This window comes from Saccoglossus kowalevskii, chromosome 21 (assembly GCF_978046115.1).
Source record: "Saccoglossus kowalevskii chromosome 21, keSacKowa6.1, whole genome shotgun sequence".
In the NCBI taxonomy this organism is placed as follows: Eukaryota; Metazoa; Hemichordata; class Enteropneusta; family Harrimaniidae; genus Saccoglossus; species Saccoglossus kowalevskii.
Window position 1 is genome coordinate 23,493,291 of NC_140661.1, and position 249,144 is coordinate 23,742,434.

The 249,144-nt window shown below is 35.7% G+C and overlaps 5 protein-coding genes across 14 annotated transcripts; 3 read left to right on the forward strand and 2 right to left on the reverse strand.

The window, feature by feature from the left end:
* The first annotated feature begins 905 nt into the window (after nt 1-905).
* Nucleotides 906-102,968, forward strand: NEO1 (neogenin homolog 1). Of its 9 annotated transcripts, none has more exons than XM_085494766.1 (27): nt 906-1,186; nt 44,372-44,686; nt 64,298-64,400; nt 64,664-64,848; nt 65,884-66,034; nt 72,492-72,643; nt 75,594-75,869; nt 79,184-79,421; nt 80,908-81,053; nt 81,363-81,653; nt 81,939-82,133; nt 83,059-83,169; nt 83,652-83,945; nt 85,630-85,668; nt 88,553-88,721; nt 89,905-90,050; nt 90,695-90,802; nt 91,740-91,934; nt 93,638-93,688; nt 95,092-95,257; nt 95,417-95,643; nt 96,128-96,223; nt 98,628-98,762; nt 99,041-99,121; nt 99,635-99,799; nt 100,208-100,368; nt 100,925-102,968. In XM_085494766.1, exons 1-27 carry the CDS (start codon nt 1,111-1,113, stop codon nt 101,024-101,026), a joined length of 4,374 nt encoding a protein of 1,457 aa, XP_085350892.1. In that variant the 5' UTR covers nt 906-1,110; the 3' UTR covers nt 101,027-102,968.
* A 3,226-nt stretch (nt 102,969-106,194) lies between these two features.
* LOC100377859 (alpha-N-acetylneuraminate alpha-2,8-sialyltransferase ST8SIA3-like) lies at nt 106,195-109,021 on the reverse strand. Its single transcript, XM_006812284.3, has 2 exons — nt 108,584-109,021; nt 106,195-106,542 (listed from the first exon to the last, which is right to left on the reverse strand). The coding sequence occupies exons 1-2, from the start codon at nt 109,015-109,017 to the stop codon at nt 106,257-106,259; spliced, it is 720 nt and encodes a 239-aa protein (XP_006812347.2). The 5' UTR covers nt 109,018-109,021; the 3' UTR covers nt 106,195-106,256.
* Nucleotides 109,022-116,875: 7,854 nt separating this feature from the next.
* On the forward strand, nt 116,876-124,696 carry LOC100367545 (alpha-N-acetylneuraminate alpha-2,8-sialyltransferase ST8SIA3-like). Its single transcript, XM_085495367.1, has 4 exons — nt 116,876-117,096; nt 120,562-120,714; nt 122,171-122,731; nt 123,959-124,696. The coding sequence occupies exons 1-4, from the start codon at nt 116,876-116,878 to the stop codon at nt 124,236-124,238; spliced, it is 1,215 nt and encodes a 404-aa protein (XP_085351493.1). The 3' UTR covers nt 124,239-124,696.
* A 2,368-nt stretch (nt 124,697-127,064) lies between these two features.
* On the reverse strand, nt 127,065-181,661 carry LOC100367391 (WD repeat-containing protein 7-like). Of its 2 annotated transcripts, XM_085495242.1 has the most exons (25): nt 181,561-181,661; nt 180,986-181,150; nt 180,557-180,663; nt 180,034-180,112; nt 178,861-179,035; nt 178,463-178,533; nt 177,415-177,534; nt 176,278-176,423; nt 175,688-175,790; nt 171,883-172,051; nt 171,033-171,115; nt 163,010-163,181; nt 160,325-160,545; nt 159,178-159,373; nt 155,602-156,700; nt 154,965-155,083; nt 154,054-154,172; nt 152,956-153,199; nt 143,019-143,063; nt 140,083-140,274; nt 137,861-138,047; nt 136,189-136,459; nt 135,346-135,528; nt 130,489-130,593; nt 127,065-129,365 (listed from the first exon to the last, which is right to left on the reverse strand). In XM_085495242.1, exons 2-25 carry the CDS (start codon nt 181,142-181,144, stop codon nt 129,177-129,179), a joined length of 4,554 nt encoding a protein of 1,517 aa, XP_085351368.1. In that variant the 5' UTR covers nt 181,145-181,150; nt 181,561-181,661; the 3' UTR covers nt 127,065-129,176. The 2 variants fall into 2 exon arrangements, with proteins under 2 accessions (XP_085351368.1, XP_085351369.1); XM_085495243.1 differs by lacking the exon at nt 143,019-143,063.
* An 8,053-nt stretch (nt 181,662-189,714) lies between these two features.
* On the forward strand, nt 189,715-238,074 carry LOC100367238 (disintegrin and metalloproteinase domain-containing protein 10-like). Its single transcript, XM_085494820.1, has 15 exons — nt 189,715-190,028; nt 190,223-190,358; nt 199,322-199,443; nt 201,629-201,885; nt 204,447-204,532; nt 205,883-206,006; nt 206,496-206,679; nt 207,689-207,855; nt 208,487-208,649; nt 224,805-224,970; nt 226,012-226,113; nt 227,194-227,284; nt 227,985-228,078; nt 231,851-232,083; nt 235,518-238,074. The coding sequence occupies exons 1-15, from the start codon at nt 189,974-189,976 to the stop codon at nt 235,752-235,754; spliced, it is 2,217 nt and encodes a 738-aa protein (XP_085350946.1). The 5' UTR covers nt 189,715-189,973; the 3' UTR covers nt 235,755-238,074.
* The last annotated feature ends 11,070 nt before the right edge of the window (nt 238,075-249,144 follow it).

Here is a 249,144-nt window from a genome sequence, read left to right on the forward strand (position 1 = left end):
GTTACAATATATTTCCCTTCACATTCCCCTGTATTACATAACAATCTTTGAGCTGAGGCAGTTATGGTTCTACAACCATCACCAGTTCTCTTGTTTTTGTTTATTCTTATTGAAAACCAAATTGCAGCGCTGATTTTTTCAACTGATTAAAATTATAATTTGGCACTTTTATTAAAGGCCAACAGAATATTGTGAGAGAATGTCTGTCCCAGGATCTCACAATTGTAGGAATTAACCACTGCCCCTTGAAGAAATAAATGTTGCACATATGGTCTTTTATCATAGATACATCTAATATTGAAAATATATTGAAATACCAAAAAAGTGTCCCAGTTGCATTATTTTCATGTTAGTGATAACCTGCAGCTCCCCTGGCTATTTTACCAGATAAATACGTCTACAGTAAATTATATCATAGACCTACCATGATTAAACACAGTTGATGCGAGAGAAAATAAATTCTACCGGTACTTTTACTAGATTTCAAAGATAATACTATACAAGTTCTCTATAAAATTCCACGAATTAAGTAAAATATTTTTTAAAAACTTGAAGTTTTACTGTCTTTTCGTGCCGTTTTCAGGAAAGGTCTCTTGGTGTCCGCAGTCATCAGCCCCTGTCTTTAGCTCTGTGACCTGTCGGAAGATAGATCTTCATTTGTGAGGAACAAATAAATCACACTCAAACAAACACTGACCAGATGTCGTTTTCATTATCATTTGGTCACTGTTTGTGGTATTTGTAAATTGAATTCCCCACCTGTATGTTTACCTGCGAAATCCTTCGTCTTTCATCTATCCGATGAATCATTCTGTTTTGCGCCGCCATTGGCCACTTTACTACTAAGCCCTCCCATATTTGGATCATTTATGCTAATTTATGTTAATGAACCGCGCTCACCTAATAAGGTATGAGGTTATCTGACTGCCCAACTGAGCGTTTATTTTGCCTACATGTTTTCATGGAGTTATCGGCGTTGGGAAACGGTGGTGAAACTCGCCGAATTTGACGGGGATTTACGCGGTGTGTTACTTGAAACTCTTTAAGGATTAATGCAGGGAGCAGAGGAGATTATTGAACCTGGCGTAGGCTAGTTTTTCCTCTTCAAGAATGGCCAGAAGTCGTGTGTTTTCCGGTTGGCATTTTGTCGTCTTTGGGTCACTCTTTCAAGCCATGCTAGTTTTCGGTAAGTCCAAGTTGACTTCTTTTGACGACCCAGTGTTCACGTGCCTTTCACAGGGGTTACAGCCTGCTGTTTGTCAGTGTGAGTGTCGAATCTCCCCGACTGTGAACACTGTGTGCCGTGAAATGCGTGTGTGTACTGGTGTACTCGCTGTATGAGGTCGGAGTTGGCCGTGTTTTGACAAAGAGCGTATAATCTAAATCTCGGTTGAGTGTGTACACAACTGCCGCATTCGCCCTTCAAAACTTCGTACCAACTTCTTTGGAACTTAGGTAAACACGACCCACGCCAACCACCTTTCCACATCTGGTCACCATACCATCCCATATTATCCATGCTTGTCCCGGCATGGTTATTTTTCAGGTAAAATCAGATCTAATAGTTCCATCGAGTTTGTGTATTTTTGTTCTTGCTGTGTGTGATCGTGTGAGTGATCGGCGTGTAGCCTCGCTAGTAAAAACTTGTGTGTGTGTGTGGCAGTGTTTTTACATTGACGTGCTACGACGTCGGCTGAAATTGCGTTTAATATTTGTTTTCCACTGTTAATGCTATGATCAGTGCCGTGTCGCCGCATACAGATTGTGCGAGATGTCTCTACTTGACTCAAGGAGATGTTACAATCGAAGTTGTATGCTTGGAACCTTCGGGATGACCATTTGTTAGCAAGTGACTGTGGCAAACCCCAGTATCCAGCGCTGAATTGATATAAACAACGGCGTGGTGAACTTCTTTGAAGCGCCACAATTTCTACTTTGTTCAAGAATCTTAAGGATCGCTGTTAACAAAATCTGTAAGGCGACGTGTGATTTATCGGTCTCTCTGGAGTCGATTCTCGACAGTCGTGGGGTTTACTGTGCGGAGTGCGGGAATGTGAGCTGTCAACGCCTTGCAAATGCAGAGGGCGAACTGAAGATCAAAGAACCGCTCTGCCACTGAACTACGTGAAGAGGAAGGAAAACGTTTACAACGAGGCGGCGCTTTTTGTACAGGAAAATCCTTGTTGCGCCATTCCGACACAAAATTCACTATTACAAAAATAAAACCTGATACACTGATTGATATGGGAGTTGATATCACGTAGAATACATGTAAAAAAAATCTGTTTAAACCTGCAGTTTTATCAAGTCCTGGAACTAAAATAAGACAATAATCATAAATGTTCTGCAGTTTGCTAAATCTGGGAAATTGAACATTCTTACATAGCATTGGAGTAACTGTGGAACAGTATTGAAGGTACTGTCTAAGTCTGAAACATCAGAACACGGATTTACTCAACGATAATTATAAGTGTTATAAAACTGCTCACAGGTGTGCTGAGTAGCAGATGCAGGGAACTATATCATACATGAGCAGAGGTGCGTGATATAATGGATACCTACGTATCACAATATAGTATCGCGTGTGAAAAGTTAATTCTACTGGAGCCCGATTAACAAGAGCTGTAGGATTTAACAGTCGGTCCTATCACAATGAACATTATACATACTAATAAAAGCTTGTACAATGGGTATATTAGTATGACACATATGTTGGCGCGCTAACAGTGCTAAGGTCATAGTTCATCATATCCTATTTATTGGAATTTGCAACTCTAAATGACACAATTTTTTTCTTATCTGATGATAATGAACTATTGTGTAATTTGTTATATTAAATTATTTGCTCCTGGGAAGGTGATGTATTAGTGAAAGGAAGTTATCCCAATGAATGAAAATACCACACACTGGTCCATGGTTTTGTTTGCTTGATAGGCACATGTCAAACAAGCTTGCCATACCAGCCATAAAACGGGTAGTAAATTAACCATGCAAGGTATTAGAAAAGCTCAAAGGAGACGTTGACAGTTATTTAGGAAATGTTTATTTTTGTTGGTAGTTGCATTGATTAAGTCAATGGAAATAACACAAACGTTTCTAACTTCAGTCCGAAGCTTATGGGGTTTCATTAGTTTATCTAAAACCATTTATGCTCCATGTTGGAGAAGCGTTACTGGGCAATTAAATTATTTGTAAATTTTTTGAAGTTTAGGTATTAGTTTCCCTTTTGATAAAAGATAAATTTTCATCTTGTATTATTGAATCTGTCTTTTTTTTTTTTTTTTTAAAGCTGGTATTTTGGAAAGAAACCCTAACCTACTTCACCCGCTCCTCTAGCCACTCCCCTGGCTTTGCACTATATGAATCCAATTTGAAACCCAATTCACCAAAAGATTTTTTTTTAAATTGCTTTCATTTTATAACTCTTGATCTTTTTCTCATATTCAAGTATTTTTCAAGTGTCTGAGCTTTGGCGTTCTTCAACTTTCCAGTACCTCAGAAATAAGCTAGTGTGTTCTATTGCGATCCCTATTCTTATGAGGAGGCGTGTTGAAAGCCAGAATGCATTAGACGATGGACGACCAGACATTTAATATGTCGTGGTCTGACCATAATACACCATTGCGCAGTGTTTAGTGCAGGCGCTTTTAGAAACCTAACTCCGAAAATAAGAATCTTGGTGCATACAAGTCAATACTGAGGGTTGGTAAACAATGGTATTTTTGATGCTAGCCCATGCATTTATAGAGTATGGCAGGTCAATTAGAAAGGTGCTAGAGGGACTCGCATGGTATGGAATCCACCTGCTGAAACCGACACCTATAGATTGTGAACTTTGTAAGTCTGAAGTGCTTTGTTGGTTCCAAATGGATGGAATTAGTAAAAACTTTATTGCGCCGAGTTTTGAGTTACTTATTGAAGAGGTAGTGGGACTATACCATTCATACTGCCTGAAGGTGAGGGGTATCTGGAAAAGCTTCACCGGTTTTGGTCCTTTGTTGTTAGAGATCAGAAAAACTGGGAAGATTCTATTGCGTACTGACAGCTCATTAATCACTTCTAGTTGGGAAAGCAGAGATTCACTTTCTTTCATTTTAATCATGCTGATCAAATTAGAATTATTGTTCACGGCAAAGTGATTTATCAAAACCTCAGCATCTGGGATTCACTGAACTGTTGCAGCGGCTGCAACTTTTATATCTACTGCAGACCCCTTAACTCACTTGTTATTTTTCTCAGGTTGGTGACATGTACTTGCACACTGTTGGCTGTATTGCATTATTACAATCTTTTACCTCAATAATTATCACAAAAAGTTAATCTCAAATGTCAGAGGCTTGTGTTAATTATGTCAAGAAGCCATACTGATGAGCTGATCACACCCCCATATTGTTAAATTCTGACAATTGGTAATCTTGATTTCACCAACCTTGGGTCTGTTTTAAGGTAGTGAATATGAATGCTGTTTCTGTATACCGGTACTTGTGTTATGTTCTCGGATACCGTCCATTCAATGTCTGCTTTAAATATAACTAGTTTACTATGTTATCAGTGTGTACAGAATGGTAAAATAACAACAATCAGGACTTGCAAAAACAAAAACACTTACAATATAAATGTGTTAGGTGATTTGCTGGGAAAAAAAGTCATCCATGCTTCAATGGTTGCCCTTAATCTACATAAAACAAGAAAAAGTTGAATTATGCAATAAATTTAGGTGAAATACTCCTTGATACCTTAGTTCCTTGAAGAATGTTTGTGCACATGACAATTAAAATGCATAGTGGAAGTATTCTCAAAGATGAGCAGGAAGTCCCTAGAAAAAGAAATTGTTTCGTTAGGGGGACTATTGTCTGTTCTTATTTGTGACTAGTCCTAGCAGCGTTTGGGGGATCGTGAAGGAGCTCAGCTCCACCTTTGAAAATCACCATGCTCATACGGCTTATTTATAATGTAATCGAGAATGGTGTATGATTTAAAAAAAAATTATATCATGTTTCTCTGTGAAATCAGATTCGCACATAATTGAATCGCACACAATTCTAATGTACTTCTATTTCAAGGTTCGGTAGAGGATTATCTATTTCTGGTTTGGTAGTGTTTGTTCAATACATGTTGGCGTTCATCATAAATGATAACATTGCCATGCAACAACATGCATCAAAGCAAGGCAGCAAATATGTTCAGAACAAAAATAGTTAACCCTGGTGGCGTTGCAGGGGTTAGAAGCCAAAGGTGTGTACGAAGACAAAACAATTGGCGAATATGGGGCAGAAAAACGCTCAACTAGAATACTGAATAAAAATAACAACAAATGTAAACAAATGTTGACATAAATTCTTAGTACTACTGGGCAGATTAAGTTGCCAATGATATGCGGCTTTGTGTTTGAGAGGAATGTTACACTGCATGATGGGAAAAGTGTAGAGGTCAGCAGGTTCCATCAATAGTGGCGCAAAGTGGTCACACAATAGCCAGCGACACGGACAATCGCTGATGAAAGGTGTAAGCGTTAATTGTGAAAAATAAATGAAATTCTAGCTAGGGAAGGATGGTGGTATCATTGAGGTTTGAGTGGTTCTACTTTGGACTGCCCCCTCATCAAGCAAGGTAGTTGGAAAGCAATGAACAGAACGTGAAGTACAGTAATGAGAGAAAATAATGTGATTAATTATTTAGTTGGGATAGGCGAGCGTTGCCTCTAGATAGAGCTGTGGTCAAGTCGTAGACTGTATCACGTCAGATTTGAACAAAATTCCTTTTGGTGATGTGGGCCTGTCAAATGAGATTGGCAGTTTGTGTACTCAGTTGTGGGTACAGATAAATTTGTTTCACAAGTATTTTTATCATTTATACATGTCTTGTTGATATTGGGCTTCTCATATTTATTGTCCAGAAATGACCCACATTTGGTCAAGATTTGGATATTCAAAAATAAATACTTTGCTTGAAGTGAGTGTTTCAGTGTAGTAGCCATGACAGTAATACAAACGAATGTACAATACAAGAAACTTCATCTGATAGACTTGGACGATTATGGGCTATGCAAGTATTCGTGTTCTTTGAAGTACGTAAATATTAACTTGTTGAATTTGCACCAATATGTATACACAGGTACTGTAATGTTATACTAATTCAGAATTTGTTTCACATGTAATGTTATTGGCATTATGAAAATTATTTGTGGACAAAAAGCATAGAAATGCCAAGAGTGCTTTAAAAACAGAAACACTTGCAAATAATTGGTCAGTTAAGGGGTCAACAATTAGGAGCTTAGGGAAAAGGATTGGAGAATTAAAAAAAATATTGTACAGAGAGAATCCTGGAAAAAACAGAAACAAATTTTGCACACAATCATAGAGAAAACATATTCCACATGATAAAAAAAATTCTCCAAATTCGTCATGGAATAAACAAATAATTTAACACAGCACTAAGGGAAGGAAAACAAAAATTTTGCACATTTTTTTCTATCATTTCCCCTCACATGGCTTCTAATGGTCTACCCCAAGTAATAAAAAGTTTCATTTCAAGTAAGAAAAAGACAGTCTCAGACAAGACAGTGTTCGCCAACTGAGTAAGTTTTAATGGTGTTCTGCTCACAGCGTGAGAGTTTGCTGTATAGTGAGTCCCATCTGGGAGTAGAAATTAGTCAGCCTGTTAAAGTTAGGAAGTATAATATTACTATATCCATATAGCTAATGGTACAGCATGTCGAGAAACTGGAAGCCTCAACAAAAGACCATCAGCAAAAAAATAATTCCACCCCTTGGGCCTTAGTGATGACAGGCACATCCTGATAAATGTGTTGTTACTAAGGTGAATTATATCTATAACGTTTCCTGTAATTTAAATTGTGTTACTCATGACAATGAAAATGAGAAATTATCCTGTTGATGAATTATGAAGGAGGGAGTAAAAAAAGATGAAATATTTTTGGCAATTGTTCTTTTATTGCATTTCAAGGTTAGTAAATTGTAGTTTACTGAAATGACTGATTGTCCTTCCTCACTGTCTGCTTAATTTTTCATTGGAAGTTGATGGCATTATATTTAATGTAAATAATATTTCAATAACCACACATACTCAGTTCCTTCCCAAACTCTATGCTGTGTGGCCTAATTTGCATATAATTAGCATAACAGATGCTCCTTTGTTTTATATTTGCATTTCTGAAGACTGGTTTTAAATGTTGCCACTGAGCCAAAATAATATTAAGCAGCTTTCATTTTTTCTCCTAGGAAATGTTATGTTCATAATAAAATTCCATAGATTTTATCCTGAGCAGGTTATGCCAATCAGGTCAACCCACCTGAGCATCCCCAAACCAGAAAAACAGTGAAATCTATATTTTTTAGCCAAAAATTGAAAGAAAATTGCATGAATGTAAATGTAACTTGTTTAAAATATAGCAACTTTTTATCCTGTTGAAGGAACAGTCATCTAGAGCTTTGTGCGTGTGAAGTCCAATGATGTTTTACATCAGTTTTATATATTGAACCTACATAAAACACTTTGCTATGCAAAAGCTGTAAACTTAAATGCCTTCCATTTTTTGTTAAATACAAGTATACATTGTACATAATCCCTCCTCCCCAAGTAACAGTCTTGTTTTTTTTATACACTCCATGCTTGACCTTACCAAAACTTGTTAGCAAGAAGAAAGTGAGTAAACTTCTTGTATTTGATATAATCAGGTAAAGAATCAAGTCAAGGGATTCATGGTTTATTCCCCGAGTGCTCACATGTTAAGAATTAATCTGAAATCTACGCATTTCTCTCTGCTGCCTCTAGGTGGCAATATTCCTCTGTTTTGAGCACAGATCTGGTGTTTTATGAAGAACTAAAAATGAATTTTGGGGGAATTTGACTTTAAAATTCTCATATTTAAAGAATTTGTATTTCGAAATTGGTATAAATTCTCTCATGACACAGTTTGGAAACCCCCCCCCCCCCCTCAATAATAATGATCAAGTAAACAGAAAATGTGCACAAAAATCTTTTCTGGGTAAAAAAAAATATAATAAACATCTTTTACAAAAGGCCCCATTTTATACGACTGCTGATGGCACCGAGAAACCATGGCTAAACTCCCAAAATGCACACCCTTTACCCCTGCACAATGAAGAAAATCACCCAAATTTTATATTTAGGCCTTAATTCCCCAGTCCTGAATGCAAAAATTTTTAGTTGCAGTTCCCATTAAAGTATAATATTGGGTTTTCGATTTATTTCGGGGATAGCAGAAAAAAATCGCAAAGTGCCAGGATGTGTGACCTTTCACGGTCGTGCTTGAAATGATGACTGTGATGACTGAAAGTTTACACCTTTGGCGACACTGTTTAATTAGTATTGACTAGGCTGCAAGTAAATGGATCATTATAGTGTTGAGTAAATCCAAATAATATATTATTGATTCCAACGTAAGAGGAAAGATCAATGTATATGTGATGGGTTAGGATTGGTGCACATTAGTGTGCTATTATCCTTTAGGAGATTTCAAAAATTACCGCAGATGCCTTTAACATGATTGTACCACATTCTCTCTACAGGTGATTGTACATGCTTTTGTTGACTTTTGAATACCGGTAGTATTGTTTCTGTTGCAATTTAGTTTGGGGTAATTGTTTAGACTTGGCCACGACAACAATACTTTATAAAAAAACAAAACGATTTCCCTCAATTTGCAAAGAAGCTACGTCAAGGACCAAGTACAAAGGGTTTGAGGATAGGAAGCATTAATCAAGACGGCCTTTATCCAGAGAAATTACTTCTAAGAAAGCAGCTTGAGTAAGTTATTCTAAGGCCTGTGTCATTGCCGGCAATTTAACTGTGTCACAATGAGAAAAGTAGGGGAAAATTGGTATCAGGAATTTTGGTGGAAGATTATTCTGTTTTGGAGCTGTGTTGTTTGAGTAATGGTGGGAAAATGGGTTGGGTAACTTGCTTATTATTTGGGATGGGTATCCAACTGTAAAGTACATTTTACTCTCCTAGAAATGTATGGACTGAAATAAAATTGATATCCTACTGATTTCAGTTAAGAGCACGTTGTTGGGTATGGCAAAGAAACAAAATATGTGCGATATATAAATATATATATATATATATATATATATATATATATATATATATATATATATATATATATACACGGTGAAGTAACCAAGTATGTCTTTCATATGTGTGTGTCAGTAGGTATGGCATCTACCTTGCTTCCTTGTCAACGTTCTCTCTATTCTGTCTACCATAATGTGTTCGTATTATATTAGATAACTGAATATTACCCATCTCTCTGGAATTTGCTATACAATATCCATTATATTTTTTTTTTTTACATTTGAAGAATTGTCAGTCATTTATTCTTGGTATGGAATTCTTCTTACAGAGCCTCATTACATTCAATAAAGCTCCCGCTGTAATGGAATTTGATGTGATTTCATATTTTTTGCCTGAGTGGTTTCATCTTTGTGCTGTAGTCGTATGTACATTTTGTACAGTAATAACTTGAGGTCACTGAGTGAAGGAATGTCATATTCCAAATATAATCAGTAACCTTGTTACTATGGATTTTTTCTCAATTTATCTTTAATCAGATTTTTCAATTAACCATGCAGCTTTGTACATTTTTTTTTTTTCATTCCTGATTGTATCTTGGTTGCTTTAAATGTGATTTTGTTTTGTTTTGTTCGTTTTTTCTGTCAATCTACTTGAGATGTGCACTTGCATTTTAAACACTTCTTTCTTTTCATTTTGTAAGCTTGGCACTTATTGGTTGAGAACCTTGTGCAACTTGTACCAGCATCTTTATTGGCCAATTACAGTGATTGGGGTTCTTTGTATTTTATCACCTGATTTAGAATCAGAATGAGTCATTTATAAATAATCACAATGAAGAAAGAAACGGACTTGATTTGATGTTATTAAAATGCATATATTCCTACAAATGCCATGAAAAAATGTCTCTGGTTAACTATCCTTCTTTTTCAGCATAAACATCAGCTGTGCTAAATGATGAATGACTGTATCAATCAGGCCCCCTAAGACAATGCATACAAGTCCTGTCATGGCTTTTCTTTTAATTGCTCACCTAATGCATTTTATCTTTGGGCTAACCTGCAATGAATATCTTTTGAATAGACAACCATTCAATTATTGATGACACCTTCAAAAAAAAATGCCTGCCACACCACCTCCCTGTTGCACTAATGTATAACCATGGTTACACATGCTGTTCTTACAAATCTAGATGTTTTTTTTCCCAGTTTTTAAAATGTGTCCTATGTTCACTGTTATTAAGATCTAATAAAAAATTCATTACAAATCTGTTTCATAAGAATTTGTCATTGCATATGTTTCCATCCATCCATCCATCCATTCGTATTGATGTATAGGAAAAATTGTTTGTAGCTCCATTACATAGAAGCAGCTGTGTTGCCATGGTGATAGCTGTAACCCTTTATGTAGAAGCAGTAACAGATTGGATTTTGTTTGTTAAATAACATTGATACCAGATGAAAGCAGTCTTGAACTTGTGAATTATAACATTTCTATTTTCTGTCTCTTTAAATTTCTTGATAAGCTCAAAAGTGAATGATAATACTTTAGGTCAATGATCTGTGTTAGCTCTACTCTGATTGTGATGTAATATACTATAAAGCTGCTGCCTTGTCTGAAAATGAAGGGTCTTTTCAGTAAGTAAAGTAGGAATTAATGCTACTATGAGTAAATTGAACCATTTCATTTCCTGAAATCCTTATAACTATCTATAACATTGGGATACCGCGACATACTTAAATAATGATGTCATTGTGCTTGCGACTTGGTCACAACACGGGCGTGCCCAATAATTATACCTTCAGAGATCATACACATATCTGTCACATTCGTACCTTCTACATTGGCCCCGGCGTAAATCACTGTCACTGCTGTGTAATTTATAACAATATACTCTCTGTGAAAGCAAGGCCTACTGCATTTATTTATATGGGTTATAAATGTATATTAATGTTCTATAGTTGGACAGTAAAGTCTGCGTAAATCGCAGCAGTATATTTAGGTCAGGGCGAATAAGCATCATCATAGTCGGTAATTTGTCATTGATGTGTAATTGCCGCTGAGTGAACATTGTTGTTACATTCATGGTAAGCGGAAACTACTAACACTACTGTAAAATCTGTATTAGAAACTGTGGCTTCTATTAAAATAATACAATGCAACAGAGGGAATGCGGCTTCTATTAGAGCATCTACACATATGAGAAATGGTGAATTTTTGGTTCACAATTATTCAAAAACAATGGGTGCGACTTCTATTAGGGATGCAGCTTCTAATACAGATTTTACGGTAATGGACAAAACATGCATAATTTCTAGTGCTTGGGGGAGGGAGAATGATATAATTGTGTAGAATTGAGACTTCCTAAGTTTTGATGCATAGCTTTTAACACAAGACAGATTGAGAATTTTCATGGAGGCCTGTCTCGTAGTGATTTATTGAACTTTATAATTACTTACCAGGAAATTAAGGTTTGTGCATTTTGGTAATCCAGTAATGATTACTAACCTTGAAATTCATGTATTTTCTCTGTTAGAAGTAGAACAATTTTTTTGGGAAATAACTTGCACTGTAATTTCTTCATGCCAACCTTTCAAACAGGGCTTTTACATAATTTTACTGATAGCGTATGAATTTATTCATTTTTATGATCCTTCTTTGTAACCCTAACAGTCCGCTATAAGTGTCTTCTTCTTTAAAATAATATTATTAAATCTAAATTGGCGAGTCTAAATCTCCAACTCTCAGCAAATTCATCTATTTCCATCTCAAAATTTAGAATTAGAAATGTCTAACATAGTATTTTGTACATTACCACAAAAACTGTCAAATTGGGTCATTCAGTTCATTTAATTTTCATCCAGACATAGCACATACATCTGTACATACACCCAGTATCTAAATTAGTGGATTTGATTTATCGTTTAAAATAAATCATAATTATACCAGAGAGAATCTTTCTTTATAGGTTTTGACATTTGAATCCAGGCTGTGATTTTGAAATAGATTTATGAGGGAAGCTGATGAAAATTGATCACTATTATGCATAGACCGATTATCAGAAATATGGGTAATTTCTTATTCATAGATTACCCAGGGTTACTTAATTATCCCCCCATATCAGAAGTGCACCAATAAAGAGATTTTCTGCAAGCGATGATGAGTTCTCTCATTGTTCATTCTCTTTAACGGTACTCTGGTTTGACAGTCATTTTTCATCGTCGTTATGCATATTTGGCCAAATGTAATACATTTTGTTTTCAACTAAAATCCTATCTTGTTGAATCACCACTGTTAAATTCATCCTCCTTCTTGAAGATATTAATATTTTGAGCACTTTTCACATGTCACAAAGGAATACTTGGATCAGTTTTCTTCAAAATGAAGGAAAATAATTCTAAAAAAAAATACACCTAAACATGCAAAATGTTGCACCAAATTTGGCGTCAAAAGACTTTTACTTTCTGGATTAAAATTACAATGGATAACAAAAGATAGATTAACTTTGTAAACAGCATAAACAATAGTGTCCCATGATTCTTTGGTGCAATCCCTGGGTTTGGAATGTTTCCCTTTAATGATACAATGACCTGATCACTGATCCAACCACATTATGTATTGCCATAGGCTAGAAAAAGATTATTTTTAATAACCTTTTGATATTTAATATTCCCTCTGGTAGATTGTGATCAAAATACTTAGTTTTGAGCTTAGCGGTAGTGTCGTATCCATTGCCTGTTATCTATCTGATGACTTGTATTGTTGGATTATAAAAGGTCTCGTTTTGGTATACCAGTGTCTTGTGTGATGTAATTGGTAATTTTTTGGAACTGAATCCATTATGGTCAGATTGTTACATAGTAGCCCCCCCCCCCAATAGGTTCAGATAAACTATAGTGCTTAATTATTATAAGAATGACTTGCACATGGAATTGTTATGCAGTAATCTGCTTCGCTGATTCTCCCCCAACAAAATTTGTAGAAAATGTCATTTTCCTCCAATTGATTATTTTTTAACATCCTTCAGACAGAAGATAATATTTTTTAGAGATAAAGGTTTGAGGGGGGGGGGGGGGGGTTAGACAAAAGTTGAGAATTGTCGTGTAATCAATCTCAGAGCATGTCTAGTCTTCTTGAAGAGAGACAGCTGAACACCTCAAATGCTTTCAGTCCATGCTGTACTCATTATGACCACCATGGAGGAAGTCATAGGAACATCTGTGGTATTTAGTAATCTAGTAAATCTTGTATTCTACATTGCAAAGTGTACAGTGTTGGAACAAACAGTTATTCAAGATAGTATTGATTGTCTGGCTTGAATTTGAAGTTTTTGTACTAGATTATTTTGAAGAGTACACTTCATTTATGTGTAACTGCTGAGATGCATGTGATTACTGTGTAACAGCCTGAATATGGCTTGTGTCCATGCACACTTTGTCTTAAACTGGGATCAGTGTAAATCATTTTGGATTAAACTATGAGTAAATACCACTCACTCTTGGCCCTAGACTGAGATCGGTGGAAATCACTAATCCCCCCCTAGCTTAGGATTAAACTATTGATAAAACCAGTCACTCCCTGTCTTAGACTGGGATCAGTGAGTCACTGAGCCTCTAGTTTAGGATTTAACTATCAGCAACACCAATCACTGCCCTAGACTGGGATAAACCTGTAGCAACACCAATGACAGGGATAAATCCGCATCACTGCCCTACCTAGACTAGCAATCACTGTTCTCCTTGCTTATTGTCTAAACTAGCAGTAAATACCCTAGACGTTGATGACTTCCAGATGAAGGAAATAGACACCAGAAAAGCAAGGCCAAAAATAGTTGTAGTTTTGAAAAAACATCATCTAACCCAAGTGGCATATGATCTAGTCAAGTAAATAGTGAACCTCATGGCTAGATTGAATTGAAAACAAAGATCTCATTTGTCTGCTGTGTGCCATAGACTGATTATTTAGGGGTTTAGTCACACTGGGAGTATTTCAGAGCATATAGACAAACAGTGGTGTTAAGTTATGCACATATGGATGGCTCCTACTGATGTCATATGGTATATCACTTATGTGAATGTATTGTGATTGGTCTAAGTGTACAAGAAGCCTGGCATGTTTGGTCATAATTATATCATGTTTATTCTTACTGTTTGAAAATTCTAGCCATGAATAAATAAAAAAAAAGTATTTCTTGGCTGTATTCACCAAGTCATTATCAGGTTATTCAGTATTCATGAATCTCATCAATATTCACCAATCTCATCAGTATTCATGAACCTCATCAACATTCACCAATTTTTTCAGTATTCATGAACCTCATCAACATTCACCAATCTGTTCAGTATTCATGAACCTCATCGACATTCACTAATCTGTTCAGTATTCATGAACCTCATCAATATTCACCAATCTGTTCAGTATTCATGAACCTCATCAACATTCACCAATCTGTTCAGTATTCATGAACCTCATCAACATTCACCAATCTGTTCAGTATTCATGAACCTCATCAACATTCACCAATCTGTTCAGTATTCATGAACCTCATCAACATTCACTAATCTGTTCAGTATTCATGAACCTCATCAATATTCACCAATCTGTTCAGTATTCATGAACCTCATCAATATTCACCAATCTGTTCAGTATTCATGAACCTCATCAACATTCACTAATCTGTTCAGTATTCATGAACCTCATCAACATTCACCAATCTGTTCAGTATTCATGAACCTCATCAATATTCATCAATCTGTTCAGTATTCATAAACCTTACAACATCAAACTTGCCATGAAAACTGACGACAGGTAAAACATTAAATAATTGATTCTTGTACAATTGACTGTTATAGTTGTTAGAAAGATATAATCCGTGTGAGTTGTTCACATTTACATCATTATGCATGAAATTGAATATAAAGGACAAACAAAGGTTATAGTGGTTGTTAAAACATTGTGTGGGATTTGACAAACACGAAAGAATTTTGTAAGGTATTTTCATGCTCAGTAATGTGCTATACATACATATTTGATAATGGTCAGTTTTGATTGAGTAAGGCTATCTCAACACAATATTCCCTTCTCAAAGATTGGTATTTCGGCATTGAGCTATTAATACAGAAATTCAGAATCAAACGTCCAGGCCACACCTTTTACACAATACAAGATCTTGCAATGAACAGATCATCAACTATTGAATGAGATTTGTGAGTGTGCCTGAAATACTGTCATAATATTACAATAATGTATCTTCATTATTAAACCTAGAATTGGTAATCCATCTTGATGGCAGATTCTCTCTACATTCCAATTTCACCTAACGTAATGCGATGACCTTCGACGAACTTTTGTTGCACTAGTCTTTTATTAAGGGTTCATATTCAGATAAATTACTCATCTCTGAATTAGTCAATTATATGAGTTATGATAGCCATTAACACTGTCTCCCAATAATACCAAGTGCCATATTAACTGTGGATAAGCACTTGGTACTAAGACCTGTGTTGGAAATTAATGCTAACACTTCAGTTCAATAGCATCTGATTTTGTGTTCGACCAATAGTTTTGAAAACCAACTGTTGGCAACATGTCCTTTCGACCAATACAAAAATGAATACCACTGACCTACAGTTGTATAGAGACATCTAGTTCCTGTAATATAAAAATACCTCAAGTTCGAAACCACAAGTCAGAATGTTTTCAAATTTGATATGCAAGTACCTTGGATGGTTCTTTCTCAGATTTGTTCATTTCATGTCAAAATCTCAAATTCTCTATTTTGGTGAATATTATTATTGTAATTTTTGGTAACAAGTGATATTTTTGACTTCTTGTGAAAAACCTCAAGTCCGATTACTTTGATATTACATATATAGGTACTACATGTGTACCTCTCTCAGATTTGTTCATTTTGTAATGATATTTTTAATTCTCTAATTTTGGTGAATATTTTTGTCATTTTTGGTAAAAAGTGATATTTTCCAATATTGTTGAAAACCACAAGTCTGATTGCTTTGATACTATACATATTGTTAATTTTCTAATAATATCTTCTGTTCTTTAATTGTAATGTGCATTGCTAACAGCTGAGCTGTCTCAGCCGAGAGGCTGCTTGTTTTATGTTAATTTCCAACACTGAATAAGATACTAATGTGGATAAAACTGTTTGCCTGTTACATTTTAGATAAAATCAGTTGATTTGAAATATAATACTATCCTTGGTATCTTTCATTTATACTTCTTGTGATGAACTCACTAGTTTAATAAAAAGACAGGAAATACAAACAGTGTGAATAAATGTGTAATTTCCTCTGAATTTCAATTCTCGCATAGTGTATTATAACCAAAAGGGAAATGAGACTTTGGGGACCAATGTTAGTGAAATAGCTGTTGGTGTAATCATATTTACCACACATCAAAGAAGCCCAATTGAACATCACAGTTGAGGATCAATTCCGTTCGAATTATTCTAAGATTAATATTTGATATATCATTTTTGTTCTAATGGTAGTGCTTGTACCGGTACTCTTGTAAATGACAGGTGTGTGTGAGGGAAACATGCTTTTAATAAATGCAGTATCTTAAAGGTAAATATGCATAATATTGAAGAATTGTTGTATGCCCTATCTATCGATAGCTTTAGCACACTTTACTGTTGTTTCTGTACCTTCACAGTCATTGCCCTATCTGTGCATCGTGTCTTCAATTAGCTTGTATAGAGGTTTCATTCCAAAGTCAGAATTTAGTATTATAGAGGGGCAGGGATTTTGGGGGGGGGACATGCAGCTTGCATGTATGCATATACAAATGTATGTATGTGTGTGTGTGCTACTTTAAGTCGTGCATGTGTAGTACATGATTACTATACTGTAAATAACACATAGTAATTTGCTTCGCTGTTAATAGTGTTTCTTTTGACATCTTCACTATATCAAGATGTTCAATATACTATTTTATCAATTTTGGCCCTGGTGTTGAGTATTTGTATGTCTGTACATGATATATTTGCAGGTGAGAAAATCAACACTAGATAGTGGTCAATGAATTAAAATTAAACTGCCACTATTTTGCTTGGCCATTGTCAGTAATACTGTCCTGTGTGAGTGATGTGTTGTCAGACATTGCTCTCTGTTTTCAAACACACTTGTGATTTATTTATAAAAGTTGAATTCTTGGTCTTGATCATCTCAGAATAAATTAACATGATGTCATATAATTCAAGCTCTTTTAAGCTCTTCGTGTATTATTGGGGTACATTGTTAATGGATACACTGTAGCCTCGTTATAACGAACTCTTTGGGGGACATACAATTAGTTATAGTGAAATGTTCACTATAATGAAGCACATAATACATTGGGTTTGTTGTGAGTGAGAGACACGCTATGTGTTCATTATATCAGGAAATTCATTATAACGGTGTTCATTATATTGAGGTTAAAGTGTATTTGGTAAATGCCAGCTTTGCTGTCACACCATGAGTGGATTGCATTATATGGGTATATTTTGCTAAAAAGGTAAGTTAGGGATAACACGAGCAGGCCTTGAACTTGGTTATTCTGATGCCACTCGTTGGAATTGAAGGAAATAGACTTTTGAAGAGCATCAGGGCAAGGTGTGGCATCAAAGCAATCTCCTTCATGGTGCCAGTGAATTTAAAGTCTTTTTTTTTTTAAGATCATGTTCATGACCATCAGATGGTTTATTTTCACTGATTTGTCTTAATACAAAACCATACAAAAAGGGAGTATTTTATTTGGCTGATTTTACCCCTCCAGCAAAAACAAATAGCAAATGAAAATGTATTCTGCAGTGTTATTAGTGGCTTTGCTATCCATAGTAGGGCACAGTTGGTGACTGAGTAATGGACACTGACAATTGAGTCATGCCTTTCCAGCTGAGACACATTGTTCTTCTATACCATCTTTTCACAACTATTACCACAAATTGCTTTATATTAAAAAGCGTGGAACATTTGGCTTTGTTGCATGTCTTAAGGCCAAAAGAAATCCGTGGAGTCAGAGAGCAATGTTGAATGTTTACTCATCAGGTCTGGCCAAGAAGCAATGGCAGAGTGGTTCACCCCCTGTGGTGCAATGCTACTCATAAAGTAGTCTGAGCACATCCAGAGCAATATGGCAAAAAGAAATAGGGTTGTTCAGATTATGAATGAGTCTTAGTGTTTTGTCCCTCTATTGATTATGTTCTATTATGTCCCCTGCACTACATTAGTGTTTTCATGCTCAATTCCTTCTCTTGTGTACCAGTGATGTCTTCAGCATACAGACCAGTTTGACCTGCATGTACTGTGCCTTTAGCACAGTGAACTGGTTTACTCCATTTCTGTTTGGAGTATCTGAAGGGACTAAACCTTATAAGTGTTGGTTCGATTGCACAAGTGTAAAACTGTCTGTATTCACATCACTGATCAATTGTATTCACATTTATCAAGAGGGTATCCTTCAGATCACATCCAGTTGTGGACTGGATTAATTTATTCAAAACTTAGTCAACACTTATTTTTATTTTGGCCTTGGTTGCTATACTTCCAATTGATAGTATTCAATATCGCCATTCTATTTATGAAAAATTCCCTGAACTTATGATGAAAAGTGTCCACCATGTCTGTGAAAGTTGGTCTCTGCTGAATAACTTCAGTTCACCTTGTTGCATTATTCAATAGCTTGGTGGTTATTGCACAACACTTTCGTGATATCTCGTTATAATTGTCTTTGATCCTGATAATTCAACAAAACGCAAATCACTATTCTCTAAAGATCCAGGCAGCAGAATTTTATTCAAACAATGGGTTTTGAAAAGTGTGAATATTGGAATTTTATCATTGAATGAACATTCCCGGTCATCGCAACATTCCCATTCTTTGACTTTCATGGAATTTTCATTTGTCACAATGATTCATTACATTCTCGGGAACCATCCCAAACCAGATTTGGGAAAATAAACTAAGCCTTCAAGTTGGTGGGAATCGGGTCATACTCATTCATTTAACTGCTCATGGATTAATCAACACCTTGAGCTGAGTAGGCCATTTACCAATCAACTGAGGTGTTGCATTTCTCTTCTTTCATAAGCTCTGATTGCTCCTTGTTTTCTCATGAATGATGGGTGAAAAGGTCATTGGAATTTGTTTTATGTCATTTTAACAATCCTCAGTAAATATTGAATATAAAAAAAAAAACTTAACAGTATTAAGTGAACAATTGTTAATAAATTGTAGTATTTTTGTTTTAGTGTTTTTTCTTTCACAAATATACTCTGCTTTTTGTTGTTCTAATTTTGTCATTCACTTTTTGCCCTTTTCTAAACTTCTCAACTTGTAAAGTTTTTAGTATGGTGGAGTCGGCCGTAAATTATTTTTATTAAAAAGTTTTGATTAAGGGAGAAGGGAGAGATTTCCAATTGCAATTTAATTTTTAAGACTGCAAGAATTTTATTTTTTGTTTGAAACTTTAAAAAAAAAAATACTAAATTTTGTATTTCTTTATTGTGGTTGTTTTACATCAAAGAACCAAAAATATTTCCATGGTGTTTTTTTGTATGACTTGCGACTTAAACTGTTGGCCCCAACCAGGTAACTCTAGATATCAGCCTGCAGCAATAAATGCCAATACAGTTTACTTTAAAGGAGGTCATGTCAACCGACTTGTTGCAGTAATTATTTGAGACTGACAAACAAAAACAACTGATTTTACCACCCCATGTGGGAAGTACTGAACACTCCATTTACCCCATTCATAAGTTTTTTCTACTTCATGGGAGCTTTTAATTTGCTTCAGGTGCTAGGGTGGGGAATTAATTTGTTTTGGCAGTGCTGAGTTTTTATTGTATTGTGTTGAAGACCATTTATCATTCCCAAGACAGCCATGTTGACTTAACAAAAATAAAAAGTGTTTTATGGACTTGTTTTTTCGGATCCGCATAGGATGGCTGTATGCCTTTCTTCAAATAATGTTTCTTCTTGATATTTTTTAGGCCAAGGACTTGTAAATATTTGGTGATGTTAATTAATATTTATCGATTTCAATGTCTGTCTGCCTGTGACAGAATACAAGCTTATACATTTGTACCATGTGCATAAGATGTCCTTTTTGCCACAGTCACTGCATTATAGAAGTCTGCTTGCTTTCATCCTTCTTTACTGCAGGTTACTAGTGTATCTGAGTGATAGTCAGACATACACGTAAACACTATTAGTTTGCATCCCCAAGTGGCGGACGTAGTCTGCTGCTGGTTCATTCTCTGTTAGAGGATTGATTCCTGCTGAGATTATAGTTCGGGATCGTGGGATCACTGCGCTCAGTGCATGTCCCTTCATTTATTTCTAGCGTAATACTGCAGTAGGATTCCAGTGATGTGCCTATCTTGATCTCTCTGCAGGACATCAGTATGATATCCTGAACAATGGCTTAATATCGTATTTGGTTTATTATGTGCTATTATCCAATAGAAGCACATGTAATCCTGTTATCAGCTGCTTTTAGCAGAGGTGTGTCTATGGTCAAATAAGTCGTGATTTGACAATCCAGTGCACAATAAATGCATTTTTTGACTCTTATAGATTTTTATCAGAGATTGGCAGATACGATAGTCAGTTTGGATTGTTAGTCTTGGGTAGAAGTAGCGATACAGCCTCAGAAACTTGTTATAAAACAAACAATTTTTATGCTACATTTATATATCTGCTTATAATAGAACAAATATAGCAGGTTGAGAGAGACTGGAAATAATTTTCACCAAAACTTTAACAGTATGGCTTCTGTGTGAGAACCATGCAACATGGAAGCCACAGGATAAAGGTTAAGTATTAGTGGGTAAATCAACAAAATAACATTTTTAGTACGTATCATTGTCCTTCCTGTTAGCATCAGTGTTCTTGCTATTTTGCTGGGAGAATGCTGAACATTCTGTTTGTAAAATGCACGTTTCCAGTGCGTATCAATTTTCATATTTTTCTTTTAAGGAAGTCAATGAACAAAAACAGCATTGCTTTGTTTTGACTTGTAACCCACTGCTGATACCCTATATTGAAGCACTCTGATTTAACTGCCAGGTGTTGTCGTGGTTCCCGAACCTGTAAAATAAACATTCATTTGACTGGTACAAGCTCCTGATATTAAATGGCTTCTTCTACTGTAAACTGTAGACAAATTAAATTGATGAAAAGTATTCACTGCAAATTTCCCCACGGTATAGACTATTTTTAGACTGTCTTAATCATCACTGTTTGCAATGATATGCTGTTGTTTGAATAAACTTTACTCTAGAAAGGGGATTCACTTAGACTTGAATTTGTACAGTATTGCAATACTACATTCACTCTGTTAGATATATGCCATATTAGGTCTATTAGTTGTGCATGTGTTTGCATAAATCACAGAAGTGGGCAAATGAAGTACAGACAGATTTTGTATATATATTTAATAATCCACAACCATGGCAGAGCCCCTTGCCCCTGCAGTTACAGCCATCGACCCCCCCCCCCCAAAAAAAAATATCAGTTCTAAACAGTGTCTGATACGATATCCATAATAAAAATTAACGTACTGTATTTGCTCTATTAGAGCATCTTCAATAAGCTTGACCCAAACAATGTTCAGATGATATTTTAAGTATAGCAAACTCGCATCTACTTGCATATTATTTTTATTTCAACATTTTATATTCATAACAGTCCTTTTAATAGTGTGGTATACTTTCATGTGAATTATTTTGCCAGGATCTTCACATAAATGCATGGGATTCTTACAGAATGTACGAATATTGAGTCTTCATTGTATATGCAATAGAACTTTACTCTCTAACTTCAGACTTACTTACTGGAGTTTTGAACTGTTTCTCAGATTTGACATATGAATGCCTGAGGCTAGTAAATAATTGCCAAGCCTTGTGGAATTAGTTTACTGACTAGCTAGTCTAGGGGCGCTAGCGCAGCTTAAGTATTTGATATGCTCGAACCCTTCGTTGAACTCTCAGATGATACTGGTTACTGGGCTGTCAGGATAGGATGTGGCACCCCAACCCCCTCCCGTTCTTGTCCTAGAGTACTGATTGATTACTCAGGATATATTTTTGTAGCAGTCACAATTCCAAATTTTTTGTATTTATGCGGTTCACAGTTAATACAAGCTGTTTGATTTCTTGTATCACTTAAGTGCTGCAGTGAACCAGAGCAAAGGATACATAAAATCAATATGTACATTAGTAATGATAAAACCTGAGACTGCATTATAATTTACTGAGTGACCTGCATGTCTTCATCAGAATTATTCAGGTCCATTCGGGCTTGCAAAATGTGAATTTCTAGCTTGGTTGAGAATTTGTCTTGCCTGTGAATAACTCACTTTATTTACAAAATTGTATTCCCTTTGCTGGATCTTATTTAGGGTTAGGGATCTTGAAACACTATACTGAATTTAATGCTGTTTCGAGTGCAAGACTTAACATATTGAGGCAGCAATTATTTTTCAGATGTAATTTATTTTAATGAGATTTTGGATAATGGATTTCTGTGTGTTAATCTTGAGATGTCTGCCTTGCCCACTTTTGCCATCTGTGCATGAAATGTCATTTGGCAAATGAAGAAACTAGGTCTATTTACTCAAGATTTGCCACCATTACTACATTAAACATAATAGGTCAGGCATATAGTTTTCAATAAGGCACGTGTTGAATTTATTAACAAGTTTTATATTTCTACAGGCATTTTTGTTTTTAACTCTCCTTTTGCAGAAAGGACTACATTAGTAAAATGAGTCTTGCCTCTCCTGTTATTTTTGTTTATATTTTTACCTGAATTGCTTATTTCAAAATAGCTACATGTAATTTTAGTGAATTTTTTTCAAAGCATAAATCAACCGAATTAATGTAAGAAGAGACTTTTGCTGAGTTTGCCGCATCTTAAATTAATAATGTATACCTGAAATAAATTGCCTAGTCATTGCGTAACATAGGTTTGGATTATGTGTAAATAACCAATGTATTTTTCATGTATATGTAGCATGGAACCATATTGAACATGAAGCACTGTAATTTTTGTAATGCTTCAACTATTTCAAATGACATGGTAGCTAAAACTCCAATACAGTCCATTTATAACCTTTCTGCAAATGATTTCCAATGTCTCTCAGCAGGGCCCAAGGTAATTACAAAACTTGAGTGTACTTTCACAAATGCTCTTTTATTCCCAGGTTTGATGAAAAGTTCTGTTTACTTTTCAGTTTTACTGCATGACACCCTGCCCTCCTGTTTTACCCTTGTTAAATTTTTTAAAGTTATCTTTAGAGATGTATCGCAATGTCAGAAAAACTTTCCCTTGTTGAGTGTTTAACTCTGTATCCCCATCAAAATCAAGTTATTTTGCACAAGGGAACACTACAGGATATATATAGAATTCATGTATTATACACCACGAGTAAAAAAAAAAACCAGGTTATGCTCACTGTGCAGTACCCCCACCATGACAATGCCTGACCACTTTGCACGTGTGATACCATCATAAATTAGCAAACTTTGCCTTTCTCCATGCGTTGCTGCCTCAAAGTAGCTTATTTTCAACACAAGTCAGCTTTAGTGAACTTAAAGAAAGTCAAGGAGAGGGGTCACTGCCACTAATTTCTGAGTGGTTACAGGTATACCAAGTGTACTCCATAAAAGCATCATACTTGTCTGACAACTGGGCTTGTTTACTTGTTTCTTGTGCGTGTCGCTTTTATGCCAACGTGACATGAGGAAAACAATGTGAGCATGTTACGCCAACACGAGATGTCAGTATCAGCTCATGAGAACATGTTTTGCGAGCATAAAGCATTCAAAAATGGCCAAAGCAACACTGACGATCATTTGCAAAGTACACTTGCACTTGCATTTGTAAGTACATTGCCGTTTTTAATTACCTGGTGCAAAATTTTTCTAGTGAGAACATGATAACTGAGAAAAAAACAACTGACATCACATCATTAAACCAACAAGCTAAAACTGACAAGGTGACATAAACCACCAACAAAAAACTTGCTGGAGTTTGTTTATTTGATCCAAATTACATGAAAGCTGTTTTTCTTCTCTCTTCCCCTTTCAAGACAGCATATCCTATTTTCTAGTGTAAATATTTTGTTAGCCATTTCACTTTATGGCTGCCAATGTTTATTTATCTCCCCTAAAGACTAATTTCAGCCAAGATGGTTTTTACCTTGTCTGCACTTTGGGCAATCTTCCTCACTTCCTGTTTATTATTACATTCAAGATTTGGAACCAAGAATGGATCATTAGGTGTTTGTCTTAGGATGTAATACAGTGGAATACTTTATTTTCGCTGGAATTAATTTTCGCTGAAAAGGCTTTTTAGGAGTTTTGCTTGGAATTTATTTTCACTGATTTTTCATGAGTTTAATGTGAAATATAGGAAAAAAGTATATTCGCTGGATTTTTTTTTCACGGAATCATCCCTTCAGCGAAAATAGCGAAAATAAATTCCAAGCGAAAATAAAGTATTATACAGTATGTCCATGGGTAAACTGATCTGCAACTTAGCACTAACTAGTTTCAAAAGGAAAGCATTTACCCCGGTACATAATGGTTTTGACCACAACTTGTGAGTCATACATTCGCACATTCGGTAAACCAATCATATTAGAATTTTGTGTACCACCCAAAGTTGCATGTACATGTTGTATGTGTTTGATGTATCGGTTTAAAATGAACATTATATGAAGCTGAATGTTGATTGCAGTCAATGTTCTAGCTCGGATAATCTTTTGTTGTGGCAAAGTTTTAAGGTGTTCCTTTCCATGCATCAGTTGCAGTTTAATAAAAAAAATTTCGTTTCCGACTAATACACATCACCATTTTTTTATCTGAATATGAGAAATCATCAGTTACTTTCCACTTGCCCAATGGCATCATATGCATGAAATATTCATCAGCTGTATCAATATCTTTATTGACTGTAACTACAGTGTAGGAAGTGATGAAATGACCATCCATATAGTAAAATATAGTTTTTACTGCCTTGTAAAATAAAACCAAATTTTCAAAGGTCTCAGCTTTACATGTTGCCTTGAGTGGTTTTACCATCATCACTGCACATGTCTGTTGACTTACAGAAGGCTGTTCAGTTTGATATCCCCTATAAATGTGTCAGAGCTTATGATTTAGGACTAATCTTCTCCCTTCATGCCACACACTGAGCTCGTTCCAGGCGCTCCACACTCTAATTTTTCCCACAGATTTCTTATGAGTCTTGCGGCCATAGCCTAGAATCCAAGACCGCTGTAATAAGTGCCTAGCTTCAACTCAATTAATCTGCTTTACTTCACTGGGTTCTTGTGAAGCTGGCCAACAGTACATACCCCAGGAGTTTTTGATGTTTGAATATGTGTGCAAGGGTAATAAAAGAAAACTAACTGAACCCCTGATGTTAAAGCGAGAGGGTCGCCACCTGCGCACGAGCATGCGCGTGCGAGAATTGAGTCCCAAACGACGATAACAACACATGCTGAAAATGCAAAGGCTCATAGGTAGACGCTTCTTTGTAAACGATGACGCGCTATGGCCATCTGACGCATGCGCAGGTGATGACTTCCCCGCTTTAATACAACCATTCTGAAAGTTTTCTCCTAACTTCTTCTCCTGGTCTGTCTTAAAGTGGTTTGCACTGCATCACATTCTTGAGTAATTTGTGTAAACAATGCATATTACACTTGTGTTCGTTGCATGGGACCCATATTGAATAAGACGCATGGGGATGACCACAGCCCTTTAAAGCAAACTTGTTAGTGTTTTCCCCTGCTGTTGTGCAATGCTTTGATAAACACAGATATCGGTTAAGTGGATGATTTATTTACCAGTTGATGGTGATGATGACAGTAATTCATATTATATGTAAAGTAAACGCCTCTATAGGTACACAGCTGCACTCTTTTGTTGATACAACTTATCTTGTTCTTTTTCCAATCCTTTGATGTATTTCTCAGATAAGGTGTCTGGGCCAAGCCAAGCTTGTTGTCACTGTGCATGTCATAGTTTTGGTAGTGACAAATTCTATCTGGATTGTTCATAAAGATCTGCTGAGTATGGAATTATCGTTGCTCACCAGCATATCGATTATTGCAAGTTATTTGTGGCAGATGACAGTTCCGGACGCTGAACGTCATTATTGCCTCTCCTGATGACCTTTTGAGTAAGAGTACAAATATTAACTGTGCAGTACTGGTTTAGCAACTTTGTTTGATGTTCTGGACTATTTGGCAAATATCCCAGTGTTAACCGGGCACCACTTGTGGACCAGTTGATAACTGCATTCATCACTAATGTAGGCAGAAACAACTATTTTTCATCAGTTTCGAAAAGTGAGTTTGTCTACTATTAACACCAGTTCTTGTATAGCCATGACCAATTCTCCTAACCTGGTGTGTAGTGGTTAGTGTATCTACCCAGGGAAAAATTAATGTCAATAAGCATGCTGTGAACAAATGAAGTTTAGGAGGAGCGATGCCCTTCCCCCTCCTAATTTACAAATTATTAGGCGGCTTCTGTTTTAAAAGCTTCACTGAGATTCCATTTCAGTGCACTTTGACAAGCCTTTATTTGTTCCATTGACTTTTGTCCCATTTATCTTTATATCATTGCGTGTTACCGTAGTAACATTGGATTTGATAGTTTTATTTCACACCTCTTTGGTTTATATGCTGATAAACTCTAGCCCTTGTAGTAAAGGAAAGGTTATCTCACATGACAATGTTGGTGAATATATCAACACTTAAGTTTTTAAAGTTTCTTGTCTAATCTGACACCCTATACCTGAGAACCGGTACCGGTATAGTTGTCCAAATGGGCATACGTTTTGGTGAGACATATATCTAATTATGTCTAGCTGGGGCAAAATTAACAAATTAAAAAAAAAAAAAATATATGATGCCTGAATTATGAAAAAAAATATGGCTCTCAAGGATATAATTAAATGATTTTAAACAGACTGAAAGCTGCGCTTCTAATAGAGCAAATATGGTTTGAAATGCAGATAAATGTATTCTTTATTCCACTCTCAAAGATTTAATTAAATGATTTTAAATAAATTAAAGGCTGCGCTTTTAATAGAGCAAGTATTGTTTCAAATGCAGATAAATGTATTCTTTATTTCACTCTCAAAGATTTAATTAAATGATTTTAAATAAATTGAAGGCTGCGCTTCTAATAGAGCAAATATGGTTTCAAATGCAGATAAATGTATTCTTTATTCCACTCCTGTGGATAGAAGATAATAATTCGAAGTGACATCCGGACTTTATTACACTACTTGGCACTTTGATCTGAAATCAATAGCATTATGTTAAAACTAGAATCTGTGTATTGATATGTGGAAACAACATTCCCCTCCAGTGAATAGGATTGCTGTGTAATAGATGGAAGAATAGCTATAGAGTAGACTGACTAGTTGTATTGACAAAATCCTATGTGTGTTTTTGTTTTCTCAGTGTTGGAAGTTGTTTTCTTTTAACTCAATTATAGGCTAGTATGGGATATGTAACAGATGGTGTAAAGGCCCTCTGTTAATGCTATCTTTGATGTGCCTTACACTACTGTTTTATAGAATGGAAAGGTTGCTTAGCAACAGCCTTGATGAGTTTGTGGTTATCGTATGCTGTGTTTCTTGTCTGTTTTGATGTTTTATGCTTACCATATTTGCTGGCTATGTTCATATCTGATGTCGTATGTTTTGTGAACTGAAATGTATAGTGTGCATTGAAATGCTATTATGGAAGCAAGATGGTCCCGAACGACAAATATGTTTTCTGTGTTGAAATATACTACAGTTGGCACTGTCAGCAGAGAAAGTTATGGCAAATAAAATGTCCAGAACTGTCACCCAGCTTTAAAATGTAATATTAATCAAATAACCATTTTAACATTACTGTAGCATATTACGTAATGTTATTCTTTAGTTTGAGTTTTTGTGAAGACAGCTACCAGAAATATAATTGTGTCTTTTTAGCCATTTACTTTTACAGTCTATTTGAGCCAATTCTTCTGGTAAAGATTGTACATGTACATTACCCATGTTTTACGTCTTCCTTTCCCTTCAGGAATTGACCTTGGAAGTCTTCTACCATATTGTTATAGTTGAGTGAAATTGTATAGAATCGCATAACTGTGTCAGACATTTCAACGGTGTGTCATTTGAATAGTGCGACTTTGAAGTCAACTACAAAGATGTTTACGCTGGAGAAATGCTTTTTGACGTGGTATTCGAAAAAAGTTTCACATGTGCTGCTGAAAAGTTTTCAGTGTACGGGTTTCTTTTCCACTATAGAACAGGAATTTTTTGGTCAGTTGTGAAATGATTATTATTAACATACAATATTGTCTTTTTTCAGACACGTAACTAGTGAATTTGCAGACATTGATTGGCGAAGGTCATTGCGCAGCAAGCGATAAAGCTAGACTACCAAACAAAGAGTAGCTAGAAATCGTAGATAAACATTGGTGATGTCTGTATTTGTATTTCAGTGATTATATATAAGAAAGTTCTTTCATTCCAGTCCAAATTGAATTTTATTTACTACCGGTAATTGTCTTACTATAATTTTTATGAAATTTTCTTCCAATTGCAAAATTCTGCAGCTTTGTTTCTCTGAGTTCTATAAGACTATGAAGCAAAAATACTTTCCTATGAACACCCTCAAATCATAAATGTTAAGATATTTCTTATTTCATATTTTGTTATCAACCGGTCCTAAATTTTTACTTGTGATTTTCTTTCATGGTTTATCGGTAAAATAACAATAACAATAATCATTTGACCTCTATTTCAGTAAATATGCAAAACTAACTTAATGTAACTTTGTATTACACTGTGTACTGGATTGGAAAATTACTTTTAAAATTACACCTAGCAAACTAACTCCCTTGAGCTAGCCATGAAGTGGCAGGCCTCTATATCAATCATTTCAATCATTAATATAGTGTCCAATTATGATTGGTGTCATACTCTTGAGTTATTGCGTTACGGGGTTTAACCTGTGGGACATAGTGATTTATAAAAGTTATTATACGTTACAATAATAATTCCCATTGTGGTATGAAAAAAAAAAAAATGAGCACGTTTCAGATTGCTAGTGTTGCGAATGAACCAGTATTGTGGGCGGCAGTGGTTTCAAATTTAGTGATATTACTGGAAATTCATTGTGAGAATTGTTGTACGCATGTAATAATTAATAACTAACTAAATAACTAATAAATAACTCGCTGTTCCTGCTTTTTTTAGTTTTTTCTTATTAATACAATCTTTTCACTGAGGTAAGATGTAGAACTAAATGACAGCTGGAGTCATCAGTTTTGTTAAGGAAAAGTTAAATTCTAGCTACTTGCATTCTGTCATCAGTATAGATTAAGTGATGTATTACATTTTATTTACTCATTTGGTGTAACATTTTGTCAGAGTTGTACTTCAAATTACTATCCTCTTGGTTATTAACAGTCACAAAAGGCGTTAATGTATGGACACGTGGCTGTTAAAATAAAACGTATCACATTGTCCATTTCTCCAGCAACACAGGCTTTAAACAGGTACTTGTGTTCATGATTTCATTGTGGTTGAACTTCCACCTCTCCCTTATGTGTAATTTACTGTCTTATAATTGAATCCAAAGTGAATTTCCTGCAGATTGCCTTCTGCTTGGCTGAGTTATGAGAAATTATTGTATTGATCCGTTATTTATGTGGACTTGATCCTTATCACATTCAAGATCTTATTTTTCCCTGCTTCTCCTGTGTATGACTCATGCTGATTTTCCAGTTATGGCTTAAGCAGTGCTGCTGCAAGCTTTGACCTTCTGCTTGCCCCTTGTGGCTTCAGGCTTCAAGCCTTGCAGCTGTTTTTCAAAGACTCGATTCCCAAAGCAGACATAAATTGGCCAAATTTCAATCTGCTCAATTTTTAACCCCAAATGGGGTACCCAGAGATTACCATAATTGTATTATTTAGTGGTCTTATGATTTTAGTTTTCAGTGGTGTCCATCTGCTACCCACAAGAACTTTTTACTCATTAATATCTTTTAGAAAAAAATGTGCATTTCCTTTTGACATCACTGTATCTAAATCTGAAATAATTAGGAACTTGATTGATAAAATCAAAATGATATACATTGTGTAAATGACACTGGATTGAGCGAGTTTAAGCACCCTCTGGTCGTATCTGCTGTATGGGCTGTGCAGCTGCCTCGATGGGCCATGTAGCTGGCTGTATGGACTGTGTAGCAGCCTTGATGGGCCATGTAGCTGGCTGTATGGACTGTGTAGCAGCCTTGATGGGCCATGTAGCTGGCTGTGTGGGCTGTGTAGCAGCCTTGATGGGCCATGTAGCTGGCTGTATGGGCTGTGTAGCAGCCTTGATGGGCCATGTAGCTGGCTGTATGGGCTGTGTAGCAGCCTTGATGGGCCATGTAGCTGGCTGTATGGGCTGTGTAGCAGCCTTGATGGGCCATGTAGCTGGCTGTATAGACTGTGTAGCAGCCTTGATGGGCCATGTAGCTGGCTGTATGGGCTGTGTAGCAGCCTTGATGGGCCATGTAGCTGGCTGTATGGACTGTGTAGCAGCCTTGATGGGCCATGTAGCTGGCTGTATGGACTGTGTAGCAGCCTTGATGGGCCATGTAGCTGGCTGTGTGGGCTGTGTAGCAGCCTTGATGGGCCATGTAGCTGGCTGTATGGACTGTGTAGCAGCCTTGATGGGCCATGTAGCTGGCTGTATGGACTGTGTAGCAGCCTTGATGGGCCATGTAGCTGGCTGTATGGACTGTGTAGCAGCCTTGATGGGCCATGTAGCTGGCTGTATGGGCTGTGTAGCAGCCTTGATGGGCCATGTAGCTGGCTGTATGGACTGTGTAGCAGCCTTGATGGGCCATGTAGCTGGCTGTATGGACTGTGTAGCAGCCTTGATGGGCCATGTAGCTGGCTGTATAGACTGTGTAGCAGCCTTGATGGGCCATGTAGCTGGCTGTATGGGCTGTGTAGCAGCCTTGATGGGCCATGTAGCTGGCTGTATGGGCTGTGTAGCAGCCTTGATGGGCCATGTAGCTGGCTGTATGGGCTGTGTAGCAGCCTTGATGGGCCATGTAGCAGCCTTGATGGGCCATGTAGCAGCCTTGATGGGCCATGTACAGTACAGTTCTCGCGGAAGCTTTGGCTTCACTTCAGCTTCACCTTCGCTTCAGCATCGCATCATTATGGCATTGTTATGGCTTCAGCATCGCTTCAATGTCGCGACATTAAAAAGTTAGGCGGTTATCGCTTCGCTTCATTGTGGCCTCATTATGGCGACAATGTGGCATCAGCATCGCTTCATCAAACAAAGAAGTACTCTACTCATTTCCCCCAAACCTCTTGACCGCTTCCGTTTTTGACCGGTCAATTTCCGTTTTATTTTCGACCGTGCAACAATTCGGACTACTAAAAATTTTCTGGTTTTCATAGATCACGGTTACTAGTTTAGTAACCGTGCATAGATGTTGAACAACCGTCAAAAGTTCAAATACTTTTTGTTTTAACTATCTATAATTATATGCACGCAATCTGACCCTTTGACCTAGATTTGGCTGGGATTGAATACTGTAGAATACTTTATTTTCGCTTGGAATTTATTTTCGCTATTTTCGCTGAAGGGAAGATTCCGTGAAAATAAAATCCAGCAAATATACTTTTTGTTCTATATTTCACATTCAACTCATCAAAAATCAGTGAAAATAAATTCCACACAAAAGGCCCAAAAAGCCTTTTCAGCGAAAATTAATTCCAGCGAAAATAAAGTATTCCACAGTATTTTATTTTAGACAATATTCCGACGTGACCCACTGCTACAAAATGTATTCAACAGAAGTACAACATGGTTGTCTGGGTTTCTTTTCCTGATTGTGTTGAGTTTACGATTTGTATAATTATTGTTGTTTCCCCCCAAGCAGAAGACAAGCCGAAGGACCATGAAGCTAAATAGAATTCCCACGCATGGACGTGGACTGAGTGAAAGAAAATATTTCTAAGGCTAAAATAAAAATGACCTACTATTACACCTCTTTGTGTATTTGTCAATTTTGTATATATTTGGTATGACCGTATGATCGTAAATACCTAGAAAAATCTCGTCTTTCGTTAATAATTTCATTTGTTTGAAATGTCTACCGACCGTAATTTGTTTCTCCAAACGGTCCCGACGTCCGTCATTCAACACAATCAGCATTTATTTATCGCAATTCATGGGGATCATGTCCCGTAATTTGCGGGCTGTAAACCAAATAATTAAACAAGTACTATTTATTGTATTTTTGTTTTACCTCGCGAAACTACAACAGAGCATAGAGTTGTCGCGGTTAAATAGTCGCCTTGAAATCGATGGAACTTCAACTACTAGTATCCATTTCTCACCTTGAAATAAAAAAATCGAAAAGCATCGGGGGATATATTATTAACCAGTCTTACGAATCGCTAGCTTTATTTTATTCGAATTTATAAAATTCACGAGTTTTCGACATTTGTTGGCAACTTCCGCTCTAAAATGGTTGAAAATGTGGGTGTGATAATACGGACTAACATGGTTCTGTGACCCAGGTCGTGCTCCGATCAGGTGACTCTCAGCCAATCAATGATGTTGTAACAAAACATATTTAACGCAAATTGAAGGGTCGTCGTACCATCCAATCTCCATCGTCGATTCACAAAGTTTTTTTTTGTGCTGTGACAGGCTTCGCAATTATTCACTGGAAAACATCGGTATATTTTGACAAATGGATGGGATTTTACCTCAGTTCAAAAGAAAGAAAAAGAAAAAAAAACAGGGCTAAGATACAAATCAGTTTTGCAAGTTGGGAAATAAGGTAAACCACACTGGGGTCGATGATTTTCAGTATCGAAGGACTTCCGTGTGAATCATGATTTTCAAATTGTTCATCGGCTGGTGACCAAATATTTACGCCACACGAAATGGACACGTTTTTTTTTTCTGAAGCCCAATAAATTATTTCTGCATGTCAAGTGCTATTCGATTTTTTACAGGGCATGTGGCTCGTTTTCATTCGAAAATATGTTTGTGAGAATACTTTTAAAGTACGTATAGATCGAGCTCAGATCACTGATCGTGACTCAATTTTGAGAATTGGTTGTCAAATTTTACCAGACTGACGCCACCACAACCATCCAATCATATGTTGGAATTGTACGCACTTGTTTTGGAACTTTGTATCAAGATGACTGGCGACGACGCCCACGCACCAGGCGGCGTACGTGTGTGTTGCATGTTTTAGTAGTCCGGGCATGGGGTAGGACTCGGCTAAAACTAAACGAAACACAGAAAAATACCACCGAAATGAGGAATCTGAATCTGCTCTTCTAGCAGCAAATAAAATGAGCGAAAAAAGGTAAATTTTATAACAAGAACAGTTTCACTTCGTATTCAGCAAATTGTGTTGTATCAGAACGACGATTGCATTGTGTGATTTGAATTTATCACGATTTTCCTTCCAGTCAATATGAAACTCGTCACCTTGCCGATTGTAATGTACTTCGCAAAGTTTTTGGTGCCCAATACTCGCAACACTAAAATAATTAAACAAGATATCTTTTTAAAATGTCATAAATACTCTTGATCATATTATTTTATTCGCCTTGAATTTCAAATCAATTACATATCGAACTTCTGTACATGTTTTTGTCTACTGCCCTTCTGCATGCAAATAATGAGGTCATACTTATGTCACAATAAGTTGAAGCTGATGCCATGTTGATGCCATGAGACTGCGAAGCTGAGGCCACGATGATGCCACAAAATAGCGAGGCGAACACAGCTTCAATTTTCAATGACGCGAAGCTGATGCCACAATGATGCGATGCTGAGGCGACAATGAAGCCATGCGTAGGCGACAATGATGCCACAAAAGCCAAAGCTTCTGCGAGAACTGTACTGTAGCTGGCTGTATGGACTGTGTAGCAGCCTTGATGGGCCATGTAGCTGGCTGTATGGACTGTGTAGCAGCCTTGATGGGCCATGTAGCTGGCTGTATGGACTGTGTAGCAGCCTTGATGGGCCATGTAGCTGGCTGTATGGGCTGTGTAGCAGCCTTGATGGGCCATGTAGCTGGCTGTATGGGCTGTGTAGCGGCCTTGATGGGCCATGTAGCTGGCTGTATAGACTGTGTAGCAGCCTTGATGGGCCATGTAGCTGGCTGTATGGGCTGTGTAGCAGCCTTGATGGGCCATGTAGCTGGCTGTATAGACTGTGTAGCAGCCTTGATGGGCCATGTAGCTGGCTGTATGGACTGTGTAGCAGCCTTGATGGGCCATGTAGCTGGCTGTATAGACTGTGTAGCAGTCTTGATGGGCCATGTAGCTGGCTGTATAGACTGTGTAGCAGCCTTGATGGGCCATGTAGCTGGCTGTATGGGCTGTGTAGCAGCCTTGATGGGCCATGTAGCTGGCTGTATAGACTGTGTAGCAGCCTTGATGGGCCATGTAGCTGGCTGTATGGACTGTGTAGCAGCCTTGATGGGCCATGTAGCTGGCTGTATGGACTGTGTAGCAGCCTTGATGGGCCATGTAGCTGGCTGTATGGACTGTGTAGCAGCCTTGATGGGCCATGTAGCTGGCTGTATGGACTGTGTAGCAGCCTTGATGGGCCATGTAGCTGGCTGTATGGACTGTGTAGCAGCCTTGATGGGCCATGTAGCTGGCTGTATGGACTGTGTAGCAGCCTTGATGGGCCATGTAGCTGGCTGTATGGGCTGTGTAGCAGCCTTGATGGGCCATGTAGCTGGCTGTATGGGCTGTGTAGCAGCCTTGATGGGCCATGTAGCTGGCTGTATGGGCTGTGTAGCAGCCTTGATGGGCCATGTAGCTGGCTGTATGGGCTGTGTAGCAGCCTTGATGGGCCTTGTAGCTGGCTGTATGGGCTGTGTAGCAGCCTTGATGGGCCATGTAGCAGCCTTGATGGGCCATGTAGCTGGCTGTATGGGCTGTGTAGCAGCCTTGATGGGCCATGTAGCTGGCTGTATGGGCTGTGTAGCAGCCTTGATGGGCCATGTAGCTGGCTGTATGGGCTGTGTAGCAGCCTTGATGGGCCATGTAGCTGGCTGTATGGGCTGTGTAGCAGCCTTGATGGGCCATGTAGCTGGCTGTATGGGCTGTGTAGCAGCCTTGATGGGCCATGTAGCTGGCTGTATGGGCTGTGTAGCAGCCTTGATGGGCCATGTAGCTGGCTGTATGGGCTGTGTAGCAGCCTTGATGGGCCATGTAGCTGGCTGTATGGGCTGTGTAGCAGCCTTGATGGGCCTTGTAGCTGGCTGTATGGGCTGTGTAGCAGCCTTGATGGGCCATGTAGCTGGCTGTATGGACTGTGTAGCAGCCTTGATGGGCCATGTAGCTGGCTGTATGGGCTGTGTAGCAGCCTTGATGGGCCATGTAGCTGGCTGTATGGGCTGTGTAGCAGCCTTGATGGGCCATGTAGCTGGCTGTATGGACTGTGTAGCAGCCTTGATGGGCCATGTAGCTGGCTGTATGGACTGTGTAGCAGCCTTGATGGGCCATGTAGCTGGCTGTATGGGCTGTGTAGCAGCCTTGATGGGCCATGTATTCTTGTTTAATGTGTTAGTATAATTATCTCCTACATCAAACTCATGTCTTCAATTTATACTGTGGTACAGATTGCTTGCAAAATGCGCATCACAGTAGAGCTATATCAGCAGACGAGCTGCTCATACATCTTGAAAGCTAATATCAATTAAGCCTCCTGTCTTGCAGTATCATAAATTAAGCATTCTCACAGTCTTCAGGAAATATTTCAACAATGTTTGAGAGCAGAAAGGCACAATTAAAGTGTCTGACCTATGTCTGTCAATAATATTTCCTGTGCACTCTGGGTCATTTTACTGCGATATTGTCCAAAGAATTTAAAAATAAATATTAATACACTGAAATAACTATTAAATATGCAAATATGCTGTATATGTACCCTATTTGCTCTTTTAGCAATATATATCTAATAGAACTGCACAGAAATTGGTTTAATGTATGTTTGATCTCTAGCACAAGACTCATTTTAACTATTTAAGTGTATGTGCTAGTTATAGAGAAGATATGGTAGTGCATTTTGCCAGAGAAACAATTCAGTGAAATGTTTACAATTACAAAATCTTGCTGTTTCCCCCCCTGACTTCTACTGACATATTGTGGCCACTCCAGCAGTTCACGATGTTGGAGATAACATTGTGTTGTCTTAGATTTGTTTTAAAGATATTTTGTCATGCACAAACTTGACAAGAGGCAAAATATCATGCAGTCAAAGTTGCTTGTCTATCTGAATGTAATTACTATTGCCATGGTAACACAACTGGGGTCGTATTTGCAGATCTTTGCAAACTGGTGATGCCTAAATAATCAAAATAAATACTAGTTTTATTACATAGTCAGCTAGCTCCAGAAAACCGAATAAAATTGGATTTGCATGAAAAATAACAGACACAGATAATAATGTTGATGTAATGTTGATTAGAATGGAAATCATTGATGCTGAAATGGAAATAAGACATATCGACAAAGTCATCATTGTTAATGGGTCAGCTGGCAGATTGCTAATGCAGACTGTTTGAGATTGTCAGTGTATAACCCTGATATGAAAGATTGTGTTCTGTTCTGGGGGGCTGTATTGTGTTCAAACCTCTGATAAATGCACCATAGCTGCAGAGGTCAGTGGCTGTTCATGCTGATAGTGTTTCAGTTGACTTGGTGATGACAAGTTTGCGTTAGAATTCAATACTTTTTTCAAATCAGTTGTAGAAAAATTTAATGTATATATAAATAGTGACCTGGTTTTTTAACAAACAGACTGTTTTCAGTTTTCTAAGTTGCCACTATTTTGGTAGCCATGGCTACTAGACCACCATTTTAGTTGTTCACTAACAATAACGAACTGACTTGCTAGCTGGCTTTCAATTTCTGAAATATTTCACCATCGATATTGCCTTTGAATGGAGGCAATAATTCATGTTAGTCTGGCTTGCAACAGGAGTGTTTAAATGGAAATAAAACAGGTGCTCTAGTGTTTTTGTTTATTGTAGTAATACATTATATGACTTGTAAATTGTTGAATTTGGCCAGTTGCCGCAAAATGTTTTCTTGGTAGCCAAAAATCAGTAAAACAAATTTTAGCATAAGGGGCTGGTTTTCTGTCGTGAGTTAAATCCTGTCTTTGGGAGATTGTCTACTAGTGTTACATCAACTACATTTGTTTTAATAGGTGCACTTACATTTACCTTTTGTGTCCGTTAACAAAGAATAGCATTCATTCTTGGAGTTCAGTGTGAGTTTTTGTAGCAAAACAAATATTTCTTTCCATTTACTTCTATTTGAGAGGTACTCCAAATGAATTGAATAGCACATTAGATGTGAATGCATTGTTTAAACAGTTAAAAAATTACAGTATGGGGGTTGGTTCTTGTCAAATACAATAATAAGCAACTAATATTTTATTCTCTACTTTGGAGATAATTTCATCATTTCGCAATATAAACTTGTATATACAAAATATTTTAATTTATTTTCAACAATTTTTACCAAGACCTGTGGGCAATGAAAAATTATTTCTTTTCGGTTCAAAATTACTAAAAGCTGAATAAATAAAAAAAACTTTAAGCCAACAATTTTGCTGGAATAATAATGGTAAGCAAAGTACTAATATGGTGTCTATATGTAAATTGAACATTTTACTGCTTTGCAGGGAAGCCCTTTACACTAGGGGCCTTTAAATTTACCTTTAAAGGGATTACTAGTTGAGATTCTCAATTTGCACAAGGTAATTAATCCCATGACATTGCACTCTGTTGATTGCACAGCCAAACACATGATGAAAGTCACTGCTGCAATGTGTCGTATTTGTTCTATTGGTATCGCATACTATAACATTCTTGTGTATTTAGACAAATTGAGTCAGAATTGATCGAGCATACAGAGAATGCTGTTTTTATGTTAGTGATGCGCTTCTAATGGAGCAAATACCGCACTTTAAAACACTCTAAATTTTCATCATTTTGAAAGGGATATAGATTCATTTCCGCAAGATGCTTTCAAGACAATCGTACACTGTTTTTATAGGCTTCATTTCATTAGGATAAAATGCATGTTAAGCCATGTGTTATCAGTTCGATGTAATTTCTAGATTGGCGCTGATATACCAGTCAGAAGTTTTTGCTATGGTCAAAACAAGTTGTATTTTAATGAATCCAGTTCACAATAGTATGTATGAATAGAGCAAGTGAGGTATGCATTCTGAGTTGTTCACATGTAAGATTTGATTCAATCAAATTTTGTATATTGTAAACCACTTTGGCTTCCTTAAGCTCACTTGCGAATGAGTTTAGGAAGCCACAAAATTACGTAGCAGTCAGTATTCTTTGATAACGAACCATTTCAACTATCACAAAATTTCGTCCCACAAATTGATATGCCTTTCTTGAATAATCAAATCTTGAAAATTTAAATGATTTACTAGAATTACAGGATCTGATTCTTTTCCACAGTAGGCTATGTGGGAATAAATGAAATTGAACTGGATAGCACCAATTTAGGTATCTGAAGGGGTAAGGAACTCGTGAAATAAGCAGACAGAAGGAAATACAAGTCATGTAATTGGTGTACCACTGGGAGTGGGTTTCATTATCTGGGCCATTGTCAGCGTTAAGAGTATAGATTGCTAGTGGCATCAAAACTCCATTTAAGTATGAATAGTGTTTAACCAACGTAATTGGTCACAAATTATGGCTTTTGTGTCTCCAGGAAGCTAACGCTTGTTGTCTGCTCAAACTATACATTGTTGGTTTTCAAGTTGGAGCCTTGTTTAAATTAAGTAAGAATTGACAATGATGCTAGACAGGAATGTAGCCATGTAATCTAAAGTTCTATGCTGTACATATTGTCTATAGGTCAATATCGTTTATTCGGAAGGATAACTTTGTTTCTGTGTATGGTATATCGTTATACTGTGGATGACTTTATTTTAGCTTCAATATATTTTTGTTGAAAGCCTCAATTTGAGCTTCAGTTCTCTACAAAAAGTTGTAAGCATAAATAAATTATTCTACAGTAGTTGCTGGCTGATTTTGACTCGTAGTTGCTGGCTGATTCTGACTCTAAATAAATTATTCTACAGTAGTTGCTGGCTGATTTTGACTCGTGTAAATAAATTATTCTACAGTAGTTGCTGGCTGATTTTGACTCCTAGTTGCTGGCTGATTTTGCCTCTGTAAATAAATTATTCTACAGTAGTTGCTGGCTGATTTTGACTCGTGTAAATAAATTGTTCCACAGTAGTTGCTGTAAATAATCTACTGTAAATTGATTCAATTTCAGGGAAAATCATAAATTTGCTTCAGTGAACACTTCACTGGGGTCATTAAAATTTTAAAATTTGTCTCTGTGCAATGATCTTAAGTCGTCAAACCACAAAGATTAATAACATCAAAACAATAATGGTCTACAATAATTGGCAAAATTTCATAAGTTGAATGATTTAGAGCATTGAATAAATCGTTGGTTTTCTTGTGAATTATTCCTCGTGTATCTTCAGATATTCTCGTTCTCGAAGCTAATGAATCGAACACTAATATAACATAGAATTTTTTTTATTTCAATTGACCTGTTTAGATTAAAACTGAGGCAAATATTACGGCTCTAGTCAACACAATTGCAATACTTTAAAATACTTTATTTTAGCTGGAATTAATTTTCGCTGAAGAGACTTTTTTGGTGTTTTGTATGAAATTTATTTTCATTGATTTCTGACTAGTTGAATGTAAAATATAGAAGTAAAGTATATTCGCTGGATTTTATTTTCACTGAATTCCTTCAGCAAAAATTAATTCCCAAGCGAAAATAAAGTATTTTTCAGTAAATCATGAGTGGCTGGAAAATTAAGTTGGTTCTTCATGGTTAATATTACAATGTGTATTATTACACTTCAATTATCTTTACTTACTCTTCATAACACTAGTTCTGCCAACTTTCTCTATGATTTAATTTAAAAGATACCGATGTACATAAAAACACCAGGCCCTAATCTCAGCAAGATTAAAAAAGAAATATATCCATTAAGACATTGTCAGCCAGACACATACATATATAAAAACATTCAGTGTCATGGATGGCAATGTGTAACGACTAAATTACGAATTTTCAATAGTTATAAGATGCATTATTCATGTTCAGGTTTTAACACAAAGTAACAAAAGGGACCACACAGCAGCGTCATGTGACATGTACTCAATAAAACAAGACTAGGTGTCTGGGTCTTGCACTCAGTGAGTGTAATTTGGTGTACTTTGTCCAATTTATTATGTGTGAAGCTTTCTGTGAGGAAATATTACGTAGTAGCTATTTATCATGCTCGTAATTCATCCACACCTGCCACGTAGTGCTCTTTGTACCAGGTCAAAGTTTTTGTGTGTTCTCCACAATCTTTCTGAAAATGTACTTAAGAGTTCTATTTATCCGAGGGGGGGGGGGGATGGGGTAACAAACTGGAGGTACACAAACGTATTCAAAATGTTATCATTTACATGTATACAGTTGTAGTTGTATCACTAAATTCATTTGCCATTGACCAATTACATTCACATAAAACAAACGTCGCTTTCACAACAATGGCTACGACTAATTTTAAACCTTAATCTCATCACCTTCACAGAAAGATAAATTAAAACATTATGAAAGTATATTGCTTAGCATTGTTACGAACTGATTTCAATTCCCTATATGAATCAAACAATTTTATAATAATAATTTTCATAATTTTCTCCATGTTATTGGGAAGAAAAACAATTAGCATTAGCCACTATGTCCATAACTATTTTATTCTTAGTAGTATTTCAGGTTCTTCAGATCTATGCGATGCGTTCAATGATGCATTCAGTAATTGTGCGGCTTGCTTTTACGTCACTTCATGCGACTGCTAACCTGTATTTCTGGCTGATCTATGTCGAACTACGCCCACACACCCATCCTCCCACTCAAGGCAGACATAAATATACCTGTATCCTGTCTTAGGACTGGTTCTCTTGTCCCAATACAGGATTGTGATATCATGATTAATCTCTGTGGGTCATATACCCTTTTTCCTGGATGGTTCATAATTGGAAATACAAGATGACTCATTGGTTTCGTCAAAGTGTGTTGTGTCTCTCGAGTTTCTAACTCTTCTTTGGAGACTATCCCATCCTGCGACTTCTGTGTTTAATACATTGATTATTATTGTACAATTTCAGCCTTTAATGTCTACTTCAATCCGTTGAAATCAATTTGACGTCTGGGGTTGCTCAGATTGTGTATGGTGTGTGTGTTTGTGAAGTCTTTCCTCCAGCTAAAAAGGTTTTTATCTCCCATGTGAATACAACATACACAAATCAAGTGTTTTATGGCTCCTGTTATTGAACTTGGGTGTTTATTTTTATAATGCACCAACCCAGGTTTGTTTATAAACCTACTTTTATGTGTTTGTCAACATTTTGCTTTTTATTTGGTGACATTTGTGTTCAAAGTACTGTAATGGAGCCGTAGTGATTTTCACAAAATTGCGATTCCATGAACGTCTTCAAGTCACGAAAATGAAACATTTTACAGTAGTATGGTAGTTTGTCCATCTCTTGCAAATGTCATGTGTCACTTCTGGGGAGTCAGTGAATACTGTGGAATACTTTATTTTCGTTGGAATAAATTTTCGCTGAAAAGGCTTTTTGTCCGTTTTGTACATGTAATTTATTTTCGCTGATTTTTGATGAGTTTAATTTGAAATATAGGAAAAAAAGTATATTCGCTGGATTTTATTTTCACGGAATCATCCTTTCAGCGAAAATAAATTGTAAGCGAAAATAAAGTATTCTACAGTATATCCTAACCAGGGATTGTGTTAAACCCTGTGGTATGCTTCCTCTTCCCCATTATTATAGAAGAACACTCCCCTTTCTGTTATAATCCTACCTCTACTCATTACCATCTCTACTAATGCCCTTAATTATGTATATAAACTTTCCACATTTCCTGATTTAAAAAAAAAAAGTTCCATGCTATGACTGGTTAATTACTACCAGTCGCCATCTGTGTTCATTCCACCATTTCCTGCATGTGATCTGAATTTTAATTGAGACGAGGAGAACCCCCTTGAAAGTGCATCATTTGGTCTTAATGGATGTAGGGAAAGGAGGAAAGTATGCCATCTGATAACTGTACCAGATACTGAGTTTAGACAAACAAACAACCAGCCATTGACTTGTCCCCAAATATTTGCTGCAGATGACTGACATGGACCAATGGGATGTCCAATTGTTTGTTGAGATTTCTTACTTTGCTATGTCTGTAGATCATCCTGGATTAAAAATGATCTGAATAGGTTATGTGGGTTGGTATGGATATGAAATAACATCTGATGTAAAAGAGTCTCAAAGTTGACTTTAAGGGTTGACCATTAGAAATTCTTGGGGGGGATTATGCTGAGAAAAGCTTGGAAAACAGTCCTACATTAAAAAGTATGAGAAAAAAAATTATTCATGAAAATCTTCCTATTTGATAAAAGAAAACAGAAAAAAAAGTATCCTTGGGGGAAAAATCTAGCTCTGAACAAAGTGAACGAAATGAAACAAGTTTTTGTACCATCTGTACTCCTATTATATTGTATGGTTTAGAGTGGTGAGCTTGTTAACATTTGCACATATGGCTTTATCAGGCAGTGCTTAGTAATTATTGTGATATCAGATTCAGGGGCAGCTGGTATGATTTATCTTGTGTACCATAATGCTTAGAAGGAGAACGTTGGGTGGTATACACCACCCTGAGGCATAATTGAATCTTGTGAAGCTTGCAACTGTTTGTTACACAAAACCAACACAGATGCATTATAACTATTCATTTCTTAGTTTCTCTGACTCAATAACCTTGGTAGCTTGCAATGGTTTACTGTGTGTTTGTAACCACACACCTATAATTGACCTGTGCATTGCTAAAGGCATGTTGCTAAAATTGTATATATACTGAGAAGTTGCTTGCTTTGATTATTGTATACAGGTCCAGCCATGTATTCCGTCTCCGAGGCATCAACATATTTCTCATATCTGTTGTTTGAAGAGTGTATAAACATAAATTATATACAAGTTATACTTTAAAACACACTTCTAATAGAGGAAGTCAAGTAAAAGACCAATTTTAAAACCAGACTATGGTAAAGTTTTGTCATTACAATTAAGAAACTTTCAGGTGAGGCTAAAATGACCAAAATTCAAGTTATTAATTACTGTTCAATTAAAACATGTTGCAAAGAGTTTGAGGCTACCTTGCGTGTTTTGTGCATATATCGTATTTGATTAATTAGTAGTTCATGTGATTACATGAATTATTGGTGTAGAGTCTAAATGTGTACATGGACTTACAAAAGTTACAAGGTACAAGTTTATATAGACAAGACCAGAAATAAATCATTTGCTATTGTACTTTATTCTTAATTGTATATAATATTGATGACATATCCATGCTTAAAGTCAACCTAAAGTACCCATGCACGCTATATTTTCTTGGTTTTGCGTCTATCATGATGGACTATGTATAGTTGTTATGCTAATCAAGTTACAGACGAAAAGTCATCTATGTAGTCTATAGCATGGTTACCTTTGTACTATTTTGTTGGTCTTTCGGCCATCGTCATACGAACGAACATACGTTGCCTCGATTAAGCATATTATCCACGAAAATTTATTCCAATGCAACAAAGAAAGGGGCAGTCACAATTTCATCTTTTTGGCATCTCAGTTGATACACTGTGTGTGGAGAACAGGATATCAGAATATTCAGATTAGCAACACACTGTATCAACCAATCAACGTCGCTGTCACCCACTGATCATAACGGCAAAATCTGGCATCATTTCCAGACTAGTATGGAGCGGGCTAAAAAGATCTGCCAAATAACGGAAGGTCACCAGGCTATGCAGTCAACTGCCCAGCATAGTTTCGAGTCTACCTGTCATGTCAGTTTTATCCACATGCTTGTCTGATTTGTGTTTTCAAGAATAATTGTGAACCATCTGAAATAAATCTGTTAAAACAATTTGCCACCTGAGATTTTGTTTCTTATTCAGTACGAGTCTGTCTTTATGTGTGATCTCGGTTTCATTTCTCCGCTGGGAGGGACACTTTTTACAACTATTTGTTCTTTTTGAAATCTCAGCTGTGGGACAGGTTCTACATCTTGATCCTTGTTTAAACAGTTCTTATTTTCTTTTTTTACAGGAAATGATAGGAACTTTAATCCATTTTATTTTACTTTGGAGCCTGTGGATATGGTTATACAAAAAGGACAGCCAGCAATTTTGAACTGTTCGGCATTTGGCAATCCAAGGCCAACAGTGGAGTGGAAAAAAGACGGTTTGTTTTTAAACTTACTCGGTGACACAAGGAGGACGATTTTGCCCAGTGGGGCACTAAGAATAAACAATGTGACTCATTCTCGAAATGACCGACCCGATGAGGGAAATTACGAGTGTGTTGCAACAGTAGATAATTTAGGAACAATAGTCAGTAGGTCAGCCAAATTACAAGTAGCAGGTAAGTTTCGTGACTTTTCAGTTTTTTTTTTTCCTTCTTGTACTTGTGCTAGAAGTATTAGAGATGTTCTTCTAATAGAGGAAATACAGTACATGTACCTCTATTGGAGGTGTGCTTCTAATAGAGGAAATACAGTACATGTACCTCTATTGGAGGTGTGCTTCTAATAGAGGAAATACAGTACATGTACCTCTATTGGAGGTGTGCTTCTAATAGAGGAAATACAGTACTCTCAGCCCTGTTCCTGTTAGTGGAGTCTAGTTTCACAAAATGACTAATCAAGACAACAGAAGTATTCATATCTATATGACTTTCTAATTTATTTGCCAGGCCAATCGATTGTCAACTGCTTGTCTGATTGGACGACCTACAGAATGGTAAACATTCTTAGAAAATATTCGGCATATTTTTTAACTTATTGTTTTTCTCTCACCGGACACTCATTCCAAGCTCCTGGCACCGAGAAAAATTAAAATGACCAATGAGGAAGGGCATATGAAAGGAAAATTGATCACGCTTTTGGCATAAATAAGATTAGGGGGGGGGGGGGTCTCTTCTGGTCATATTTCAAATTTTACGACTTCGTGTTGATTTTTTACTTGAACATTTCCCATGAGAAATTGTTTTTATTTTTCTAATGAAGTGATGTTGTTGTATCCTGTTGAGTACAGATCGTGTATTATGTCTAAGACGAAGCATAGTTGTTGAATTATTAAACATCATAGTTCGATAAGTCTTGACATTTTATACTGTTGATGATGAAGCTTGATGATGAAGCTTGATATGAATCTAAAGAATAAAATTGCATGTTTGTTGAATTGCTGAACTGAAAATGTCGACCTCCAATGGTGCTTGAAAGGTTAATGTACATGTATCGCTGAGATTGGAGAAAAATCATGGCTGAATTATAGTTCAAATCTTAGTATCTGAACAAAGACACTGGTTTACATGGTTTAGGAATGTTGTTGTTTGAAATGAACATGAATTCCACAAGAAGACTAGTTAGTTGTTTGTTGCAGTGCATGTCCCAAGGGAGAGTGAGATCTTCTGTTTAGGAAGATGTTTAACACGCCTCCTGCTGCGATCCTTTGCTGGGTCCTTCACTATTAGCCGAAATTATTCACACTTTTAAAAGCGTATCTTCAAAAGACAAGCCCATCACTAAGTGCACACAATACTAATAAAGCAAATATGGTAACTATCTTTTCAAAATCTGTTTGCATGTCTCGTAATATTAGTAGGAAAACAACTATAACCTCTTACCTTTTCTAAGCCCTAGTCATAACTTTTCAAACAAAATGTTCTGATATACCGGTTCACGTTCCAATCAGAAATTGTGTTATTGCCAAATTCTGCTTCCAGAGTTCTCACCAGAAATTACTATATGAAAAAGCAATCCCTGTTTCTGATCTCTGATACAATGTTTCAAATTTCTGATACAATGTTTCAAATCTCAGATATGTTTCTGATCTTTGATACACTGTTTACAATCATCAATAGTAAATGTCATCTAGTGATTGTAACTTCACATGTGTGCAGCTATCATATGCTCTAGTGGTGAGTGATGTCATGAGTTGTATTACACCAAAAACCAAAGGTGATACACTCAAGGTCCTGGTATCATTCTGATTGCATATGATCCTTGTACTGACTGGTTTAAAGTGCTGTCTCAAATTCATGGTAGAAAGATGGCTTGTTTTGATAGTTTGTTTGTCATTATGGAGATGTAAATAGTCTTTGATGGTACTTGAACTCTGTCTTATTGGTAACATATTTGCTGGTTCTACTCAGAACTGTGAATGGCTGCAGCACATGTCATCCCCTGTTGTCATAAGCCGTGCAAAGTCGTCGTCTCAGCTACAGTTAAACCAAACCTTCACTGATATAAAAAATTTATATTTATATCATATTTGCATTCATGAACATAAATGATCTGTTAAAATAGTTTAGCGTAACTCAATTTTTCTTGTTAATTTTAAGCGTCATTTATGTTACTTCAGTGTCTGCTCTTTATCAACACTGTGCCAAGCACCCTCTTTAAAAATTATGCAAATTCCAATTTTTCCAAATTTTCAAGGGCTGTTCTTGCATATCGGTTGATTAAATGATTACTGTAAAGGGGGTAATTATTCACTGGGTTTTAATTTAGCTTATTTCGCTGACTGGAAAAATGCGCTAAATTAAAACAGTGAATATGTAAAATTTAGCATAGAACACATTATCTAAATGACGAAATCGTGAATTTAAAGCCCACTGAATATGCCTGAAATGGTAAATCAGTGAAATTTAAACCCAGTGAAAATTAGTCATTTTACAGTAGTTCATTATGATTACTTAAAATTTCAAAATTGTAAGGACAATGCCTTGCATGGCTGATGATCTGATGTAGGTACTGATTTTTAATTAATTTGAAATCAATTTAACTTATTCAGTTTGGGAATTACAATTGATGTTCACCATATTGTTTTAAACAACACTGCATTTATTGGTTTTATATCAGTACTATAAACAGATTCGGCTTTATAATATAATATTCAGTATTTGAGCTTAGTTTTAATTATTCAGGAGTGAGCCTCCAGCTGCCTTGTTGGATATGCCCTGCGTATTTTCACCAATGATGAGTTATCTCACCACTTTTGTTTTTAATCCCTTCACTGTCTATTAGGATTATAATGGGCCTATTAAAAGGTCATGTGGTGACCTTTATTTTCAGTACATGATTTTTATTGTCGCATTTAAATTATTAATGTATTGAGCTTTGAGTTTTCCCTTTTCATAGATAAAAGAAAAATATACAGTTGAGGGTCAAAGCAGACCTTCTGTTTGAGCAGTTGTGGTTTAATTGTCGTGTCCTAGCTGGCCCCCTCAGGTACAGGTGCATCTCGTTTGTGGTAGATGTTTACCAGACTTATTCAAAGATTTTCATACTTTGATGATCCTAGCAACCATGCTGACCGACCGTTCGATGGCATGTCCCTGCTGCACACCTGTGTACACACCAATGAAAATAAGGAATCTGGTGTGTACTATAATGAACACATTTACTTGAATTTGGCGTTTCACCTTTGTGGTTCGTGACTAACCTTATTAATCGATAAGGGTCTAAGTGTTTTCTTGGTGCACTTAAATGCAGGTGATTGCTGTGTTGTCAGGTATGTAGTGCCAGGTGTTCACAAGGTGATTCAATTTGAGTGTTGCAGCATTGTGGTGAGATTGCCAGGTATGATTGCAGATGATTTCAAAATAATGTGCATCTAAAGTGTTTGGTCAGTGGGGTAAAACCAGTTTCACAACGATCTAAACCCTGCTCACACTCCCTGTTGGTGTGTGAACAATCCAATGATAGGCAGATTCTGCTTCGCAATGATAGGAAGAGCATTGTTGATAGTATAAGTTGGTTAATTTGGAACATAGAATAAAGTTGTCCCATGACCTAAAAATAATTTCTCTCTTGATCTGTGACATGTGTCTACATGTATATACTGTAAATCGCTTAAATTTTGCAAGTCTGTGACAATTTCTCTGGGGTACTATAACACTGACTGTGAGGTCAAATAATACGACAGTATGTCCCTAGTAGTGTCATCATTTCATCAAATTTTTATATTATCAGACTAATGTCAAGCCATACTAGCATAGCTAGTGAACAGAACATATGTGACAAGAAAAGTATATCTTATGGATTCTGTCATGGTGATGACTTGATTGATTTCTTCAGTTCTAATGTTTATGGTTATTGTTATATAACTTTTATTGTAAAATTGTTTTGACAATAGAAAGCTAAAAATTTTTGGGAATAGCACATACCAACAATAGGATTAACACTCTCCTTCATGTAGGGGAGGGGAGGGGAGGGGAGGGGAGGGTAGGGGAGGGGCATTTTCATTTAGGCACTGTGTACATATTGTGTTTGCTATTTATGTTTATTGCGTTGTATTTGCATAATTATAGAAGCGCACACACAACTATACACCAAAAATTCCATATTGCGTACAAAATCATGAAAACTACTTATTTCGACTTTATTCTCATTTACATATACCGGGTACTACTAATATAGGAAATACAGTATTATAAGTTTATACATTTAGTTGGCTATGTTTCACTGGACTCACTCTTGTCGTGCATCTTTCTAAAGCTAAATTTCAGCGTAGTGTCTGGCTTTGATTTTGTTATGAGAGTCTCTGTGGTTACCCTGGATGACTCCTGCCTTTGATCAGTTCAAAGGTTAAGCAAACTGACCAAGTTCAAAATAAATGGGTAATCAGGTAGTATTGTACTTAATTATTTTCTAATATTTAAAGGAAGTGAGTTCATTAGTCTCTCTCAGTGTGTTCTCTTTTTGCAATTGGGGATTTCTTACAATAATGGTGTCTTAGGATTTCTTGGTGTCATTCTTCTTGCAAATTCTTCTTTGAGCAACTCCCCTTGTCCTATCATGCAGATTGGTAGTTGATCATTGTTGGCTGTTGATACTGTATCAGATTTACCAAGGTTTGAGCACTGGAGACAAAAATGTGGGCATACAATTGGCTAGATGTACATTCCATGTATTTGAGTACTGATCCAAGTTCAGGATGAAGTGTTATTGGTAAAACCAACACAGATATAAGTTATTTGATACTGAGCTGTCAAAACAATTTTTGAATCGATGTCAAGTTGTAATTGCCGCTGTTGGATTGGAATGTGCTCATCATGCTGGTTCATCATTTAAATTTAGAAAAGTTCTAGGTCAGCAGTTCAGTTATAATTTTCACTCCTAGGAATGATCACAATTTGATGATCAAAATTTGGGCAAATCAAAATTTATGTGCTAAGCCAAAGTGTTTGGTGATGTATATTTTTATCATTTTTAAAAGGCGATAGTCGCCGCGCTGTGTCTTGTTCGATGTGGGGCTCATAGTGACGTATACAACATGTGTAAAATACATTATTTGTTTATATGAAAATCGAACACGCGCTGCGCGACGACTACTGCCCTTTAATATCTGTTGGTTCGCAAGTTACCGTACTTGTGTTATTCATTATTTAGCTGTTCAGTTTAAAATTGTTGCTAAGAGAAATTTGTACTTGTATTGGGAACACTAGTTGAATAACATTTAAATAAGTAACTGAATAGAAAGCCAAAACAACTGAAACGTATTTCCTGTTATTCTTACAAATTCAGCCCATCAAATATTTCACATAATAATGAAAAGTTTTGGGAATGATCTTGAATAAAATAATGCTCATAGACCTTTTGCGTTTGTGTAACTCAGCAAGGGTTAGGAATTGGGGGGGGAGCGAGGCGAAAGTCTGAATTCCCAAGTCTTTCTACTATCTACTCAATTACGAGCATTCTGCTTCCAGTGTCATCCGTTGCTATGGTTTCTGCTATTAAATCTATCTCTTGCCTGTATTCCCCTAATGCCTTATTCTGCTCTCATGTCTTCAGACCGTGTTTAGATCAGATTGCAGTTTTTTCCCAGTAAACATAAATTGTTTCCCAAAGGAGAATAAACAATCACTTGCTGGAATTCTGGATATCAGTTATTCAATGATTTACTGTTTGAGAAAACCACTTGCAATGTTTTCAGTGTAATTCATTTTAAAAAGCTGCTGTTTGTTCTCATACCAACATGCTGTAAATTATTTTAAAGTAATAGTCCTTGATGTCACCTCTACTCTGGTTAGTTCATGGCATGTTGAATATTCACATACAGAAAGACTGGTCTTTCTTATATCCAATAATTCCAAAACTCCTGGACAGCAAGCTGATCCCCAGATCAGACCTTGATGTCAGGTTTTCATGCCACCAGGCAATCAGTGAGTCTTACTGAAGCATAGCAGCTTTCCTTGGTGTGTTTATGTAATCAGGGATTGGCAAGGATGGGGAATTACAACACTGGTTTCCCATGGGGTTACCAAGGCAATAACAAATATCAGGGGGAAAAAAAAATATGGTGTTGGGCAACCTGATGTGAAACACACCTCTGTTCAAACGTGTACGACATTATTATCCGACTCGAATTTGTATTCTGCAGATGTGTGGTTCTTGTGCCAATATTTAGTGTCATTGATGCCCGGTAGAAACATGAAGCTGCACCTGTGGCATTGGGTGGTGGGGTGATTTCAGTAGGACGGGTTCAAGGTGTATTAGCACATTTCATAATAGTAATATAGCATAAAAGTCTTGGTGAACCTATCACAAAAACACCCCAGTAATTTCCCTCAATTTGCTAATATCTGGTAAATTTGTGTCCCGTTAAAGTCTCTGTGACCCTAAAAGTACCCTAACGATTTTTTTGTGTCTTAAGATTAGGGGACTAAAGTGGTTTATAGTTTTTGCGTGTCGTAATTTGATGGTTTCCATATGTTTGGGGGAAGGGGCACTTTCATAAGCAGGTTTCACTTAACTCAAATGAACTAATCACTAATTTGTGCTTAAATTATTTGTGAGATTTAAAAATGATAAATCTGTTTCACTGTGTAGAACTTGTACTGTATTTTTTTTATTGCCCACCTTACACCTTTGGGGTCATGGACTGTGACCTATCGATCCTGAATGTCAGGGATTTACCTTTTTATTAGCTCCGCTGTCGACTTTGTCGAGCGAAGCTTGTCATATGAGTGATTGTCCGTCGTCGTCCGTGTCAATCTTTACTTTTTCGACTTCTTCTTGAAAACTACAAGCCTGAATGCTTTGATACTTGGTGTATATGTACCTTGGGTAGACCTCTCTCAGATTTGTTCATTTTGTAATGATATCTTCAATTTTCTAATTTTGGTGAATATTTTTTGTCATTTTTGGTAAAAAGTGATATTTTCGACTTCTTGTTAAAAACCGCAAGTGCAATTGCTTTGATATTACATATATAGGTACTACATGTGGACCTCTCTCAGATTTGTTCATTTTGTAATGATATCTTTAATTCTCTAATTTTGGTGAATATTTTTGTCATTTTTGGTAGAAAGTGATATTTTCGACTGTAGTCCGATTGCTTTGATACTATACATATTGTTCATTTTCTAATGATATCTTCTGTTCTTTAATTGAAATGTGCATTGCTAACAGCGGAGCTATCTCAGCCGATAGGCTGCTTGTTTGAATACTTAGAGAATACTTGTCTTGCACTAATCTTTGTAATGGGAATTGCCAACCAGAGGAGCACATACTATAGAGGGCGCACTAGCGCATGGTTACCAGTTAGTTGGGTGGCGTGCTTGTAGTACATAGGATCAGGAATGTTTTTTTTTAGTTGTGATAAAAACTTCTGTGTATCTCCTGTTACAATTACTAATATAAATATTCAACAAGCCTGGTCTACATTAAATTTGGCCTCGCAAGACTTTGACACAAAGGGTGGTTCTATAGCCTGAGACGAGTAAAATTACTATTTGAACAAGTGAATAGTAACTCGCAGATTATAGAAAATATTGAAAAAATGGTAAGTTATTTGTATGTGCACGTCCCTAAACTGTGCTTGTTCTCATTAATTAAATGCTAAATTAACATTGAACCATAGGCCCAAGAAAATCAAAATTTTGGGAGCTAATAATTTTTGAAAATCTGCCGGTAGAGTATATTGGGTACATGCATTTTGGACTACCGGTAGTGTTTAAAAGTGAATGTCAAGCACTACTGAGCTTGGCACGTCTTCTATATTTCTTAAGGAAGCCTGAAAAGGAAATGTTAATGTATAAAAACAAATATTTTTTAGATAAAAATTAAGCACAAGTTAAATTTCTTTGAACTAAATGGGTTGATGAAATTATTTTAAGCAGCACTTCACCACTTTCTTCAGTATTCATAGTTACCATAATGATCTCAGAACCTAATTCTGTCCCTAGTGATAAAATTGAGCATTTATTTACCATTCCTGACTTGTACAGTTGTTGGATTCAGTCCTTCATCAATTTCTGAGATTGATATGCCAGCTGTCAACAACATCATATAAAGGAATACTTATAGTAATACCATGAAATCTCTCAAGTGGAAAAAATTGTATTAGTGAGAGATTTTGGTTTGATAGTTTGAACTGAAGGGTCATCTTTGCGGGTAACCCTACACTCACTGATACATGTATGTGAAGTCCTGCCTTCTTCATAGTGCCAGTCTTTCTGCTAACCAATGCTATGTTACTTTTCCAATTCTTTTATTACCTTTATAATGCTTTGTGCAGTGAGTTTGCCCCTCTAATGCTTTGTGCAGTGAGTTTGCCCCTCTAATGCTTTGTGCAGTGAGTTTGCCCCTCTAATGCTTTGTGCAGCAACTTTGCCCCTCTAATGCTTTGTGCAGTAACTTTGCCCCTCTAATGCTTTGTGCAGTAACTTTGCCCCTCTAATGCTTTGTGCAGTAACTTTGCCCCTCTAATGCTTTGTGCAGTAACTTTGCCCCTCTATTGCTTTGTGCAGTAACTTTGCCCCTCTAATGCTTTGTGCAGTAACTTTGCCCCTCTAATGCTTTGTGCAGTAACTTTGCCCCTCTAATGCTTTGTGCAGTAACTTTGCCCCTCTAATGCTTTGCGTAGTAACTTTGCCCCTCTAATGCTTTGCGTAGTACCTTTGCCCCTCTAATGCTTTGCGCAGTAACTTTGCCCCTCAAATGCAAAATATGTATCCCCACCTATATTATGCCTCATTGCTGGGGACTATTAAACCCCATTAGCAATCAATGCAAACAGTGGAATTCTCACTGTTCTTTGTGCCAAATGTTGACACTTGTCATATTGATGGATGGCTACTTATTAACCTTGACTGTATTGTACTTAAAGTGGTCCTTACATGCTCCATTCACTCAGACCCTAACATAGTACTTGTAACAATCTTCCTGTCAATGGGTTACATTGCTGTCATTTAGGATTAGGAAAGTGCACTTTTCAAAAAGTAGCCTGTGTTGGGGGGACAATTTGATACTGAATAAGTATCTGGGACTCGTCGTTAAACTTGGTCCCCACGCTAGGTTCGAAATATTTAACTTGGGGTTTCACCTGGAATACTGCCGCAATGGACAGTTCGCTGGTTGACAGAATCACGATCACAGCGATAACACTGAACTCGAACCACTTTATTATCGCAGAATTCTTGAAGGAACCAAACACTAACACAATGTAACACAATGTCCAGTAGCAAGTACAAAACTATGTAGGTTTACAATGTAAAGTTCCACGACAAAACTTACAGCAGATGGCTCACTGGTAAACAATAACACAACTCTCGAATTCTACCTTTTTGAATAGGGGGGTCCCCTATTGAGAGTAAAAGCCCGCGAAGAGTCCTGATTGGTCAAACGGCGATCACTCTCACACCATAAATAAATGGAACAGTAAAACGATATAATCGATGTACTATGTAAAAATACAATAAATGATAACTATATAAATGATATATTATTGATTGCAAATATTCTCAATGTATTATCGATAGTCTCAACGACAGCCTGTATTATATTTCAAATCAGCTTTAAATGTGTTCATGATGATGATGTTGGTTGGCGGTCAAGTGCGTGTGGTCTTTGGCAGCATTTTAAGCTGACACTTTAAGCTAATGACTTGACTGGTGGACTAGAAGTACTGTATTTTCTCCATTAGTAGTGCATGTAGTCACTCAAATGACAGGAGTATGTCTAAGATCAGAATAAAGTTATATACCAGAAATACAATTCGGTGTGTGTGTGCACTTCTGTTCTAATGACAATGGTTTAATGCCACTAACATCTATGCTCTTGTCTCAAAAAACTAAATTCACCCCAAATTCTTAAATAAATGAACAAACGGAAAGGATAAAAGAGGAGCAATTACAAATCAGCTACCGTAATTGCTCTTTTAGAAGTGCATTTCCAATATTAATAAGTGCAGATAAACCAAAAATTGAATTTATTGTACATATATTTTGGCAATGGACTTGCATGTTAATTATGCAAGCGTGCTGCCAATAAAACAAATGTGGTATAAAGGTTCACTACTGTAAATCGTTTTACCAACACTACAAATTCCTGATTTGATGTTTTAAGGGTGCTTTTAAGAACACAATTTCACATATGTTTTACATGAGTTGAGGACCCTGGTGCTAACGCGGTCCAGTACAGTATATGTCACATGGTACCCAGCAAGTGGTATAAAGACCACCATCCTTTAAGGACAACGTTAACAAAAATTTTTAAGAAATTAAATTTGTTTACCTTATTATCAGTATTATACATTTGTAGATGAATAAACTAAAATGTGACAAATGCCTAGTTTTTCTGCTAAATAGTAATCCCTAATAGGATCAGTCTTTGCTTCAGGCATGTAGAGTTGTTATGATTTGAAATGTCAGGCATTATACTATTTAGTGTTAATATTATAAACTACATCATGTCTACTCCAGTGAGTGCTCATAGAGTTCAAAAGATACTGGCGGATAATGCTCTGAGTAATGGTCATTTTTTTCTCGCAAACTGTGTAGACTGCCACCTCTTGTAGGCAGGTACTTCATGTGTTTCACTGATATGAAGTCAATGAAGCCGACCTGTATTTTAAGACTGGATCACAATGATTTTCACAAAATGTTGTCCTCAGAGACCCAAATTAAGTCATGGATTAGCAACAATTGTATCTGTGGTGACCATGACATTGTGATTTTTCTATAGTCTAATAGTGAAATGACTTGTGGCCTGTGAATCTGAAAACTGTGCATATGTACCCACTCATCCACTGAAACCATTGACATGATTACAATCAATACCAGCTGGCTAGATCTCTACTAGAAACCCTCCACTGCTGAGAAATTTGACTTGGGCGCCTTCACCTCCTTAAATCACCACAATGCAGTTACTCTTGTCAGGCTCAAAAGCTGTTCTGTTCTGTAGGAGAGTTCAGATTTCAAGTAGAATTGGGGGGCATTGTATCCTTGTTTTAAGTGTATACTTGTATACAAACTAAAGGAGTCATTGTTTTGAAGTACTTGTAGTTCATTCATGACCTCAAACATGTGTTGTCTTTTGAGGTGGTGAGGGCAACTGATAAAAGTAAACACTTGTGTTGGAATCAGGATTATGACGTTCGAAACAAGAATAGTGCAGCTTTTAGTCGTGCTTAAAGGCATTCTTTTTGATGGCTGTTTGCTCCACTTGTATCTGGAAAAAAGTGTATAATCAAATAAGGGCATCTTTTGTGATTTCAAATCTCATGTAGAGGCATTGTTCAGGTCACTGCATTGTCCATTGCTTCAATATCAAGTGCACAACCACAGCATGAAGTAATTATGCGTTGAATAGCGGTGCTGATTACCCAGAGAAAATAGAAGAAAGTAAAGACATTCTTCCTATTAACCAACACAGCCGTTTAACGTTCATGTTTTTCCCCCCACCTGTGTGGTTGTTATCACGCTACACAATATTGTGAGATGATGAAAGCCATGAATTTTGAATTGGCCTTGGTCGCTGGATTGATATTCCAAGCTGTCCTGGTGCGTTTGTCCTATGGGATCGCGGCAGGATGTCACTTAACGACTACGTTGAGGTTGTTGGTACTAGCTCGGAATACTTAATGGCTTCCTTGATGCTTTAAACTTTTAGATATATGTATACAACGAATGAAGAGTATTGTGTGTGCGTGTCCTGCTTTTAAATCGGTATTAATGTTGCTTCCATATGCACTTGCTTTTCCTCCTTTGAGCAAACTTCTTAAAGACAGGTTTGTCTGCTTTGTTGGCTTGTGACTACAGTAACCGTACAATATTATGCTGAATCGGTTTGCAGGTGTGCAATTTGCATTTATTTTTAAAAAGTCACCCTAAGTTTCTGAAAATAAACATGCTGCTGTACAATTTATTTCTAGTCGCTGTTGACCATTGCCTGGAAAGGGAATCTATTTCTCCATGGTTAGGTCCTCTGTGTTTTTTCATTTGAGAGTTATGAAAAGTATTATTTTTGTATCGCAGTGCAATTTTGGATCAGTTGAAAAGTGTTTCTGATAAAGAATAACAAAAATGAAGGCTCATTAAAATGCATCTAAATAGATAGATAGTCCATTAGTTTGGGTAGTTTCCAAGGTGATATAAAATGTTTACCAAGGTAAAGAGTGCGATTGCCACTCTATCAGTAAGCTATAAATTGCGTATAGCTTGAAGGACTGCGTGCTAGTAATTGATAGAGCAGCGTCTTTTCATACCCGCTTGGTTGTAATTTAACATTGTTGCCCAAAGGGGAATCCCATTTCAGCTGTTGTTTATTGCGATTGAGGAGTCTCTGAGAGAATAAAACAGAGAGGAGTTTGCAATTTACTGCTTTAAGATTAATGGTGCGAACACAATATTAAAGTCGGCTTTCAGAGTAACTAGAATGTGTTTTTTGGGTATTGTGTTTTTTTTAAAACTCGTTCATCTTTATTAAAGATGCTTGTCTCAACTAAGTTAGTATCTTCCTTGATTTAGCCCCAGTCGTATTCTCAACTGCGTAATGATGTCACGCTTTTCATGGATGTATATAGGGTGTCCAAATGCTATTATTTTAACATAAAAGATGAGGTGCAACTTATGGGGAAATGAAAGAGAACTAGTCACTTGACTCTGCACTAACTTTGTTCATTTAAATATGTATATGTACACAGACATTAGAAATATAAAAATGGGTACCTACCAGTACTATGTAGTCAGTAATTAAACAATAAAGTGAGGATCACTGTCTGGAAAGATTTTATCACAAATCGTTGAGAGCCCCTTTCAAATTTCTTTAGCGAAAGTTGCTTTGACCCGTTAAACACCAACATCCATCTTTTGTCCCCTCTCTGGAAACAAACTAATCTGATTTAAATAAGATCCTAGTTTGGGTTTTTCTTTTTCATTTTTTCTTGGTTAATATAAAAAAAAATTATTATATTAACAAATAAATATTATTAACAAAAAATAATTAACGAAAAAAAAAGAAGCCCAAACTAGGAACTTTTTTTAATCAGATTGGAAACAAACCTACTTAACTTGTTGATCTATAGCTAATGAGAAAGTCGATTTAGTTTCAACAGAAATTATAGACTAGTATTTATAATGATGAGCATCATTTCGAATTTACGATTTCTTAAAAATACCAGACACTGGATGCTTAATAAAGTTAATTCTTTAATGATAGTGACTATTAACTATCATTAATTTAATTATTACGGTAGGAACTGCTTCAATTTCATGAGACAAATATTCAGATTGTGTCATAATTTGTATACACAAAATATATGCCGTGCAATCTTCAGTTTGGATCAAAATAGTTTTTGACTCCCATGTGCGAAGCACAAAATGGGAGTCTTTGCAGTTAGTGTGTCTGTATGTGTGTGTGTATGTGTGTATGTGTGTATGTGTGTATGTGTGTGTGTGTGTATGTGTGTCCGACTGTTCCACTGCTATCTCAAGAACCATACATCGGTTTTTGATGAAACTTGGTACATAGATGCTCTGAACATATGTGCAAATTTGATTAGTTTTTGGTAAAAATCCGTGCATATTAATTACCTAATTTGCATGATAATTAGCTGAATTTTAGTTGTTTCATGATTGTTCCACTGATATCTAAAGAACCACTCATTGGATTTTGATGAAACTTGGTACATAGATGCTCTGAACATATGCGCAGATTTGATTAATTTTTGGTAAAAATCCGTGCATATTAATTACCTAATTTGCATGATAATTAGCTATTTTTTAGTGGTTCCATGACTGTTCCACTGATATCTAAACAACCACTCATTGGATTTTGATGAAACTTGGTACATAGATGCTCTGAACTAATGCTAGGTTTTGATTAGTTTTTGGTAATAATCCGTGGATACTAATTACCTAATTTGCATAATGATTAGTCAATTTTCGGTTTTTCCACTGATATCTCAAGTACTAATCATCACATTTCAATGAAACTTGGTACATAGATGTCATATGACACTGCACAGACCTGATAGTTTTTAAGGTAATATCAGTACATATTAATTACCTAATTTGCATAATTAATTAATTTTCAGCATTTGATATAAGTAGTTAGCATTACATTTCAATGAAACTTGGTACTTAAATACTCAAGGACTATGCAGAGATTGATTGTTTTCGATAAATATTTGTGCATATTAATCACCTAATTTGCATAATTAGTTAATTTTCAGCTTTTCCACAGGTATCTCAAGTACTAATCATCGCATTTCAATGAAACTTGGTACATAGATCCTTTAGGACTATGCAGAGACCTGATTAGTTTTAGGGTAAATAATTGTGCATATTAATTACCTAATTTGCATAATTAATTTTCAGCTTTTCTACTGATATCTAAAGTACTAATCATCACATTTCAATGAATCTAGAATTATGCAGACCCAATTAGTTTCCGGTAAATATTTGTGCATATTAATCACCTAATTTGCATAATTAACCAACTTTCACACTATCTCAGGTACTATACATCACATATCAATGAATGTACATGGATGCTGTAGGACAATAGACAGACCTGAATAATTGTGGGTTAAAATCTGTACATATTAATTACCTAATTTGCATAATTAACCAATTTTAAGCTTTCACACTGATATCTAAAGTACCGTAAAAACTCCAAAATTTTGACCGGTTTTAAATAATTGGTGTTCGATATGTGACGTGTTTTTATAGTCAAAATTAAGGTGCATTTTCGGACGGTCGAATTTTTCAGAATAGAAATCAGCAAATGAAAAAATGGGGATGATAGACAGTGTGCTTCATTAGTTTTTAAAAAATGCAATGTCCGTCAATTGACGTAAACTTCCTCATGTTTCACGGTAAAAGCAAAGGTCGTGGCCGAGTTGTAACTCAAAATCTAAACAAAGTCATCAATCAGTGAGTATTATGACAAGCAAAACAAAACATCAAGACGCGGAGAAGAGGTCAGCACAAAACTGATAGGTCAAAAGACAAAGCTGTCTCGCACTACCTAGAAAAACTTGCGAATGTTCGAAGTACAGGTACCCATTGGACAAAAGATGCATGGAAGTTTAGCAAACTATCTCCCCGACCCAGTGCAATGTATCCGGTTAGAATCAAAGCTCACGTGTCCCTTATTTGAGGGACCAAATTCTGCCGTAAATTCGCCCTTGGATTAAAAAATAAAATGGGATTTAAGAAAATAAAATGGGACTTTTAAGGTGTATTTTGGCGTCATTTTTCGGACATTTCAATCAATCCTGCCGGCTAAAATAGAGTCTAAGTTTTACCGTAGTCATTGACGTTTGTCTATTCAAGAGTACACGTGTATGATTTTTATCGTGACTAGCGTGAGCGGGTAAGCTTCCTTTCGAGAATGAGCTGTTATCACTGTGAACAATGTTAAATTATTCTTCAGATGACCAGTTTATTTTTTAAAAACAACAAATTTTTTTATTTAAAAAAATCATGCCGTTTTCGCATCAAAATCCAAGCCAAAATATCGTACTACAACACCAATTTCTTCCGCATTGCGTTCAATAACATTAACATATTTAAATAAGCTATGGTAATTTGAACACGTTGGCATCATCCAGCTTTTTGATTGGTTAATTAGCGATTTGACCTATTTGACCTAAGAGAACATGGCGGATATCCTACAGCATCAAACGTTTATACGAGACCGGAATCATTCGCTTACGATGAAACTAAGTTGACTTTTATTTCTATTTCATAACCATTCAACAAATTTATTTTGTGTACATTATTATAATCACTACTGAGTACAGTAATAATCAACAATTCAGAAACGCAGCATGCCGAGATTTTTGTGTTCGTTTTTATTTGAAACTTCGTTTATTTAGAATATATTTTCGTTACCAATAAAATAAAAATCTCTCAGTCAATCAGAAACCCGGATTCATGCCTTCGAGGAAGGTCCCGTTTGAACGCTCACATCGTTTTTTTTTTCGTTTGGGGGAAAACTAAAACTGGTCGCAATTTTCGAATAAGAATGAGTCGGCAATTTTTAGTGGAGTCGAAAATTTGTAGGTAAATAAAACACAGAAACCGGCAAATAAATAGGCGGCCGAATTTTTAGAGGGGTCGAAATTTTGGAGTTTTCACGGTACTAATTATTCCATTTCAATGAAACTTAGTATAAAGATGCTCTAGGACAATGTACAAACCTAATTAGTTTTGGGTAAAAATCTGTTCATATTAATTCCCTAATAAGCATAATAATTCATAATTTTTTGGTTCTAATCACATTTCAATTAAACTTGGAGACATAGATTTTCTGTTACATTGCGCAGAACTCATTAGTTTTACACTCAAATCTGGTCATATTAATTTTCTGATTTGCATAATTAGTTTTCAGCTAAGTAATTTCGAATTATATTTAATGTGTCTCCAATACTCTCAGCACATGGGAGTTCTTTCTAAGCTTTCTTTGATTTTTTTTTTTTTAAATTGCTGATATAGCTTTCCGTTTTGTGCAGGTGATATTGAAAACTAGTTGTATCGTATAGGAAATAGCATTGTGGACGAGAGTATTCTTGTAAATATGAAAATTGCCGAGTTATAAAAAGTTCACTTAAGCGGAACAGAATTGTTGTTTAGTGATAAAAGAAAACTGGATTTATGCCGGAAATGTTGTGATTGAGTTCTTTATATGAGAAATTTTCTCAGGAAATTAAGTTGATATATTTTTGTTCAAGGTGGTGGTTTCACATTTTTTTTAGTCCTTCAAAAATGCCGCAAGTTTTCATGATGTGAATATCACTTCCTGTGGATTCAGTTTTAAATTGACTTGCTGTTTTAAAGCACAAGTAGCTGTATTTGAAAGTACGATTTAATGTTTTCAGTCTTTTTTCGAGCAAATGGAAAGATATTTATGATTAGAAAATTTCTCCTGGGGCTCTGCAACACAGTGATTTTTGCAAAATTTTGACTTGATAAATCATGAAATTAAGTATACTGTTTTGTGTATGCTTTGTTAAGAGAACGACAATATAGGGAATGTATATAATGACGAATAAAAAGTAAAGAAGCCAAAAAAGCAGAACAACGTACTGTAAGAGATGGTGGTCTGCTTCCTAATCATTGGTAATTATAAAATTGGTTTGAAACACAGGATTAGCATTTGTGTGTAATACGGAAGGTAGAGAAAATTACAGCAGATGGTGTTCGGCAGTAATGATGTAAATGGCTTGGCTAATGGTTGTGTCCTCGCAACTGCTTTGTGACAGTCTTAGAATGACTCAATCCAGATCATCTCTAATCAGATGAATACTTCTGTTTTATTACTTTATGGCTTTATCATGTACCACTCCTCATCGGAATAAAGACTCTTTCTCTGAGTTAATCCCCCTTGAGGGGGGCTTTATATACATCACTATATTGGGTCAAGTGGCGACTCACAAAATGTCAGTTTCTGATACAAAAAGCGAGACAAAAACCATATTAACCCCTTTTAACTTGCATTGTCACGCTCAACCGCCTGTACATGCGGTGCTTCCAGAATCTTGATACCAATCGGTTTGTTAGCCTAAGTTAAATAACAATTTAAGCCCTAATTTGTAAAATTTGTAGTTGCCAGTGACAAATATAATTTGCTGAGAGTGAGTGTGAGTAGTTACAAACTGATACATGTACCGATATCTTCACTAATACTTGTGTCAATTTGCCAGGTCAAGTTTGGGAGTTCTATATTTCTATATAACGGTAATTTGGGATAAGCCTGGTAAAGTTGCTCACACCCACAAATATCCAGGGAAATCAAGGTTAACAAGGTTTAACATGTATACTACTACTCTTTATTCAAGAGTTTTCAAGGCACTTATTAACCTTACAAATTTGCCCCTCTCCAGAATCTTGTATGTGTGTATGACGATTACTGTTCACGTTGATAAAGATACAACCATAAGAGACTTCGATTCTGATCATTACCCTCTGGTTAGAAAGTATCAAGATAAGACATAATCATCTGTCGTATAAATTCTGCTAGCCTTATGTGTGCACAGTTTATCGTTATTCCTGAAGTTACTTTGACCTGATTGCCCTTGCTGTGCTTCATACCCTCGACTTAACCTCGAAGGATTTGTGTCCAACTTGTTCAAAACCTGTACAAATTAAGAGAAGGTCCCCAATGCTTTCTAATTGCAGAGAAAAGTTGAAATTCAAGTTGATTTACATTCGGGTCCTGTCGCAGACACTGTATTTGGAGTCCCCCATGTGTAACACAGTGTAGCTAATGTCATGCATGCTTGATGTCTGTCTGGCACCGCTGGGATTTCGGAGATGGTCCGACTGGTTTGTGTATTCTAGTAGTTGTCGCTGTGTTCAACTCAAGTGAGTTGTTCTCGCTTAATAGAATGTAAACGTGTATAAAGGCTAGTTAGTTTTCATGTATTCCAAAATCCATTTGCTGAGTCAATAGTTGTCCTAGGTTTTCACCAAATAAGTCTACTGATTTGTCTGTAGCAGACCCTGGTTGGTTAATAAAGTGAATAAATTATTCGTTATTTTTAACCTCTAAATGTATGTGCTGTGTGCTAGTAACATACTAGGTCATTATTGAATTTACTATAATTTTTGTTTTCGCATGTTTGTGCTTCTTTGTATAAGGCATGCATGTTTACACAGAACTAGCTTGTGCGGTATTACAACTTATACTTACATAATTATAACAAGTTGTCTGATAGGTTATATCAAAAATCATGGCTATAAATTTGATTAATTTCGTTAATAAGTTATTAACCTTATTAATCAAATAGGGTCTGTGTAATATTCCTTTCCAAGTCCACTACTCACAGAATTACTAAGACCAATTGATGGGTTGTTTTTCTGTTCAGATGTTTCTAATTGATTACATACCAATTTGTTGTTCTCTCCAGAGTTTATTACATACAATATGTTAGAGTGGGCTTTCAAGTTTTCTTTACACCTTACCTTTAGTTTGTCTGTTTGGTTGGATTAAAAGGTGAATATAAGAGGCATCTGTCTGGTGTTCGTTGGTATCATTGTTATTTCATTCTCCTCAGTTTGTCTTATCTGTTATTGGGTTGAAAAGTGAATATAGGGGAGGGATCTGTCTGGTGTTCGTTGGTATCATTGTTATTTCATTCTCCTCAGTTTGTCTTATCTGTTATTGGGTTGAAAAGTGAATATAGGGGAGAGATATATCTGGTGTTAGTTGGTATCATTATTTTCATTCATTATGTATTATCGACAGTGATTCATTGTAGGTTGTACTACATACATGTTTTTTTTTTTATTTTTTCATTTTAAACTAAAGCAAATCTGTAATATAAATAAAAAATTACTCTGTAGAAACACTAACCTGGCCACCCAACTTCTATGATCGTCTATGTCTGTGAAATCATTTCTTTTAGAGAAATGATCGGCTACAAAAAATACAATAACTTTGTATTAGACAGGCTATTTGAATTGCAGTGTGCTGCTGTAAAAAGCTTGATCAAGATGTGTGAGGTGGGCACAATAAGTGGGCAATGCACATAGTGCAATGCAATAAATGTGATTGATATGGTATGGTATTGTATTATTTGACTCGCCAGTGCTTCCCAGAAACTTTGATCTAGAGTAATCTTGCTGGTGGGTCAACAGTGTGCTGCTGACGCATGCAGATTTATTTGTAAATTAGCTATCATGAAAGGTGAGATTACTTGGCTGCATATCTAATTATTTATTTCTGTTATTTTTCAGATTTAGGTAGAATTGACGAGGGACCAGAGTCTACCTCAGTATATACTGGGGATACAGCAATATTTAAATGTGTAGTTACAGCAGTTCCTGGAGCTGTTATAAGGTAATGTTCTGTCAGTTTTACGTCCCCCCCACAAAAGAATGTGTCAAGTATTCTCCTGTATTATGTGAGCGTCTTCTAGTGATACACGAGCATCCAGATGTTGCAGATTTTTTGCATGGAATGTTCCATGAACAATTCTCAATCGATGTTGAACACCAACATTAAACTTGTAATTTTGTGTTCTTTTACTTTGCCATGTAGTTATTTTTAGGATGGTGTTAAACGGTAATACATAAAAATTAACAATCTTGCATCTTTTCCAGGTGGCAGAAAAATAGAGTAAATTTAGATCTTGCGACTAATGTGGACGAGAGGTATACAGAACTAGAAAGCGGTACTCTCGAAATAAAAAATGTCAAGATGTCAGACGAAGCCGACTATCGATGTCGAGCAACAAACATTGAAGGAATGCGGCGAAGTGAAGAAGCGTCATTATCAATCATTTTCAGTGAGTTTAATCCTTCAGAAATTTATTTGCACGCTAATTTTTTTTTTCGGACATCAAATGTTCGTGACATCTCTTACGAAGTTTTTGTTTCCAGAAAAGCTAACATCGTTTTGTATCGTATGTATGTTATATGGATATTTGGATCCCAATGTTCAACTGTGTTACTGATAGTAACCATGATTATAGACTCTGCTATCGTTCACAGACCTTAGACAGATGGAGTTCTTTCTTGTACTTGCGTATGATGTTGCAATAAACATTCGTGCATATGAGACACTTATGCTTGCACCCAGAAGACTTAAATGCAGAGATTATAATTCAGCATTTTCGTCAAAAGATAAATTGGAGTGTCTGCGATATGCTGAAAACTGTTCCTTCTTGTTTCACTTTGAAAAGTCCAATGCGTTTGCCTGTTATTAAAAGGATGTCTCCACTCTGTGTTATTAAAAGGGCGTCTCCTAAGGCTGTCTGAGACTGCCTTTGTGTTTATTGCTCTCACAAAATCTACACTGAATGTCAGAATTTCTTTGCTTTGTAGTTTAACATGAGAATTCAGCATAGTGTGTTTTTCCACATGAGGGATCTTAAAAATTGTCATCTTCAAGGAGGCAAAACTGGCGTTGTTCTGCCCTAGTAAAACAACTCTGATATTATGCTCTAAAATAAAACGAATTATTTTGCACTGGCTGACCGACTGGCGTTCGACTGTCATCTTTTCAAATTTTTCTTGAAAACTACTATTGAAAATTTCTTATTTGGTGTGTAGTGCTTAGTGGTGATTCTATTATGCATCTGCAGAAACAGAATATGGCTTACCAATCTCACAAACGAAATCTTCAGTCGTCACACAACTTTTTTGCTTTGATTGAACGCTAACTAAAAGGTGTAATATGAATGAGAACAACTTGCTCTTATCGTATGGCAGTCATTGGTTGCTTTGATACTTCTGATTGTCAATTTTGTTCCTAATATGCAAATGAAACTATTATTAATAACGATAAAAACTAAAATAAACTTGAATGTATTCTTCACCAGGTGGTTCAATGGTTAGGCGACCAGAATTTGCTTCAAGACCACAAAATGCAGAAGTTTTGGAAGGCGGAGACGTTGTATTGGAATGTGCGGTGAATGCCAATCCTAGACCTACAGTCACATGGTGGAAAGATGGTCAACCAATAACACCAAGGTAAATAGTAAACTACTGTGAACCATTCTACCTCGGTCAATTTTTGTGATAATTTTCGGGCATTCGCGAAATGAAATTTTAGAATCCAGACATTGAGAATGCTCTGAAGAATGGCCTGGTAAATCACTACATAAATACGTAGTCAGCACTGCATTCTCTGTCATTACTGAATGGCTATCTGCATGACTTCAGTACATTACCATGGCAACTCGCATGCACAGACTGTCCCATATGTAAGACCTGTCTACAAAACTCTGGACCGATTCATTAGTTTATTATTCAGAGTATTTCCAAAATCTTACAATCATAAACAGCATCTCGCTGTCTCAACTGAAATGTTTCAAAAGTTTACACCGAATATTTGCATGTAAGGATGCAAAAAAAAATACTATAAATAAGTGGTTCAGATCATGACAGATCACATGTGGACATCATTTGCTGACGATTGCAATTTCAACGGCAAGTGTGTTCAATAAGTTGCGAATCCCGAGCAGATTTATTGCCTGAAAAAATCTCTATTTGCCTGTTAATTTACTGACTAGTAATGCCATTTGTTACTGACTACCATTACTCCTTCACTTGTAAGCACTTCAAACAAGATTTTTCACACTTTTGCCATCTAGATTTTGAATTATTTAATTGAATAAATCACCTAGAATAATTAAATAATCATTCAAACTTAAGTTTCCTATAAATCTCTTCATATTTCTGAAGTTTGTAAATTCAGATTTCAGACATGTACTCATCTGACACAAGTGTGTGATCAATATGCAATGCATCCTGGGTGATCATAGGATCGGTATGCTAATTGGCTAAATGCATAGTTTGTAAGTCGGGAATACTAGTAATGTGTTTCAATGCATTCTGGGTAATCATAGAAATTTCTTACAAAAACATAAATGTTTATAATTGATTGGTGTACTTATTTAACAGCATACTCGTGCATTTTCTGAGTTCTCAGATCTCAGATTCCAACTTTTTGGAGGCATCAGTCTACAAAGTTGAATTCCAGATATAGCAGTTGAATATTATTTCAGGTGAAACTTTCATTTGTCAAGCACCACCCAGTCTGTACTGCCTGTGAGCATTTTTCTCCATTACCAGGGTTATCGCTTCGTAACCGAAGTTGGGTCAACATGACTACCCTTTGAATTAGCCTCAGAATGTTTTCGTTTTTATGATGGTTCCTTATCTTCTGAATCTGTGAATTCCTGTAACCTAAGCAGTGGATGATCCTAATGCAGCTGGGTATGATGATCTCAGGCATGCTGTGTACCGGTACATCTGAGAGAAATTATAACCTACTATACCCTTCAAATATGTTGCCAGTACTGCATAGGTCCTTACCATATTTGCTCCATTTAAAGCACGTCTCTAATAGAAATGCATGTAAACCAAGAATTGAATTATTTTAACCATGGATGCACCTGTGTCATTTATGTAAGTGCATACATTACTACAATACCATAAGAAAAACTTTTCCCAAAACTAAATACCATATTTATTCTATTAGAAGCCATTTATATAAAGTAGTGTATTTTTATTGACTAATAAGTTTCTGGTGAATAAAATAATGTTGAGCATTAAACCAAGAGTCTTTCATGGTTTTTCTGGCTTGATTAAAACCATAGTCTTGAGCTTGCATTGTCTATTTTTTGGCACTTAGTCGTTATAATTGATAACAATTATAAAATACTTAACTTAACTTTAGGAAATTGCAGATTGTTTTCGAAACTTCAATTATATAATTGTTTATTTTGAAAACAAATTGCACTCTCCATAATTTGAATGTTCAATTTTTTTTGCCGGTGGATCAATATTTCGATGTTGCAGTTTAATATATAGATACCGTAAAATACTTTGTTTTCGCTTGGAATTAATTTTCTCTATTTTCACTGAAGAAATGATTCAGTGAAAATAAAATCCAGCGAATATACCATTTTTTTTCTATATTTTACATTCAAACTTGTCAAAAATCTGTGAAAATAAATTCCATACAAAACGCCCAAAAAGTCTTTTCAGCGAAAATTAATTCCGAAACTGAGAAAATACACAAAAACCTGTAGAATAAATATATATAAGGGATATCTGTATACATTTTATTAGTCCCCGTTCGGACGAAGTCCGAAAACGGGGACTTATAATTCGGTCTCCATTCGTGCGTCCGTCCGGAGTCGTATCTCAGAATCCCTTGTACCGATTCCAATCATTCTTTGCATGTGCCTAGTACTTTATCTGGGACATGTGCACATGCAGTGGTTTAGCGATTCGATTCAAAATGACCGACTGGCAGCCATCTTGTTTTTTGAAAATGTTGTATTTTGTACATGCTTTGTCAGTTTTCATTCAAATTTGGTACATAGATTATACATGTTAGGATACATGTCCATGACGATTTATTTCACAATTGGATCAAAGATGGCAGACTGGCAGCCATCTTGTTTTTTGAAAATGTTGTATTTTGGACATGCTTTGTCAGTTTTCATTCAAATTTAGTATATCGATCATACATGTTAGGATACATGTCCCCGACCATCCATGAGTTCCTGAGTCTGTCCGTCCGTCTGTTCGTGCATCAGTCTGTCAATAGTAATATTTCAGAATCCTGTGGACTGATTCAGTTCATTCTTTGCATGTGCCTAGTACCTTATGTGGGACATATGCACATGCAGTGGTTTAGTGATTCGATTCAAAATGGCCGACTGGCAGCCATCTTGTTTTTTGAAAATGTTGTATTTTGGACATGCTTTGTCAGTTGTCATTCAAACTTGGTACATAGATTATACATGTTAGGATACATGTCCAGTACAATTTATTTCGCAATTGGATCAAAGATGGTCGACTGGCAGGCATCTTGTGGGTTTTTTTTTATGCGGTATCTTGCACGTGCTCTGTCAGTTTTCATTCAAATTTGGCACATACATGTACTTTATATATGTTAGGATGCATGTCCATGACAATTTGTTTCAAAATCTGGTCAAGGATGGTCGATTGACAGCAATCTGACTTTTTGGCCTTACTACTATATTTCCACAACTTATGTACCATTTTCATTCGTATTTGGCACATACATCATACATATCAGTGTGTTTCATAATCAGATCAAAGATGGCCAAATAACGGCTGTTTTTATTTTTGGCCATATTACTACTACACGGAACACGTGTTTTGATGTAAATAAACAATCTGTTGTGTACGCCACTTGTTTTTTGTAACTTGATTCAATATGACTGCCCAATGTCCAATTCTTGTGTAAAAGCACTAAATCATAATTTTTTACAAATCCATCTCCTATTAATGGTTTCAATCTAATCTCAATGACTTCATCAGCATCAAATTGATATTTCAGATCACAAAATTTGGGACGGGGACTGTGTCATTAACAATGACTAGTTATATGTAGTTCTTGATTAAACTTGCTCCCCAAGGGATGTGTTGTTTTACTCGTCTCCCAAGATTGCTCAGACAAGAGATAGATGAAAGTTAACCGCTGATATGCAATTAGTCTTCTTCCTGCAAAGGATTCTTACAACTGTTTGCTGTGTGATGCGACTCTTAATTTAAATTCTACCTACTGCACATTGTTGTGATTTGACTAGAGGAATTTGTGACGATGATATTCATAAAACTTTGACTTCCTGTCTTATAGAAAGGACCTCAGTGAACATTGTCACTGTTGCAATATTTTGTAATTTTCTGAGAATCATGTAAATTAGTCTTTTATGAAATTTTACAATATTTTAACCTCTTGCAGAATAAACCTGCAACTAATTGATGGACAAGTTAAAGTGTTTCATGTTTTTCACAGGTTGCCATAGTAACATTGTATGCATAACCACACGAATAATGATTAAATAATAAATTCACAAACCACACAGCGACAAGTTACATACCCAAACATTTTAATTGATCGCATTCATATTCCTGGCTGATCAATATCTGCTTCTTTTTGAATCCAATTTCTAGCGTTGTTTGTTCTGACATCAATTATATCAATGATTTAATCTTATTTTGCAATCCAGTATTTCAATGTAATATATATTGAGTATTCCAACAATATTTCTTGGATTTCAATCAGATATTATTTAGGATTTGTTGTGCAATTTTCCATCCCCTTCCTCTTCCACTCATGAGCTTTCAAAGCTCACGATTACTCCTAAAAATTGTCAAAAGATTTATCTGTGAAAATTACACTTGAGTCCCTGACTCGTGTTAACTTCTATGTACCGGTAATATTAGCGTCATAAATCATCTACCGTATTACCCCGGGCACGCGCCCAGGGGCCTGAACATACAAAATCAGGAAAAATTGCGAGTGGGCGCTTACCCGAGTACCACCCCAAAACAGATTTTAAAAAGTTGTTTTTGTGATCGTATGATAAGGTCAAATAAAGGAATGCTTTCGTACACTTTGTACACGTACTTATTTCTTGATTTATGCGAGGTTTCAATAAACGTGAGCACTCGGTCAAGATCTGTGGGAACACTAAGACACGGGGTCGAATTTCAAGAATAAAACTTGTTTTATGTCAGCGAATGAAGTTGTATTACTCACTGAAATTGACTACAAACTATGGTAAATATTGTAATCAATGCACGGTTACATTAGTAACCGTGATCAGTGCAAGTCGAAACGGCCGGGAAAAACTACCGCTTGTAATCCAAGTAGGCGATGACCTCATTAGCATAATTTTGTTCATGCACGTATTGATACATCGCATCGTAATTACTGAAGAATAGCAGACAGGGTTATGAAACAAAAAAAAACTTTTATTACTGATACATAAAAAACAGACTGAAAATGAACTCTGGTCGACCTCATTAACATGATTTATTCACGCACCCACATACAAGACAAAATTATGATGCAACAAGTTCCCATCGTCGGCATGCCTCATTATGGTTATCGTAATGGACTTGAGGTCGGCAAAATGTTTTTTTCTTCAACGACAGAAAAATAATCCACATGACCGTAATGCCATAGCTGTGATGAGGGATGGAAAGAAAGTAGCAATGTCTCAAAAGTGCTAGCTCTCGTTCACAGTCAGCTGGCATCGTTGTCGCTGGGTGTACATGATAGAGGGAAGTTGTGCAACCAAATTTGCCGAGTTCGCAGTTTTTCGCCGATAAAAAAATAACTAAGGCAAAAACTCACGGTTTTTCAGTATTTTTGTAATAAAGACATTATCCTCTATCAATAATCCGCCCCAAATAGAAACATTTCCACTAATTCTTGTGTTTTTTTGACGTTTTTCGAAAAACCTGCGATTAGGCTGCGAAAGTAGAACATTCCGGAGGGGGTGAAACGGAAGAGCAAAACTGAACGCGTATTTTGACCTCTACGTGGCCAACCAATGGCTGGACACGGATACGTTTTTGGTCGTTGCCAAAGAGTCCCGCGTCCATTGCCTGGCGATGCTCTTCCAATGAGTTTTTACGTAAAACACAAACAAAACCACACACTCCAAAAAGAGAACTACCGTAACAAACGCACTATTTAAATAAATCAAACGCGTTCGTTTTTAACAAATAAAACTTTATTGTTGACCTAATTCTTGGCTAAAAATCACTCTGGGCGTTTAACCGAAGATGTCCCCAACATGTAACTTTTGTGAAAACAGGGGGTGGGCGCTTGCCCAGGGAGGGGCGCGTGCCCGGGGTAATACGGTAAATTGTAAAAATCGCTAGCTGAAAATATTCAAAGTTTATACTACTGGGTATATTCAGTTGTATATAATAAATGTGCAATAAACTGTCAAGATATTATGTGCCTTTAAAAAACTGCACTACGGTATATAATTAGCTAACACCCCTCCACCCCTCTGTTACATGTGTTCTGTTCACCGGAGAAAACAGAATTTATTACACATTGAATAATTAACTCTTCTACTTATCAGTTGAGTCTGCTGTCACTCTGGAATATTCAAATTCTTGGTTTTCTTATATAATTGTCATTGATAATCTTTCAAATTTGGTAACAATTTTGCCCCTTCTTCTACATCAACAAAGCAATTGTGACCCGTGGCACAGATTATTGTGTTCGCAGTGCGCATGCTTTGGGCCCTTGTTCCGTACTCCACAACGTAAGCGTCATCACAGTGAGGTCGGTTACAGTTTGTTTCATGCAAGGTAAGTTCAGTACCATCAATGAGGTTTGTCAATCAAACTTCATTGATGGTGCTGAGCGTTGTTTGTATTCAAAGCCCACACATAGGCATCGCTACCAGATATATACACCAGCTACACCAAGCCATACTAACCCAGCGACTGCTCAGATTGCAAAGTATATGTACACACTCCCATCCCACCATGTCATGCGCTGTAATATGCAATTACAATTCTGCTTCCCTCATAACTCTGGATGTTTTCTTGACATGGCCATATGAAATGATGGTACACCATATCTACATGATGAACTGTGCTATTAAAGTTACACCAATTTTTCTTTATATTTCAGTCGGAATCCTGACTATCATTATTCTTATGTTGGTGCTTATAATCTTCGCATAAAGAGTGCAACGGAGCAAGATACAGGAACTTACATTTGTTCAGCAAGTAATGTCATAACCAATACCAATATTGATGCAAGGGTAGAACTACTTGTGCAAGGTATGGTTGGATAGGTGCCCCCCAACACTACACCTCCCTCCCTCCCTCCCTCCCTCCCTCCCTCCCTCCCTCCCTCCCTCCCTCCCTCCCTCCCTCCCTCCCTCCCTCCCTCCCTCCCTCCCTCCCTCCCTCCCTGATTCAACCCTGTAGTATGATTTGTCAAGTTATGAAAGTGTGAATCAAAAAATTATTCTCATTGAATGTCCAATACCTGCCACTAGAGGGAGACATGTATGTTTGCAGTTTAGTTTGTGTTAAAGGGGCAACCTTGTGTAAGTCTTAAGGGAAAATAATTTATAGGATTTAATTTACTGTTAAAAAAAATAGATTTTATTGTGTAAGCAAAAGTTTGCGTAATTCTTTTGACTTGCAGCTTCTTTTAAGATTTAAGTAAAATACTTGGGTAAATATAGACGGCCCATTTTTAGTACTTCTTGCAATGTGTGTTGGCAGGAACTTGTTCAGCTGCCCCGAGGCGAGATTTTCTGACAGTTTAGTATATTGCAAAAATAAATGTTAACAAATTTGATGACGCATGTATGTAAATTGAGAAAATGATAAATTGGATGCATTTAACTTAAAATGATTGTTCTTCTCCTTGACCTGGACTTTGTTGAGTAGTTGTCACACTTTAGCAAAGGAGGCACACATATAAATGTTTCGTAATTTGTCTTTATTCAACGATTAATTTATTTGAAGTGCCCTAGGTTACTATAAAGTAAGAAATAACTGACAGTTTCACAACGATATTAGATATCTGGATAATTTATTTTGATGTTGCAAAAGCATTATGCTTTCACATGCTTTTTGATATTTTAACGAGTTCATGAATTTAATGCATTATGACACTTTTATCAATGTAATTTTAGAAAATTTAGTTGAATGGGGAAAAATAAGCTGAAGCTTGATTTTCTGAAAATAACATTTCATTTTCGGTTACGGTAATGCCTTGTCCATCAAAACCATACAGCGTATGGTGCTTGCATTTCAGTGGTTAAACACTGTCCATTGTGGTGATGATCATTCTCTGATGACGTCTTTGTGAACACCATTTACAACACCACCAATTTTAGATCATCTAAAATATCTATTTAGCTGCAGTCTTGATTAAAAATAGTTTTTAACTGATACTGGAAAATGTTCATATTTATAGAAATTAGACTTGAATTGATTTCAAATATATTTTTTTGAGAACTGTTTTAAGGTGTGCGAGAGCATGTGGTAGCAGCGGATTGGGTCGTAAAATAGTTGGATTGCACTACTTGAACTTTAGCCAGGAAAGTGACAGATGTGAATGGTCTCTAATTAGACATGTTCCATTAGTATTATTAGACACTGGCAATTAATTTACTCTCTGAAGGAAAGGGTAAAATATCTCAACCATCGAGCAAATTTACCATCACTTTAAACTCTGCAGATTATTGAGTGTACATTGTTAATGCAGACATTCTGGCTCCATCGCAAATCACGAATTGAGTCATCTCTCAGAGGCACGTATCATGTCCTCAAGCTTCCGCCCTCGTAACACCATCACCATTTCTCGTAAATTTCATTTGTTTAAGAGGCTGGATTAGATTTTTTTTTTTTTTCTTGGAAACTGCTGATTTTGACAAGTGTTCAGATGTTGCTATTTGCAGTCAATGTTTCATAATTGTTCGGAGACGCAAGATGAGGATACAGCGGCATATGTTTGATCTCTATGATGAATTGAAGCGCTCGTTTAAAGATGGAAATATTTCAAAAGACGAATCGCTCATGACCACTGATTAATTTGCTAGATGACAAACTTACAAACGATGTACATGATCGTATTTAGGTTGAAATAACAGGGAATTGATTATTTTGCAAAGCATAGTGATAACTTTTTGCTGCTATGATTTTTTGCAATTCAATACCCGCCATACTTTGAGACCATTTCAAAAAAGTACTCTACTGTCTTTAGGATTCAGTGAATATTAACCAATTTTTACTGACATAGAAAATTAAAACTGTTATAACTCAAATTGTGTTGTTTGACTATTCACATGTTTGCATGAAGAAAAAAATTTTTTGTCTCATGCAAGTATGATTTTTGTTTTTTGTCTCCAAAAAAAAGAAGAAAACGCCAGATGAAAATTCTTACTTAACAAAATACAGTCCAGTCCAGTTCAGATAGCTGGTGCTCTTAACTTAAAAATGTCAATTTCTGCTCAATCATTTGTAAAAAAAAAAAAAAAAAAAAAAAATATTGTTTAATGGACAAATTCACCATTATAAATTTGACTGTACTTGGAAAATATACAAACAGAATCAGTTACTTCAGAATATTTTTGAGACTAAAACAGTTACCTATTCTGAATTCACTTTTGGAGGGGGGGGGGTGTGGTAATTTGATAAAGAGGCTCGTCAAGGTGCTCGACCTAAAAACAACTGAGTATGAATAACTGGAGACGAGTAGGAGAGTATTTGAAATCAGATTGTGGCTACTACATTCCAGGATTAAATTTGTCAGTGTTCCCATCTGGCATTTCTTATCATTAATCATGAAAATTACCATTCTAGATATTACCACTGTTATTTTTCCTGTATATTAATAGTTAAAAATGATATGTTCTCAATTCTGTGTAGACGAGTGTTTTTTCGAAAGATTTTGTCATTTTCCTTCCTGTACAAGATGAAACACAGGAAGGTGTCCAGCAGTTAGTTATTTTTTATTATTTTGTAAATTATTATCTTGTGGGGGTTTTTATTATGTTTACAATGTGCAAGATGACATTCTTCAGAGTTCTAGTGGAATATTGTTTAAACTGCTTTTTTTTATTATATATTGCTGTATGTAAAAAAATGTTGATATGTTTTATGGTAATCCACAAGCATAGAGATATAAACATACATTTGTAGTTATGTGTTGAGTTGCAAAAATCTGCCAAAATATTATGTTATGTCTGTATTTTACTCCTGTTTATTTCAGTTACACCGCGATATGAAAAGGAACCCACCAGTTTATTTGCAGAAGTGAACAGCGACATCAATTTTGAATGCAAAGTGTACGGAGTCCCGTTCCCAACCATTGAGTGGATAAAAAATGGTGACACCATCACACCGAGTGATTATTTCAAAATTGTTGAGGGGACCAATCTTAAAATACTAGGCCTAGTGAAGTCGGACGAAGGCCTGTATCAATGTAAAGCAAGCAATGATATAGGCAATATACAGACTAGTGCTCAGCTAATTATCGTAGATAGAGGTAAGACAGCGCCCTCTTGTGTCAGATTTGTATTTCAGAAACCATCCAAGCTGTAGTATTCATGTGTTTGTGTATGTGTGCGAGTAATGATTTTGACATTCATATCAACATGCAACGCATTATAATATTTCCTTTGCATAAATTAATCTATCATATAAAAATAATTCTAGTAATTCATAGTAGAAAAAAGATTATGGCTCCATTGCTTCATAGTTGCTTTTTTGAAATCAAATTTTTTGTGAGATTCATCAAAGTGAGCATCTTCTACTATCTTGAAATTGTTTGTATATAATTAGTGTACTATAAACATACAGTAGGTAGTATATCTCGGTATTTTGGATTGTTGTTCAACATAATATCCGTATATAGCCATGTTAATTACAACATACTCATTGATCTAGTGATTTTTTTTTTTCATGAAATTATATTTTAGCAAGATTCTGTGACAGTTTTTTTTCCTTTTAGTAGTAATTGACCAAGATTGTCAAGTTTATCTCAAAAATGTGCACAATTGATAAAATGAATGCTTACTGTTAAGTGGTGCGAAAACGACACATAATTATATACGTCAGATGCACGTGAATAGCATACAACGTAAAGATAGAAGCCTACTCATCAAGAAAGTTGGTCTAAAAAATTGCATGACGATGTTCATTGCTTTATATACAAATATTTAGCTCCATTTCCATGGAAACATGAAACAGCATTGTTTTCGCTGTATCATTTTTTTTTTTTGAAACTGTAGGATCAGTTCCCGAACATAGATTTGAATGAAATACTTAAATTGAAGACTCCATTAAATCAGCTATATTTGTTTTTCCAATTGTCGCTAATGTTTCGCCTGTGAGAAAGTTGGTTACGAAATCACCGCAAGATGCCGTGCACACTACTTTAAGCGTAGATCATGCAGTTAGTTACAGCTAGATGCGATTGATTACGTATAATTATAAATACATTTAGAGGACTTCACCTCAGGTGTAGGTGTGAATAAATTGATTATACTTGATTTAAAAGGCAGCACCGTACAGTTAGAATATCTGACATGTATACCATCAATCAGCCTATGGGCATTAGACTGGCGCCATGGATGCTGTCTGCGTTTGGTTGCCATGGAAACAGAAGTGTTAAGCGTGGTAATTTTTGATTTGATGTATTAAAGTGAACATGTGTTTCTTATAATCCCTCATAAATCTGAAGTTTATATATTAACAAAATTAAAATCTTATTTTTTTTTTTTTTTCGTGTTCTTTTTTTTGGTGGGATTAACATGTAGAGCAAAGTACCAAGTCCTGCTGTATGCATAGATAAACTGAAAATTAAGCTTTTGTAAAGTTTGATACCTGATTTCTGTTATATATTTCTCTAATACTGTATTACTGAATGGTGTTACAATCTGTAAGGCTAGCAGGCAATGTTGTAGAAGCCGTGTTATATGTGAAAATGGCTTATTGAGCTGAAGGCAACTATCCGAATATGTTTGTGTTGCATATGAATACGAGTTCATTTGGTTTAAATTTTGCTCCTCTTTGAATTAAAGTTTTGTAAATTCTAATTTTGTGAGATTAAAATGACACAATGTATTTTTGCAGCAGGAGACCATTGGTGGTCTTTTAGGTTAGCCTATCAGTGATTTTCTTATAATTTAATTGCAAATGTCCTTAAAAATATCACGTTAAATAAATCCTTACAGGGGAAAATTAAATACACTATAGTTTTTACAATAAGTGGTTGGGATTATATCTAGTGTCACTCAGTAGCTGGTAAGTCAGGCATTGGCTTACTTTCAGAGTACATTTCTACTTGCCACCATTTTGTTTTTTTGGTTATCAATTGTTCAAAATGAATGAGTGCCACTTCTATTGGGAATGCAGCTTCTAATGCAGATTTATGGGCAATCTGGATAGTATTGGCTTCATTTGCTAGCTAAATATATCTGGAATTGCATAATATATACAACTATCTCGGTGTTCCACAAAAAAGATAGGATCTTTTATCAACTGGCCAATCATCAAATGAAGTGAGCCGAAAAACACCTTGCGGGTGATGCAAGTCGTGAGTCGTAAAATGTCTGAAACAGTCATGTGTGAGAATATACTATAAATGGACATAAATTGGAATCATCCATCAGGGAGATCGTCATAAAATAGTAGACTGTGAATTAAGATTTTGTTGCCTGTACAAAGTTTATGATGCGAACCGATCAAGATTTATTGGCCCGGTTAATAGCATGAAGCGAAACTCATTACCAGGCTTTAGTTCGTTTAATTCAGTTACAAATAGGTGTGCAGGTCAGGTGAAATAGTGAGAGAAAAAGAGTTGTTTTTTGAACACGCACACTAATGGCAAGCTGCCATGACCTCTGCTTTTCGTACTCATTTCTCAGATTCCTTTGGGACATTTTAAAGTGTCCAAATACAGTGTTTATTTTTGTAGTCATTCATAAAAGCTGCAGAATTTGTCATTACCTAATGCTGCGTATTTCAAGTTTGATATTGTAAAATTTTTATTTCTCAAGTTTTTTAAAAAAAAATTGTTTATTTGAACACTATGTGATTTAGCGCCCTCACAGGTGTAAATGTAATATTTTTTCTTTTGATTCCGTTTTGTATGTGAATGATTTCAACAAAAGCACATAACGACAAGCTACAACACCTAAATGTTTGGAAATGTACATCTTTTATTAGTGCTGATGTATATAAACACACTTAAAATAATTCTTTGATAAAAAGAATACTAGAGAGTACATTTAAAGATGCACTTTTATTTTAACACAAACTTAGTTAAATTATTCTTTGAGGTACCTAAATCTAATTGAATGATGAAATGGCTGCCAAAAATAAATTAAAAATAAATTAAAAGGAAAGAATTACTAATGTGGAGTATGTAGATATGATTTGTCGTTGATGCGTGTTTGTACATTTGGTTATTAAATAAGTTAATGTATTGACATTCCCTAATTCTTCAACTTGGTATGTTTTACAATCAGTTCAGTAAAGATGCTTGTGGACAATTAACACATTGATACCTATAGTGCTGTACGCTGCTGCCTATTGTTTGGCCTCCAACGTATAAATAATATTTTTGCAATTGCATTGAGGCATGATATTTCTAATCGTTTCAACCGTCTGAGTTGTAGAATGCCTCAGCTTGTAGCAATCCTGCATGATTCCTGCACTTAGGTCAGAGGTCACCGTAATAAACTTGCTTCTCATGGCTTTTAACCCCCCACTTAGTTTGCTGTATTTATTTTTGCATGTTTGTCTTTTTTTTTTTTTGTGTCTCCCTGTTTTACCCATGACCACCACCACCATCAGATGAATCCTTACCCACAATGCCTGTACTGATCAGTACCACCACTACTTCACCATCCCCTACTGCCATGGTAGGTACAGATACGTCGCCAGGTTCCAGACTGGTACCTACTGCTCCAAGGGATGTACTGCCTCAGTTAGTATCGACCAGGTTTGTTGATTTGACATGGAGAGAGCCAGGGCTTACGAATGGTAATATAATGGCCTACTCAGTCTACTTCAGAAGGCAGGGGTCTCCGAGGTAAGTTTAATATGGCTTATCCTGAAAATCATACATTCAAGCACATTTCATGGCAAGCATTAAATTCCTCTGTTTTCCTCGAAAATTGCGGTTGTAATAGACCACTTTCTGTTCACTGTGCGATGCTGCGTTATGCATGAAACCGCACATAAAAACAGGACAAACAATGGTCATAGCGTTGTAGTGGCGATCAAACATCGTGTGGGGTTCGAACGCAAAAGTAACTGGAGGATATTTCCATGCTTAATGGTGTGCTGTATACATTTGATGATGGTCAATTTCGGTGAAGTAAGGTATCTAAACGTATGTATAGATGCTTTAATATTCCCCTTTCAAAAATCGGTCTTTCGACTTTGAGTTACGAAACAAAAAATTCAAAATCAAATCAATTGATTTTCGCGGCAGACTTTCGGCCTGCGTGAACAGAAAATCACCTATTGAAGTTTAAAAATATTGCCCGTTGAAACAGACATGCCAAAATCAATGGGGGGGGGGGGCAATTTGAAGTACAATAAGTTTTAGGTCAGCTAATGACAGTGATGGTTTACTTATAGTTGTATTGTTAGCAACATTTTGTTTGTACCCTTTGACATTTTGAGCAATATGTGTACTGCAATAAATGTAACAGCTTTGTGATTCACAATATCCATCTTGCCAATAGCCATTAAAATATCATAGAGCAGCTCTGTAGATTCAGTTTCGTTGAGTTTTCAGATTCTTATGTGTAATGAAGTCACTGAATTGCACATAGGATTTTCTGTTAGACGATCAAAGATGGTCTATATGAAAAAATTAATATTTTATGTAAAGCATTTTTCATTAAGATTAGTCTGAAATGCACACCACACTCTCTATAAACATTGTTTCCTGAATAGCCATTAGGTCTCTTTCAAATTTATATTACAACAATATTACTTGTGTTAAAACTACATGTGAGCTATTATGGATTATCAAACTTTACAAACTTCCTTGGCTACCGGTAGTTGTGTTTAGCGTACACCTGAAGCAAGAATTGAAACGGTACTGTATGATTTATTGTCGTAAAGACAATAAATTAACTTAGACCATTAATGGTCCAAAATGTAAACTTTAAGTTTGTATAACTAAAAACGCTGTAACTTTCAGATTTCATTTTTGGCCAAGTCGCTCAAAATTGAAGGACTTTTCACAACTCAAGTCCAGGTGTTGGATATTTTATGTTGATGAAAGAGCCCAGGCCACAAGTCGGATAAAAGAGCCCAGACTAGACGCGGCCATGAGTCGGCGCCAGCGAGATTCGAAAGCCAACTGTTTAGTCAAAACCCAAGCAGTTAGCCAATTTGCTAGTGAGTTTGCAAATTGGCAGCCCCAATACTTCTGAAATTTGCTGTAAGGAAAGGTGTATCATGCTTTTAATAAATAACAAAATACATGTATTGGGCGTTTCTATGTTTCATTATAAAGCATAGTATTTTTTTGACTTTCTAAAATGACTGTTATTTGACAGGGAAAGAGTTGTGAATACTACAACTGTTGAAGAAAGAATCGAGGAATTGATTCCATCAACAAGATACGAGTTCCGAATAAAAGCTTATAATCAACATGGCGCTGGAGAAATGTCGCCTGTTCTCTATGTTGAGACTCAACCAGAAGGTATGATCTGATACATACATTTACTTGGACATTGTAATTACCAGAGCCCTTGAAATTCTCAGTAGTGATGTGCATGATGACTATCTGTGTTCACTAATAAATCCAAATAGAAATATTCAAGTTTTATAACCTTATCTTTGCCCATAGATTTTCTTGTACAGTCAAACCTTACCGGCAGTCAACAAATCTGTGTACTATTGGACACCATTTTCCTGTTTCTGATTCATACTCCTCTCATAAGTGATTGTCTCTCTTTGTTTGGTGTTCGTATAATCGCATATTGTTAACAATATTCTTTTACTATTTTAGTCCAAGCAGCTGGACCTGTCATGAATCTGAGAGCAATTGCTTTGTCAACGACTGTCATCAAGGTCCTCTGGGATCCCCCAACACGGCGAAATGGTCAAATTGATCATTATAAGCTTTACTATGCTGAGTTGGCAAGAATCAATAGTGAACAGGATATAGAGGTCATAGGACTATACTACACTGTAACTAGACTTAACAAATTCACGGATTATTCATTCCGAGTTGTGGCGTACAACGAGAACGGACCTGGTGTATCCAGTGAAGAGGTGGTTACCAGGACCTACTCTGATCGTATGTATACACATATTTTTTGTAGCAGGAACTTGAATTTTGACTTTATTCACCGATTTTTAATTTAGTGATTTTTGCTGGGGATGAAAACCACTAAATTTAATCCATGTGAACATGTAAAAATAATAATTGAACTAGTTGTTTCTTCTGCCAAATTCCTGAATTTAAAATCAGTGAAATTCATCAAAATAGTGAAAATAAATAGTTTTACAGTATAGTATTTGTAATCAATAGTGAAACCTAAAGATGACTTCAGTATGCTGAGTTGTAGTTTTAATCTTGCAGAACCCAGTTCTCCACCTGTAAACATCACTATGGTGCCCCAGTCCACATCCAGTATCATGATTTACTGGGATCCGCCACCCTTATCTGCACGCAATGGTGCTATCATAGGGTACAAGTTAAGATCTAAGCAGGAGGGAAGTCGCAGAAGTAGTGTCATAACTGTTGATGGTGCTGTGAATTCATACTCACTGGATGGTAATTATCTTCTCTTATAAATTATGTTTGAGAAGTTACCTAGATTCTCGTACTTTTACCTGCAATGTCACTTTCCATTATGTGTGCAACAAACTCCAGATTGTCTGCTTGGCACTTTTTCCAGTAGCGTGTGTGCTGTATTTGTAAGAAGCGTGTGTACTGTATTTGTAAGAAGCGTGTGTACTGTATTTGTAAGAAGCGTGTGTACTGTATTTGTAAGAAGCGTGTGTACTGTATTTGTAAGAAGCGTGTGTACTGTATTTGTAAGAAGAGTGTGTACTGATTTGTAAGAAGCGTGTGTACTGTATTTGTAAGAAGCGTGTGTACTGTATTTGTAAGGAGCGTGTGTACTGTATTTGTAAGGAGCGTGTGTACTGTATTTGTAAGGAGCGTGTGTACTGTATTTGTAAGAAGCGTGTGTACTGTATTTGTAAGAAGCGTGTGTACTGTATTTGTAAGAAGAGTGTGTACTGTATTTGTAAGAAGCGTGTGTACTGTATTTGTAAGAAGCGTGTGTACTGTATTTGTAAGAAGCGTGTGTACTGTATTTGTAAGGAGCGTGTGTACTGTATTTGTAAGGAGCGTGTGTACTGTATTTGTAAGGAGCGTGTGTACTGTATTTGTAAGGAGCGTGTGTACTGTATTTGTAAGAAGCGTGTGTACTGTATTTGTAAGAAGCGTGTGTACTGTATTTGTAAGAAGAGTGTGTACTGTATTTGTAAGAAGCGTGTGTACTGTATTTGTAAGAAGCGTGTGTACTGTATTTGTAAGAAGAGTGTGTACTGTATTTGTAAGAAGAGTGTGTACTGTATTTGTAAGAAGCGTGTGTACTGTATTTGTAAGAAGCGTGTGTACTGTATTTGTAAGAAGCGTGAAATTGAACAGTATATGGCCAGTACTTAGTAGTTTTGCGTTATTTTTCTAGGTCTGTCAAAAGATACAAGATACGAAATTAGAATGTCTGCAATGACTGTCAATGGTACAGGCCCTTCAACTGAATGGATGGGAGAAAGCACACTGCCTAATGATCTTGATGGTAAGCAGACATCCAAACGTCTATTTGACCAGAACTCTTCTCAGATGTACGCTTCGGGTTGAAAGTTCAAATTTACCTATTATTTTGTTGTCGAAGCAGATTTATAAAGTTAGTTTCATTTGAAACTAGGACTAATGATTTTTCCCACCAAGTACTGAAAATTCTTTATTTTTACATAGATTTTATTTTCGCTATTTTCCAGCAAATATGTTTTTTTCCGATATTCAACTTATCAAAAATTGGTGAAAATAAATTCCATACAACACACCCAAAAAGTCTTTACAGCGAAAATTAATTCCGGCTAAAATAAAGTATTCCACAGTATTCATTCCACGATTGGTACAGACTTAATACGTGATAGCAAACTTGCAGGTAATGATCAGATTAGCACACAGATAATACTGCATACTTGTGCGTATGCACATCATATTGTTTTGTGATTGTTTGAGAAGTCACCTTGATTCTCGTACTTTGTTTTACAGAATCTCAGGTTCCACCAGCTCCAACTTCTTTGAAAGTCTATCCCATGACGGATAACATTCATGTTGAGTGGACCCAACCACGAACTGACTTGAACATCATGGTTCGTGGATATACAATTGGTTATGGACTTGGTATACCAGACGTGAAAATGAGGAATTTCGATGCCAACCAAAGGCATTTCACAATACCTAACCTTCTTCCAGCTTCGCAATATGTTATATCTTTACGTGCATATAACAGACAGGGTTCTGGTAATGTTATCTATGAAACAGTTACTACTCGTGAAGAAAGTAGTAAGTACCAGCTATTTTTGTTTGTATGTTGTACGTCTCCTCCACTTAGTACTATAAAATAAAACGTGACCTCTCAACTACCAATAATTTAAGAGGTGCAGTAAGAAATTAATAAATTGATAATGATTCATAATAAACCGAAAATATTTCTTTTTGCTGTACACTTTATCAAATTTTTGTTTGTGGAAAATGAAAAGTACTCGTACACGTGTACGGGATTGTTAGTATTCATATCAAAACCAACTGTTGGCAAATGTATTGGAGGGAACTTCATTATAGTTCAAAAATGGTAGATGATATTTGGTTCATGTAGTACTAAAGTGATGCGTCTAAGGCTATTGTTTCCATAGTAACAAACAATCTCAATGGTATCTATTTGAAGAAATGATTTTGCTATCTTTGTTTTTGAAAAAATAAGAATATACTTTTTAAGCTCTTTTCAAAAGTCCATTAATGCATTCATTTAAATTAAAATAAAATATATGAAAGTACCTTACACATACGAACAAAATGCCTTGGTTCCTTCCATCTGGTCCTGCATGACAATTTTTTTTCTTGATCCTTCCAACTAACAAAGGCAACCATTTTTCCTTGCTTTTTTTTATAAAATTTTTCTTTTTCAACATAATGTGTACAGATTTATATTTCGAAATAGGAAATCTAACTCAATGAACTTTTATCGTGAAAACTAAACTAAATTAGTTATGTATGCATTCTGTATGCAAAGTTTCATTGAATTTCTTCATTTTGATTGTCATTTATGTTAATCATTGCAATTTCATTTTGTCATGTTCATCTCATTTGCATAATCACTGACAACCACAGTCTTTGTCTCACGTGATGCAAATAAGTGGTGATAGAGAATTATCAAAGACCGATTGAGTTCATTCAAATTAATATGCAAATTTGGTATTCAGCCAATTGCGTCTATCTATTATATTGAATTTGCGTATTATTTAAATGAGTCCACTGATCTGTCAATAATTCTAGAACCACCTCCCATTTCTATAGCTTGCATATAGTGTTTTGTTCTGGTGGTTATGTATTAAATGTTCCAGAGTTTGCCTAAAACTATCACAAATTCCTATAATTTGTACAAAGTGTCTTGTTATAGTGGTCATGTAATGTTCCAGAGTCTGCCTAGAACCATCGCCCATTTCTGTAATTTGTGCACATTGCTTTATTATGGTTGTCATGTAAAAATCCAGAGGCGTACATCAACAGCAGCATGCTATCACATTGTGTCAAACCCATCATTTTATTGTCATATCACCTACCTGTACACTGTAGAATGTTTTGTTTCCAAATTTCCTAGGTTCTGTTCATTTATGCCACATTATCATACTACCCTGGTTGCATCCTGCATTTATTTCTGTTTTCTGTACCTTCTATAAACTTGGTTTGAAATTATTAGCTTGATGGGTTTATGTTTATTTGACTTCTTTCTTTCGACTTAATGCTGAAATGAAATGCTCTTTGTTTGGATGCCAAATATTAGCATTATGACACATTCAGGCTTTCAGAAAATATATAAACTGCCATTTGCATCGAAAATATTTTAGCAGACCCCTCAAGCTTTCAAACCAAACCATACCGCTATTGCTATCTTTTCTTTGTCTTTCCGTAACAAACCTTCATAAACTCACTAACCTGTGGGTGTGTTCCCATGTTTTTCACTCACAAGCTGCCATAGCTCTACCTCCAGTCCGGACCACTACCACAAGTAAGGTGCTATCTATAATCATGCTGAAATCATACCATGTTTCTATGTTCATTCCATTCGTTTGGTGGGTGGTGTGAACATACCTGTAAACTGAGGACAATTTCCCAGCATTCCTTGCTCTTTTTTTCTTTCTTTAGCTTGTGCTCCAGACTATCCTTAATAGTTTGTCAATATCTGGAAAGGTGCAACATAGTGTTAGTTCAGTCTATGGATGTATGTACAGGCTGAAAAAATGTATGCCATGCAAGTAACATTTCAATACTTGTATTTGTGATTCAAACCTTTGACCAATCTGCAAAAGCTGGGTTGTAAACCAGCCATTTTAATTGGCAAGCTCTCTTCACATGCTACATTTCGGTATTTATTTGCCATATTGCCACGAACAGCTTTTCACAATTCGTAATGCATATTTTGCAAATTTTCACATACATTGTATGGCCAGTACATGCATCCATGCTGTGAACAGTCTTTACTCAAGGTTGGAAAATTGGTTTCTAATTCCTGAATTACTGACAGACGTGATGTAATTCTATTTGCGCATGAGTAACCTACCAAGCAAACAGGCCAGGGTAGGACAGAAATATTAAAAGTCAAAACAGAACAATAGACATGCAACCCCACAAGAAGTCAGTAGTATATTCAAAACAGTTTTTAAAAGATAGCAAAGAGAACATGGGTGTGTACAAAAGGGGCAGATAGAAGAACTATATAACATAGCTAAGAAAAGACGATTATCAGTTGAAAAAGGTGATTTTTTTTTTAGGGGAAATAAGGAGAAAACAAGATTGTGCGCGTGTGTTTCAAAGAGTGAAATATGACCGTGACATAATTTTTCAACATTATATTCCCAAAGATAATTCGCATATTCGTTTTTCTTGCTTAGGCAGAACAATGGGTAAATTTTCAGATGCTGATACAAGTTAGTTAAAAGATGATTGCCCTTTTATTTGAGGTGATTTTTTATGCTGTGCGAGTTGGAAACACAGACAAGCAGTGTACTGATACTCAAGGCGTTTAGAATATTCAAAATCTGTCCTACCTTCCGGTTTGTTGACGTCATGTCATGCAATATACACAAGCGATAAACATGCAAACCCTATCAATTCGGGAATCTGGAATTAAAAGCAATATATTTTAAGCTTATGATATACTGTAAGCAGTTTACAATTTAGCGAGAGACAAATCTTTGAGAATTTTGATAATTGTGAAATTTTGTGGCAGTGAACAATTTTCTGCAGTTCCTATGAATACCATAAAATTTTTGAAATGTGAAAATTAATAACAGTTTACAGTATATATCAAGTTTTGGTTGACTGCTAGAAAGTTTTGAATCCAATAGGTGGTCGACTGCTAGAAAGTTTTGAATCCAATTAGTGGTCGACTGCTAGAAAGTTTTGAATCCAATTAGTGGTTGACTGCTAGAAAGTTTTGAATCCAATTGGTGGTTGACTGCTAGAAAGTTTTGAATCCAATTGGTGGTTGACTGCTAGAAAATTTTGAATCCAATTGGTGGTTGACTGCTAGAAAGTTTTGAATACAATTGGTGGTTGACTGCTAGAAAGTTTTGAATCCAATTGGTGGTTGACTGCTAGAAAGTTTTGAATCCAATTGGTGGTTGACTGCTAGAAAGTTTTGAATCCAATTGGTGGTTGACTGCTACAAAGTTTTGAATCCAATTGGTGGTTGACTGCTAGAAAGTTTTGAATACAATTGGTGGTTGACTGCTAAAAAGTTTTGAATCCAATTGGTGGTTGACTGCTAGAAAATTTTGAATCCAATTGGTGGTTGACTGCTAGAAAGTTTTGAATACAATTGGTGGTTGACTGCTAGAAAGTTTTGAATCCAATTGGTGGTTGACTGCTAGAAAGTTTTGAATCCAATTGGTGGTTGTCTGCCAGAAAGTTTTGAATCCAATTGGTGGTTGACTGCTACAAAGTTTTGAATCCAATTGGTGGTTGACTGCTAGAAAGTTTTGAATACAATTGGTGGTTGACTGCTAGAAAGTTTTGAATCCAATTGGTGGTTGACTGCTAGAAAGTTTTGAATCCAATTGGTGGTTGTCTGCCAGAAAGTTTTGAATCCAATTGGTGGTTGACTGCTAGAAAGTTTTGAATCCAATTGGTGGTTGACTGCTAGAAAGTTTTGGTACCGAGATGGAAGAAAAACTTAGTACTGGGTAATAGATTTTTGTGTGGCTTCTCTCGATAATTTTTTTTTAACAGAGCTCAATCATCCAATAAAGGAAAAGTTAAAAGGGGAAAATATCTGTCATCGTAGTCATTGTTGTCTCTGTCTTTTTTCTTGTGGTTACATTAATGCAACAGTTTTTACCTAATCACTCTCAGACTTACTATTAAACAGTTTAGGCTATTAACCAAGTTCAATTTTGGCATGTGTTGTATGTACAGTTTAAGGTTATCCGTGAAATTTCACTTAAAATATCGTCCATTTCTTGTTAGTTGCTAATCATGAGATCTAGATGTTAGCAATATGCTATCTTATAATGTCGTGCAATAACCTGATATGTTATTTTTATTGTGCGGTATAAATTGTCTTGCCAAAACTTTCTGTTTTGGGGAACTTTTGTATATTCTGTTAAAAGAACCCTTTATTTATTTGATTTAGATTCTCAACAGGAAAGGTGCTATTTTTTTTCTTTTTTTGCAGCAGCAATTGTTAACTATAGGTGCCTGCAGATGAGTGAATCGAATAGTTGTGTATATTAGGGTTTTTTTGGTTTTGAGGGGATTATATGATCATCTCCAAGAATTTAAATAATATTCAATTTATGTCCATCTGTCCACCGCATATAACCTTAAGTGAGTCATGCTCTTCACGCTTGTTCCTAATCCTTAGTGATTCATGTACTTTTACCACTCATCAGCTCCTGAACCCCAGACACCCATGTATCCTCCGGTTGGTGTCAAGGCAATTGTGTTGTCAGCGACGGCAGTGAAAGTGGTATGGGCTGATTCAACACTGAATAAGCAACGGATAACAGACAATAGATATTATACTATAATGTATAAAACTAATTATCCAGCTGGTTCAAAGTAGGTATATTATGAGGTTATTTACAAGGATACCTTAAAGTATGCATGAAGATAGTACAGCAGATGTATCGACCGACACGCAGGTCGATGTGATGGTGTACTGTCAGAGTGCATACTTCAAGGTATTCTCGTAATAACCTTATTATTGTACATCTTTTCCTTCCAAGGTTACATCATGGGAAAGTCGAAATCCAAAAAGTTTTGAACAAAATCAGCGAACTTCTTTGCGTGGAGACTGGTGGTGGTGGTGGCAGCTATGTTTGTTTTTATTATTAGAGAGCGCTTACGCACGTAATCATTCCATATTTGGAATTTGCATTTCTCGATATGGTAGGATGAAAATACCCCGTAAAATACCGCAAAATTACGGCACGCTGTAATCACGGTGACAGATGTATAATAATTAGGTATAATACTAAAATGCTGGTTGTTGTAAAGGATTGCCACATGATAACTCAAACCTCTTGGTCTAGATGTTTTCCACCTAATACTTTTAGTCAGCAGACTAATAATATAAATGAAATTTTAATTGTAATTTGGGTAGTTCATGTTTAAGTCTGAAATCAGAGACTATCAGAATTTGGGTTCTGTTTATTTCTTAGACAAGCTTTGTCCTGTCACATTCAAACTTAACACAAAGATTATGATGACTTGCATATGCATATCAATTTTATTATATGAGTGATTGTCCGGCGGCGTCTGTGTCAACTTTTTACTTTTTCCTTTTTCGACTTCTTCTTGAAAACTACAAGCCTGAATGCTGTGACACTTGTTCATTTTTATGATGATATCTTTATTTCTCTAATTTTGGTGACTGTTTTCTTATATTTGGTAAATAGTGATATTTTCGACCTCTTGTTAAAAACCACAAGTCAAATTGCTTTGATATTATACATATATTAATTGAAATGTGCATTGCTAACAGCAGAGCTATCTCAGCCGACAGGCTTCTAGTTTACTATTTGATCCAATATGACTGATTAGTGGCCATTTTGGTTTTCAAATCTGCTAAATTATGATAAATAAAACTCTTTCTGTTTGAAAACTTTTTCTTGGAGATGAAGGAAGTAAACACCATGCATATTCCTATGTGATTTTTATTGGACATTGAATATCCAAAAAACCACTAAAGATTGTGCATTCCCAATAATAATAAAAAATACAAAAAAAATTATTATTGCAGACCCAAGATGGTAAATTCTACATCATTTGAATACACTATCGACGATTTAAAGTCCAGTACTGTGTACGAATTTGCAGTGAAAGTCACAAAAGGTCGAAGGTCAAGTCATTGGTCATTGGCGGTCTCCAATAAAACATCTGAAGCTCGTAAGTATTACTTGTGTCTTTCACCCCTGTAAATTAGTGTATCCTTCTATGTTTAACAAGAAAGAACGAATACAACACCTAATTATTTTCGTGAATTGATTTCTTCCCAAACAAAAATAATTAGCAGACAGAAACTACAGGTTTTTGAAACTCGTTGTTTTGAAAATAGTGTTAAGACAACTTTAGTCAGTCAAGTGTATCATCACCTCAGAGGTGTATAAAAATTTCATCTTTTGATCATACTAGTGGGGGGGGGGGGCATGTATATGGAAACTATATATGAATAGAACTGGTATTCAGTGATGAGACCTATGTTACATGCATGGTCCACTCTAGAATAAAAATATCCCCGTTCTTCCATGGTTTGCAAAATGTGATTTATATAGTCCGTTTTGTCCCAATGCTATTTTCAACATAACATGATACAATAAAATAATCCACACCGATTACTTGGATAGTAAATTAAACATAATAAAAACTAACCCTGTGAAGTCACCTGTATAAGTTTCTAAAAAATGTTAGTCCATTTTTCCAAATCTTAAAAATAAACAAAGAACTTGTATTAAAGTCATAAAATAATGTTGCATCAGAATGTTTTTTTGTGAAAAATTGCGATACAGGGCATAATATTGTTCTTTTTGTAGCACCCGGTGCTCCACCGAAGACATTGACAGCTGTGCCTGTGGAAGGTGATCCGACGGCCTTGAATTTGAATTGGCAACCACCAAAATCACCCAATGGACTTATCACTGGTAAGCTGTGAATGTATAAAATGTCTTCTTTAAAAGGAGAAGTTTTGCATCGATTGAGAATATGTACAATGCATCATGGGAGAGAATTCAAGTTTGTGTAGTGCATCATTGTGAATATCTATCTTGTCTGACATCCCTCTACAATATTTTTAGCTCCGCTGTCGACTTTGTCGAGCAGAGCCTATCATATGAATGATTGTCCGTCGTCGTCCGTGTCAATGTTTTACTTTTTCAACTTCTTCTTAAAAACTACAAGCCTGAATGCTTTGATACTTGGTGTATATGTACCTTGGGTAAACCTCTCTCAGATTTGTTCATTTCATGTTGATATCTTCAATTCTCTAATTTTGGTAAATAATTTCGGTAAAAAAGTGATATTTTCGGCTTCTTGTTAAAAACCGCAAGTACAATTGCTTTGATATTACATATATAGGTACTACATGTGTATCTCTCTCAGATTTGTTCATTTTGTAATGATATCTTTAATTCTCTAATTTTGGTGAATAATTTCGGTAAAAAAGTGATATTTTCGACTTTGTGTTAAAAACCGCAAGTGCAATTGCTTTGATATTACATATATAGGTACTACATGTGGATCTCTCTCAGATTTGTTCATTTTGTAATGAGATCTTTAATTCTCTAATTTTGGTGAATATTTTTGTCATTTTTGGTAAAAAGTGATATTTTTGAATTCTTGTTGAAAACAGCAAGTCCCATTGCTTGATACTATACATATTCATTTTCTAATGATATCTTCTGTTCTTTAATTGAAATGTGCTTTGCTAACAGCGGAGCTATCTCAGCCGATAGACTGCTTGTTTATTTTCTGCATTCTGAATTTATGGAATATATTAGATATGAGTATGAAATGAATGACATTTAATTTTAGTGTTTTAAGTAAATCAGTATGATTTACAAAATTGTTCTTTTGCTGTAGGTTATATCATCTATTATACAACGGACAACCAGAAAGTTGATCATGACTGGGTCATTGAACCACTGATTGGTGATAGACTCACAACAATAATAAGAGACCTCACCGTAGACACATCATATTATTTTAAGATTCAAGCACGTAATAGTCAAGGTGTGGGTCCTTCTTCTGAGGTTTTGCATTACAGAACACCCAAAGGTAAGACCAAGTCATAGGACATCTGACATTAGTAACACACTAGGAGCATTTTGATTATTTCAATTAGAAAGCTTGTTGCTACAAAGTGTGATATTCATGAGCCTGTGCTATGCAACTTTTATAATACCATACTCGACCGCCCACCCTCCACGTATTTTTAATCTCAAAAATGTTGGTGGTACCTAATTAATATTGTAATAAATTCTGTGTATATTTGACCATTAAAATTGTCATTTGCACTCTTTTCCAAGGGGGGTGCTCGTGTAAGCGCCCACCCCTAAAAAATCCTGATTTTCTGAGTTGAGGACCCTGGGCGCTAATGCGGTAGAGTACGGCAATATGCTGTTGTATGGATTCATGAAATTACACTCAAGTGGTCGTAATTGCATTTAAGAAGCAGTGGTTGTCATTGTGCAGTGCGTGTTCAGATTTTACACACATTGTAAACATCGTATGGAACCCATATTGAACACGATGTGCCCCCCCCCCCATAATTTAAAGCTATCTGTGTATATCATCTCTGTGTGTCTCACAAATTTTGTAGCATCAGCAACCACTTTACAGTAAAGAAATTTGCTTAATAATTTGGGCTAGATGTAGTGAAAGATGATTACACAGACACAGAAAATAAAAACAACCAAGAGACTTTATAGATTGTTACACATTTCTGTAGTTTTGGCCTTCATTCACAAATCACTGAAATTCCTATATATACTCTTCCCACAATGCCTTGCAATTCGCTCATGTGTGTTTGTGTCCTTGTATTAAAATGTGTTATTTGTCGCTTAGTTGGTGCACTGGCTGCTGCTGACTTATTCTGTTATTTACAATTCACATAGTGAGAGTGACGTGTTCAAATAAATTTAGAGCGCAGTTAAACTACTCTCATGTGACATTTTCTTAAAAAAACTCTAATCTAATTCTGTACAATGCCTTTGTTTGTGTTGACCTAATCTCCCAACATTGATCAAAAACTTTCTAAATCTTTTAATAATTACTGGCCTGCAGTCTTTCTCTCACTCTTTTTTGTTTGTCCACAATTTGTACTGTCAGTCCATTTCAAAATCTGAATAACTTTTTGTGTTTGAAATGTTTATCTTCAACTATTGAGGGCACTGTTCTCAACTACAGAGGGCGCTGGCCATGCAGTGTCTACTGCCCTCTACAGTTTAAAATAACACTAGTCATGTGGGTGAGGTAACACAAACATACTCATCTATTTTGGCTGTCATTTTTTTTTTTATAAATGTGTAGTAGATTAGATTACTATAAACTTAACTTGAAGTACATTCTATTTATCTGTAATAAACCAGTAGTTTAGTCACCCCTCTCCTATTGCTTTTGTTGCTAGTAGTCTATTGCAAAATGAATGTCTAGCATGTGTGCTAACTTATTGCATTGCAAACCACCCTGCATCTAAAAAAAACACACTAGATAGATTTGAACCTCACTACACTAGATTTTTTTTTAGACGTAATTTCACGTGGTGGCTATCAAATCTGCCGTATTTGGCATTTAATTTGTATTGTGGATAGGTGAAAGGTCATCTGTTTTCAACACAAATACATCATGGCCGACAATAAGATTATGAAATTAAACCAGATTCAGTGTGGTGAGGTAATAATGTTATAGCAACTATATTAACTATAAATATTGATAAATATGCATATTTCTGAACTGTATTCTGTATTTGGTGTATTTAGATGATGGATCTGTTGTAAGCCATCAAGACAGTGATAAACTAAATGGACGGGGTGAGTGTCAGCTATACCATCACTGTCCTTTTATTAATTTATTATATACAGATTGTCATTTTCTTCGCTAATTCTGAATTTAGTCACTATTCGCGATTGTCAGCCCATCTTGAATTTATTCCCTATTTGACAGTGTAGTCAACTTATTACAGGGCTTTTATCTGGGGGAAAAAATAGTTTGACTTTATAACTTGCAATGTTATCATGTATCTTGAAAAGAAACAAGTAGCCCTGGGAGAATTTCTTATCCAGTCTGAATTAAAATTGCTTAAGGAATTACATTCCTCCTGTTTACATACGCAATTACACACAAGAAGATTTCTCAAAATGTTAGTATGAGGGCGCTATAAAGCCTCATTCACGATGCTATGGTGGGATGCCAAGAAGTGAAATTTCAGTCATTGAAGACCTATGTTATAATTATAAAAATTATCCAGTTAAGAAGTTGGCCTTGGTTCATAAGCACTACGTATATTGGCTAGTCTTAGTTTTGAGAACAGTTGTCTCTTTGGGTTGTGTTTCTAAATGTCAATCATATCTCAGAGCATCTGCTTTCTTTGCTGCAACTGTATTGTTACTTTTCTCTGTCATTGTGACATGACTTGTATGGTGTGTCAGTTATTTAGCCGTTTACAGACCGACAGTGTGGTATCATTTTACTTTATTGCTAAGCATGTTCATAGACCTTATCGCAATTCTAAATTTCAGTGCATTGTGGGGTAGTTACTGGTAGTTCACATTGCATGACTGGGCGAACTGTGTTTGGTTTGATCACGGTTCGATTAAGTCAAAACTAGCCCACATTGCAGTAAAATTTAGTAAGGTCTATGTCTGACAACTATCATGCACGGATTAGACCTGGATCATGATCTACTGTGAAAATAATGAGTTGCTAGGTTACCCAGAACACAGACATTCAATTTTATAACTGTAGCAACAGACACCGCTATTATTTTCTTCTTTACGATACACATACAAACCCTAAATAAGTGTTCTATAGACACCACCACATGTCTAGGCAACAATGTTTGAAATACTGAAATTAAAAAGGTTTCCTGCACGTCTTTAATATCTTATGACTACATGGCACATTTCTGCCCACCTGTATGCCATTGGGAGGGTGCAGACTGGCCGACAGTTCACATGAACAAATACCGTAAATCGGTTAATGAAAACATTTTGTCAAAAATGTCACTGAATTCAACGATATGGTGACACGGTATTATTTGCAAAATTTGTCTTTCCTGACATAAAATAGTGAAAAATTCTGGGAAAAAAATGTGTAGGTTACCGTGTTTGCTGAATGTTGCGCTATGTAATGTGATCTTCCTAGGGATACATAAATAATAATTGCTGTCAATTATATCAAGCTGGATATTGTAATCTTTAATAATTCCTTTTAGAAGGCCCCACCAGCTCAGCCTCCAGCAATGACGAAGAAGGCTTACCCAGGAGTATTCTCTATATCATCATTGCATGCGTGGTTGGTGTGACCTTTGTTGCCATAGTCACCGTAACTATAATTGTGTGCAGACGTCGAGCTGATGAAAATATGGCAAAAAAGAGGAAGTGAGTACACATCAAATCCCTAATGTTTTCACGTCGGCTGGTTTATTTCATTGCGGGTAGTAATATTAGGTAGTTCTATGATGGTGTTGCATAATGGTACTTATTTTTTTTGATCTGTGGTATCCAGTAATAATATCCTTGTGTTTTCCATCTTTCCAGGCAAGGTGCATATAAAGCACCTCCAAAGGGTGGCGCTAAGAAAGCTGGTGCCAAGGATGTAAAACCACCGGATCTCTGGATCCACCATGACCAGATGGAGTTAAAACAAATGGAAAAGACTCCAATGATGGAACCAATGACTCAGATTCCTCGTCACCAGGACGATATGAAACCACTAGATGACCCGCCTATGTCAGATACAATAACAAAAAGAAATTCTTTCACTGGTAAGTTTGGTATTGCGAGAAACAATTTCAGATGAATGAACTTCCAAAGGAGATTTCAGTACGCAGACATTAAGTATGCACAAAAGCAGTACACAATCATAACGGCCGTATATTAGTGGTTGGTGTTATCCCCAACTGCGGTTTTTCATGATAACTATACAAGTATCGTCATTGTGAGATTTAACAACATTCGTGTCTGCATGATCAGTGACGATATTTTATATCTGTGTTTGAAAAAGTTCAAATGTGATTAAGATTTACATGTGTCCATAAATCCTTCAAATGCATCCATAACGCATTCTAATGCATTCGTAAAATTGTTGTTCTGACATTGTCGAAACACATTCAAACGCCTCCATACAAGATTTTTGTTGTCTTTGCTCCAGATATAATAATGAAGAGTTGAATGACAGTGTAAAAGAACTTGGTATTGACAATTTATTTTCTGAGATCACTAACAATTTTATCTCGTTTGTTGCCACAGGTGATGATGAACTTGATCTGACTGCACAAGACAAAACATTAGAAAAGAAAAGAAAGCCCATTATGATACCAGTAGATTCACAACAACCAAGGGAAAGTAAGTGAAATAGCTCAAACCATTTTGTAAGTTAAGCACCTCTAACTTGCTGTCAATAATTTGCACTGCCCTCATTCTGATCAAGAGACCCTTAAAGTAGAAATATTGATAAATGATTCTATCTTGTTTTGACGTTTATAAACTGACCAGGGTGTTTTAACAATTAAAATTTGACTGGTGCAACTATTAGACAGCTGTGACATTGAAATAAACAATGTGACTTGTGTGTGTCTGATTTCTCTGAGAAGTAGGCCTTTCATACTTTCTAAGTTCCTTGTAATATTACTGCTGCAGTAAATGTTTGGGTAGCTTATTAGATATTTTTATTCCTCGTTCAGGCGTAGGGGATTGACCTCTGTGCATCCACTTGTCTGTACGTCTGTCTGTATCCACCTGTATCTTGCAGATACCCGCACTGATCAAGTTTAAACATAAACACAATAATGCATTAGACATTATACCAGACATGTGCACATGCATTTGTTTCATGATCCAATTCAAGATGACCAAATGACAGCCATTTTAAGGTGAAAAATTCATGAAAATCGATCATTATCACCATTCTGGAACTGCATCTCAATTGTGTGGATGGATTTTGTTTAAAGTTGACAAATATATTGAACACAATGGCACCTTGATGCACATGATTTTATTTTTCGGATTGGGTTCAAAATGGCTGACAGAATGCAGTTCTGGACCCATATTTTTCACATGCCTGGACCGATCAAGTTCAAACATTACACATACATCATAATTTGTATCATGATCCGATTCAAGATGGCCGATTGGCAGCCATTTTAAGGCCAAAAATACAAGGTTTCGATATATCATATTTACCATGGTTGGTGAATATGATAAACCTGCCATCATTAAATTTTGTCACCTCCCATAAAATAAAATAAAATAGTTCTTTCGTCAGTGACCAGCAGCATATCATGTTTGGTGGATGACGTCCTATCAGATGAGGCGAAAAAACTGTCAATCCTGTGGCTGTTATGTGCACAATAAAAAAAAAAAGCACTCTGGTGGCCAAGATTTCTGTAGGATGAATTTGAGTTATTGGGAACATCCAAATCAGTAATCAGCGAGCTCTGGGTAATAAAGATATAAAATCTGCATGTTAAAATATGTGAATTTTTTTTTTCTTTCGCTGAAAATACTTTTTCTATTGGGAGCACATTTCCAAAAAAATTAAAATTTATTATATGGGTTATTATTTTGAATTCAGACACACTTTTCATTTACTTTTTTTTTAGCAAATAATGTGTTAGAAAATATAATTGTGCCCCCCCCCCCTCCCCAAATGGTGCCCCACACATTAGCTGACATATTTGGTTGATAGTTGCCTTTTGTTGTAGTTATTGGCTTTGCTGGCTGAATGTTTCCTCTGTTGTTGTCTTGAAAGCTTTATTTCTCTCTGTTTGCTTTCTAAGTATATCAACGGATTGTAGAATTCACACTTAGATATGCACACAACCAGAGATATGATCTGTTTCACCTTAAGAGAGCACTACAATTTGATTTGTACCGGTACATGTAGAGTGCCACCAATTTCATCAGGACATATCTTTTTACTGAATTAGCTAAGCCATGGAGGACTGACAATGCATGGTATCATGTTTATTATGAGTAGCAGCACATATGCTTACATAATTACAAGGATTATCAAAATAATTAATGATCTAGTATAGAAAAAATGCAATTTTTGATTGATATGCATTGCTATTGAACGTACAGCAAATACAGTACAATATAGTTAAATTAAAAGTAATATGCTTGTTGAAACATTCCCCTGATAAAATTGAGCATCATTGAAGCACCAACACTGTCTTGGTCTAGCCACGATGTTAGAAATGAGATTATGACAATATTATTTAAATAGCCATATATTAAGAATATTAAAACTTGATTGTGGAGTCTTCGTTGTCTTTTTGGGATGGACTATGTCGTAAATATAAATGACTTTGTTTCATATACATCGCTATTATTCCTACATGCAGTGTGGTATCTGTCTACTTTATGCTGAAATGCACCATATTTAGCTACAGTCTGTTAGAGGTGCACTGTGCGTATAATGTATATACTGTCACTATGTCTGTCTGTCTGTCCATCTGTCTGTCCATCTCCTGTCTGTCTCCTCTAACCGTTGTTTTTGTCTGTCTGATATGCACTGTCCTGCATACAGTTAAGGTACCATGCTACTCTGAAATTCATTAATGTGCAAAGACAACTGTTAAGTAAGAGTAAGCTTTATGGATGAAATTTACATTAGTTATTTTTTTTGGCCCAGTTTGTGTATAACCTACGAGTCTTTTACTATATGGTAGCATGCTGCCTTAACTGTCTTTATTAAAAAGCAAATGGGTATTGAAGGTTCTGCTTGTGTTATCTGTTGTCTCACCAGCCATAGCTACAGCCAAAGCTCTGCCAAATGGCAGCGTTAGTCCACCACTGAGACCTACTTACCCCAGGACCCAGTTCAACACTCCAGTTACTACCAGTGTCAACCGAAATCCAACACTAGAACACCCTAGTACAGGTAAAACGAAAAAACAAAACAACCAAACATGAAACTAGCAAACACAACATGTCCACTCGCGCTCTAGATTAATGCATGCCTGCATGATGCTGCTTAGCTGTGCGGTAATGATTAGTTTGCAAACAACCTTATGCTTAATTTATTCCCTTAGTTTTAAAAACTCCTCCTTAGCGTTAGTGTAGTACACCTGTTGTAATTTTAAGTTAAGTTTGCATGATGCATGGCATGAGATTTTTATTTTTATTTTGTTTTTTTGTTTTTGTTTTGTTCCCACCTAGAATTCCGTGTGAAGACCCAGTTTAATTACCCTATGACTCGGTCTCAGTCCCTCGAGAGGGCAGGGTTTATGGCAAGTTCAGGTAATTTGTTTTGTTTGCATTCAATAAAAGCTTGACCATTTTTTTTTGATTGTCTTTTTCTTTGCTGCCATTTTAAAATTGTAAATTTATCCTGGGTTTATTGTAGGGCAGCCATTCTGAAAATCTTAAATTTTTATTTAAGTAAAGACAAACTTGAAATGGTCATGCTTTAATATTTTTAGTTCGAAATATTATTTTGTATATAATTTTTGTATGATCCTAACCTATGTAATGGGAATGGTTTTCTACCCCTTTGACTGTTTTATTTGCATTTTAAGTTGATTGGAGTGGTTGGTTGTGTCTAGTTGCCACTGGTTGGTAGTGGTTGTCACTGGTTTGGGCCGTTAATCACCTGCACTTGGATGTTGAGCATCAATGGTTAAGCTAATCATATAGCATTAAGTAGCAATTGTTAATACAGGTTTGAGGACAGGTCTTGGCCAGATTGCCGTATTTCAAGCATTCTTAAGTAAATGCATAATATATTCATTAGACTTATTTCTGCCTCTTTAGCTGGTTACCATAGCGACAATACTACAATTTCATCGGATGATGGAACAAAGACATTGCCACCATCATTGTCAACAACGCGACCCAGTGGGCATCCACTCAAGAGTTTCAGTGTTCCTGGTCCTCCACCCCCACAGTACCCAGGTGCACCACCACCAAAACACAACAGTAAGTGGTTTCCTTTGCGGCATACTCTGCTTCCTTCCATTTACCGACTTTCTGGATCTTTTGTCTCTAGCAAATGGTAGCCATCTTGGATGGATTGGAAAAATAGTTCCTATGGCGTGGGATGTGAATTAATTCAGGTTATACATGCATTACCAGGTATATAGAGAGTTTGTTGGTTACCAAGTCTTATATATAGCAAATGGCAGCCATCTTGGATGGATGGGAAAGATAGTTCCTATAGTGTGGGATGTGAATTAATTCAGGTTATACATTCATTGTCTATAGAATATGTTGGTTTCAGAATCTTATAGCAAATGGCAGCCATCTTGGATGGATTGCAAAAGGTGGTTCTATGGTGTGGGATGTGAATTAATTATGTTTACTAAATATATGTCAATATCATTCCAGATAAACAAAGTCCAGTTTCGATGTCTAATACTCCATATAAAAAGCCACCACTTATTTCACCTGGTATTCTTAAAAGTAGAATGCAGCCAGTAGCAGTTAATATGCCTAGAGCTCCTGATGTTGCAATCCGGGGAACTGACCCTTCAGATTTGAGTGCGGATGTAAGTATTTGAGTGGTACATGACTTCATATAGATTATGCACTCAGTTGATTGCTTTGATATTATACATATAGGTACTCTAGGTGGACTTCTCTCAGATTTATTCTTTTCGTGATGATATCTTCAATTCTCTAATTTTAAGAAATATTTTTTGGCATTTTTGGTAAAAAGTGATATTTTTGACTTCTGGTTAAAAACCTCAAGTCTGTTTTATTTGATGTTATGCATAAAAGTACTACAGATGGACCTCTCTCGGATTTGTTCATTTTGTGATGATATCTTCAATTGAAATGTGCAATGCTAACAGCGGAGTTATCACAGCTGAGAGGCTGCTTGTTTTTGTAAATGAGGAATGTGTTGCTTTCACCCATGTACATAATTTTGACATCACAGAAGTGCCTCATTGTTATTTAACGACAAATATGTGCTGCTGGTACGTTTAATCACTGTAAAAGCAAGACTCAAAACTCAAATATTCAGCAATGCCCCAGCATGATAAAGATAAATTATTTTCATCATGCTACCGAATCTCACTAAGTATTGATTTCTATTTGCAGGGTAAATCTTTCAGTACAGAAGATTTGAATGCCGAGATGGCAAACCTTGAAGGACTAATGAAAGATCTTAATGCTATAACGTCAACTGAGTTAGAATGCTGAAACTACTCGACAAATTTATCAAAAAAAGAACATTTCTTGTATAGACATATACTTAGTATTATTATGTAGACAAAATGTAGACGGGGATGAAGAAATGCTTTTTTTCTTCGTCTCACCAAATGTGTAAATTCTATGTGCGTGGCAGCAAGTTCACCTTTGACCTCCTTCAAAATTTGAATATTTATAGATTTTAAGAACAATTTTTTTGATAATATGTGAGCGCTCAGATCATTTTAAATCTGAGAGCTTGTTTTTCAAAATCTGAGACAAAATGGTTCCAGATTATTTTTTTATTTGTGACATCTATGTCAAATAATAAGCCCCCCTGTACAGGGAAAATTGGTTTTCTACCCTTCATTTTTAAAGATGGGTTTTTATGTATTTCATGTCTGGAAATGGAAGATGCCATTTTTATTTCAGCCATGATAAATTATGCTAATTTGTACCTGTTGACCTGACTAATAATTTACAGGCATACACTTATCCAAGGAGTCTTGAGGATCAATAGATATATCGCTAATAAGATTTATGATTATTGTCAGTACTTCTCAATGAATGCTCTTGATCCACATGTTTCTTTTTGTAAATATTAATAATATACACACAAGACCTCATCACTGGCAGTAGCATCCAATTTATATTGCCCCTTTACTTATTTTTTACACTTAGAACCTTTCATATGAATGTGACTATGGAATGCTCAACTCTGATTGGTGGTTAAATTTGAATTATGCAACTCCAGGTGTCAAATTTGCATATTGATTAATTTTAGGTGAGGATTTAAAACAAAGCATGCCATTGGCTGAAAATTTAGTATATGATCAGAACAGAATCATGTACAAATTATCAAAAGTCTTTTAGTCATGTCATAGAGTACCCCCTCCCCTCAATCTTGATGAAACACTAAGTTATTAAATGCAAGTGCTTTATAAAAGTATGATTTTATTTTAATAATTGAAAAAGTACTTAAAAAAAGCCCACAAAAAAGATATGGTTACTAAACAGTTTATTGGTAAGCTTTTTTTAAGTGCACTTATACGTACAAATGCTAAAAGAAATTCTGCAGTCAGTTTTATAGTGTACGTCTCTAATTTTTATAATATAGTTTTTATTTGCATACCTATTTTTTAAGGAAATGTACGCCTGTCCCCTATTATCCACAAGCAAAATGGTGTTTGCTTTCTTCAATTTATGGAAGAAAAAGAGTTTTTGATACTTTCAAAAAAAGCCAATATATATATATACATGCTACTTCCAAGATGGTTTTGGAAGAAAATTTTAATTAAGCTTTGTACAGCGTTGTACAAAAAAAAAAAATATGTTTACATTTCTTGTGATGTACAGTAGTTGTGTACGAACTCATCTCAACACATTAGTGTCGGTGTCGGCAAACTTATTGCAAGGTTTGAAACCTCTGAAGGGTGTATAAGCATTTAACTATTACTCCGATTTGAGGTTGCCTCCTTATCATGGTGCTTCACTCAAGGTCAACAACTATAATGTATTCATCTTATATCGTCCTTTCAAAGGTTGTAATGGTTACCCATTAAAAGATTGTATCGGAAAAGAAAAAACAACAGTAAATAAAAACTAAATGAAGAAAAATAATTTGCACCAGCTAATTCAAGCTAAAATAAAGTATTTCTCCTTGTGCTTCAATGTGACTGCCATCTTAGTGTGTAGAGGATTCTGGGATATAAACTGATCAATTTAGATTTTATATACATTGTAGTCTCTGCTGCACTGTGCAAATATTCACTCTTGAAGCGCCTCTGATGGCCAAAGGAATAATCTGTACTTGTATGAATGTACTTAAAATTGAGATGAGTACATAAAAACCAGGCTTATTGAGATGTGTTGAGAATTGTGTCTGAAAGTGATGATTACTTTTAGAAGTGTATTTCGTTTCTGTCATCAATAAAGAACCTTGTTTTATACAGTCTGTGTTGTGTGTTGTCTTTCCAGCCTGACTCATTTATTCAAAATGGCCTCCCTCTGCTGTGCCCTTGTATGTCATTATTTTGCCAGGATTCTCCCTGGAAAATTCAGCAAAGATGTTTGTGTCATATCTCTAAATAACGGCACTGTATTCAGAATGCAGACATAATTGAATCATATGCAATGTTAAATGAATGACCTTCACTACTTTCAATTTAGAAGAGAGCCGAGCATACTCTAAAGAAAGAATTTATTCACATCAAAACTTAATTTATTTTTTACTAAAACTTAATGTTAGAATTAAATTTTACATTACAACATTTAATTCTTTCATTCCCATTGTCAACTTGTTCTCATTGAGAAAATAACCACCTGTGGTAATAAGGTCATTAATCTAATTAGGTAAACATTCTGATCAGAAACCCCAAGGAATATACTGTAAAACGTGTCTTTTTAGCTAGCATGTTATTTCAGCTAATTTCGCTAATCTGTAATTTCACTAATTCAAGATGTAGCTGATTCAAAATAAAGTATATTCTCACAATGAGATTGTTGACACTTTAGCTAAATTAAGATTCAGTTAATTCATGCATTGAGTCAAATTCGCTAAAATGGCATGTAGTTATATAAAAATGTTTTACAGTATATCTGTACGTCCCAAAAGAGCAGATTTTTTTTTCTTGAAAATTTGCAGACAATGTAAATATTTGAGGTATTAAGATGATACTTGATCTTGAAATTTGCTAACATCATTTTGTGGTAAACTTTCATAGACTGAACACAGATGGTGATAAATTTATTTATTCAAATAGAACACAAGTTGTGTAGTAATATGAACAACAAGTATTACTTAAGGCCTCGCAAAAAAAAGTTCCCGGTCAATTCTTTAAAAATAGGGTAAGCCTTTTTGACTCCCATGTGCGAAGCACATAATGGGAGTCTGCAGTTAGCAGTGGAACACACATACACACTATCTCAAGAACCATACATCGGTTTTTGATGAAACTTGGTGCATAGATGCTCTGGGCTAATGCGCAGATTTGATTAGGTTTTGGTAAAAATCCATGCTCGTTAATTACCTAATTTGCATGATTTTTAGCTGTTCCATGATTGTTCCACTGATGTCTAAACAACCACTCATTGGATTTTGATGAAACTTGGTACATAGATGCTCTGAACATATGTGCAAATTTGATTAGTTTTTGGTAAAAATCCGTGCATATTAATTACCTAATTTGCATGATAATTAGCTGAATTTTAGTTGTTTCATGATTGTTCCACTGATATCTAAACAACCACTCATTGGATTTTGATGAAACTTGGTACATAGATGCTCTGAACATATGCGCAAATTTGATTAGTTTTTGGTAAAAATCCGTGCATATTAATTACCTAATTTGCATGATAATTAGCTGAATTTTAGTTGTTCCATGATTGTTCCACTGATATCTAAACAACCACTCATTGGATTTTGATGAAACTTGGTACATAGATGCTCTGAACATATGCGCAAATTTGATTAGTTTTTGGTAAAAATCTGTGCATATTAATTACCTAATTTGCATGATAATTAGCTGATTTTTAGCTGTTCCATGATTGTTCCACTGATATCTAAACAACCACTCATTGGATTTTGATGAAACTTTGTACATACTTGCTCTGAACTAATGCTAGGTTTTGATTAGTTTTTGATAATAATCCGTGGATACTAATTACCCAATTTGCATAATGATTAGTCAATTTTCGGATTTTCCACTGATATCTCAAGTACTAATCATCACATTTCAATGAAACTTGGTACATAGATATCATATGACACTGCACAGACCTGATAGTTTTTATGGTAATATCAGTACATATTAATTACCTAATTTGCATAATTAATTAATTTTCAGCTTTTGATATCTAAAGTACTAATCATCACATTTCAATGAATCTAGAATTATGCAGACCCAATTAGTTTCCGGTAAATATTTGTGCATATTAATCACCTAATTTGCATAATTAACCAACTTTCACACTGATATCTCAGGTACTAAACATCACATATCAATGAATGTACATGGATGCTGTAGGACAATAGACAGACCTGGATAATTGTGGGTTAAAATCTGTACATATTAATTACCTAATTTGCATAATTAACCAATTTTAAGCTAAAGTACTAATTATTGCATTTCAATGAAACTTAGTACAAAGATGCTCTAGGACAATGTACAAACCTAATTAGTTTGGGGTAAAAATCTGTTCATATTAATTCCCTAATAAGCATAATAATTCATAATTTTTTGGTTCTAATCACAATTTCAATTAAACTTGGAAACATAGATTTTCTGTTCCATTGCGCAGACCTCATTAGTTTTACACTCAAATCTGTTCATATTAATTTTCTGATTTGCATAATTAGTTTTCAGCTATTAAAGTAATTTCGAATTATATTTAATGTGTCTCCAATACTCTCAGCACATGGGAGTTCTTTCTAAGCTTTCTTTGATTTTTTTTTATCCTTGCTGAAATGCACATTTTACAGAATTCGTCAACTGAGGGCACTGTATACTAGAAAAATAACTGAAATTTTGAGAATTGGTTTCCATTCGGTCAAAAGTGATCAAATCCCGAAATTACTTGATAAGCATAAATGTATGTAAACTAGGATATTCTTCGACATCACAAAGTTAAATTCCCATGTAAATGCAGAATATATGCAATCAGTGTTTTTTTATAAAAAAAAAAATCTAAGAAATGACAATTGTTGACAGTTGGTGAAGGAGCAATGGTATTGAAGGTTAAGATCATCCGCTAACCAATGTTCAGCACCAATAATGGCAAATTTGATTTTAATTCGCTATGAAGTTTTTGGGATTTTGCCTACACAGACTGAAATGAGATAATATTCAAATTAGCTACTTAATATGCACAGGCATAGCCCCAAAACTATCTATGTACCAAGATTTTGAGATTTTCCTTGCACGGACGGACACGCACCAAAACCATCTTTTTTGAATCAAAGTGCAAAAAAAATGGTGACCATCAATAATGGTAAATGACACTGTAACAAGTCGACCATTTTGAATTGGAACACGAAACAAATTACAGAATATTGCATCTGATGCAAAATTTTTCAAAAGAATTTTTCAAAACTGTTGGTTCTGTTCCGCTCTCTAAATGATCAGCCATACAGAGCGTTTGTAGAACCTAACAGTGCCCTCTGTGTTCAAATGTGAAAATCATTTGTTTTTACAAACTTCAATTGAGGTGCTTGACAGCTACGTGTGTTACAAAGTTTGCGAATTCAATTGTCGTTATTGCACTCCCCGATCGTTAACTTTAAGCCACCAAGTGCATGCATTTGTTGGAAATATGCAAATTCTGTCGGCATTTTGTGATATTTCTTGTTCTCCACATAGTCTTTTTCTCGGAAATTTTCATCATAGTGGTATGAAAGTTGTGTTCCGTGGTACGTTTTGAAAGGATAAAAACCGTACAAGTGTACTTCTCGGCAGATTCCCGTCGCAATAGAATACATAACCAATCCAGTAGACAAGCGCCTTTCTGTTATCCCCTTGGTTTCCCAATACCTAGAGAGATAAAATAATACAGAGGATTAATAACAGTCTGGATGACAATTTTTTTTCATTTTGGTTCATATAAACTTATTCTTTGAATACCAAATCAATTTTCACAAAATACACCCACATATTTTTTCTACATTCTACAAGACATTAGTCTTATTATAGGGATGAAATAATGTAAATTTGTTGAAAACTGACAATAAAATTATAGAAAATATTTTAAAAAGGTTTCATCAAAATTTTGGCTGAAGAACCAATGCCAGGTGACGATACGAACATTATTTCTTCTGATATGTATATGTATGACTGAGGTTATTACGAGGATACCTCAAAGTATGCACAAAGACAGTACAGATGGAGTATCGACCGACGTGCAGCGGAGGTCGATGCACGGCGTACTGTCTTATTATTAAACATCTTTTTTCTTCCAAGGATGGGAATGCTGAAATCCAAAAATTCCGGCCATGTTTTTTTTTTATAGAGAACGCTTACACATGTAATGATTCCATATTTGGAATTCGCATTTCCCAATATTTTGGAAAACTAATTATGTAAATCAGGTAATTATAATATGGCCAGATTTGATTATAAAACTAGTAAGGTCTGTCTACTGTAACAGTTCGTCTATGTACCAAGTTTCATTGAAATGTGATTAGAACCAAAAAAATTATGAATTATTATGCTAATTAGGGAATTAATAAGAACAAATTTCAACCCCAAACTAATCAGGTCTGTTTATTGTCCTAGAGCATCTATGTATCAAATCTCATTGAAATGTGATGATTAGTACTTGAGATATCAGTGTGAAAGTTGAAAATTGGATAATTATACAAATTAGGCGATTAATATGCATAAATATTTACAGAAAACTAATTGGGTCTTTGCATAGTCCTCGATTCATTGAAATGTGATAATTAGTACTTGGGATATCAGTGGAAAAGCTGAAAATTCATTAATTTTGCAAATTAGGTGATTAATATGCACAAATACATGTATTCACTCCAAAACAATCGATCTATGCATAGTTCTTGAGTATCGATGTACCAAGTTTCATTGAAATGTAATGATTACTACTTGAAATAGCAAAAGATGAAAATTAATTAATTATGCAAATTAGGCAATTAATATGTAATGATACTACCCTAAAAACTATCAGGTCTGTGCAGTGTCTTATGGCAGCTATGTACCAAGTTTTATTGAAATGTGAAGATTAGTACTTGAGATATCAGAAAAGCTGAAAATTGACTAATCATTATGCAAATTAGGTAATTATTATGCATGGATTTTTACCCAAAACTAATCAAATCTGCACATTAGTTCAGAGCATCTTTGTACCAAGTTTCATCAAAATCCAAAGGGTGGTTCTTCAGATATCAGTGGAACAGTCATGGAACATTTAAAAATTAGCTAAATATCATGCAAATTAGGTAATTAATATGCATGATTTCTACCAAAACCTAATTGGCCCAGAGCATCTATGCACCAAGTTTCATCAAAAATCGATGTATGGTTCTTGAGATATCAGTGGAACAGACGGACACACACACACACACTCACTAACTACAAAGACTCCCATTGTGTGCTTCGCACAAAGAGTAAAAAATGACACAGTCCCTGTTGGATATTTTTTCAAAGAGATCTTTTGATGAGCTAAGCCTACCAGGCCTGCCATGAAAAGAACAATTTCATGCAATTGCAAAAGTAAGCAATGACCTATTTAAATGTATCAATAGAAGTCGGTGTGGTTAATGTGATAGTAGATATTAGATCTGTAGAGTGGTGATAAATCTCTTACACATCGAAAATGGCTGGCAATCGGCCATCCCTGATCAGATAAAAAAATCAATGCATGTGGACATGTTCTAGATATTAGGTACTACCTAGGTGTAAAATTTGAAGAGAATTGGTCCAGGGCAGTCTGAGATACAGGTCCATAAGTCCCCAATTTCAGACCTTGTTCGAACGTGATGTGGGTTTATTTTATGAATTGTGACAAAGAACTTTGTGCTCAAAGGGCATTTTATTCACTGTACAAGAGTAATCTCACCTGAACATGCCATCTAGGAATTCACCGGGAATAGCAACTTGTAAATTTTTATTAAGTTCCCGCACCTCATCTAAGTAGTCCAACAATATTCTGAATGTTGGAATTGAATGATGATGAGCAAATGCTGGCACCCATAAAATGACGCGTCCAAATCGCTGTAAATCTGACTGAAACTTCATTCTCGTTGTGACCGTAAATAAACGTTCATACTTCTTGTCCAGAATGCTTGGGTTAAAGGTCAGTAAGTCAGTTCGCTGGCCGACATCTTTCTCAAAACCACTAACTTCTGGAAAGTTACATCTTATAATAAAGTCGTGCTTGTCAATCTCATCACCACAGTTGCTATGCAACATAATCCCACCGTTGCCGACAACAGCGCAGGTGTCAAACTGTTGACTCTGGAAGTGTTTCTGTTCAGGCAGGATGTTATACATGGTCCGGGGCACAGCAAATATATAGCGGGCATGGGAATAGTGGAAATGAATGGTAGACCCGATATTGACGTCTTTTTTGGTGAGGCTTATCACACCATGTGGATCAAAATACCTCTGCATTTGTCTCCTGTGAAAATTGATAACATTATTCTTCAAAAGTGATGAAATTGGTAGCCAATAATATCATCCCAAATTGAATGAAATTTATCCTACAGCTATGGATATGTTCTAGGTATTCAAACCAAGTTTGGAATAAAGAATTGGCTAAGCATGTGAACAGAAAAACAAACATAGAATGGGTGGGAATTATCAAAACATTGAACGAGTAGAAACCATGAAAACTTGGGATGGGTGGGAACTATGAATATCTATTCAGTCCGAGGATGGTACATTTTTTACCTGTCACATAACAAACCAAAAACTTTAATAGCCAATAGAAAATTATGTTCAATTCGTCCAAAGTTAAAAAAGAAATTGTAGAAAAATAGATTTAAAATTTGCAAATTGTTGCAATGAAATTATGGTGAAAAAATAATAGCGATGAAAGAGTTAACAAAGAAACAAGATAAAGATTCAGTCATGCCTTGCTGAGAGTTGAATGGAAGGATACATTAGGTCAATAAGAAGTAATGGGTTCCAGATAATATAACATGTCTAGACGGTGTATATTACTACATGTCATTAGCAGCAATGTGAAAAAAGGATGAGAGAAAGCAAGAGAAAAATAAAAGATAGATATTAACAATCAGACAAATGTAATCTTTTTACTTTTAAAATTTTATTTCATTTCTTCTCTCCGATCAATGATCTCACTTACAATTCTTTGAGAATCACAAAAATCTAATGGGAAAAAAGAATTAATTATATTTTTCCCCGCCCTCTGAATAAAAAAAAGTCTGGCCTAAATGTAATTTCTGGTTATGTGCTTGTAAGGGCGTGTGTCTGTTGGGCAATGTACTCTAGTAAATAAGGTATTAAAATTCAAGGTGTTTCAGAGCTGTATAACTTTATAATTCTAATCACGAGACGGTCTCAATGTCATATCAGTAACTTACACCTGCTAATAGAGATTTAAGTCTCTCTCTCTCCCTACAGTAATCTGAATCCAACAACAGTACTATATATATACACTTCATAGTTAAGTTAGCTTATACATACAATTGTGGAAATGACAGGCAAGTATTCAGACAACAGCTGCTTTAATACTTTTTCATCAGTACTGTTTACGATATATATATATATATATTCAGACCCTGCCTGGTTAATTAAGTAAATTTTATTTGTCACTATGAATCTTTTAGAAGAGAGAAATAGTCAACAATTATTAAACAATTCTTTTTATGGTTTATAACTTGTCATTTTTACCAATATGACGAGATAATATTATCTAGATTGTCTGTGAGGTTTTGACATTTTTGGGCACTTTTAATAATCAGTTTAGTAACCATGGTGATGGACTACTAGCCTGACGAGGTTACGTGAGTTGTGCCTTTTGCTGTGCTCAAAACCCCAAACGCCTGACAGAAAGTAGTTTTGCACTTCCCTCGATGATTTGTTGTCGGTACCAATCAAATTGCAGGAACGCAGATAATGACAGCCATCAAAGAGTAACCATTCACGGCAGAGTTTATTTGTTGACATAATTTGTGATAAGGTGCTGGCAAATTTTTTGATAATTCTGAGTTGAAATGGAGCATTCTATGGCTTCCTTGAAGCCAAAATCACTATCAGACAGGTCACAGTTGAAGACTGTGGTCACATGTGAACCCTGGTCAGTCAATCAGAATTTTTGGTTGCCAGAGGATCTGCTCCCCATTGTAAGGGGGCGCATGGCCTTGGCATGTGGGTACTGCGCCCCTGTTCCCTTGTTTAAAAAAATCACTGCATATCACCTGTCAATGCCATGGCAACAAACAAAAATAATCCATAAATAAATGTACAGGTGGACTACATTGATGATAATCATATAATGCAATGTCATAGTACTGTGGAATACTTTATTTTCGCTGGAATTAATTTTCGCTGAAAAGGCTTTTTGGGCGTTTTGCTTGAAATTTATTTTCACTGATTTTTGATGAGATTAATGTAAAATATAGGAAAAAATGTATATTTGCTAGATTTTATTTTCACGGAATCATCCCTTCAGCGAAAATAGCGAAAATAAATTCCAAGCGAAAATAAAGTATTCTACAGTACATACCATCTTTAATAGACCTCCATCCTAAATTAATGAGAACCGTCCATAATGTGAGATAAGATAATAACATAACATACCTTTCATTTGTAAGTAAAGTGCTGTTAAATTTCCACGGTCTTTGCATTGATATCCTGATTTTCTCTTCTATCTCTGTCATATTAATTTCAGCATCATCCTCCATTTCTTCAATATTTTCATCATCTCTGAAAGAAAGTAAAGACGAAATCCTGATCTCATCTGTGTATTGATGTCACAAAAATGTTAAATATTTGCTAAAAATTATTTAAACGTGATTAATATTCCACTCTGAAGTGCTACAGTGAATTTTAGGATGGTATAAATGTTTTTTTATGAAAATTGTTAAATTATTAATAATTTTTTTTACCCTATGTGACACCCCCCCCCCCCCCCCCCAATGCTAGATTCAAATTCAAAGTCTAAAAAAAAGTCGACAAGATATTATGGTTCATCTGGTTTGAAGTCATCAAAAAGTTATAGAAAATTATAGGAAATAAAACAAAATTAAATAAATACAGAATTTAAAAAAATAGAAACTAATTATTAATTTAATAACTTAAATGTTGTTCAACACCAATCTGACACATATCACATATGGAGTGCCGGGAGTTTGTTCGAAACTTGGAACATTTCAAAGTCAGTCAACATAATCATTTCATTTATTTCTTTACTAAATAATGATAGATTAAACTTAGAATCGCTGTAGAAATAAACTGGTTCTGGTGCAGTGTATTCAGCAAGTTCATGCTGCTAGTTTCTTCAGAATGTGTTCTACACATGGGGTTTTTTTTGCTTTCAAAGATGTTCAAGCTAGCTGAAGCTTGAAATTATGCAGGAAATGTTCGACTTTAAACACAATTTTATTAGCATTATTATGTGCAAGTTTTTGCAGTTACAAAGATTTAATTAAATATAACATTAATATTTCGCTCACTAAACAAAATTTCACTGAAATATGTGGTTAAAATATAACTTAAATTATTTAAAAAAATTACAAGTTCTGCATATAAACACTAGTGTAAAACGGCGATTTTAGCCAAAATATTACACAAGTCTGTACTGAGAAAGTGCGTCCTGTAACAACGCAATGCCTAAGATGTATAATATTTACGGGTCATGCAAAGTGCCAAGATGGATACATTTAGACCTTTTACATGATATTATGCTTCTCTCATATTTCCTAATTGTCTTTGGAATGAATTTGACAAATTGAATCTCGTGCTGAGAGCCTATGTGGATTGCCAAAATGAATCGGAAATCAAAGAAAGTTTAGATAAAACTTCAATGTGATCGTAAATTTTTTTTCAAAATGATGCACTTTCTGATTGAATGATGTTGCAGTAACTTTCAAGAAAGCTTAGAAAAAACTCCTGTGTACTGAGAGTATTTGGAGACATATTAAAAATTAATTAGCCTTCAACAAGAATCTTGGCAACTAATATTTGTCTGCTATTTGAGATGTACAACGTGAACAACATTATTTTACATTATGATTTTATGTTCTATGGTTTTCAGTCTAATTTATTCCAGAGCACCTCTACCACAAGTTCAATTTAAATCTGATTTTTTGAGATATCAGAAATGGGCTAATAATAATTAGGTAATCAATATGCATGGTTTTCAACATTAAACTAATTACATCTGTGGATTAACCACAGAGCATCTATGTACCAAGTTTCATTGAAATGTGATAATTAGTACTTGAGATATCAGCGGAAAAGACTAAACTTGAATAATTATGCAAATTTGGTGATTAATATGTAGATTCCAACCTAAAACTAATCAGGTCTGTGTATTGTCCTAGAGCATCTATGTCCCAAATTTCATTAAATGTGATGATTAGTACTTGAGATATTAGTGGAAAAGACTAAACTTGACTAATTATGCAAATTAGGTAATTTATATGCAAATTCCAACCTAAAACTAATCAGGTCTGTGTATTGTCCTAGAGCATCTATGTCCCAAGTTTCATTAAATGTGATGATTAGCACTTGAGATATCAGTGGAAAAGACTAAACTTGAATAATTATGCAAATTTGGTGATTACTATGCACAGATTCCAACCTAAAACTAATCAGGTATGTGTATTGTCCTAGAGCATCTATGTCCTAAGTTTCATTGAAATGTGATGATTAGTACTTGAGATATCAGCGGAAAAGACTAAACTTGAATAATTATGCAAATTAGGTGATTAATATGCAGATTCCAACCTAAAACTAATCAGGTCTGTGTATTGTCCTAGAGCGTCTATGTCCTAAGTTTCATTGAAATGTGATGATTAGTACTTGAGATATTAGCGGGAAAGACTAAACTTGACTAATTATGAAAATTAGGTGATTAATATTCATTAAGTTTCATTGAAATGTGATAATTAGTACTTGAGATATCAGTGGAAAAGACTAAACTTGAATAATTATGCAAATTTGGTAATTACTATGCACAGATTCCAACCTAAAACTAATCAGGTCTGTGTATTGTCCTAGAGCATCTATGTCCTAAGTTTCATTGAAATGTGATGAATAGTACTTGAGATATTAGCGGGAAAGACTAAACTTGACTAATTATGCAAATTAGGTAATTAATATGCAGATTCCAACCTAAAACTAATCATGTCTGTGTATTTTCCTAGAACATCTATGTCCCAAGTTTCATTAAATGTGATGATTAGTACTTGAGATATTAGTGTAAAAGACTAAACTTGACTGATTATGCAAATTAGGTAATTAATATGCAGATTCCAACCTAAAACTAATCAGGTCTGTGTATTGTCCTAGAGCATCTATGTACTGAGTTTCATTGAAATGTGATGATTTAGAAATTTTGAAGAAAAAAAAAATACATAGAAATACGCAAAATGTTGCACATAATTTTTTGGCTGGAACAAGTTTGTGATGCACTATGACTAATTGTTTTTACCTCCATCAAACCATTTGTTAGAGAAACTGTCCTGCAGTTCAAGGAAGCAGTTACATGATTAGCCACTACATGGATTCCAACAATATTTTTTTTTAAGATAAGATTTCGTATCATATTGGATCAGTGTCTTGCATTTAGTTTCAAAATAGTTTGTTGAATACTTTGATCTTAACAGGTCATCAACATCAATAACCTTTGACACAATTTAACCAAAGTGTACATGTCAAGGGTTTGGAAATGATGGCAATATAAAAAAAATGTTTCGTTTCTAGCCTGGCTAAGCTAGCAATGTGAAATTTGTTTTTTAAGGTAAATCAATCTTTTTTTAATATTCCAGTAGCTGGTAGTTCAGTTGAAAATGGTGACCCTGCATGGTAAAAGAATTATAAGTCTGTGTATGTTTTTAGCAACAATTTCTCAGTTCTTATTATAAATTGACAAATTCTAACAGCTGTCGCAGTCACACGGCTTGCATTCTAATTTGGCAAAAAACATGTCACATGGGACCCATAGCAATGACAGTGTTGCTTTTAGATTAGATATTAATGGTATCATTATTTACAAAATTTCTAAGACATATTAAGTTAAATTTTAGATGTTCATTCCACAATGACGATAACTGACATTAATAGATAAGTTGTACATCAATGCATTGCGACTGTTATTTTCGCGCAATATAAACAATGTGTGAAGATTAGTTTGTTTACATAGAATTTGAATATTGGCTGCACAACAACAGTGGCGTTTAAATACATGGCAAATAGCAGTAAAAGTGTAATTAACAGAAGTATTAATTAAGGCTGTTAATTATGTACATTTTCAACCAATTCTGGAGTACGTATTTTTTTGTTTTGTTTTGTGCTTGCAATCACATTATTAAATGTTGTCACATAACTCATAACATAACTGGTGAAAACAAGTGCTTTTAAATGGAATGTAATGTAACTTTAGTGTTACTGTGAACATACAGTGAAGGGCAGAAAGCTGTGCCTTAATTTGAACTTGATTGGTCCACTTCGAAATGTGCGAGATAATACTGGAAATATGGATGCACACACAGAAGTAAATGGGGACTAAATAATAAATGCATTATAAAATTAGCATGCTAAAACCCCAATTTGATTTGTGTTTTTTTTTGGCACATTTCAAAGAAAAGTATTCACTTTGGAAGTGTTGTTGAGACAATAAGGCAGAACAGTTTAAACTAATCCTTTCTTGTTTTATTTCCGACTTCTATTATTTAAACTGTCTTGGTAAAATTCTTTTTAAAAATGTACAGTCATACAGTCATAGACCAACAACGGACATCAAACTATACCACCCCAGACCACTCACTACACCTCTGTGCTCATTACCATATATGTATTCCAGCTAAACAAAGCACCAATCAGCATGCCTCTCTCTGTTTTAGAGGGAACCAATTAAACGAACTGTACCTTAAATGATTTGGATGATTACACAGATGACATTATTTTTGGCACCAATTTTAGCAGCAAGATACTGCACACCATTGACTAAGAGTTGTACTTCACATATGGTTATTATACTACAACTGTGACACTGTGAAACTTTCAGACATTTGTTTTCTTGTGGTTTAAAGAATAATATACAAATTAAAGTGGATTTTGTACGAAGGCTAAACTATTATTAATTTGTTATATAGGTTACCTTGCCCCCAACGACACCCAACGTCTCTTTAAATGGCTCACGAATTATAACTATTTTCGAACGTGTGTTGCACATTCGCTTACAAAATGCCCAAACGCGTCGGTATTTCGTAAGGGTGAATGAACTTTTGTAGACTTCATCTTGCATTCGTGCATTCGTCTAGCATCAACCACGATCTAGATTACAACTCGTTGTCAGTACGTGGTATCAAATCGTTAATCGAATATACTTACATTACACCTTTAAGTTGATTCCTTCTCGCGGGAGATGGTAACGCGAAAGTAATGTTAGAAGCGGAGACAATCGCCGACGAATTGTGGATGATTGCGTTTGCTAGAAGTCGTCTGTGATCGTCTGTATTCAGTATTCCGCTATCTCGCCGCCGAGAAAATGACCCCGCTGTCCTGAAAGGCACGATCGCTGAGAGAAAAAACGTTACTAAAGGAAAGATGCATAAAATAACTAAAATCCGTGTACGGGATAGACGTGGACACGCTCTAAGTCCTATCTTAGACATGATTGGGTGATTACAGATGACTACGTGAAATTAACATCATCGCCTAGTTTCATCTTTGTCTTCTTCGTCATCACATTTCACGTCAAAATATATTTTCACATTCTAACTTGATCTGTCATATTTACTGATTGTAGTCCCGATTTTATCTGAAATATCTAAAAATGTAATGAGCTGATCAGTCAGCTCACTGATTCTCCACGATTCACTGACCATCATGATCTTCGCACGTGTCCCAACTAAGAAAGTCTCAGGTCATGTGACCAGATCATGTTCTGATTTATAAATCCTTGCTATAATTGTTGTTTATACATTGTTAAAGCCAGAAACAAGTTAAAATGCAATTGGTTCATTATTTTAAACATTATTAATCCAATGATACTGTTGTTTATATTGTTTGAGCAAAGAAAGTACAACAGCCATACTGAAACAATATGCCCAGTTAGAGGGTCAGCTGTCATGCAGTGAGCGGTCGATTTTAAAAACAAGTGCTATGATCTTCTCCTGGAATTTTGGAAACGTTGAATGAAAGTTGGTCGTCCAATATGTCTAAAACAGGCAAGGTTATAAAATCGTACTTTATAATTCTCACGTTTTCGTGTTTAGCCATGTTTATTGTGATCTTTTCGAGAATCCAAAGTGTTCGACAGACTCCGGCAGCTGACGTTGAGATCGTGATCAGAGAACAGCAATATAAACAACATTCTGTCGACAAGCAGCAACAACGTAATATGGAAACACTGCAAAAAATTGACGATATATTCAGGTATGTAATGTATTCATATAGCAGGACATGCCCGGCGAGTGAGTTCAGTCAAGCAGTTTATTAATTTATCAAAAATAGAACTGACGTAACCTTTATTACGATTTATCCACCAAAGGGATATTGTAACGACTGAATACAAAAAAAACAAAAAACAAAAAAAAACGTAAAGACAGAATGATAATTATTATCAGTTGCTTTGAAAAGACTTTCCATTGGTCCCCACTGCTTACCCTAACTCTAACCCCACAATCACAGTCACTTGGGGGCTGAAAATCAATAAATACTAATTTAAAAAAAAAAAATCATCCGCTATACGTATATAAATAAACAACTTGTGAAACATGGCACCTAGTATAATCGACACCTTGTCGGTTCAAATTTCAATTTCTTATCTTAAAATGCGAAACAAAAAGTTTAGAGGGGATTGGGTGTTACATTAAAGGAAACATCAACCCAAACAACATAGTGACCCCTGAAAAAGAAGCTCTACAAATGTAGGAGAATGCAATTTACAGTTTTTTTATATCACTTTTCATTCTCTAGATATTCAACTTTTCATCAGTATTATGTAGTCAGCCATCTTGATTTTCACGCAAAGGAGTATGGGTAAAGTATGACATCATAGACTCTGTTGTCAGAAATTGAGAAAATGATTTCATCTATAACTTCAAAAGTTTAACTTAAAATTGGCTGAAAGTTTAGAGTTTGGTAGCATACATGTACTGGTGCCATCCATGTTTATAAAATAGTTGTCATGAAAACAGAACTGAGAATATTGATTTTTATGTTTTTCTACCAAATTCTCAAATTTCCTTATATTGTATACAATTTACCAATGTGAGTAGGTTATATAGGTGATATATCACATGTTGACCACAAAAAGGGGACACAAAAGTGTCATTTTATATTTCACGACTAAAATATAAATTTTTATTTTTTTAACATTTTTAGCAATATCTTCAGTTCATGTGCATTTGTAATATTCTAATTTCCACTACTATAATTATATACATGAGTAATATGCACAACAAAAATTTGAACTAATTCGCATCAGTATTTCTCATGTTATAGATGAAATAATTTTCTCAATTTTTGACAACAGATTCTATGATGTCATACTTTACCCATAATCCTTTGCTTGAGAATCAAGATGGCTGACTACATAATAATGATATAAAGTTGAATATCTAGAGAATGAAAAGTGATATAAAAAAATTGTAAATTGCATTCTCCTACATTTGTGGACCTTTTTCTTCAGGGGTCATTATGTTGCTTAGATTGATGTTTCCTTTAATAACCATTGTTCATAATCGCTAACTTTGTATTATTCAAAACTGCACAAATCCTGCGTTTTCTGATGATATCCGACGACCTGAACGAAAATGGCCAGCAGCCAGAATCAAGGGGGGATTCGCACAGAATTCTGGGTAAATCAAGTGCGCATACTTATTTTCAGCCAATCAGGCGTGCCGTAACAGCGAGTATTTCCTTGAGTTGAGGGAGCAATAGAGGGTAGGGGTTTGGGTTTAAAGTTAGGATTACAGGTGGGAGTACATTGAAAAGTCTTTTACATGGTAATCATGCAATTATGTGTAATCATGAAATAGACGAAAAAGTCACAGAAAGTTTACTCCAAAAACAGCAAAATGTGAAATTCTTGGTTTCTCCTTGCTCATGGCGTTAAGCGAAAATTTCTCATTTTAATAGTGACAGAAAAATTTCAAATTTGTATTATGTGTTATACATTGTAGAAGTTTATGTTGAATGGTCAATGAAAGGCGATTTTAAAGTGGCTTTATAGTCACTTGTCATTTTGGAGTTTGTGCACAGTTAAATAGAGAGTACCCATGATGCTCTGCTTCATTTTATATTTTACTATTTTCTCTATTATGAACGCTATGATACAAATATTTTTAATGTAGAATATCTGTGAACATATTCCCCCACTACTGCGTGTGTACAGAATGGTGTTGGTTGGTTCAGTAAGTTATTTTGGAGAATTGTGTGCAGCATGGAGCTCCATGTGTGTAGCTTTGTTCATGGTGTTATAATGCTGGACATTGTCTTTAAATCATTATAGTTGGAAAAAACAAATCAACAGTCTAAGATTTACTCTTTCCTGACAATAGAGGGCGCAATGTAATAGAAAAAAAAATTTCATCTACTGCTATCTAATTTCAGTTTAGACAAATTCTTTTTGATATCAATAGTTAATTTATACCATTGTTTACTTGTACTGCCAGGTGTAATGCTTACATAATACCATGAAATTAGAGTGTATTTAAAATATTTAATATGCATTTATGCCATGGTATTTTTGATCTTGAGCTATTTCTGTATGTATCCATATTGTGGAGTGGTTGGCATTTTAATACTACCGTACTAGTCCGACTTAGCACCCATGCTTTGCTAAGCGCCCATCCTCTCAAAAATTTCCCAAATTTAACTGGTTTTTGAGCATTATTTGACTTTTTCAAATACCGGTAATTGAATTTATATAATACAGCGTGGATATCGATTGCCGTGAATATGTTTTGAATGCATAGACCACAGTAACCGCTTCAACAAAAAGTTAACAAAAGTGAAAGGCGATAAATCCTTCATTCTATATTCAGTTTACCCGGTACCTTTCAAAAATTCTAACTGCCATTTTTTTTTTAAAAGTAGTGTTTTTTTTTTCGCCAAAATAAATTCCAACAGATCATACTTTTACACTGCATTATCAGAATACCTTCCGTATAACACAGCATTCTGATTGGGTAATACTGTGGAATACTTTATTTTCGCTGGAATTAATTTTCGCTGAAAAGGCTTTTTGGACGTTTTGTATGGAATTTATTTTCACTGATTTTTGATGAGTTTAATGTGAAATATAGGAAAAAAAGTATATTCGCTGGATTTTATTTTCACGGAATCATCCCTTCAGCGAAAATAGCGAAAATCAATTCCAAGCGAAAATAAAGTATCCTACAGTAACACGTAACAGACTTGACCTATCAAGTGGTTGTTGCAGATCAAATAGTGCAAGAAAACATCATGGCAAAAAATGCTTTGCAACATGAGCTTTGTGTATGACCGAACACATTCAACAATGAAGATAATGATGAATATTTTGACTTTGACTGTTTGTTAATAATTTTAACCTTAAAACTGAATTTAACCTTAAATTCAGATGATACATTATTAATATTGTATAAAAATGTGCATTTTTTTGTGACCATTTTTAATTCTTTATTAACTAATTTCTCAATTTTATTTTCCCCAAAAAGATGTGATATCCCCCTCATTGCCACATGTTGAACTAAAATTGTCATTTTCACACTTTTTCAAAGTTGGAGCTGAGTACCTTGAGTGCTAACTTGGATAAAGTACAGTAGTAAGGTACTCCAGCTTCTCCAAATAAGTCATTGAGTTCCTGTTGTGAGTCAAATACAACAAATGTTTGAATTTATCTATTTTTGACAGGCTTCCTCCTTTTCCTATTTCCAAGACTTACATGGGTCATGATGGTGTGGAAACGATGCAAAAAAATATGCCAGTGGGTCAAGCATTCACTCTATATACCTCGTCTACAGAAGTGCCGTGGTCTCACAATATGTCAAAAATGGTCGAGTTAAGGTAAATAAAAACATATTATACCTCATACTTCTATCAGCCTATCAGATTAGTGCATTTAGTGGTCAATATTTTCTCATAATAACTCCCATTTGTGGACAAAGTCCTATCAGCTTTTGCATTGATAGATTTTAGGAATGGCTATTCCATTGAGGGGTGTTGGTGTCGATCACTTTTAATTTGTGAGCGGGTCAAACAACTGTAACATGTCTGCTCAACAAGGTATTGTGCATTACTGGGCTGGATTATGTTCTAAATAAATACAGAAGATTATCATCAAACAGAACTATGTTGGTTGGCTGGTCGGTTGGTCGGTCGGTCTGTTCGTCTATCCGTCCTCACTATGTACGTGGCTAGCACTAAAACTTCTCATTTCAAGATTTTATGATGTTGTCTAAAATGACGTTTAGTGATTTCTAATTATTTCATCAAGGTAATTTCATGATCTTTGTGTATTGCGTATACATTGCTTTTTATTTGGATCTGAGTGGCTCCAGTGCTGTTATAGTTTGTGTGTTTGCGTGCGTGCATGCGTGTGTGTGTGTGTGTGTGTTTGCATGTTGCATGCAGACAAACATTATAAACATGATAGTAATTTTGAAAGGGATTATGGAATATAAATGCATACAAACTGTGATAAACTACTTCTGATTGGAGAAAAGTATGGATGGTGTTAAGAGAGGTCTTGCCGGACAATATTTTACAAAATCTTGTTTTATTTGGTTTAATGGTACAACTGTAGATTCCAGCAATGGTCAATATACAGATTTGTTGACCCCTCAGAAAGCATTTATACCATTGTCCAGTGAAATACATCACTTTTACTTTACAGTAAAAAGCTACTACAACGCTGTACCTGAAGTAGTATTTTCATGTCATTGTTAGCCCTAAAAACAATAGTGCAACAAATAGTAACACAAGAGGGCGCTGTTCCCTTAATGTGGTTTTGGTATATCATTATGCAAATAAGGCATGGAGAGACACATTACAGTATATCACATTCATTAAAAATAAGTTCATTTATAGAAATTCACTATAAATCCAATGATTAGGTGTAAAATTTTTATGCCAAAATCCACAAAGGTCTAAATTAATCCTATTTTCTAGATAAAAGAAAAGTGAAGTATCAAAAAGAATGAATTCGAAAACTTCAAAATAAACTCCAAAGTATCATCTCAGTGTGAGAAGGCAGTTGAACTCTCCACTTTGAACATGTTACAATCTACAAAGTCTGTCTTTGATCGTCAAACTGAGAATCCTGAATGCGATTTGTGGCTTGATGAAACCCTAAAGATGCTGAAAATGTAATCCCAACCAAATCTACAAGAATGCTCTGTGATGTTCGGCTAATGCCAAGAAACATTTGACATAAATACCCTAACTATTACATTATACATGACAACTTTAATGGCTCATGATTACTGAAAAATACTAATAACATTCTAAATGTTAATTTCAGGAGGCTTTTACGAAAGTATTTCTACGTTATCAAAAGAGTAAGCATGACGAAGAAAGACGTCAAACCGTGGCAATTAGTGAAATTTGACTTCTCAGATAAGAAATACGTGTTTCCAATCAGTCCTACACTATACGACTTACTACCAAAAGACTCCCCTTTGATTAATCGCAAGTACAAAACCTGCAGCATAGTTGGAAGTAGTGGCATTCTTCTAAACAGTAAGTGTGGTGCCGAGATTGACACCTCTGATTATGTCATTCGTTGCAACATGGCTCCAAGGTATGGTTTCACTACTGATGTCGGTGAGAAAACTAACTTCATGACCATGAACCCAGCCATATTAAATGATCGATATCACCTTTTAATATCTACTGATGATCGATATCGATTTCTTAAAGACCTTGTTGAGCTTGGTGAAGCTATTCTATGGTCCCCTGCTCTGACTCATACCGGTTCTGTCACACCTCTGCGAGTGTTGGTGGATTTCCTCACAGAGCATCAAGACAAGTTAAAATTGCAGTTTGCCGTCCTTGGGGAAGGTGCCATGCGATACATTAAAGGGTGAGTCAACATATTTGTAAATATTTCATTTTTAAGGACTACAAACAATTTCTAATAAATTTCTTACCCCAAATCGATCCAGGCATTCATTTTCAGCACACAAGAGATAATGTCAGACCAATGTCTGCCCATCTATATGTGTGTCTTTGTCAAGTTTTGTAAACGTTCCACTGATATCTCAAGAACCATTGGCTGAATTGAAATGAAACTTGGCACGCAGCTACTATACTGCAAACACGAGATCTAATTAAATGTTGGTACAAATATTTAATCAATTTTAGCATGTTCACGGTGTATCTTATCTCTTAGATGCATTGAAACTTAGTACATATGTAAATCAATGTTTAATAACAGTTTCTAATTAATATGTGCATATTAACTAGATAATTTGTATAATGATTTCAGTTTGTTTATTCAATTGCTTTTTATACTTGCTATGTAGATTTGTTCATTTTGTATAAAAAACGCTATTTTTGACTTATTCATGAAAACTACCAGCTCAATTGCTTTGATACTGGGTATGTAGGTACTACCGGTATTAGTTGAACTCTGTCAGATTTGTTCATTTCATGATATCTTCAATTCTCTATTTGTAATGAATATATTTGACACTTTTCTGAAAAATGAGATTTTTTGGAAACTACCAGCTTGACTGCTTTGAAACTTGTCATGCAGGCCCCTTTGGTTGATCACTATAAGATTTGTAACAACATTTCAACAGTTGTAATCACCATGACAACAACCATATAAACCACCTTGATTGTGATATAGTAACAATAACCATAACAAATAGCTAATTTTTATTGTGAGGTTACATATTTGTTTGTTTGTAACACATTTCTTCATATGGGTGCATAGTTTGTTTCAATATCTAATAGTATTTTGAAATTAATCTGTGCATAATAATTAGTTTACTAATTATGTTTTCAGCTTGTTTATTCTGTATCATAGCTTCAGTTTAATTTTCAAATGGCTTGAAACTTTGTACATGCATAGTGTATGTTTAGTTGAATGTTTAACCCTATTAGGAATATTAATTAGCCAATTTGCATACTAATTTCAAAATGCATTTTTTTAATTTCTTTATCAAAGGAATTTCTTCTTTGTTCAGAAAGAATTTTCTTTGAATTTTTCCTGAAAATTGGATTCAACAAAACAGCATGAATTATATTGATTACATTTCTCAGAATATTGCTAAAAAATTATTTTAAATTGTTTTTCATTTAGATTTTGGAAGATTTCTCATAACTTCACAGAACCTCGCATTACAACTGGTCTTTTCATGTACACCATAGCTGTTCCAATCTGTGATGAAATCAGACTGTATGGCTTCTATCCATTCTTGAATGACACTCACAATAATATCGTCCCTTGGCATTACTACAATCCAGCCGCTGATCCTTCCTGGTTGAAGACTGTACACAAGATGCCAGAAGAATACAGCATACTGCAGAAACTCCACAAACAAGGAGCTCTGAAACTTATCAATAGAAAGTGTAAGGGATAGCTGAGCCTCAGTTTAAGGTCAACTTCAACCTTATGAATGCCATTATTTATACCACAGTGACTGAATTGCGCATTTTTTACAAACATTCTACCGACAGATCACATATTTAGATCATGGTAAAATAGATAAATCTGATTGGATAAATAAAACAAAATGGCGGAATGTTGAATTGACAATGAGGGCGCACTTCATTAAACACATTAGCTGAACAGAATCTGCAAAGGTATTCGATGGATTGCACAGTGGTAGACACTTTAATTGCAGAAAGAATACATATAAACATCTGCTATATAAATTTTCAAAGAAATAAAATCGACTTGTCTAACTTGAATATTGTTTGAGAAAAGAGAACTCAAGTACAAGAGGTTGGCCAAGTTATCTTGTTTGTTTTTTTGTGTAGCAAATACCCAAAATATAGCCGTGTTCACAAAATGGAGGAGTGATCGCAAAAAAACAAATGACTTGTGTTCTGTGGGAAGTTCAAGTTGCTACAAATATTCTTCAGAGGTTAGAAACTTGACAGGCAATGAACCCATCACTAGTTCTGTGGGTGGTCTTATCTTTTTGATGCGACAATATAGTCATCAAAAGTCATCCAGCAATTGTTAAGCCATTTGCATATTGTACAAATAGTGTTTTCTGTTTAGCTGGTTCTGGTCATTCCAGAAATAGATGTCACGTGTAGAAAATCGTACTGGTTAGAGCGCATAGAAATCATAAAATTTCTTTATTTTTCTCCTTGCGATCATTCCAATATTTTGCATTTTTGCTATTTTGGTGAATTTATTAAAATCTCTTTAAGGGCGGTGGTTGTCACACCGCATCCTGTTCCATATGGGACTCGTAGCACCGTATACAATGCGTGCAAAATACATTGTTTATTTACATGAAATTCAAACACGCGCTGCACAACGACCACCGCCCTTTAACTTTTGAAGAAAAAAAAACAAGGCTTGTTTACAAATGTCACTACAGTGACGTATGGAACAATGTATTACTTGTATATTTGTTCAAGGAATGAATTATGTTTTTGTGAATCGATATTCTGTTATTACAAAATTGTACATAATGTTAATGATTTTATTTTTTTATAGTAAATATATTTACTAAAAAATGTGACTTGATCAATAATTTCCATGCAAACATTGCTGTCAGTGTTTTTAAATTTGTAAAAATTATTGTTTCTATTGTTACATTCAATTTGTATATTGATAATAACCATGGCAATCGATATGATTCACCCTTGATCTAAAATAACTGGAAGAAATTTTTTTCAAAATGTAATTTTGCAAGCTCTCACTGCACGTTTCCGCTGTCAGCTTACACTAGACTTCATTCTGTGTCATTACTATAGCCACTTGATTGGTTAAAGTGGGGGAGTTGTCACCTGCGCATGCGTCAGATGGCCATAGCGTGTCATTGTTTATAAAACACACGTCTACCCATGAGCTTTTGCGTTTTCAGCGTGTGTTATTATCGTCGCTTGGGACTCAATTCCTGTGCGGTTTAAATTATTAATGAACTGAGTGTCAACTTTCTTTGAATACAACAAAATCACACAGGCCTTTAGATTACAGATAGATTTTTCTTTGAGCTTGGATAAACTCATGCAGACAGCATGATTAAAAAAGAAATGAGCAAGTGAGCCTGTAATATTTCAAATAATCACCATTTTATATGCAGTTGTTTTGTAACCAGCATATCCGCTCAGATTGGCTGCTGTTATCAGTACAAATTTGTTGAGGGCAGAAAGCCAGGAGTCTAGTGTAGCAAACAGAAGAGAAGTGCTGTGTTAATGGGTAGCCAAAATATATCACACAATTATCATTTTGTTAACTTATTACTATTCATGGGCCAGTATTTCCAACTTATAGTATGTGCAATAATCATTTTTATAATATCTACAATTCTAAGGTAGTTTCTGTTGAAAATGGTTAATACCGTATTCTCCTGACATGTAATTTTGTTTTGTCAATTGAGTTTTAGTTTGTTTGGAAATACATACTATGTTATAAACAGTTCTTGACTGGTGGATATGTGAACATTCAGGTCACGGTAAGTAAATGTTTAAAATTACTTCCCATCTGTACACCCACAACGAATAAACAGTGGTCTTGTAACATTTTTTTCATATTCTGCTTTAATACAAATTTTGAAAATGCCACTTTATTTAATTGCATTCTCATCAGATGGCTGATACAAAGATGGCCATAATTTAAAATGAATTTTTGTGGTGTTGCTTACTTGGAATGGAAACTGATTCAATTTAAAATGATCTTTAATGCTGATAAAATGTTATCTGCCCTAGTGTCTGGTATGTAATTTTGAGATGTGAATATTAAAGCGACAATAGCCCCGATTATCAATTTTTTTTCTCAGATTTGTATTTTTAATAAATCATTTCCTGTGTCAAGTGATAAAAGATTGTTGAAGGGTTTCACCTGTCACCAGAGGGCGCCATTTATTAGAATAGTTTTGTCAAGCGAACGTCACGATACAAGATGACAACTTACCTGGAGCCCTGGGCATAATGTCACAATAGTGTGGAGTCAAATTCAGTTTTAGTCACTCTACTCATTCAATTGTGACTAACACAATATTTAGCCATCTTTACAGTTACATTTGAACAAAAAATGTAAAAAAAATCATGGCTATTATCGCTTTAAACAAATATATTTGTGTAAATACATGTATTGTAAAATAGCCTGTGAAAACAAGCCAATGATAAACATTGATGTGGTGTCAATAAACAACATGGCTAATAAGATTAATTTTCACAAACAAGTAGCTTGATAAAATTCACCATTAAAAAAGTAACAAACAGTCTTGTTTATTTTCAACATTTTTATTCATTTCTTGAAATATTGCACATCATTTTTGTACAAAAAGTTGACAATAACACAATTTACACAACCTATTGTGACATAGATGTTATTTTTAACTTGCATCACTAACTTACTGGATATATTTTTACTGTTCAAAAAAATAGTTCATGAATAAACTTTCAATACATGCATGAAACCCTGTTATGTTCTCACATTATTCCTATACCTTGAAGCGTGTGTTTGAATTTTGTGTAAAAAAACAATGTATCGAATACAACGCGGTGCAATGAACGTCAGTAATTATTTGATGTCATCCTGAACACTTACAAGACAAATTGCAATCCTAGTTTGTGTTCACACATTTGGTAAATGGTTTAAGATTGGAGGAAACTACACTACCGGTAGTTTGAATACAAATTACCCGATATGCACAAGTAGAATGCAAAGATTTAGATATTGACTGATGGGGCCCCGAGTAGAGATCAAATACCCAAATGATGCACGACACAAGTGCATTATCCAACTTACAATACATGTATGTCAATAGGTGATTTTCCGCTCAACTGTAAGATCTCGCGAGTTGTGTGAAAGACGCGAGCCGAACATCTGGTGCAAAAATCAAACAATTTTATTTTGAACTCTAATTACGTAGCTCACATCGAAAGGCCGACCTTTGATAGGGGAATATTGCGTTTAGATACCCTTACTTCATCAAGATTGACCATCATGAAATATGTATAGCACATTATTGAGCATGGAAATATCCTCGTTTGTCGAATCCCCACGTGATGTTTGTCGCCACTACGACCTTCATTTTTTTCCTGTTTTTACATTTTATTTCACGCATAACAGAGTCTCGCAGTGAACTGAAAATGGTCTATTACATAATTATCAAAGTTATTGCAGGTGGACGTTAACTACATAAGGGACGACGTCAAAAGATCGATGTCGGATAAAAAACTTAATTCCTTTAGTTTTTTTCAACCCACCCCCACTGAAACTTATAATTGATAAATATTGGTCATGGCGTCAGACTATATTCACCATTAAATACAAATGGATAATCGGACAGTAGTATGGCATAGCAGTTGGTTGTCGGGTGAGTGTAAAAAGACTTTACAAATGCACCTCATTTGACACTCGGACCAAACCATTTTCTCGTCTTGGATGTGTGTTTTTTTCATTTCATGTTATTTCTGCCCATGATTGGATAGAAAAAAATGAACTACAAATACTCCAAGATTTTTTTGATTTCATTAAAAAATAAAATCGTTTTTGTAGGATGGAAACTTTTTGAGGTCAAAACCCCCCACCCCCAAACTAAAGCAAATAAGTTTTTTATCCGACATCGATCTTTTGACGTCGTCCCTAATCCACTTATGACCGTACTTTGACCGTATTCAAATTTACAAGCAATTATCGGAAATAATTATATAGTTTATCACTACATTTTACTTGCTGAGTCACTAGTAGGTGCACAATTTTTATTTTATATAAAATGGAGAGAACAAACCATTTACTGGTTGATAAATAAATAAATAATGATACTGTTTTGACAAGATGACCACATTCACAAGCAAATTGTTTTGATTTTTTTGATAAAATTCATGAAGCAAAAACTTTTTTTTTCCATAAAAAAAAAAATAATTTGTATGTTACATTCAACAAATACCAAAGTTGTTCTCAAGAGGTATATTGGTAAAATGAACTGGGAAAGCAAACTCAAATCATGTATTGGAATACTGCCATCAATGGTTGACGTGAAAAAAATGTCACCACGTTCATCAAAATCTAACCTGTACAACACAATTTAAGTCATTCCAGAATATTATTGTCTTCTCATTCAAAGTACACAAAACCATTTTCATTATTCCATTTTGTGAGTCAAGAAACATCACACAATTTTGTAGTTGGCGAACATTTCACTGGGGTTCTTAAGACAGATCATTACAGCCACATTTACAATAGTCTTTAATAATCGTAAGAATAAATTGATTTATTCTCATTTTCATAAATATAATATAACCTGTCGAAAAGATCTAAAACCTCACCAATGGACGTAACACACATGTACCCACAATGCAAAGAGGAAGTGACATCAATGATCTGAACCTCAGGCAGAGTACCTATATTCGCTACCATTGGCTAGCAGCAGTATAACTGTTTTACCACTGATCCACACAAGACGTACAAGTTTGAGTACATGAGGCTGATTTCCAGCTTCAAACTGTGCAGTGTTGTAAACTTTCACACATTTTGTGCCTGAGCCAATACCTATCGCACCGAATAGAGTATTGCCAGTCTGCAAGGAAGAAAATATTTATTTATGTATATTTAACTAATTAAGCAGAATTACGTCACACTTCTAAGTCTATATTGTGAATTCTTATACTGTAGAATACTTTATTTTTGCTGGAATTAATTTTTGCTGAAAAGACTTTTGGGGTGTTTTGTATGAAATTTATTTTCACTGATTTTTGACAAGTTGAATGTAAAATAGGTATATTCACTGGATTTTATTTTCACTGAATCATTCCTTCAGCGAAAATTAATTCAAAGAGAAAAATAAAGTATTTTACAGTATTGACAGCTTGACATACACAACTCAATAGCAGCATTGAAAACTGTGGCATTTTTACTAAACTTCAGAGTATACCTTATAGTAGAAGTCTACTCATGATTTTTGAGAAAGTTGATCATAAATAGTACGACAATGATCTTTGGTTTATTATGTAAAATCCTAATATTTCTCAAAAGTTGCTATTTAACTCAGTGTTAACCTTTTCACTGTCGTTTTCCTTTTTTCATCACAAATTCACAGAATAGTCCTGCATTGTATTTATAATCTGCACTTTCCTTCACAAGATTGAGACAAAAATACTACAAAGTATGCACTCAAATTATAGGCTGAACAAATTATATATTGTGAATGAATTGAACTGAATTATTTAAAAAATCTGGGTTTTAAAAAGTATCATACAACACTTTTTCTTTAACCCTTTCACCACCAGACTTTCTGGCCCCAATTTTTCTTATATATTTGTAGTATTTTCGTAATAACCTTATTATTATACATCTTTTCCTCCCAAGGATACACCATTGAGAATGCCAAAATCCAAAATGTTTAGAACAGATTTATCGAACTTTTTGTGTGGGGTCAGGCCAAACCCTGGTGGCAGCCATGTTTGTTTTTATTATTAGAAGACGCTTACGTGCTTAATTGTTCCATTTTTGGAATTATATGGTAGGATGAAAATACCACAAAATTATGGCTTTGCAGTGACAGATGTGTATATATAAGGATCTAACTGAATATTGAAATCAAGAATAAGTTGCCATACTGGTATATTTGGAGAAATATGGAAAAGAATGCCAGGTAATTAGAGCCAGTACTCGGCACATCTACAGGGCGATCACAAACTCACCTGCCAGAAGAAAAGACGGTTATCTCCGTAAGAGTATGTCGCTAAATACTTTCCATCTGGTGAGAAAGACAGTGCGGTGACAGCATTCTGATGTCCAGATATCATCTGTTGGCACAAAACAGTACAATGATTAAATGTATTCTAGCGGTGTGGTGTAGTTGCATGCATGTCATACATACATACCCTCTGATTGCATAAAGGTATGACTGTAAAATAAAGCATTTACCTCATGGTGCGCTGGTAATTAGTCTGTGTGCTGGTAACATGGAAATCTACACCGGTCTATCTCTTTCTACTACATGCAATCACTAAATGATACAGGATTGGTTTACTGAATTTTATACACCATGTTATGAACTCGCCTTACTTTTAGTATTACATGTACTGATATTATGGACTTACAACTGGAGATTTTAATAATGAAATAGTATAATCCATTTTAATATAAAAATTCACTGATTATCACAGCACCAAACAAGCAATGGTTCTGAATTGTGTGTGCATCCCATTCATTTTTATATTGTGTATACCGGTAGACAAAATAGTGATGATTCACTGCAAATTAATCCAGAATGTTATCAAACACGTCTATGAATAGAGATCAGCTCAACTCATCACCAGCTGAAAGAAAGATACTGTGGAATACTTTATTTTCGCTGGAATTAATTTTCACTGATTTTTCATGAGTTTAATGTGAAATATAGGAAAAAAAGTATATTCACTGGATTTTATTTTCACGGAATCATCCCTTCAGCGAAAATAGCAAAAATAAAGTATTCTACAGTAGACAAAATAAATGAAAAAAAGCAACACCAGCAGGTGTTAAAGGGACACACACACTAATGAATTTTCTTATCACATATTATATGCAAGATCTCATCATATGAATTGTTTTACCGACAACATCTATAATCAGGGATTGAAATTTCTAACCTCAAAATGTATTGTGACAGAGCCACCGACCATTTTTGAGGAATCCATTTGAACAAGCATTTGGATCCAGGAAATTATTAGATGAGGTCAGTGTAAACAAATGTCATATGCACAAATCTTGCCGATAATAAATACCATATACAAGTACAGAGTAAAAAATCTGGATAAGTGAAATATGTAAATTGAACATTTTTGTTTTTTGAACATGTTTGCCTCCTCCTTGTCACTTCCACTTCCTTCTTTTCATCACAAATCAGTGTTGTCTGCACTTTCCTTGAGAAGATTGGAACAAAAATAGCCACATTTTTTTTAGTAGAAAATGAAAATTGACTAAAATTGTGTCTGTTGAATCCAAAATAAAGGTTCATGTCCAAAAATATTGAAGACTATGAGAAAGAAGTGCAGAAAAACTTGGGAGAGAAAGTCTGGTGGTGATAGGGTTAAGCCTGAAACAATTTTGTTATTTATTTTTTTACTGACGCCTTTTCATAAGATATTTGCCATAGAGGGCATACTTTTCAATTGAAAGTCAATTAAAAAAAGGCTTCATGCACTATGTTTTTTTTCTGGTGACCAGACTAACAATTTTTTAAAGCCTGAATTGTTCCCCAATTATTAATTTTATGCGTTGCCAATAAGAAATATTAATTTTATGCGTTGCCAATAAGAAATATTAATTTTATGCATTGCCAATAAGAAATATTAATTTTATGCGTTGCCAATAAGAAATATTAATTTTATGCATTGCCAATAAGAAATATTAATTTTATGCATTGCCAATAAGAAATATTAATTTTATGCATTGCCAATAAGAAATATTAATTTTATGCGTTGCCAATAATAAATATTAATTTTATGCGTTGCCAATAAGAAATATTAATTTTATGCGTTGCCAATATGAAATATTAATTTTATGCGTTGCCAATAATAAATATTAATTTTATGCGTTGCCAATAAGAAATATTAATTTTATGCGTTGCCAATATGAAATATTAATTTTATGCGTTGCCAATAAGAAATATTAATTTTATGCGTTGCCAATAAGAAATATTAATTTTATGCGTTGCCAATAAGAAATATTAATTTTATGCATTGCCAATAAGAAATATTAATTTTATGCATTGCCAATAAGAAATATTAATTTTATGCGTTGCCAATAATAAATATTAATTTTATGCGTTGCCAATAAGAAATATTAATTTTATGCGTTGCCAATATGAAATATTAATTTTATGCGTTGCCAATAAGAAATATTAATTTTATGCATTGCCAATATGAAATATTAATTTTATGCATTGCCAATAAGAAATATTAATTTTATGCGTTGCCAGTAAGAAATATTAATTTTATGCGTTGCCAATAAGAAATATTAATTTTATGCGTTGCCAGTAAGAAATATTAATTTTATGCATTGCCAGTAAGAAATATTAATTTTATGCATTGCCAATAAGAAATATTAATTTTATGCATTGCCAATAAGAAATATTAATTTTATGCGTTGCCAATAAGAAATATTAATTTTATGCATTGCCAATAAGAAATATTAATTTTATGCGTTGCCAATAATAAATATTAATTTTATGCGTTGCCAATAAGAAATATTAATTTTATGCATTGCCAATAAGAAATATTAATTTTATGCATTGCCAATAAGAAATATTAATTTTATGCATTGCCAATAAGAAATATTAATTTTATGCGTTGCCAGTAAGAAATATTAATTTTATGCGTTGCCAATAAGAAATATTAATTTTATGCATTGCCAATAAGAAATATTAATTTTATGCGTTGCCAATAAGAAATATTAATCTTATGTTTTGTCACTAGAAATATTAATTTCAACTCAACGAGAGGATGTTCATACTTCAGTGAGTATTTGTTCAATAATCACATTTTTCACTTACAACCCCAAAAACCTTAATTTTATCACACACACACACACACACACTACTGACAAATTAAATGAACCCTTCTAGGAGGCATGTGACCATCTAAACTCGTTTTCTCAATAAAGGACTATTTTGCGAAGTCACTTACATGTCGTGTGAACCAAAACCCAAACCCTATTCCTGTTGTTAGTGAACTAGGCCAATGATGTCTGCTTGACAAAACCTGTGTTGAAGTTCTCTGTATGGTACACATAACATATCAGTTATTTTTATAACACTTAAATTTAAACTTAATTAAAATGCAGATATATGCAGTGAGGAGTTATTTTTAAACACGTACTAATTAGAATGAAAAATAATGTCACAGGCACTGATGTCAAGTCGCAAAACCTTCAAATAAGTGTCATAATGATTTGTAGTGTGATTTTATAAAATGAAAATTCTTTAAATCAACCATATAAGTGGAAAGTAGCATTGCCAAAAATGACTTTAAACAAGTCATAATTTGTATTTTTTTGTAATCGAATGATGGATCAGTACAGTACTCCTTACTGAATTATATACATATTTAGGATGGATCGTCTATATCTCTATTTCACTCTGTCACTTAATATACAATAATTGCACTCCGCTGGCAGCATACTGTAAAATACTTTATTTCAGCTGCAATTAATTTTATTGGGTGTTTTGTATGGAATTCATTTTCACTGATTTCTGACAAGTCGAATGTAAAAAATATGAAAACAGGTATATTGGCTGGATTTTATTTTCACTCAATCATTCCTTCAGCGAAAATTAATTCCAAGCGTAAATAAAGTATTTTACAGTACATTATCACATGACCATAGTTGTGAATATTTAGTGGGAAACATTGCGTCATATGATATTCACATTCAACGTTGTAACTTCAACTTCGTTTAAAGCATGTTAATATATTCTTAGAATAACAGAAATGAACAACCATGAAAGATTATTTTGAAAAGCTATCATTGAGATTACGTAATAAAACCCCAATTGCTGGCTTTGAAATTATCTGCCTAATTACCATATCATGTAATTTTTCAGTTTTTCTGACAATCAAGAGTTGGAAGAGTTCCTCAAGTACCCCTACCTCTAACCGTAACTCTAACCCTATCTTCCAGCACTCCCCAATTTTATTTGTATAAGCCCCTCCTAAGGATACCTATAATTATCTAGAGAGACATACACATTTGAATTTGGGGTATGGGAGTGAGGGTTGAAGTTATGGGGCGGGGGTACAAAAGGAACTCAAACCTCTAAGTTGATCATATGATGAACAAACAGCCTATCGGCTGAGATAGCTCCGCTGTTAGCAATGCACATTTCAATTAAAGAACTGAAGACATCATTAGAAAATGAACAATATGAATAGTATCAAAACAATCGGACTTACAGTTTTTAACAAGAAGTCGAAAATATCACTTTTTACCAAAAATTACAAAAATATTCACCAAAATAAATTAATTAGAGAATTGAAGATATCATCACAAAACGAACAAATCTGAGAGAGGTCCACATGTAGTACCTATATATGTAATATCCAAGCAATCGGACTTACAGTTTTCAACAAGAAGTCAAAAATATCACCTTTTACCAAAAATTACAAAAATATTCACCAAAATTAGAGAATTGAAGATATCAACATGAAATGAACAAACCTAAGAGAGGTCTCCCCAAGGTACATATACACAAAGTATCAAAGCATTCAGGCTTGTAGTTTTCAAGAAGAAGTCGAAAAAGTAAAACATTGACACGGATGACGGACGACGACGACGACGACGACAGACAATCACTCATATGATAAGCTCCGCTCGACAAAGTCGACAGCGGAGCTAAAAAGTTATCACTTGGAATCATTTATTCATAGAGCGAATTGATACCATGACCTCAACTGTATCAACCAACTTTACAAACACGTGATATTAAACAATCTAAAAATATATTCTTGGGCATTAGTATGAAAATAAAATGTGTTGCATTGAGAATGAAATAAACATGGATGCAAAAAAGGTACCTGGCATTTCGCTGTACGTTGATCGTACATTGCTAGTGCACCATTTCTTGCACCCACAGCCAGTCTTCTACTATTAGGACAATAGCTGACCATATTAAACCGACAGATAGCTGGGAATACTTCAGATAGACCTTTGGTTTTCAACTGTATCGGGTCCAGACAGTGAACTATTATATCCATTACCTGTATGGAGAAAAAGACGTGAGAGAACTTTATTAACTAAAATCTCGTTAATCAGGTTTGCTCCAAGCTTTGTTGGTTTTAGAACATATTTGACAACAAATTGGAAGAGAATTTAACATAAACAGAAGTTTTCAGCATGAAGTTGATGAGGGCGCTATACTGCTAAGGTACATAAATACTGTCAGTAGAAAGGAGGAATACCGTATTCACTGGGTTTAATTTTAGCGAATTTGTTGGCGAGATATTCAGTTTTTGAATTCAGTAGTTTGTGAAAGAAACAATAAATTCTATTGCATGAACAAACACTGGGTTTTAATTTAGTGCCTTTAGCTGTCAGCAAAAATAAAACCCAGTGAATGGTCAACCCCTATAACGTACTGTATTTATTTTGTATGAAATGGTCTGTAACATAGATTTTGACTTAAACATTGTTCCAAAAATATCTAATTTTGCATTTTTTCACACAAAAAATAATTCTTACTGGGTAAAAAACAAGAGAAAAGTTTATGACACATGGCCAAATCCCCCCAACAAAATATTGTCCTAAATTTTTCGCCTGTATTGTATTTACTTAATCAAAAATCAAATGCTCATGAACAAAGTTAACTACATTCTACCTCCAGAGGGCTCTATTCTCTAGAGGACAGCCGAACTCCTTACCTCAACCAACAGGTCTGCTACATCATTGTGCATCTTATCAATTAAGAGCTCAATAATTCTCAAGATTTCTGGTTTGGCCTTGACAAGTGGACTGGCAACCAATAACGCTGTCGGATACTGCGCATTAGCCGCAAGTGCTTGGTGCCTAGCGACTTCTTTAGCCATAGTGGTAATGAATACAGACGGTCTGGCTGTGGCGATTAACGACAACGCATGGTGAGCTGTACGGCACGAGTCGGCACTCGGTGTTAGAGGTAGACCACTCTTGATGCTGTAAAGATAAAGAAATGTCAGTTGACATAAAGTACTTCAAATTAACTCACAAATTAAAGCTGGGGAGTCGTCATCTGCATGTGCATCAGATGGCCATAGCGTGTCGTTGTTAACCAGTGTCTACCCATGAGCTTTTGCGTTTTTAACATGTGTTGTTATCGTCGCTTGGGACTCAATTCTCGCGCGTACACAGGTGACGACCCTCTCGCTTTAAAGTGAGAAGTTGTTTACCCATGTTAAATGTTGTAAAATGTTTGACATAATTTTAAAATGTATGCATTAAGTAGTAAATTAAAGCAACCAAAGAACTATGGTATGAGATTATTAAAAATCTTTGTGCCCATTACTTAATGAGCAAAAACTATTACGTGAAATACGGAAAACTCCATATAAACATATAATAAAATAAACAACACAATATAAATGTATGTCCCTGTCATCAACAGAAATTTATACACAAGCAACTTCAATTGTTAGCAGTGCCCTCATCTTCAGTGAGGCTAAATCTTAACACATATGCAAGCAATCAATTTGGTATACGATTATATTGCGATCATATTCACTGTTGCCAATTGTTGAAAAAAAGGCTGTCAGGTTTTTCGATCTAACAGTGCAATATTCAGGTTTTCTGAATCTTTTATCAGAGATGTTGACAGTATACTGATTAACGATGTTAATGTCTTTCAGGTTTTTTCTAAAATAACCAAAGAGGGAGCACAGACAGGCGAATCAACCTGGAAACGCCAGATCAGAAGGTTTCTGCGCCGTTTTAACGGTGTATCTATCGTCTAATTTTAGTGTATTTGGTGTCCAGACACATTGTCAGGTGGTGTTGCTGGGAAGTTTTCACGGAGAAAAATATATTTGAGAAAGATTTCATGTTGTACGTATCGCTGAGAGCTCCGTTGCAATCAACATTTAAAAATTTATTTACATGCATCGGTTCAGATTTCTACTGTTTACCTGTGTTGTATAACATTGTATTACATTGTATCTTGTTTATCATTTAATGTTGCAAGTTAGGTGTTGGTCTTGCCTCGTTCTATAACCTTTGACCTCGTAACTATTAGACTAATTACTTACTGACTTTCTCTCATGGAAGTCTATTTCTCTACACAACGCAACCCTATCTCACCCACCACAGTACGGCAGCACGAAAGTCCGTGGCTCAAGATATATACTTATGTTCAATCTGTAATTCGGTAAGAGGGTGCCAGCCGAGAGTATCAGGGTGCCAGCCGAGAGTATCAGGGTGCTGCGCCCCTGTTCCCCGGTTGAGAAAAAACCCTGATCTTTGCCTTAGTTCTCGGTCTATTACATATATTAGTCAAAACAAGGGTTTAAAAGAATGTGCCAGTAATGACGGAAATTAGGATGATATGAACATGATAATACTTACGCATTGGAATGTTTATCGCTGTCACAACACAAGTCTAACATTCCAAGTAGCGCAGCCGACACATCCATGTATGGTTCCCAGACCGTAAATCCTCTACCAATCAGATCAATGGCAGCACGTCGTATTGGTGTATGTGCGGGTAACTTGGATGACGGGGGATGAAGCAGCAGGAATGACAATGCTTTTGCTGTAAAGTAATGTCATTAGTTCTGTTAACCGCTTTAATTCAAACTTTCATAAATTTGGGGAAACTGTCAGAAACTGTGAAATTTTGTAACCAGTGATTATTTCATTGGAATCTTTCAGACAGCGAGTCTCGGCGACTTTCTGGAAATTTTTTCATTGTGATTTCTCTCATATTATCATATCATGCTGATTTATAATGATGAAAAATAAGACGCTTATAGTAATTATCATAATTCTTCAATTACAGGTACAGAAATAATCTTGTTTATTAATATAGTCAAACCTACGTATAGCGAACACCCAAGGAACCAGAGGCCTTAATTAAAAAGGTCTTTACGAACAAGTAATCTTTGAATAAACACTGACATAATATGAGATGGTAGTGTTGCAAAAAAAACAAAAAAAAAAACACTTATATAAGGTAACCAAAATCATATTAAAGACAGGGGATCTATGTACACAGGATTCTCATATGTTTGGCTCTTGAAATACCTAAATGTGGTCATTATAGGGTGTTTACGTTTTGTGCATTTGTGAAGAAACTGGTTGATCAGAAAGTGACGCTAACAAGCTGGTTGGCAACAATGTAAACATATGACGTCACTGTGCGGCAACCTATATCAGGTAGTTTTTGTATAGAGGTGGTCACTAACATGGGTTTGACTATCTCTGTTTTATTTTACAGATACATGTGTATAAATAAGACATGGGTATTCTAGCTGCGTACTGTAAACCTGACAGAAATATCCGTTATGTGTTGACGTTTTCACAGAAACAAAATTTCACTAAAGTCACTGATACATCAACATTTAGCAATTTTTCTGACTCATGAATTTCACTATAATCAATCAGTTTATAGTAGATTGTGAGTCGGTTAAAACAAATAAACTTTCACATTAACTCATAATTCTGTAAATAAGCTGAAAATAAATGTTGCACTACTGAGCATGTTTCTGCACATATATGCAATGTATTATGGGAGAGAAATTCACATTGCATATTGTGGTAAACTATTATCACCATAGATACTCACTAAAGTAATGTTCAAACAATATTGGTATTCATATCAATATTTAAATATGATTTTTTTTCATCTCATGCCAACAAGAAAAATTTTGTGATAAGAAGAAATACAGTTACGACCATTTTCCATGACATTTTGGACTCTTTATCTTGACAAATTTCCTGTGACCCAATTTATTTTATTTTCAGTATCTTGATGACAAGAACCCCAAACATATAATCTTTAATTTGACTTGAACCTCCTAATGTTCTTCTGCTGTAGAAAAGTTTCATTTTAACTTCACTGACTTGTTAAAGCAAAATAAGTATTTTTAAGTGATTGGAAGATATCAAGAGTCACCGGTGGTAATTAGTGCAAGTCGCGCCTAGGTAAAACCTCATACTTGTGATTTCCATTGAACGAGCGCATTGGATTGTGGATAAATCAAAGTTTATCAACACAAATGTCGCACATGCGCAGTGCGACGACTACCACGCTTTAATATAAACCCCATCCTCCCGTCTGTTTGATATTCCCATGAAGTGAACCCTCAAGAAGAATATGTAATCTGATTAGATGTCTTAATTGATTTGAAATATTAGTTTTACAAACAAGACAATTGTCAGGAACATTAACGTAAAAAGAAATATACACTAAAAAAATTAGAATTTAAATTCTGTTTTTAACATCCACAGCCGCTTTTTGGTCAATCTATAAGCTTTGGGTTCGCTGGCTGGAAAGATTATTTTGTGGAGCGTCCCAAGAACTGTCGAGTTGGAAGGCAACCGCATAACTATTACATGCTACATAGTAGAAGCGATATCAATTGCAAAAAGAAAGAAGGCATAACTGCGAAATCATGCACATAGAACATACCAAGTTTGTGAAGCTGACAAAAGTCTGTTGCAGGAAGATTCCCAAGATGCCATGCTCTGTTCATTTCACCGATTCATCACACAGAAATCAGACAAGTATAAAACATAACAACAAAGAATAAAATAAATTCAAATGAATAAAGACCCATGATAAGTACCTGTGTGGCGTGCAAGAGAGTAATCTTTGATACCAAACCCGGCTTCTTGGACACTCCGACGATTGGATGCGGCCCTACTTGGGTTCATCTCTGCACCAAACTCGGCACCAATTACACCCAGCATTACAATGGCCGTGGCTTGTTTACGCCGTGACTCAAACGAAGTCGAAACCTTCCGAGCCGGAGAACCACCTGAAGGGTAGACGATTCAATATATATTACATAATTTGTCAGCGAGTTGAATTGTTATGCTGGAAAGTCACAGGGTAGAATTTCATTCCTGAAGTTAGCTAAAGATTCCTTTTTAGTATCATAAACAGAGAATTATTTTAACAGCAAGAAAGGTGATATTTAGTTGTATATGTTACATTTTGCCAAAATAACCAGCATTTTTCCCAGCCCTACAACTGCAATATTTATTTAGCAAATCAGCGCACATATAGATACATGTATATGGTGGCACACTTGAGACGGGAGGGGTCTTTTTACACCCCTTCATATCAAAAAATGTATGTGCCAAAGGAATCAGAATGCATTTCAAGACTGGTGAGAGAGAAAGAAAAAAACATAATTTATTGCCCATGTTGGGAATCTTCATTTGCATAAAAATGGTACATCTCTCTTATTTGTAAATTCGGTAAGAAAAAAAAATTACTATTCAAAATAGTTCACCTAATACGGCAATGTATATCTGTTTCAATTTCAATAGAGTACGTTCTAACAATGTTTTCTGAGAGATGTTAAATGTACAGTAAACAAACAGACATGCACAACTTCTCTAATAAAAGTATTAATCCGGCAGACACATGTCACAAACAAACAAACAAGAAATAATAATTTCACTGTAAATGCATAAAAAACATAAAAAAATATTAGGATGTCAATCAAAGCAAAAAAAGCAAAAAACTGTGATTACATCTGCATTATACTAATTACCGCAGTCTTTCAATAAAAAAATATAAGGGAAAGCTGCTAGTGCTAATGAATATAAAAAATAGAAAATGGTTTTATTACCAGTTTCAATGTATTATAGTTATTTCAATGTAAACAAATCGAGAACAGTAGGTATTGGCTACACTGGAAGTAAAAGTGTGTTTGCCGTAAAAAAAAGCCATTACAATCAGCTACTATAAAGATCCATGCTGGAGCCTAATTAATTAAATCTACAATTTATCTTTGCTACTACATGTACATGTAATATTATTTTTGATTAAATGCTACAATCAGTACTGACTGACAATTCCAGGATGACCAATAACGGCTTATAACTGCCATATTTGTTTTTATTTATTATATTGTTAAATTATTTTAAAATTATTATGGTATTTCTATTCAGCTGCAATAAACTTTTTTTCTTATCTCTGCTTCAATATCTTTAATGATATCTTATCAAACTTAACTATTTCAAAACATTTCAACTATTAAAGATGAGTAAGATCGATTTTCTTGATTTTTAACAGTTTTTTGAGGCAAGAGTGTAAGGTTAAAGGTGCACATACATACACAATTACCCCAATACTAAATTATTGAAGATCTCAGATAAACTAGTTTTATTTCACTTATCATGGCCAGGTTGTCTCTGCATGGTGTTCAATAACACATTAATTCAGCTACTACTATAGTAAATGACATTATGTCAACTTGTCAGATTTCAAATCTGCTCATCTTAAGTAACGCAAGCAACCATTGGTACACGTACAGCACACACGCTGAAGTAGTAGATTAAACACCTTTGACATAAAATGATTATGAATGATATTTATACATATATAAGCAAACTGGACAAAAGCGATGCATTTAGAAATGATGACATCTGATAAACACATAAAGTAAATGAGATCAATCAGACAATCATCCTAGATCCAGAGCTTGAACTTCACAAAGGCATCTAAGTTTGCCATGGTGCCCTTCAATAATCCCTTCATTATTCCCATATGCAAAGGCTATTTTAAAAAAATTTTCCTGAAAAATGGATGCCTTCTCAACGCTGAAGTTCAAGCCATGTAGATCTGGTTTCACTTTTTTAAAACCACATTACTGAATTTAACAATGTGATGAGATTTTTTTGACAGAGCGGAAAGAAAAAATAGATGTTGAAGAAGGGAGAGGAGACAAGGACAGAAAGCAGCGAGTTATTATTAGTATATTACACAAGAAGAAAACATTCTCTTAATAATTGATGAACAGCATTCTGGGATTGATACAAATGTCATCTGAAAAACACCCACCCAAGGAAAGCAAAGTCATTCTGAAGTTGAAAGCATGACCCTAAAAGTCCTACATCTTGGTACGCTGCATAACCTTAGAGGTCGTACATCCTGGTACTTTGCATGACCCTAAAGGTCATACATCATGGTACTTTGCATGACCCTAAAGGTCATACATCATGGTACTTTGCATAACCCTAAAGGTCATACATCCTGGTACTTTGCATGACCTTAAAGGTCATACATCCTGGTACTTTACATGACCCTAAAGGTCATACATCTTGGTACTTTCTGGTATTCACTATAAAAGAGAATTTAATTTATTCAGAACTATTTTAGCAAAATAAATGCAAAAAAGTTCAAAAACATTTCAACATGGAACAATACAAGGTACAATATTGTTGATAATACTAAAATGTGACCTTTAGGGGTCATGCAGCAGTCTTGTTATGTTTTTGTCATGACAAATAGTATTTTTAAAATAGTAGCGGGAATCAGGAATGTGATGAAGAGCACATTTCCTCAGGAACTTTGGATAATTTGACCGTATTAAAGAAGCGAGGTAACTTTTCACAAGAAATTCAAAAATGACTTGACTTTCCTGGATGATGACAGTTTAATAAGAAAAGTGGTGCATTATTACACAGTACACGTGTAGGTGAAATCTGTGACATTCGTCAATAGATTGACAGAAATAAATTGAGAAGAAATCCATTTAGTTTCGGTCACCTGATGATGAGATAACTTCTCCACCAAGATGGCCTGCAAACAGGCCTGTTACCAACAAAAAAAATAAAAAGAAAAATCAATAAACATTAATTAAACAATTGAATTTTGCTAATAATTAGTTGATAATAACATTCCTAAAGCAGCAGGCAATAGCTTGTACTAATTTGTTAATTCAAACTACGAAAATAAATAAGTGGTAAACTTATCTAAACCAAACTGGTTTTCTCAGCTCCGTTCTAAAGACATGCATAACCGAACCTATGAATCAACACCAATGTAAACTCAATAATTGTTTCCATCTCGTTAGCGTTCAGTTTAGACAAGGTTCACCATAATCTGACTAACAAATTAAAGTAAGGACATAGCCATGGACCGCATGGTTTTTATTTAAACTACAAGTTAAGGATCTATTAATTATTTTTAAACATTCCCATGCATTATGGATATAATTGATTAATATCTTAGCAAAGGGTAGGTACACCAATAAACCTAATATGAGATATAAACAGGATTACATGAAAATATGATTATGTGCAACATTGTGAAATCAACAGATAAATGACTGAAATTGTCAAATTTATTAGTGGTGAAATACTTCACAATGAATTTCAATGACATAGCCATATTCAATTATTTGGAATGGCTCGATGATGACACATAATGTTGGCATTTAAGTTTTGATTCATTTTCAGCATCAAAACTTGGTAAATATATATCATATATCAACTCATACGAACTGACCATGGTGTATAGGCACTGGCCGTGGTGTATAGGCACTGGCCGTGGTGTATAGGCACTGGCCGTGGTGTATAGGCACTGGCCGTGGTGTATAGGCACTGGCCGTGGTGTATAGGCACTGGCTGTGGTATATAGGCACTGGCCGTGGTGTAAAGGCACTGGCCGTGGTGTAAAGGCACTGGCTGTGGTGTATAGGCACTGGCTGTGGTGTAAAGGCACTGGCCGTGGTGTAAAGGCACTGGCCGTGGTGTAAAGGCACTGGCCGTGGTGTAAAGGCACTGGCTGTGGGGTAAAGGCACTGGCTGTGGTGTAAAGGCACTGGCTGTGGTGTATATGCACTGGCTGTGGTATAAAGGCACTGGCTGTGGTGTAAAGGCACTGGCTGTGGTGTAAAGGCACTGGCTGTGGTGTAAAGGCACTGGCTATGGTGTATAGGCACTGATCATAGTGTATTGGCAATGACTGTGGTGTATAGTCACTGGCTGTGGTGTATAGGCACTGGCTGTGGTGTAAAGGCACTGGCTGTGGTGTATAGGCACTGGCTGTGGTGTAAAGGCACCGACTGGTGTAAAGGCACTGGCTGTGGTGTAAAGGCACTGGCTGTGGTGTATAGGCACTGGCTGTGGTGTAAAGGCACTGGCTGTGGTGTAAAGGCACTGGCTGTGGTGTATAGGCACTGGCTGTGGTGTAAAGGCACTGGCTGTGGTGTAAAGGCACTGGCCGTGGTGTATAGGCATTGGCTGTGGTGTATAGGCACTGGCTATGGTGTATAGGCACTGGCTGTGGTGTATAGGCACTGGCTGTGGTGTAAAGGCACTGGCTGTGGTGTATGCCTATACTGGCTGTGGTGTACAGGCACTGGCTATGGTGTATAGTCACTGGCTGTGGTGTATAGGTATTGGCAGTTGTATATAGGCACTGACAAGGGTGTAATGGCACTGGCCGTGGTGTACAGGCACTGACCATAGTGTACAGGCATAGGCTGTGGTGTAAATGCTCTGGCCGTGGTGTGGTGTGAATGCACTGGCCGTGGTGTATAGGCACTGGCCGTGGTGTACAGGCACTGGCCGTGGTCGTGGCCATGGTGTACAGGCACTGGCCCTGGTGTACAGGCACTGGCCGTGGCCGTGGTGTACAGGCACTGGCCCTGGTGTACAGGCACAGGCTGTGGTGTACAGGTACTGGCCATGGTGTACAGGCACAGGCCGTGGTGTACAGGTACTGGCCATGGTATTTAATTTATGCAGTGACCCATAACATACAGGTAACAAAACAATCAATATGGGTACTCATCTTTGATGTATGCCTAGTGATCTATGATATTAATCCATGGTGCATGCACAGAAAATAAGATGTATAAATATTGTCTCATGGTGTACACTTAAGACACCCATGATATATAGGTGGCATACATAGTGATTATGGTATATTTACAGTAACTCATTATGTATAGATACCTATGGTGTATAAATCGTGGCCCATGATGTTTAGGTACTAACTCATGGGGTATAGATAGTAATCCATGGTACATACATAGTGAAACATGTTGTTAGGTACTAACCCCATGGTATATGCACAGTAACTCATGATGTATAGGTACTAACCCATGGTATATGCACAGTAACTCATGATGTATAGGTACTAACCCATGGTATATGCACAGTAACTCATGATGTATAGGTACTAACCCATGGTATATGCACAGTAACTCATGATGTATAGGTACTAACCCATGATATATGCACAGTGACTCATGATGTATAGGTACTAACCCATGGTATATGCACAGTAACTCATGATGTATAGGTACTAACCCATGGTATATGCACAGTGACTCATGATGTATAGGTACTAACCCATGGTATATGCACAGTAACATATAATGTATAGGTACTAACCCATGGTATATGCACAGTAACGTATGATGTATAGGTACTAACCCCATGGTATATGCACAGTAACGTATGATGTATAGGTACTAACCCCATGGTATATGCACAGTGACTCATGATGTATAGGTACTAACCCATGGTATATGCACAGTAACATATAATGTATAGGTACTAACCCATGGTATATGCACAGTAACGTATGATGTATAGGTACTAACCCCATGGTATATGCACAGTAACGTATGATGTATAGGTACTAACCCCATGGTATATGCACAGTGACTCATGATGTATAGGTACTAACCCATGGTATATGCACAGTGACTCATGATGTATAGGTACTAACCCCATGGTATATGCACAGTAACTCATGATGTATAGGTACTAACCCATGGTATATGCACAGTGACTCATGATGTATAGGTACTAACCCATGGTATATGCACAGTAACTCATGATGTATAGGTACTAACCCATGATATATGCACAGTGACTCATGATGTATAGGTACTAACCCATGGTATATGCACAGTAACTCATGATGTATAGGTACTAACCCATGGTATATGCACAGTAACTCATGATGTATAGGTACTAACCCATGGTATATGCACAGTAACTCATGATGTATAGGTACTAACCCATGGTATATGCACAGTAACTCATGATGTATAGGTACTGACCCATGGTATATGCACAGTAACTCATGATGTATAGGGACTAACCCATGGTATATGCACAGTAACTCATGATGTATAGGTACTAACCCATGGTATATGCACTAACCCATGGTATATGCACAGTAACTCATGATGTATAGGTACTAACCCATGGTATATGCACAGTAACTCATGATGTATAGGTACTAACCCATGGTATATGCACAGTAACTCATGATGTATAGGTACTAACCCATGGTATATGCACAGTAACTCATGATGTATAGGTACTAACCCATGGTATATGCACAGTAACTCATGATGTATAGGTACTAACCCATGGTATATGCACAGTAACTCATGATGTATAGGGACTAACCCATGGTATATGCACAGTAACTCATGATGCATAGGTACTAACCCATGGTATATGCACAGTAACTCATGATGTATAGGTACTAACCCCATGGTATATGCACAGTAACTCATGATGTATAGGTACTAACCCATGGTATATGCACAGTAACTCATGATGTATAGGTACTAACCCCATGGTATATGCACAGTAACTCATGATGTATAGGTACTAACCCCATGATATATGCACAGTAACTCATGATGTATAGGTACTAACCCATGGTATATGCACAGTAACTCATGATGTATAGGTACTAACCCCATGGTATATGCACAGTAACTCATGATGTATTATTATATAATATTATGAGGTTTTTACGAAGATACCTCAATATGCACGAAGACAGTACAGTGGCAGTATCGACCAACGCGCAGTGGAGGTCGATGCGACAGCGTACTGTCGAATGCATACTTTGAGGTATCTTGGTAATAACCTTATTATTAGGCTTTCAAGTCCCTTCAGGCTTGAAAGCCTATTGTTTTTGTTAAGTTTATTATTATTATTATTATTAGGCTTTCAAGTCCCTTCAGGCTTGAAAGCCTATTGTTTTTGTTATGTTTATTATTATTATTATTATTATTATTATTATTATTATTATTATTATTATTATTATTATTCTTCCGCCAACTTCAAACGACTTCTTCTCTGAAACGGCTGGACCGTTTTGCCTGAAAATTTGTATATACCTTCTACATGTCATGCCATTAAAAGTGACTGAAACAGATTTTCGATTAGTCACGTGGTTCGCCCGCCATCTTGAAACTCATTAAATATGCATGTCTCTTGTATCTCAAAAACTATTGCATGTACAAACATGGAACTAACGGTATATTGAAGGCAACGGACAAGAGAATTGGCCAAAATATTCGTTGACCATATATGGTCATAGAACTCATTAAATATGCATGTCTCTTATATCTCAAGCACTATTGCATGTACAAACGTGAAACTGACGCTATATTGAAGGAAATGGTCACGAGAATGAGCCAACATATTCGTTGACCATATAAGGTCATATACCTCATTAAATATGCATACCTATAATATCTCAGGCACTATTGCACATACAGACATGGAACCATTGCTATATTGAAGGCTTTGGACAAGAGAAATTGTCAACGTGTTTCATGACCATATATGGTCATATAACTCATTAAATATGCATGTCTCCAATATCTCAAGCACTATTGCATGTACAAACATGGAACTAACAGTATACCGAAGGCAATGGACAAGAAAATTGACCAACATATTCGTTGACCATATATGGTCATAGAACTCATTAAATATGCATGTCTCCAGTGTCTCAAGCACCATTGCAAGTATAAACATGGTACCAATGATATATTGAAGGCAATGGACAAGAAAATTGGCCAACATATCCGTTGACCATATATGGTCATAGAACTCATTAAATATGCATGTCTCGAATATCTCAAGCGCTATTCCATGTACAAACATGGAACAAACACTATATTGAAGGAAATAGAAAAGAGAATTGGCAAACATATCCGTTGACCATATATGGTCATAGATCTCATTAATTATGCATGTCTCTAATATTTCAAGCAGTATTGCATGTACAGACAGGGTACCAACGCTATATTGAAGGCAATGGAAAGAGAATTGGCCAACATATCCGTTGACCATATATGGTCATAGAACTCATTCAATATGCATATATACAATATCTTGAGCACTATTGAAGTTAGAGACATAGAAATAGCGCTATAATGAAGGCATTGGGCCAGAACGTCATGTAACCTACACGTATATACATTGCACAAATCAAATCTTCAAACTTTTTTTTCCAAATTTAATAGTGTTATGGTCCCTTTTCTTGAAAGCCGTTAATAGCTGCTCTGCAGCTATATTTATTATTATTATTATTATTATTATTATTATTATTATTATTCTTCCGCCAACTTCAAACAACTTCTTCTCTGAAACGGCTGGACCGTTTTGCCTGAAAATTTGTATATACCTTCTACATGTCATGCCATTAAAAGTGACTGAAACAGATTTTCGATTAGTCACGTGGTTCGGCCGCCATCTTGGAACTCATTAAATATGCATGTCTCTTGTATCTCAAAAACTATTGCATGTACAAATATGGAACTAACGGTATATTGAAGGCAACGGACAAGAGAATTGGCCAAAATATTCGTTGACCATATATGGTCATAGAACTCATTAAATATGCATGTCTCTTATATCTCAAGCACTATTGCATGTACAAACGTGAAACTGACGCTATATTGAAGGAAATGGTCAAGAGAATGAGCCAACATATTCGTTGACCATATAAGGTCATATACCTCATTAAATATGCATACCTATAATATCTCAGGGACTATTGCACATACAGACATGGAACCATTGCTATATTGAAGGCTTTGGACAAGAGAAATTGTCAACATCTTCAATGACCATATGTGGTCATATAACTCATTAAATATGCATGTCTCCAATATCTCAAGCACTATTGCATGTACAAACATGGAACTAACGGTATACCGAAGGCAATGGACAAGAAAATTGACCAACATATTCGTTGACCATATATGGTCATAGAACTCATTAAATATGCATGTCTCCAATATCTCAAGCACCATTGCAAGTATAAACATGGTACCAATGATATATTGAAGGCAATGGACAAGAGAATTGGCAAACATATCCGTTGACCATATATGGTCATAGATCTCATTAAATATGCATGTCTCTAATATTTCAAGCAGTATTGCATGTACAGACAGGGTACCAACGCTATATTGAAGGCAATGGAAAGAGAATTGGCCAACATATCCGTTGACCATATATGGTCATAGAACTCATTCAATATGCATATATACAATATCTCGAGCACTATTGAAGTTAGAGACATAGAAATACCGCTATAATGAAGGCATTGGGCCAGAACGTCATGTAACCTACACGTATATACATTGCACAAATCAAATCTTCAAACTTTTTTTTCCAAATTTAATAGTGTTATGGTCCCTTTTCTTGAAAGCCGTTAATAGCTGCTCTGCAGCTATATTTATACTTCTTTTCCTACCAAGGATACATCATGATAATGCCAAAATCTAAAAAGTTTAGAACAGAATCAGCGAACTTCTTTGTATGGAGTCCGGTTAAATTCTGGTGGCAGCCATGTTTGTTGTTATTATTAGAGGACACTTACGCGCATAATAATTCCATATTTGGAATTCACATTTCCTAATATGGTAGGATGAAAATACCCCGTAAAATACCGCAAAATTATGGCACGCTGTAACCTATGGCGTTACGGTGACAGATGTATAATAATATATAATACACTCCTGCAGGTATTCAAACTAAAATTACCTTTTGTAAAAAAGTGAACCAAAATTCTAATTAAAATTTGATTTACAAACTGAGACCTTTCAAGCTAGACATTTTTCTCTCAAGATGTAAACCCTAGTAAAATTGTAGTTTGGTTGGAATATCATTGCTCAACTAAAGCCATAATAATCACACATAATCAGACGGCACATCCATACCTGATCCTCTGACTACTATCAATTTACCTGGCAAATTTTAGTAGCACTGCACAGTTTTAGGTATTTTTCTGAATTTGTTTTGTTTAATTTGGGAAAAATGGACATACATGTAATTTCCCATTATCTACAGACTCTGGTATACAAAGAATGAAATATTTTATTTCACTATACAGTAATGGACTACATGTATCATTGTAAACTACATTGGGTGTACTTGCAATCACTTACCAATGAAAATAACATGCATTGAATGCAATAGTAGATACATGGAATACAGAATAATACAGACCCTCGCACTTGTTTACATTTTGCGTGCATATACGCAACTAGTCTTTCGCATCCAAAGATATAGGTGTCGTTAATTAAGTATACATTAATGTGTCTAGGTTTATAAGACAACATATGGGGAATGTTGTCACAGCAGAGTAAGTGATGATCGGTGAGGAACATTTCTTATCAGACAATCGTATACCGGTTGGCAAAAATGTAAACACGATGCGAGGGCCTATACTGAAGGATGATTTGAGGAGAATGGGAACGGTGATCTGTTGTGGATGCTGAGGAGAAAGCAGTATCAGCTGTTCATTCATTCATTCTTTCATTCATTCATTCATCCAAGTTTATAGATATGTTTTTTTGTAGTCTTAGACATATGAAGTAGTATGTGCCATATATTAGGATATCTGGGTCAGAAGTTGCTTGTAAATAACCAAAAATTATTTCCATAGATTCAGTTTTAATTGAAGTTTCAGCATTTGAGTGTCATGACTACACGTCAGATTGAAATGCAACCTTCAGCATTACCCGTAAGATTGGTTCATGATTAACTCAAACTTTTTTGTCTTTTCCTGCACCTGTGCCTATAAAAAACTGATTTCATTCCAAGCTTTAAATAATTTAGCAAATAATATAACATTAGGTCTGGTAATTATATGCACAATGCTGGGTGGAAACTGACATGCTTAATCTACTGTCTAACTGCTTCACTACGAAATGAATGGTTTTAAACTCAGGTTTGATAGAAATGCATGAAAACACTTTTATACATGCAAGTAAGGCCCGAAAAATAAGTTCTGTTCCTCACTCTGTACTGCATCAGATGGAAACAAGTCATACATTTTGTTCAAAATAACAAAGATGTGAGAATTTCATTTCATTATTGAGTTCCTGAAAAGTAATTGATTCTTTAATATATACCATTATGTAATTAAAAATGGTAGAATTTTTTGTATCACATAAAATGAAGTCAATAAACTGACATAGTTTGTTATTTTTAAAGAGCTAATTAAAACAAGCAGCCTATCGGCTGAGATAGCTCCGCTGTTAGCAATGCACATTTCAATTAAAGAACTGAAGACATCATTAGAAAATGAACAATATGTATAGTATCAAAGCAATCGGACTTACAGTTTTTAACAAGAAGTTGAAAATATCACTTTTTACCAAAAATTACAAAAATATTCACCAAAATTAGAGAATTGAAGATATCATCACAAAATGAACAAATCTGAGAGAGGTCCACATGTAGTACCTATATATGTAATATCAAAGCAATTGAACGATTGGTTTTTAACAAGAAGTCGAAAATATCACTTTTTACCAAAAATGACAAAAATATTCACCAAAATTAGAGAATTGAAGATATCATCACAAAATGAACAAATCTGAGAAAGGTCTACATGTAGTATCTATATATGTAATATCAAAGCAATTGAACTATTGGTTTTTAACAAGAAGTCGAAAATATCACTTTTTACCAAAAATTACAAAAATATTCACCAAAATTAGAGAATTGAAGATATCATCACAAAATGAACAAATCTGAGAAAGGTCTACATGTAGTATCTATATATGTAATATCAAAGCAATTGAACTATTGGTTTTTAACAAGAAGTCGAAAATATCACTTTTTACCAAAAATGACAAAAATATTCACCAAAATTAGAGAATTGAAGATATCATCACAAAATGAACAAATCTGAGAAAGGTCTACATGTAGTATCTATATATGTAATATCAAAGCAATTGAACTATTGGTTTTTAACAAGAAGTCGAAAATATCACTTTTTACCAAAAATGACAAAAATATTCTCCAAAATTAGAGAATTGAAGATATCATCACAAAATGAACAAATCTGAGAGAGGTCCACATGTAGTACCTATATATGTAATATCAAAGCAATTGCACTTGCGGTTTTTAGCAAGAAGTCGAAAATATCACTTTTTACCAAAAATTACAAAAATATTCTCCAAAATTAGAGAATTGAAGATATCATCACAAAATGAACAAATCTGAGAGAGGTCCACATGTAGTACCTATATATGTAATATCAAAGCAATTGCACTTGCGGTTTTTAGCAAGAAGTCGAAAATATCACTTTTTACCAAAAATGACAAAAATATTCACCAAAATTAGAGAATTGAAGATATCAACATGATATGAACAAACCTAAGAGAGGTCTACCCAAGGTACATATACACCAAGTATCAAAGCATTCAGGCTTGTAGTTTTCAAGAAGAAGTCGAAAAAGTAAAACATTGACACGGACGACGACGGACGCCAACGGACAATCACTCATATGATAAAGCTCCGCTCGACAAAGTCGACAGCGGAGCTAAAAATAATGTATTAGTTTCACAAAATTATTTTATAATTTCTAGAAAGTTATGTTGGTCACTGATTGGCAAAGAAAAATGGTTTACCTGATAAGATTTCTTCCTCGTTTTCCATATCAGTACTGTCTTCACCACTTCCATCTGATTGGCCATCTGCGCCTCGACTTATTCTGTCTGGATCTGGACCTTGGGCAACATGGGTCATGATACTCAATGTTGGGTCAACGTAATTAGGAAGATAGTGGGCCCAACGATTGACAACATCCTGACGACCCTCTGATCCAATTCTCCTCAGTTCGGCTAATAGAAGCGCCTGTGCTGCTTCTCTGACCTGGAACAGGACACAACATTAGGAATACATTTCAATACATCTTGAACCCAAGTCAACTTTCGTCACTTTTTACGAAATAAAATTTTTTTCCCCAAAACATCTGATCAATATCTGTAGTCAATGGAATAGTACGTCCATTTGGTACAAAAATAAATTACATGTATAGCATGAAAATGTAAAAATTGTTACACCACATTTGATGAGAAAAAAAATATGCTCAAAGCGTCAAGGTAAAATAATCTGTGATTTGACAAAACAGTGTGACATGCATTTGATATTGCATAAAGATAATTTGCGATAATATATTCTGAAAATGCAAAAAAAAAAAAAGAAATAGAGCATCATTCAGCACATGTTGACAACATGGACAGCATTGACAACCCCGAATGCATTACTTGGCTTTTCGGAAATTTCAAAACTATTTCGTCACCATAAAAGATATAAATATGTCAGCTCCTATTTCAGTTTTTTTTTTTATCCGAATCGAACGTCTCCAAAAATTATTTATCACAAAATGCTTAGAGACACCATTTCAAACAAACGCAATTGGCAGTTACAAATATTTTCTGCTTAAAACAAATTTTTTTTTTAGAATTTATGTTTCCTGTCACAAATAATAGAATAAACTTGTCTCAGCCAACAGAATAATTTCTGTAAACCACACTTTAAAATGGAACATGACTTTAGAATGGAATAACTGTAGAAAATCTTAAGAATGTTGTTGAAGCACAGATACCATGGAGTTCTTCAAACAAAGCCAAAGCTTTCATGAAGTTTATTTCTTGCCAACACCTCAAACTGATTCATTTAATAGTTGATATTTGTTGTTGTATTTCATGTTTGAACAAACTTACCTCCAGACATCTATCTTGCCATCTTCGTGCTAACATTTCTAACTGTGGTGGTTTGTAATATTCACTTCCCAACAGATCAGGTAGTAAGACACAATGTAAAGCCGCTAATAGACTCCATCCTACCAAGCAAACAGCAATAGTTATGAATTCATTATTAGCCATAAAGAGTTAAACACTACGGTGTAATTAGCTGATGATAACGCCTTTGTTATCATAGCCGCAGCATTTTTGAATGAAACCACTGAATAGACTGCTGTCAAATTTTTCATGTTGATAGCGGCTGATGTGAACACCCCTGTACTAGAGATGAAAAAAGCTGGTGAGCATTTATTATAAGCTAATTTACTGTCGGCATACAAATAGCGCCCTCACACTTGTTTAGACAAAAGAATCACATGTCTAATGGGGGGGGGGGGGCATGCCAGGTACTATTGTGTGTAATACTCGATCAGAATTTGTATGAATGTATATGCAACACTCAAATTTCAGTGCTTTTCAGCACATCTGTATAGAATTTGCGAGAAAGATATTCCAAAAGCTCAAAATTTAATGAATCTCAGCATGTCTGAATGGAAATTGCAAGGATTATATATTCAATGCTTCTCAGGACGTCTGTACAATAAATAATGTTTCAGCTACTTATCTGATGTATGTTTGAATTTATTTTGTTCAGCACTTTTGAATAGTGTTTCAACGCATATGGATTCATGAAGATTTCAAATTACTGCAAATTACAGCGAGTCCTCATTTTTTTTCCTGCAATGTGCGAAAATTCAGACTAGACTGAAAGCACTATGAGTGCCATCAGAATGCAACTTTAAATGTCAATAAAAAGAAATGGATTGGTTTGGAATGATTCTTTCTGACAAGCATGGTTCACCAGAAAACCAATGTATTTTGTAAAGTCTTACCCTGTTTGATCTGTGCCTGTTGTGGTGTCATATCCGCTAATTCTCCATCTGAAGAGTCATCAGAATCACTGTCAGCAGTCGTGGTGATAGCAATACCATGACTGTAACTTCTATGACGACTGTAATCAATAACATCATTAGTTGTACAGTATTTTGTTATGCTCTGAAAATTAATTTTACATCCTTTGGTCGTGACCACAACTTTTTCTCTCAAAAAATGCATATAAGCAGTATTTATCACAATTATATATAATTTTGTTGTTAATTTAGGACCAAATGGCCATAATTTCACATGCAGTAGTCAGAATTCTGTTTTATTTTTTTAAAAAAGAAGAAAATTTCAAATATTCACTTTAACTCATTAGAATGAAATATAGTTGATAAAACCTGCTATGTTCTATATGTCGCGAGGGAGTCTAATAAAGTATGCTAAGCTAGGGGGTCTTGCAATACACGCTTTTGAGTTTAGGAGGGGCCCGTTTTACTTAATAAAGCTTAAATTGTTGACATACAAGAGAACCTTTGGTTAGATGAAAAAAAACTATACGAGATGATCTGAGATTTGATTCACTTTTATCGTATCTACAGTTATGGATATATGCACAGACACAATAAAATCTAAATTTTATAAACTTACACTTTCTTCTTGGCGACGACAGAATGTAAAAGAAAGCTGGCATTATTCATACTCATTAATGTATTAGCAACCGATATAACTGATAGTAAATGCTGTGTTGTGACAGCTCGTGATAACTCCCAGTGTCCTAAGTGTGAAGCTCTGCTGCTCTTCTCACCGATACCTGGCTTTTTAGGTGACATCTTCTGCTCTAAAGAGTCCTTGGCAGACCTCTTCTGTTCTAAGGCCTCTCTGGCTGAAAGTTTCATCTCTTGCATGGGATCCACAGGTTTACCTTTTGGAGGAGGTTCCTCTGGCTTTACAAACTTATGCCAGCCGGGTAGCATGAGGGACATGTGACCGCCACGTGAGAAGAGACCAAAACATACTGGACTGTGAGGTTTTAGAAGTCCCAGTTTTGTCAGGCAAATTTCGTCCAAGCTCCGATCTAGTCCCCAAGCATGTAGTGAGGACATGAACAACTGTGAAATATCTAAAGTTAGATTACTTTCAAGCAATGTTAAATTTTTCGATTTCCGTTGCTGGTTCTTTGGATCTTCTTTGTTAGTCATCACAGATTTACGCTTTAGTTCTGGTGTTGCCGATGCAGCTTCACTGCCACTCTCATCAGAAGAATCGTCACGTAACTTCTCAATCTCCTTCTTGATGAATCCAGCAACTTTCTGCGCAAGCTTAGGAGATGATGTATGTTTCTCGGCCGCTTTCTGGGAGTCCGTCAGATTGGCTGTGCTCTGCGGGGTAATAATTCCCGGAATCAAATTATCGTCTGTCAACAATTGCACAATGAGGGCCTCGGTATCAAAAAACAGTACGTGCGAGTCATAATCCTTAGTGTTGGTCCTGATTGGCTGGATCATCAGAGAGTTTTGCGCAACTTTCGGAGTATCACCTGTGGAGGTCTGAATCCCTAATGCTTGATTTGCTGCAGCAATAATACTTCTATGTGCTGCGTTCTTCAGCGGTGTCAGGCTGCGACGTTTCAATGATTGCGCGATACTCTGTGCGGGACTCAGCATGACCTCATCAGCTTTCAAGGTCTCATCACATGCATTGAGAATTTCAATAGCAGTACTGCCGTGTACGATCCTATCAAGATGACCTGAAAATATACAACCAGAGAAGAACTAGATGATCTTAAGTACCTTTATCTTGAGACAAACACAACAAGTAAACAAACTTATTAATTGAACTTTCTCCTAACAACGTCTGAATTAACATGCTCTTACAGTGACAAGATAAACATAGTTTAAATGAGATTATGCAAAACAGCATCTTAACAAACACAACCACATAGTGATGTTTTAATGGTATAAACAGGCATACATAAGATTTAGGGGAGAGTAGGAAATCAAACGGGAGGTTCACCGCGATAATCACCGCGGCTCTACGCGGTACACCGGGGAGAGCCGCGGACTGCTTATAATTAGGGGTCTCTACCGCGGTGGCCACCGGTACCGGTTGCAACCGCGGTCGTAGGAAAGGTGTGAAATACATACTTAACAGTTTCCTTTGTGATTCCATGAGTCTTTGTTTCAAATAGCTGTTTTTAAATTGATCAGGTTACGAGCATCGCTGGCATGGAAATACTAAGCATATGGTAATATTATCGGCCCACATATTTTATTAATATAAAAATCCATAAGTCCAATGCTGTATACAAATTGTTGCTGCGTGAAACAATGTTGTATTTTATGCATGTATTTATCACTAATTCCAAGAGTAAAAGTCGTAACTTTCGAAGGTACGAGTATTATGACTCGTCCATACATTTCACTTACGTTTGTTACACTTGAATAAAGTCTACCACATGAAAAGAATGTTATTTACGAAGTTTTAAATAGCTGAGCCTTCCTGATTCGAGCCTCTTGTTGATTTGACAACGGTGGGTATCATTAATGTTTATTCTTTGCCAGTATCGCATTCCAGACAAAAAGTTCAAGATCGGTAAACAAGAAATGGACGAACTAAAATGTCTCCTGTGTTTCACATGCGACATGATTATTAAAAAAAAACAAAGTTAAGTGGTCATGTACGTTCTATAAATCTAACCTTGCACACATAATCTTGTATTGATGTGTTTTTTGGGGGTCAAAAACAACGTTGCCTTTCAGTTAACTCTTCGTGTTCATGGTATTTGTGAGAGTTTATCGATTTTTTGAACAAATGTTAAGTAACTGTATCGTTTCACGTCAAACTGGGTGGCCTGAATTTAAATGTCGGTGCGTGAACTCATTGAGGTCATTGCCCATTGCCACACGTAATTCAAACACGTGGTTATTAGAGTTCAGTCGAAATGTACGTGAATAATGCGATCGAAGTGCGCTGCGAGTTTATTATAGAAAAAGTTAACATTACGCATGATATTGTATGTTATTGTATGATTAATATTACATATTCACTTTAATAGCCCGGGTTAGTGTCCCAACAATAATAAAAATAACTTAGTTTGCGTAATTATTATAAAAGCAATACATTGCAAAGTTGAAATATTTAGAGCCCGTGCAATACTGTAAACATATTTGCGTTATTAGAAAAGCAGCACACTAAGTAAACGATGTTGAAATATTCAAAGCCAATACAGAGTTGGATACAGGTTGTGTTATTACAGTACCGCCGAATATAATAACAATTTTACAAAATCGACGCGCGAACCAAGAAAGAAAAGGGTTGCTAAGGTAACGCACCAGTTCAGTGCATGACTTGGGGTCAAACTTCAATCACACACTTGATGTTAGCACCGCCGCGTAGCAAGTTTCGCAACATACTTGAAGTTCAATTGTGCCCCAAAATGATGTCGACGATCACTCAATTGTCGCAGTGCATGTTGTACCAAGTCCGTGATACACCCTGTTTCGACTTTGGCTTGCTTTTCCTTCTTAGTGCATGTTCTTGTTCACGTAAATTCGACCTCTCACCAATGTATTAAAACACTTTGAATTTATACTTATGCGTGATTATATTTGGTCTACGCGAAATATTAAACTTTCTGAACATTTTCTGAGACCATGCATGATATATATTCACAAAATAATGCGATCATATTTTATATTACATTTGTATGTTGATCTCTACGTCTTTCTGGATCGTTTTGTGATTTTATTCCAAGGCTCAGGCAAATAAAATAATGTCAACTATTATAGACTAGTTTTCTAGCTTTTGGATCAGCTAAATTGGTTTAATTTTTCATTAGAACTTTGTGGTCCTTTTAATTTCCCAGTTCTTTGTGTTTATTAATGGTCTTGACAATAAGTGTGAATTGCTGTGTGAGCCCACCGCGGACGACCGCGGTCAGCCGGCGTCATGGAATTTATGCATAAATTTGCATAAAATGCGGTCGACCGGCGAGCACCCACCACCACCGCGGTAATGACCGCGGTGCAATGCCCGTTTGATTTCCTACTCTCCCCTTAGTTTGATTTCACACTGTATGCAATTCTGAATGGTACAACGAGGTCAACACTTTTATTTAATCAATGAATCTCACAGTAGTAAAATAAACTGTAAAGAATAGAAGATTGAGATAAAAATATCAACTTTGGAATAAGTTAACTAATTTCCATGGTAACTGTAACATACCCGTTTCCATTTGCCAGACATACACAGTATCATCGTTGGTTCCAACAATCAGGAAGTCATCAGCTGGTCTCCATTTGATATTACGTACAGGGAAAAGATGACGTCCGGCTAACATGGCACATTTACGATCTCTAAGACTGAGCAGAGCTACTGAATGATCACTGGCAACAGAACAGACACAGGTCTGGACACGAGACTATAAAAAACAGAAAGATGGGTTCAGAAAAAGGTGAAAACATTCCCTAATACTTCAAATGGATTCTTGAATTACTTTTAATTTTTAAAATGAATTTTAGAAATAAATTAAAAATTAAATAATTATTATCATGTTCTATGGAAATTATGCTAAAAAAATGACAATCATTGCTGTCTTCACCCAATATTCTAAACATTACTTTGGTGGCGATTTTTACTAATTTCAGAGGAATTGTGCATAAGCTTCCACCTGGAGCTTCTACGTATACTCTTAAAGGGAAATGTATTAATCCCTGGGATGCACCAAGGAATCATGGGAAAGCCATACCATAATGGCTCTATTAAAAGTGCATGTACTTATGTAAATGGTAGAAGTGAGATTCTCCCATTATAAACTAGTAATAGGGAAGTACATGTATACTGTGAGATAAGGACATATAGCAATTACATTACATGGTGATAGCCACTGATCCCCTAAATATAGAGAGTATGTGGTTTCATATAGTGTAGAATTACAGCATATGCTTAGCATGCTAAATTCAAGGTGAACACAGAAAGCCTTAGAAACCCTACCAGACTGTCTTGATAATCTTAAAAATATTCAACTACTGTAAATTTCTGTTTAAATTAAACTACTGTTTAAAATTTCACTGATTCAGCATTTAAGGCATATTCAGTGGGTTTTAAATTCATGGTTTTATCATTTAGATAATGTGTTCTATGCTAAATTTTACATATTCACTGGGTTTTAATTTAGCACATTTTCCAGTCAGCAAAATAAGCAAAATTAAAACCCAGTGAATAATTAACCCTTTCACAGTATTTACATCACAAATTCAATTAGTTTTTCATTCTGCCCTTGAAATTGATTGCGATCAAAAAACCAAAGCTGTGGACATTCCTGCCTATTCTTTAAATGAGCCAGTAAGGAAATAAAACACAGTGTACTTACATTACACATATCTGGTGGCACCAGTATCTGAGTTATCTCACCACCATGCACAGAGAATGTATGTATTAATGAGCCAGTAAAAAGATCCCACAAGCAGACTGAGAAATCTACACCACCAGACACCAGGTATTGTGGTTCATAACGACTGCTTTCTTGGAACGGGTACATCAAGCAATTGACTTTACCACGGTGGCCGCGTAAGATACGATGAGGCGGCCAACCTGCATCAAAAATGTTGTCATGAATTACAATCATCATTCAAGGAACTAACCTGCTGACACTGATTTTTCGCATTCGTTTTGGCTATCTATCTTGTTGAGGCTCTGTGACAATGTGTTAAAACTGATTGTCAAGAGCAAGGAAAGTCAAAAAAATTACACTATGGCATTTTATATATTGACATCGCTTTAATTTTGTACAAAACAAATTTCCATGAAGTTAGGGGAATGGTGAAGTGATGAACGGATATTTTACTAAGAGTCTTAAGGATGCTGTATAGGTTTTTAGTATTTATTTTCTAAACCGGCATTCATTATATAAAATATAAATTCTCCTTGCACTCTGATTATCAAAAAGAGCCATTTCATGGAGCACCCTGTTAAATCACCATGAAGTGCAATTTGCATACTGAAATCTGTTCACCGTCTTTCCTTTTATACACCCAAAGCCATGGTTTAAACCTACCAACACATGTTTAATGCGTTGGTAAGTTTATATTGGAAATACAAGGAACTTTACATATACATTAAAAATGTTATGGGCTATTTATTTGTGTTAACCTCAGTTTGTCAAAAGCACCTGGTAAACTCCAACTAATTTTACTGTTGGACATAACAGTCATCATTAACTTTGGATCCCATCCTCAGAGAAACAATGAAAGTTTGTTCATCTTGTACAAATTTTAATACACTACCATCATTTAAAGCAATGACAGGAATACAGGAGTACAGTACTGACATCTTACAGCAATCAAAGAAAGCTTAGAAAGAGCTCCCGTGTGCTGAGAGAGTATTGAAGACACATTAAAAATTAATTCAAAATTACTTGTACTTGAGATTTTGATGCAATAGCTGAAAACTAATTATGTAAAATCAGGTAACTGATATGAACAGATTTGAGTGTAAAACTAATAAGGCCTGCGTAATGTAATATCTATGTACCAAGTTTCATTGAAATGTGATTAGAACAAAAAAACTAATTAATATGAACAAATTTCAACCCAAAATTAATCAGGCCTGTCTATTGTTCTAGAGCATTTATGTACCAAATTTTATTCAAATGTCATGATCAGTAATTGAGATATCAGTGTTAATTAATTATTTTAATTAGGTGATTAATAAGCATAATTTTTAAATATTTACCAAAAACTAATTGGGTCTCTGCATAGTCCTAGGTTCATTGAAATGTGATGATGAATACTCTATAAAAGTTTCATTAAAATCCAATTAGTGGTTCTTTATATATCAGTGGAACATTCATGGAAAAAATTAACTAATTATGCGAATTAGGTAATTAATATCCACAATTATTTACCCTAAAACTAATCAGGTCTCTGCATAGTCCTATGTACCAAGTCTCATTGAAATATGATGATCAGTACTTGAGTTATCAGGCGAAAAGCTGAAAATTAACTAATTATGCTAATAAGGTGATTAATATGCACAAATATTTACCCCAAAACTAATCAGGTCTCTGAACAGTCTTCAAGTAATTATGTACCAAGTTTCATTGAAATGTGATGATTACTACTTAAAATATCAAAAGCTGAAAATTAATTAATTATGCAAATTAGGTAATTAATATGTACTGATATTACCCTAAAAACTATCAGGTCTGTGCAGTGTTCTATGATATCTATGTACCAAGTTTTATTGAAATGTGATGAATAGTACTTGAGATGTCAGTGGAAAAGCCAAAAATTGATTACTCATTATGCAAATAAGGTAATTAATATTGCACAGATTTTTACCCAAAACATATCAAATCTGTGCATTATTTCAGAGCATCTATGTACCAAGTTTCACCAAAATCCAATAAGTGGTTCTTTAGATATCAGTGGAACAATCATGGAACAGCTAAAAATCAGCTAATTATCATGCAAATTAGGTAATTAATATGCATGAATTTTTACCAAAACCTAGTCAAATCTGCGCATCGGCCCAGAGCATCTATGCACAAAGTTTCATCAAAAATCAATGTATGGTTCTTGAGATATCAGTGGAACAGACACACACACAGACACAGAGACACACACACACAGACACAGACACACAGACAGACACACGGGAGTCAAAAACAGTTGCCAGTTGACCATTTTGTTTGTTTTTTCCTCTGCAAACTATGTTGCTGAATGCAGCGAGAACGCTAAGTATTACCAATGAATATGACCAACGCCTACTTTATTACTGTTCGATTACGTTCTTCTTTTGCAGTTTTCATGAGCTCACTAGCTCAAGAGTGTTGTTTTTTGTATTGTTCTAAACTTTAGTCAGTTGACAATAAACAGTGTTTGACGAGGTTACATACTACAAGACGTTGCGTTATCCATAAGTCTACAAATTTAAACCTGCTCGGCGACGCCCGATAAAATACAGCTCAGTCGTCAAGCCACAAACTGAATGGTCAAATGAACCAACTCTGGGTATGCATAGAAAAAAAGAAATAAAGGAATTGGGAAACACATACCTCTCCTTGCAGTATGTCTTCCCTGTAATAGCTGCACAATAGCTGTCTGTGTGGCTGGTACAATAACTATGCTGCCATCTTCTCTACCACAGACTAGTCTACCTTGCATTGGTAAATATATACTGGCAGTCACAGCTAAGATCTCATCAGGATGTTGGTTGGATTTCACACTCTGTATTAGATTCAAACAAAACTTGTGTTCAGTATAGAAAGTAACAACATAAGATTTCCAGTTTCCATGTAACTATAGTATTAGAAGTATGTCTTGCACAAGCCCAAAAGCTTAGTAGCGAATTTGAATCCATCCAAATGAATAAAACTGAATAAAGAAACATCTAAATAATGGTTATATGGGCAGGTAAGAGGCTGGAGGTTTGTTTATACAGGTATTAATGGAAAAGTGGGTTTATTAGTAATGGATATTCAGCCATGAAAGCAAAAAAACAGCTATGAGTAAGTTGGGTATATGCAATGAACCACTTGTCCATGATGGCAATAATGGCAATGTGTATGTGTGGGCTGGAGGATTGTAAGTACAGCATTATGCTAGTGTCGTGTGAAAAGGAAGATGGAGGGTAGTAAGTACACAGTATCCTAGTGTGGGATGGGAAAGGGGATGGAGGGTTGTATGTGCCAAAAACAAAAGACCTTGTTTCAACCAATCAGATTGCTAGATTTAGACTGACCATGTTATATAATGTTTTTTACACATGTATACGTCACACAAGACCAATATCCAACATGATACAGTGTGACGACTGTGAGGCTATAACACCATTTATCGTGACAGAATTTGCATATTTTATGACATTTTAATTGAGTCAATACACCAGTCTTGCTCACTGCAAATCAGTACATAGCCTGGGATGAAATCCTCATAATATTGTGCACTTATCCTTAAAGACCATTGGCATATAAAATTCTGTTGTGTGTTATAAAGTGAGAGTAGTTTTGGTATGCCACGTAGAACAGCAGAGTGAAAACCTGTATCTCATGGTATTTTTCACCATGGACATACGTGATTAACATACATGTGACAATGAATGACACATCATGTTTATATACGGTTGCAAGAAATCAAATGTCAACAGCATAGCACGAATTATATGTATGAGAGTTTCTATTCACAATCAGCACATACTTTATTCATATTCAATCTCAAAACTATACACATTCAAGGATAATTTATCTCCTAGACCTGTGCATAGTGAACATTCTTACATTGCTTTTTCATAACTTCAAAAATTGTACACATGCAAAAAGCATATGATGATGCACTACTTGAGTGTCCTGATAGATGAGCCAGCCATCTTGAGTTGACTTTACTAATCAAAGTGACATACAATAACCTTTAGTACCAGCAGTAACAGTTACTTATATATATCAAATAAGATATGAAATATGTGTGAAGTTTAAAGAGAAATGGTCCTGGGGTGTCTGATATACAGCTCTGGACGCATAAATGGATACACTAGACTATAAGTCTGAACTTTGTTCAATGGGGACTGAAATGAGAGAGATCTGGAAGTCTGAAAATAGAATGCTGGATGTCTGCAACTAGCATACATGGTCACATTGTACTATTCAGATTTTTTTAAAATCATTTTCACTATTTATGAATTATTGATGAAGCACATTTAGCGATATAGACATCATATTAGCCCCTCTCCAGAAGAATATAATATTTCTAGTCACCACTTGTATGGGTACAAAAGCAACAGCAGAACTCATTTGCCATCTCTGCCATTTGATGAGTTACAGTACAGTTCTCGCGGAAGCTTTGGCTTCACTTCAGCGTCAGCTTCGCTTCAGCATCGCATCATTATGGCATTGTTATGGCTTCAGCGTCGCTTCAATGTTGCGACATAAAAAGTTGAGGCTGTCATCGCTTCGCTTCATTGTGGCCTCATTATGGCGACAATGTGGCATCAGCATCGCTTCATCAAACAAAGAAGTACAGAACTCATTTCGCCCAAGCACTCGCCCGCTTCCGCTTTTCAAACGCTCTCTTTTGCGACCGCTTGTTGAATTTCCGCTTTATTTTCGACTGTGCAAAAATTCGGACTACTAACAATTTTCTGGTTTTCATAGATCACAGTTACTAGTTTAGTAACCGTGCAAAGATGTTGAACAACCGTCAAAAGTTCAAATACTTTTTATTTTAACTATCTATAATTATATGCACGCAATCTGACCCTTTGACCTAGATTTGGCTGGGATTGAATATTTTATTTTAAACAATATTCTGACGTGACGCACTGCTACAAAATGTATTTCAACAGAAGTACGACATGGTTGTCCGGGTTTCTTTTCCTGACTGTGTTGAGTTTACGATTTGTATAATTATTGTTATTTCCCCCAAGGAGAAGACAAGCCGAAGGACCATGAAGCTAAATAGAAGTCCCACGCATGGACTGAGTGAAAGAAAATATTTCCAAGGCTAAAATAAAACCTAATATCTCTTTGTGTATTTGTCAATTTTGCATATATTTAGTATGACAGTATGTTCGTAAATATCTGTAAAAATCTCGTCTTTTGTTAATAATTTCATTTGTTTGAAATGTCTACCGACCGTGTCCCAATAATTTGTTTGGAATATCCCCGTTGGTTTCTCCAAACGGCCCCGACGTCCGTCATTCAACACAATCAGCATTTATTTATCGTAATTCATGGGGATCATGTCCCGTAATTTGCAGGCTGTAAAACCAAATAATTAAACAAGTACTATTTATTATATCTATATTTTTGTTTTAGCTCGCGAAACTACAACACGGCATAGAGTTGTCGCGGTGAAACAGTCGCCTTGAAATCGATGGAACTTCAATTATCCATTTCTCACCTTGAAATAAAATTTAAAATCAAAGAAAGCTTAGAAAGAACTCCCATGTGCTGAGAGTATTGGAGACACATTAAATATAATTCGAAATTACTTAGCTGAAAACTAATTATGCAAATCAGAAAATTAATATGACCAGATTTGAGTGTAAAACTAATGAGGTCTGCGCAATGTAACAGAAAATCTATGTCTCCAAGTTTAATTGAAATGTGATTAGAACCAAAAAATTATGAATTATTATGCTTATTAGGGAATTAATATGAACAGATTTTTACCCCAAACTAATTAGGTTTGTACATTGTCCTAGAGCATCTTTGTACTAAGTTTCATTGAAATGGAATAATTAGTACCGTGAAAACTCCAAAATTTCGACCCCTCTAAAAATTCGATTGGCTATTTATTTGCCGGGTTTCGGTGTTTTATTTACCTCCAAATTTTCGACTCCACTAAAAATTGCCGACTCATTCTTATTCGAAAATTGCGACCAGTTTTAGTTTTCCCCCAAACGAAAAAAAAAAACGATGTGAGCGTTCAAACGGGACCTTCCTCGAAGGCATGAATCCGGGTTTCTGATTGACTGAGAGATTTTTATTTTATTGGTAACGAAAATATATTCTAAATAAACGAAGTTTCAAATAAAAACGAACACAAAAATCTCGGCATGCTGCGTTTCTGAATTGTTGATTATTACTGTACTCAGTAGTGATTATAATAATGTACACAAAATAAATTTGTTGAATGGTTATGAAATACAAATAAAAGTCAACTAAGTTTCATCGTAAGCGAATGATTCCGGTCTCGTATAAACGTTTGATGCTGTAGGATATCCGCCATGTTCTCTTAGGTCAAATAGGTCAAATCGCTAATTAACCAATCAAAAAGCTGGATGATGCCAACGTGTTCAAATTACCATAGCTTATTTAAATATGTTAATGTTATTGAACGCAATGCGAAGAGATTGATGTTGTAGTATGATATTTTGGCTTGGATTTTGATGCGAAAACGGCATGATTTTTTTTTAAATAAAAAAATTAGTTGTTTTTAAAAAATAAACTGGTCATCTGAAGAATAATTTAACATTGTTCACAGTGATAACAGCTCATTCTCGAAAGGAAGCTTACCCGCTCACGCTAGTCACGATAAAAATCATACACGTGTACTCTTGAATAGACAGACGTCAATGACTACGGTAAAACTTAGACTCTATTTTAGCCGGCAGGATTGATTGAAATGTCCGAAAAATGACGCCAAAATACACCTTAAAAGTCCCATTTTATTTTCTTAAATCCCATTTTATTTTTTAATCCAAGGGCGAATTTACGGCAGAATTTGGTCCCTCAAATAAGGGACACGTGAGCTTTGATTCTAACCGGATACATTGCACTGGGTCGGGGAGATAGTTTGCTAAACTTCCATGTATCTTTTGTCCAATGGGTACCTGTACTTCGAACATTCGCAAGTTTTCCTAGGTAGTGCGAGACAGCTTTGTCTTTTGACCTATTAGTTTTGTGCTGACCTCTTCTACGCGTCTTGATGTTTTGTTTTGCTTGTCATAATACTCACTGATTGATGACTTTGTTTAGATTTTGAGTTACAACTCGGCCACGACTCTAAAAACATGTCACATTTCTAACGCCAATTATTTAAAACCGGTCGAAATTTTGGAGTTTTTACGGTACTTTAGATATCAGTGTGAAAGCTTAAAATTGGTTAATTATGCAAATTAGGTAATTAATATGTACAGATTGTAACCCACAATTATTCAGGTCTGTCTATTGTCCTACAGCATCCATGTACATTTCATTGATATGTGATGTATAGTACCTGAGATATCAGTGTGAAAGTTGGTTAATTATGCAAATTAGGTGATTAATATGCACAAATATTTACCGGAAACTAATTGGGTCTGCATAATTCTAGATTCATTGAAATGTAAATGATTAGTACTTTAGATATCAGTAGAAAAGCTGAAAATTAATTATGCAAATTAGGTAATTAATATGCACAATTATTTACCCTAAAACTAATCAGGTCTCTGCATAGTCCTAAAGGATCTATGTACCAAGTTTCATTGAAATGCGATGATTAGTACTTGAGATACCCATGGAAAAGCTGAAAATTAACTAATTATGCAAATTAGGTGATTAATATGCACAAATATTTATCGAAAACAATCAATCTCTGCATAGTCCTTGAGTATGTAAGTACCAAGTTTCATTGAAATGTAATGCTAACTACTTATATCAAATGCTGAAAATTAATTAATTATGCAAATTAGGTAATTAATATGTACTGATATTACCATAAAAACTATCAGGTCTGTGCAGTGTCGTATGACATCTATGTACCAAGTTTCATTTGAAATGTGATGATTAGTACTTGAGATATCAGTGGAAAAACCGAAAATTGACTAATCATTATGCAAATTAGGTAATTAGTATCCACGGATTATTACCAAAAACTAATCAAAACCTAGCATTAGTTCAGAGCATCTATGTACCAAGTTTCATCAAAATCCAATGAGTGGTTGTTTAGATATCAGTGGAACAGTCATGGAACCACTAAAAAATAGCTAATTATCATGTAAATTAGGTAATTAATATGCACGGATTTTTACCAAAAACTAATCAAATCTGCGCATATGTTCAGAGCATCTATGTACCAAGTTTCATCAAAATCCAATGAGTGGTTCTTTAGATATCAGTGGAACAGTCATAGAACCGCTAAAAATTAGCTAATTATCATGCAAATTAGGTAATTAACGAGCATGGATTTTTACCAAAACCTAATCAAATCTGCGCATTGGCCCAGAGCATCTATGCACCAAGTTTCATCAAAAACCGATGTATGGTTCTTGAGATAGCAGTGGAACAGTCGGACACACATACACACACACATACACACATACACACATACACACATACACACATACACACATACAGACACACTAACTGCAAAGACTCCCATTTTGTGCTTCGCACATGGGAGTCAAAAAATCGAAGAGCATCGGGGTATATTATTAACCAGTCTTACTAAGCGCTAGCTTTATTTTATTCAAATCCATAAAATTCACGAGTTTTTCGACATTTGTTGGCAACTTCCGCGCTAAAAATGGTTGAAAGTGTGGGTGTGGTTCTCTCGCAAAGTCCTGTTGATAATACGGACAAATATGGTTCCGTGACCCAGGTTGTGTGCTCCGATCAATGTGACTGTCAGCCAATCAATGATGTTGTAACAAAACATATTTGACGCTAATTTAAGGGTCGTCGTACCATCCAATCTCCTGCGTCGATTCACATAGTTTGTTTGTGCTGTGACAGGCTTCACAATTATTCACTAAAAAACATCGGTATATTTTGACAAACGGCCGGGATTTGACCTCAGTTCAAAAAAAGAAAAGAAAAAAAAACGGGGCTGAGATACAAATCAGTTTTGCAAGTTGGGAAATAAGGTAAACCAGATTGGGGTCGATGACATTCAGTATCGAATGACTTCTGTGTGTATCATAGGTTTCAAATTGTTCATCGACTGGGCACCACTGGACATGTTTTTTTCTGAAGCCCAATAAATTATTTCTGCATGTCAAGTGCTATTCAATTTTTTACAGGGCATGTGGCTCGTTTTTATTCGAAAATATTTTTTGTGAGAATACTTTTAAAGTACGTATAGGTCGAGCTTAGGTCACTGATCGTGACTTAATTTTGAAAATTGGATGTAATATTTTATCAGACCGACTCCACCACAACCATCCAATCATAGTTAGAAATGTACGCACTTGTTTTGGAACTTTGTATCAAGATGGCAGGCGACAACGCCGACGCACCAGGCGACGTACATGTGTTTTGCATGTATTTGTAGTCCGGGCATGGGATCGGACTCTGCTAAAACTAAACGAAACACAGAAAAATACCACCGAAATGAGGAATCTGAATCTGTTCTCTTACCAGCAAATAAAATGAACGAAAATAAGGTAATAACAAGAACAGTTTCATTTCGTGTAGCAAATTGCGTTGTATCCGAACGACGATTGCATCGTGTGATTTAAATTTATCACGATTTTCCTTGCAGTCAATATGACACTCGTCACCTTGCAGATTGCAATGTACTGCACAAAGTTTTTGGTACCCAATACTCGCAACATTAAATAATTAAACAAGATATATTTTTAAAATGTCATTTTACTGCACAAAGTTTTTGGTACCCAATACTCGCAACATTAAATAATTAAACAAGATATATTTTTAAAATGTCATTTTACTCTTGGTCATATTTTATTCCCCTTACCGCCTTGAATTTCAAATCGATTACATATCGAACTTCTGTACATGTGTTTTTCTCTACTGCCTTTCCATGTGAAAATAATGAGGTCATACTCATGTCACAATACTTTGAAGCTGATGCCATGTTGATGCCATGAGACTGCGAAGCTGAGGCCACGGTGATGCCACAGAATAAGTGAGGCGAACACAGCTTCAATTGTCAATGACGCGAAGCTGATGCCACAATGATGCGATGCTAAGGCGACAATGAAGCCATGCCTAGGCGACAATGATGCCACAAAAGCCAAAGCTTCCGCGAGAACTGTACTGTACCTCTGTTTTTTAAGGCAGTCATTGACGTAACATTTCAATAATTTGTGTTTATATTTCTCATACAGACACCTAAGATTTCTCAAAAAGAGATACTGTGACTGAATTAGGGATACACACCCACCAGGGTATTATCAGAAGTATTTGTAACTACATGTATTATGCGAAAGAGTTGGCGTTAAGTTAAGAAACAACCCTTTAGAGAGAAAAAAAAAAACATGCGTGCAAACTTAAGTTGTTAATTTCACACAAAATAGGAGTTTCAAGATACTTCCCCATACCTTGTCGGTTGTTTTATCACGAATACACTGGACAGAAGAAATGAGCAGATAAAGAGACAAATAGGCATTGAAAGATTACAAACATTGCAGCAATGTGAAAAAAGGATGAGAGAAAGCAAGAGAAAAAAAAAAAGATCAATCAGACACATGTAATCACTTTTCAAGTGAAAAAAGAAGTCTTCAGAATTAATACTTTCACACAAATGACGATGGCAAAAAAGTACATGCATGAAAAATACATTTTTTTCTATTGTCTGTTTCAACCAACCACTGTTGATGTTTTTTTTTTTTTTTACTAAAGATTGATTCGAGCTTACCAATTGATCTATGATTCCAGGTGGTTTGACTTCTAGTGAATTCCATAAATCAGATAAACTGGTGGACACTGTTGGAAGCATCACTGGAATAAATAACATCTAATTGTTATCTATTTGAACACATTTGTATAAAAATTTTGAAGCAATAGTTTGCAAATTGGTATATAATGTTCAATAATTTAGTTTTTGTTCATTTTGTATTAACTTAGTTTCCATTACCATATTTTTTCTATTAGTAGCATACACTTATTAATATGTAAATTACAAAAGTGTTTCTATGGTCAAAATATGTAATACTTTAATGATTCAGATACAACAAATTTTTTGTTCATATGCACACCAATTGTTGATGTACTTTTAATAGAGCTAATTTGCTACCCACAAATTTGTGATAACATTTTTTGATTTACTTTTGGCATTCAAAGGCTGAATGTATGTCTGTAAAAAAATAGCTGAATATCGTTACGCCTAAATTTATCTTTCTGGCTATGCTGAGTTATGACAATTTTACATTTTGTTCACGTATGTATATTTATGTACTTCATGGATTTTTTGAGTGATACATTGGGAAATATGAAAATGATGCTATTTGAAAACTTTTTTAATTCTATTATCCAGTTTTGATTTTATCATACTAGTATTTTAGCATTGACACACAAGTTAGAATTTAAAAGTTTTAATTCCTAATTCATGTTGTCCTATAGTAGAGAACACATCGCACCTAAAACAGACTTCAGTAACTGCTTAATGAACTTTAGATAAGTTTATGATATTATTATTAGTGTTGTGACTGTCACTTCCCAGAATGCAACATAAAATACTTGCACTCAACGTTTCACTTGAATGTTACCTGGGTATGTATCGAACTGTTCTTGTTTCAAAAAACCGAGTTCCTTCTCCGATACTTCAGGCATCTTCCATACTGTCACTCTACCATTGGAATCACCACGAAGAAGCAACTTCAAGTATGGGCCACGTCTTCCATAGAAGAATGACATGGTAGGGCTACATGCTAAGGGCTGCAACAAACAAACAAATATATTTTAACTGTTAAAATTGGCAGCAAATTGTTAATTTACGATAATTCAAAATCAAAGAAAGCTTAGAAAGAACTCCCATGTGCTGAGAGTATTGGAGACACATTAAATATAATTCGAAATTACTTAGCTGAAAACTAATTATGCAAATCAGAAAATTAATATGACCAGATTTGAGTGTGAAACTAATGAGGTCTGCGCAATGTAACAAAATCTATGTCTCCAAGTTTAATTGAAATGTGATTAGAACCAGAAAATTATGAATTATTATGCTTATTAGGGAATTAATATGAACAGATTTTTACCCCAAACTAATTAGGTTTGTACATTGTCCTAGAGCATCTTTGTACTAAGTTTCATTGAAATGGAATAATTAGTACCGTGAAAACTCCAAAATTTCGACCCCTCTTAAAATTCGTACGCCTATTTATTTGCCGGGTTTTCGGTGTTTTATTTACTTACAAATTTTCGACTCCACTAAAAATTGCCGACTCATTCTTATTCGAAAATTGCGACCAGTTTTAGTTTTCCCCCAAACGAAAAAAAAAACGATGTGAGCGTTCAAACGGGACCTTCCTCGAAGGCATGAATCCGGGTTTCTGATTGACTGAGAGATTTTTATTTTATTGGTAACGAAAATATATTCTAAATAAACGAAGTTTCAAATAAAAACGAACACAAAAATCTCGGCATGCTGCGTTTCTGAATTGTTGATTATTACTGTACTCAGTAGTGATTATAATAATGTACACAAAATAAATTTGTTGAATGGTTATGAAATACAAATAAAAGTCAACTTAGTTTCATCGTAAGCGAATGATTCCGGTCTCGTATAAACGTTTGATGCTGTAGAATATCCGCCATGTTCTCTTAGGTCAAATAGGTCAAATCGCAAATTAACCAATCAAAAAGCTGGATGATGCCAACGTGTTCAAATTACCATAGCTTATTTAAATATGTTAATGTTATTGAACGCAATGCGGAAGAGATTGATGTTGTAGTACGATATTTTGGCTTGGATTTTGATGCGAAAACGGCATGATTTTTTTTAAATAAAAAAATTAGTTGTTTTTAAAAAATAAACTGGTCATCTGAAGAATAATTTAACATTGTTCACAGTGATAACAGCTCATTCTCGAAAGGAAGCTTACCCGCTCACGCTAGTCACGATAAAAATCATACACGTGTACTCTTGAATAGACAAACGTCAATGACTACGGTAAAACTTAGACTCTATTTTAGCCGGCAGGATTGATTGAAATGTCCGAAAAATGACGCCAAAATACACCTTAAAAGTCCCATTTTATTTTCTTAAATCCCATTTTATTTTTTAATCCAAGGGCGAATTTACGGCAGAATTTGGTCCCTCAAATAAGGGACACGTGTGCTTTGATTCTAACCGGATACATTGCACTGGGTCGGGGAGATAGTTTGCTAAACTTCCATGCATCTTTTGTCCAATGGGTACCTGTACTTCGAACATTCGCAAGTTTTTCTAGGTAGTGCGAGACAGCTTTGTCTTTTGACCTATTAGTTTTGTGCTGACCTCTTCTCCGCGTCTTGATGTTTTGTTTTGCTTGTCATACATACTCACTGATTGATGACTTTGTTTAGATTTTGAGTTACAACTCGGCCACGACCTTTGCTTTTACCGTGAAACATGAGGAAGTTTACGTCAATTGACGGACATTGCATTTTTTAAAAACTAATGAAGCACACTGTCTATCATCCCCATTTTTTCATTTGCTGATTTCTATTCTGAAAAATTCGACCGTCCGAAAATGCACCTTAATTTTGACTCTAAAAACACGTCACATATCTAACACCAATTATTTAAAACCGGTCGAAATTTTGGAGTTTTTACGGTACTTTAGATATCAGTGTGAAAGCTTAAAATTGGTTAATTATGCAAATTAGGTAATTAATATGTACAGATTTTAACCCACAATTATTCAGGTCTGTCTATTGTCCTACAGCATCCATGTACATTCATTGATATGTGATGTATAGTACCTTAGATATCAGTGTGAAAGTTGGTTAATTATTCAAATTAGGTGATTAATATGCACAAATATTTACCGGAAACTAATTGGGTCTGCATAATTCTAGATTCATTGAAATGTGATGATTAGTACTTTAGATATCAGTAGAAAAGCTGAAAATTAATTATGCAAATTAGGTAATAAATATGCACAATTATTTACCCTAAAACTAATCAGGTCTCTGCATAGTCCTAAAGGATCTATGTACCAAGTTTCATTGAAATGCGATGATTAGTACTTGAGATACCCGTGGAAAAGCTGAAAATTAACTAATTATGCAAATTAGGTGATTAATATGCACAAATATTTATCGAAAACAATCAAACTCTGCATAGTCCTTGAGTATGTAAGTACCAAGTTTCATTGAAATGTAATGCTAACTACTTATATCAAATGCTGAAAATTAATTAATTATGCAAATTAGGTAATTAATATGTACTGATATTACCATAAAAACTATCAGGTCTGTGCAGTGTCGTATGACATCTATGTACCAAGTTTCATTGAAATGTGATGATTAGTACTTGAGATATCAGTGGAAAAACTGAAAATTGACTAATCATTATGCAAATTAAGTAATTAGTATCCACGGATTATTACCAAAAACTAATCAAAACCTAGCATTAGTTCAGAGCATCTATGTACCAAGTTTCATCAAAATCCAATGAGTGGTTGTTTAGATATCAGTGGAACAGTCATGGAACCACTAAAAAATAGCTAATTATCATGCAAATTAGGTAATTAATATGCACGGATTTTTACCAAAAATTAATCAAATCTGCGCATATGTTCAGAGCATCTATGTACCAAGTTTCATCAAAATCCAATGAGTGGTTCTTTAGATATCAGTGGAACAGTCATAGAACAGCTAAAAATTAGCTAATTATCTTGCAAATTAGGTAATTAACGAGCATGGATTTTTACCAAAACCTAATCAAATCTGCGCATTGGTCCAGAGCATCTATGCACCAAGTTTCATCAAAAACCGATGTATGGTTCTTGAGATAGCAGTGGAACAGTCGGACACACATACACACACACACACATACACACATACACACATACACACATACACACACACACACACACATACACATACAGACACACTAACTGCAAAGACTCCCATTTTGTGCTTCGCACATGGGAGTCAAAAACTAATAAATTTGTAAAACCTGCTGTAAATTTTACAACTGTTCTATTAACTGATTTCAATAGTATGGTAAAAAAAGAAGATTTAGCTTCAAGGTTGATTTGGATCCACCAAACATGGTCTGAAATAGAAAACAAACATTTCCCCAATTCTATCATACATGACGTACTTCACAAGAATGTGTATGTGAGGAACAGCTTTCAAACTGATGTGAATGACAACGAGAAGCAAACATTGTTTTTCGCCCCAATAATGATTACATGTACCTGAAAATGTGACCTTCACGTCACACTGGGCTTACATAATCTAAACTTTGATTTTCATTGAAACAAAATTCCTTTTTTTTAAATATAAAATTGATTCAGAATGGAAGCAGGGGACACACCATAATATCAATCAGCAATAAGCTGTATGTTTGGTACTCACGGTTGTGTCCGGTACTTCCAGTACACAGTACAAGAATGGTGGTACATTGGTACCTGGCTTCTTGCCTATCCCAGACCGGAAATCTAAATTGTCTGGAATGCAACTAGAATTAAGAAACAAGAAATAATTACGAATACGCAATGGTCAAAGCATGCCATATCAACTACGGTAACACAACAAAAATAAACAAAATCCCAAACTTTATATGTTACTTTTTATTCAGTAGTCACTGGTACTTTGTATTTGTATCAACATACCGTATTTGCTCTATTAGAAGTTCACATGCTTATTTGAGATGCACTTCTAATTGGTGATGCACTTCTAATTGGTGATGCGCTTCTAATTGGAGATGTGCTCCTAATTGGAAATGTGCTCCTAATTGGAAATGCGTTTCTAATTGGAGATGCGTTGCTAATTTGAGATGCTCTTCCAATAGAGCAAATACAGTAATTATTCAATGCGTAATCAAAGCATGTTCCGAAAGTTGCTGATCATTGGCAAAGTATCCATCTTCTCAAGGCCTTGATATAAGAGAACAAAAATAAGCATGGTGTAAAGTTCACAGTGTCTCCACTCCTGTGTATACATACTTTGACGGTAGTTGATACATGAATCCTTTTCCTTCTTTGGTCCAAATTACCACTCTATCGGCAGCCAAAAAATCACCGCCAGCCCACCGCTGACCTTTCTCACAAAACACTGAACATAACAGTGAGAAATCACCAGCGTCATAAATCTGTAACACAAATCAGAAAAAATCAAAACATTTTTTTTTAATAATAAATCTTTTTAATCAACAAATTCATCTGTGTGTATGACATGACACTGTGAGGAACTTGGATTCAACTGCTGCTCCATTTTTATATTACAGCAAGTCTCAGAAGTATTGGGGCAGCCAATTTGCAAACTCGCTAGCGAATTGGCTAACTGCTTGGGTTTTGACTAAACAGTTGGCTTTCGAATCTTGCTGGCGCCGTCTTGTGGTCACGCCCACTTAAGGCGAATCTATATAACAGTAGGGGACGATCCTCATACTTTAGGAGCTATTCGGCAACGGTCTTACAGTTGGATGGCGATTTCGCTTTCAAATATATTAGGGAAAGTGTTCTATGCTCTTCCGTGTCCACACAAAAACGACGAATGAGGTCGATTTTTTCAGCGGTTGGCTTAATGTTACCCCAACGAATCGTTTGAGTGTGAAAGTTTGTTATTTTCTCCCTGATTTGTAGGAAACTGTTTCTCAGCTTGTCTATTTAGTGTCAAGCAGTGTTCAAGAAGGTTAACCTCATATAATAAATATCGGTAGATTAATCGCATTTATAATATTATCACGCTAGCTGACTGTGGCCATTTTCGGGCTCAAATCATTCAGGGGAATCCAGACATGTACCAGCTTGAGGATGCGTAAAAACATTCTATGTCTCCTAATGCAATATAGACTCACCAAGAGTGGACGTGATCACAAACTGGCGCCAGCGAGATTCGAAAGCCAACCGTTTAGTCAAAACCCAAGCAGTTAGCCAATTCGCTAGCGAGTTTGAAAATTGGCTGCCCCAATACTTCTGAGACTTGCTGTAACAGTGCTACTACATTTGAAGTTCAATTAAATATGATACAAACAAGCAATAAGGCAATAACAGTTGATGATTGGATAATAATCAGGTTATGCAAATTATTATTATGTAAATCACCTCCCTACTTCTCCTTTCTGATTGGTGCATACTCACCTGCCAATACTTTTGGCATACAATTAAAACTGTTCTTAGAGTGAATGCACAGCATGTCAGCGTCTGGGCATTAAGACATCTTAGTGGTTTGGATTCATCTTCAAAAAGTGGTTCTGAATCCTAGATAAACAATATAATATAAACATATAATCATAGGGCTTAAATTGCATGAATTAGTAAGCAGGAAGCATGCCATTTGTTTCTCTCCACATACTCCACAACCTCCGGGGACTTTTCATTTTCCATTTATATTTCCATAAGAATGGAATCATTTATATTTATATTATAATAATAATAATTATTATACATCTGTCACCATGACATAAGTTTCAGCGTACCGTAATTTTGGGATACTGCACTGGGTATTTTCATTCTAACATATTACGAAACGTGAATTCCAAATATGGATCGATTACGCAAATAAGCGCCTTCTAATAATAAAATCAAAGATTGCTGCCCCAAGGGCTGCGCGTCAGCAGATACTTCCGCTGTACTGCCTTCATGCATACTTTGCAGTATCCTCGTAATAATCTCATATTACAACATAATGAAAAAACTTCATCTTAGGCACAAAAGTAATTGTAACAAAAAAAAGGAATAAAATTAAATAAAAAAAGTTAAAAAAATCAAAAAGCTGCTGCGTTTGGCAAGCGAGAGTTTCAGAAACGTAATAACATTCCTGAGTGAATAAATTTAAGTAGTATTCATAATGGTAACAAATATGTTATAATAATTTTAATATTAATATTTAATAATAATTTTAATATTTCTTGTACAACTAGTAGTTACATTGCAGAATTAAATTAGAAAGATACTAGTAGTACAATAACAGTTCATATTAAATGCCTGTAACTGCATAGAATGCAATACACATGTCCCATACAACAAATATCAAATGCATTTATTTAATATTGCCTTACCATGCTCAATATAGATAGTCAATTCCTATATGTAAGTATGGTCAAATTTTATCACAGTTTCCAAATATGTTAATTTTTGCCTTTTAAGAATCATTTAATTATACATGTTGGACGCATTTTTAAAATACCTTAGATTCAGAGCCAGTGAGAGTCCATACTTTGAGCATTCCAGACGTTGTCAAGGCAATAATAACATCCTCTGAAAAATATTATAATAGAGTTCATGTTATGATGGTATTTGAGACAAGAAAAAAGAGGTTACCGGTAGTGTAATTGTCCAGAATTGGGAAAAATCAAAATGTGGGTATACATATCCCATAATATTCATGTATGTTTCAATCACACAAATAGAAATCTTGTTTGGGGCATTTTTGAGATTACAATGTTTGAAGCTCGCACTGAAAATATGGATACAATATTGAAAAATCCCATAGAATATAGGTACAATATTACCAATTCCATAGAATACAGTATCCGAATGGAAGAAACACAAAAATATTTAAACTGAATAATGAATTAAAGTTACCTTGTCTTTTGACAGGTCTGAGTAAGGTCAACGCACTAATCCAATCAGGTGATACCTTAGATGTCAGCGTAAATAACACTTCCAGGCTATTTGAATCCAAGATATGTACATCAGCATAATACCCATGAAGTATTACCCATGATTCACGTCCAGTACCTTTCGTCACTTGAATCGGCTGTAGTAAAAAAAGATATGTTAAATTGTCAAATTACATTTTTTTAAATATTACTGTGACAATGCATGTTATAGTTTATTTTTTATGTGCAGACAGCAAGAAATGCAAGCTTTATAAACAGTACATTTTGCCACATAAAAACAGTATTCCGTGTTTACTCATCATTTCTAATTTCAATTTAATATCGAAATGTTTAATTCTGTGTTCACAAACTATTCAATTTACATACGAAGAACAAGAACACCACCAGTCGCTAACCGAGGTTCCTACAGAATTTGAATTCACATATTTTGAGTAGGTAGCACATTACAAAGGGCTTCACAGTTTGATTCCTATTTTGGAATTTGATTTTAATCTGCTGAGGCAACAACCTCTATGCTATCGGTGTTCAAACTGATTCCAAATTTACTTGACATTTTTGTTTTGTTTTTACAGATTAAGGTTACTCAGCAAAAAGTATCTGTATTTTTATTTAAACTTCATAGAACACTTCAATTTTCATAATTCCTTGAAATAATAATAAAATTAATAAATAAATAATAATTCCAAACCTAAATATTCCTACATAAAAAAAAACCCTAAAACCTTTCAAAACACTTGGTGTTACTTTGTTCTAGACTTTGTGTCATTGCTTGACAGATGGCATGTTGTGTATGAGTGATTATTTCATGGGGGGATCCAACATTATGATTTGCAAACTTGGTGTACGTATTCAACAATTATTTTTTATGTCTTGTATATCTACATTGCATGTAATTCAAGAATTAATAAAACATATAAAAATAACCTGTCCATGTATTCTAATGAGCATATGATTTTGAAAAACTGTGTTTTCCCCTCATCTAGTATAAAAATGCAATGATCAAAATTGTGGGTACTTCAATGGGATGATACCTTCAACTCTAGATTGAACAAAAAAACAAAGTGTTTCGCAAGTTGCAAGCCATTTTGCTCACTGACCAAACAATTCTTAGATGACTGTAGTACTATTGACTTACATGCATGGATGTGTGTGTTCCTGCTACTTTAGTGTGCTCTATACATCTACCATCATCAGTATCCCATAAACAAAGTTCACTATGAAAAAATAAAAATAGATATATAGTCGGTAAAAGCAGAGTTAACATAAAACCCCAATTCAAGAATGCATAATAGGAATAGTATTGGGATACATCAACAGGGCTCACACCAGCCACATGACGACAAGTTAGACATGCCGCGATGTTTTACATATATACAGTAGTTATAGCACGATCAGTCGGTTTTTGTTCAAATTATTCGCTGGTTCCCTGCGTTCTGATGAGCTATCAAATGTTTATGTGGCATAATCAACACCACTACGCAGACGAAATTGGAATGTTTTTACACCAGAATGTACAAGTTTCTAAGGTAACAGCGGAACTCGAAACTTGACAGTGTGATTTTTAATCAACTAACCTGTCCATAAATTTCTGTAATTTACATCAACAAGAAGAAAAGTGAAGCTTGATAGATCTACACTGGAACATACGATTTACTTACCCATTCTCAGCGGCACTTATCACGTTAGATTTATCCCAGGAATCATTGGCCCGTGATAAACACGTAATAGACGATGTATGACCAAATAACATATTACGAGGAGATATCTGAAATAAAACATGATAACAGTCTGAGTAAATACACAATGCCAAAATATACAATTTATTAGTATTTTATTCATGCCAAACTTTTCGTTGGTTTTATTATTACACATATTACTTCATATTGGCTTTAAAATTTACTCGTAAGAGGAAATAACAGAAGAGGGAAGTGAGCACCAACATACAAAATACGTGCATATAGTAAACTGAATTAATCAGCATATTTTTGATGGCAAATCACAAAGTATGATTTTGTATCTTCAGAACAAGGATCAAATACAACACAACACTTATGTGAATAGACTGTATCTTGAAATAGACGACCTACCCTCATATTTTCGTTGAAATCCCAGAGTATAAGCTGACCGTCATGGCAGCCAGTCACTATAGTCCTCTGATCACTCGTGATCATAACAGCTGAGATGCAATGCGTTGGAGGGTGCCGACCCCATAATATAATAGGCACAACAAGACTGCTGCACGCCATAGTGTCCTGAAAATTTTAAATACAAATTATGTAGATAGTGCATCAAATACCAAAATGCGGAAGTCAAAAACATACGCAAGATTTCACTCACTTTCGGATCTTTAACTCATAACACATTATCACAACGTGACTACCGTTACAGTTACGATGTTATACAGTGTACATGAGCACAGTCCCTCAACACAGGAACTGTGACATGAGCTACTAGCGCTATTAGCGAGCAGTATTTTCCAATAAGTGAGGAAACAGTTTTTCAATCAAAATCCCGATCGTCCAATATACTGGTAAGAATCAGATTATTAATATTATCAATCAGTTTTGAATTACGGGCGATGTCGCGTCATGTAAATTCAGTTTACGAAAGTTTAACAACGTAACATTGCGTTAAATATGTGTGAATTGGTGGAGATGTATACCTTGGAGTTTCCTGACACTGTCGTAAACGGATTAAAAATCGCAAAAACGTAAATATTACAAAACGCCTCTCATAACATCACTTCGTGAAGGTCGACCATATTGACTCAATCACTCATTTTATTGGTGTGTATCCGTTTACCTGATGTAACATAGTTCGTTTATAGCATGTTCGATAGAAAATATGCTCGAGTGTAATTACGGGAAAATGGTTGTAATTTTGTTTGTTTTTTTCTTTAGATATTTCAGCTGTAAAGTGTACAACCAAATTATATGTACAATGTTGTCGCGCTTATATGCGTATTCATTTTTATTTGAAAGGCAGGAATGAGGCACTTAGTGTCTATTGCGCATGTCAAAAAATATAGGCTTCACGCCACCACCTCGCAATTTCCGAGTTGCCCGATCAGATTTGGTACCAACTGCGGGTACTAATGATGTGTGGAATCATTGGAAATGTCTTTGTGTGTATTTTTCATAAATGTGTGCTGGCCAGGTCAAATCAGTATCTTAATCAAGATTTGAAGGGGTCGAAGTTCACCTGTTATTGTGAATTGTAATTTTAGCCGGCTGTTGTGCCTGTATAGGTATCAATCAATCAGTGAGTGAAATTTATATAGCGCCCGTATCCAATTCGACGTATTGTAAAGTGTACCATAAGCGTGGAGCTGCTCCGTCGGGAAAAAGCTCGCCCACCGGATGATGCATGTCTGAAGTTGGCCCGTGTAGTATGCAAAAAGCATTTGGCTGAAGAGCGGAGTGTGCGAGGAGCAGATTTTAAATGAAGGATGTACTTACATTTATGTAGATAATTATACGACTAGAATCAGTTATTACCACAATGACATCATGTACGCACATTTGGTTGAGACGAAGTTGTAATATTGTTTAGAATCAACAACTTGCATTATATACATTCTAACCATATAGAATAGAATTTATTTTATACAAAATGAAATGTATGTCATCTAAGGTCAATTACATAAACAATGAAAATATGAATAATATAGAATCCACAGACAGATTAAAAACTTAAGTTTTGTAAAACTTACAAATTTCGCAAGGATATTCATAATAAAACTATCACTTGAGTTTAATAGTTTTTCAAATTTGTCTTGTTTTTGTAATCTCATAATGCTCTCTTCATATAGTGAAATTGTTTCAAAGAATCGTGAACGTGCTTCCGATATGCCTTGATGGTTACTTTCCATTAACGCATGTACTTCAATACCAATTTCTCCACTATTACAATGAACACAATTCCTTGCCTCTGAAGTTATTCCTTGACATCTCAGTCTTTCTATTCAAGTTGGTAGAACATGTGCCGATATCCTGAATTTTGTGATGCTTATTCTGCGATTGACATTCTTGTTCTAAATATGGATCGAATTCACATGTTGTTTTAAATATATTGCATGTGCGTAGTTTATTATTTTCAGTTTCCTTTACAGCGAGCGCAAGATATTTACATACACCTAACTCGCGCACCCGCTAGGTAATTACCGAGGGACTTTGCAACATCCCCAGACACTTTGCTAGACGCCCCAACGACCGTTGTAGACGCAATAAAGTTACATACACTCTCACGTGACAGTTAATCAAAACACCGGACGCGGTATGCCTTTGATGTGTGGGCACGAGGAACAGGGGTAGTTGGAATATTCCATTGCTTTGTAGGTATAACAATCATTGCTGTGTAACACTTGGAAGAAATATAAAACGAACATAAAACTGGAAATAAATATTAACAAGAAACGTTAAAAGTAAATTCCTTCGATTGTTAGTTTGTTGAGATGTTGTCAATGGGTTTATACACAGTCCTATTAAAAATGTCGCGTTTGCGCATAATGGCATGTCCCATTGCCAGTTTGCCATACAGCGCCCAGTCAGTCTTTCCCAGAAATCTTCTACCTACTAGTATATAGTTTTACCACAGGGAGCCCAGGAACTATAATCAACTGTAATACGCAGTCTCTATGAGCGGGGGGGGTATCGGCTGGTATCTAGTGTAAGAAATAGACAAGGGATGAAGGCTCCAGCCAGCTCACATTTTTTAAACTCGAAAAAACGGACGACAAAAATAAAAAATAAAATCTAAAAAAAATACCAGGTTGAAGAATATTAGTTGTTTCTTCAAATTTCGCCAAAGCCCTACCTACATTTTACCGATATCTGCACAATAAATCAAGAAAACTACACAAATTGACTCCATTTAGGAATTCCTAACGGTTTGCCCGAACGCACGGTACAGTTGGAGGCGTGGCCTGTTCAGCATTTGTCAACAACCAATCACAAGACTGGTTACGAACCACCTGATAGTTGCGAAGTTGTATATGGACTGCTAAAAGGCGAGCCCACCCGATATTTTAATAATTATATTTATGAGTATACTCATTATTTTTTACACCCTGTAACACATTCGTCAATATTTTAATGTTATAGGCTGTGAGACTAGCGTCGAATATACAGTATAATTAAATGTGTATTTTTGTTGTTGCAGACTCTCCAATAAAGTCCTCCCATGACAGTGACAAAGAGTTGTCGGGGCAATTTTAAACTCCAGGGAAACGAATTGTTTTGAAAACAAAATAATCAACAATGATCTAACCTCAAACTAAGTAAAGAATTTAAATAATTTCAACGGTTTTATCTCTCCATCCAGTGTTTCTATTGGTCAACCCTAACCCTGTAACAGTTAATTTTAGTGGCAGACCTACCCCATACGCAACTCATATAAAAAAATAATCGACAACATTTTTGAAGAAAAAACTTATTTATTTATCAATTTACACTTTCCAGTAAGTTTTGTGATAAGGCTCCACCATCAAAATTTAGTATGTTTTTTTAATGTTATCTAGTCTAGACTATGGCAATTCCACAAAAACGAAAGAAATTGCGCGACATCAAGGGCGTTATTGATGCAAGTCCGTCAATAATAGCAGTCTCGGTAAACAACACGGCAAACATATAATTTTCTCGTAATTTTCTCTTCACTTGACAAAAACACATTTCACATGAATTAAATTCAGGTGAGTATGGTGGTTGAAAAAGTAGCGTAACATTTCTTGCTGCCAACATTTCACGAAGCGCTGGCTCAGTTATCCGGCCATGGTGAAAACCACAATTATCCATTATTACTGTATCGTCTGGTGATAATACATGTTGCCCATTCTCGTCGAGTAACTCCATGGTCTCTTCAAAAAAATTAAGCATTTCGAGTCCATTGGAAGGACTGTCTAAAATGTTGAAGTTACTTACACCTCGGGCGTTGTGTAAGAGACTCACTGTAAAATTGACGTCATAAGCATAGCGTTGAAACTCGACAGCCTTTTGACCGCGTAAACTGTGACCGTAATCATGATTGCGATTTGGAGTCGTTCTCTTCACACCAGTCTCGTCGAAAAAGTGCAAAGTTTGTGGATCAAGCTGAGAAACAGTGTCTATATATTGTAATATTCGTTCCATATTTCTTTCAGTAACTTGCTCAGTAGGAGTTTGACTTATTTTTTTGAACGAATAATTCAAATCACTTTTCATTATATGATGTACCATACGCACCGAAGGCAAATTTTCCTGTACGCAAATATTTTCCCTCAAGAGAGACATGCGTATTTCCTTTGCCGTTAGGGATGGTTTCTGTAAGAGACGAAATTCCATAAACTCAACGATTTCCTGTGTAGATTTCAGTCGACGACGGCCGCTACTCTTGTCGGAACGTATCCAACCGGTGCGACGGAAATGCCTCACAATCCCCTGGACCGTTGCCCTCGCTAGTCCAACTTCCTTGGCGATCATTCGCAAACTATTTCCATCAAAGAAAAGACGAATAATCTCCTTCCGAGTGTTTTCGTCTACACCCTTTGGCATAATAGCAATAATTTTATAGTCAGCGAGCAATTCAAACTTGAATCCAGAAACTACACTGAAAAAAACTAAACTGTTCTCGCGATGGTAATTCCATTATATGTTAGGGGTGTTGTATTACATGTTTGTATTAACAAGGTTTATTATATTAATGAAACGTTCAAAATAGAATTTATTTATTAGTAAATAAACGAACATATCTATGCATGACATAATAAAGTGTCCGACAACAACAATGAATAAAAAATTGTTTGATAAATGTTTGACTGGGCGCTTACACGTTGTAATAGTTGAACCTATCTAAAACCCCGGACCGTTGTTTTGATTGAACACGAACATGTGCTTTCCATCTAAATCATCTGAGCGTGCTCAAAACCAAAATATAGCAAGTACGCATGTATTTAACCTATTGACCCAGAAAAAGTTAGAACAGCTCATTATCTGCCTCATGCATATTTATGAGGGAAAAAAAGGCCATTATAGGCTAATTCCCGATGGGGCAGTTGCCAGAGCTGTTGAATGTCAAGTGTTACACAGATTGTTATAACTACAAAGCAATGGAATATCCAAACTACCCCTCGTTCCTCGTGCCCACACATCAAAGGCATACCGCGTCCGGTGTTTTGATTAACTGTCACGTGAGAGTGTATGTAACTTTATTGCGTCTACAACGGTCGTTGGGGCGTCTAGCAAAGTGTCTGGGGATGTTGCAAAGTCCCTCGGTAATTACCTAGCGGGTGCGCGAGTTAGGTGTATGTAAATATCTTGCGCTCGCTGTAAAGACGGTAGCCATATATGTTTGTTGTATGATCGCAAGCAGCTTTACTCTGCCACTCTTTAGAGTTTTATTGTAGAGTTTGTACGATTTTGTAAGAGGAGAAAGAGAGAAGAAGACAGTGAGGCGTTACCTCAGCTAACTGTTTCGACGAATATATATATAATGAACTAATGTATATTCCTTTGGGTCGAACCTGGTATCTCTACAGTGTAAGAGTTATCCGCCACGCTCGTCTCTACGCTCCACGTTGTTCACAGCACAATTATCAGAATAAACCGCGAGATAATTAACTTCTTCGGTCACCTATATTTTGACGTATATTAGGGATATGTTTACATGTTTCACAAATACTTAATCAACTCAAATAAAAAAGTGGCTTAAATTTAAAATGAAATCACAAGAATGGTAATTTATAAAGCAGTTTGCAAATATATGTTGAGTTTGGTGGGAATTGATGAGCGCAATAATGGCCAATCTGGTCAATAAGCCATACACTTCGATCACTGATTTCTCTACATTGTCCTCGATGTTGTATTGTCAAAGTGATGTAAAACCTTTCCCATACATCTAAGGAGAGATATAACATATATCAATATGATTTGAGATTTACATAGCTTTGACAATTGAATAAAATACCACGCCTATAAATATCAAATTATCAATGTGACGGACACAACTTACTTAAACTCAACAGACTTGTAATATGAAATCAAAAAATAAAAAGCTTATTTTATTTTATAGTAGCGGTATGAACCGTAACTTACAGCTTAGTTTATTTACATTTTATTTACATTTGTTTTATTTCGATGACGAGGTAAACAGTAGAGAATATGTAATTTTATTTTTTACATATTCACAATGTACTTAATTGTACTATTTACATCAGAAATATAGGGAAAAATCCAAATCAGTCATGTTTGTGCTTGGCATTTACCTGTATCAATATATATTCAGATTTTGATTCATAAATGTTCATCTATGTGTAAAAATCATAATTTTAAGCCATTCTTGATTAAGAAAATACTATAGTAGTTTTGAAGTAAAGACGAAAGAAATTTGTTTCAAATTGTTCAAAATATAGGTGGCGCCTTACTTATTCCGGCAGTGTTGATTTATTTTATATTTTATTCTGAAATGTGCAAGATTACGTGTAGAACAATTATACCAATAAGTTGAAATATACAAGTAGTCTTAACCAGTAAAATCACAACTTATAACGTCAATTGCATGGTGACTCCTCCAAATATTGAATAAGCTACTGATATGACATGTCCAGCAAAGATTTTTCAAAAATACACACGGTGATGAGCTTTTCAAAGATATCTCACATGATTAGTACCCCTTGGTAGTACCAGTAAGTCGTCTAGCTTATGGACGAAATATTGACTTTATATGCACACCTCCAGTTGTTCTTAATCCCGCAGCAAATTTATCTAATAAAAAGAAAATGCAATATAAAACAAAAGTAAAATAGATTAAGGGTGTAAACAATATAAACTAGGGTGTCCCATGATTCCCTGGTAAACCCTACTAAACGATGTATGATGCCGTGTAAAGCGACATATTTGCCAACCAGCATGCAAATGAGTGATAACAAGTGTCGCGTGATGATCAACACAGGCACGCAATGTGATGCGATAACATTGCCCGTACGTTGTTTCATCAACAGGAATATATATGTATATATCAGAGGTACATTACTTGGGGGTTGCAAATCGCATAGTAGTTTAGTACTGTATTGTGACATCATGTCAAGATCCCATTCAAGTCTCTTCTCGTAGATAGCGAGACTGAGGCTACGACCTTCTGACATGACATATATCAATGTTCAAGGTTTGTAATGACAAAATAAAACTTTTCTTGTCACTATCATAGTGAAAAATGTAATTCATCGAAAATGTACAGAAATTATAGTTCTCGTAATCCGTCATATCGTGGGCAGCTATTTTGATCCACCTGGACATCCCAGTATCCTAGTTACCTCGGGCATGCGCATTCGCATTTTTCTGAGTTGGAACGCTTATGCGAGAGCGAGATTGTGATGGGATCTTGGTATCATGTCACCGTTGTTGCAAACCCCAAGTAATGTACCTCTGTGTATATATATATATATATATATTTAATAAAACTAGCAGCGAACTTGAACAACGCCGTAGTGCGAACTACCGCATTTTGCCAACCAGTGACTGCGCACGCGCGACTTCCTATATACTAAATGTATACAGTTTTTTGCAATTATTACTAGTAAATTAGTGTATCTGTATAAACATATAGGTATCGAAATATATCTCTAGTTTTCCCGGGAATGTAAGAATAATAATGTTGTTAATTCAGATGGCATTTCTAACGATCTGTAACGATGCAGATACTTTTGCACTGCATCTAAACCCAGTAATTTCTTAAACAAACGGTGGTTTCAGGAGTGTTTCAATTTGAAAAGGTTGGTAGGCGTACATCGAATCATTTTCGCTACTCAAGAACTGTTGATACATCGAATCACTATATAATAACTAGAAAAGCATATCATTCCTTCATCAGACATAAGAAAAAAAAGATTGTGTTGATAGAGGAAAAGTCAATGTAGTAAACGCATCTAAGAAACCAAACTCAAAGGAATTCTGGGATTTACTGAAATGTGAACAAAGCGGTTCGTCTATGAATATTAATCTAGATGAGTGGTTCAGTTATTTTTCACGATTATTTTCAGACAATATCTCTGATTTTTTTATTCATAATAGTAGTAATATTTGTTTGAGTGAGACGAAGCACTTTTTGGTTGGTCTCGACATTGACCTGGACCTACTTGATCACGAAGTAACTATAAATAAACTGCGTGGATTGTTTTAAGACGGGCACCAGATCTAGACGGCTTTTCTTCAGTGCTTTCGTTTGCTTTTTCTATAGTACCAGTAGATTGACCCACTGCAGAATATTTCGAATTTTACCAATATTTTACAACGCCTATTTTACCCATTGAGAATGTATTTATGTATTAATTCAGGGATACATTAAATACCGAAAAATAACAAATAAACTATTAATAAAACCTATTTGTTCCACACAAGGTAGAAACTTAAATTCACAGACGTCTGAAAAGAATACTTTGCAAAATTCACTTAAAAAAATAATAGATCAAAACTACGGAAAACGGTACATGGTTAAATCACAGACAACTGATACACCCTTAGACTAGAATACACTTGGCCGTCATTTAACACCGTGAAATAGTAAAATAATTACGACTACCAAAGGAAACAAAATTAAACAATTTATTTGCAATTTGATATCATTGCAATTATATTAGGTCATACAAAAATGATTTTATGAACTCGTTTGATCGTTATTTAACATGGATTGAAAAACCATTCTTTTTCAAGTTTACTGCTGAACATAGAAAGTTTAACGACTGTTGTAGTATATTGCGGGACACAAATACGCACGTAACTCTTGGTGGCGCTATTACACTATCACTCAGTCAGTTTCGCGGCAGGTCGGTTTGCACTGCCTTCCAATTTCACTTTCATTCATTTGCAAATTAGCATTTGTTTGGCAGGTCATACTCACCTACCAAGTAACCGCGACCTTTTTGTTCCGTTCACTGCCTTGGGGATTTTACTTTCAGCATCCATGAGTTTCGGTGTAGAAATTTCGATGACGAATTAAAGAGTGACTTAATGTGGGAGACCTAAGCCATCTGTTGCGCCGTGGACCGACTATTTGGCATCACTCCCCAGCTATTACCAGTGCTGAGCAGGGAACACTGAACGAGCGACATGGCGAGGCTTGTTTTATTGGTGGTATCGATTATCAGTGCGACTGTAGTCACCGGTGAGTATATTATACAACATATTAATTAACAATATGCATTTTGAGTGCGTGTGTCAGTGAAGCCATCCCCAGTGATCCTCCCGCCAACCTGCAGGACTGTACTCGGGGCTAACCCTCTCTCTGATCACAGTCCCTCGGGCGTGCTATGGTCAAACACACAAACGATGACAGTTTGTTCTCTCTTGATTCACCAGAGACAAGGCGACTAAGTAATAGCATTAGTCACTACGAACCGCTCGATTATAACCAGCGAGATCTACATGAAAAACACGACAGGGCGAGGAGATCGGCAGACGGCGAGTTGGAACTCCAGTTCAACGCCCTTGAGAGGTAAATATTGAAAACATTAATTTTAATATCGTACGTCGCTGGACAACAGTGAATCATGAACGGTAGTAAAGTACTACTTCCTTATGAGTGAACAAATACCCACGAGAATGGGCTCTTATTACGTAATAGGGCGGAGATCGTAAATCATCATTTGTCATTGTTTCAAACAATTTCAAAAGTGTGTCGCTTTTAATCAATAGCAAATAGTACAGCCGTGGTTTTGCGTCGTTTTGTACTCTGATAGGACAGTGTATCGGAACTCCCAGTGGTCGACCAGAACAGCCGAGTTGATTCATTGTTACATTGTATTGTTCATAACAAACAAGTAAATTACTAGTATTTTCCGAAATTAACCTGGTTTTCATATCCAAATAAAGCTTTTACATCACCTTTTTCGCATGTAAGTATTATGCTAATATAGCCTAATTTACAAAATAATAATTGTTATGTAAATTAGGCTCAATTGTCATTTAAATGAGCTGATATGCTATCAACATTCCTTGGGAGAACACTGGCTTCTTATACGAATATAGTTTTCACTATGAGGATCCAGTCTTATTTGAAATTGTTCTAATATTGAAAGGTGCATCTGAGGTTTAATTTACAACATCCTGTATGTTATTAGGGTTATTCTTGACATCATTGAAACTCACTCAGGTCAGACATAGTTCTTAGAATAGTAAACTAGTTTACTGAACTTTCTTGTGTTCTTTACAATACATGCCATCTTGTTGTCATGTCATATGTCTTTGTTGTGTATCCTGTCTTATTGTAGTACATGGTCTATGTATTCATGGTGTGTTTTTTTCTGTCATAAGGGCTTCTACTAAGAATAAAATACTGTGAAATACTTTATTTTCGCTGGAATTAATTTTCGCTGAAAAGGCTTTCATTGAAACTCACTCAGGTCAGACATGGTTCTTAGAATAGTAAACTAGTTCACTGAACCTTTTTGTGTTCTTCACAATACATGCCATCTTGTTATCATGTCACATGTCTTTGTTGTGTATCCTGTCTTATTGTAGTACATGGTCTATGTATTCATGGTGTTTTCTACTTCTACTTTCTAATTCTATTAAGAATAAAATAGTTTCTGCCACATTGTTTTTCTTTAAAAGTGCTACTGTAAGATACATTTCAAATCGAACAATATGCATGGTGTATTTCCGCCATTTAATATCACACATATTCATGGTGTATTTTTGCCATGCAATATCACACATATTCATGGTGTAATTCTGCCATGTAATATCACTTATATTCATAGTGTATTTCTCTTGTGTAATATCACACATATTCATGGTGTATTTTTGCCATGTAATATCAGACATATTCATGGTGTATTTTTGCCATGTAATATCACACATATTCATAGTGTATTTTTGCCATGTAATATCACACATATTCATGGTGTATTTTTGCCATGTAATATCACACGTATTCATGGTGTATTTTTGCCATGTAATATCACACGTATTCATGGTGTATTTTTGGCATGTAATATCACACGTATTCATGGTGTATTTTTGCCATACACATGTACTAAGTTTCACACAGACTGGTTACATTTTTCACTTAAACTAAAAATATCTCAGTTCAATCACTCACATATTTTGTCACACAACAAAAATGAAACTACCTGTTTGTGAATTGTTAAACACTAAATGTAATTTTTGAGTTAAAATAATAATTAGTTGAATGATTCCAGTCTTTTTAATACCTTTGTTTATTTAGAGATTGGGGATCTCTAGATCAAGATCAATGCTTACCGGTAAGCACCATAGTGTTATTTTTGTCAATTCAAACAACAATGAAAAATAGTAATTTTTCAGGAAAAAATTAATGGTTAAAAATTAGATTTGTGTTAATTTTATGGTAGGTATTCATTTTTACTTATAATTAGCCAATCATTAACTAAATTTGATATCTGTCTAGCAACGTTTTAAAAGTGTCTACCAGAGGACATTATCAAGGTGTAAATTTCAAAAAGAAAGTGGCTATGTAAGCTTCTGTCCCAAAGATTCCCAGTAAAATTTTCAAAATTTGAAGATTTACCAAACTTTTGAAAATTGGTCTTTGCTCTCGGCCTATAGTACATTGTAGTTTTATTTTATCATGAATCACAATAAACACTGAAATAATACATGGTCTGTTTATAGTGATGAACAAGCTGCCAAACTGTCAACTAATTTTCTATCTATGTGGTCGTGTTACAGAGGTTTTCCATGACTGGTTTTCACGGGGCAAAGCATTTTCTTTGCTTCAATAAGTTGTTTGAACAGCTATGTCCTGGTATCAGAACACTGAAATTCAATTGTAATGTAAATTACATGACAATAGCGTATTTGCCTTAACCTAATAGAAAATAGTGGAAAACGCATTCAAGTATGAGAAATTCTCATCTAGTCCTGTGTAGAGTATTGTTAGAGTGATAAAAAGGACCTCATACATAATGCTTTTCTGCTGTTTAATTACCGGTAGTAAGTCATGCCTTTAATAATGTTATCTATATGTAGGCAATATTACACCTTGATATACTGTAAAACATGTCTTTTTCGCGAATTTAGCGAGAGAACTGATTCACTAATTCAAGATGTCGCTTATCAATTCAAAATGGCTGCCAAACAAAGAAATCAACATTGACAAGAGAGAGCTTTTTCAACATGTTTTACAGTAATACATCTACATCTATATGTATTTAGTTCATTTTTCTCTGGCTTTGAGAAGATGCATTTGTTTATCTTTTTTGTGTATGTGTTTTTAGTGATTGGTTGGCACGCAGTCCCTCCACTTTGGTTGGCAGTGCCTTAAAATCTGTATTAGAAGCCGCATCCCTAATAGAAGTCGCACCCGATCTTTTTGAATATTTGAGAACCAAAAATTCATCATTTTTCATATGTATAGATGTTCTAATAGAAGCCACATCTCTTCTGTTGCATCGTACCATTTTAATAGAAGCCACGGTTTCTAATACAGATTTTACAGTACCTTGCATTTGACTTTTAATGATCAACCCTTTATGACAATTTTGTTAATCCAACTGATTCTGTAGTACGGATACGACTCTATTTAGGCATTGCAAACAGCAAGACAACATTTTTTTTTCTTTAAATTTTGTCTTTTCAATAATAGCCCAAGCACAGTGGCTTCAAAGATTCTTAGGAGAATACTTGAGATACACATGTAGTTTGCATCATCAATTTTTTCTTTGATTGCATTAAGCACTCATTATTCCGTGAGGTGACATCATTCACTTAAATTGCCATGTCTTTTAAGCAAAATTATGACCAATAGCAGCTCAACTTTCTATTCCTAGTAAATATTAAGTCATATAATAATATTAAATATTATATTTGCTGGATTTCATTTTCACTGAATCATTCTTTCAATGGAAATAGCGAAAATTAATTTCAAGTGAAAATACAGTATTTTACAGTAAGACAGTGTGAAGCAATCGCACAATGTTAGTCAGTCAGTATTCTGAAGTTCAATTGTGGAAAGGTGTATTATAATGGCGGTAACAATCAAGTAACTATTTACAGTCAGTTGTGTTTAACTCTATTGTTCTGATTTCATTACCATATTTAGGGGTTATTTGGTACCAGTTCAGTTTCAATGTCAATAAAATTAGGTTGGTAGGAACACTGACACATTGTCGTTGTGAAACTAGTAGAATGTTATGCTTTGAATTGACAATATGTCCGCATCTTGACCTCCAAGTAATCAAAGGGTTAAAAGATATAAAATCTTAAAGTGGGAGGGTCGTCACCTGCGTGGGAATTGAGTCCCAAGCGGCGATGATAACGCACGCTAAAAACTCAAAGGCTCATGGGTAGACGCTTGTTTGTAAAAAATGACACGCTATGCCCATCTGATGCATGTGCAGGTGACGACTCCCCAGCTTTAAGTTCATTAGTTTATTACTCTCAAAACAGTGTCGGTGGAAATTGTTAAGTTTTATAACAGTGACACAAAGCGACTTTCACAAAATTTTGTCTTAATTCCGTAAAATCTTCAAATCTTAAAAATTTCTAGCAAACAAAATTACGTGTATACAGTGCATTGCTAAACACGTGAATGTTATTACATTCATAGATTTTTTCTAGTTGCCATCTTTATCTCAAGTACTGTAAATTACTTTATTTTCACTTGGAATTTGTTTTCGCTGTTTTTACTAAAGAGAGGTATCAGTGAAATTAAATTTTATACGAAACAGCGAAAATGTCTTTTCATTGAAAATTAAATTCCAGCTAAAATAAAGTATTTTTACAGTATGCCTGATAGAAATTAATGAGAGTGTATGGTGTAACAACGTCTAATCCAATATGGGGCTTAATAGGTAAATGGAAATGAATAAAACATGTACACTATTTGGGACTCTACCATTAAAACATAGATAAAATTGATCACAGTAAATTATTTAAAAATTGTAGTTTGATGATTAATATACATGCAAGTCATTAATATTTTTTATGGAGAAAGAAGGATGTGTTTTCAAGAAAACATATGCAAAATAATCTAAAAAGCCGCCATTTTGAAATATTTTCCATAGGATTCTATTTAAACACATTCTATGGAAAACCTATAATAATATTACAAATTTTTCAATTTTTCTAGGTAGCTATATATAGCCGTCATAACACAACATACCATTTTTATAGAATAGGACACCAAACAAAATTTGGAGATATTATGGAATGTTTCTGGCATAGGAACTACTTGTAAATTATTCAAAACATGCAGTATTTGATCTTTGGAGGTTGTTTTGTAGAAAACGTAGTTTGTTGGCCATATATTTTTATTTCAAGGATTTCTGAATACCGGGGTATCGGTATGTTTTTTTTAATAGTGGCAAACTACCTTAACTACTAGTTTAAGGAATCACTAATTGCATTACACAAGCAATAAGACTTGTGTGATTGATAGCTTTCACATTTAGAAATGTTTTTTTTTATAAAATGTCACAAGTGTATTGTAGCCCAGTACTGAAGAAATTGTTGAAGTTGAGTCTTGATTGGGGAGGCCAAAATATCTTAGACATACATGTAGAAGATTAATTCTGTGGCAAAATTTACATACCGGTACTATCATTTAAATAATAACACATGCTTGTGAGGGTAATATCACGATTTGTTGCCTGCCCAAGGGATGGTGGTCATGACTATGATATTGATGATGCCAGAGCCGAAGGCGAGGGCATCATCAATATTATGGTCATGACCAACAGCCCGAGGGCAGACAACAAATCGTGATATTGCCCGAATAACCATGTGTTATTTATTTTATCACATCGAACATCCACCATGACAATCACAGCTACCATACATCACTCACACGGGCTCTCCCACAAAATAACAACACTTATATTTGAAGTATGCAATATTTTATTTTATCTATTATAACAAGTTTCACATTACTCAATAACATACATACATTGTTTGCTGAAAAAAACAACAAAATACACTCAGTAAATGTTATTTTCAGCCATGGATACTCTTTTTTAGTTGAACCGTGTTTCAGCAGTGTGAATCACTCAAATTATCGAGAATAACATTTTTGAAATGAATTGAGAAATTCTCAAACGCAAGTTATTTGAGTGCCGTGGAAATGACTGAAATTACCTTCTCACGAACGTACCACACCTATTCACAAGACACACAGCTTTGTTTAGAGCGTTTTCGGTTAGCATCGGCGTGGAACGCGTAGAAGTGCTTACAGCGTAGAACGCGCTACAGCGACCCCGGCTGCGACGTTTCAGTGGCGGCTTTGCCGTACATTTTTGCTCCATATAAAAAATACCCTATACATCAAAACAGAGTATCTTACTTAATATCCATTCTGGCACGTTCACTGTCTATTTCGGATGGCTAAAGTTCCTTCAAAACCCTGAAAGCAACAGCGGCCAGAGCAGCCCCAGTGCAGCGAACGACAATTTGTTGTGCGCAGTATCGTTGCGCAGTAGTTTCAGTGACGTCATCCATGTGATATACCCATGTAATATCCACTTGGCGGGCAATATACCATGTAATATCCATTTTTATTCCATGTCATGTGACCGAGTCTCAACCAATCACAGCATGCGTAACAGCAGTGAGATGTGATAAATCATTATATTGCATGATGCAGTAAGTGCATATCTCCACAGTTTGACATAGTACAGGACAGATTAAAATTGCATATTACATAGTTTAATAACTTTTTCATTGTACACACTACCTTCAGGCTGTCAAGAGCTTCCAGCTTTATTTCCTGTCCAATAACTACGATTTATGGTAAAAATGGTTCATGTTTGCAAGCTTGTGTTTGTATTTTCAGAATTATTTATTGAAATTAAAAAAAATCATAGCGAGTACGCCGAGTAGAAGCAAATATTGTGAATGAACAGAATCACCATACAAATTTGAATTTACTTCCACTCATACATCAAGTTCAACACAGTTCTTTTTTTAGATACAATGATTGTGTGAAAGTATACATGTGATAAATACATTATCCCATAATATTTTTCTTGCTTTGATGTAAACACACACGACACAATTGATCACCGCCACTGTCGCCTCAATCTTTCCTTACTGCTTGAATTTATACCAAATTTTGATCTTAATCACTAGTGTATATTGTTGTCAACCAAAAAGAAAATATTGAGGAATATAAAAGTTTTTAACTTAACCCAATTAGCACCAGTGTCAACTTCAGGTATCATCCACAAAATAGTTCTATTTATAGTCGGCTCTTTTCAACATTTTGATCAAAAACTGGAGGCAATATCAAATTTTTTCTGTTTGATCCAAAATTAAGATTAAATTTTGTGATAATTACAAAAAATGTGAACAAATTTATACAAATTTGAGCAGGAACAAAATTTGGCCTGTTTGATATTGGTTGTTTACATGAAATTCGAACATCTGCTGTGTGACGACAACTTCATTCAATAACCATGCATTCTTGTCTTGTTTTGACGTTACATAAGACATACATTTGGAATTGTTAATTTCGCTAAAATATTTGCATATTTCATATGCCCCTGGCAAATATTGTTCCATTATGTGACGTTTAACTCGGAATAGATTCACCGTCTCCAACTTGTGTGATGCGGTTCAAACGACGCTCACTTCTATACGATCGCACTAAGCGCCAATATTGGGCAATAACCTCATAGTATCAGCCAGCCCCCATAGGGGATATAAATTGGCTTATCTACGACATGTGCCGTCTGTTTAATTGTCTGCTCTACATCAAAATGTCTTCCATTGTCATTAGCGCGAGCTATATAAAAATCCTAGCTTTATTACAATGGCATGCACATCCAGTGACCTTACGTACCTTGTTATTGAAACCACCTGCTGTCAAATCCGATTCATTGTAGCATAACTAATAATTCAGTATTAATTTTATCGCAAAAAAAAATTGCTAATTTCGATATAAATTGAAAAGTAAAATTTGTGTTGACTATATTTTATTAATTAATTTTTGTACAAATTAGTTTCATTACTTTCATGTTTTCATTTAAATTGTTAATTACATATTGCTGTACGTAGAATACGTAATTAAAAATATGTCCAAAATCCCACAGAATCTTGGTGACAGGCTGAACATATTATATAGTACAATTTCTATACTGGGTGTACATGTAGGTATTTATAATATTAGAAATAACAAATGCAAATTTATGTTTTGGAATGTATATGCATTGTAGTGGCTACTGTAAAATAACTAATTTTCACAGGGTTTAACTTTCGCTGATTTAGCATTTCAGGGATATTTAGTGGTTTTTAAATTCACGGTTTTATCATTTACCGGTAGATAGTGTGTTCCATGCTCAATTTTACATATTCACTGGGTTTTAATTTAGCGCATTTTCCAGTCAGCGAAATAAGCAAAAATTAAAACCCAGTGAATAATTAACACAGTATTATATTGTCATTAATTCTTGTTTATATAAATAAACACTCATGCTCATCGTCCGAATTGTTACTATTAGAAGCGCATCTCCAGTAAAAGATAAACTAAAAGTTGTATTAGTTCTTCACTGAAAAATTATAAATTTAAACATAGACCCTCTAGAGGGTCTATGATTTAAATAACATTTTGACCATAGACACATCTCTATAATTTACATAAGCACATACCGGTAGCAATCTGATTAAAATCCAATGTAGGTATAAGGCTCCAACTTGTATTTTAGTTTGAATATGTCGATTTTTTGGTTTTTCTTGCCGTTAATCAGTTCTTAGAAAATCGTTCCCCAGTCGCCTCTAACTACATCTGACTCGATGCGTATACAAATCTCGTACAAGATCAGTTTTCGACAAGATTTGTATACACATTGAGTCAGATGTAGTCATTGTAATGGCCATCGTCAAAATGTGAATATTTAAAGCATAGCATATATATGTATTGGTACGCTAAATCCCGACATTGTGTAAATGAAAAAAGATGTCCACAGGGTCGTGTCTTCAGAGGGCGCAATAATTATGGTACAAGATGGCATACTTATCGAGGGTTCTGGGCCGAAATGTCAAATAAGTTGTGATCTTGAATGCCTCTGTAAAAAAGTCTGATGATTTTATGTGTCATTTCCATCATAGTGCGCCTTATAACTTTCTACAGTCCATTATCGATTTCAACAAAATGGTGACTTCCGGTACTTGAACCTTACTTTGTGTAGAGTCATTTCACCCATGCAAGTGTGTCAAAAACAATATTTTGGAAAGATTTGGCCATCTTTATGTGGTTATATTTAATCCAAAAAAAATTGCAATTCATCAATAAATTCACTTCAGATTACATGCACGTAATTTACCATTTCTATACTTCATGGTAGCAAACTTGAGCTGCAACCTTTTTGTATCCGGAATCTACTGCGAGATTGACATTAACCCTGGGTCACTTGATACCAACTCCATATATCTGGAATTTTGTTATAGTCCATGCACCTAAAAACTAAATTGTTGTTATTTCAGGGATTTTCATCTTCGACTTCGGAGAGCAACATCAATTTTTGCTGAAGATTTCACGATAGAGACTTCAGAAGATGGTGTGAGTGATTTTGACACTTCACATATTTATACTGGTTTCCTCCAAGGTATGTTGAACTTTGAACCTAATATAAATTCAGTGACTGTGGCATACTACACGTTGGTTTACAGCAGCAAGGCGCTTTGGGTGTTCTTGAGTTTAAAACTTGTGTGCGAGTGTTTATTACTCATATTTGTATTACCGAATGTTGTTTACCGCACTGTTTAACCTTGGTTGGTACCTGAACTTATTTTGAGCTTGTTAATTCTCCTACAAGGAAGTAAATACTAGTAGTACATGTATAAATATGAAGGTCCTAGACCATGTACAGTACAGTGAGGCGTAACTTAACCTCAAACCTATCTATTACTGGCTTTGAATTTTCATACAAACTTATAATTTTTTAAGCGAGTACAATGTATATTTATCATCTATAATTTCAACTTATCTTTTCTTGTATTTGCCTACTTAAAAATACTTTATTTTCGCTTGGAATTAATTAATTTTCGCAGAAGGAATGATTCAGTGAAAATAAAATCCAGTGAAAATACCTGACAGTGTCTTTCTATATTTTACATTCAACTTGTCAAAAATAAGTGAAAATTAATTCCACACAAAAAGTCTTTTCAGCGAAAATTAATTCTAGCTAAAATAAAGTATTGTATAGTATGTTATTAATACGAGACAGATTACATGCATAATTTAGGTATGTGGCAGTTTGAAAGCAATTAAGCTGAGTTATAGCTTTATGCTCTGATTGTACTATAACACTTGTACAATCCTCCAAATACAATGAGGAAAACTGGACAATTGGGTCAGTGCATGCCTTAAATTCAGCCAATAACATGTCGGTCAGTATGGACAATTCAGTTCATTCATTGTCGTACAATGTTCCAAATACATTGATATGTAAAACACAATTACACAAAGGTTTTATGTGGCAATTAATATACTGGTATAAATGGTTTCTAGAGCATAGCATGTTCAAGGTTGTTTAAGATATGTGTGTGCAGCAATAAAGGTAGTAACATGCAGGTGAACGATCCCTGTGTTTATTCTGTTGTGACATTTTCCATTCAGACTTTCAGAATGTAGGACTTGTTGTACAATTACAAAACAGAAAATGATGGTGTATGTTAATTACCACAATGCATTGGGGCAGTCACTATACATTACTTATTATCTTACTTCTAATTGATTGATTCGCACTCTCTAGCGATGAAAAGTGTACGACTTGCATCGTAAGGAAGGTCATTCACAGCATCAGGATTGTTTTAATGTTGTCTTTCAAGGAAAAAATATTTTTGTTTTGTTTTTTTGATAGGATAGGATATTTTCTTTGGAATGTACACAAAACACAGCTTACCCGGTATATGCCAAGTCCGAAGACATTAATAACAAAACAACACAGCTAAAATAATTCTATCACAAGAAAAATAAAATTTGCTTATATGCTGGAAATATAACTGTCATTACTGGAAAGCACAAAAGTAAATAACTAGAACGTAGAAACGCTGTCATGGTGAATGGCGTAAATATTTGATTACCACAGTTTTTATGATGTCTGTGTGTACTTCCTGAGCTGAGAAATGTTCCAAAGTAAATTTATAGCAGAAAGAATATTATAACTATCTGATGTGAGCATTACTACCAGTGATCTAAAAATGACATTTCATTAAGAATAGAGATTGCTTCATAATAATAAATAAATTTCAAATGAATAACCATTAAATGTTGGATTTATATTTTTTCCTTTGAAAATCATAATTTACCATTGTCAACTTTTGGCCCAATCTACAAAATTATTTGTATACAGTGTAGTCTGCTTCTTCCCACATGAAATATTCATGAAGAATGACAGACCATTTGATCAGAAACTACAAGCAATATCTGAAACTGTATGTATGGTGCAGAAATTTGTTGAAATTTACTGAAAATTTGTCAATGTGAAAATATTTGAATTGAATTTTGGGCGGGAAATACTGTAAAACATGCAATTTTAGGGAATTGTGGTAAAATGACGTAATAGCGAAATATTGATTTAGCGAATCTCTCTTGTCATTGTTGATTTCTTTGTTTGGTGGCCATTTTGAATTTATAATAAAGTCATTAGCGACATCTTGAATTAGCGAATCAGTTCTCTCGCTAAATTCGTGAAAAAGACAGTATACAGTATATCTGGCTCTCAAGGGTGACCCTGGAGTGTTGTATGACAATGTGATAATTCTCAATATTGTGGTATCTTTCTTTAGGTGAACCATCTAGCCATTGCCATGGCTCGATTCACAATGGCACATTTCAGGGTTCTATTCGCAGCGGATCTGATGAGTATTTCATTGAGCCAGCACACAGGTATTACAAAGAACACCATCCCGATTTCCATTCTGTTATCTATATGGGAAAGGACGTGCAGCTTACGAGTGAACACCATGGTCCTTCCGGATGTTCCATGTCAGCAGAGCTGTTTACCAAGATGCAAAAAATACAAAATGATTTTCAGGACAAAAAGGTATGTTTTGGTGGATTTTTAGAATTCAGTGAATACACCATTTTTTGTCAAACTAAAATGAACTGAAATCCAATTCTTTTACATGTACTTAGACATTAGGCATCTGTCGTTTTCATAAGTGCATACACTACTAATAGAAAAAATACTATAGTCTAGAAAATATATCTAGTAGTCCGCATCATAGAAATTAAAACAAAGTTAAAATACAGTTACTTGTTGATACTAAAAATCAATCCAAAACAATGTATGGAAATTCTTGGGAATTTTTTGAAATTGAGAAAAAAACTTCTGACATCCTACAGACTACAGTCAAGGCAAATTTTGAGTTCTTTCATTACCTTAAAAACTTGTAAAAACATTCCAATTTCATCTGTGTAAATTTCGCTGCATAAATGTTTGATAGCTCATCAGAATGCCAGGAACCATGGCAACCAACAATACAGTGGTGTGTACCTAGCTTTCCCAATTCTGAAAACGAAGATTATTTATTTGTGTGGTATCTATGAAATCATTTATTACTATGTCGTGTCTCAATTGTCTCCCATTACCACTCACATGTACAATCTGAATCCCAGACAATGCAATGCTTTCAACAAACAGGCACACTGTAATTTATTGTTACAAGGAGGACGGCAAACAGCAAATATAATAACTGGCGTCAAATTCTGTACATTGAGTGCTCATTCTAATGGGTGGGTTTCTACTGCATGTTGTTTGTTCTGTTTGATTGTATCACGCTTGTTTCCATGCTGGCGTGTACTGTCATTGATATGTGTATACCAAAATTTTATTTTCTAGGGACTACAAAAAATCAAACAATAACCTCTCAATAATGCATTTTAAATTAGAACACAACTAGTTACAATAGTTGTAACAAGCAAATAAATACTGACTGAATGTCTAATAATAATAATAATAATAATAATAATAATAATAATAATAATAATAATAATAATAATAATAATAATTTTATTGCATCCTTAGAAGTACAAATTTTGGTTTACAGCAATAAATAAACGTTTACAAAATTAATGAAATGAAAGATGACATTTTTCTGATTATTTAATATTGATGCAATCAATGGCTTTTCCAATCAACAATTTGAACAGATCCATCAATCTATCAAGTCTGTCATTTTGGATAGCTGACTCGAAATAGGTTGACATGCAGCTGACTAAAAGGCAGGTAGACATGTGACTAGCTAAAAGACAGGTAGAAATGTGACTGGCTAAAAGACAGGTAGACATGTGACTGGCTAAAGACTGGTAGACATGTGACTAGCTAAAAGACAGGTAGACATGTGACTGGCTAAAGACTGGTAAAAATGTGACTGGCTAAAAGACTGGTAGACATGTGACTGGCTTAAAGACTGGTAGACATGTGACTGGCTAAAAGACTGGTAGACATGTGACTGGCTAAAAGACCGGTAGACATGTGACTGGCTAAAAGACTGGTAGACATGTGACTGGCTTAAAGACTGGTAGACATGTGACTGGCTAAAAGACTGGTAGACATGTGACTGGCTTAAAGACTGGTAGACATGTGACTGGCTAAAAGACTGGTAGACATGTGACTGGCTAAAAGACTGGTAGACATGTGACTGGCTAAAAGACTGGTAGACATGTGACTGGCTAAAAGACGGGTGGACATGTGACTGGCTAAAACACTGGTAGACATGTGACTGGCTAAAGACTGGTAGACATGTGACTGGCTAAAAGACTGGTAGACATGTGACTGGCTAAAAGACGGGTGGACATGTGACTGGCTAAAACACTGGTAGACATGTGACTGGCTAAAGACTGGTAGACATGTGACTGGCTAAAAGACTGGTAGACATGTGACTGGCTAAAGGACTGGTAGACATGTGACTGGCTAAAAGACTGGTAGACATGTGACTGGCTTAAACACTGGTAGACATGTGACTGCCTAAAGACTGGTAGACATGTGACTGGCTAAAAGACTGGTAGACATGTGACTGGCTAAAAGACTGGTAGACATGTGACTGGCTAAAAGACGGGTGGACATGTGACTGGCTAAAACACTGGTAGACATGTGACTGGCTAAAGACTGGTAGACATGTGACTGGCTAAAGACTGGTAGACATGTGACTGGCTAAAAGACTGGTAGACATGTGACTGGCTAAAAGACTGGTAGACATGTGACTGGCTAAAAGACTGGTAGACATGTGACTGGCTAAAACACTGGTAGACATGTGACTGGCTAAAGACTGGTAGACATGTGACTGGCTAAAAGACTGGTAGAATGCTGCTGACGAGCCAAGAAAACGTCAAAAAAAACAGCACAAACTCAACTTTGAGGCTATGCTAAGCAGATGACACATTCACAAGCGACCTATTCTTATGTTGTATCGTCATCAACCTTGGTATCACTGAGCAAGTGATGTAAACGTTGTTGCTTTCACAATTAGTGTCCAATTAAAGCAAATTTTATACAATAAATTCGTGGTATTGATAATTACACAAGTACTTGTGAATAATCCCAATTTATCAAATCAAATATGTTTATGACATTGTCCATTTAATACTTTTAATTTGTTTCAGGAATATATCAAAGACAGAACGAGACGAAACAGTGATCAGACGACATGTCCGCTCTTCATTCAAACAGATCATACATTCTATGAAAAGTAAATTACCCATTTATTTGTACTTGATACTTCAAACTGTCAATAAGCGGTTTTGTGTTCACAACGAGATTGCAGTAAATACATGAACTGAACATCTTCTGCAAAAATTGAATGATTTAATTTCGAACTTGTTTTTTTTTTCGTAGCTCAATATCAAAATGCTGATCTTTCAGAGATATTCTTGCCTCATCAAAATTGACCATTATCATGTATAGCACATTTAATCAAGTGCAGAAATATGAAATATGCCAAAACTACATGTACTTTCGCGTTAGTCAAATCCCATGCAATGTTATAACATCACTAAAACTTGTTTGTTTGTCCTATTTTTGCTGTCGATTTCATGCATAATATTGGATCTCGCAGGGAATGTAAAATGGTGTATTTGTGATCATTACCATGACAACCGGTAACTATTATGGTGTGCACTGTTAACATGTACTTGTAAATGTGAGGTGAAGCACCTTACTTGAAGTTTCACTCATAACAGTGCTCCAAGACAAAAATTGATTCATACAGTGAATATCTCTTTCCTAAAAAAATTCAGCTTCTCAGAGTTTGAAATATTGGACTAAGATTGTTAGTGTCTCTTACAGCTGTACTATTTACATTCTTCAAGCATCAACAGATCATTGTCGTTCGTGTCATACTTAATTGTGACCTCCTGAATCACCCTACTGGCATTACATGTTTATATGCTTTAGATTTAAAGTTTATTATTTACCGCATTTATATATTTTTTATAAAATCATAATATATATAAATACAAGCTCAGCACAAAACACAGAAAAAAATTAGGTCTGCTCTCGAGTACAATGGCGTGAACGTGCTGTTCTGGCACTTTCCATGGAACATTCAGTGAGGGAGATACGCGAGTGTGATTAGCAATATAGTTTTAACTTTCTGAATAGTGCAGAAAACAAAGCAGAATAATTATTATTGAGTCAAGTGAGGTCATACAAAGTTTGTTTGTTTTTCTAGTGTTTTTGAGTTGCGCTATGTTCACACGTTCACCGAATATGCACATCAGGGTAATTTGAATACTGTAGAATACTTTATTTCTGCTTGGAATTTATTTTCGCTATTTTCGCTGAAGAGAAGAAGAAAATAAAATCCAGCAAGTACACTTTTTTTCCTATGTCTCACATTCAACTCATCAAAAATCTTTTTCAGCAAAAATTAATTCCAGCTAAAATAAATTATTTCACAGTATTTAGTATTCAAATTACCCTGTGGCAGAGACTGATTGGATACACTCGACTGAATCTTGGAGAATGCTATTTATAGTCCGTGTTTTAAATATATAATTATGCTTGATTGACTTACATGTACGTGTACATTTCCTAACAGATATGGCAGCTATAAGGAGGTTGTAAGTGCAATAGCCAGTGCATTGGACGCGGTTAATTACATATACGGCAACACAGTCTTTGGTAGCTATACAAATATAGGATTTCTTGTAAAGAGAATCAGGGTATGTAGTGAACACTTTGTATGTATATGATTTTTAAAAATGTATTACTCGTGTCTGTATCTTCATGGTTTGTTTTTGTTGTTCATTGTGTTGTAAAACTTCTTGTGGTCACAATAAATATTTTTATCCAACTTTCTTTCAAACTTGGATATTATATTAACCAATTTCGTATTTCGGCCAAGTTTAATTTTTATGTGCATTTACATATACCGGTATTAGATTCTGGTTAAATTTTATTTAAGATTGTCTACAAATTAACTTTTTCAGGATTTTAAATTATCAGATCTGTAAGAATGCTGGTGCTGAAAATATATGAATAGAAATAAGAGTACAGTTTATACATAACATCAGCAAAGTTACATGTAATGAAATGGACGCATATGTTGACAATTAACATTTATCTTAAAAGTTCACTGAATGGATTTCCCATAATATCATCTGTTTGCATGTGCATTGCTTTATAATGAATGTTTTGTTTCTCATTAACAGGTTTATACTACAAGTGATATCGCTTTACCTCAGTATAATTTTGCAAATGAATACATCGGCGTTGAGAAGTACCTGGACTTGGCTTCTTCTGACAATTTTGATGAATATTGTCTGTCTTATGCATTCTGTGCCAGAGATTTCACCAACGGCATCCTGGGACTTGCTTGGATTGGCTATGCATCAGGTATACTGCCCTCTACAGTTCAGTTGGGGTAATCCTTTTAATTTTTGCTGCAAATGTTTGTAATTTGATGAATTTTCACAAAGGTCACTTTAACTTTCACTGTGGCATAATTTCACAATTTTTTATGAAATTCACGATGATTTGTTCCCATAAAATCATTTAAAAATTGTTGTGTAAGTTTATGGAGTAAGAAGGTATTTTTCATGAAAACGTATGCAAACTAATCCAAAAGTGGTGATTTGTAACATTTTCCGTAGGAATCCATGTAAAACGCATTTTTCCTTGGAAAATATTTAATGACAGCCATATGTAGCCCTCATAACACTTTTTTTGGCATAGTCACCGAACTAAATTTTGAGATATGATGGAATGTTTCTGCCATAGAAACCAATTGTTGACTACCAAAAACTTGCATTTTTTATCAATTTTCGAAGTAGTTTTGCACACCCAACCCCTCCTGCTAGATTTCGAGGATTTCTCAGTATTTTTTTATCAGTAGCAAACTGCCTTAAGGATGGCTAACTAGTAACAAAAAGTGAAAAAAAAAGTTTGGAGCCAAATGAAAATATAAAAAAAATCATCAGATAAGATTCATAATTCAAAATAATAGTCAAGGACAAAAAATAATTTCACAAAATTCTTGTCTCAAAAGTGTGTTAGCCACACCTATTGTTAAAGCGTTTTACAGTTTTCGGTTTTATTCACATGTGTCATTTAGTAATGAGTACATGATGCACAAAATATTATTGCAATATCAAAATGACTACTGCAGTGTTTTCAGAATACTGTAACATAATTTATTTTAGCTGGAATTAATTTTCGCTAAAAAGACGGTTTGGGTGTTTTGTATGGAATTTATTTTCACTGATTTTTGATCAGTTGAATGTAAAATATAGGAAAAAAGGTATATTCGCTGAAATTTATTTTCACTGAATCATTTCTTCAGCGAAAATTAATTTCAAGCGAAAATAAATTATTTGACAGTAGTATGTAACTGTTTACTTTGTAGATTTACAAGGTGGTGGTATTTGTGACCAATACAGAGAATATATAAACCAAGGATGGAGAAGCTTGAATACAGGTGTTGTTACCACGGTAAACTATGGTTTTCCAGTTCCTCCACTCTTATTTCACCTCACCTTTGCACATGAACTTGGACACAGTTTTGGATCACCGGTGAGTATCAATATAATTTTAAGGGGTTTGCTTAAAGCGGGGAGTCGTCACCTGCGCATGCATCAGATGACTATAGCATTTCATTGCTTACAAACAAGCATCTACCCATGAGCCTTTGCATTTTTAGCGTGTGTTGTTATCGTCGCTTGGGACTCAATTCTCGCACGTGCGCTTTAATGTTTACTTTGTGTGGGTAGCTTGATGGCTTTGTTGTCATAAGACATTGCAATAACACTTCACGATAATTTTGTAATAGTTTAAAACTGTAAAAACTGTTTTTAAACTGAGTTTGATGTACAGAATCAGATCTGTTCATTTTTATATAAATTATTTCAATCTTAACCTTTAACCTTGGGTAAAACCATAGAAAAAAAATGATGTTTGGTGTAAACAAGTGTGCCACAGGAAAATCTTCCGTGATATCACTTAAGATTTAGTACCAGCCATGCAGAAATTAAAAACTGCGTGGAATTTTGAAAAAAAAAAAAAAAAAAAAAAAAAATTAAGAAAATGCGAAAGTTATAGGAATTTTAGGGCATGCGCTTTTTATGGAAGTTTACATTTCATGAAGTGCACATACATGTATATTAGGGATGACAAGTAATTTATTTTTTTAATATTTGCACCATAGCATGACTACCCGTCAGAATGTAGACCAGGGGGTGTGGCCGGCAACTACATCATGTATTCCAAATCTTCAGATGGCCTTCATGTCAACAACAATGAGTTTTCAGAATGTAGTATCGGCAATATGACTTTGGTATTGGATGCAAAGAAAAACAGGTGCTTCACAAGTAAGTGTTGTAAAAACCTTGTTTTTTTTTCAAATGATACCTCATATCAATATAGAATTGGAATGGAGCAGATGAAAGCAATCTAGAACAGCATTCGTGTTTTTTGCTGGTTATGATTTTTTCCAGAATCGTTTAATTTTTACAGGAATGCATGAACCATTATGTCATGTTATTATTTATTAAAAAGATTAACTAATATTTGACAGAATTGAATGCAGTATGTTAATTTAATTTCATTTATTTTTCTTCATACCTTTAAGTCAATGAAGGTCAGTACACGATGTTGATTTAAATGTTTATTTTATACATAAACATACTTTTGACTTTGAGTTATTTTGTACAAAAGTATAAGCTATATCCCACACCTTTAGTTGGATAAAGAGTTTGCTATGCTATACTGTAAAATACTTGATTTTAGCTAGAATTAATTTTCGCTGAAAATACTTTTTGGGTGTTTTGTATGGAATTTATGTTCACTGATTCTTGATTATTTAAGTGTAAAATATAGGAAAAAAATGTATATTCGCTGGATTTTATTTTCACTGATTTATCCTGTCAGCGAAAAAAGCGAATATTAATTCCAAGCGAAAATAAAGTAATTTACAGTCGTATAAGCTATAGCCCCACCTATTTATTTTTAGAAGCTATATTCTACATCTTATGATGTGTACAGGGCAATAATACAAGCTATAGCTTATCCTTCTGGCTACTGAAAGGGCAATAGTATAAGCTATAGCCCTTCAGGGTTGATAAAGGGTTTCCTGGACCACTTAAAATCCAATATAAATTGTATATATGACAGAAATCTCAGTGACCTCATGCTCTAGAACCAAATTACTCTGTATATTGGCCTCGCAAAATAAAAGATATGTTTCTGGTCAAGCTTTTTAAAAGAAAATTGGGTGGAGAGCTTATATTGTTGTTGCTACTAATTTGACAGCACACAAATTTTCCAGGTTTCATCACTTTGGAAAAGGAAGGAGCTGTGTTGTTTCAAAATAAGTGAAAAAAAAGATTACCCTGCACTTTTTTGTTTGTGGTACATAAAAAAAATTTGTGATTTTCTGTTAGGTGCCAAAAAGATGGCAATGTGAGCATGATAATTACAATGTATCAGGATATATATTATGTAATTTTCACTGAGATTTGGGACTGATGTCACCCTAGTTGCATATTATAGAACATCTTAATATGCATGCATGGACTCCCTAGGATGGTGAGATTAGAACATAGTGCACAAGGTTACTGGAGAGTGTAGAACAAGTTGCATCAAGTCACCCTAGTTGCATATTATAGAACATCTTAATATGTAAAATTTGCATAAATGAACTCCCTAGGATGGTGGGATTAGAACATAGTGCACAAGGTTGGAGATTGCAGAACAAGTTGCATCAAGTCACTCTAGTTGCATATTATAGAACATCTTAGGTAAAATTTGCATAAATGGACTCACTAGGATGGTGGGATTAGAACATAGTGCACAAGGTTACTGGAGAGTGGAGAACAAGTTGCATCAAGTCACCCTAGTTGCATATTATAGAACATCTTAATATGTAAAATTTGGATAAATGAACTCCCTAGGATGGTGAGATTAGAACATAGTGCACAAGGTTACTGGAGAGTGTAGAACAAGTTGCATCAAGTCACCCTAGTTGCATATTATAGAACATCTTAATATGTAAAATTTGCATAAATGAACTCCCTAGGATGGTGGGATTAGAACATAGTGCACAAGGTTACTGGAGAGTGTAGAACAAGTTGCATCAAGTCACTCTAGTTGCATATTATAGAACATCTTAGGTAAAATGTGCATAAATTGACTGACTAGGATGGTGGGATTAGAACATAGTGCACAAGGTTAGAGATTGTAGAACAAGTTGCATCAAGTCACTCTAGTTGCATATTATAGAACATCTTAATATGTAAAATTTGCATAAATGGGCTCACTAGAATGGTGGGATTAGAACATAGTGCACAAGGTTGGAGATTGTAGAACAAGTTGCATCAAGTCACTCTAGTTGCATATTATAGAACATCTTAGGTAAAATTTGCATAAATGGACTCACTAGGATGGTGGGATTAGAACATAGTGCACAAGGTTACTGGAGATTGTAGAACAAGTTGCATCAAGTCACTCTAGTTGCATATTATAGAACATCTTAGGTAAAATTTGCATAAATGGACTCACTAGGATGGTGGGATTAGAACATAGTGCACAAGGTTGGAGATTGTAGAACAAGTTGCATCAAGTCACTCTAGTTGCATATTATAGAACATCTTAGGTAAAATTTGCATAAATGGACTCACTAGGATGGTGGGATTAGAACATAGTGCACAAGGTTGGAGATTGTAGAACAAGTTGCATCAAGTCACTCTAGTTGCATATTATAGAACTTCTTAGGTAAAATGTGCATAAATTGACTCCCTAGAATGGTGGGATTAGAACATAGTGCACAAGGTTACTGGAGAGTGTAGAACAAGTTGCATCAAGTCACCCTAGTTGCATATTATAGAACATCTTAATATGCATGCATGGACTCCCTAGGATGGTGAGATTAGAACATAGTGCACAAGGTTACTGGAGAGTGTAGAACAAGTTGCATCAAGTCACCCTAGTTGCATATTATAGAACATCTTAATATGTAAAATTTGCATAAATGAACTCCCTAGGATGGTGGGATTAGAACATAGTGCACAAGGTTACTGGAGATTGTAGAACAAGTTGCATCAAGTCACTCTAGTTGCATATTATAGAACATCTTAGGTAAAATTTGCATAAATTGACTCCCTAGGATGGTGGGATTAGCACATAGTGCACAAGGTTGGAGATTGTAGAACAAGTTGCATCAAGTCACTCTAGTTGCATATTATACATGTAGAACATCTAAGGTAAAATGTGCATAAATTGACACTCTAGGATGGTGGGATTAGAACATAGTGCACAAGGTTGGAGATTGCAGAACAAGTTGCATCAAGTCACCCTAGTTGCATATTATAGAACATCTTAATATGCATGCATGGACTCCCTAGGATGGTGAGATTAGAACATAGTGCACAAGGTTACTGGAGAGTGTAGAACAAGTTGCATCAAGTCACCCTAGTTGCATATTATAGAACATCTTAATATGTAAAATTTGCATAAATGAACTCCCTAGGATGGTGGGATTAGAACATAGTGCACAAGGTTACTGGAGAGTGTAGAACAAGTTGCATCAAGTCACCCTAGTTGCATATTATAAAACATCTTAATATGTAAAATTTGCATAAATGGACTCACTAGGATGGTGGGATTAGAACATAGTGCACAAGGTTACTGGAGAGTGTAGAACAAGTTGCATCAAGTCACCCTAGTTGCATATTATAGAACATCTTAATATGTAAAATTTGCATAAATGGACTCACTAGGATGGTGGGATTAGAACATAGTGCACAAGGTTACTGGAGAGTGTAGAACAAGTTGCATCAAGTCACTCTAGTTGCATATTATAGAACATCTTAATATGTAAAATTTGCATAAATGGACTCACTAGGATGGTGGGATTAGAACATAGTGCACAAGGTTGGAGATTGTAGAACAAGTTGCATCAAGTCACTCTAGTTGCATATTATAGAACATCTTAGGTAAAATTTGCATAAATGGACTCACTAGGATGGTGGGATTAGAACATAGTGCACAAGGTTGGAGATTGTAGAACAAGTTGCATCAAGTCACTCTAGTTGCATATTATAGAACATCTTAGGTAAAATGTGCATAAATTGACTCCCTAGGATGGTGGGATTAAAACATAGTGCACAAGGTTGGTGATTGTAGAACAAGTTGCATCAAGTCACTCTAGTTGCATATTATAGAACATCTTAGGTAAAATTTGCATAAATGGACTCACTAGGATGGTGGGATTAGCACATAGTGCACAAGGTTGGAGATTGTAGAACAAGTTGCATCAAGTCACTCTAGTTGCATATTATACATGTTGAACATCTTAGGTAAAATGTGCATAAATTGACTCCCTAGGATGGTGGGATTAGAACATAGTGCACAAGGTTGGAGATTGCAGAACAAGTTGCATCAAGTCACTCTAGTTGCATATTATAGAACATCTTAGGTAAAATGTGCATAAATTGACTCTCTAGGAAGGTGGGATTAGAACATAGTGCACAAGGTTGGAGATTGTAGAACAAGTTGCATCAAGTCACTCTAGTTGCATATTATAAAACATCTTAATATGTAAAATTTGCATAAATGGACTCACTAGGATGGTGGGATTAGAACATAGTGCACAAGGTTACTGGAGAGTGTAGAACAAGTTGCATCAAGTCACCCTAGTTGCATATTATAGAACATCTTAATATGTAAAATTTGCATAAATGGACTCACTAGGATGGTGGGATTAGAACATAGTGCACAAGGTTACTGGAGAGTGTAGAACAAGTTGCATCAAGTCACTCTAGTTGCATATTATAGAACATCTTAATATGTAAAATTTGCATAAATGGACTCACTAGGATGGTGGGATTAGAACATAGTGCACAAGGTTGGAGATTGTAGAACAAGTTGCATCAAGTCACTCTAGTTGCATATTATAGAACATCTTAGGTAAAATTTGCATAAATGGACTCACTAGGATGGTGGGATTAGAACATAGTGCACAAGGTTGGAGATTGTAGAACAAGTTGCATCAAGTCACTCTAGTTGCATATTATAGAACATCTTAGGTAAAATGTGCATAAATTGACTCCCTAGGATGGTGGGATTAAAACATAGTGCACAAGGTTGGTGATTGTAGAACAAGTTGCATCAAGTCACTCTAGTTGCATATTATAGAACATCTTAGGTAAAATTTGCATAAATGGACTCACTAGGATGGTGGGATTAGCACATAGTGCACAAGGTTGGAGATTGTAGAACAAGTTGCATCAAGTCACTCTAGTTGCATATTATAGAACATCTTAGGTAAAATGTGCATAAATTGACTCCCTAGGATGGTGGGATTAGAACATAGTGCACAAGGTTGGAGATTGCAGAACAAGTTGCATCAAGTCACTCTAGTTGCATATTATAGAACATCTTAGGTAAAATGTGCATAAATTGACTCTCTAGGAAGGTGGGATTAGAACATAGTGCACAAGGTTGGAGATTGTAGAACAAGTTGCATCAAGTCACTCTAGTTGCATATTATAGAACATCTTAGGTAAAATGTGCATAAATTGACTCCCTAGAATGGTGGGATTAGAACATAGTGCACAAGGTTACTGGAGAGTGTAGAACAAGTTGCATCAAGTCACCCTAGTTGCATATTATAGAACATCTTAATATGCATGCATGGACTCCCTAGGATGGTGAGATTAGAACATAGTGCACAAGGTTACTGGAGAGTGTAGAACAAGTTGCATCAAGTCACCCTAGTTGCATATTATAGAACATCTTAGGTAAAATGTGCATAAATTGACTCCCTAGAATGGTGGGATTAGAACATAGTGCACAAGGTTACTGGAGAGTGTAGAACAAGTTGCATCAAGTCACTCTAGTTGCATATTATAGAACATCTTAGGTAAAATGTGCATAAATTGACTCCCTAGAATGGTGGGATTAGAACATAGTGCACAAGGTTACTGGAGAGTGTAGAACAAGTTGCATCAAGTCACCCTAGTTGCATATTATAGAACATCTTAATATGCATGCATGGACTCCCTAGGATGGTGGGATTAGAACATAGTGCACAAGGTTACTGGAGAGTGTAGAACAAGTTGCATCAAGTCACCCTAGTTGCATATTATAGAACATCTTAATATGTAAAATTTGCATAAATGAACTCCCTAGGATGGTGGGATTAGAACATAGTGCACAAGGTTACTGGAGAGTGTAGAACAAGTTGCATCAAGTCACTCTAGTTGCATATTATAGAACATCTTAGGTAAAATGTGCATACATTGACTCCCTAGGATGGTGGGATTAAAACATAGTGCACAAGGTTGGTGATTGTAGAACAAGTTGCATCAACTCACTCTAGTTGCATATTATAGAACATCTTAATATGTAAAATTTGCATAAATGGACTCACTAGGATGGTGGGATTAGAACATAGTGCACAAGGTTACTGGAGATTGTAGAACAAGTTGCATCAAGTCACTCTAGTTGCATATTATAGAACATCTTAGGTAAAATTTGCATAAATGGACTCACTAGGATGGTGGGATTAGCACATAGTGCACAAGGTTGGAGATTGTAGAACAAGTTGCATCAAGTCACTCTAGTTGCATATTATAGAACATCTTAGGTAAAATTTGCATAAATGGACTCACTAGGATGGTGGGATTAGAACATAGTGCACAAGGTTGGAGATTGTAGAACAAGTTGCATCAAGTCACTCTAGTTGCATATTATAGAACATCTTAGGTAAAATGTGCATAAATTGACTCCCTAGGATGGTGGGATTAGAACATAGTGCACAAGGTTGGAAATTGTAGAACAAGTTGCATCAAGTCACTCTAGTTGCATATTATAGAACATCTTAGGTAAAATGTGCATAAATGGACTCACTAGGATGGTGGGATTAGCACATAGTGCACAAGGTTGGAGATTGTAGAATAAGTTGCATCAAGTCACTCTAGTTGCATATTATAGAACATCTTAGGTAAAATTTGCATAAATGGACTCACTAGGATGGTGGGATTAGCCCATAGTGCACAAGGTTGGAGATTGTAGAACAAGTTGCATCAAGTCACTCTAGTTGCATATTATAGAACTTCTTAGGTAAAATGTGCATAAATTGACTCCCTAGAATGGTGGGATTAGAACATAGTGCACAAGGTTACTGGAGAGTGTAGAACAAGTTGCATCAAGTCACCCTAGTTGCATATTATAGAACATCTTAATATGCATGCATGGACTCCCTAGGATGGTGAGATTAGAACATAGTGCACAAGGTTACTGGAGAGTGTAGAACAAGTTGCATCAAGTCACCCTAGTTGCATATTATAGAACATCTTAATATGTAAAATTTGCATAAATGAACTCCCTAGGATGGTGGGATTAGAACATAGTGCACAAGGTTACTGGAGATTGTAGAACAAGTTGCATCAAGTCACTCTAGTTGCATATTATACATGTAGAACATCTAAGGTAAAATGTGCATAAATTGACACTCTAGGATGGTGGGATTAGAACATAGTGCACAAGGTTGGAGATTGCAGAACAAGTTGCATCAAGTCACTCTAGTTGCATATTATAGAACATCTTAGGTAAAATGTGCATAAATTGACTCTCTAGGATGGTGGGATTAAAACATAGTGCACAAGGTTACTGGAGATTGTAGAACAAGTTGCATCAAGTCACTCTAGTTGCATATTATAGAACATCTTAGGTAAAATTTGCATAAATGGACTCACTAGGATGGTGGGATTAGCACATAGTGCACAAGGTTACTGGAGATTGTAGAACAAGTTGCATCAAGTCACTCTAGTTGCATATTATAGAACATCTTAGGTAAAATGTGCATAAATGGACTCACTAGGATGGTGGGATTAGCACATAGTGCACAAGGTTGGAGATTGTAGAACAAGTTGCATCAAGTCACTCTAGTTGCATATTATACATGTAGAACATCTTAGGTAAAATGTGCATAAATTGACTCCCTAGGATGGTGGGATTAGAACATAGTGCACAAGGTTGGAAATTGTAGAACAAGTTGCATCAAGTCACTCTAGTTGCATATTATAGAACTTCTTAGGTAAAATGTGCATAAATTGACTCCCTAGAATGGTGGGATTAGAACATAGTGCACAAGGTTACTGGAGAGTGTAGAACAAGTTGCATCAAGTCACCCTAGTTGCATATTATAGAACATCTTAATATGCATGCATGGACTCCCTAGGATGGTGAGATTAGAACATAGTGCACAAGGTTACTGGAGAGTGTAGAACAAGTTGCATCAAGTCACCCTAGTTGCATATTATAGAACATCTTAATATGTAAAATTTGCATAAATGAACTCCCTAGGATGGTGGGATTAGAACATAGTGCACAAGGTTACTGGAGATTGTAGAACAAGTTGCATCAAGGCACTCTAGTTGCATATTATACATGTAGAACATCTAAGGTAAAATGTGCATAAATTGACACTCTAGGATGGTGGGATTAGAACATAGTGCACAAGGTTGGAGATTGCAGAACAAGTTGCATCAAGTCACTCTAGTTGCATATTATAGAACATCTTAGGTAAAATGTGCATAAATTGACTCTCTAGGATGGTGGGATTAAAACATAGTGCACAAGGTTACTGGAGATTGTAGAACAAGTTGCATCAAGTCACTCTAGTTGCATATTATAGAACATCTTAGGTAAAATTTGCATAAATGGACTCACTAGGATGGTGGGATTAGCACATAGTGCACAAGGTTGGAGATTGTAGAACAAGTTGCATCAAGTCACTCTAGTTGCATATTATAGAACATCTTAGGTAAAATTTGCATAAATGGACTCACTAGGATGGTGGGATTAGAACATAGTGCACAAGGTTGGAGATTGTAAAACAAGTTGCATCAAGTCACTCTAGTTGCATATTATAGAACATCTTAGGTAAAATGTGCATAAATTGACTCCCTAGGATGGTGGGATTAGAACATAGTGCACAAGGTTGGAAATTGTAGAACAAGTTGCATCAAGTCACTCTAGTTGCATATTATAGAACATCTTAGGTAAAATGTGCATAAATGGACTCACTAGGATGGTGGGATTAGCACATAGTGCACAAGGTTGGAGATTGTAGAACAAGTTGCATCAAGTCACTCTAGTTGCATATTATACATGTAGAACATCTTAGGTAAAATGTGCATAAATTGACTCCCTAGGATGGTGGGATTAGCACATAGTGCACAAGGTTGGAGATTGCAGAACAAGTTGCATCAAGTCACTCTAGTTGCATATTATAGAACATCTTAGGTAAAATGTGCATAAATTGACTCCCTAGGATGGTGGGATTAGAACATAGTGCACAAGGTTGGAGATTGCAGAACAAGTTGCATCAAGTCACTCTAGTTGCATATTATAGAACATCTTAGGTAAAATTTGCATAAATGGACTCACTAGGATGGTGGGATTAGCACATAGTGCACAAGGTTGGAGATTGTAGAACAAGTTGCATCAAGTCACTCTAGTTGCATATTATAGAACATCTTAGGTAAAATTTGCATAAATGGACTCACTAGGATGGTGGGATTAGAACATAGTGCACAAGGTTGGAGATTGTAGAACAAGTTGCATCAAGTCACTCTAGTTGCATATTATAGAACATCTTAGGTAAAATGTGCATAAATTGACTCCCTAGGATGGTGGGATTAGAACATAGTGCACAAGGTTGGAGATTGTAGAACAAGTTGCATCAAGTCACTCTAGTTGCATATTATAGAACATCTTAGGTAAAATTTGCATAAATGGACTCACTAGGATGGTGGGATTAGCACATAGTGCACAAGGTTGGAGATTGTAGAACAAGTTGCATCAAGTCACTCTAGTTGCATATTATAGAACATCTTAGGTAAAATTTGCATAAATGGACTCACTAGGATGGTGGGATTAGCACATAGTGCACAACTTGTGACAAGGTTGGAGATTGTAGAACAAGTTGCATCAAGTCACTCTAGTTGCATATTATAGAACATCTTAGGTAAAATTTGCATAAATGGACTCACTAGGATGGTGAGATTAGAACATAGTGCACAAGGTTGGAGATTGTAGAACAAGTTGCATCAAGTCACTCTAGTTGCATATTATAGAACATCTTAGGTAAAATTTGCATAAATGGACTCCCTAGGATGGTGGGATTAGAACATAGTGCACAAGGTTGGAGATTGCAGAACAAGTTGCATCAAGTCACTCTAGTTGCATATTATACATGTAGAACATCTTAGGTAAAATGTGCATAAATTTACTCTCTAGGATGGTGGGATTAGAACATAGTGCACAAGGTTGGAGATTGTAGAACAAGTTGCATCAAGTCACTCTAGTTGCATATTATACATGTAGAACATCTTAGGTAAAATGTGCATAAATTTACTCTCTAGGATGGTGGGATTAGAACATAGTGCACAAGGTTGGAGATTGTAGAACAAGTTGCATCAAGTCACTCTAGTTGCATATTATACATGTAGAACATCTTAGGTAAAATGTGCATAAATTTACTCTCTAGGATGGTGGGATTAGAACATAGTGCACAAGGTTGGAGATTGTAGAACAAGTTGCATCAAGTCACTCTAGTTGCATATTATAGAACATCTTAGGTAAAATTTGCATAAATGGACTCACTAGGATGGTGAGATTAGAACATAGTGCACAAGGTTGGAGATTGTAGAACAAGTTGCATCAAGTCACTCTAGTTGCATATTATAGAACATCTTAGGTAAAATTTGCATAAATGGACTCCCTAGGATGGTGGGATTAGAACATAGTGCACAAGGTTGGAGATTGCAGAACAAGTTGCATCAAGTCACTCTAGTTGCATATTATACATGTAGAACATCTTAGGTAAAATGTGCATAAATTTACTCTCTAGGATGGTGGGATTAGAACATAGTGCACAAGGTTGGAGATTGTAGAACAAGTTGCATCAAGTCACTCTAGTTGCATATTATACATGTAGAACATCTTAGGTAAAATGTGCATAAATTTACTCTCTAGGATGGTGGGATTAGAACATAGTGCACAAGGTTGGAGATTGTAGAACAAGTTGCATCAAGTCACTCTAGTTGCATATTATAGAACATCTAAGGTAAAATTTGCATAAATGGACTCACTAGGATGGTGAGATTAGCACATAGTGCACAAGGTTGGAGATTGTAGAACAAGTTGCATCAAGTCACTCTAGTTGCATATTATACATGTAGAACATCTTAGGTAAAATGTGCATAAATTTACTCTCTAGGATGGTGGGATTAGAACATAGTGCACAAGGTTGGAGATTGTAGAACAAGTTGCATCAAGTCACTCTAGTTGCATATTATAGAACATCTTAGGTAAAATTTGCATAAATGGACTCACTAGGATGGTGAGATTAGAACATAGTGCACAAGGTTGGAGATTGCAGAACAAGTTGCATCAAGTCACTCTAGTTGCATATTATAGAACATCTTAGGTAAAATTTGCATAAATTGACTCCCTAGGATGGTGGGATTAGAACATAGTGCACAAGGTTGGAGATTGTAGAACAAGTTGCATCAAGTCACTCTAGTTGCATATTATAGAACATCTTAGGTAAAATTTGCATAAATGGACTCCCTAGGATGGTGGGATTAGAACATAGTGCACAAGGTTACTGGAGAGTGTAGAACAAGTTGCATCAAGTCACTCTAGTTGCATATTATAGAACATCTTAGGTAAAATGTGCATACATTGACTCCCTAGGATGGTGGGATTAAAACATAGTGCACAAGGTTGGTGATTGTAGAACAAGTTGCATCAACTCACTCTAGTTGCATATTATAGAACATCTTAATATGTAAAATTTGCATAAATGGACTCACTAGGATGGTGGGATTAGAACATAGTGCACAAGGTTACTGGAGATTGTAGAACAAGTTGCATCAAGTCACTCTAGTTGCATATTATAGAACATCTTAGGTAAAATTTGCATAAATGGACTCACTAGGATGGTGGGATTAGCACATAGTGCACAAGGTTGGAGATTGTAGAACAAGTTGCATCAAGTCACTCTAGTTGCATATTATAGAACATCTTAGGTAAAATTTGCATAAATGGACTCACTAGGATGGTGGGATTAGAACATAGTGCACAAGGTTGGAGATTGTAGAACAAGTTGCATCAAGTCACTCTAGTTGCATATTATAGAACATCTTAGGTAAAATGTGCATAAATTGACTCCCTAGGATGGTGGGATTAGAACATAGTGCACAAGGTTGGAAATTGTAGAACAAGTTGCATCAAGTCACTCTAGTTGCATATTATAGAACATCTTAGGTAAAATGTGCATAAATGGACTCACTAGGATGGTGGGATTAGCACATAGTGCACAAGGTTGGAGATTGTAGAATAAGTTGCATCAAGTCACTCTAGTTGCATATTATAGAACATCTTAGGTAAAATTTGCATAAATGGACTCACTAGGATGGTGGGATTAGCCCATAGTGCACAAGGTTGGAGATTGTAGAACAAGTTGCATCAAGTCACTCTAGTTGCATATTATAGAACATCTTAGGTAAAATGTGCATAAATTGACTCCCTAGAATGGTGGGATTAGAACATAGTGCACAAGGTTACTGGAGAGTGTAGAACAAGTTGCATCAAGTCACCCTAGTTGCATATTATAGAACATCTTAATATGCATGCATGGACTCCCTAGGATGGTGAGATTAGAACATAGTGCACAAGGTTACTGGAGAGTGTAGAACAAGTTGCATCAAGTCACCCTAGTTGCATATTATAGAACATCTTAATGTGCATGCATGGACTCCCTAGGATGGTGAGATTAGAACATAGTGCACAAGGTTACTGGAGAGTGTAGAACAAGTTGCATCAAGTCACCCTAGTTGCATATTATAGAACATCTTAGGTAAAATGTGCATAAATTGACTCCCTAGAATGGTGGGATTAGAACATAGTGCACAAGGTTACTGGAGAGTGTAGAACAAGTTGCATCAAGTCACCCTAGTTGCATATTATAGAACATCTTAATATGTAAAATTTGCATAAATGAACTCCCTAGGATGGTGGGATTAGAACATAGTGCACAAGGTTACTGGAGATTGTAGAACAAGTTGCATCAAGTCACTCTAGTTGCATATTATACATGTAGAACATCTAAGGTAAAATGTGCATAAATTGACACTCTAGGATGGTGGGATTAGAACATAGTGCACAAGGTTGGAGATTGCAGAACAAGTTGCATCAAGTCACTCTAGTTGCATATTATAGAACATCTTAGGTAAAATGTGCATAAATTGACTCTCTAGGATGGTGGGATTAAAACATAGTGCACAAGGTTACTGGAGATTGTAGAACAAGTTGCATCAAGTCACTCTAGTTGCATATTATAGAACATCTTAGGTAAAATTTGCATAAATGGACTCACTAGGATGGTGGGATTAGCACATAGTGCACAAGGTTGGAGATTGTAGAACAAGTTGCATCAAGTCACTCTAGTTGCATATTATAGAACATCTTAGGTAAAATTTGCATAAATGGACTCACTAGGATGGTGGGATTAGAACATAGTGCACAAGGTTGGAGATTGTAAAACAAGTTGCATCAAGTCACTCTAGTTGCATATTATAGAACATCTTAGGTAAAATGTGCATAAATTGACTCCCTAGGATGGTGGGATTAGAACATAGTGCACAAGGTTGGAAATTGTAGAACAAGTTGCATCAAGTCACTCTAGTTGCATATTATACATGTAGAACATCTTAGGTAAAATGTGCATAAATTGACTCCCTAGGATGGTGGGATTAGCACATAGTGCACAAGGTTGGAGATTGCAGAACAAGTTGCATCAAGTCACTCTAGTTGCATATTATAGAACATCTTAGGTAAAATGTGCATAAATTGACTCCCTAGGATGGTGGGATTAGAACATAGTGCACAAGGTTGGAGATTGCAGAACAAGTTGCATCAAGTCACTCTAGTTGCATATTATAGAACATCTTAGGTAAAATTTGCATAAATGGACTCACTAGGATGGTGGGATTAGCACATAGTGCACAAGGTTGGAGATTGTAGAACAAGTTGCATCAAGTCACTCTAGTTGCATATTATAGAACATCTTAGGTAAAATTTGCATAAATGGACTCACTAGGATGGTGGGATTAGAACATAGTGCACAAGGTTGGAGATTGTAGAACAAGTTGCATCAAGTCACTCTAGTTGCATATTATAGAACATCTTAGGTAAAATGTGCATAAATTGACTCCCTAGGATGGTGGGATTAGAACATAGTGCACAAGGTTGGAGATTGTAGAACAAGTTGCATCAAGTCACTCTAGTTGCATATTATAGAACATCTTAGGTAAAATTTGCATAAATGGACTCACTAGGATGGTGGGATTAGCACATAGTGCACAAGGTTGGAGATTGTAGAACAAGTTGCATCAAGTCACTCTAGTTGCATATTATAGAACATCTTAGGTAAAATTTGCATAAATGGACTCACTAGGATGGTGAGATTAGAACATAGTGCACAAGGTTGGAGATTGTAGAACAAGTTGCATCAAGTCACTCTAGTTGCATATTATAGAACATCTTAGGTAAAATTTGCATAAATGGACTCCCTAGGATGGTGGGATTAGAACATAGTGCACAAGGTTGGAGATTGCAGAACAAGTTGCATCAAGTCACTCTAGTTGCATATTATAGAACTTCTTAGGTAAAATTTGCATAAATTTACTCTCTAGGATGGTGGGATTAGAACATAGTGCACAAGGTTGGAGATTGTAGAACAAGTTGCATCAAGTCACTCTAGTTGCATATTATACATGTAGAACATCTTAGGTAAAATGTGCATAAATTTACTCTCTAGGATGGTGGGATTAGAACATAGTGCACAAGGTTGGAGATTGTAGAACAAGTTGCATCAAGTCACTCTAGTTGCATATTATAGAACATCTTAGGTAAAATTTGCATAAATGGACTCCCTAGGATGGTGGGATTAGAACATAGTGCACAAGGTTGGAGATTGCAGAACAAGTTGCATCAAGTCACTCTAGTTGCATATTATACATGTAGAACATCTTAGGTAAAATGTGCATAAATTTACTCTCTAGGATGGTGGGATTAGAACATAGTGCACAAGGTTGGAGATTGTAGAACAAGTTGCATCAAGTCACTCTAGTTGCATATTATACATGTAGAACATCTTAGGTAAAATGTGCATAAATTTACTCTCTAGGATGGTGGGATTAGAACATAGTGCACAAGGTTGGAGATTGTAGAACAAGTTGCATCAAGTCACTCTAGTTGCATATTATAGAACATCTTAGGTAAAATTTGCATAAATGGACTCACTAGGATGGTGAGATTAGCACATAGTGCACAAGGTTGGAGATTGTAGAACAAGTTGCATCAAGTCACTCTAGTTGCATATTATACATGTAGAACATCTTAGGTAAAATGTGCATAAATTTACTCTCTAGGATGGTGGGATTAGAACATAGTGCACAAGGTTGGAGATTGTAGAACAAGTTGCATCAAGTCACTCTAGTTGCATATTATAGAACATCTTAGGTAAAATTTGCATAAATGGACTCACTATGATGGTGAGATTAGAACATAGTGCACAAGGTTGGAGATTGCAGAACAAGTTGCATCAAGTCACTCTAGTTGCATATTATAGAACATCTTAGGTAAAATGTGCATAAATTGACTCCCTAGAATGGTGGGATTAGAACATAGTGCACAAGGTTACTGGAGAGTGTAGAACAAGTTGCATCAAGTTACCCTAGTTGCATATTATAGAACATCTTAGGTAAAATTTGCATAAATTGACTCCCTAGTATGGTGGGATTAAAACATAGTGTACAAGGTGTGGATATTGTAGTACAAGCCTTGATTACTAATAGCCTTTGAAAAGGAAGGATATTTGTTGTTATCGTTGTTTAAAAAAAATTGTGTAGCTGTGTTTGTGTAACCCACAAATGTAGCATGATCATGTTGATTCTTTCTAGGAATGAACCAAATGCTGAAAGTAGAAGATTCAACCTTTGGTTGCGCATCAAGTCACTGCATATCTGTTTTACCATCATCAATGAATGTAGTTCTACATTTATTTTTACCAACTAACTGTAGTAAAAAACTAGTTCTGTTCCGGACAATCATAATTTTTATATTATGGATCTCTATTTGGCATTCTGCTTTAACAAAATAGTTCTGTTTATAGTCTGCACTTTCATTCCGAAGATTGGAACAAAAATAGCAAAAATTTTGAAATTGACTATAATTTTGTCTGTTGGCTCCAGAATTCTGGTTCATTTCCAGAAATATTGAAAATATAAGGATTGAGTGCAAACACTTTCCAACTACATCAAGATGTCTTAGAAAGGTCACTTATCAGTGTGACATCGTCATTCGACTGCATGTAAAACAAGAAATATCTCAGTTTTACAGTAAATCACTGTAACTCATTAATTGTTATTTTCCTCAAAATTCCTGTTTAGGTCCTGACTTTGCAATCTGTGGAAATGGTATTGTAGAGGGTACAGAGGAGTGCGATTGTGGATACGAGTATGAATGCGAGGACAAATGCTGTGAGCCACGGAAAGCGGCCGTTAGTGACAGTAATGCTTGTAAACTGTCTAAGTACATACCTGGAGTAGAGTGCAGGTCTGATATATCATTATTAAAGTTTTACTCTGTTTGGACAAATTCTATCAATTGGGACTATTTGTGCATCTTTGTGTCCAAATTGGTACAAAAATCATTATTAAGATGACTAGATATATATATAAACATAAATTTAGTATATTCAGTATCACAAATGGCCGACTCATGGCCATGCATTTTTTGTTTAAATTTTCCTCTGTTTTAAATCATCAAGAAACATCATGTGACCTAGATGTATACATATACATACTGTAAAAGGATTAATTATTCACTGGGTTTTAATTTTGTATATTTCTCTGACTGGAAAATGTGCTGAATTAAAACCCAGTGAATATGTAAAATTTAGCGTAGAACACATTATCTAAATGATAAAACTGTGAATTTAAAACCCACTGAATATGCCTGAAATGGTAAATCAGCGAAATTTAAACCTGTAGTGAATATTAGTCATCTTACAGTAGTTTACATTTACCGGGGGTAATTGCATGCTCCATGGCAAATGATCACCATTTAAACTGAAATTTCACTTTGTCAGTTATTAGAACCAATTGCTTGAGTATTCACTGTCTTGTGAATAATTCTTGTTTAATGTTTTTTTTGTTTTTTTTTTAAAAATGTTTTTGTGCCAGTCGACAGTTCCGGACTTTCAGTGTCACTGTTGTCTCTCCTGATTTTTTTCTATTGTAAGTGCAAGTGCTGACACATAGTGCATTTTGCCATTTTTCCTGTTTGGGACTACATGACAGGGCTGTGTGGCCAAATCAAATGGCAATTTTAATGCGCTATCCTGGCATCAACCAGGCTCAATCGAACACAAGCACCTGCGGACCTTAACCAAGGTTTCCCCAAAGTCGCATTCGTTAGTGAATGAATCTCGGCCAGTGGAATTGGCCTTCCCATTGAGTCTTGCATACTCACCCAGGGTAGGGGTCGACCCTTTTGATGTTAAGCCTAAGGTAGGATTTGAACTTGGGTCTATTGATCATGAGGCTGATGCGACAAACACTATGCTACCAATGACCGTTTAATATTTGTTCATAGCTTATCAGATGGACCTTGCTGTGATCCGGATACATGTCGCCCTATGGCAATAGGTGAAGTATGTAGACTGGCCGGCGATTGTCATAATGAAATGTACTGCAAATATCCTTTTATGAGAAACAATATATTAGAAAATAGTTGTAATTCACTTGGTTATATTATTTTATTGGTAGTGGTTTTGTCAAGTTTTGGTACAACTGACATATATATATATATATATATCTGTTAACCCTTTTCAAAGCTCACCTTTTTATCGCCAAATTATAATAATTCATTGCAAATGTATTAGGGAATCTTATCGCCAATAACTTTAAATTATCTTCTAAAAAGATGGTGAGCTCATTAAAAAGTTTTTAGTTTGTTTCTTGACAATGGGGTTTTTAATTTGACTTGTAAATTTAGCAATGTACTTTGTGGTTTCCTGATTATAAATTTTTGCTAAATCCATTAGGTCAAAAGAAAAAATAATTCATGTTTACATTTTGTTTTTTTCTCAGAAATTTTAGAATTAAACCAAAAAAGAAACCTCTATTTATAAATTGTAGGAGAAATTGAGATAAAATCACAAAAATCACAAAATTATATATATTTTTTTGTATTTTGCATCGGGTAGATAACAGGTAAGCAGGTATGCGAACGTTTAATTGTACGACCCAAACAATTCTTCTGTGAATGGTGTCAGAGGTCAATTAATTCACCAACTAATATCAATTTTAATAGGTAAGGTGTTTAACAATAGATAACTATTGCTGTTATCATCCAATTGCCATATTTATAGATCTTAGACGAAAATGGCCGCTGAGATCTCATCTTTAGCGAAAGCATCACAAGACTTTTATTTTGTTACTTAAACAGCGTTCTACTTCTTCTTGTCTGTATAACCGTTGTAAAGTGGATGCGGGGACGGTAGAAAATGGAACATTATTTGAGAGGCAAAAAGTCTTTTAGCCTTTTTGGCGGCCATTTGTGTTAAAGGTCTATTCAAGTATAAAGCGATTTGGTACTTTGGGAATTTTATGTACCTACTCGCAAATATTGGCATCTACCATAGAGAAATAAGCTTTTTGAAAATAAAGTTAGCATTTTTGAATTGTGGATATTAAAATTAAAACTTTCATGACAGTTCATCAGTGAGTTTCATGTTTCAAAATTTATTGATATTTACCTTGACTGTTTTTTCACTGGGACTAGCGCTCTATGTCCTTCAATTACATCGGACCAGAAAGACGATGGTATAAAATGTGATAATGGCCGACGTGTCTGTAAAAGTGGGGTACATGTTCAATTTTCTTGTTATAAATATGAAACTAATTTACGCAAACAATTCACTTAAATTGTCTTGTTTGAAATTGAAACATAGTACTGTATAGTTGTCGAGACTATCTTCTGAGTATTCACCGTAACAGTCAGTGGGTGACAGTGATATTGATTGGCTGATAAATATAGCTGCTAATCTGAATATGCTAATTTCCCAAACAATGTATGACAGTGATGTTGATTGGTTGATAAATATAGCTGCTAATCTGAATATGCTAATTTCCCAAACAATGTATGACAGTGATGTTGATTGGTTGATAAATATAGCTGCTAATCTGAATATGCTAATTTCCCAAACAATGTATGACAGTGATGTTGATTGGTTGATAAATATAGCTGCTAATCTGAATATGCTAATTTCCCAAACAATGTATGACAGTGATGTTGATTGGTTGATAAATATAGCTGCTAATCTGAATATGCTAATTTCCCAAACAATGTATGACAGTGATGTTGATTGGTTGATAAATATAGCTGCTAATCTGAATATGCTAATTTCCCAAACAATTTATGACAGTTATGCATAATCAACTTATAGTTGGTACAGCGACGAAAGTGTGACTGATCACAAATCATTTTATATTGTTATTAAGCATATGCTTTATCTGCGAGTTGAGTTTTTTCAACAAATTTAATTTCTAATATATATTGTACAGTTGTGTACAGGATCCTTGTGTGAGACTTTGAATTTAGAAGAATGCACGTGTGAAAGATCTGAGGAATACTGTGATTTATGCTGTCGGAACATTGGTAAGTTTTACTTTAAATAAACCAATGAGTTTTGAATTTTTTTAGAAGTAATCAATATTCAGTCTCTAATGTTGCATGTGATAGTTTTTGCTGAATATATCCTGTGCTTAGAAGGCCTAATTTAAAAATTTCTGTACACAAGTCACGCAAGACTGATGAGACTGGCGTCAGAAAACAAATAATAAATCATCTCAACTAGCACTACCGTTAAAATCCTATTATAAACCGCGGTTTATATTACAATGTATCAAATAAAAAATTGGGATCAACAGCTCAAGTTCGGGGTGCGGTTTCTATTACGTACATATTGATTACAAATTCTGTCAACAAAAACTCCATCTGCTCATTCCAACATGTCCTGACTGTCATAAAAAAAGGTCATACCAAACAGGAATGCCAACGAAGCAGGAATGCTCATACATGAGTGAATCTGCTGACAATTATAACAATACAGCGTGCCATAATTTCAATCAAGATCGCTGCGAAACTCCATGCCGGTATAATCGTCTCCACATTTGTTCGTCTTGCCACTCTGCAGGCCACACTGCCACTAGCCACCGCGACGAAAAACCATCTTCCTTATTTTGGGGCCACTTGTGGTATGGTCTTCGAATACGGTTTCACTGCGATAACATATCAGTCGTCCAAATATGGAAAAAAAAAGGCTCCTCATCATGTCCACGGATTATGAACTTGTCCGACTGCTGTTCTTTACTGCAGCATCTATGATCTAATAACTTTCATGTTGGGTCCCAACCAAAACTCCAGACCTGTGCACCCTCTTAACGGCTCCGATGTGCGACGTAGTCCCGTCAACCTAACACAACAAGCCTGCCACTACATCAACCTGACCATTGCACCAGGTACACAACGGACATATCATGCGGGACAAACTTGATATCTTCTCTTCTGTCGCATGTATGGAATGAATCCTTATCCACTAACGCAGTGCTCAACGATTCTGTTTATGACACATCTCGCAACGTCGTCACTTACCTATGGTACGCTAAAAGTTTACCTCGCAGCTATCATCCGTGCATACATCGAAGCTGGCTTCACCTCATCAATACGCGACGACCTCCTGCTTCACTTCACTATGCAAGGCATTAAAAGACATCACGGCGTGCCAAATCGTGTAAAACTCCCAATCACCATTGCACTGATGCAAATTCTTAAGGACACCGTCGCAAACCATCCCACTATTTGCAACCATGACAAAGCTATGTTGTGGTCTGCCTTCACACTGGCGTTCTTTGGCTTCTTGAGAGTCAGCGAATTTGTCGCACCCGCGTCAACCACCTTCGACCCACAACGCACTTTACTGACGGCAGACATCACTTGCAACACAGACCTAGTCATTGCGCTCAAGGCTTGTAAGACAGACCCATTCCGCCGGGGATGTAACATCATCATCGCACCCTCACAGTCATCGGTCTGCGCTGTGCAGGCATACCAGGCGTACAAAGCACTACATAGTTCCGACGCTCACCTACCTGCATTCCAGTTCGCCAACAGTACTTTCCTCACACGGCAAGCTGTTAGCAACCACCTTCAAGACCTTCTCACTCGCGCATCTGTGCCAGATGTTAACCGTTACACTACTCACAGTTTCCGCAGTGGTGCAGCCACGACAGCTGCCGACGCAAATCTCCCGGACTGGTTGATCAAGGCACTGGGCAGGTGGCGCAGCGACGCCTACCAGACCTACATTAGCACACCCCCCAGTATTATCCGATCAGGTCCGGGTCACTTGTCCATTGCTGACTGCTCTTCTTTTAACTGTATCTTCATCATTTGTTTTGAAATTTCATTTCGTTTTCGCTACGTGTATTTGCAGTGTATTTAGTTTAATGTTTTATCGGTCTAACCATGCTTTGTTTTATCTTATCGCGATAGACTTTGTAATTTTATCGGTTTCTTTAGCGTGTTTCTTTTTCTTATTTACAGTATGTTCGTTATGTTGCTGTGCAAGTTTTTCAATTTGTTTTTTTTTTTTGGTAAATTTTCAGTTAGTTTTACTCTTCGTGTAAAGCCCATCTCCCGCAACACATCATCCTGCCTTTAATTTGGGGGTTTCCACCACAGACCAAGCAGACTTTACACGGGTACCCACGCTGTCCATCCTCCTGGGGTTGTGAGTCTATCTGCAGGCTCCCGCCAGGGGGACGCCAGCCATGACGCCCGCCTGTACAGTCTCTGCTGGTGGAAGGTTGCAACCAGGTACCACGCGCTCAGCGTGGTGATGCAATTCACAGGCGAGTCGCAACATGGAAATGTTCGCAGCGACGCCTGCGTCCGCAATTCGCTCCCCCTTCCACTTTTGCCAAAACCCTTGTGTCTTGTGTCATTTATTGAAGCATTAACTTTAAATAAACCAATGAGTTTTGAATTTTTTTAGAGGTAATCAATATTCAGTCTCTAATGTTGCATGTGATAGTTTTTGCTGATTATATCCTGTGCTTAGAAGGCCTAATTTAAAAGTTTCTGTACACAACTGAAGTCACGCAAGACTGATGAGACTGGCGTCAGAAAACAAATAATAAATCATCTCAACTAGCACTACCGTTAAAATCCTATTATAAACCGCAGTTTATATTACAATGTATCAAATAAAAAATTGGGATCAACAGCTCAAGTTCGGGGTGCGGTTTCTATTACGTACATATTGCAATCACTAAATGAGCGTGGTCATTTTTTCAAATTACCTTGGTTCATTTAAATATGTTAATGACAGGTCACCGACTTCATGGTGAACGAAACCCAGAAGAGATTTACCGATAATGTCGTGCAATCTTTTGGCTTTGATTTCCATGGAAAAAGGACATGACTTTTTTTTTAAATTAAGAAATTAGTTGTTTTCGAAAGATAAACTGAGCATTGAAAAAGCATTTAACAGTTTTTCGGTGATAACAGCTCATTGTCGAAAACTTGCGACACGTGGACGTATTCATAAGGAGTATTGACAAAAGTTGTCGCAAGAACAAAATCAGTTTCACTGCGTGTTTGACATCCTAACACGACTGAACAATAAAGAGGTGTGAATATTTTTAGGCACGTTGTTGAAACAAATGAATAGGATTAGGAACAATGTACCAGCTGGTTGAAACAAAGTCAGTCACGGTCTTGTTGAATTGGGGGTGCGGTTAGTAATAGGTACTTTTCATGTTTTCAATTTTTGTTGAGAACTCTTCAATACTGAAGCCGAAATCGGGGGTGCGGTTACTATTAGGTATGCGGTTTATAATAGGATTTTAACGGTACAACAAGTTTAATTAAATATGACAACGGGTCAAATTGGACATGGTAACTGTTCTAATTAACACAATTTTTGAAGGTACTGAAGGTAAGGTTTAAATGTATAGACAGGAGAACCAATTAAACAAAAAAAAATCTTTGTTTCGAAATTCAATGTTAATAGCTGGAATTCAATTCAATATTTATTTTTGATAAAACATTTCCTGTGCCATCAGTGTCAGTTTGTAACTGCCATACCAAAATGTTAACACTGAAACCGAGTGACCGATCTCAATGGCGACAACTCGACCTTCATTGCATTTCATAAGACATTATCCTTGTGTAGGGTGAATTTGACCATGCGTCTATAAAACAATATTTTGGTAAGATTTAGCCAAATTTATTTGGTTATTTTTAAACAAAAAATGTTCAAAATCATTATTGTCACTTTAATTTTTGTTGTTGTTGTTGTTGTTGTTGTGTCATTATGATCACTTTTCTTGCACATATCGTCAATATTATTTATATTTGTTCTTAGGACTACAACACACGTGTGTGAGCGCTAGTAAGTGGCTAAACGTATTAGATGACGATAATGAGCCGATCTTTGTTCATCCTGGTACTGCTTGTAACAGCATGCAAGGTTACTGTGATGAATACCATGTATGTCGCGACGCCGACGAGGACGGACCGCTGATCAACATTGTGAGAAAAATATTTAAACCAAGTCAGACTGGTGATATATTGGACGACGTCAGAGCCTATATTAAGGTTTGTATGTCCAGCTTAAAGCGCGGCTCCGCAATCCCAGGAATTGCACCAGTGCATCATGGGAAATGTAATTTGCATGGTCCGCCCAGTTGTTTACTTGGTACACAGCTGTTATCATTTCAACTGAAGGCGTTAATTCCGTAAGCTAACATCATGCATTACGCTATTACCGGTATCTGATTTGAAAGGACTTGCTGAATCCCGTTGCCCGACGTTCACTGGGCCTACGCACTCTTTTGAAAGCCGTTTTTTGTGTTTCTTTCGCTCATGGTCAACTGTAAAGCACAATTTCTGTAAATGGCGTTACGGCAATGTAAGGTTCTCAATGGTATCTCTGAATTGAGCTCATGCCTTGTTTTCTTGCTATTGTACCAATATGTTACAAGTGCGACCTTTTTATACAATGTATTTATTTATTCATTCACAACCCGTACGTTACGAGCGCAACAAAAACAACAACGCTGCTATTAGGCGTCGTTTATACAAAAAGTATTGGACGATGCTCGGACGATGAAATGCGTGGACTGACGAAAGATACATCCAGCGCAAGTCGTAACTTATGAGGGCTGATGACGTTGTGAGAAGTGATGCCGGAGTGTGTTGTAAGACAGATACGCGGACTATATCCCAATCTCCCGGGCGTGCCTTATATGGGTCATCTCTGGTACTGAAAAATATGTGTCTTTCATTGATACAAACGAACCAAACGGCCCTTTTCAAGGCCAACAAATATTCCAAAAAGAGAACTGCCGTATTGTCAATTACTTGCATCATGAAATAACTGTAGTTTATTTGAACGACCTACACAATGTAGTTGTCGTACAACGTTTGCTATAATGTGTCTTGTCGGCTAGGCAATAATGACGTTATGCAACGTCAAAAAAACAAAAACAAAAAAAAACTTTATTATACGTATACGGCCGTGCGGCACGGGTCCGACGCCAAATATACATGAATATATGCGCGGCTCATACTAGTACGTGACAAAAAGGGCTAAATATTTCACTCCGGGGATATTTTCAGGGAACATTATATTTTTTTGTGAGACCTTTCAATTTATTTTTTTCGAGAACGAAGAGAAATTTGAGAAGCATACTCGACATATTGTCGGGGACGTATTTGGGACTCCCTCGACTCTTTTCATCGATATCAGAGTGAAAACCATTTTTTTTAGTTTCCCAGCCCTGTAACCACGAATGTCTTTCTTTGTGCGCACACACTACAGAAATTATTGGTACGTTTACGCAAAGTCCCTCCCCTCTCGCGCACACCTCAGAGCGTGCGATTCGCACTCGCTCGGGTCGGACTGCTTCGTGGAGCACTGACGATGTTCCCTGAGATGAACGGACGGACAAACAGCTCACACCATATCATTTCTTATTAGCTCCACGATATCACTTACATGATCAACTCCGTAATTACATAAACATACCTAGAGATTGAACAAACAACTCGGGACTAACACCTTACATTTACATAAACCCATGACTGACAGCCAGTTTGAGCAGTCAAAACGACTGTTTGAATCATGCTTTTCCGTCGCTTTTACGCGCAAATCACACTGACATCGCACCGAACTCGTAAATTAACATCGCAGTTGTATCGCGGACATATTCATGTTTGTGTACGACATGAAAATAAAGCACCACAGGCGTTAAGATTGCCGAAAAGAGTGATTTTGCGGAGCACCACGAAGAGGTGTTTCACGCTTGAGTGTCATTTGCATACTGAAAAGTGGCGGCCATCTTTCCTTTTATACACCCAGACCCGCGGTTTAAGTGTTTTTGTCTGCTTTGTAATGTTTCTATAAAAATGGAATTTATGCTTAAAGGTCATCTCTTGGTCGAAAAATCTACTTGATTTCGTTCTGAAAATTGATGTCTAACATTTATATACATTTTCACAATCATTACTTTACTCGCCCAGGGTACTCAACTTCAAAAATCTTTTTTTTTATTGAGCACCTCAATTTATTTGAAATAATTATTAAAATGACAATTATTGTTATTATGTGCCAAATTAAGGGAATATTCTGTCGTGTGAAACATTGTTTTACAAAACAAGTTGCATCATCATTATTATGCACAACACTTTTACAAATGTTCACAGAAAAATATGCATAATCATGCTCAAACTTTTCATGTAAAAAATTTCCGCCATGATTTTATCTGCAATGCCATTTTTGACTTGAGTTTGTTATTTAACCAATCAGAATGCTGTACTGTATCAACACAATTTTTTGGAAATTGTCAAATATTGGTGATGGCATTTCAGTTAATGCATTGGGATAGTGAATTACTGATATTGATGTACAATTTGTTGGCATTGATTTCCACAAAGAAAAGGTGTATTTTTTGAAACTCGCTGTAATTTGATTATTCAGAAAAGTAATTTACATGTCCAATGATCATGTTTCATAACTTGGTAGTCAAATTTGGGGCATTTCGGAAAGGACGAGTACTAAGGCAGTCGAGTATGGTAATATTTTAGTTGCTGGGAATATTGCATTGTTCCACAATCGCTTTTTTATATTGCACCTGCTCTTTAAACAAGAATTTTAATCATTATTGCCCTATGCTCAAATGTGATGTCCATACTGTGAACTTGGGTGGCATGTTTACGCAATCACATGTACTACAAACAACAAATGCACTATAACAAAGTTTAGAATTTCAGCGTCTGATGAATGCTTTGCCAATAGAACAGTTAAGACACCAAAATGTATACCAAGAGGAGAGAAAATTTCAAACAATTAAGTTAATGCCCTGTTAAATTGTCAATGTGCTGAAGTACAAAGGCTTATAGTAATTTTTTTTTCAGGGAAATCCCCGAATACTAAGAAAACATTATCTGAAATTTGTTTAACAAAGTGAAGATAATAGTTTTATTACAGTGTAAATTCATCCATTCATTTAAATTTTCAAGCTGTGGAAATGAATTTTTTTTATCTATATCTATTTTATCTTGTGCTGATATTATGTGAAACATATATTTTCAACCTGTAAATAATGTGTATTACATTTCTCTGTCTGTCTGTCTGTCTGTCTGTCTGTCTGTCTGTCTCTCTCGATCTCTCGATTTATCTCGATCTCTCTCTCTCTCTCTCGATCTCTTGATCTCTCTCGATCTCTCTCGATCTCTCTCTCTCTCGATCCCTCTCGATCTCTCTCTCTCCCTCTCTCTCTCTCTCTCTCTCTCTCGATCCCTCTCTCTCTCGATCTCTCTCTCTCGATCTCTCCCTCCCTCTCCCTCCCTCCCTCCCTCCCTCTCGATCGATCTCTCGATTGATCTCTCGATCGATATCTCTCGATCTCTCTCTCGATCTCTCTCTCGAACAGTTATTACCCTTCATCAAACTGTATTGCTGTGTTACTTTGAAATGTTGTAACAAAGTCATTGAATGTTTAATACTGTTTATATTCCTTGTATTTCAGAACAACTGGTGGGTGGTGTTGGTTGGCATGCTGGGATTGATAGTTTTCATGCTCCTTACTGTCATCGTGTGCACAAGAATCTGTCCAACTGATAATCCAGAGAAAAAAAATGGTCGAAATAAAAATCCTGTCAGTTTGCGTAAAAAGCGATACCGACAAAGTCAGATGCCAGGGCACCATCCAATAGATTCTGATCAACATCCGGATAGGGCTGAAGAAAGGGCTACTCGCATGTGAGAGTCAATCTAAGGCAATCTAGCATATATTAAAAATAAGTGCTTTGTTTATAGAATGTAATATCCCAAACAAATTATTTATAATGCTGTTTCTGATTAGTTGATTGGCAGGAGAGAAATAACTCCTCTCTTGATTGGTTTCTTGGTAGGAGGGATATAACGCCTCTCTTGATTGGTTTCTTGGTTAGAGGGATATAACACCTTTCTTGATTGGTTTGTTGGCAGGAGAGATATAACACCTATCTTGATTGGTTTGTTTGGTAGGAGGGATATAACCCCTCTTTTAATTGGAAGATATAAAGTGCAAAGTTTTTAATATTCAATCCATTGCAGTTTAGTTTTTTTTATATTTTATAGAATTTTGTAAAATTATTTATTACTTTTTTAAAGCAATTTGCTTTTTTTATTGAATACTCAAGGACATGTATTATATTAGAATCTTAGATGTGGCATCATTTGTCTGTAAATTATTATTGTGCCATTTTATTTGCAATTATTAATAATTCAATATGTGTGCAAATTATTCCCTGCCATAAAAAGTCTTCCATTTCCAACGATATGCCTGATTGCAAATCATTTTATTCTAAAAAATTAATTAAGAAGATAACATTTTTAAGTGACCCATATTAAAATTTAACCACCTTACCTGTTCCCAGAATGGTGCACTCCAACTGGAATTGAGCACCTCCCCTTTTCCCAGAATGCTTCACTTCTATTCCTTCATCATATTTGAATAGTATCCTTTGATTGGTTTATTCTGAATATAATATACTCACCCCAGTAGTGCTAGACTATTACATAAGAATATATGATAGAAAGTTATGATTGCCTTGGATTCTTATACTTTACCAGCATGCTAGTCCAGTCCTATGTCTACTGGTCATTTCACTCTTTGTATGAAGCCTTCACCAAATCACCAATTCCAAACCTACTGACCTTAATATTTCCATTCATACCATCTATCACATTACCAACTACACTGTTTGAAATGTGGTCGCATGCATCTCATTCAACTTGTGTGTGTACAGTCACTTATCAATGACTTATCCAGCACATTTATGCACCAAAATCATACACACATGGCATACTGTAAAAGGGTTAATTATTCACTGGGTTTTAATTTTGCTCATTTCGCTGACTGAAAAACGCGCTAAATTAACACCCAGTGAATATGTAAAATTGAGCATGGAACCAATTACCTAAATGATAAAACCGTAAATTTAAAACCCGCTGAATATCCCTGAAATGCTAAATCAGTGAAATTTAGTCATTTTACAGTAAATTCCACACTCGATGTTCTCTAAATATCAAATTAATGCAGAGAGAGAGAGAAGGAAAGCTGTTATTAGTACATAATGTTTGAAATATAAATTTATACTATTACAATTATTTAGGCTGTATACAAAAGTGTTGTTTACCGACAAAAAAGCAAAAACAATTATTATTCTGCTTCATACCTGGTAATTGTGTAGTTGATTCAAACTTATATTAAAATTGTAACTGAGCAGTTTTCATTCAAACTTGACATTCACAGTGAATTACTGTTTCCAGTCTGACTTTGCTATGCAGAACATAAGAGACCTCTGTTAGAATCTCTATAAATGTCTTTAACACTTCATGATATGACTACCAGGGCATATATGGAATATGTGGTCAATTTCAGCATTCAATAGTAAATGGCTCATACCTAGTCATTACCTAGCCTGTCGTGGTCTGTGATTGTGTCCTTGCTGACAGGCTCTGGTTACCGTACATTTTTAAAATGAATAACAGTTCTGGATATATGTAAAAAAAAAAATATTCAGGAGGACACTAAGTAATATATGCTTAACATAACATAACACAAAATATGCATCTTCCGTCACTGAACCCCCATTGTTGTGCTCCCTAGTGGTGTTGATCTTCTTAGTATGGCTTCAAATGAAGAGTGAAATGGCTCCCTATTTTTGTGGTGTTGATTTGAATTTTTAACAGAATGTAAAAAGTTGTTTGTGCTTGAAGCATTATTGGAACATTCCATTAAACGTGGCATGGGCTGCGTTTTTGTCATTTTTTCCCCCACATATTTTTAATTCATGTAATCGTGAGCCAAAATTTGTGCTTCCCTACATGTGGTAAACTGTTAGGAGGTCCATACTGTATATGTCTACGTGTAATCAATGACTGGAAAATTAATTTCACATATTTATTTTCCAGTTATTTGCATGTATTATGTGGTACTATCCTATAGTTAATTTATTTTGTGAACTAAAAACATGACAAAAATGCTGTGCATGCCCTTGAACCTGTTTATTTGAATAAATTGTATGTAGATTTTTTTATACCAATGTGTTTGTTTTCCCATTTTTTAAAGTTATTACCTTGCCCGTACTATCAAAGATGGAAGGGAAAGGTATATTAAGGGAAAACATTTTGTCCAGCGTTGTCGTCGTTGTCAATAATTGCTATTGTGTGCACAATAACTTTACTAATTCTGTTCCAAACTTCATCAAACTTGGTCACCTTATTCATCAGTATAAAGTCTTCCCTGAGTTTGAACAACAGAGGTCCTGTATGAAAATATCATTCAAAAATTGAGAAAATCTGATAAAATATTTTGACTGTTTCTCCTTGACTGATCACTGGTGATATGCATCAAAGATCACTGATCTCAGCGGAAATATGCATTGTTGTATGTGTTTAATGAAGCAAATCATTTATCTTGTAATAATATCCTTGGTAATGTATCTTCCAAATTCCATGGGAATACTATACTGGGTTTCAAAACCAACTCATGGAGAGAATTTTGGCACAGTATGATACACATTTGCAATCCTACCAATAAAATCTTTACAGAAAACAAGATGTCAGAAAATCAATATAAGCACTCCTATGAACTGGGTGCCAAACTTTGATCAAGATCTGAAGCTTATAACAAATCTGTTTAATTCAAAGTTATCAAATCAAAAACAATACATAAAAAGAAAAATGTTGCATCCACATTTTGAAAAGAAAATTGTACTAAAATATATGTATTCTGTATTTGACAAACAGTTCATTTGACAAATGAAAATTCACAGGAATTTGTTTCAGCTATAAGAACAGAATGATATAGCTTTTATAATACTAATTTAAAAACGCACTTCAAAAACAAAGATTGCAGTGTTTGAAGATGTAGATTCTCAGGAGGCAACAGTACTGTTGACTTCTCTCTCCACTGGACACCAACTAACTGCTACCGTATTTATCCGGGTATAAAAGCCCAGGGTCCTGAACATGGGAAATTGCCAAAAAATAGGGGTAAAAAAACGAAAATTGACAACACACAGATTAAACTGCGGCAGGGAATAGAACGGCAAATGAAAATATCCAACAGAAATAAATGAACAATATGCAACATTAGAAGTAAAACAAAAATACTTTATTGCTTATAATGTGACAAATAAACCACAAATAATAAAAATAGACAGTGAGGAATCGTTTGAATTAGGATTTTCCAGCCAACAAACACGCCCAATACGCATGAACTCAAAATGAATTACAATGTCAGGGGTTAAACTGCATAAAATGACTTCCAGTTTCGACAAATTATGAATCAACTGTCATAAAAGATCAATAATAATTTACAAATTTACACAGTAAAAATTTATAGCTGTTTGAAAAATCTTCTCAGATCTTTATTTGTACCTTCATTACCATCTTGGTCAAACTAAAAACTCACAAAGTCCAAGTCGGCGTCACTGTAGCCGTCGAACAAAATCCCTACAACTTCTTCCTGAAATTTGTCGATATCGTCCCACACAATTTGGACTTAGCACTTTTAATCCACGGATATCGCAGTCTGTCAGCTGGGCACTTTTCATTCATGTCTAATCACAATAAAGAAACAAGAAAAATGGGGTCGCTCTGCTGCGATGGCACACGATGCTTTTGTTGACAGTCTGGCAATCATCTTTGATTTTTATGCATCTTGCTTTACTGATTGGCTAAGAATCACTACTCGTATTTCATCATAAAGGTTAAATCATGACATTGCTTTCTTATCAGACTCTACTCAATCACAGTGAAAGTTATCATTCAGCAAGTTCCGGCGGTTGGAATGTCTCACTATATGGATATCGCAGTGGACTTCGGCGTAACATTGCTGGCCCCAGTTATGGATTCGCAAGCTGCTACCAAATATTTTATAAAGCCAAATTAACGTGATTTCAACCACTCTCTCAGTATGGGCTGCTACAATATTGCAACATTGGTTCAATTGTTGATGTCGCTACAGCTGACTGAGTGCGACACTTGCTTCGCGGCTCTCCTATCCTTATACGATTTGCTCGAATCATTTCTAAGTAAGCACAAACCAAACGGCCGGACCTTTTTAGGGCCACAACATATTTCAAAAAGATAACTACCGTTTGTGCTTTAATATATATTTGTATTGACTTGCTGACTGTTATGATTCTGAAAAAAAAAATCTTGAAAATTAAAAGTAAATCAGCGATGAAGGCACTGCCCTGAAGGTAGAAAGCGAAATACCCATTTTGCTGTCACAGCTATTTCGCGTTCACCCCTTGTTTTACGCAATTAACAATTGTATTTAAAGAATTTTTATAAGCATCACGATAGACTGCAAAAAAGGCAACTGTTAATACAGTCAACAATTGGAAATAGTTTTTTTGTTGTGTAGAAAAAGACCCCCTGGGCGTGTGCCCGGATATGACCTCGACTTCTTTATTGTGTCAAAAGTGGGGGGTGGGCATTTGCCCAGGCATGGGCTTTTACCGGGATAAGTATGGTAGTATTTGAGTTGATTTGCATACAAAGCAGAGCTTGCAACATGATAGATATTCATAGAGGCTGTTTTTTTTACTTTTCATATAATACAGTAGTCACATATATAATATTATATGGCAGTTCATATTTGTCTCAGTAAATCGTTAATTTTTGACATACACCTGTACAAAATACTTGGATTTTCTGTTACCTTGCATGTTTTATGAATCTATTCATGTCTAAATGCAGCACTTTTTTTCTGCGATGAGACATTTGTTTTTATACTAAAATATCAAGGACATTCGGTAGACTGATTCACCACTGTTGGTTCAACCCCAAAACTAATTAATTAATTATGACAATGCATATTCATATTGAAACAAACTATGATAAAGGGAATAATATTATATAACAAATGGCAAGGTCACTAGAGTTCAACTATGTTTTTGGTAAGTGTTTTTGTGAAAAAATCATTTAAAAAAATGTTCAATCATACTTAATACCTATAGCAAATGGATAAGAGTATCATTTGAAACTCTGGGCCATGGCCTAATTCAGAGATAACTTTCATAAAAAATATTCGCATCAGCAATATATGAACTAATATATGGCGAGAATTCCGTTCATCAGACTGGTAACAGAAATCAAAAGCACATAGGCGCTGAAAATGATTATTATGATGAGTGAAAATCGTGGTTGGGTATCTCTAACCCACATGGCACTGGATCAGTTTAATTGATACCAAACACAATAGAAACTAGGCCTTGCAGTCAAATTTGAGCAATGATCTGTCAATTGGCTGATTACATAGTAATCTGAGTCATATCACACTTGCTTCATTGCTTGCTGTCGAACGATTTTTCCTCACAAACTTTGAAAGTTGACCATCTTCATTCATCATGCCAGCACAGAAGAAACGTGGAAGACCAACTCGATCCAAGAAAACTCCTGCACGGTTTTCTCAAGACCAACAGCCACCTCCTACTTCGAACAAAAAACAACGTACAGCCACGAAAACTAGTAACCAACTCGCCGACGAAAACTCAACACCATACGCCGCAACTATCACTAGTCCGCTACAAATCGACTTGCTGTCACCAGCCTCCACAACGAACCAACAACAAACTGATAACCAATTCGCAATGACGCAACCAGCTACTCAGCAAATATACGATCTTTTCAATCAACCACAACTCATTGCAGCAAACCAACAGATTATCGGTCTATCTTCAAACCAACCAGTTGCTCAACAACAACACACTTACGCACAGTACAACCAACCAGCTGTACAACCCATGCTATTGGCACAACAAGCACACGCTACAGGACAAGTCAGCAACATTCCTCCACCGGCACCATCGAAAGTTCCCGCAGTCGTCCCTCCGATGCACCTACAACTCCCGTACGTCGATCCATCAACACTCAATGCTCTCGCCATTCGCGGTAAGTTCATAGATTTATCCGAATTCCACCCAGACAACATTCTTCCAAACGTTGGGGCACCCCTCAATACGCACCTATCAGTAGACAGCGACAACCCTAACCCAGGCTTGACACTTACAACCCAACCAAAGCGTAAATCAATCGAAGACTTTGAAACATGGCTTGATTGTTTTTCGACCTATGCAGCGTATGTGTCTTACTACTTTCCTGATCAAACCGTACCTCTGTTCAATTATCAACGCTTCATCGCAAGAAAAGCAAAACGATTCGAACCAGCTGCATGGATCGCCTACGATAGAGCTTTTCGTCTAAACGCCTCAAGATTTCACGGCCAAATAAATTGGAGTTACGTCAATAACGAGCTTGACTACGAATGCTTTCAGAACTCTAGTCACTTAATCCGTCAGAAATGCTTCACTTGCGGCAAACATGGTCACCAACAAAAAGATTGCTTCAAAAACAAACAGCGTTCTAATCCCTACACATGGACCAGCGGACAGGCTCCTACCCGACAAACCAGTCAACAACAACAAACTTGCAGAGATTACAATAGAGGGCGCTGTTCCGACCCGTGTCAAAATGGCCGCCTACATCAATGTAGCGTTTGTTATTCCGGGGATCACGTTGCACAATTCCATCAAAACCAAGGTAACCAGTTTTTTCGTGGCGCAATCAACTCAACAAATCAACAAGGACCTACACCACAGCCATTTCGCGGGAATGATAAAACCTATTAAATTTGTGGATTCCCTTTTTCCTACGACATCGCTCAATCAAGAGGTTTTTGCACGCGAACTTCATAATCATCCTAATAAACAATTCACGGCGTCTGTTATTTTAGACATTTCCAGAGGTGCAGACTTGGGTTTTTCAGGAAGCCAACATGCTCGTTCAACAAAAAACGCAAAGTCAGCCTACACGAATCCACAAATCATTACAGACTCCATCATTAAGGAAATTGGTGCAGGACACGCGGTAGGTCCATTTATTAAACCCCCTTTTCCCAACTTCGTTGTCAACTCCTTGGGGTTGCGACCAAAGAAAAACGGGGGTCATCGAATTATAATGGACTTATCTCAACCAATTTCTGACAGCGTCAATGACAACATTTGCAAAGAGGATTTTTCGCTCCACTACTCGACAGTTGACGATGCCGTCAGCATGATCAATCAATTTGGATCCGCTACCCAACTTGCTAAAGTTGACATACAACATGCATTTCGCTTGTGTCCTGTCAGACGTGAAGATTGGCATCTCCTAGGTTACAAGTGGAATGGATACTATTTCTTTGATCGTGTCTTACCATTTGGACTTAGGTCAGCACCCTTTCTCTTCAACCAGATTGCTGAGGCAATCAATTGGATCTTTTGCAATCGATCTCACAACAATAACATTCTCCATTACTTAGACGACTACCTCATCGCAGGACCACCTGATTCTGACATTTGCAATAACAGTTTACAGACAATGTTATCCGTCTGTAAAGATCTTGGCGTTCCCATTGCACCGGAAAAACTCGAGGGACCTTCAACAATACTCACATTCCTAGGAATTGAATTAGACACCACTAAAATGGTACTCCGTTTGCCAGACGGCAAGCTACGTGAAATTACAGAAACTTTGGAAAAATGGTCCTTGATAACATCATGCACAAAACGCGAACTACTGTCATTAATTGGCATACTTAGCTTTGCCTGCAAATGCATTCCTGCAGGTCGGACATTCCTGCGTCGCATGATTAATCTCTCAACTACCGTAAATACGCTCCAGCAACATTTAACATTAACTCAGCCTTTCCACCTCGATCTACAGTGGTGGTGGGACTTCCTGCCAACGTGGAATGGTTCAGCCCATTTCCTTCAATCAAAATGGACTCCCTCACCCGAAATGGAATTATACACTGATGCATCATCTACGCTTGGGTGTGGAGGCTATTTTAATGGCAAATGGTTCTCTCTGCCATGGTCCTCCATTCCATCCAGCACCAAGCCCGACCTTTCCATTGCATGGAAAGAACTACTCCCAATCTTCCTCGCTTGTTCAATTTGGGGGAATTTGTGGCATGGAAAGAGGGTCCTATTTCACTGTGACAACGAAAGTATTGTCAACATTTGGCGTAAAGGATCCTCGCGTTGTCCTCTCATCATGGCCCTTGTTCGAGCTATTTTCTTCAAAGCTGCCAAAGCAAATTTTCATGTCATGGTCACCCACATCAGTGGAATTAATAATAACATTGCCGATTCTTTATCCCGATTGCAGCTACAGAGATTCCGTTCATTGGCACCACAAGCAACAAAATACCCAGTCAACACAAGAGACTACATCAAGCAACTCCAACATCTGCTGCCATAGGTAACCTCGAAGAAAAAGCCAAATACTACGCCTATCGCTCTCTAGCCGTCTCGACACGGCGAACATATGCTGCAGGTCAGTCTCGGTATTTCAAGTTTTGTCTCGCTCATGGTATTCCGAGTCTACCTATCACTCAACACTCTGCAACATTATTCGTTACATATCTTGCATCGACTGGGCTAGTCTACAACACCATAAAACTGTACCTGACTGCCACCCTCGACATGCACATCGAAGCAGGACAAGTCAATGATATATCTGACTGGAACACTCTACACCGCACCTTACAAGGAATCAAGCGACACCACAGCGTGCCTACTCGCCAACGACTTCCTGTTACTATTGGTATACTTCGGAAACTGAAAAACGCCCTCCGTGCATCTCATTCTCTTCACCCTATCGACCAACTTATGATGTGGTCAGCATTCACCATCGCGTTTTTCGGCTTTCTTAGAGTTAGCGAATTCACCGCCTCTTCTCCAACATATTACGACACAGCTACAACCCTACTCCATGCAGATATACACATCGATGACAATCTCTGTGGGCTCAATGTTCACATAAAGGCATCGAAGACTGATCCTTTTCGGCAGGGTCAAACCATTGTCATCGCTGCTTCTGATTCATCAGTATGTGCCGTACGTGCGTATCACCGTTATTCTGCAAACACCTCTCACTTGCGACAGAGTCCTGCATTTCAATTCACCAACGGTGACTACCTTACCCGCCAGAAGCTTACACATGTGTTGCAAATTCACCTCGTTCAGGGTGGTGTACCTAATATCACCCAATTCACCAGCCATAGTTTTCGAAGCGGAGCTGCCACCACCGCTGCAGCTGCAGGAATTCCGGATTGGTTAATCAAATGCCTTGGACGATGGAAGAGCGATGCCTACCAAACCTACATTAAGACGCCAATGAAAACTCTCCGCAAGGTACCCGGAATCATGGTACAACATTCCTTGAACAATTGAACTATCAAAGTAATTTTTAGCTTTGTGCAACGTTTTACTCACATTCATAATTCACTTTATTATTATGTTATTCATTAATTTAAAAACAAAAAAACAAAAAAACAAAAAAACAAAAAAAACAAAAAAACAAACAAAAACAAACATTTAATTTGACTTTATGCATCGTTTTACTCACATTCGTAATTCATTTTACTATTTATGTCATTCATTAATTTTTAAAAAGCATTTAACTTGACTTTGTGCATCGTTTTACTCGGATTCGTAATTCTTTATTATTTATGCATTCGCTGAGCACATGCTTTACACTTTTGCGTCATCGTTGCATTCAACCACTTTTGCTCTTGTCATTAGATTTTTATTCTTATTTTGTTTTGAGTAGTCTCCATGCTACCACCTCATCAAAGCAAATTAAATCTTGCATGCATGACTTGCATTTTCTAACACAATCATGCTCGTTGTTCTCTATGAGTAATTTGGGGGCTGTCACTGCAGCATACACAGCCTTGCTTGGGTACCACGGTGTTCTTGCCGCAGTGTTAGTCTAAATTGTGACTCGTACGGTGGCAACAACTCTTACGACGCCTACTTGTGAGGTTGCCGTAGTGACCACCAACACTCAGGTACCACGTTGTTCATGTCATGATGTAATTCAAATCTGCGAATTGCATCATGGGGTCAGCCGCTATGACGCCTGCACGTGAGGGTGTGATGCTCCCCCCCATACCTACCTACCGGCATCCTTGTCTCTGAGTCATTTATTTGGTCTTACCCCACTTGATTTAACTACGGTAGTCCCATCAGTTCGACAGCAAGCAATGACAGCAAGTGTGATATGACTGATGAGTGAATGCTTGGTCTAGTGGTTAAATAACCAAGATGCAGAGAATTGATTGGTTGGGGATGGGAGGATTATGGAATATACAAAATATGATTGGTTACCAAGAATGCAGGTTATGGAATGTGTACTTAATAACAAAGCATGGCAATGAAACAAAGGACTGGATGTGTAATGCAGAAAGAGGATTATTATAAGTATGAGGGTGATAATTAAAACATAACATGGAACAAAAGACTGGCAACGGGGTGAGGCAGATGAACCCCATGGTCAGGTGTTAAGTATAAACTACGATTGTGAAAACATGATATGTAGGTAGTGGACAGGTGTGGTCGTCCCAGCAGTGTTAAAGAGAATTTATTACAAGAAGCAAGACAACAAGGAGTGGTCTCCAAAGCGAGAGATGATTCTTTCACCTGGGTGTGAAAGCGAGAAGGGTATGCCCTATTATAGACTTAAGCCAACTGAATCAGTACATTCCAGAAGACCATTTCAGAATGATGCTTACTCAATCTGAAAGACGTATATCAGCAAATACTGTTTCACACAGAGCTGGCAATACCTATGTTTCATAATTCTGGGTAAACAGTGCAAAAACAATGTACATGAACAGGTATCACACATCCACAAAACAGTCGTGATCTTGCAATACGTGCGTTTTATTGTAGCTGACAAAAGTCAGGAGCTAGTGTTCCTGGGTGGAGTTCAACATACTACAAGGGTCTAGTAAGGCCTTTGCTAGCACAGTGCACCAAGTCAGAGACTTGGTTTGCGTGCTCTATGGCAAATCAATTGTCATCTTGAGGACTCTGATGAGGGTTGCAGGAATTAACATTCTATCAGATTCAGATGCTACTACAAACAAAGTCGATGCTTTTAACAGAAATGCAACCGATACCACAAAGTCAAAACACCCTCTTGTGGTAGATAGACCTCATAAATCTATGGTGAGAATTGCAGATCAGTCTGTTACCTTCTTTGCAATGTATGCCTCTAAATAGGATGGGGAGTGACAACCATGGGAAGCAAGACTTTATCTAAACATGCTGGAGTTGTTAGACACCAAGAGAGCATCAGTTTGCTTCCTGGGTGAGGTTAAGAACAAGAGAGTTCTAGTCTGCTGTGTCAATTTTACAGTATGTTATTATTATTAATTATTATTAATCCTTTATTTCAGGCCAAAAAAGTCCCATATTAAATACATAACAAACACGTGATGTTTGATCCCTAGCCTAATTCAGCTGGTGGAGGAGATTTGGTTCTAGTGTGGCGTAAAGGAAATCTAGCAAAAAATTTTAAAAAAAACAGGTCGCCATTGCAACATCTTGGAATTAACTGTACATTGACTGGTAAGTCTTCCAGGGACAAAAAAACTCACATTCACCGCTACAGGGCTAGCCTATGAGCTAGTAACTACTAAACACTTACGGGAGTTAATTACTAAAGCTATACATATTCTGTAAACCTCCATCTGAATTCAGCAACAATCTCTAAAAGTTTTCCCGCGCTTCCTCCCCCTGGCCAACAAGATGCACTGTGTGAAGAAATCAGCTCTAGTATGAGGAGACTAAATGGTGAAAAATCTAAAAGCAGGAGTTAACACAATTGAAATTTTTAGATAAGTATTCTTGCTTATCTTTAACTGTTTATTTTTTGGTGTGTTAAATTTGAATGTGTTACTTTCCACCATTTGTTCCTTGCCCCACTTTCTATCTCTGTCGGTGTGAGCCCATTTGATTTGTTTTCCACAATGCAGTACATCAGTGGTGTATTAAGATATAATGAACATTTGTTCGTTCCACTGTTTTCACATTAATCACAGTCCAGTCTTTCAATGTGCTTTGAATTCATAATAAAGTAAGGAACTCCACTGTTCACGGCCTTATCACGCATATAGTTTATATTTATTCTTGACAGAACTTGTGCTGCATGTCTATTTTATGTAATGCGTGTGTAATTTGTACATGTGTCTTCCCCTTAAGCCTGTTCTGTTTTGTGTGTACTTCTGAGGTAATGTATATGTAATGTATACTTCCCATTCTGGTCTTCACATCTGGCATGGCTAGCACTAACATCTAGTGATGGTTTTTGTGATTTATTACACACTTTGCACTAATGTTCATGGTAGTGGGCACATTTTGTAGGCCTCAGACAATGGAAGCCAGTAGTGGCTTCATAAATTCTGTGCAACAAGCAATATTGTGTTACACTTGTGCACTTGATTAACAGAAAGGAAAGACCTTTCTTGGCCACGTTGTTGAAATGCCCATGATCCCACACTTCCTGAGATTATTTATTTTGATGGATGCCTTAAACTTGGACTTGAAGCACATACAATGAATTAACATACTCAGAGTCCTTGAAACACAACACAGTAGTCCATACCCATCACTTGGCTCACCTTCTTGAGCATTCTTGTCAGTCACGAAGAACAGAAGGGTTGACAACTCCTTAATGGTTGCCTACCTCAACAATGAAGGGGCATGAATTGATCAATTCTGAACTATCTTGTAGTGGAAATCTTAGTCAACATCAATCTAGAATGTAGACACAGCAGGGGTACATGCTGCACATGTTTCCTCTATTTCTTATAATTTCATAGCACGACCCTCAAGAAGTTATATGTGTCAATCAACATATTAATGACACTGATAGCATTGTGCCAGTTGAGTCAAGGGTGGAACCATCAGTACTCAAGTTTTGGGATGTGGATGCACTGACTGGTAGAGTGACTGTGCTTCCTGTGGCTTATGACTTTTCATGACAATTTAATGACCATCAGAAAGGATTCGTGGACTTTCTCCCATAGTCAATGACAGTTAGCCAGTCAACAACAATTGAAAACATAACTGGTGTCAATGATCACTTGTAGTTGTTACTGATAGCCCACCCAAATCGAGCATGTCTGTACCATCGAATTCCATCTTCCATCCATCATGGTATCCTCCTGCAGAACAACGCTCTGGTCCACAACTCGCATGTCACCAGATCAGAAGCACGGGCGTTGCCTATGAAATCCTCCCCCATTCCCCTTACTCTCC

Bases quoted from the DNA above. Each gene is read 5' to 3' on its own strand.
- NEO1 (XM_085494766.1), top strand. From the start codon at position 1,111: ATGGCCAGAAGTCGTGTGTTTTCCGGTTGGCATTTTGTCGTCTTTGGG. The intron at 83,946-85,629 runs GTAAGTACCAGC...TTCACTCACAAG, and splicing joins TACTACTCGTGAAGAAAGTA to CTGCCATAGCTCTACCTCCA. The intron at 99,122-99,634 runs GTAATTTGTTTT...CTGCCTCTTTAG, and splicing joins AGGGTTTATGGCAAGTTCAG to CTGGTTACCATAGCGACAAT.
- LOC100377859 (XM_006812284.3), bottom strand. From the start codon at position 109,017: ATGTATAACATCCTGCCTGAACAGAAACACTTCCAGAGTCAACAGTTT. The intron at 106,543-108,583 runs GTGAGATTACTC...TTATCTCTCTAG, and splicing joins TTCCTAGATGGCATGTTCAG to GTATTGGGAAACCAAGGGGA.
- LOC100367545 (XM_085495367.1), top strand. From the start codon at position 116,876: ATGTCTAAAACAGGCAAGGTTATAAAATCGTACTTTATAATTCTCACG. The intron at 117,097-120,561 runs GTATGTAATGTA...TATTTTTGACAG, and splicing joins AAAATTGACGATATATTCAG to GCTTCCTCCTTTTCCTATTT. The intron at 122,732-123,958 runs GTGAGTCAACAT...TTTTTCATTTAG, and splicing joins GCCATGCGATACATTAAAGG to ATTTTGGAAGATTTCTCATA.
- LOC100367391 (XM_085495242.1), bottom strand. From the start codon at position 181,144: ATGGCGTGCAGCAGTCTTGTTGTGCCTATTATATTATGGGGTCGGCAC. The intron at 179,036-180,033 runs GTAAGTCAATAG...TTTTTACTACAG, and splicing joins GAACACACACATCCATGCAT to CCGATTCAAGTGACGAAAGG. The intron at 176,424-177,414 runs GTGAGTATGCAC...TTTGTGTTACAG, and splicing joins TATGCCAAAAGTATTGGCAG to ATTTATGACGCTGGTGATTT.
- LOC100367238 (XM_085494820.1), top strand. From the start codon at position 189,974: ATGGCGAGGCTTGTTTTATTGGTGGTATCGATTATCAGTGCGACTGTA. The intron at 190,359-199,321 runs GTAAATATTGAA...TTGTTATTTCAG, and splicing joins CAGTTCAACGCCCTTGAGAG to GGATTTTCATCTTCGACTTC. The intron at 232,084-235,517 runs GTTTGTATGTCC...CTTGTATTTCAG, and splicing joins ACGTCAGAGCCTATATTAAG to AACAACTGGTGGGTGGTGTT.